Source organism: Dermochelys coriacea, chromosome 11 (genome assembly GCF_009764565.3).
Source record: "Dermochelys coriacea isolate rDerCor1 chromosome 11, rDerCor1.pri.v4, whole genome shotgun sequence".
Lineage (NCBI taxonomy): Eukaryota > Metazoa > Chordata > Testudines > Dermochelyidae > Dermochelys > Dermochelys coriacea.
Genome location: NC_050078.2, coordinates 52,410,140 through 52,698,497, shown reverse-complemented (window position 1 = coordinate 52,698,497; position 288,358 = coordinate 52,410,140). Strand labels below are relative to the sequence as shown.

Sequence of the window (288,358 nt, the reverse complement as noted above, 5' to 3'; positions counted from 1 at the left end):
GATTTAAGTGAGTTATGCTGGAGATCTGGTCTGGTATTAGTCTTACAACACTGTTGGTTCTATGCATGAAGCTGTGACCTTTTTGTTCAAATCCTGGTGCAGTTTTGGCTCACATGAGTCTTGGAAAGGGTTTGGGAGATGGTCCATATTAAAGTTAGAGATGCATACCCAGGGGTGGTGCATGAATCCCCCATTTGGGGAGGCTAGCCTCCTGCCCCTCCCCTTCTGTTCCCCCCTTGCCAGTTGAAGCTGGAAGAGCCCTGGCTGAGCCACCCCGGCTCACTGGCTTGCCTGAGCCCACTCGGGTTCGGGGGAGAGGCAGAGTGTGGGCGGGAAGAGAAGCAGCATGGGTGGGACCACAGCCTGGGCGCCCTTTCTGCAGTGGCGCTCACTGTTTGGGGAGGCTTAGCTTCCCCTGGCCTATTATACCCACTGCCCGTGTACGTACCAAACAATTGGATAACAAGGGAGTGTTTCTCCCAAGCAGCAAGTTCTATATCTTCAGATATGGAATCTGGCAAAAGACACATGGTTCCTGTTATCACAAAAGATGACCATCACTTCTGAGCTGCAACATGCGCTATTCAAGTTACCATACCCAAGAACATCATTTTGGAAAAAATGTACCATGAGGAAATCCTGTGAAAACTCTTGATTTCTCCTTTCACTCCTTAAAATGTCCATTTCTTGCCAGTTTTATTGTTTCCCGCCCCCCGTAGCCAATATCCCAGATACTCTGGTGCCAAATAGGAGGCACTGATTTGTCCTAGCAGAAAACTAGCGACTTTCAGTGAGCTGTGAAATTGAAGCATTGCCCCAACTGAAAATGGTTTTGCTGGCACCAGATGTCACTGTTGGTCCATACTAACAAACCTTAAATGGCATTTCTGTAACAGACTATATGATCATTTCTGAACCCATAACTGAGCACATGGGTAAAGGGTTCACAACTGCAAGCCTATGCATGTGTGTAGACCTTACCTAAGAGAAATCTATAGATGAAAAACGCAGTCTAAATACTAAACATTATTATTAGGAAACCAGGCTCTAGTACAGAAAACTCTGTCTTTTGGCTGCATTGAACATGTGATTTTTTAGAAGCAAAATGAACTGTTTTCTGTGCCATCTGCATACCACTACCCAGAATGCCTTTCAGACTTCCACCTAATTCATAACAGTTCTGAACTCTGGTAACAGATTAAGGGTTTGAATATGCACTGAGTTTTTTTTAATTACTTGACCTGGCTGAAAAATTGTTGTTTATAGTTAACTAATTTATAATTTATAATTAGTCAATTTAATTTTTAATTTGGTGCGCAAGACTATTAAAGAATAGGAAACTATGATTTAAAGAAGACCCTTAATGTCCCTTCCCCTGCCTATATCATTTAATAATTTTTCTTTAACATGGAATCTTGTTATCTCTACAGCAAATGTAAACACAAACATTTTAAACTTACTTTGGAAATATTATTTTTGAAACTATTTGAAATATTTTCTTTAATATAAATCTTGCCTTGTTAATGCATCAACTACCCGGGAATCTTGAAGTTCTTAAAGGAAAACTCTGATAATTTGTTTTGCTTCTATGATCTGAGAGAACCTAAGGCAGGAAGTCTTCTCACAAACAATTACAATATATGATATTTGGCACAAAAATTCAAAATGGCATCTTTACTGTGTGCCAAAACCCATTGTCCTTTAGGTTATTCTCATTTTAAGTGGTATTTACTTCTAAGCTCTGGGAGTCTCATGCCACAGTCTTAAGAGGATTCTGTTAAGCATCTTTCATAATTTTAAAGTCCTTTATCCTCTCAGTTACTTGCCATAAAACTATGCATTATAATTCAAAACTGAAGTATTTTAGTAAAATGTATGTTTGTATCCTGGTACTCAGACTGGTTTGTTTTTTTAGGTTTACTTATGATTGCTGGGCTGTAGACACTGATCTATGATTGGATCTTCAGACAGAATAAATTGGTATAGTTTTGTTGAATTTATTATTCACTGTATATTTAAAAAGGGCACGTGGCGCCTGTTGACATACATTCGATGTGTAGCAGTTCAAGTGGCGTATATATGTTTCAAATCCCATTTCTTCATGGCATCCAACGTAGTGACTTCAATGGAGCTACGCTGTTTTACGTCACTTGAGGATGTGCCCAAAAAGCTTATCAAGGATGTCACAGAGACTCACAGATATGTGGCTGGTTGATATAATAATCGTATGCCCACAAATCTGTGCCCTGTTTAGGCTTTTCCTTCTTGAATAGGAAGTGAGGACTTAAAGTATTGGCTGTGCTTTCTTAGAAATACGTTTAGGACCTCCCTCCACCCGCACTGAAACCAATGTCAAAATATGCCCCTTTGGAAAGTTACCCTATGCTGGATGCCTTGCAGAAATGATATTTGTAACATATACCTCCCCCAGTGCACTCTAAGCTGCTACACATCCATTATATGCCAACAGGCCCCAAATGCCCACTTGTTGAATACTCTCTGCATGTTACATGGCTCTTTAGGGATTGCTAACAAATATGTGCTCTGACATTTTTTAAAAAAATCATTATACTACAGCTTTCCTAAAGAGGATGGGCTTTCAGATTGATTGTAAAATGCTGAATGAAATTCAGCTTGCCAAAATGAGTTAGGGCACTTTAAAACCTCTGATTAAAAGAAAGATATGAACAAACCAAATGATATGAATTAAGACCTTGAACTATAATAAAACTATGTTAACACTTTCTCAGTATGATTGTTTTTAATCCATCCTATCCCTTTCTTCAGGAGAGGAGGCCAGAATGTTCTTGTCAGCCCCACAAAGGGAGGATTTCTGTGGCCCCTGCTACCCACTCATGCCCTGACTGTACTGGATGGTTGGATGTCCAAAAAGTGCTAAAAGTGGCCCTGCTTGGCTAACATGGGTAGGCAAGCCCATGTCCAAGGAAGGCTTTATGAACAGGAAACATCTGCCTCCCTGCAACTTCTTGGGTGACTGTACTGAAGCAGAAGTTATCCACAGATGTGGATGACAGTTGATCATATCGCTACTGTGTATTTGTGATGGATATTTCTTAGGCCTAATCCTTCAATCCGTACCAAGACAAATCAGTTAAGTATGTATTACTTATTGCAGGCAACAGCTGCAGAATTGTCATATGCCAGTTTGCTAAGGGGGTCAATCTTAAAAATGCCCTTGATCACTCACTTCAGAAAGTGAAGAGGCAACAGTATCACTGGATGTCAAGGAAGTAGCCTTTAGACATGGTAAGGTCTACCTACTGAGTCCTTTTTAGTACCAAGAGATGTAAAATTAGAGATGAACTAAAAGGCTAAGGGTCTGATCCGGAGATGATTGACATCAATGGGAGTCAAGCATTGATTTCTGAAGGCTTTGAATAGCAGTCTGTGTCCTGAGGTCAGAATTCTGCATATCTTCTTGAAGAGTTAATGACTTCACTAAACCTGTGATAGAGCAGAGAGCTGTATTCACTGTGCTACATATAGTGTTAGAGATATCAACTCTTCCAGAAGAAATACAGATCTCTAGAGACAGATCTTGGCAGGTAAGTTAAAGGGGGGAATGACTCTAAAGCAGTGGTGGGCAACCTGCAGCCTGTGGGTTGCATGTGGCCCACCAGGGTAAGATGATTGCGGGCCGCAAGACATTTTGCGAATGTTGACCATCCACAGGCATGCTTCCCCACAGTTCCCAGTGGCTTCAATTCGCTGTTCCCAGCCAATGGGAGCTGCGGGAAGTGGCAGGTCGCAGGGATGTGCTGGCCACCATTTCCTGCAGCTCCCATTGGCCGGGAAAGGCGAACCGCAGCCAATAGGAGCTGTGGAGGACCGTGCCTGGGTCTCACAGCCCGCAATCAGCTTACTCTGAGGTGGGCTGCAGGTTGCCCACAACTGCTCTAAAGTACGTAGAATCAGAGAATTGTGGGACTGGAAGGGACCTTGAGAGGTCATCTAGTCCTATCTGCTGCACTCATAGCAGGACTAAGTATTATCTAGATCAGTGGTTCTCAGAGTCGGTCCGCTGCTTGTTCAGGGAAAGCCCCTGGTGGGTCAGACCAGTTTGTTTACCTGCCGTATCTGCAGGTTCGGCCGACCGTGGCTCCCACTGGTCGCGGTTCGCTGCTCCAGGCCAATGGGATCTGCGGGAATCGGCACGGGCCAAGGGACATGCTGGCTGCCCTTCCTGCGGCCCCCATTGGCCTGGAGCAGAGAACCACAGCCAGTGGGAGCCGCGATTGGCCGAACCTGCAGACGCGGCAGGTAAACAAACCAGTCCGGCCTGCCAGGGGCGTTCCCTGAACAAGCGGCGGACCGGCTTTGAGAACCACTGATCTAGACCATCCCTGATGGGTGTTTTTCTAACCCGCTCTTAAAAATCTCCAATGATGGAGATTCCACAACCTCCCTAGGCAATTCATTCCAGTGCTCAACCACCCTGAGAGTTGGGACGTTTTTTCCTAATGTCCAACCTAAACCGCCCTTACTGCAATTTAAGCCCATTGCTTCTTGTCCTATCCTCAGAGGTCAAGGAGAACAATTTTTCTCCCTCCTCGTAACAACCCTTTACATACTTGCAAACTGTTATCATGTCCCCTCTCAGTTTTCTCTTCTCCAGACTAAACAAACCCAATTTTTTCAATCTTCCCCCAGAGATCATGTTCTCTAGACTTTTAATCATTTTTGTTGCTGTTCTTTAGACTTTCTCCAATTTGTCCACATCTTTCCTGTAATGTGACACCCAGCACGGGACACAATACTCCAGCTGAGGCCTAATCAGCATGGAGTAGAGCAGAAGAATTATTTCTTGCGTCTTGCTTACAACACTCCTGCTAATACATCCCAGAATGATGTTTGCTTTACTTGCAACAGTGTTATGGTTGACTTGTATTTAGCTTGTGATCCACTATGACCCCCAGATTTCTTTCTTCAGTACTCCTTCCTAGACAGTCATTTCCCATTTTGTATGTGTGCAACTGATTGTTCCTTCCGAAGTGGAAAACTTTGCATTTGTCCTTATTGAATTTCATCCTATTTACTTAAGACTATTTCTCCAGTTTGTCAAGATCATTTTGAATTTTAATCTTGTCCCTCAAAGCACTTGCAACTCCTCCCACTTTGGTATCATCCGCAAACTTTATAAGTGTACTCTCTTTGCCATTATCTAAATTATTGATGAAGATATTGAACAGAACTGGACCCAGAACTGATCCCTGCGGGACCCACTTGATATGCCCTTCCAGCTTGGCTGTGAACCACTGATAACTATTCTATGGGAATGGTTTTCCAACCAGTTATGCACTCACCTTATAGTAGTTCCTTCTAGGTTGTACTTCCCTAGTTGGTTTATGAGAAGGTCATGTGAGACAGTCTCAAAAGCTTTACTTAAGTCAAGATATACCACATCTACTGCTTCCTCCCATCCAGAAGGCTTGTTACCCTGTCAAAGAAAGCTATTAAGTTGGTTTGACACGATTTTTTCTTGAGAAATCCATGCTGACTGTTATCACCATATTATCTTCTAGGTGTTTGCAAATTGATTGTTAAACTATTTGCGCCATGATCATTCTGGATACTGAAGTTAAGCTGACTAGTCTGTAATTTCCTGGGTTGCCATATTCCTTTTTATAGATCAGCACTATATTTGCTCTTTTCCAATCCTCTGGAATCTCTCCCGTTCTCTGTTACTTTTAGAAAATAATCGCTAATGGCTCAGATATCCCCTCAGTCAGCTCCTTGAGTATTCTAGGATTATTTTATCAGGCCCTGGTGATTTGAAGACATCTAACTTTTCTAAATAATTTTTAACTGGTTCATTTTCCCTTTTGGGATAGTACTTAAATACATGATCAATTTTTAGCTTTTGCGTCTTTGTTTTAAATTTTCTCCACAAAAAGAGTAGCCATTTCCCTAGAACTTCACATCTTCATTTATAACAAACTACTAGAATATGGTAACATCTAGGAATACCTCTGAATCAGCTAAATTAGCTAAGCATGCTAAAAATCTCAACCCTAGGAAACCCTAAGATATTTTGTAGACACGTTGTACTAATTATTCATTGGCAAGTTATTTTGGCAAGACACTCCTATAACTATTTATAATTATTGCTGTCTTTTGTTTTGTATAATCTTAGAACAAAATTGTTTTATTGAAATATAATTTTCATATCCCAACAGAATGGTTTAAAAAAGGAATGATAACCTCAAATGTCTCTATCTACTCTTGGAAATTATTAAACAGAATTTTTTATAATGGGAATTGTGTAGCTAATTCCTAAGCAGCTATTTGAAAGTGTAGGGGGTAAACAAAATAGATCACATGGTTTTCATCTAATTGAAAGAGGACATCCAAAGTATTACATAATTCTGTCAAACATGTTGGATAGTTTCTTTCAATTGTAGAGTTGTCAATATTTTGAGTTAAAATCCTCTGTAGTAAACCACACAATATAATCAAGGTCTAAACTAATTAAACTAGTGTAAGAAAAAACAGTTTGAAGAAAAAAAGAACTCATTAGCTCATGGTTGTGGTTGATTCCAGGCTGGTCCATTGGCTGAAATAGCTCCTGGCATGACATCCTTAGTCCAGGGGGCTACTCTAAATTATGGCAACCCGTCCTGGTTTTCTGTGGGAGGCGACATTGCCCTTAATGCCATCATGATGTGTTCTGTGGCCTCACTATGCCCTGCCCCATATGCTGATATTAGCGGGGGAGGCTTGCATACACAATAGGCAGATGGGGCCAGAGTGAGGGATGAAGGAATCTCCAGCTTGGAGAGCTGTAGGCAGTTTGAGCCATTCTGGTGGCAAGAAGGGAGCACAAAGAGAATAAGAATGGGGTTGAGACTGGCCCTCTACATCTAGAATGTATATATTTCTGACAGCAACATATTGAAATCTGTATGCATTCAGAAATAAATGTCCTGTCTTGCCTTTTACAAGTGCCAGTTCATCATTCCATTAAAGTCTTGGATAATCACTGAGTTTATCTTTCAGCAAGTCCTTATACAATTGTGAAATCAATATATTCTTGGACAAATAATATAAGGGTAGAATCTACATATGAAACAGATAGAGACAAGTTCTTTCAGCTGACCAGGTCACACATGTCTTCTCTAAAAAATAAGCATAAAAACAGAATCTGGAAAATTGAATCATGACCTGTACATCATCAAAATTCCAGAGACCTAATTTGAGATATAAATTAGTAAACACCTTTAAGGCTCTTAAAGCTGGGTAGTTCAAATCAATAATACAAAATTGCTGGAATAACATCTGAATTATGTGCCAATAAAATGGAAGGAATTTGTTCAGCAGACTGATCTACTCTCTCTTCATTTATTGCCTCCCATAGCCAAATTGAGGTCCAGATGCTTGTCTATGGCCAATAAATATACAACACAAGTTAGGAAGCTGGGTATGGTGGGTGTGCATAGGTGGCTAAAAAACATCCCTTGACTCTGCCTAATCTTGAGTCATCTGTGTGCCAAAAAATTCCCCATCACAATCTAGAGCAGCCTGAAAACTGCTCTAAGTAATATCAGATGCCAGTGGCCGCAAGAGATCATCAGGCCCTAGGAAAGCCCTAACTATTTTCCTTTTCCCACTGTCTGTGCTCCCCACATCAGCTGCTATTACATTCTTATATGGTTCACTTTTTTCTACAAGGAATGCAGCTGTGTTTGATCACTACTCTGAGGGGTACAATGGGAATTGGCAGAAAAAGAGCTAAATGGAATTTAGAAAAAATGATGGGAATGAAAATGAGTATTTTGAATGATCAAAAATGAGCAAAATCAGGCAGTTGTGTACAATGGTAATCATTCAGATTATGCCCCACTGTAGTAGAGGGATTAAACACATGCAGACTTCTGCTCTGGATCACTGCAGCAGAATTTTGTCAGCTGAAAGAACTTGTCAGAATAGTGGAATAGTTTCCTTGAAAATATGCCCTTCAGCATACATATTATAAAATCAAATTAGTCATCTTCTCTCGAGAGAAATAAAGAGCCACATCTCCATTCAAGTAGTTGGTCACTTAAATCAAACATAAAATAACACACACAGTCTCTCAGCAATTTTCAGAAGTACACATTGTGGATGTATGTGGCTCTAAATATTCCCAGCTCTCTGATGGAAAAAAGACAGATGTCTGAATTCCATAGCATTGCTCAAGTTTTCCAGGTCATCTTGCTAGAAGAATGGTGGTTTCCAACTACAGTATATTATATCTCTGGGATTCTGCTTCGACTAGATCAACATCTGGCATAATGGTTTTATGTGCTCCTGGGACTACCCATTTAAATGTATGTAAAAGTTTTATAATGGTTGTGACACACATTTATTCATAGAATGGAAAGCCATGGTTAGAGCTGAGATGGAATTTTGAAGTCAAAACAAAGACTTAGGGTTGGGTGGTGAGAGAGATCCAGCCTTAAGTTTGAATTTTTTTGGCTTTTGTCTGTGTGAGTCTGAACCTGGATCGACCAATGACAACTGAGAAAGTGGGCAACTTGGGGAAATTAATGACCAGATGGAAGAGCTGACGGCCTAAAGTGAAACCATGGACCCTTAACTGAGGCTATCACTGGTTCAGCTCCACAGTTGTTAGCAACACTGAGGGAAGTAGTGTAGATGGGACACTCTGTGTCACAAGCTTTTTAACATCTAGGGAAAGACATTTAGCAGGTCAATTCTGTTCAAGACCTGCCTTCAGCAACAACCCTAAAATCCATTAAATTTCATTAATTTCAGAGGGGGTACAAAGGAATACTGCTGGTAAAATTTGGCCCTTTTTATTTCTCTTTGGGCTATAACAGGATTGTAAGACTATTCTACCTCATAGAATATTTTAACTATAAATAATTTAATATTTATCCAATGCTCGAATATATATTTTGCAAAGCTATAATAATATATACGTTATTACTAGGAAATGAATATTTCAGCATCATGCTAGTAGTTACTCTGCTGCTCTCGGGAGCCATCTTTTGGATGGAATTTAAAATTGAGGTCAAGTCACATGCAGTCATTATAATTCCTTATTTGAGCATTTGCTCTGTTGTCCTTGCTTATTTCCAAGTTGATAAATGTGTTATACTAACTGAAAATTCCTTGGTTATTTCAAATTGAAATTCTAGACTGTAGTTTTACTTTGTTTTGCTTAAAGGATCCAGCCTTCACTCGAGAGCTGTTTATTTCAGTGATGGGTTAATAGGATCCCTGTGTCTATAACTTGCTGAGTGCTCGGGTATCACTTTCTGAATGATTCTGAAAAGCTATCTGGTGTAAAGAGTGATAGAACTTGTGGACAAGTAGAACTATGAGTTTTAAATCTTATTCATAATAAATACATTGGCTAAAGTTTAATATGTAAATTTCCCCCTTTTTTGATGAATTAATCTCTTCACATTTCATTAGGACACCATAGTGTCCCAGACTTTTAAGGGTAGACTTTCAGCATGGACATGTTCCTGGGAGCTGTGTGTGCAGATAAAGGGAAGAGCAAGTCTCGTATATTGGTAAATATCCACCAATTTCTAAGAAACAGAGGTACATCTCCTCTCCCACCCCCCCAGGGTTGCTAGGCGTCCGTGCTGTTAAAAGTCCAGTTGGTTGTGCAGCGAGGGCAGGAACTGTGACCAATGGGAGCTGCAGAGGTGGCGACGGTGGGTGCAAGGGCAGCACGTGGAGCCTCCCTGGCTGCCTATGCATCTAGGGGCTGCAGGGACCTGGTGGCCGCTTTCTGGGAGCTGCAGTAAGCGCCGCCAGAACCCCGAACCTCCTCGCACACCCCAAACCACTGTCCCAGCCCACAGTCCCCTCCCACACCAGAAATCCCTCCTGGAGCCTGCACCCTCCAACACCCTGCCCCAGCTCCCTCCTGTACCCCAAACCCCTCATCCCTGGCTCCATCCCAGAGACTAAACCCCCAGCCGGAGCCCACCCCCCCCACACTCCAAACCCCTTGGCCCCTGCCCGGAGCTCCCTTCTGCACTCCAAACCCCACATCTCTGGCCCCACCCCAGAGCCTGCACCCCCAGCCGGAGTTCACACTAGCTCCCCTGCACCACAATCCTCTACCCCAGCCCAGAACCTCTCCCTGAACCCCTCATTTCTGATCCCACCCAGAGCCTGCATCCCCAGCCCGAAGCCCTCTCCCACACCCCAAACCCTTCATCCCTGGCCCCACCCCAGAGCCTGCACCCCCAGCCAGAGCCCTCACACCCCTCCTACACCCAAATTTTGTGCCCCAGCTAGGTGAAAGTGAGTGAGAGTGGGGGAGAGCAAGCGACGGAGGGAGGGGGGATGGAGCGAGCTGGGGTTGGACCTGGGGAAAGGGGTGGGGTGGGGTGTTCGGTTTTGTGCGATTAGAAAGTTGGCAACCCTCACTCACACCCACAATGGATTCTCAATAAACCCAGAAAGCTCCACTTCAATAGCCTGATCACAGAACAAACCCTGAAGCTTGTGGTAACTACAGAATCACAATTGCTTGTGAAGCCTGCCAAAGTAGCAGATGTTGTAGACGCTGGAAGAATGGACCTGCAGTACAGCATCTGCATCCCATGAGTCCTGTCCAAAGATAGGAAAAGAAGTATGAAATACCATAGCTGTTTTCCATACTAAGTTTGAGAATTTGAGAATTCCCAGTGACTGAGACAGATTAATTTCTGATTAGTATACTTTTTTTTAAACTAGATTCTCCAGAGACCAACAGACAAAGAAAAATAGCCTGAGTTTAAACTAACTTATGACCTTCTTCCTTTTCCAGCAAACAAATAGGACTTCTGGTCCACAGAGGGCCTCAGTCCTTAGGGAAGGATTGGAATGACTTAACCTAATGAGGCCTCAGGAGACTGGGTGCTTGAGCTGAGCTGAAACTGTGAGGAACTTGTAACCACAAGGAGAAACCTAGAGTGGGGTGCTGAAAGACTTTTCCTGCCAAAGCCAGTGTTGGAGTTGGGATGAACTCTGGGAAGCTTATTTGAATGGGTGTAGGCTCTTTTATTGTTTTTAATATGTTTTCTCTGCAGTGTTTTTTCCTTAAGAATAAAGTAGGGTTGCATAGAAAGAACTGTGTGGTAACTTACATCTGTAGAAAGAAAAGGAGTACTTGTGGCACCTTAGAGACTAACACATTTATTTGAGCATAAGCTTTCGTGAGCTAGAGCTCACTTCATTCCATGAATGTATCCGATGAAGTGAGCTGTAGCTCACGAAAGCTTATGCTCAAATAAATTTGTTAGTCTCTAAGGTCCACAAGTACTCCTTTTCTTTTTTGCGAATACAGACTAACACGGCTGCTACTCTGAAACCTGTTATATCTGTAGCAATCACTTTGAAGAGAAAGTAAGCAGGCTGTCTTTGCTGGGAGATATGTGGTGAAGGCAGGGAACTGTTCATCATGGACCTACTCTGGTCAGAAAGGAGTGAGATGTGGGTCTCCAACTATGAGAGGTAATGGCCAGGGAGCAGGAAGCTGCGATTGAGTGCGCATGCTGAACCATTGAAGCGAGATATAGCTGCAATCACCCTAAACTGTGGCCTTCTCTTTTTCAGCTTCATTTTCACATCACCTTGGTTTACAGATGACCTGTAACAAATAAAGTGAGAGGGAAGATGGCAAAAGCATGAGTGGTGGAAGTCGTGTGCCAAGGCTGTTCAGTTGCAGTAAGAAGATTTAAAAAAAAAAACTTTTCTGCTGTGATTGTGCAGGAGACAACTATGAAAGTTCTTTCCACCATAACGTCTGCAAAAACAGACTATCTCAGCTCAGTAGCTAGCTGGTATGAGTCACGCTTGCTGTGAGGAAATAGCTTGCTATTTTGCAGACAAGACTGATCAGATTAGAGGAGGGCTGTCTGCTTCCATGGTGACAGAGCAAGATCTTCAGCGAACAAGGGCCTCATCTTCTCTGCTAGTTTTTCAACCAGTGACCCTACCTGAAATAGTGGAGGTACTTAGTTCCACAATCTATGCTTTGGATCCATGTCTTTCCTAATTGGTGAAGGCCAGAGGGGAAGTACTGGTCCTTTAATTGTGGATATGGTCAATGTCTCTTAGCTAAGGTAGGCTGCCTATTGTATTGAAGGAAGCAATAGTGTGGCTTTTGCTTTGAAATCATGGCTGAATGCTGACAATCTTGCTAATTATTGATGAGTATCACATCTTCCATTCTTGGTTGTGCTTGTGGAGAGGTTTGTGATGAGAGAACTTTCACAGTATTTAGATGCTTTTGATCTTCTTGACCCCAGTCAATCAATGTATAGACCTGGCTATGGCACATAGTCACCCAGTACAATCAAAGAAGTCTATCTCCTCCTGGTGATGGATCAAGGCCAAGTGCCCATGCAGGTAGTATTAGATCTATCAGCTGACTTTGACACTATTGATCATGAAGTGTTGCTGACTCCCTTGCAGACCTTGGCGGGTGTGGATATGGCTACTTTTCAGTGGCTTCATTCTTTTCTTGGAGGGATCTCAATGGGTAGTTGTTGACAGTTTTTCTTCTTCCTGAAAAACGCTCTGGTGCAAGGTGCCACAGGGTGTCTTTTTGTCACCTTTCCTTTTTCTCATGTATTTGAGGCCATTAAGAGGGTTAATAAGGAGCAATGGAGTGCAGAGTTTTCAGTATGCTAGTGACGCCTGCTCTGTGTCTATATTTCATCCACCTCTGATTATGTGATTAATGCCTCAGCCGGTGTTTATTCAAGAGTGGGGCTTGCATGAGAGTGAGCTGGCTGAGGCTCAACCCAGATAAGACTGAGGTGGTGATGGTGGATTGGGGAAAAAACTCGAGGAAATGGTAGATATAACATCAGCTTCTTTAACTGAAGAAATTTATTGGCCATTTGTTTATAGTGTTCACAATCTATGAGCGATCTTGCTCCCCAGCTGCTGTTTGACAATCATATTTCAGTAGTAACCCAAACAGCATTTTATCATTTGTGTCTGGCTAGGAGGTTACAACTAGAGCTGGGCAGAGAAAGTTAATTTTGTTTTGTGGAGGATTTCAATATTTTGAAATTTGATTTAGTTCAAATTCAGCATGAAACCCAATGTATTGAAATTCCCTGTAAAAGGGATGGAGCTTTGGCTCTGGGGCAATCTTCCTGGCAGGCTGCTCTAGTGCTAAGAACCCTGGGAGCCAGGACCCTGGCAAGCCTGCTGAGGAGCTATGAGCCTGGGAGCAATGTCTCTTAGGGCATCCAGGCTCTTGGCTCCCTGTCAACTTGCCAGGTGGCCTGTTGAGGAGCCAGGCAGGCAAGCTGCCAGGAAACTAGGCAGGTTTCTGATGGAGGCCAGCAGGGTTGTGTTGGAATTTTGTTAGGATTGAACAACCATCTCTACTAAACATTTCTGATTTCAACGAGTTGGTAAATTCTAGCCAAGAAATGTTTCATCAGAATTTTTCTGACCAGCTATAGTTGCAGCCTTTCTTTTGGGTGCAGACCTTGTCACTGTACCCAGACTTTAGTCTCCTCAGGATTAAACTATTGCAAAAAATGCTACCTGGGGTTATGCCTTCAAACCATTTGGCGATGGAATGTGATGCAGAGCTCAGTGGCTCACTTTTTCAGTGCTGTATCTTGCTGGCAGCACATGACACTGTTGCTCTGTGATCTACCTTGGCTGCCTGTTTGTTTCCAGGTGGAATTTAAGGTGTTTGCTATGACCTATAAACCCCTAAATGGCCTGGGACTGGACTACTTGAGGGATCATCTTTCTCCATGTGCCACACCATGGGTGAGGTCAGCAGAGGTGCCTGACTTAGATCTCCCTCCTCATAAAAGAGAGCAGTGAGCACAGCTTTCACTGTGAGGACTCTGAGTCTCTAGAACTTACTCCCCTTCTTGTCTGAAACAGCCTGAATTTGGTGACTTCTGGGCATGCTGCAAAAGACATCTGTATAGTAGAGTCTCTGGAGAAGGCTAAAGGTATGCGTTCTAGATGACAAACGAAGTAGCCGTCTAGCTGAGTTCCTGTGGAGCTCATTTTAAGGCTGCAGAGATCTAATTCAATTGTATTCACTGTATCACTAATTATGCTGGGATGCCTAGAGCCTGAGATGTCTTTATGATTTTAAATCTTAATGATTAAGATGGCAATGACTCTGGTAATTAAATCAGTCCAGATTTGATTCAACATCTACAGATGAAAGGGAGATTTATAATAATACTTAACACTTATGTACTACTACTGAATTGAAAGATTTTCTCATGAGTAGTCAAATACCATTATCCCGATTTTAATTTGGGGAAACTGAGATATAGAAAAATTAAGTGACTTGCCAATGTTACAGAATCAGTTGGACAGATGGACATACCAAGGGCTTGTCTATACAGAAAGTAAATGTGAGGCAAACTGGGGTGTAAATCTACAGCATTCTAGGCTGCCGTGCACTAACTGGTTGTGTGGACCCGACTATCACGCACTAAAAATTTCATAGTGCACTTTGACCTCCTGACTATGGAACTTTTAGTGTGTGGTAGCAGTGCTCACATGGCCAGTTGGTGAACTGCAGGCTAGAGTGCTGTAGATTTACACCCTCCTTCTTGTGCACTAAATCTTTGTATAGACAGGTCCCCACATGTCTAGTCTTACAGCCTGTCCATTGGAATCTGCTGCTTCCCAATTATTAATCTGTTCAGCTATTCCCATGCCTGTTACATTTTGGCTAGAAAATTCAGTCTTGTAACCTAATTGACACCACATAAAGAATGATTAAAAGTCACCATTTCCTTAGTCTGAAGGTTGCATGGGAAGTCTATGAATATAGTTATGAACATAATCAGAATAGTTCTTCTTTGAGTGCTTGCTTATATCGATTCCATTGTAGGTGTGCATGTTCCCATGTGTGTGGTCTTCAGAGACTTTTGCCTTAGTGGTGTCTGTAAGGCCAGTTATGGAGCTCTCTAAAATGCCACGCTCATGCTGTGGTATATCAGGCGCCACCATCCGTTCGCCCTCTCAGATCCTTCTTACCACCCATGGTGGTTAGTTGGAGTGCTCCTGTCCCCTGCTTCGCAAGCAGTCAGCATTTTTTCCCTCATATCTCAACCTTGTGCTTCCAGCTGTAAATAGTTCAATTGTTTGTTAATTAGCTGTTAAGTAGCTGTTAAGTGTTTAGTTAGATAATGTCCCAGCGGAAACTTTGCCCCAGGCAGGGCATACCCTGGTCTCCAGATTTTAAGCCCTGTTCCATGTGTAACAGGCCTATACCTGTTAGTGACCCGCACGATAGCTGTCTTAACTGCCTCGCGGAATCCAACATAAAAGAAAAGTGTCACATCTGTAAGTACTTTTGTCCTGGGACACAGAGAGAATGCGACATATGTCTAAGGGCCCTCTGTTGCAGGCTGCCCTACACCCAGCTTCGGAGCCGGCACAGCCTGACATAGCACCCAGCGCTTCAGCTTTGGTGTGTAGTGCACCCCTGGCACCGGGTTCCTCCCAGCACCGATCTCCATTGCCAGGGCCGAAAAAGAAGAAGACTGCACTGAGCAAGTCCGACCAAGGGGCTCTGGGCACCTACAGTGGAATGGACCTGAGCAACACATCTCGAAGAACAACAGTTACGAAAAGGTGAGTAACCGTTTTTTGCAAATTGTCTCCATGACAGAGATACTCCATCCTAATTAGGAATATCCATTACTCTTACAGTGTCGTGTGGGATTTCTAAAGCTGCCTAAAGGAATTTCAGAAAAGAACCACAAAAATGATTGAAGTATTCGAAAACGTGCCTCATAGACTCATGGAGGCCAAACTATTTAGATTAACAAAGAGAAAGTTAAGAGGTGACTTGATTACAGACTCTTATGACCTACATGTGGAACAAATATTTGATTATGGGCTCTTCAATCTATCAGGGAGAGGTCTAACACAATCCAATGGCTGGATGTTGAGACTAGAAGAATTCAGACTGGAAATAATGCACAAATTTTTAACAATGAGGGTAATTAACCATTGGAACAATTTACCAAGCGTCAGGATGGATTCTCCAGCACTGGCCATTTTAAAATCATGATTGGATGTTTTTCTAACACCTACACTCTAGGAATTATTTTGGGGAAGTGCTATGGTCTGAGTTACATAGGAGGTCAGACTAGATGATCACAATGGTCCTTTCTGGCCTTGGAATCTATGAATTGAATGTCTGATTCCCATCTGAAAATCTCAGCCTTAAAACATAAGTATTAGACCAATAAATCTAGAAATAATTTTATACATTTTTTAAATATATTTGTATCTTGCAAAACAGCTCCATCATTGAATCAACATTGTAAGCACAGCTTGCTTCTAGATCACAGCTAGCACTTGTAATCAAATGTTGTTCAATAAAGAACTGCTTTACTACTACTGGTTTGCCAGTATTTCAGTTATCTTTATGTATTCATCTTTGTAGCTGCAATCATGGCAAAAGCTCTTGTGTGGGGTTTCCCTCAAAGAGCCTCACACTAAAATTCTTGGAAAATAAACCAATGAATATTTCAGCACACGCTCTGAGTCGATGACCTCCAATCCCTTTAGATAGCTTTATAGTGAGTCATAAGTATTGTCCAACCCTTGCTTTCCTAACGTTTTCCATTCACTGCAGGTTGCTCTGTGTTAGGTGCAGAATAATGATTTTCAACCATTCATACGTTAGAGCATCAGGGAATTCTGTTTAAAAGAAATGAATTAACTACATTTAAATACATTTCTGCTCCTTGTGGTGTTCTCTGTGTGGCAGTTAGACTTCTTTTCCTTGCTATGAATTTCTGTTTGGCAAGCTTAGCAGGCAGCTAACAAACAGAGCTAAAAATTGCCTGGCTATCACTCATTAAAGCATGTGCCAGACCACGTAATATGACCTCTATGCCATTCAGTTGATCTCTTCCATGTTCCTCCTAATTTTATTTACCAGCATGCCCAAATTTTGCTGTGAAGAAGAAATTAGACCACCCTGGTAAGTGGAGCCATTTAAACATAACATTTCTGATAGTTATACAATGGATGTATTATCTGCACACAAAACAGGGCAGGGTATAACTAGCATCATATAGCAAGGGCATGAGCTTGGTTTTCAAAAGTCCTGCTGAAATCTCATAAACCATGGAAAATATACAAGGCATAAGAGGTAATATTATAATGTCTAGCTCTTATAAAGCATTTTTCATCAATAGATCTCAAAGCACTTTGCAACTAAGGTGAGTATCACTATCCCCATTTTATATGGGGAAACTGAGGCACAGAGCAGTGAAGTGACTTGCTCCAGGTCACTCTGCAGGCCTGTGGCAGGTATGGGAATAGAACTCATGCCCCTTGAGTCCAAATTCAATGCTTTTATTTTTATAGCAAAATTGATATAAAATGTTGCAAATTTTATATCTTTTAAAGTCCCCCACTGTACTGCCTTGCATTAGAAAATGATTGCAAAGAAACCAGAAGAAAATATCAATTATACTAAGATTTAGAGAGAGAGAGAAAGGGAGAGAGAGACCTGCAGGATTGGAAAGACAAAGACAGTATGCCAGAAAGGACAAGAACTTGTCCCCATTCCTTGTAGCCTGCAGGGTACCTACTGGAAGCAAGTCCTGCAAATGGATGAAACATCAGGTATGCAAAATGCAGTGAGCACATTACCCACATGCTCTGAGAGGCATGTGGTCCATGGCAAAATATACAACCAGATCCAGTCAAAATAAAATTACTAAAATGTTATGAAGAATCCTCTTTATATCCCCTTCCTCTCTTCCTTTGAAGACTGCATGTTTATCCAGGATTTGACCCATCAGTTGATAAAGATCAGATTTTTAAAGATAATTAGATGCATAAAGCTGCAGAAAATGCCTAGCGGGATTTTCAAAAGCATCTAGGTGCCTAATTCCCATTGATTTCAAATTTGAAATCCCACTAAGCGCCAATCTGTATCTTTAGGCACCTAAATACCTTTAAAATCTATCCCTGAATCATGACACAAAGGCAGCAGGTTGAGGGTTTTAATTCAAACAAAGACAAATCCTTAAAATCCCTCCCAGTCATGAGTGTTGCTTTTCTAAAACTCTTTGAACTGAGAAACTTGCAAGATTTGAGTTTCTCACAAGATTTCCAAATGATTTTGATTTTTGACTCTACCAGAAAATGAAATTTAAAACTGTTAAAAAGAAACTTTTTCACACAATGCACCAGTAGCTTGTGAACTTATTGGCACATGATATAATTGAAGCAAAGAGCTTAGAAGAAGTCAGAAAAAGGATTGGACATTTATATGGATAACAAGACTATCTGGTGTTATGATGATAAGGAACAAAATAAACATCCCTCTACCTTCAAAAAACCCAAGGGTTTGGATTGGGATATAAATCCTCAAGCTTCAGGACATCAAGCAACATCTAATTAATGGTAATTAGGACGAAACTTCCTCTGGGCAAAGTAACTTGTTACCTAATGATTTTTTCCCCCATTAATATACGTCTGCTCCAGGGAGGTAATGGATTCCAATATTATGCTTTTTAAACTAGTTACGTTTGCCACATGCAGTGTAACGTTTCTGTCCTGAAGATTTCTTAGGGAGTGCATATGCGATAATGTTTTAGAGTACTGCAGAGTTATAAAAGAGATCTAATGCTTGGTCTATCTGTTCAGCATATGATCTCCATATGCAAACCACATTTGTGCTGACAGGGAAAATCATAAACTTGGATTGCCAGAGGCAAGATTAAAGTAAAAATTTGAATTTATATCCATAAAAATAGGGTTGGCAGCTGAGTTACATCTATCTTTGAGAATTTGTAAGAAGACTAGCCAATTTGGTGATAAGAAAATTAGAAGTGATTCTTATTTCTACTCAGGCCTAAAAAGTTTACTGTGACTGCCTATACCATCATTCTTTAGGAAATGAGCTTGTAGACTCTATATTTTTTATAACTAGTAGTAGTTTCTAGCAAAGAATGCGATTGCTTATAAAAAGTAAAACTGAACCTGGAGGGGTTTGAAAATTTTGGAAGTTTTATCTGTATCTTGTGTATTCTGTGGCACATGAGCCCTACATACTTTAGCAGGGGCTAATAACTAGGGCTATGGGGCCAAGGGAGTTGGGGCCAGATTTTTAAATGTATTTAAACACCTAAAGATACAGATAGGTGTCCAGTGGGACTTTTAAAAGAAGATCAATGGAATTTGGATGCCTAATCCTTCGGGCTCCTGTGAAAATCCCACTCACTTTTCTTCTTCTTGACTAGAAATGATTCAGAGGAAATTTTTAAAAATGGCTAAGTGCAATAATCTTAATAGACAATGATTCTCTTAAAGAAATTGTAATATGAATTGCTAAGTGTTTGATGGACCTATTCTTGACCAATTGATTGAGATTAATTTCTGTTAGGGTTTTAATAATGATACTGAGTGCTTTGGACAGTTTTGTACTGTTTCAGAGGGTTTTATACATAAACATCAGTTCTCACCATGTCTCTTTGAGTAAGTGTTGGTGCATTGTCAATGTAGGAAATCTGAGGTAGGGTGGAATGCCCAAGGCCACAGAGGCATTCCCTGTCAAATATGGGAGTAGAATTTAGGTGTTTGTGATTCTTAGTCCTCTGCTCAGAGCACACCTCTTTCTACAGGGGTAACATATTTAGTTGTGGCCAAACCTCAGAAAGATTGGAGTTCTATAGGCTCAGAGAGCATGCAAGATTTGCATGTTTATTTGAACTCCAGGCCTGATCCTGCTGAGTGCAGTCAATGCCTCTTGACTTCAGTCTGAAATTACTTCAGTGGGAGTCTTAGAGTTGGGCTCTTTTTGAATTTGATTTGTGAAACGGAAGTAGAAATTTCACTGATGGACCTGCTTTTAGTCAGGCCAGAAGTGCTATGAAAACAGTCTTTGTAGGGGCATTTCCATACTTGCGCTTCTGGTCCTGAATGAAAAATAAGAGGACAAAAGTTAACCAGACCATCTCAGACCTCAAAGCATTATCTCACACAGATATAACCTATGTCACTTCCGCTCTTCTGTATTCCCTTACATATTTGACCTCCTCCTTTACTTCTTAGATAAGAAAATAAGTTGTATTGTATACAATTTTGTTCAGTTTTAATAAAACTCTATAATAAGAAGAAGGTTGATGGTTCCAGACTACAAAGTGCTGGCTGCATAACCACAGTGACAGGGTTATTCAGTGATGCAAATGCAGCAGGCCCTGTGGCAGTGAAAATTCTAATTGATTGTTATAAATATGCAGACCCCAATGCTGCATGTTGGTCTGTGTGGGTGAACACCTGCACCTGCCTATGCAGAACTTATTGCAGGACAGGGGCCTGAGCTGCTAGGAGATGAATTCTATAATTATTTTTATTAGACTGTTGCACATGACAAAATTAATTTTCTTTTGGTGAAAATAGTTTTGATAAGCCAGCTGAGCCAGAAATAACTATGGTATGACAAAGTCTCTCTCTCATTCTCTTCGATCTTTGCTTTGGAGCAGAAATCACATACAGTAAGTAAGGAAAATATTTAGCAATTCTAATTTATTTTAAAAACATTTTGATACATCATCAAAATGGGTAATAGTGTTCTATTTATGAAGCCACATCACTAATATTTAGCGCTGTCAGCTTCTGGGTGGCTATCATTGCATTTCTGTGGAGACTGGTCTTTCTTAACTTGTTAAAATTAGGTTGGACTTTGAGGGTTTTTTCAGTATGAACTTGAATAAAATATTTTAACCAGGCTAACAATTTATGCTACTCGAATAAACTATATACTTTTGGAATAGTAAATCAAAGAGACCAGTGCTTTGCTGTGGTTAGCAATATATCCTTTGTTCCTTTTAATTCCTGTGGGCTATACTAAGAAGAGTCACAGATCTGTGGCAACCATAAGCAAAAGCAACCCTTGAACACATCCCTGCCCCAAACTGAATAGCCTTCCCCCCCCCCCCAACTATTTTTTAAAAATTCTCTGGACGTTGGGAGAATTTAATATAAAGAGCTACATTTCATGACCAAAGTCTGGATTCGGTTACACGTGTTCCATGAATAATATGGAGCTTGTATTGCTTAAGTCTCACCCATCCTGTTGAAATGTGTTCCCTAAAATGCTGGACGAAGTGCTATCAGTTCTTGTCCCAGCTGGAAGCGATAAAAGTTTAATGTGCCAGCTCACATAGTAAATATATATGTAAGGCACTTTTGAGAACAAAAGACAATAAATAAAGGTTTTTAAAAAGAAGTAGTTCATTATGAACCCAATCTCTTTTTAAATTAATACAAAATGAAGCTGCACTTCTATAGTTAAATTACATTTCTACAAGTGTTTTGAACAATAGATGAACATTGTATACAGAATGAAGAAAAATGTTTGTCATGTTAGCCTGGTAACGTAAAAGCATACCTGAGTTTTGGATGGCAGACATTCTGGCCCCATAGTGTTACCCTCATTCATGCTGATGATACATTATTTGTACAGGTAGTCCCAATGACTTTAATGAATCACTGATGTTAGTTTAGTTAATCCAAAAACCAGCAGAGGTTTAGTTAGTTTAGTTAAACCGTTAATCCAAAAACCAGCAGAGGCTGAGTGGAGTTGAAGAGATGATCTTTCAGGCTGTGAAGGAGCTCAACCACAATACCAGATGGCCAGTTAGGAATGGCAGATTTCTGAAGTGGAGTCCAGCCATCTCAGTTGGAGGTACATTATCAGAAGAATAGGCCTTTATATAGGACTTGAGGAAAGACATTGCATTAGGACAACAGTAAATAATTCTTGAGTGTGTAGCTTTGATATGGACTCCCAAATGTACAGGTCTTGAATTTCTTGATCTGCAAAGAGCATGTTGGAAGGGTCAGAGCGTTGTAGCTGCCAGAGTGGATTGGGGCAGTTTAAGTGAATCCAAACAATGATCTGTTTTTGAACAAGAGAGCTTCTAAACCAGCTTCAATGCTTGCATACATTGTCTAATACTAAGAAAAAAATACACACACACACACATACGAATCTATCACCATTGTACAGTGGACAGTTGTGACAGAATAAGGTTCTGAAGGATGAGCCTTATGTGTATATTATTTGTTTTATTTTAGGTAAGATGATTTTTACGTTTCTTGACATAAAGTTGGCAATAGCTCCTGCAAAAAGTGGAAAGACTTTTTACATCCAATGGTCCAGAAATACAACAAAACCAAACCAAAAAGCAGCCCCTTACTATATTTTTGCAATATTCTTGGTCTTCTGTGTGATGAAATGGTTTCTAAAAACTTTTGGTAGTACTGCTGCTTAGAAACTTACAGCAATGCAGGTGTTGCTGCCATTGGCATAGATGTTATGACTGAAAACTTCTGGTCTGGGAAATAGGATCAGTCTGTAGTTGTGCTGAACCAAAAAAAGCTATTAGAAAAGGACAGCTCTCCAGGACTCTTGTTTGTGGAATGTTGAAGCTTATTTTTACAAAGTAGTTGTGCAAGTTTGGGGAAAATACGAGCTACACTTTTGGAAAGTTATTCCAAGTTAGTTATTTTTTTTTTAAAATGGGGAATATTAGAGTTCTCTGAAGTCAGTTTGAAAATGGAAAAAAGTATGAGAATTGAAGTCACAACATTGACTTCAGCTGCTGCTATTCAGGAGAGAAAATTAGATGAGGAACTTGCAGAAATGCCCTGACAATATTAAATATTGATACCATATTCTCTGTAGGATATGGTTCTATTGCATTCATGGAAGAATAAGAATACTTGAGGTGGCAAAATAATTTCTTAAATGTATGTAGTGATTTTCATCTTAAAATGATCCCCAAATGCTTTACAAATGGCTCCACCAATATGTTTAGTCAAGACACAGAGGAACCAGCTGTGGGTGCGACTGTATTACAAATGGTCAATAATAATAAAGGTGAGATGGTAGCTCAGTCTTCATTCACTGTGGTTTGTCAACAGAGATGTCAGTTACTGCCAGCTGTAATGATGGGTTTATGATGTGGACACATGTTCAGCAAGCACTCAACTAGCAACCTGATTTCCTCACTTGGGGCCCAATCCTGTGAGGTGCTGAGAACCTCCTTCTACTGAAGATAATGGGAGTGAAGGACTCTCAGCATCTTGCAGGATCAAACCCTTGATGCTTGTGAAAGGTAGCTCTATATAAATCAATGAATAATGATTTCATGTAGGTCATTAACTATGAGATGACCATTTATTTCAATATTTACCAACACTGACTAGTTCTTGAACTGGTGCCTACAAGGTGCTGTTTGCCATTAAAAAATTCCTTGAGCAATATGCCTGTCTTAGAGATAACACATTGTGATATTGCTGAATTGTATTTTTCTGATGCAATTTATTTTTCATGTAAAGTGTTCTGGATCATATTGTCGTACCATTTTATATACAAATTTTGTAATTATAAAGGCATGGTTTATCATTTTATATGACCAGCATCTAAGAACTGAACTTTTTTTATTAATACTCAAAATAATACATTTTGCACAAATTTGTTTGCATTAGCCTTTGACATCTGACTGTTTTCTCAACATCTAAAATTCTTCTGTGGCTGCTTGGCTTTGTGGCAAAGATGCTCTCTTGAATGATAAAATAACTATAATCACTAGAGATGGCCCAAATTGTTTCAAAGAAGGTTAGATTTTTGTATATGGTCCTTAAGACCTCACCAAAAGTTATCATTTGTAAATAAATATTAATAAATCCTGTCTGCAGGATCACCAATAAGCCAGTGACAATCTGTTCCGATAATATAATGCTTGCAGCTTAGTATGTCTGCTAGAGAGTTTTGTGTGTACGACTAAGGAGGAACCAGTTTACCTGGGTTCTGTGGTGCTTAGAGGAAAATTCCAGCTTTCACACTGATTGAAATTGATTTTTTTTCATAAATAGTTTTTGCCTGTTCACATCTGGACTCTTATTAACAATTACCCAAAACACAGCATAGCACTGAACTGTTATTTATTTATGTATATTGCCATAGTTAATAGGAGCCACAGTCATAGACCAGGATCCCATTGTGCTAGGCATTGTACAAACACAGAACAAAAGATGGTCTCTGCTCCAAAGAGTTTATGCCTAGAGCAGGCATTTTCCTCTCTGTTCTGACTATTGCGAAGTCAGCAGTTTGGACTACTTGTCAATTCAGATCAGAACTCCCACTGCGGGGAAAATAAAAAGCAACCGAGTTTAAAGAATAATAAATGAATAAAGAAGAAGAAGAACAGTGCAAATATTTAGAAAGGTCTTGATCCACTTAGAACCTTTTAAGTGGTTTTGCCATATTTATACACGTTAAATGCATCTCACTACCTAGCAGTGCCACCATTGGTGTAAGCACAATTTTAGTGCCCTTTGTCCTAAAATAGTAAATATCCTTTATGGAAAAGTCATATAGAATGTAATGGGAACGAAACCCATAGGGTTCTGTGGAAATGTTGTAATAGGATTTTGTGGAAATTCCTTTAATGACCTAGATATTTGAATAGGGAATGATGAATTTTCTTTAGAATTTCTAAGACAATGGATAGAATTTCATAGAGAATTATGGGGGAGATTTTCAAATGCATGAATAGCATCTAAGTGCCCATCTTTCATTGTATGTAAATAGTTCAGCACCTAATTCCCATTTTTGTCTTTGAGAATCTCCCCAATGCCCCTAAGTTCTTTGACAAAGGGACAGTGTCCCCATGTGTGTTTGTGTAGTGCCTAGCACAATAAGGATCCAGTCCTGACTGGGGTTTCTGCATGGCACTAGAAATATTCAATAAAATTAGAAGTAGTTTTAAAAACATAGTAATGTCTAGAGAACCACATTGATTTAATCTGTAATGAATTCTATAGGATTTTTCTCCAAGGAATGGTAGAGACTTCTTAAGACAAGGGACACTGAAGTAATACTAAAATCATTATTCTATAGAATTTTAATAGGTATGAAACCAATACAGTTCTGTAGACATTATTCTCAAAAACTATAATATTTTTAAACCAATTCATATTATTATTTAATATTTATATTAGTAGCTTGTAGAATCCAGAGTCTTCAATGTGGCCCCATTGGACTAAGGACTTGAGTAATTAAGACATGGTTCCTGTTCCAGAGTTTGGGATACAATTGATGTGTTTAGGGTAAAGTTAAAGAGTCATGCTGTTTCTGCAGCATGTTTAGGGTTCTGACCTTACAGTGGGCAAGGCCATAACTAAATGTTTACACATAAATTCATGGAGAGGTGGACTTTTCCCTAAGGGATGAATTTACTTTTAAAATGCTAATATACTGAAAAATTATGGACATTGGAAAGTTCAACAAATATTCAAATAAACAAACAAATAAACTTCTCTTGGAATGAAAGGATTTTCAAATGCTGAACTGTCCAACATGGTGCCCACAAGTGAGTTAAACATAATTTTGTGAGTCATGAAGAAGCAATTCTAAAGAAAAAAATGGCATGTGGTAATCAGTTAGGAATTGTATGTGGTGTGGTAAACAGGCATTTTAAGACTCAAGTGCTCATATTACAAACTTTACAGCCGTCAGAAAATCTGATGTCACTTGTAAAACTAGTTCAGATTCTCCAGTTCCTTGTTCATATCCCAACTCTTAGTAACTTAACTCTCAGTAGACAAAAGGAGGTGATGATCTCTCTGGATTTATTACATATTTACTAGATAATGTTCTGACTGACTCACAAAGGCCATTGCATTTACATTGAAAATCCATTTAGCTTTTAAAGAATGTAATGTTTTTAGTTCAGTTTGAAAGTCTAGATCATGACTGATACCCTCACTTCTCTGTTTAGTACAGATTATACACTGCAGTTTCCAGAGCTCTCAGTGATATAGAAAGAGGTGTATTTGTATTTCTTCCTTCAGGCACAGAAAACACAAGGAGTGCAATATACTCAATGATTAAACTATATAGCATATGCTCCAGGATTGATATGGTACATTTGTGTGGTTATTCTGTGGTACTGGGGACAAGAAGTATAGTCCAATAATTGTCTACTAGCTTCTTGGGGTTGGGAAGAAAGTTCTACCATAAGCAAGTTATTCTATAACTGTCCACTGTTTGGGTCTTGCACCTTTGTCTGAAGCATTTGGTACTGGCCACTGTTAAAATACCAGACTAGTTGGTCTGCTGGTCTGATGGGGCATGGCATTTCTTATGTTTTTATTTCCCTAATTTAAGTACCACAAAGTCAGACCTGGGTTGGCTCTGCCATAGACGTGTAGTGTGACCTTGAGGCAGTTATTTCAACTCTCTGTGCCCAGTTTTCCCTTTGTGTAAAATGGGAAGAATAATAATACCTCCATGTTATGAGGCTTAATGGACTGATGTTTGTAGAGTGATAGGAAAGCTTTAGAATGTGCTGGAGAAGTGAAAAATATAAAGCTTCTTTGGTAGCCTGAAGCATATAGACTAAATTAAAAATGTGAGACATGCAAATCTGGGTGCAACAAATTTTTTGTTTGTGGATAGTATCAAATGATGAATTTGTCCTGGTCCATTTTCTTTTATATATGATAGTTGTTGAAATCACTGGGAGTTTTGGGCCTGTTCCAAAGCCCATTAAAGTCAATGGAAAGATTCAATGGACTTTGAATCAGGCCCTTTATAGAGACAAAATTAAAGCAGTAGCAATAATCTCTGTATGCCAAACCTCCGAATCCATTCAGCTCATTCCATTTGCAAGTTTTGATGAAGACCTGAGGGCTGAAATAACAATCTGGTTGATCAGGGCCTGAATAAAATTGTAAATAAAGACAGTTCCTTTGATGTAACACATTAAAGTATGAGTGGTTAGTAGTCATCTTAGATTGGTGACGTTTAATGTGCATGGTTCATTGCTCTTGCTCAGATTACAAAATACACTCTAGAGATGAGAGACCAGTTGGAACAGAACTGCATGTGGAAAGATTAATTGTCACTTCCCTCATATTAGGAAGAGGAGGAAGAATCACTTTGGTATGTTAAGCCAAAAGCAATCTTTATGTTTTTCAGAGGAAATTATACAAGGAAGGAAATTAATTTTGTGAGTGTTCCTGTAACACCAACACTCAGTGCTAGTTTTATGATATTATTCTGTACATTCCCAGGCCATTCCACAATAACACTGACTGCTATTATTTCAGGGTTCTTATGTTCCTTATGAGCTGTTTTGGAGGGATAATTTTAAGATCACCAGGAGACTCTGGAGTATCACTTTACACAAAAAGTAAGAAAATTCAATCCCCACTTCAGACAAAGAAAGAGAGAGAAACCTAATCTTAACTCTGGATTCTGCCTCCTTAGCTATTTGCTCCTATTCTGTACTCAGTCCTGCTGAGTCTCTGGTGCCCTTCTGTGAGCCCTGCTGAGATGATGTAGCAGGTCTTTTCATTCTGCGTCAGTGACAACATCAGGAGCAGTGCTGTTCCAGTTCAAAGCTAATGAACGCAGCCAAATTATGATCACCTCCCTCAAATCAGTAGAATTTTGATTTCCTGGCCTGCCAATAGTGTGTTGGGGTTTCAGATTCAAACACAGTTAGAAAAAGAGCAGAGTAAAGGAGGATACACTAATCCTCTAGTGTTCACAAAACACAAACTAAAGAGTGGATTGCAAAACCAGTCAAGTAATAATATATGACTGCTTTAATGTTGTTTCAAAATGTCTGTACTAAAAGGAGCTTACCCATTGAACAATGAAATGGTGATGAAATCATCTTTAGTGTGTATCCCCTAATTTACTTAGTTAGCTTTCAAAAGCATGCAGCCATTCTGTCTGATGACCTACATGTGGCATGACTGGGAGCTTAGTTTATTTTCAACAGCTCCTTAATGGTAGAACTTTGAACCTGTTACATCTGGGTTTTCTATAGAATTTGTGCAACCCATGGCTTGTCATTTATGAGAGGTGAAATTTTCATCTAAAGCTGCAACTAGGTGGAGAACATGCTATATAGGATTTGCTTATATGACTGAACTATAAAAATAGCACAGTGTCTGGAAACAATTTGAAAAGGCTTTGCCACATGTACAGCACACCAGGAAAGACATTCTCGTCTTGAAACGGCCTAATAGTACCATCAGGAAAATATGGTTTAACTTTCTGGAGTTTGCAGATATATGAATTATTATGGATGCTGGTGTCATTGAGGGATAACTTAACTTCGCTCTCCATTTCCACCTGTGTAAATTATAAAGGAAGTGATATGAGGGCGTGAAGATTAGTTAATTTGTATATAAACTTTAATGGGGCTTGCAGTTTAGAAAATGCCAGCATTTTAAGGGTTAGTTATGTGGCACACACTTCTGGATTATTGCTTAAAAAACACATGTACACACACAAGAAAGCCAAGGTGCAGTTAAATAAATGGGCTTTTATGTAAGCTGAAAAGCTTAAAAATGATTATATACACGTGCAAATTTGCTGAACTATTGTTTCAGGGAAATAAATAAATAAAGAGCCAATATTTGTACGGAAAAGATTGCCATTGTAAGAAAAAAAAAGTCCTCCTTATGTTATGGGACATTTTTGTTGGGTTTTCCCCAGAAATATAAGGTGATTTTCACAGTCAGCAAAGTGAAACACTGCAGTGAAAAAGACAAATTGTTCTCTTGATAAAGTAGCAACATATTTCTATGTAAACTGCAAGTTTGCAGCAGAGGTGAATTCACAAGAAATCAGAAAACCAAAGAAGGCCACACAGTTGGATGGAGAAAGTGCTATTTTGTACTTTCCCTGTCTACTTCTACTTTAGTCAACAAAGACCCATAATTGGGGATGGGCTGAAGTCAAAACAATAGATCCAAACTAATCCTCCCCAAACTCAGATCTGCATCCATAGGGGAATTAATCTACTGGCTCATTATTGGGCATTGTGTTACCTCCCCAGTTTAACATCCAGCTAACAGAGGGCTCTATAAACTCTCCAGCACAAGCAAGGGAAGTACAACCTGAGATCAGAGAGGACCACGTTCAGGAGAGAGCCAGAGGCTGCTTAGGAACAGGAGTAGCAGGTTGTGGTAGTAGCCTGGTAGCAGGTTGCGGAGAAAAGGCTGATCAGCAAGCAGCCTGGAAACTGGGAGAAAGACTGAGAGCCTGACAGAGAGATACCCTATGGCTGGCCGGGGGGCAGCACTAGGCACAGGGGGAGGATTCAGGGCTGCAGGCAGGAGGACAGTATGGAAAGCACTGTTGCTATATCTTCAAATTTTATCATGACTCGTGTAATAGTTGATATTTTACTTAAAGCCCCAGTGCCTGGATACAAGTGATTATGTCAGAATCTCAGCTTGCATTAAACATGAGAGAACATTTCTGGCCCTCAGAGCTGCAAAGCAAGCTTGATCGTATGACTTGACAGCACCCCGAAGGCTTAAAAGCAAGAAGGCAAAGAAACACAACCTCAGATTTGTTATTTTTTTAAAAAAAATCTTCATGATTTTTAATCCAGTCTCATGGGGGGCCTGAATCATGGTTTTTGGGGTCGGTAATACTGAGAGAGGCTCCAGTTAGACTCTCACTGATACTCCTGTAGCTGGGGTAGCATAAAATGTGGATTTGAATATGCTTTTCTATCATGAAGTCATTCTGGCTACATGTATTTCAAGTAATGTATGGCTGGTAACAATCTTCTATTTACATAACTCTGAGACACTTTGGGAAGGAAGACATTTAACTGGAAGATGCTCTTCCGGTTTAATCATGGTGATCTAAAAGCCCTTGAATAGTTTGCCAATATCGGCCTATCATATTTTATCTTTTTTGATGCTGGATTATCATGGCTCAGTTTCTTATCTGTTGTTGGTTATTGGTGTCTGCAGCTGGCATTCTTTTGCATACTATGCCAGATTTTAATTTATCTGTCAAGAGGATGACTCATTTTAAGCCACTGTAATTTTATACTCATGTTTATTTTTTACCTTTTCATTACAGTCAGCCCTAATGTTAAGGAAAGAGTCATACTACAATATTTTTCTTTCCAGAACATAGTGAAGAGGTTCATTGTGAGCATATGAACAAATTATTTGTGCTATAATATCTGAATTTCAACTGCCTTGTATCTTATGTAGTCATTTGCACTTGTACAGTTCAGAATGGTAGGGGTTTATGCACACATGGTACAGGAATAAATGACCACACAAGGTACAAGGCAGTGGAGAATCAGGCCCTAATTGTTTAGATATTAAATGATTAGCCATTATTAAAGGTCCTTCCCTCGCACTTTTCAAAAGAGTAGGGTTGCTAATTCCAGTGCCCTGGCCAAATTCCAACTGGACTAATTGCATTCCATCTATTTAAATTCCCCCTAAAGTTGCAATTGGTTAAGTTCTGATTCCTAAATAAGGGCTCCATCCTTCAGACTTACTCATGTGCATAACTTTATGCACTGCAAGTACTCCCATTGACTTCAAATATGAGTCCAAGTGATCTGTCTACTATGATGCCATTGGAGCAACTTTAAATAGTTATATTTTCCAGTATGGGGCTGATTTTGATCCCTCTTAATTTCCTGAACATTTTCATATATTTTTTTTCTTCCAGAAGAAGGGTTGTTTTTTTCTGTTTGTTTGTTTTATTTTAAGGTTGAAGTGGATTGGGCCAACAATTTGAGATTATGCATCTTTAAACAATAGCAGATATTTTACATGTGGAAATTCTTTTTATTGTGTTTTAAAATCTCTGAGCACCAGTCTTTTTTGGAAACTCTAAATTGGTTGCATTCATTAGCCTTCATGGAGAACTAGTGTATGAGATTCTATTGAAGAGTGGTGGTTAGATAGTTGAAAAAATATTTGCTATAGAAAAAGCAAACTTCTGGGTGCCATGCAAAAACTTTCAGAACATTATGTATTTAATGAACATCCAACATTCCATGGATGCCATCTCCAGTGTGTGTATACTCTGTGTCCACCAGCCCCATGCTTATAAAATCTGTTAGGAGAAGGGAGAGATTTGGAATTTAGATTCCTGCAGTTTGGAAGTACTGCAGATGTAGAGAAAGAGACAGTGCTGAGTTCTTTAGAAGTGTCTAAATTCCTCATGACTCTTCATTCTTTGTTGTTTTTTTTTGTTTTTTGTGTGTGGAAATTTTTAAAAAGTAGTTGAGACAAAGCAAGTTAAGATTGTAAATAAATCTTTACTTAAATAAAAATAACAGCGAGTGGCATGTTGTATTTATAATTAAAACCAAATATTTGAAAGTGAAGAAATGTAGAATTGTTTCTATAATCAATATTAATTTTGTCTTCTTTTTCACCCACCCATCCTTGTGGTGTCTATACTAGGGTTCTAATATATGTCTATCAGTAACTTGCAGGTCAAACTAGATTATCACAATGGTCCTTTCTTGCCTTTAAATGTATCAATCTATGAACTATTCATATTTTTTAAATTGCTAATAATTAAAATAATAAATTGTGGCACATATTTTCACCAAGTGTATGTATATATTTTAAGCCCTGGCACTGTGGTATACAGCTGATACAATTTGCCATACAAATCCCCTTTTGGACAAACCCATCCTATACCAAATTATCTACAAATAATTTTGGGAGAGTGAATAAAATAAGTGCAGTGGTGTATCTGCTCTCTCTAGAGAAGGCTGGACTGGTTCTTTTTTTAATTATATTCTTTTTACAAGATGGTGGTAGTTGTGAATTATGAGTTGTGGACAAGATTTGAAAAAGTTGTGATCTGTTGCTTGGAATGGGAAGGTGGAATGGGAGAGTAAAAGATATTTTGTATGCCATGAGCAGGGCTTGAAGTGCATTGTTGATGTAGCTGCTTTGTAAATGGGAAGTGTATTGGAGAAGGACCTGTGGTTGGATAGATGACTCATTTAATGGGTAGGTGTTTTGTGCATTAATATGCAGGGCATAGGGGGTTTATAGCTCAGATTATGTGGTCTGTATTGAAAATATAGAGGAGTTACAGGAGGTGGTTTAAGAATATCAGACATAGGTAGAAGCTGATCAGGATAAAGGAAACAGAGTTTAAGCTGTTTGTAGAACTTCAGCTAAATTACCTTTTTGGTATTTTGGTTAAATGTACTCTAATTAGCTTGTTTGAAATCAATAGAGAGCCATTGACAGATTTTTTTTGTTTGGTATAATTTATATCTGTCTGACTGTAAGATGAAGAGCACCTCCTGCAAATGGGAGAGAAGGGCACTTGCCATTTTCAAGATTGGATAAAAATTTGCACAGAAATTTGGGATCCTGGGGATTGAAAAACACTGTATGTTTAAAACTTGCCAATTGGTTTAGAGAAATAAGTATTTGCAGTTGTCTTAATTTCTTATTGATGCCAAGATCTCATTCTGCCTGTTGCCTTAGCGTTCGGCAGGACTTTTGGTTGCAGTTTGAGCAATTTAAAATGTTTTGGAGCTAAAGCACAGCTCAGTGTTGTAATTTTTGACTGTCCTTTACCATGAGCCAAATGGGACACTCCTTGGTGAGCAGACTTGGCAATCTTTTGTGAGTAGCTTACTGCAACTCTGTTGGAGACATACATATAATTGATAGATTTATCATTTACTTTGCTAATACTTTGAAAGACTTAATGGGCCTGCATTATGCCCTTTTCATCTCACGCTCAGAAGCACTGTGTGGTTGAGGTGTCCTTGTTTTTGTAGAAAGAGATGTTAATACTTAAAATTAAATGATTAATAGCACCTAGAATCTGCATTGAATACTAATTTTCAACATACAAGAGTAATGTTAATTTTTATGTATTTAATTACTGATGATGAGTCAACAAATATTTTGGCAGCATGGGAAAATCTTGGTGTGACACTTTGTATCTTGGGGGAACACTCTGCACCCCCATGTTCATCCTTATAATATAATTGTGTGGTATCAAATGCAAAGTTAGTCATGTCGGGTGTCTTTGGAAGGCTCATGATGCACTGAGCATTGTTTTTATAGTAATGTAATGTTATAGATTGTAATTTTATGTATATAGTTATGAGGCTGAAATTGTGTCCTCATGGCTTAAAACAAGCCCAGGCAAAACTCTCCAGGAACAGAGGGGCAGTTCACACCTCATATGGGCATGTATGGGACAAACCCAGTCCAGCCTCACAGGAACAAAGGATACTGGCCTAGACAGCAACAAAGGATCTGTTGGACTTTCGAATGAGACACCCCTCTTCCCTTGGTCAGTTTGGGACTACGATAAGGTAATGCTCGCCTGACCCTGGAGGTTGGGGGTGGCAAAGCCAAGAGGGAAGAAAGAACATGATAAAAGGGAGAGACATTTGCCATGCTCTTCCTCTCTCTTCCATCTCCATCTACAGACATCACTACCAAGGGACTGAAGTGCTGATCAAAGGGGAGAGCCTGGCTGAAGAGCAAACAGCCAGCCTGTGGTGAGAAGCTTCTAAGTTTGTAAGGGCACTGAAAGTGTTAAGATCAGCTTAGAATGTGTTTTGCTTTTATTTCATTTGACCAAATCTGACTTCTCATGCTTAGATTTTAAGTGATTATAAGTCTATCTTTTGTAGTGAATAAATTTGTTTATTCTACCTAAAGCAGTGCATTTGGTTTGAAACATGTCAGACTCCCCTTGGTATAACAAGCCTGGTACATATCAATTTCTTTGTTAAATTGATGTACTCATATAAGCTTGCAGTGTCCAGCGGGCATAACTGGACACTGCAAGATGGAGGTTCCTAGGGTTGTGTCTGGCACCGGAGATAATGGCTAGTGTCATTCAGTTGCACAATCCAAGCAGCGGCTGGCCAAAGTGCTCACTCACATAGCTGGGAGAAGCTTACATGCCAGAGGCTATGCATGAACAGCCCAGGAGTGGGGGTTCTCACAGCAGAGCAGGGAAAGGCTGGGTCCCAGAGTTAAGGCTTGGAGTGACCTAGCAGATCACTGGTCCAGATAACACCAGGGGAACATCACACTTGGTTTAGTGTTGAATTCAACACTGATGAAGGAATAAGTAGAGTTCTTTTTGTACTAATGTGTAGGAAAGATGTAATTGGACAAATGTATAAAGAGTTTGCTTTCTGTGAGCATGCAGTCCTTGTGCACTCATAAAAAGGAAATGCCAGTAGTGGAGATGGAGGAGGTGTGTAACCCACACACCTCCTGGGTGTGGCGTTCTGTCTCATCTAGTGGCACTGAGATCACTTAGAGAGAAATTAATGAGTCTGCTCTACAGCCAGACGTCCCTGGTTCAATCCTGCCCACTGACAACCGGGGTCTGTTGGCGTAACCAGTGGGGGCTCCTCTGGGATTTCAACTGGGAAGTCTCTGAAGCTCGGGACCTGCTTCCTCAGCTAGGGGAAGTATGGAACCCAGACACCTCCTGGGTGTAGTGTTCTGTCCCATCTAGTGGCACTGAGACTACTTACAGAGAGAGATTAATGAATCTGCTCTACAGCCTTAGCTAACAGCGAGTTGGCTTTTAACTCATGCTGTAGAGACTCATGCACTAAGCTCCAGAGGTTCCTGATTCTATCCTGCCCACTGATGACCAGGGTCTGTTGGGGTTACAGGTGCAAGGCCTGTCTTCCCTGAGGGCACTGGGAGGAGTGGAGCCTCCACAGTAGGGCTTGGTATCGGTGGATGGGAATTGCAGCAAAAGCAGATTTCCTAAGGTATGTTTTTAAAAGGAGATCTTGTAATTTACCTGTATGGAGTCTCTGCACTGCTTGTGTCTCATACTGAGCCCCATATGTGCCCCTTAAACAGCCAGTGGGTATGTATCTCCATTTGTGTCCCTCAAGTCTCATCTTTTGCTTCTCTTCTCCTAAACTGGCTCCTTTGGACAGAGGAGGACACAGATAGGTAATGACCTTATAAGTTTGCTAGCGGACTCTCTTCTCTGTTACAATATGATTGTGGATATTCTTAAACTATTAGTCCTGCTAATTTTTCATTATTGTGGTCTAATCAGCAATCTATTTATTTGTTGGAACTATAGTTCCCACACACATGCATATAAAGCAACTCAGAAAATATATAGTACATTACAAATCCAACTATAGGACTTCTTGACCACTTGAGAGCCATGCTGAGAAATTTACCGACTTTCAGGAGACCAGGATTTCACCCCTGGATTAGCAGCCAGTCCCTATAGATTAGAACTCTGAAAGCGTCAGTATGAAATGAGAAGTCATTCAGATTTATGTCAGAATCTATTGGGTGAACACAGAACAGGTAAATTCAAAATCACTTTCAATTAAGAATCAAGCCTGTGATAAATTACCTGCCCTGTGAGCTGCCTGCATTGTTCAACATTCAAATATGAATTCAAAATATGTGGCTATAAAGAAGGATTAATACCATTGTATGAGAAATATGATTAAACAATAATCTGTTTGAAGTTTTCACATTTGCCATACCTATTTTTCATACACCTTTAGCTAGTCCTGAAGTTAAGCCATGAAATGGATTTTAACTAAGATATGTGTTTGCAAACTTGTAGTCAAAAGACTGCTCACATTTTATTTTGTTAGGGGAATGGAAACTAGAATCTATTGAGACTAAAGAGAGACATACAGACGTTGATTCTCCTTTCTCTTATACCAGTATAAATCTGGTGTAAAACCAATGTGAGATCAGAATAATGCCTATAGTATTTGATAACAATTTAGTTAAAATTCCATGATAACCTAGGATTTGATTCCTTTCTGCTACACTGGTGGCAATTAGGACTAACTCTCCTTAAGTCGATGGAGTTACACCAATGTAAAATATGCATAAGTGAGAGCAAAATCAGATCTCCTGTTCTTAGTTTTTTTTACATAAATTGTATAATAATTAGAGACAGACTAACATCTGCATTTTGCTTTGTGAAAATTTAAAAGCAAAACTGATCAGTTTTTAATAAACTTTCATTAATTTTTGCACCAAAAAGTGAAAGTCTCCAATTTCTTGAAATGAAAGGATGGGTCATTTTATTATTGCATTTGTGAGCTTTGATGACATTTTTCAGCATTTTATCAGCCTTTGAAAAAACCATGATCTTTTTTGTAATCACTAAGAGATCAGATTATTAGGATGAATGGTTTTTCCTGTGGGTGCTTGGTAATGCACCTGGGAGGAGGTAAGTAAACTGCATTGATATCCTTAAACTTAAACAACTTTGTGGAAGAGAGTACAAGAGGTTATCCTCCAATTAGGTGTAATGGGGTGAAATTAAGAAAGGGAAAATGTATGATGAATATCAGGTAAATCTTGAGATATATCATGCAGTGTGGAAAACTTCACATTTGGAACATTTAAAATTGGTTTTGGCAATACAATTGGACACATACTGTAGAACATTGGCAGATGTGTACTGCAGGTATTGGCAGGAGGATTAACAAAATTGCCTTATACAAATCATGAGAATACCTTTGATTACTGGTACCTCTCCAGGAGTTTGCATCTGAAAATCTTCAATGCATATTTGAGAAATCAAAGAAAGAGTGGTTTTAGAAGTGGGTTATAATTCCATTTTGAGGATGACTTCAGCCCAAGCCACAGCCCAATTATAATATCTAGTGCAGATGTGGGGTTTTGTGGCTGCCAAGGCTGGGTAGCAATAGGTACAGCCAGGGGAGCAGAATGCTGCAGCTGTTTATTTGGTATAGGTCATATACCAGTGATACCTCAGTACCATATATGACAGTTTGTACCCATGCAAAGTGAGTGCAAAATGTTACCACTTTTGTGAATGGTGAATTCTATTTTGGCAGCCTTTTACACTCACTTGTAGCATAAATGTGTGATAACTGAAGAGATGCTGTTAGGCTGATTAGGCCCAAAACTGTGGGATATTTTTTTTTTAACTACAGTGCTTTTGAAAACTTGAGCAAGATAGATAAGGCTGGTAAATGCTGTTTATCGTTTACAGAATAGATAGCGCACACAGTTTTGGATCAAACTTCCAAGCCTCTCCACTCTGAGGTGGAGGGGCCACACTCAAGGTGTAAGATCATATTTCAGTCTCTTTGGCCCCGCTACTGAGAAAGCCAGTTGTTAAGGTGATTTAGGTATTTAGAGATGCTGGTGCATTAGGAATTAGTCTGAAACCACTGCCTGATTTCACATAAACCATTTAATAGTCATCCTACCATACTGATTTTTAGTCCCTGTTTGATTTTGGCTGGATTTGTACTGGCAGCCTATCATGGAAATATTCATATTCTGTTGCTAATCTTCAGAATCGTCTGGTCTCTCCAAAGTTAGATTTTATTTTTTAAAAAATTATTAGTTTCTTCGTTCACACAATTGATATTTTCCTGTGATGTTGGAAACCTTAACGGAACAGTGTTCTGCGAGGACATGAGAACTGGAAAGTCGCACTGACTGTAAAAGGGAAAGTAAAACTGACAGGTCTAAGTTGGGTGAAGTGTAAGAAGTAAACAGCACAAAATTAAAAAATATGAGATTTTAAAAATTCAATCGAGTTTAAATATGTGAATTGGTGTCACTGTTACAAGGTAAGAATAGCTGATTCACCACTTCCATTTTCAGAGGAGCTCCACTGATGTAAAACTGGAGTGGCTCTTTACAATGGGTGAAACTCTCAGTTGCTTCTAGTACTTTTAAAATGTATTGGGCAGAATCACAAATTTTCCTTCTTCTGACTGGATAGTTATTTGTATATTACTGTATACAATGGAAAATTTAACTTGAGTCATCTGAAAAGAAAAGACTAACTTTGTCTGGAATGGTATAGCTGCTAGTTAGATGAATTCATGTGAATGGCAACAATTATCAAAAGCAATGTCAAAATTATAGTATTTGTACAATAACTAATTTCAGTATCTGAGTAAAAAGAATGCATTCTGAAAACAATACTCATATTTTTTAGCATCATTCCATTTTAGTTTTGTGCTAATAATCATTCTAGACATCTGCAATTACATTGCAGCTATTGAACATGGAGATGTCTGTAGAAAATACCATGTAAATTGCAGGGCAATAATTATCTTTTCTCCCAGGCTTTCAAACCAGAGCATTATTTGGAGAGCTTAAAAGTTTTAGGGTAAAGGGAAAACAATCTTCAGATTGCTTGGCAGTGGAAAGCCAAACAGAATTGCCTTCTGAATTGCAAGAACAGGTAGAAGTTGCTATAGACTAAATCCTTTCCTCTGCACAAAGCCAGGTCAAGTGGGACTCCAAACGAGTTGATCCAGTAGGGAAGGAATCCATGGAGTGCCAGCTGCGCTGTTCTGTGTCCACTATCTTCAAGGTTCTAGTAGCATGCCTTACTGCTGGAGCCTCCAGTTCAAGAGGATTTGCATAGGCATTGATCTGCTGTTTATATCCTGTCCCTTCCTGGACCTCAAAATACCCCCCTTCCTGCTGCTATGGTTGGAGCCCTGTGAAGTACAACTCTGCCACAAGAAAGAGGTGGCAGTCTCTACCTGCTGGGGATCTTTATATCCTGTACCCTGAACAACTGTTCATCCCAATGCAGTGTGTCCTCTGACAATTGGATCACATGGGGGATGGTATTTCCCCTATCAATTTCAAAGATATTTCTTCTGTAAATGTAATACAAATTGGTTATGTGATATTTGCCCTGGGAGTTTGCTTCTGTATGTGGATATGCATGTGGCTATGCCACAATTTTGGATAGATTAATAATGTGCAAAGGTATGTGTTGACCCTATGTGTTATTTCAGAAAACTGCATTTAAAAATGTCCCAGTTCATATTCTTTTTGCACATTATTATTTGAGTCTGGAGGTAGATTGGCTATTATAATTTCAAAAAGAACAAGGCTGATTTATAAGGTGCACGCTGATATGTCAGGAATCATATGTGAAACAATTTTGTGTGGCTGTCAGGTTTGGAATGGGGGATTCCTTGATTAGCACCACATAAAATATGATGATGGCCGCTCTTTGAGTAATGAATAAACACAGTATATTGTTTTATGAATAAATAAAGGGGAACGTATAGAATTGTAATGATATGGCTGCAGAATACAAGAATTAAGCCCCTGGCAAGGTAAGATTAATGCCTGAGTTAAGAATGTTCTTGCTGTGTGCTTTGTGCATGTATTGGGTTCAAACAAGAAAATAAAGATTTGGGTTCCACTCCAATCCTAAATGAATGGATGACACATTCTGCTGAGTCACATCCTGCCTTTCTTCAAGGGGGCTAAGCATGACAGCATTTGGATTTTGTATTGCAGGTTTAATGCATAGCACTTAGACCTAGAGGCGTGATTGTGTTCCTCATGCTGGTTTTGCAGTTGTAACTCCACCAATTTAAAGGGAATTACTCCCCATTTACACTGGTGAAAGGGAGAACAGAATCAAGTCCTTAACCTTTCATTTTCTGTGTGTTTAATTCCAATCCTTTGTGTGGGACAACAAGATTGTGGAAAAACAAGAATTTTCATTGTAAATTTAGGCCAAACTCATCTACACTTTTTCCATGTGAACAACCAAGCTTTCTGTGGCAAGTTGACAAAGAGCTTGAATAAACTTTGAATGAATGAGTGAAAAAAAGGTTGCCATGAAGAGTCAAGGGACAACAAATCATTCCAATATCAGTTTATTCTGCTGTTGCTAGTGGTAGCTCTTGAGCACAAAATTGAAGCTTTTTCTTTTCCTCCCAATAATAGTTGAGAAGCTCATTGCAGGTGATTTTGCCATGTTCCCATTTAGTCCCAGCAGCTGGTATGGGATTCTGGTGACAAATTTAGAGATACAAAGAAGAAGAAGAACAAAACAATCACAATATATATTGCTCTATTGCTAATTACGCTTTCTTATTTAGTTCTTTGTCATGAGGCAGCTGTTCAAAGAGTCTAAGGTAATAATGCATATCTCTATCCTTAGGAAATGGACAGTGTAGATGAGAAGTTTGATTTGTTGTTAGGTGATTTTGAGTAAAGTTCATGAGTAGTTTCATGATTGCCTTTTCTATAGGACCTTTGAAAACTCAGGCCATATTTTCACCATTAGTGTTTATTTACATAGAGTACAGTATCAGGGGGTAGCTGTGTTAGTCTGTATCCACAAAAACAACAAGGAGTCTGGTGGCACCTTACAGTGATATTCAAATCCTAGGAGAATGCTTAGAGCTATGGTTCAAAGGGGAAATGCAAAATGGCTGGTGTAGTGCCAAACTGGACCACTAGGGGAGCTGCTCATTGTGGCTCCTGCCTGGCAGACCAGCAGAAATGGATGGAGGCTGGGAAAAGCAGATCTGTGAAGGAAAAATGAGGGGAATAAGACAGTCAGGGATAGGGAGGGTTATGGGTGATGACTGAGCCTTTTAGCATGCTGGGAGAAATTCTCCTTTTATTGGGAAAACTGTTGGACAATCAGGAATCCCAATCTAAAAGGAGTGTAGGGCAAAGATTCAGCAAAGCCCTGTGTGGAAAGAAGGGCCCTGTATAGAGAAATTAAGGAGGCACTAGGAGAAGTTAGTGAAAGTGACTGTTTCAGTCTTACTGCAAGAAAGTTCTCTTCAGTGTCTCAAGCAACTGTTCTGAGCCAGGATATAACTCTCGACCCTTCCTTCCAATCAGCATGCAATATAAATGTTGAGGGAGCCCAGCAGCAGAACAGGGTTTCTTGTGACAGGAAAATTTTTGGTCACAGGGGTGTGAGGGGGTTTGATCACCTAACTGAAGTAATTTCAAATTGCTTTTATAACTCTCTTTAGCAATGATGGTTGGGGCTATTCCCCCATGGTTTAGATTTAAAACGAGGACTAAAACAAAACCATATTAACAAATAGCACCCACAAAGCATGAGCTGTGGAAAATGAAGAAAGACTGACAGTGATAATAGTTTCTGACTCCTTGCGCAGAGCTGAATATAGGGACTGCTATAGAAGTGTGAGTTAGCATATTGTTAATGCTGTCACCAACAGGCTAATTCTTAGTCAGACATGATAAAATGCAGTTAGTTCATATTGAAAGAAACAAATGAAATGATGTACTAAATCAGTAGTTTAACCATATGTAACAATATTGAAATTAAAAATGTTTAAAATTTCCCTCCGACCTTGGAAGAAACTTCCAAATGTTATGTTGCTTAAAAGGTCGGATGTAAAAAAGTTGAATCCAAACATATAAATATAAAAATGCATAGTAAAGTACAGGATGATTTCAAGTTGATTTGTCGCCCCTACCTCACAAAGCAATATTTCTCTTTCTCCCTCCCATCATTCTCTCCCAAAACATTCAGAAAACAAAATTACTAGTTTTAGAAAGATTTTTCCCCACCCTCTCAGCCCCCATTTTATGCTTCTGGGGCACGTCCAAGTGTTTTGAAACTCAAAATACATTTCTTCATTTCACATCTGTTTCTTCTTCAACTCCTTCACATGGAAATAGCTGTGGAGACAGATAACCACTATGAAATACCAGACTTGCTTGGTAGGAACATAAATGATGACAGATGCAACTATTTGCTGGGACTGAAAACTACTAATCCATGTTGTTGCAAAAACACATGGTTCTCAGATTAGAAATAGTGGAACTTTTTTATACTGTGATGAACATGTCCAACTGTTCAATTGAGGCTGGCTTGGATTTAACCCTGGAAGATAAGGGCACTCCACACATCACAGGAAAGCCCAGTATTTCACAGAACCTGAGCTCTTAGCTCAACTGCAAAGTCAGTTTGTCATACATTGCTTAATAAATGTGCAACTAGAAAAATATTTCCTGAGGTGGAAAAAAATCTTCCTTATGACAGAGAAGAATTAGTTGTAGACTAATTCTCTGAAATAAAAACAAGGTAGCACTATGTAAGTGATTTAAAATAATTAGCAATTTTGAACACTGCACTGTTGATATTAAATTATTTTGTTTGGATGGAAGCATCAGACCAGGCAAATAGAAATAGTTAATTGCTATGTGTTAGTTACCATTCCTGATTTATTACATTGAGGCATTTTTTTGGGGGGGGGGCGCTAAAAAACTTATGTTGAGGTATTGGTGAAATAATCAAAAATTTCACTTGATTTATTTTACACTTTACAGTTTACAGTTGACATAAGATCATACATAGCATCTTTTTTCCTAGCCATGAAATGTCAGATTGTTTTGCTTGCATTCCTAAACCACAATATTACATGGTTTAAATGGAGAATATATCAGACTTGCATTGTATCATGGAAAGTTCAAAAATTCCTGTTGCCTGAATTTGAATTTCTCAGATGGTTTTGTTTACCGGGGCAGATGTAAAACTATCAGAAATCATAAGGTTAAAGCCCATGTGGTTCTTAATACGAATGATTAAGTTACTTATAGGGTAGTGAACATTTAGTTAATGTTTGAAGTGGGGACCTATATGTAAAAGGCTCCATAATCCTGTCACATTATGCCAGTCAGCTGCAAAGGCACAGAGACCATTGGGGAAGTGGTGCCAATAAACTATTACTATTGTTTAAATGTTAATTAAATTATTATGAACTTGTTCCTCTGTGCAATGACTGTCTTTCCTGTGGTCATAATATTAGGATATTCAGTGTCTTCAAGCTGCTGTCAGTGACATTTCTTATGGGCAAGATTGCCACGGCCCTTACGTGATTATGCAGGAAGTCCTTACTGCCCTGTTCAAATTTTGAAGTTGGCTGCAGTGGAGTGGAGGGTCTATGTGTCTGATACTCCCCTCCCACTGAGCAAGTGATTGTGCAGTGGGTCTAAGAGCCCTGGTTCCACCCACATCTTTGCTTACTGACCATAGTAGCTGGTCAAATGTTTAGGGGTGGAGAAAGGAGAAAACTACTTCTTGAAAAGGGGTGATATAACTCAATCTGTGCCCAGAGCAAGGAAGTGAATCACAATTTGTTCACTCCTTTGTTCTGGGATGGTTCAGTTATGTCCCACCCTCTTATGCATGTCAGATAGCAAAGTTACAGTCTAGCCCTATATAAGGTGCACCACACTTCCACTCTCCAAGGCCAAGAAATAGCAAACCTGTGATACAATAGTAGCAGATTCTAAGCACAAGACACATCATATTTCCAAAAGCATTCATAAGAACGGCCCTACTGAGTCAGACCAAAGGTCCATCATTGGAACAAAATGAACAATTTTCTTTGTTTTAAAATCTTCCCAAAATTTCCTATTTTTGATTAATCAATCTGAAAAAAATATCAATTTGAGTTGAATGGAATTGAAAAGAACTTTTGTTTAATTTTTCAGTTAGATTTGGGGAGAAAAAATAAACTGAAAATCTTTCATTGGATTTCAGTTGAAATACATTTTTTGTTTTGAATCATTTGTTAAAAGATTGGAGAACTTCAAATGATATGTACATATTTGTATAATTTGAAAAGTCACTTTTCAATAAAAAAAAGGGTAAAATATTTTTGGCCAGCCCTAGCTAGAATGTGGATATTAAAAAATGCAAATGTGAAATAGGTGATTTTTCTCTTTCATACATATGATATATATGTAAAATTAAGACAAAAAATGCTGTGCAAATTCTTTCTATGTATACAACTCCTGTTGGCTTAGGTGAAAATCTGAGTGAACTCTTCAAGTGAACAGGAATATTTTATTCAAAAAATTGTCCCCTTTTTGTTTGGGAATTATCCATAAATAGACTTACATTTTTGAAAATTAATTTGTTAATCAAAATTATTCAACAAATGGTTTATGCAAATGCTCAATCCTTTCGATTACTTGTGAACTATTTGGCTTAATTATTCCTTTGAGTATTTGCTGTTCATATCTTCTCTACTTGTGCTTTGTGCATTTGTCTGCACATCTGTCTAGGTTCTCAATATATAGCCTCGATTCCAGTCATAACTGATCATCCAAGTATTTAAAATAGACATAACAATAACTGTCTATCTTCCTTCATTCTCAGCCTGTAGTAGAAATAGTTTGATTAGTTTATAGGGCTTTTGTTTTGTTTTGTTTATGTACAGTTGTGTAACTGAATAGTGCATATGTGAAGTAAGTGTGTTGTGCATATGTGAAAAACATTCAGGAGAGAATAAAATCAAAGAAATGAGTTTTGCACTTAGTTCTGAAGGTGGTTAATTATGTAGTCATTTTCATCTTTTGAAGGAGTGAATTCAAGGTGTAGGTCCAGCTTCTGTAGCACGCAATCACGAGCATTCCATTACTGGTTGACAGTAGAATATAGTTTCCTCTGTGGTTACAGTTCTAATCCTCTATGGTTTCTTCATTGTTTCTTCATTGTTCCAGTAGAATATAGTTTCCTCTATGTAGCTCACGAAAGCTTATGCTCTAATAAATTTGTTAGTCTCTAAGGTGCCACAAGTACTCCTTTTCTTTTTGCAAATACAGACTAACACGGCTGCTACTCTGAAAAGTTTCCTCTATGGTTACACTTCTAATCTTACTTCTTTTCCAGAGAAAATCAGGAAGGGTAAAAGTGCAGCAGGATGTTTTTGTTTCTGTTTTTAAATAATGGTACCTGTTTGAATTTCAAATAGCTTCAGATTCAAATTAAGTTTTGGAAAAAGTTTGGGATGTTCTCATTGTAGGCCTAGTCAACACTAGAAAAGGTTTGTCAGTATAGCTATAGCAACAAAACCTCCTGTGTAAACACAGCTTATACCAGCAAAAGATTTTTTTTTTGGTCAGTATAGCTTAGATTGGTTCACCAAATGAAACAAGCTCGTGTTTAAAAAAAAAAAAAGTCTTTGCATGACACAGACCAGCAAAAAAGTGGGTTTCCCTCCTAACGTAACTGCATCTACATTAGGGCTTTTGCTGCTATATAGAAATGTTGTTAAAAAGATCACACCCGTAACTAGCGTTACTATACCTACAAAAGTTTCTAGCTTAGGCCTGGCCTTAGAATGTAAATTCTTCAGGGGAGAGACTGTCTGTTACTATGTGACTGTATAGCACCTAGCACAAGATGGGGCCGTAATCTGTTAGGACCTATTTTGTGCCTCTAACACAAGTAGTTATTTGAGCTGCCTTGAAAACAGAATTTCCATCCTATGGGAAATTCCAAGTGTTCAAGGTTTTGTTTCATTCTGAATCGGAACAAAACATGTTAAACCTTGACATTTCTTGCAAAGGACCCTGTTTTGGGAATATACTGGTGTCACCACTGCCTAGCCCGAGGCTCCCTGTCCTCCAGAGCTGCTCCTTTCTCTTGTGTTGTGCCGTAATGATGTAAGAGGTGGATGGGAGGGAAGTGGGGGAGAAACCCCTGGGCTGATGATGGGAAGAGGACAGAGGGGATTTCCTGAGCTGATGATGGAAGGGAAAACAATCACCAGCACTCTTTCTACTGAAACTGTTGTCAATCGCCATGTTCCCACAAAATATTTAGATTTTGTGAAACAGCATTTTCTGACAGAAAACTTCCATTGGAAATTTTTCGAACTGTTCTAGTGATTATCCAGTGTGGTTCTCCTATCCTTTACTTTGATTCTCGCAGTAAGTAACCAAAGTACAGTATGTCCTTCATAAAGTTCTCCCAGCTACTTCTGCTGTGTCTAGCAGCTGCTCAGCACCATCAAAAGTACCCAGTTTTTTTTTTTGTTTCATGGAGAACCATTTTATGTAGATGGAAAATTGATGAATGATTAGAGTGATGAAAGGCTGGTCAAAGGAAGTGGCACAGACTGCCTCTAATAAACACTTCATTTATAAAGTGGATGTCAAAGTGACAGAATTTGAGTCTTTAAAGAAATAGTTTTAGTGTTACCAAAGAAATAGCAGAGATTGTGTAAATACAAGAGGATTCACAACACGGAATCATTCCAATTTAAACTTTGCAGGAGTATGAAATAGCACCTCAGTATTACAGTTAATCACTCATTTATACATGCAGAAAGATTTGAAATAAACATTGAATTTTTCAGTTGCTAAACAATTCTAGGTTCACAGAAAATATTTATTATATTTTTATTAATTTTATGTTTAATTCTATTTTTGTATTGTTTGATTTGCCTTTTAATACACAAAACTGAATGCTAAAATGTATATATTTATATACATCCCCAATTTATATGAAATACCTTTTTCTTAACATTTCCTAAAAATTCAGCTATAAAATTACTGGTATAAAAAAACTTTAATATGCTCTGAATGTGTAATCACTTGAACACAATCTTTGAACAATGCATTATGGTTAAAAAGTGCATAGACAAGTAGATATGAGAAGAATATATGTTGAATGAGAAACTAGAGATCAAAGTGCTGTGCAACTTTTAAAATAAAATAAGCAAGTGAAGCTGGTTTTGTTACAAGCCTGAAGTTTTAACCAGTTTACAGAAATGTTTGCTGTGGTTTCAAAACTATTCAGTAAAGTGGAGATTCATAGATACTAAGGTCAGAAAGGACCATTATGATCATCTAGTCCAACCTCCTGCACAACACAGGCCACAGAATCTCACCCACCCACTCCTGCGAAAAACCTCTCACCTATGTCTGAGCTATTGAAGTCCTCAAATCGTGGTTTAAAGAATTCAAGGAGCAGAGAATCCTCCAGCAAGTGACCCGTGCCCCATGCTACAGAGGAAGGTGAAAAACCTCCGGGGCCTCTTCCAATCTGCCCTGGAGGAAAATTCCTTCCCAACCCCAAATATGGTGATCAGCTAAACCCTGTGAATATGGGCAAGATTCACCAGCCAGATACCCAGGAAAGAATTTTTTGTAGTAACTCAGATCCCACCCAATCTGAACAGAGGCATTAGCTTAGTAACTGGGGCCAGATTCTCAACTAGTATAAATCTCTTTAGCTTCATTGACTTTAGTGAAGGTTTGCTGTTTGATAGAGCTGTTTGGGTATTTTTCCTTTGAATAATTTTTCAATGGAAGGTTCCCTTCCTGAAACATTGACATTTCCACAGAAAACTTTCAATTTTGTGAGAAAATTGAAATTTTCTGTTGGAAAATCATTCCAGGCAGGTTGCCAAACAGCTGGGCTTCCAGGCTCCTGGGCCACCTGGAAGCCCTGGCTCACAGCTTGAAGGGCCGCGGTGGCTATGGGTAGATTGGGATGCATCAAAAATTATTTAAAAAGATTAAAATGAACTATAATTTCATTTTATCTAAATGAAATTTTAGAATTTCTGTTCTTTGGGAAATGTTGAACTTCAATTTTTGTTCTGTTGTGGAATGATTTTTTTTTATTTCGGAATTTCCATGGAACAAAAATTTCAGGTTTTGGCCATCTCGACTGGTTTATATCAGTGGAGGATCATAGCAGCTCAAATCTATCTCTATTAAATGGCGCAGAGTTGAACACTAAATTATTATAATTATTTGTATTACTGTAGTACCTATGGCACCTTAGAGACTAACAAATTTATTAGAGCATAAGCTTTCGTGAGCTACAGCTCACTTCATCGGATGCATTTGGTGGAAAAAACAGAGGAGAGATTTATATACACACACACAGAGAACATGAAACAATGGGTTTATCATACACACTGTAAGGAGAGTGATCACTTAAGATAAGCCATCACCAGCAGCAGGGGGGGGAAGGAGGAAAACCTTTCATGGTGACAAGCAGGTAGGCTAATTCCAGCAGTTAACAAGAATATCAGAGGAACAGTGGGGGGTGGGGTGGGAGGGAGAAATACCATGGGGAAATAGTTTTACTTTGTGTAATGACTCATCCATTCCCAGTCTCTATTCAAGCCTAAGTTAATTGTATCCAGTTTGCAAATTAATTCCAATTCAGCAGTCTCTCGTTGGAGTCTGTTTTTGAAGCTTTTTTGTTGAAGTATAGCCACTCTTAGGTCTGTGATCGAGTGACCAGAGAGATTGAAGTGTTCTCCAACTGGTTTTGAATGTTATAATTCTTGACGTCTGATTTGTGTCCATTCATTCTTTTACGTAGAGACTGTCCAGTTTGGCCAATGTACATGGCAGAGGGGCATTGCTGGCACATGATGGCATATATCACATTGGTAGATGCGCAGGTGAACGAGCCTCTGATAGTGTGGCTGATGTGATTAGGCCCTATGATGGTATCCCCTGAATAGATATGTGGACAGAGTTGGCAACGGGCTTTGTTGCAAGGATAGGTTCCTGGGTTAGTGGTTCTGTTGTGTGGTGTGTGGTTGCTGGTGAGTATTTGCTTCAGATTGGGGGGCTGTCTGTAAGCAAGGACTGGTCTGTCTCCCAAGATCTGAGAGAGCGATGGCTCGTCCTTCAGGATAGGTTTTTATAACATTCAAAAACCAGTTGGAGAACACTTCAATCTCTCTGGTCACTCGATCACAGACCTAAGAGTGGCTATACTTCAACAAAAAAGCTTCAAAAACAGACTCCAACGAGAGACTGCTGAATTGGAATTAATTTGCAAACTGGATACAATTAACTTAGGCTTGAATAGAGACTGGGAATGGATGAGTCATTACACAAAGTAAAACTATTTCCCCATGGTATTTCTCCCTCCCACCCCACCCCCCACTGTTCCTCTGATATTCTTGTTAACTGCTGGAATTAGCCTACCTGCTTGTCACCATGAAAGGTTTTCCTCCTTCCCCCCCCTGCTGTTGGTGATGGCTTATCTTAAGTGATCACTCTCCTTACAGTGTGTATGATAAACCCATTGTTTCATGTTCTCTGTGTGTGTGTATATAAATCTCTCCTCTGTTTTTTCCACCAAATGCATCCGATGAAGTGAGCTGTAGCTCACGAAAGCTTATGCTCTAATAAATTTGTTAGTCTCTAAGGTGCCACAAGTACTCCTTTTCTTTTTGCGAATACAGACTAACACGGCTGCTACTCTGAAACCTGTAGTATCTATGAGCACTAGGCATGATCAGGGCCATATTGTGCTAGGCGCTATACAAACACCAGAACAGAAATAAAATCTAAACATTCTTAACTTTTAGAATGCTTGATTCACAGCCTGACTTTTTTTTTTTAATCCTCAAGTATGGGAGTGTTTGGGTCTGAAGTTTTTGTTGTGGCCATTATAGTTATTGTGATGGGGCAAGGCCAGATGGCTATAGAAAATTAGTGGGAGATAGATATATTAGCTCCAGGCTAAACAAATCCCTGGTACCAGGTTAAGTGAAATGGAAGCTGCTCCAGGTCAATTAAGACACCTGGGGCCAATTAAGAACTTTCCAGAAGGCAGGGAGAATGCTATGTTGATTGGGACGCCTGAAGCCAATCAGGGGCTGGCTGAAACTAGTTAAAAGTCTCCCAGTTAGTCAGGTGGGTGTTCATGTCAGGAGCTGTGGGAGGAAGTTGCGCTGTTGGAGAGGCTGAGTAGTACACACCATATCAGGCACAAGGAAAGAGCCCTGAGGTAAGGGTGAAGTGGAGCTTGAGGAAGTGAGGGCTGCTGTGGGGGAAGTAGCCCAGGGAATTGTACATGTCATGTTTCTAAAAGGTCAGCTACCATAGCTGATACTCTTAGGGTCCCTGGGCTGGAGCCCGGAGTAGAGGGTGGGTCCGGGCTCCCCCCACCCACCTTTGCCCCCTGATTAATCACTGAGACTGGGAGACAACAGAGACTGTGCAAGGAAGGATAACTTCTCCTTCCTTCCCTCGCTGGCTTATGATGAAAATGGCTCAGTAGACTGTGACCCTTTTCTCTAGAGAAAGAAGGACGACCACATGGACGACCACAGTGAACCTCTGAGGTTAGCGAAATCCGCCAGGAAACGCGGGACCCACGGAGGCAAGGACAGAGCTTTGTCACATTATATAAACTCTGGATCTAGCCCTGAATTTTTGACTGCATACAGGATTTTCATTTAGGTCTGTCTCTGCAGCAAATAGGAATAAAATTATGACCAAAAATAGTTGTACGATTGATTTATGGTTCTGGATGGAAATAGTAAGGAAACTTGGTGGCCTGGCATGCCTTTTACTTAAAACTAAATTCATGTTATTTATTAGAGCTATTTTAGGTATTTGGGGCCTGATCCCAAAGCTATTTAAGTCAATGGAAAGTCTCCCATTGATTTCAGTGGGCTTTGGATCAGGTTCTTTTAGAGCTCCAATCTCTGCCATGGTTGCAACAGCCAATCCTGGCTATATGAGTTGAGTTGTGCTTTGAGTTTTGGGTTTGTTCTATTCCACAGCTCCAAGTGAATGTTGGAGCACAAATAGTAAACACTGAATTTCTCCCAGCTCCAATAGCGCCGCCCTCCCCAACTTGGTTCTTTGACAGACTAAATGGTGCTAAAATACCAAAAAGAATTAAAAATATTTTTAAAGCTTTTTGTGGCTCCTTGAGAGAAAATTAAACAAGGACTTTGTTATGAGAATGGCAAAATATGAGTCTATGCTGAGTTGTCAAACACTGGGTTTCATTATTTAATAAAAATCTGAAACTTTATTTCACTTTATTTTCAGCCAGATTTTTTTATTTTTAACTAAGGAAAATATATAAACCTGTTTACATCTTAGGAGACTGCAGAGAATTTGTTTCTTTTAGTTTTGGCTTTTATTTGAGGCAATGGCATTAATTCACCTTGTGTTATTAGGTCTTTTGGAATGGCAGACAGCCTCCAATGCCATAACATCTGCAATATGTTAGTCCAGGATACCCTGGCAGTTCTAAATGATTTCCTTTTATTGATTTGTGTCTGAATTTTAGAAGCTTACTACCTATGCTATACAGATTCCACTGAGCTGAAAGAAGTAGTTTGAGTTTGATATTTTAGTGAATGATAGTCAGAGATTGGTAAATGCTGTTTGCTGCTTGGAAGTCAGTGGAGGAATAATTAACACTAGTTTTCTGGACACTTCCTGAAAGATGAGTGAAAATTAATTTTTAAGACTTTTCTGTCTACAGTGCGTTGATATTAAAGGTACTATGCTGTATGGGAATTTCAAAGGCACCTTGGAGAGTTAGGTGCCCAACTCCTATTGGACCAGACTTCAAAGAGCAACTTCAGGACCAGACTTCAAAGAGAAACTGTTGAGCTTCAGTTTATTTGCAAATTTGACACCATCAGCTCAGGATTAAACAAAGACTGTGAATGGCTAACCAAATACAAAAGCAGTTTCTCCTCCCTTAGTATTCACACCTCAACTGCTAGAAGAGGGTCTCATCCTCCCTGATTGAACTAACCTAGTTATCCCTAGCCTGATTCTTGCTTGCATATTTATACCTGCTTCTGGAAATGTCCACTACATGCATCTGAAGAAGTGGGTATTCACCCACAAAAACTTATGCTTCAATACATTTGTTACTCTATAAGGTGCCACAGGACTCTTTGCCGCTTTTAGAGTTCCAGACTAACACAGCTACCCCTCTGATACTCAACTCCTATTGAATGTCCAAAGGAAATGGGTGCGTAAGTTCTTTAAACCCCTTGCAAATCCTAACTTATACAAATAATACTTAGCACTTAAATAGCACTATTAATCAGTAGATATCAACATGCTTTACACAAGTAGTGATCATCCTCATTTCATAAGTGGAAATACAAAGGCACAGAAGTTAAGTGGCTTGCCTAAGGTCACCACCCAGCAAGTCAGTAGCAGAGCCCCGAATAGAGCCCCAGTCTTCTGAGTCTCATTCCAATGGTCTGTGCACTGGGCAGCGTGATTAAATAGAGGTGCTTGAACTGTAAGTGATCAAATGGAGCCATAACTGGGAATTCAAAAATCAGGATGCAAATCCAATTTTCTCAAAGTGTTCACTTTGGGGCCATTACAGAGAAAGAGGTTTGAACTAAAAACTGTGACTCAAACCTATCTTCTGCTGCAAATTAGTGTAGCTTCATTGTGAACTCAACTCTTTTTTTTGCTCCCTTGATGTGATCTATGAGATGCATGTATTTTAGTTGAACCAGCCAACGTATTCCTCAGCTGTGACAGCAGCAGTAGAAAATAGGGCTGTCAAGTGATTTAAAAAGTTAATTGTGATTAATTGCGCAATTAAAAAAATTAATCACAATTAATCATGCTGTTAAACAATAATAGAATACCATTTATATAAAGATTTTTGGATGTTTTCCACATTTTCAAATATATTATTTCAATTACAACACAGAATACAAAGTGTACAGTGCTTACTTTATTTTCATTATAAATATTTGCACTGTAAAAATAAAATAGTATTTTTCAATTCACTTAATACAAGTACTGTAGTGCAATCTCTTTATCATGAAAGTTGAACTTACAAATGTGGAGTTATGTACAAAAAATAACTGCATTCAAAAATAAAACAATGTAAAACTTTAGAGCCTACAAGTCCACTCAGTCCTACTTCTTGTTCAGCCAATTGCTAAGACAAACAAGTTCGTTTACATTTGCAGGAGATAATGCTGCCTGTTTCTTGTTTACAATGTCATCTGAAAGTGAGAACAGGCATTCACATGGCACTGTTTTAGCCGGCATCCAAGATATTTATGTGCCAGATGTGCTAAAGATTCATATGTCCCTTCATGCTTCAACCACCATTCCAGGGGGCAGGCATCCATGCTGATGACGGGTTCTGCTCGATAACGATCCAAAGCAGTGCAAACCAATGCATGTTCATTTTCATCCCCTGAGTCAGATGTCACCAGCAGAAGGTTGATTTTTTCTTTTGGTGGTTCGGTTTCTGTAGTTTCCGCATTGGAGTGTTACTCTTTTAAGACTTCTGAAAGCATGCTCCACACCTCATCCCTCTCAGATTTTGGAAGGCACTTCAGATTCTTAAACCTTGGGTTGAGTGCTGTAACTATCCTTAGAAATCTCACATTGGTACCTTCTTAGCGTTTTCTCTAATCTGCAGTGAAAGTGTTCTTAAAATGAACAACATGCTGGGTCATCATCTGAGACTGCTAAAACATGAACTATATACAGGGAGTCCTCAGACTTATGACGCCCGATTTACGTCAAACGCCACTTACGACGCTTTTGAATTGATTGCCTGTTTTGGCCCTATGACGCTTGTTTCGCCCTTACAACGCTCGATTTGCAAAAAAGTTTGTTTGAAATCACTTCCTGGTTGGGTTATACTGGTATGGAGCTGGAAGGGGTCGCTTCTGATTGGCTTCGAAGCAGTAAGATAGCTTGTTGCTGGGTAGGGTTGCTGCTTGTTTTTGATTGGCTCCCGATCCCAGGCTTAGCCAATCAGAGAGCTTGAACAGTGATTGGCTGACGCTCAGCATGTGTGCCATTCTCCCTGGCTTTCTGAGCCTGTTGCTGGCATTCTGAGACACATGTGTGAGTTTATACGTTTATTTGAATGCTGTTTACAAAATACAGTGTACAGTAAATACATTGATGTTGAAACATTAGTCATCTATAATTCATTTAGTACAAAAAACTGGGTTATTGTGGTGAAAATAGTGTATCAAGCCTTGGTTCAGGAACCAGTGCCCCCTTCATACTATTGATTTCTCTGGGAAAAGCTGTTTCGACTTACAACGTTTCGACTTACAATGCAATACTGAGGAACGAATTATGTCATAAGTCCGAGGTAATGCAGGTAAAACACCGAGCAGGAGACATACAATTCTCCCCTAAGGAGTTCAGTCACAAATTTAATTAATGCATTATTTTTGTAATGAGTGTCATCAGCATGGAAGCATGTCCTCTAGAATGGTGGCCAAAGCATGAAGGGGCATATGAATGTTTGGCATATCTGGCACGTAAATACCTTGCAGTGCTGGCTACAAAGGCTATGCGAATGTCTGTTCTCACTTTCATGTGACATTGTAAATAAGAAACGGGCAACATTATCCCTTAAACGTAAACAAACTTGTTTCTCTTAGCAATTTGCTGAATAGGACTGAGTGGACTTGTAGGCGCTGAAGTTTTACATTGTTTTATTTTTAAGTGCAGTTATGTAACAACAAAAAAATCTACATTTGTAAGTTGTGCCTTCATGATAAAGAGATTGCACTACAGTATTTGTATGAGGTGAATTGAAAAATACTATTTCTTTTATCATTTTTACAATGCAAATATTTATAATAAAATAATATAAAGTGAGCACTGTAACTTTGTATTCTGTGTTGTACTCGAAATCAATATATTTGAAAATTTAGAAAAAATTCCAAAATATTTAATAAATTTGAATTGGTATTCTGTTGTTTAACAGTGTGATTAAAACTGCAATTAATTACGATTAATTTTTTAATCATGATTAATTTTTTTGAGTTAATCGCGTGAGTTAACTGTGATTAATTGACTGCCCTACTAGAAAATTTACAAGAAAAAAGTTGATGGAACTGAAATACCCAACATCCAGACAGTATACACAGCTGGAGGCTAAACAGTTCGAAAGTACTGCATAGAGTTAATGATGCATCATTTCTGATTCACTGAATTGTCTGGTTCTCATCTATTGTATGGTGTCCTGCATCTATCATAGCTGTACAATCAAAATTTTTGGCAAACCTTCCATGAGGAGGCATACAGTCAGTTATTACTTTCCCTGAACTGAAAATATAGCTGCCTCTCCAGAGGATGAAAGCAGACAGGTTTGCATTGGCCCCAAGCCATGTCTTATGTGGCACAGTTTCAATCCCACAAATGCTTTTCAATTGCACCAATCCAGGGTCCCAAAGGACTGGCCTGCTGTTGGGATGGAAACTAAATCACCTGATGATTTCTGCTCTTGCACTACGTGTCACATAGCTATTTTCTTTCATTACACACGAGTGCAAACATGAAGAGGGATCTCTGCTACTAGTGTGGCTAAAGGAAGTTCCATCAGCTGATCACATTCCTCACTTATTTATATTAGAGACAAAGTTCTTCCAAGATAATTTGATGCCATTTCCAATGGCTGCTGTACATAGGGTACTTCGGCTTTAAGGTCAATATCGTCAGACCTATGAAAAAAACATGCAGGTTTCCAAATCACAAGTAGGGCAGATTGAGGTGATAGTCTGTTTGGGAAGCATTGCCATGTTTGCGAAGGATTGACAATATATTCATGCAATGTAAGCAGGAGACCTGATGTATAGTTTTCATAAAGTAATACTAAAAAGAGCTAAATCAATTTTACTAGTGTGATACATGGGGGGCGGGGAGGGGAGGAGTAGCTTCCTTTGATGGACACCCAGCCAGCCAGTTAGCTGTAAAAATCCCTCTTGGTCTGTTCTCTCCTTTTCTTTTACCTGTGGGCTTGTTAATCCTTTACAGGTAAAGCAAGTAGAGAACAGACCAAGTGGGATTTTACAGCTAACTGGATGGCTGGGTGTCCATCAAAGGGAGCTACTCCCCTCCCGCCCCCTTTTGTATCACAACTACAAATGTGTTTTAATCTATTTTATAGCATTTTTTAATATAACAGTATACAATAAAAGATTGTTCAACTAGGATATAGTAGCATTGCGCATATTTGCTACATGTATTATTTATGTGCTATGCATTTCTCAGTTTCATTAACAGCAACTATGTTTGATTTTAGAAAGGGAAAGGAGAGACTCCGAATGAGGAAACTCTGTGCCATTGACACTATTGCTTCATATCTCAGTACATTAGCCAAATTCCACATTTATGCACAAGTGGAATCATTTGTGCATGTCAGACAGGTAATCTCAGGCTTAGCAAATGCAGATTTTGTACATTGATGGGGGAGTGTATACAAATTTTGCACCCTCCTCAAACAGGCTGGCTGTATTGCATCTTTTTGCATTATGGTTGTTCAGTTAATTTCACTATTTGCCAATTCATGCACTGTATCCCAGACTTTAAATAATCAGTGTTTATAATAGGGAGGATAGTATCTCAAATTTTCAACTAAATTGATTTTAAAAGGTTGGGTAGTGCTATGGAAAAGACGTCTGTCACGTGACTGACTTTATCTGAGTCATACACTACTGTTAAGAGCTGGATGAAAGGTGGTTATGGGTTAAGTTAAACCCTCATTGAGGTTGGATGTGAATGCACCCTTCAATTAACATAACTGCCTGGCTGAGTAAAAAGAAAAGGAGTACTTGTGGCACCTTAGAGACTAACAAATTTATTTTAGCATAAGCTTTCGTGAGCTACAGCTCACTTCATCGGATGCATTTGGTGGAAAATACAGTGGGGAGATTTATATACACACAGAGAGAACATGAAACAATGGGTTTTATCATACACACTGTAAGGAGAGTGATCACTTAAGATGAGCCATCACCAGCAGCAGGGGGGGGGAAAGGAGGAAAACCTTTCATGGTGACAAGCAAGGTAGGCCATTTCCAGCAGTTAACAAGAACATCTGAGGAACAGTGGGGGGTGGGGTGGGGGGGAGAAATACCCTGGGGAAATAGTTTTACTTTGTGTAATGACTCATCCATTCCCAGTCTCAGCCTGGCTGAGTTAATCAGAAGCCCCCAACAAAAAAGGGGTTGTGAACCCCCTCAGGAGTTTAGACTTAGTGGGTGGGAAGGAGCAGCTGAAAAATGCTGTCTGTCCCTGGAAGAAACCTGGGGAGAGGTTTGTGATTCAGGGGTGAAGGCTGAAAAGAGTGTTCTTCGTGCTGTAAGCAAAAGTAGCTGTTTCCTGCTATTTGATTCCTGCTATGTTCAGAGAAACCAGACTTTGTACATTCCATGGAAACATCTCCAGGGCCCTACATTTTGAGTATCTGCTCAAGTTGAAAAGGGGCTGTCAGGGTTCCTTCCCCACTCTGAACTCTAGGGTACAGATGTGGGGACCCGCATGAAAGCCCCCTAAGTTTATTTCTGCCAGCTTAGATTAAAACCTGGTACGCTGCCACCATCAAGAAATTTAACAAAGAATCAGGGAAGAGACCACTTGTAGACATCTTCCCACAAAATGTCCCCCCAAGCCCTACACCCCCTTTCCTGGGGAGGCTTGAGAATAATATCCTAACCAATTGGTTACAAAATGATCAAAGACCCAAACCCCTGGGTCTTGGAATAATGGAAAAATCAGTCAGGTTCTTAAAAGAAGGATTTTTTTTAAAAGGTAAAAATCATCTCTGTAAAATCAGGATGGAAATACTTTACAGGGTATTCAGATTCAAAACACAGAGGATCCCACTCTGGGCAAAACCTTAAAGTTACAGAAAACAGGAATAAACCTCCCTCTTAACACAGGGAAAATTCACATAAAACAAAAGATAAACTAATCCGCCTTGCCTGGCTTACCTATACTGGTTGCAATATTGGAGACTTGGATTAGCATGGGTTGGAGAAGATGGATTTCTGTCTGGCGTCTCTCAGTCCCAAGAGAGAACCACCATCTAAACAAAGAGCACAAACAAAAAGCCTTCCTCCCCCCAAGATTTGAAAGTATCTTGTCCCCTTATTGGTCCTTTGGCTCAGGTGCCAGCCAGGTTACCTGAACTTCTTAACCTTTTACAGGTAACAGGATGTTGCCTCTGGCCAGGAGGGATTTTATAGTGTTGTATACAGGAAGGAGGTTACCCTTCCCTTTATATTTATGACAGGGGCAATGTTACCTTTGATGTTGATAAATGGACTACATGTGCCTATGTTTGTCTTTATCTCTGGAAAACCTTTTAATTCCAAAACAGCTTTGGCTTTTGAAAAGAAATCTTCAGTGATGCTTGTTTTATAATTCAGTATCACTCGGACAAGCTGAGAAGAGTGCAATGTGATTAAGAACTCAAGAGGAAAATGAAACATTGAGGGAGAGCAAACTGTCATTGGTCAACAAGAGTAACAGATTAAAAAGCAAGAAGGGACGACTGGGATTAGAGTGAATAAGTGAATTTTCAGTTTGCTGTCAGTTCTGAACAATCAGGAAAAAAGCCAGTTTGGCAAGTCAAATGTTGCCTTGGGTGAAATCCTGGTCCCTTGAAATCAATAGGAGTCTTGCCATTGACTTCAGCTCTGTATTAATCAATGCTTTGTTTGCATTTTTAGAGTGCATAAGTAGGTTTCAGTGCTTATACAGTCTGTAGGGGCAACAGTGAGACTGTACAGCTCATCCCGAGCTGAGGCTGGATGCAGCCACCCAGGGAAGAGGGTCAGAGTTCCTTGCTTGGTTCACCTCACCGGTAACAGATTATTTACTTCTCCCAATCCCACCTCACCTGTTCTGAACAGAATCAAAGCTCCACTCACTCCTCAGCTCTCCTGTTATACTGCTGCTCACTGCCATGGGTGAGGGGATGTAATGCTCTCACAGAGACTCCTATTGCACAGGGCAGCAATGCATTAAAATGGGCAGGTGCAAAATTTATGCCCCCTTACTCTGTGCTGTTGTGAGGCTAGTCACAATCTTGACTGACATGCAAATCACTTTTTAAACTTCTTTGGAATAGGAAAAACCTACTGGCATGAATTTGGGTGTTTTTTTTCTAAACTCCTAACTCATTGAGTTGGAACGGATGTGCACCATCTCTTAAAATATAAGTAAAAACCTATGGATAGTAGGGGAAAAATCCAGGGAGAAGAGAGCCCACCTGCTTTATAGTTTCTTCCAGCAACTGTACTTTTTGAATAGTTTGTGTATGTAGGCACCATGGTCTTGTCACTTTTTCTAGCTGACACATTGTGTCTTGAAGCATCCCCTGAGATTTTAGGCATCAGCAACTGCTGGTAAATCACTTAAGAACTCAAAGAGAAAAATGAAAACACTGAGGGAGAGCAAACTGTCGTTGGTCAACAAGAGTAACAGATTAAAAAGCAAGAAGGGACAACTGGGATTACAGTGAATAAGTGAATTTTCAGTTTGCTGTCAGTTCTGAACAATCAGGAAAAAAGCTACTAAGAAGTGACATGAGACTCCCCAAGTGACACTTACGTCAGGATACACAAAGAGACTTCTGAAATAAGAAGGCCCTGTAGATAGGTTCAGTCAATGGTTTTGCTGCCTAATTATTTTCATGGATATTAGGAGATCCAATAGGAATTCATGATCAGCCCCCAGGTCTGCAGTTAGATTGCATTTGCCAGCAAGTTATTTATTGCAGACTACCTGATATATATTCCCACAAAGAAGAAAACACTTTGTCTAAATCCCTTTGTTAGTTCTTATTAAAATCTGCTTCTCCTTTCAAGTTTCCTTCTTAAAGAAAAGGATCCACTGTTAGCAGAAGCTTAAAAAGACCAATTCTGAAATATAGTACAGAGCCATCTCTCTCTCTCTCTCTCCAACTTAAGATCTCTAATGTAGCAACATATACTCCCTCAAGTAATCATGGTAATTTAGCTTCCCTTCTGGCTGATATTATATAAAATGTTTTCACTTTCAGAAATCTATTGGTCATCCTTTCTTATGGTCTGTGTCACAGATTTATGCACATTGGGTGCATACAGTTTTCTCAGGCCTTCCTTGAAATCAAGAATACCTAGTCAGTGAGTCAGAACCTCACCATATTTGGCTTTTAATCATTTTCCACTTTCAATGGCTTTCCCTGTGTTAGTTAAACTCCATACATGTAAAAAATTTTAATCAAGTGAAAACAGACTGAAATGTGACTCATCCCACTAGGCTAGGGATTGGTTTGATGATATCATTATAGTTTCTACAGCCAAAAACACTGAAAGAGTTATAACAAGTCTAAGATGTTTCTGTTCCGCTAAAACAAATAGTTCTTAATGTCCTTTCAAAAAAGTAGGTAGGAATATTTTAATATATTAGTTGTGTTTCAGTCCTGTCATTTCACACAGACACCTTCCCCTCTCACTGCATGAGTTCTTCTGCCCCTTCACATTATTCCCTGCACAGTTACTTTAAGGTAGGTCTACACAGCAGTTGGGAGATAGACAGACATGTGCTATCTCCACTCATGCTAGCATGCTAAAAATAGCAGTGTTGCCACAGCTGCACAGCCGGAGACTAGGGCTGGCAGTATAGGTGGCGGCTTGGTCTAGCCACCTGAGTACAGTCACGCCCAACCCCCTGGATATGTGCCTGAGCCTCTGCCTATGCTGTTATGGCCACACTGCTATTTTGATCACACTAGCTTGAACAGAGCTAGAGAGTGTACGTCTACTCATGCTGGGAAGCACACTCCCAGCTGCAGTCTGTATAGACATACCCTTAGAGTATGTAAGCACTACAGCATTTCCTGGGCCTTCACAATCTGTCAGCACTATTATGAGCTGGGTCACACCTTGTTATCGGTTGAGTTACACCCTATTGAGATTGATAAGTGTGGACTCAGCCTTCAACTAGCATTAGAAAGTGTGTGTTTGGAATGTCAGGATAAAAGAGAGAGAAACTTCCCTCCTCCACTGCCCCTACAGATTGTCTGCAATAACAAGGAAACCTTTAAATAGAAATGTGGTAAAATCTTGATTAGATCTCTAGTCCATGTGAACAGCAGGTATCCACATGTAAAGGAAATGAAATATTCTGATAGCCTCAATATTAATGGGAAAGAACAACAGAAGTCAAAGTTCTTGTGGCCAAGTCTTGCTCACACATGGTGGAATACCATTTCCACTGCAGCAGCAGGTCAGCAGGAGGTCCACATGTTTTAGAGTTGAACTTGAACATGAGGGAGAGTGTTTTTGGAGGGTTATGCTGAGCTTGTTTCTCACACCTGAGAGCCCATGCAACCCTCCATTTTAGCTATAGTGTCATTCTAGTGATATTGTCCAATAGTATAAAAATGCATCACTAACTAAAACCTGGAAACAGTCAACCACAGGCAGTCCTCAGATAGATGTGTGTGGTGTCCAGTCACCTTAAAGTAGCCAGGGGAACAGTTTTGACCAGTGCCCATATAATATGACAAACAAATGAAATTTTCAAATAAATTGCTAAAGGCATGGCAAGAAAGAATATGTTACTGCAAAATCATTTATTCCATAAAAATAAAGACAGTACTCTGAATTCTGCATGTACTCTGTTCTTTCCTCTACATTGTAATTTGGGGTATCCCTTTTTCTAATTCAGATACTGTAGAATGCTCAGGATACAGCTGTGTTCTTGTTTGTACAATCTCAGCCTTTGCAAAAGAAAATAGTCATCTGCTTCTCTATAATTCTGCCACCCTCACAAAGTTCTTCATGTAGTTATACAGGGTGTATTATATTCAGCTTGCTCTTCTGATGATCAGTTCTAGGATATATTTAAATGGAAGATTGTGGGGTTTTGTTAAGCTTTGCTTTAGGTTTAGAAATAAACACTGGAACAAGGCATTACAAACCCATCATAATCATGAGGATTGTATTCCCTCAGGCTGTCTTATTTTTTTAATTCAGCACTTGACTTTCATTATTTCATTGTTGACACAAATTAGGTCTGCATTATTGAATCAGTACCTCAGCACCAATTCTTTGCCTGGTTCCTGGCTGCCTCTAATTTTAGTTCCTGTCTGTACTACCTTAGATATTATGGTAGCATGCATGCTTTGCCATTAGGAAAAAGGGATTCTTTTCTGAGAGCTGTGCTAGCCAAGCTGGTGTATAACGAGTTCTGTCTACATTGTAATTCCCACCATATTGGAAATATGATTTACAGCACAGTAGTGCCTCACCACAGTTAAAAACATACCGTGGTCTTTCAGGGGTAGAGGCAGCTATCAGCTTCTCAAGGGATGAGAGATATGAAGAAACCTCCCAAGGTCTAGAGACACAACGCTGTCAGGCACTGGAGACGCTGAAAAGATGCCAAAGATACTTCAGTAGGTTGTGATTTTCTTCTCCTAATTCCCCCCCCGCCCCGCCCACACACACACTTCCTAGTTAGACAGTTGCTTGTCTGAGATACTTCAAATGAGATTTATTTAAAGACTGTGGCAAGGTATAGGGTACTGACCAAATGTGAGACACTGAAAAGCATAACAAAAACAAGGTGTTAAGAAAAGCTTGTGAGAGGCTGTCAAGCTTCTAAAGGATTGCCAGACGTCCTGGAGAGCCATAGGATTTTTTACCTAGGCACTGATGAGCTTTACAGAATTTACCAGAGCAGTGAGTTAGTTGGAGTGCTTTGATAACCCTAATAACACAGATTTCTACAAACTTTACCTTTAGCCTTCCCTCTCAAAGTCAGTGCTGGAGCCACCTCAGTGCCTCAAGCACCCACTGCTGTGCTAACATACAGAGGGACCAGAGTACCTGGCCAAAGGTTTCAACTTCAGCAAGAAGGGTGACCACCATTTGCAGACTGTGCTGTATTTGGAAATATATGTGCTGGAATATTGTAGCAGAGACATCAGCCAAAGTTCTGTAAAGTTTTTTAGCATTCTGTTGAATTGCCTAAGAGTCATCAGAGTTAGAGGGGAAATTGGTCCAATAAAAGATATTACCTCACCCACCGTGTCTTTCCAGTATCCTGGGACTGACCCTACATTGCATACAGATTCTCCCATGACATTCTGGGATTCCTAATGTGGCCTTCATTACTTTTCTAAATAAATACACTGCTCAAAATCTCAGTTTTGTTCCTGCATACCAACTCTCATCAAGTTTTTTTAAACAAACAGCATTTGAAGTCTCTCAAGTTATGTAGCAAAAGGCCTGACAGAATAGGGCTAGGAAAAAACAAATAAATGAATGAGTGTTTGTCAAAGTTTGTACATTTTTTTGTGTCTCAGATATTTTTAAAACAATTGTAATAAGGAACTTTGAGAGAACCCACTGTAACCTTTTGCCATATTGAAAATTGACTATTCCCGCTCAATTCTTTCTGCCTCTAAAGGCTCCAATCTTGGAGTTAGATCTGTGTGGGAAGCTCTTTATAACTGAAGGGAGCCCTATTGACTGTAGTGGGGTTTTGTGAAAGTTCAAGAAGTCACTTGTGGAGGATGAGACCTTGATCATTTTTTAATCCATGATAGTACATTACCACCGACTCTGACTCTTTAGTTTTGTCTTATGAGGGACTTTTGGCACAGACTTTTTGGAAGTCCAGGTAAATTATATTAAAGGTTTCTTTTCATCCACCCCTGGGACAATAACTCTTGAAGCACCCATGTGTTGTGGAATGTTATTCTAACTAAATGTTATTTGATGACATTAAGAATATTCAGAAAATACTTTCTCGTTTAATATTAAGACATGCTTTTGTATTTGTGGCATCTGTGTTTACAATATTGCCTATACAGATATGTGTCACATTTATATATCATGGTGAGGGTATTAAAACTCAGTTATATTTCAGGGGTGGAATTCTGGGCGCACTGAAATCAATGTCAACATGCCCATTAACTTCAGTGGAGCCAGGATTTTACCACATACACTCTACTCCTTCACATAGCAACTGGTTCAAAATTAGTTATATACATTTTGTTTATAGGAGACCCAAATGGCAAGTTTTTGTACAGGAAAAATTCCTCCACCTCCCTTTGTGCCATTTAAAGAACATATGAACTCCCATATGTAAGGAAAATGATGCTGTTATCCTGTTCAACTATACTTTTCTTAAATTATTTTAAAAAATGTCTGAAGCTTCTTTTCTGTTGTACAACTCTGTAGAAAAGTTCAATCTTTTTATTGGTAAGCGGTAGAATCTATTCCATCCTGTTTATTAAATTTTTGCTCCATAATTTTGAACTTTACTTCCTATAGAAGGAGAATCATACTGAGAACACAATGTTGAACACTGAAACTCTATAGATCAATTTGCAGATGAGGCATAATCATCTATGTGATTCCCACCCATCTTGGACGTTTATAATTTTCATTTTATAATTATATGTCAAATACATCATTACATTCCTGAAATCCTAAAATCTAAAGAACTCCAAACACTTCCTGTTCGAGGCACTTCTCTATAAATGTATCACAGGGAATATATTCAAGAGAATAGACCCGATGCAGTCTCAGTAAATAAAAATGAAACTTAAGGCCATTAAGAAGTTGTATGTGGTTTCTGGAGGATCAAAATGAGAAAATACTAAAAATAATTGCTTGGTTTTTAGTTATTTATTCTTAAGTAGTGATAGCTGTTTTTCTTCTGGGCAAATGATGAAAAAATATTCATACATTTTATAAATTCTTAAAATTCATATATAGTTGAGAATATGTGCCCAGCTCTATAAGGAATTGATCCAAAGCTCACTGAAGTCAGTGAAAAGATTCTGATTTAATTCAATGAGCTTTGGATCACATGCTAGGTTGGGCAAGTAATGAAAAAAGGGGGGGTCATGCAATGGATGCAAAAACTGGACAAAATGTGCTGAATAAATTATTCAACTAATCTTACTCAGTGAGCTGTACTCTATATGCAGCCTCCAGAATATGAAAACTGAAGAGCCTCACTGAGAATTAATCTCTCTCATTGTTCCACTGAAAAATAACAGCACTTTATGGAATATTACAAAACAGTTTCACAATATTTTCTAAATCTAAAATGATACATATAATAAATATAAAATCTAAACATAAATGATGTACATCAAATTGAATTTGGTAGATATAAGGAGGATTTATATTTGACTGTTTAGATTTAAAGTGATGGGTTAAGGGGGTCTTTACAGTTAGATTGTTATCTTTAGTTCTGGCCATGTTTGCTCATGTGGGGCAGGAAGCTTTCTTGCTAGATTCAAGCACCTGGAGAGGGTTTTGATAGTCTATTGATAGCCCACTGACTTTAATTTAATTTTCTTTCCTCCCCCTTTTCTCTCTAGGCCATAATCCTACAATGAAAACTCAGGGGCCCACCACTGCAGCATGGCTGAAATCAATAAGGCTGAGTATGGAGCCCACTTGATTTCAGAAGTTCATGTGTGTGTCTGTTTGTTTTTCAATACAGGACCATGGCCTTATTCTTTATCACATTGCCTCTTTCTCCTTTATTCTCTGTTCTGCCCTTGTAGGGTTACCATATTTGAACATTCAAAAAAGAGGACACTCCACGGGGACTTGTGGGGAGGTATTTGCTCTCACCCCCTTTCCCCTGGCCCCACCCCAACTCCACCCCTTCCCTGCCCCCATTCAAACCTCTTCCCCAAAGTCCCTGCCCAAACTCCGCCCCCTCCCTGCCCCATTGGATCCCTTCCCCAAATCCCCGCCCCAGCCCCACCTCCTCCCCTTAGTGCGCCGCGTTCCCCCTCTTCCCCCTTCCCTCCCAGCCGCGTGAAACAGCTGTTTCCCAGCGCAAGCACTAGGAGCTAGGAGGAAAAAGCGGGCACTCTCTCGAGTGATCAGCATTTACTTTCTTTCTCCAATGGTCAACATTCACTCTCTTTCTTGAATGATCAACTCTTCTTTGGGGAAAAATAATAATGGCAAAATCCCAGACATTTTTAGATATTTAAAAATTCTTCCCAGATGGCGATTTAAGAACCAAAAAACCGGACATGTCCATGAAAATACGGACATATGGTAACCCTATCCCCTTGCCTCTTTTCTTCAGGGAGACTGAGTTCCAAATTGCACAAGGTCTCAGCATTCTCGTACAAATTTCAGGATATGTGATGGCTTGGGATTTCTAACATTTTTATATAGGTTAGACCTGTAGAGGTTTTATAGAATGGGTATATCCCAAAAGAATGGACCATATTTATATGGTATATACAGGGCATTTGAAAGTGCTAAAAATGTTAACATCAGGGTCAAATCCTGACCCTGGCCTTCTCCACCACATACCTGCAGAAAGGCCCAAACATAACAAAAATATTCTTTTTTCACTAGGTGGGTGGCCAGGCTGTGGAAAGCCCAGGCGGGTGGACTTTATTCCTCCTATGTGCCATGGAACAGAGCTCTGTGTAGGATCTTTTCACTGGAATCTTCATATAAACAGGCTGGAGACTTGGCCAGTGAGTCCATACATGTAACAGATCCACTGGTGTAAAAGCTCAAAGAGAGGGGACAAGTAGCCTGTGCCACATCTCCTTATGGCCTATTAGCTGGCATTTGCTGGATGATTGGGGCATTTCTTGGTCTGCACTATTTTAGCACAGGACTGCCTGTTCATGGGTTTTACTCTGTTTAATACGTCCGTAGGTCCTTGATATGCATGAATTGACATTAATATAAACAAGAGTGCTGTGTGAATTTTAAGAGCAGTATATTTGATTCAATTTAGTATTTTAAAGTGTTCAGTTATACCATAATTCCATTTCAGAGACGTTTTCTAACAAGCTCTCCAAATCATTCCCAGTTGTCCAAATGTTTGCTACTCCAGAAATGCAGAAAGAAGAGGATTCAAGTCATTCACTATGGGGAGTACTTATCTCTGGCTCTCTCTAAACCAAACTATTTGTGATTTGGCGTGTCTTGGATTATGTGGTTAACTTTGTATTCACATAACGTAAAATCGCAGTGCTAACAAAGTTAATTATTTGAGCTGCAGTCAGGAATACTTAGCTAATGTACGAGATAAGAGGATGGTTTATGAGTCTTACCACTAGTAATTTTAAGTTTTTGAAAAGTGATTCAAACATATGTGGCCATTAGAGGATGTATGATGAAAACTGAATAAAAGAGGCTATTGAAGACATTGAAGAAAAATTATCTTTAAGCATCAAGTATAAAGTATAATAAAGCAGTTCAGTCCCATTTGCAAATTGACTATTGTTCTTTAAAAAGGCCAAGAAAATCATTTTATAAGTTGAGACAAAAATTCCAGTTAATATTCAGGGCACATATTCCCCTTGGAGAAACTGTTCCAATGTGTTGCCCAGATGAAAGTCCAGTTGTTGTTTGTGTAACAGTAAGACTTCTGAGATTAAATTTAGCAGATAGGAAGATCCTGCATAGAGTTCAAAACCTCTCAGTTAACAGCTTTTCAAAGCAAAAGATAGATGTAGAGTTGACAAGTTGGGTTTTTTGGGTTATAGTGCTTTTCAAGCAGTGTTTTACTGAGATCTTTAAAAAGCAGGGTGGAAGGGGGAATCTGCTTCACATGTGTATTCAATCAACACTGAACATAAAGCTCATGAAAAGCTTTAAAATATTGGAGAGAAGGCAACGGGGAAAGGAAATGGAAAAGTAAAGAGAAGGCAGAAAAAACCCTTTCTCTTTTTAATAAAATCTGTTTTGCATTGTATACTTGATTATAGAAAAAGTAACTAGGCAATTGTATAAAGAATTATATAATGTTATACTGGGCTGTAATTCCACTGGTGACATCACTGGCCCCATGACAGAAGATGGTATTATAGCTGTGTCAGTCAAAATTTGCTGCTTTAATTTTTTTTTCTATATTTCATGGATCTAATCCCATCCTGCACAAATTCTGACTTTCTTCCTGACCCCTTTTTTCCCTAATTTCCTTTACCTGCTGTTCCTGCTACCTTTTCCCAGTTTCTTCTGCTTCCCCTCCCCTAACCTCGTCCCTCTTCACTTGTCTCCCACTATGGATACTAGCCCTACGTGCTGCTGCATCTAGATGTGTGTGAAATATCTACATCAAAACTGAAATATTCAAAATGTAAGGGGGTTTGCATTTTTTTAACCACAAAATTTGCCTCACTTTGTGAACTGTTGGCTCAAAAATGGGTCCTTTTCCAGTAAAACTTAAAAATTTTCTAAGGGAAAATATTAGCAAGAGAAGGTGGGTGAGGTAATATCTTTTATTGGACAAGTTTCTGTTTGTTGAGAGAGAGAGAGAGAGAGACAAACTTTTGAGCTACAACTACACTGCAAATATGTCTGTTCTAAAAGCTCATACTTCATAAATTTAGTTTGAAATATTAACAGCCTGATTTTTGAATTTCAAAAATATCCAGTGTGTTGAATTTAGCACAGAAGCAAAATCTGAGGGGAATGAAATAATCTAGAATAAAACTGGGAAAGTGTGTGTGTGGTGTGTGTGTGTGTAAGTAAGTAAAATCTCCTGGAATAAAAACGTGTCATCACCTTTCACACAGCTTTAGCTGACAGATTCCACATACCGCTGTTTCTGATCTTCCTTTGTCCTCTGTTATTGCTATCTGCTCCTCTTCTGCTGTTGCTGTTCCTGCCTCAGCTTTCCCTGCACAGCTCCCGCTGATGCTTGTCAATTCCTGTTTTTCTTTGATGACCCCAGCAACTGCTGTCCCTCCTGCTATGTCACTCCTTCACTTTTGGAGTACCTCTCACCTTCCACTACAATGCTCCTTTCTTCACTCTGTTGCCAATAATGAATTGAAGGAAGCCCAGAGAGAGAATTTTCTATACTTTGGCAGAAGTTTCTTACAGAGGTTTATGGTTCTATTTGAAATTTGACAGATATTAATATGATTTTCAAATTTACAGAGCATTGGACTATTCTGCTCCCATTGAAGCTTATGGGAGTTTTACCATTGACTTCAATGACAGCACCGAGTTAGACCAGTGGTGAGCACTTCTGAAAATCTCACTCAGATGTCCTCTCCAAGAGGAAAACTAAGTAAATATGATATTATTTAGGGTGTATATATATATATATATATATATATATATATATATATATATATAATTAGTTAACTGAAGTCTACACTAGTTAACAATTCTGTATATATTATCAAATTCACTAATTTCAGAGTAGCAGCCGTGTTAGTTTGTATTCGCAAAAAAGAAAAGGAGTACTTGTGGCACCTTAGAGACTAACAAATTTATTTGAGCATAAGCTTTCCTGAGCTACAGCTCACTTCATCAGATGCATTCGGTGGAAAATACAGTGGGGAGATTTATATACACACACACACACAACATGAAACGATGGGTTTTATCATTCACACTGTAAGGAGAGTGATCAATTAAGATGAGCTATTACCAGCAGGAATGAGGGGGGGGAAGGAGGAAAACCTTTTGTGGTGATAATCAAGGTGGGCCATTTCCAGCAGTTAACAAGAATATCTGAGGAACAGTGGGGGGTGGGGTGGGGGGAGAAATAACATGGGGAAATAGTTTTACTTTATGTAATGACTCATCCACTCCCAGTCTCTATTCAAGCCTAAGTTAATTGTATCCAGTCCACACACTTCCTCGTGGCTGTACTTTACAAAAACTAGACAAGCCATCTACAACACACACTTTGCTTCTCTACAAAAGAAAAAGGACACTAAACTATCGAAACTACTACATGCCACAAGGGGCCACAACAGTGGTTCCCTTAATCCACCCAGCAATATTATTAATCTGTCCAACTATACTCTTAGCCCAGTAGAAGAATCTGTCCTATCTCGGGGCCTCTCCTTTTGCCCCTCCACCCCCACGAACATGATACAGTTCTGTCGTGACCTAGAATCCTATTTTCGACGTCTCCGTCTCAAGGAATATTTCCAACACACCTCTAACCAATGTATTAACCCACAGGGACCTTCCTACCAACGCTACAAAAAGAAGGATTCTGGGTGGACTCCTCCTGAAGGTCGAAATAACAGACTGGACTTCTACATAGAGTGCTTCTGCCGACGTGCATGGGCTGAAATTGTGGAAAAGCAGCATCACTAGCCCCATAACCTCAGCCGTGCAGAACACAATGCCATCCACAGCCTCAGAAACAACTCTTACATCATAATCAAAAAGGCTGACAAAGGAGGTGCTGTCATCATCATGAGTAGGTCAGAATATGAACAAGAGCCTACTAGGCAGCTCTCCAACACCACTTTCTACAAGTCATTACCCTCTGATCCCACTGAGGGTTACCAAAAGAAACTACAGCATTTGCTCAAGTAACTCCCTGAAAAAGCAGAAGAACAAATCCACCCAGACACACCCCTGGAACCCCGACCAGGGGTATTCTATCTGCTACCCAAGATCCATAAACCTGGAAATCCTGGACGCCCCATCATCTCAGGCATTGGCACCCTGACAGCAGGATTGTCTGGTTATGCAGACTCCCTCCCCTTCGCTACCAGCACTCCCAGCTATCTTCGAGACACCACTGACTTCCTGAGGAAACTACAATCCATCGTTGATCTTCCTAAAAACACCATGTTAGCCACTATGGATGTAGAAGCCCTCTACACCAACATTCCACACAAAGATGGACTACAAGCCGTCAGGAACAGTATCCCCGATAATGTCACGGCTAACCTGGTGGCTGAACTTTGTGACTTTGTCCTCACCCATAACTATTTCACATTTGGGGACAATGTATACCTTCAAATCAGCAGCACTGCGATAGGTACCCGCATGGCCCCACGGTATGCCAACATTTTTATGGCTGACTTAGAACAACGCTTCCTCAGCTCTCATCCCCTAATGCCCCATCTCTACTTGCGCTACATCGATGACATCTTCATCATCTGAACCCATGGAAAAGAAGCCCTTGAGGAATTCCACCATGATTTCAACAATTTCCAGCCCACCATCAACCTCAGCCTGGACCAGTCCACATAAGAGATCCACTTCCTGGACACTACGGTGCTAATAAGCGATGGTCACATAAACACCACCCTATATCGGAAACCTACTGACCGCTATTCCTACCTACATGCCTCTAGGTTTCATCCAGATCACACCACACGATCCATTGTCTACAGCCAGGCTCTACGATATAACTGCATCTGCTCCAACCCCTCAGACAGAGACAAACACCTACAAGATCTCTATCATGCATTCTTACAACTACAATACCCACCTGCTGAAGTGAAGAAACAGATTGACAGAGCTAGAAGAGTACCCAGAAGTCACGTACTACAGGACAGGCCCAACAAAGAAAATAACAGAATGCCACTAGCCATCACCTTCAGCCCCCAACTACAACCTCTCCAACGCATCATCAAGGATCTACAACCTATCCTAAAGGACGACCCCTCACTCTCACAGATTTGGGAGACAGGCCAGTCCTTGCTTACAGACAGTCCCCCAATCTGAAGCAAATACTCACCAGCAACCACACACCACACAACAGAACCACTGACCCAGGAACCTATCCTTGCAACAAAGCCCATTGCCAACTCTGTCCACATATCTATTCAGGGGACACCATCATAGGGCCTAATCACATCAGCCACACTATCAGAGGCTCGTTCACCTGCGCATCTACCAATGTGATATATGCCATCATGTGCCAGCAATGCCCCTCTGCCCAGTTTGACCAATGTACATGGCAGTCTCTATGTAAAAGAATAAATGGACACAAATCAGACGTCAAGAATTATAACATTCAAAAACCAGTCGGAGAACACTTCAATCTCTCCGGTCACACGATTACAGACCTGAGAGTGGCTAGCCTTCAACAAAAAAACTTCAAAAACAGACTCCAAGGAGAGACTGCTGAATTGGAATTAATTTGCAAACTGGATACAATTAACTTAGGCTTAAACAGAGACTGGGAGTGGATGAATCATTACATAAAGTAAAACTATTTCCCCATGTTATTTCTCCCCCCACCCCACCCCCCACTGTTCCTCAGAGGTTCTTGTTAACTGCTGGAAATGGCCCACCTTAATTATCACCACAAAAGGTTTTCCTCGTTCCCCCCCTCCTTCCTGCTGGTAATAGCTCATCTTAAGTGATCACTCTCCTTACAGTGTGTATGATAAAACCCATTGTTTCATGTTGTGTGTGTGTGTGTATATAAATCTCCCCACTGTATTTTCCACCGAATGCATCCAATGAAGTGAGCTGTAGCTCACGAAAGCTTATGCTCAAATAAATTTGTTAGTCTCTAACGTGCCACAAGTACTCCTTTTCTTTTTTCAGATTCACTAATATCTGCATTGCTATTAAACTCTGCAACTGAATGCTGTTAAATGTCTTTTGAATATAATAAAGTGATCATAATGGACCATAAAATTATGCCTATTCATCTGGTAATTAGACTGATTTTATCTTATTGGAATGAACCTTCACATTCTGGAGCGTTCTTCTGACAACTGTTGTGACATTGCTAGGCAAGCATTCGATGCTGTTTACCCGTTTAGTTACGATTGCATATAATTGAATTTAAACTCTTAGTATTGTCCAGTTTGAATGGTTTAGTTAGTGGAACTGTGTATTTAATGGTTTCACATTTAATCCAGGTGCTAACCCAAAGGTTTTTGAATAGAAAATAATGAATTCAACTGCCTTCTTGCGCAATTTGAATGTGATATAATTTCTAAACTACCTGATAACAATGCAGCTTTTATCAATGAATTCAGTGTTTCAGTTATTAATCTGAAGTGAGGAGGGGTTTCATTTTGAACTGGATTCCGTGCTGTATGTGTGTAGTTGTTCAGAATGAATGGGCACAGTGTTGTAAAATGCTTTGGACAGTGGGAAAGATGTACTGGAACATTGTTGAAAATCAAAAGATTGTACCTTACATTGTAAGCTGTTTGGGGCAGGGCTGTCTTTTTGTTCTGTTTGTACAGTGCCTAGTACAATGGACTCTAAGTCCTTCCACATTATAACTGATTAATAATAAGAATAAAGGTGACCTCTCAAAGAATTTTGAAAGAGGACTTTGAATAGTCGCATCCGCCAGAGGAAGTACAATTGTTTACATGCTAGCAATTACCGCTGTGTTTGAGTTCCTCAAGAAAATATTTTGCTCAGTTGATCACTCTCTTCAATGATCTAATTGCATATTATCATTTGGACTGTTTTATGACAATTTAGTTATGGTTAGAACTTAATAGGGAGCTGTGCAAAAAGGAAAGTATTATTTTAAATCCAGCTATGTTGCAAGGAGATACCCCAGCCTCATGGAAGGACATGGAAAAGTTCTAGGTGCTGACTAATTTGGGGGGAAAACTCGTGTGTTCTGCATGGTCTTGTCTTGAGTCCCCATAGGGATCTACCATATCTGAATAAAAACAATCTGGTTGGGATGATTTTTATTGTATTCCATAATATCATACTCAGTACAGAAAATGGATCCAATCCTGTATAAGTCTCTGTAGAGGATTAGCCAGTTCCTGTACAGGAATTATAATGCTGCTTACCCACAGTTCCACACACAGTGTTGTTGCTTTATTTGGAGGTTGCCTGTGTTCTGACTGTATAAATGGTAATACATTTATACTCATGGAAGGGCACAGAGCTTGTGCAGATTATGCCCTGGAATAAGTGGGTCACCTTTTTCAGGTAGTGGACTCTGGTTTGGTGACAGTGGTGCAGAGCCAACTTCACAGAGCAAAGCCTGACCAAACCGGTGGCAGCTATGGTGAAGATCAGGTTCAACTGATTTAGCAGTGGCACAGAGCAGATATCACAGAAATGGAACAGGTAGCTACACGTCAGAGTGGAACCTGATGGTGGACACTTCTCTGGACTAAGGCAGGCAGAGAAGAGCCATCTCATTGTGTGTATGTCTGTATTGTGCCTGAAAGGGGGCTTCCCTGGGTGGGTGTATAGCAATGTTATCTCTGCTCAAGCTAGCATGCTAAAAACAGCAGTGTAGCTGAGGGTAGCAAAGGTGGCAGCTTGGACTAATGCTGGTCTACAAACCCACCTGGGTATGTACTGAGGCACTTAGCTCAAGCTACCATCCATACTACCCTCAGCTACACTGCTATTTTTAGTGCATTATCTCGAGTATGGCTAGCGTGTCTGTCTTCCAGCTGCAGTGTAAACATACTTTGAGTCTAACTGGACCTGTGAGTAAGATTTTAGGAGGGTGGGAATTGTTGTGTAACTAAGAATACTGGACACCAGCAAGCCAGACAATTAATATTTGGTGCTGTGAGGTTGGCCATGCTCCTGATACATTGATTGGGGTTGGCTCATTTTGCTGTATGCAAATATATATATGTGGTTATCATGTTTCCTTTCATCCTTGACACCCATCTTCTGGAAACAAAAGGTATTTATGATTCTTTGAATGCTGGTCCTTATGTACATTCCAAATGTAGGTACACATGACCACCATGCTCCTGAGAGTGGGAGAACCTTGCAAGAAGTGTCCTTTGGTCTGCACTGGTGCTATGGTTCCCTTTGTGCTCTGCAGTGAAGGCATAAGAGGAGGTTTGAAGCAACCACCTCACCAGTTTCTTCTTACCACCACATGGAATGAATTGGAATCCGCCAGTGTCTGGAGCTATCCTTCCATCAAGTTTGTCTTCATCTCTTGACCTAACAACAATGCCGTTTCTATCCATTTCTTTCAATTCACTTTGATGTCTGGCTAGTGCACTTTGCCCCCAACTGGAGAGCAATGATAATGGACAAGTGGAGTACTGGATATCATCCACTGTGGCTGCACTGTTGAGTTCTTCTCGCCACCTCCTTCAAAATCCGGCCCTTCTTCAGGGACCGCTGTCATGAGGAGATTCTCTGGCAGGAGATAGACTTTGTCCTCAGTTGGGGAGCTATACAGTGAGTGCTACATCAGCATGAAGGGGAAGGGTTCTATTTCAATTACTTAGTCTCCAAAACAAAAGGGAGTCTGGAGGTCTGTTTTTGACCTACGTCAGCTAAATGTTTAAAAATTAAAATTCTGCATGGTTACAGTGGCATCAATAAGTTGTTCCTTGGGAAAAGACACATGGTTTGCAACTCTCAACACGGAAGATGCTTACTTTCATGTGGACGTCCACCCGTCCCACAGAAGGTTCCTCAGGTTTCTGAAACGCTACCAATGCAGGGTACTCCCATTTAGTTTGGCAACAGCATCCAGGGTCTTTACAAAGGTCGTCCTCCTGTACTTGGATGACTGGCTTCTAACAGGCAGATCTCACCTACTAGTTCTGTTAGCAACCTTCTCATTACTGTATCTGTATTACAGATACTGTAATACAGTACTGTAATACTGTACTGTATACTGTAATACTGTAATACTGTATATACTGTATATACTGTACTGTATACTGTAATACTGTACTGTATTACTCATTACTGTATACGGGAGTGGCATCCTTGGGAATCTGCATAAACATAGAAAAGTCTACCCTGATTTCCACACAAATCATAGTCTTTATAGAAGCAACCATTCAGCCAATCACAGCAAGGGCCTACCTCCCTGTGGACAGATGTCATGCCAAGAGCAGTCTAATAAACCAAGTAACTGTCAGATCTCAGACAACAGTCTGGGTCTGTCTTTCCCTGTTAGTCCATATGCCCTGTTGTACCTATTTAACACTGTTTGCCAGGCTACACCTCTGTTGTCTACAACCATGGCTCTCTTCACTGTATATGCCAGACAGGCACACCTGCAGTGACAATCCCTGTCAGTGTCATGGCTTCACTCACCTGGTGGAGGAATCTGGGACGTGTATGTATTGGAGTCCCTTTCCTATCTCCCACACCTGACATGGTGATCACATTTGCATTCCTCATAGGGTAGGGAGCTTGCATGGACGGTTATACAGCACAAGGTATGTGGACATCTCAGGAACCCAGGTCAGGTGGGCCTGCAGTGCATTGCTTCCACTCAGGCAATCCCATCATGTCCAGGTAATGTCAGACAACAACCTATATAAACAAACATAGAGGGGTAAAATCCCTTACACTATGTGTAGAGTTGGTTGACTTATGGAACTGGTGTATCTGGAACAATATCACAGTTTTTGTGACACATCTCCCAGGGACCCAGAACTCACTGGCAGACAGCCTCAGTAGGTGCTTTGTCACTGATTATGAATCACACAATTCAGTGCTGACCAGCATCTTCACTCAGTAGGGTACAGCATCTTGGGACCTCCCAGATGACAAAGAAGTTCAACTTATATTGTTCCAGAGCAGCACAAGGTCAGGACTCCAGGAGTGATGACCTTTTATTATCCCAGACAGGCCATTTGAGGTATGCCTTCACTCCCATCCTACTACTCCAGGTTCTACGGAAGATTTGTCATGACAAAGCATGAGTCATTCTCTTTGCACTTAACTGGCCCAGACAATTCTGTTAACCCATCTGCATTCAGCCCTTCTCAGACCTGCTAACTCAGGAAAGCATCAGGGTCAGTCATCCTAACCCAGACTTTCTTCACCTCACATCTTGGTGTTTAGATGGGCATCAAACCTAGAGTGTTCATGTTTGGAGGCCATACAATCTATGCTTAATAATAGCAGGAAAGGCTTTACCAGAAAATGTTATCTAGCCAAGCAGAGGCATTTCTTTACCTGGGCACAACAAAAGCAGATATTCTCTGAATCAGCAGGTATTCCTGCTATTTTAGACTCACCCTCAAGATGTCAGGTCTCTCTGTTAGCTTGCTGCAGGTTCACCTAGCAAACCCCCGCCCCCAGGTCTTCTATTGCATGGTTCACCATGTTATGTTGCTTGGATACTAGTACAGAACCTAGCTTCTCCCTGATTTTTTTTTATACTTTTTCTTCCTTTGCTGCACTACATAATGCTTTTTCCTGCAAGAAACTGAACACCTCCTGTGAGTTTCTGAGCGTTCTCAACTCTTCCTGTGGGACATGGAGAGCCCTCAGCATTCACTGAATCCTATAGTAAAGAAGGATAAAGGCTCTTTGAACACCCAGGGCAAATAAGTACTATTGAAAACTGATATTTTCCTAGCTAATGTAAAGTCTATGTATGATGTATGGTACTGGATATTTTTTAAACATTTGCAAAGGGTTTTTACATTGTAAGCAATATCATGTGCAATTGGATCCCTTCAGTTTTTAGTTTAAAGCATATATAAAGTCACAGCATTTTGTTTCAAATGAAAATGTAGTTTCTAAGCAATAATGAACCTGGGTATGGAAGATGTTTAATATATAAATACATACTTATTACTGTCTTGGAGTTCAGCAGCCCTTTCATTCTACAAACCCCTCAGTAAGGGAGGAAAAATCATTCCTGGACACACCAATACTCCAGTCCTACAGACCACCAGGAAGGGTTTCACAGATTGGCGGTGGTCCATGGACCACAGTTCGAGGATGGCTGATGAAGATTTCTCATGTTTAAGATAAGGGCTAAATCCTAATACCCTTACTTATCTTGAGTTGCATGTTACTCCCATTGAAGTTACTGGGTCTATTTCAGGGGCACATTCTATCTATCTATGTGTGTATATATCAAATTTTGCTGTCTGAAATGGGAAACATGAGGAAAATGGAAGCAAAATTTAACAGTCACATCTACATTATTTGGGAAGATACATAGATTATGGATATAGGCAACATATTTCAGTATTAATTCGGCCAACTTGTAAGGATGCTTTTTTATCTAGATGTCTGAGAGAGAACAGGGGCTTGATCCTTCTGCATGCTGATTACCTAACCTCCCATTGACTTGAATAGGAGTTTAGGATGTGCAGCATATTGCAGGATCAGGTCATAGGTGAATTGTGGCTACAATTGCTTCCTGTCAATTTAGGGCTGTATAAGTAAAGACTAAATTGAGTGAAATTCATTATGTTCTATTAGCAATCAAACACAGAGAGACAGTTTTATTATTTAAGAAGTATTGTCAGGTCAATTTGGACCAGGTTTTAGGATTAATTAAAAACCTAATAGCAATAATTCATTGAATTATTCCAGTTGAAACAATTCTGTTTAAGCATTGTGCCATTTCATGGAAACTGGAAACTGAAACCAGTTGCTCTATTTCCTTATTTAAACGGAAAGTATAGTACTGGGCTTAAGGCACTGGATTGGAGCTCAGGCAGACCTGGTCTTCAGTTTCTGGCTCTGCCACAGACTTCCTACGTGACTTCGGTCCCTGATCCTGCGTGGTGCTCCCTGCAGATGCAGGATTCCATTTGAATGCAGTTTTTGGTGGTGGTGAGGTATGTGTGTGTGTGTGGGGCTAAATCTCTCTCTGCCTCAGACCCTATATTTTAAGTGGGGTCAGTAACACTTCCCTACTTCCCAGGGAGGATGTGAGGATAAACACCTTAATGTTTATGAGGCATTCAAATCCTGGGGTGAAGGTAGCCATGTAAATATATAGTAATGCAAAACACAAACAGCAATAAGCCCACTAGCTTTGAATAATTCCGTCAGTAATAATAAATTATGTTCTTATCAAGAATTAAGGTAAAGAAATTTGTTTCTTAGGTACACCCACACTGCAAAAAGGACTCGGTGGCAGCGTGTTTCAGGGTGCATCTACATAACCAAAAAAGATCCCCAGCAGCAAGTCTCAGAGCCCAGATCAACTGGGGGCTTGTGCCATGGGGCTAAAGATAGCATTGAAGACATTTGGGTGAGGGCTGGAGCTGAAGGAGGAGGGTCTTGGAGGCTGGGCTCCAGCCCAAGCCTGAACATCTATACAGCTATTTTTAGCTCTGCAGTGCAAGCTTGGTGAGCCAGAGTCAGTTTACCCAGGCTCTGAGACTTGCTGCTGTCTTTTTTTGTTTGTTGTTTTGCTGTGTAGACGTATCCTCAGAGTCCAGGTCCACTGATTCGGGCTCGCAAGGATCATGCTAGGGGGCTAAAAATAGCAGTCTAGACTTTCTCACTTGGGCTGGAGCCTGGGGTTTGAGACTCACCCTCCTCACTGAGTCTCAGAACTGAGGCTCCAGCCTGAGCAGGAAGGGCTACACTGTTATTTTTAGCCTCATAGCTTGAGCCCAAGTCAGTTGACCTGGGCTTTGAAACTCAGTGCCATGGTGGTTTTTTTGCTGTGTAAATGTGCCTTTAGACGTATTTTTTAAATTAACCACATTCCTCTCAGAGAAAGGAACTGGGGTGTTATTTGTGTAAGCGCTAGTTACTGAGCTGGCTGAATAATTGATTTCTCAGTTTGGCCAGCAAACTAAAAAATCAGCGAAAATATTTGGTTTGGTTCTGAGCACATTTGGAATTTGTCAGCAAATTGGAAAAGTCAGTTTGGGGCCAGCAATCTTTGTGATTGTGGGTCTGCCCCTCCATTCACATAGCCATTGGTCCACTGGTTAGGGCACTTGAGAAACTCACATTTGAATCCCCATTCTGGGGCAGGGAACACTGAACGGAAAAGTAACGTATAATTTTACAGGATTATACAGCAGGATTTTACACAAGATTTCCCCTAATTAACATCATTCTTGATCTGCTGCTTATTCTGTTGTGAGCATTTCGATTTGAGTTGGAAGATTTCTCTGCTCATTTTGAAGTGAGGCAGTCTGAAGGGAATCGTGCCAACCCTAACAACTTTGCAAAGCTTTTTTAGGTTTGGACTCACCCCCAGTGAAAATAGATTTTGAATGACAGAAGTACTCCAAGACCCCACACCAACAATTCAGAAACAAAGAATAATACTACTTCAAAAAATAAAACTGACCATGTTTGTGAAATAGCATTAATCTTCCTCCCCCCCAGTTCTCCCCCCACCACGCAAAAAGTAACTAAAGAGAGATCCTTTCTCCCCCTTCTACACAAAGAATCTAAATTATTTAGTGAAATATAAAGGTCTTAAAGTTACTGGGAAAATTCTAACAATAGACAGAAGAGTGTTTTATTTTTAAAGTTGACTCTGTTCCTTTAAGTGAAAAATGTAGTTGCAAGAGAATGCAGCGATCTCTGAGCAGCTAAGAACAATGGTGGCCGAAGAACTATTATACAGGGTGGGATTTTCCAAAGCACTCAACATTGGCCTAACTCTTCCATGGAAATCAGTTGTAAAACTTGCATTGACTTCAGTGTGGCTAGAGTTCAACCAAAGTAACATGCTTTTTAAAATCTCACTCCTAGTTCCTGATCCTGTACTTACTGAACTTAAAAGAAAGGCTCCCATTGCCAACAACAGACATTAGACCAAACCAGTAAAGGGCTCCATCTGGCATTTCTTTTTGCATGCTAAACTCCTGTTGATGTCAGTGGGGTTCTTGGGGCAAATGAGGAACACGTGACTGGGCTGAGAAGTTCTTTTTAGCATAACACTATTTATTAAAGATGTTTTTGTATTTTTGGTTTTTTAATGAGAGTACGTTATCCTTTGATGACAAACGGCAAATTGAAATAACGATCCCTTAAAAACAGTATTGTTTTCTAAGGAGATGTACTTAACAGAAGATACACTGAAATATTCATTGGAACTGCAGTGTTAGGAAAAATTCTCAGAGGGCTAATGAATCCAAAGTTAAGGCTAGATGGCCTAATGTGCTTCTAAAATGGGGGAGTGAGGGGTGAAAGACTGTGCAACAGAATGAAAATCAAAAGGGGTCAAAAGTTCTGAAAACCCTGAATTTTATCAACATGAAGTAGGGATCACTGCCTGAGGGATTCTAAAGTTTCAGTATTCTATGTTTGGGGACAGAACGGTCTACTTTGTTGCACTGGTACAACTAATTTCTGTTCTCTTCTGGATGAGGAAAGTAGTTATTTCAGTAAGATGAATCTTTTTATGATGAATGCTCCAGATGCACAGGTTTGATAAAAAGTGACTGATTCATTAGTGCTTATGCAGCACTTTGAGAAAGTAAAATGTTATATAAGTGCAAAGGCTAGAATTCATATGCATTAGCTGCTGCTTTAATTATTCTTCACTTTGGTTAATATATGTCTGGCAAAGCTATCGAAACTGAAACAAGTGAAGTATTTTTTTTCAGTTAGAGAAATTCTATCTGAATACAATTCAGCTATTCCCAGACCACCTACTGAAATGTTATGTCTGAATTTGGGCCTTAGAATCGTTTACAGTAAAAAGGAGTTAGATCCCTCTTGTCAATGTATTGGGGTGAAAAAGAGTATATTATCTAAACTTCATTTATAATTAACATCATGAAAAGATCCTGAGAATTCAAAACAACGTAGTTTCACTGAAAGATCTGAAGTGCAAGAAATAGATTCAGACATGTTAGCTGAAGACCTGTTCTGGCTCTCTTGAAAACAATGGGAGATTGGCCACTGAATGTAATGGGAGCAAGAGCAGCCTTAGTTCGTTTGGACTACATTAAACCAAGAGATAGACAACTAATTGCGATTGAGGGAAAGGATGGTCTCGTGACTAAAGCAGAGTGCTGGAGTTTGGGAGATATGGGTTCTATTCCCAGCTCTTCCACAGACTTCCTGCAGGACTCAAGTAATTAAAAGCCCATTTCTCTATTTTATATCAAAGGGGACAACTCACATGATAAAGGGCTCCAGGATTAGCCTGTTATCTCTCTGTGCCTTAGTCTCCCCATCTGAAAATGTCCCTGCTTGATGGGAGTATTTTGAGGCTGAATTCATTTGTGGTTGTAAAGTGCTTTCAGATCAAATGGAAGCTGCCAGAGAGGTATAACCTACTATTAAATGTTCTATATATTTAAAACTCTAAAAAAACTTCTTAAAGACTACAAAATGATATTGCTAAAATCAGCTACAACACATTAAAAACTGGCATCCCCCTCATATTTTGAGTAAATATTTAGTAACATGTCTGAGTGCACATTTTTGCCAGTTTGAGACAAATTAATGAAGTATAGTTAACTCAGAACTGTTTCTACATATGCAACAGAATGGGAAAGTTCTTCATGCTATGGTTTAAAGAAGCCCTCAGGTGGGTACAGGAATTTTAATTATTCAAACATGTGCATGCTCTGAAGAATATTAAGCCAAGAATTGCTTGTTTTCTTTGGCCTGGCCTGGAACTTTAACTTTTGGAGCCAGCTAGAGCAGTCTTATATACCCCAGCTATCTGTGTCCCTGCCTCTAAGAGGGAAGAGAAATGTTACTCTGTGCCAGCAAAGGGGAGGAATTTCTATTCTCTTATGCTGCCCCTAACTCTTTAGTGGTCCAGGCTCCCATGGAGAAATCTAGACAACACCATCAATCTTCCCTGACTGATGAGGGCAAGCATCTAGACTTATTGGAAAGGAAGGACTTCTAGTCTCCAGTTCAGAATAGCTGACTACCTAGTACTAATGGCTAAGTATGACTTCCTGAACTATTCAAAAGATGCAGATTTTACTGACAGATTTATACATCAGGACAGAGCTGTCACAGAGCTCTCAAAGAGGAAGGCAAAATAGTTGCCAGGACCACTCTTCAATCAGCAGCTGATGTATCTTCCAGGGTGATGGCTACTGCCATTGGATTGCACATGGAGTCATGGCTTCATGCTTTGGAGTTTCCCAGAGAGGTACAGTACATTACTGAGGACCTACCCTTTGAAGAGACTCATCTGTATAATCAGAAGATGGACAAGTCTTTACACGCACTTAAGGATTCCAGGGCCATGCTTTGCTCCCTGGTTATATATACTCCTACACTGAAAAGAAAATTTCATAGGCAGTCTTACAAGCCTAGACTGATGGGTCGACAGTTCTACCACCAGAGACCTTCTGAGCCTCCCCTTAAGAGGAGAAGGTTCAAAACCCCACTTCACTGCACCTTCCTCAGCAGGTTCCTCATCCCAGTCCCAGCGCTTGCCTAAACGTTATTTTTGAAGGGAGCTTGAGAGCTGCAAACCACTAAGTCCAACACCTCCCGATCTTCATGCAACCTTTGGGGATCATCTAGGACTCTTTTTTTCAACACTTGGAGTACAATAACAATGGACAAATGGGTGCTGAACATCATCCATTCTGTCTATACGATAGAGTCTATGTCCCTACCCTGTCCAAAACTCCCATTCCCTTTAGGGGGCCACTCTCACAAGATGATTCTCAGACAAGAAGTAGAATCCCTCTTACAGTGAGGAGCAATAGAGCAGGCTGGTCCTCAGTATTAAGGGATGGGTTTTTACTTAACATACATCCTAATACCCAAAAATGGCAGTAAGAGACCCATTCTCAGTCTTTGCCATCTCAACCATTTTATAAACAAATTCAAGGTTTGCATGGTCATGTTAGCATCTATAATTCCATCCTTGGAAAAAGACATGTGGTTTACAGCTCCTGACATGGAGGGTGCCTAATTTTACATGGACCTTCTCTCCTGCTCTTAGATGCTTTCTCAGATTTATGGTGGACTTTGACCACTTTCAACACAGAGTACTTCTTTCAGCATTTCTACTGCCTCCCAGGTCTTTAGCAATGTGTTGTCTGTAGTAGCAGCCTATATCAGATGCCTTGATTTCACTGTCTTCCCCTACCTCAACAATTGGCTCCTTGTCTTCAGGTCATGTCAAGAGGCTTATGCGTCAACTTCGACAATGCTGCAACTCCTCTCCTCTTTGGTGGTCAAATGCCGAAAAGTCCATTCTCACCCCAACACAGACTTTAGACTTCATTGGGGTGTCCTGAAATTCAATCACGATAAGGCTTATCTACCAACAGACAGGTTTCAGGCTATGAATGAGCTCATAGATCAGGTCATAAGCAACTCTTGAATACCTATCAAGATTTCTCTGTCTTTTCTAGGTCATACAGCTTCATGCACTTATGTCACACCATTTGAGAGTCTCTGCCTACAGGTATGGCTTCAAACAGTATACTCATCAAACTGGCAGTCCATGAACACCATAGTGACTGTTCCCCCAAAGTGATATCCATGTTATGGTTGAAGAATCCCTGCCAAGTATGCATGGGGGTTCCCCTGCTTGCCTTCTCACTGGATGGGGCAGATACATCTCTGTGGAATTGGGGAGCCCACACAGACAACTGTAGAGTGCAATGCACCTGGACATCTTGAGAGTTCTGGAGTTGTGAGCAGTTAGACGGGCTTGTGAAGCTCTTCTTGTGTTCATTCAAGGTCACCATGCTTAACATCACAACCATCTCCCTATGTGCAGAAGCAGGCAGTCTGTTGAATTGGTGCATTGGCAATCAGATCACCCTGTACCTCTCAGGAACCAGAATGTGCTAGCGGACTCTCTCAGCAGACACTTTGTGGTTGATCACGAGTGGGAACTATATGATTCTGTGCTGAACAATATTTTCACTTTATGGGGGACCACCTCCAGGGACCTGTTTGCCTCCCAAAGAAACAGGAAATGCAACATATACTGCACCAGAGGTGGCCTAGGTTGCCACTTGCAGGGCAACACTATTTCTTCCATGGTCAGACCACCTGAATTATGCTTTCCCTCCACTACCACTCTTGCCTTGGATTTTACACAAGATTCGGCAGGATAGGGCATGCATCATCCTCATTGCCCCTAGCTGGCCCAGATAGTTTTGATTCCTGAACCTCCTATGAATGTCATCCCGGGCACCGATCATTATTCCGCATTTCCTGATCTCCTGACCCAGGAGAACAGCAAGATGAAGCAAGACCAACCCAGGTCCACTTTATCTCAGGGGTTGGTTTTTGTATTGACACTGTCTTTAGAATGATAATGTTCTGAAGCTATATAGAGCATCCTTTCTAATAGCAGGAAGGATTCCTCTAGGAAATGTTACCTAGCCAAGGGGAAGCGTTTAGCTGAGGATATCAAAGACATATATCCACAGAAGCTGTGGATAGTCCTCTTATTTTGGACTGTATGCTTTCATTAAAGACAGCAGGTTTGTCCATCAGCTCCTTTTGGCGGCAATCACAGGGCTACTCTATCTTCCTGCACCCGTTGACTAGCAGATTCTGGAATGGTCTAATTAGAATCTTTCCAGCTATTAAAAAATACAAGCCTCCCCCCCTCCAATGGGACTTGAATCTTGTTCTCTCAGTACTCATTATGCCTCCCTTTTGAACCATTAGCTTCCTGCTCCATGTGTCCGCTTTCCATGAAAGTTGAATTTCTGGTAGCCATCTCTTCAGCTAGGAAGGTTGGTGAACTTGGAGCACTGATGATGGATCCTTCTTATGCTATATTCCAAAAGGACAAAGTTTCATTGTGTTTACACCCTAAACTCACCCCCAAAGTAGTTTGAGTTTCACCTGAACTAGTCAATTCACTTTGTGCTCTTCACAAAACCACATGCATCCTCAGAAGAAAGGAGATTGTTTGTCTCCATAGCAGAAAGATTCAGGGGTCAGGCTGTATCGTCTCAAAGAATTTCAATATGGATCTCAGGATGTATTTTGTTCTGCTATCAGCTGTCTAATCTTCCCCCCATACTCAGAGGATAAGAGTTCATTCCACAAGAACATAAGTAGCATCCATAGCATCACTTTAAGAAGTTCTTCTCCTTGATATCTGCAAGGCAGCTATGTGGAGTCACATGCTTATGAATCATTATGCCTTGGTACAGGACTCCTCTGCTGATGCATCTTTTGGAATGGCAGTCCTCCATTTGGCTCTGCAACCTACAACCTTGCACCCTCCTCCTATTTGAGTGCTACTTGTCAGTCACTCACAGTGGAATTACACATAGGGATCAGCACTTGAAGAAGAGAAAGTTACTTACCTTAAAGTAACTGGTGGTTCTTCGAGATGTGTGGTCCCTGCTTGTATTCCACTACCCATCTTCCCTCTTGTCTGCTTTGGATCTTCTTTGATTTGCAGTGGAGAAGGAACTGGAGAGGCAGTCGGTCTGCCCCACTCCTTATTTCCTTGGTTGGAGGCCAGAGGTGAGCCAGTGTACAGGTGTGGACCAATGGACACTGCTTTCAAAACTCTCTGTCTCCAGGTGTATGGAGCGCATGCGTACCCCTCAGTGGAATACAGATAGGGAGCACACATCTTGAAGAACCTCCAGTTGCTATAAGCTAACAAACATTGTCTTTCTGGTTCACATATTAACATCCCACTTTTGAAAGGGGAAATTTCCTAGAGATTTAAGTCTTGTTATTGCATCAAATCTCAAACTAATTTGGTTCCATATTTCATACCAGCAAACCTATGCAAATGGGCACAAAACCATCAAACCAAAACTAACCTATGGGCTAGGAATGAGATCTGGCTAAGGGAAAGCTGAGTTTGATAAAACAATAACCTTCTTTTGGACTCCAAAATCAGTTCTAACTAACATTTGTGATGTGCTTTCAAGCCGTTTGCACAGCTCTAGAGAGGACCTTCCCTAAGCAATTGCCAACCACCTGATCCCTTTGTTCTTTTTCCTCCCACAGCTACCTTTCCTAACCCAAGGAGACTGTGGCCTTGCTACCTAAGCAAACACTGTAAGACACACAGGCCCCTAAAAGACAGCAGCAGGTAGGAGTGATGGAAGATTGGCCGGGAGAGGATTCACTGCTGGAGGGGGATTGGAGTGAGGGGACATGGAGGGCTACAGGGAATTGTTGGGTCCACCATATTTTGGGATAGGGTAGCATCTGAGATCTTGGGACTTATCCATAGAGAAAGTCATACTAGAGCTTGTCACAAAGCAGGAGAAAAATGTGAAATTTTCATCCCTGGTCACAGTTCAAACTTCAACAAAAAAATTCACTGGAATTTTGAAAAATTTTGACCAGCTCTATTTCAAATCTTATTGAAAGGTTCCCTGTTAGTGGAAATGCATTTTGCTTTGTGGGGACAAGTTTTCTGTGTATTCTTATGCACATTTTTGTAATAAGATCATGTAGTAAACTGTCCCCAGCTTATTAAAAGTGTATGTTTTCTTATGCTGTGGACTGGTTTGCCTATACGTACGTTAGCAGCACCAGGCACTGGCAGCTAACTAGAGACTGCTGTATGTATTTTGGCAATGCTGAGGATTTGTTTACTGCTTCATAATGAATCTATTGTTGCTCCTAATAAGTAGATGTATTTAATATTGAGGCTAGAGTTTGCATGTCTTGTTTTTACTCTGCTTATAGTCCTTTAACCATGGCAAGAATTATTTAAAGGAGACAAGGAGATTATAATGTTAGCTGTTACTGTCACTGTCTGAACAGGAGTAACTTGTGAAGTGTGTGTGAAATACTTCCTGGGCTCAATTCTCCCCTGCATCAGAGTTCCACTTGGTGCAGGGGAGGTGTGGCTATCAGAGAACAGATTACGCTTTCCTGATTCTGTGCTGGTCCAGACTTGGTGTCAGCTTAATGGTTGCTCTAAGGCCTTTATGCCAGTGGAAGTTCAGCATAAAATAGCAGTGCTCTGCCATAGCCCAGCGTATTCCTCTCCTCTCCTTCCTTGGCACACTCCTTGTGCTGTATGTGGTGCAGGAGCCAGTTCCAACAGCTTTTCGACATCAGGGAGTTCGCCTGTGTCACAAAATGCAAATCAGTTCTGTGATGATTGCAACCAGAGCGGGTCAACATTGTCCAAATTTAACTTTTTTGAAACACTAATGGACAGGAATGTTTTTGTGAGAAATGTTTCCCTTTTTTAAAAAAAAACGGCTAATAGGGCAAGTCGAAAACATTTACATTTGAAATTTTGATGGGGGAAAAAGGGACAAATTCTTCCAAGAAAATATGAACAATGTTCCTGTTTTTTTTTTCTTTGACCAGCTCTAATTGGGGCCTTTGTCACCTTCCCCATTTGCACCCAAATCGTGGCAAGAAAGTCTACCTCTCACTGCAGCCACTGGGAGCGGGATATAGACAGTTGCTCTGGCTGTTCCAGACTGTGACTCCCTGATTGCTGATGCTGGGCTTTACCTTTTTCCCTTCAAATGAAGGATATAGCCTCTCTCAGCAGATGGGATTAACCATTCCCAGCAGGAGCAGGTGATCCCATCCCAGAAATCAGGGGGACATGGGTTGAGCTTCCCCAGCCCCTGAGCTGTGTTGGGAGGATGAGGTAAAGAAGGGTAGAGTCTACTTCCAGTGACTAGTTGGGTGTAGAGGTTTCAGATGGTTCTCTCCCAGGATCTGGAATGTTAAGTAGAGCACTTTCCCAATGGCTGAATGGGAGTTGAGGATTTAGGTAGATCCTCTTCCAGTTGCCAGGGGGCGGAGGCACATTGACCAGGGAAAAGTAAGTAGGTAGACCACCATTCTGGCTGCCAGGGCAGTAGAGCTTCTTCCAGAAGTTTGCAATATTCAGGGATCTTCCTCCCAGTAGGTAGGACAGAGGGTAGAGATAGCCCCAGTAACTTGGCGAGAGCCCTTTTATGGTAGTCCAAGCAGGGTAATCCCCCTTGCAAAAAGTAGCGGGGGTTGGTAGCTCTCGTGGTGTCTCAGGGGGCTGGGATGGTGATAGATATTGCAGCAAACTCAGAGGGAGGTGGATTGTTTAACTTCCACTCAGTGGTGAAAAGGGAACGGGAGAGCCTCTTCCCAGCAACTTGGAAGGGGTAGAATCCCCTGTCAGTGGCTAAAGGCAGGGTATATCCTCTCCTATGCCTGGCCCCTTTCAGCAGCCAGGAATGTGTGTAAGGAGCAGACCACTCTCTTCTCAGCAGCCTTTTGTTCAAATACATTTGGGTCTCTTAATAAATTGCTCTGATACATTATCTTTACTGTACAGCAGCAGGAAACGATCCTGAAAATATATTTGTAAAAGGGAAAGTTCAAGGAAAAGTGAAGCTAGCTCTGATTCGGTTGTTTACCATCAATCAGACTGTTGCTTGGCAGGGACTGGATGACTATGAGCCTGAACAAGCTGAAAAGGGGCAGGAAAAGAAGTGGAGGCAGCATTCTTCCTATTTAAAGCTGCATCACTTCAAAAAAGTGTTTGCAGACTGTGACTGAGCTGGTGCTGAAAAAAAGGGGCTTGCAGATTTTGTCCTGGAGGTAGTGCTGAAAGGAAAAAGATCCCACAGCTGACTTCATGGTGCTAAAATAACCTTACATTTTTGCACTTTTTGCTGCCCAGGGGGATACACATGTCTAATATTTAGACATGATGGCAATCTGGGTGCAAACAAGAACTTTTTTCATTCTTGCTGCTTTATTAGGGCAATTTGTAACAACAAAAGCACAAGAAGACTTTCAAGAATTTGAGGGTGGTGAGTTTCCTTTTTTCTTTGTGTGCAGTTGTGTTTATTGCATAGTTTGGACAATAAGGGCAATAAAAAGCCTGTGCGATACTGTAATTGTGAGACTTTTTGGTTTAAATGCGGAGAAGGGGGCTGAGAGGTTTGCACCTTGGGAATCTGATCGGAAGACAGCTGAGTTTTTTAAAGCTGGAGCTTTGCAGGGTTCCCAAGTCTCTTGCCTTCAGTGCATTGTTTTGCAGATCGGGGGAGAACAATTGAATGCAAAATGTTTCTGTGGCGCATTTAGGAATAAACCCTGTTGCCTGGCATTAACTCCGTGTGGGGCTGGGGAGACTGGAAAGTTTGAACAAAAGAAAGTGCTTGAGATGAGTCTAAATCCAGTCTCTGGGGTTGGAAACTAGCCTGAACAATCTGAACTGAGTTGAGAGAAGTAAACACAGAAGACTTGTAGGGTGGAGTCTTTTTGCACTGAGCTGGATCTGCTTTATTAAATTCTTTGTTTTAGGGGATTTTCTTTCTTTCTTTCTTTCTTTCTTTCTTTCTTTCTTTCTTTCTTTCTTTCTTTCTTTCTTTCTTTCTTTCTTTCTTTCTTTCCAGTGACAGGATTTGATGGAAACCAGGCTTTTCTTCCCCACCCTTTTGACTTGCTTATCTGGACAGTGATAGTTTTCTCCAGGATGTTTGAAGTCAGGAAGCAAACTTAGTACTTCACTTGTGTGGCATGGCAGGCTTTATGTTCCTTTACATTTAATATCATGTAACTGCAAGAAAGTTATGGTTATTCAGGAGACTTTGTAGTGGCCTTTTCTACTATTTTGCCAAATCCAGATACATTGGTGTATTATGTCTCTTTGAAAAGTGTAAAAACTAGTTATGTTTCAGCCAGTAGGTATAGTGCCCTAGGTTAGGTTTCTCACATAATAAATCATGGCAGAGGTTAATGGAAAAAGATGTAGAAATGACTAATAGGCTAAAATTCAATGTAAATGACAATGATTTTATTGCATCCTATCATGCAGTTTCCTGTTTGTTTGTTTTTTTTGTTATGTTTTGTTATTAAACCCTTTCCCATAATCTGCAATACAGGGCATTGCATAAGTAATGGGAATTCAAATCCTAATGAATAAAACAGTGAAACTATTTTGAAAATGTTTGCAGTCCTGTGAGAGAAAATGAGATGCTTATGATTCTGTACATTGTATAAGAAGCCCTATAGAGGGAGCACTTTGTGTAATTTTGGGAGTATATTTTATATGGTTGCCATAAAGTGGGACATATCTTGTACATTTTTCAGATATAATGGTAACTAGAAAGGAAGAACCTATTATATAATAAAAACCTAGATGTAGAATATCAGACTATTAAATGAAGAACACGGAGCTTCTAATTTCATTTATGACCTTTCTGTAACTTTTTTTTAAAAAGGCAAATTTTAATTGAGATTTCTGCAGGCATAATACATGCCATTTATTTGCTTATTGCTATTAAGGGAACTGTGGGTTAAGCCCTTGATGTAACAACATTTTTTCAAATGCACTTTATATATACTGAACTCTCAGTAAACACTAACATGCATTTGATAGGCCAGATTATGAAATGTGTTATCATAAGATAACTTGTCTCTTGCATCATTTTCAGTTTGCTCTTTCTGCTTAAGAATGCACTGGCTTGTGTTTAGCTTAATTACATGAGGAAACTCCTCCTGCCATGCTCAGTGTAAAAAAGAAGAACTATTCAATTATTTGGAAGGAAAATGTGTTTGTATTGATGTAGGGAAGGAAATTCATCCCTGTAGTTTATTTGTATCTCAGTCTGGTGCACTTGTTTAATTGTATATGAAAAATGACATTAAATTCTGATTAAGAGCCTGATTTAGGCCCATTAGTGCAAAGAAAATTCACAGCTTAGTTTGTCCTTAGCTCACCTTGTTGTCATGCAAGTTACTGCAAGTTTCTGAGCTCAGTGCATACTGTCCTGTACTGTCAGTGATTCAATACAGCTTCCCTTCCACCTCTTCCCTTTTCCCTCCCCCCAAAAACTGCCCTGAACTGCTTGAGAACCAATGATAGCAGGTGTGTGCCATAGTTTCTAAATTATAGATGTATCTGGGGGGCATGAGGGAGGCGTTTTGGAAATCTTAGATTAGAATGACTACCAGTCTTGCTGCTTTTTGAAAAAAATGGAGAACTCTCTACAGTGATTTAGCATTCCCACACTAAAAATATAAAATAAATAAATAAAACTCCTACCAATAGGGAGGAATGAAGAAAAACACACAACTTTTGCTAATATAACTAACAGAATGTATATGGGGCTCAGCATGAGACTGGGGTGCCCGAGTGTGCGGAAGGACAGCTAGATTGAAAGTAGTAAAGCAGGTAGAAAATTCCTGAATGGATTTCAAAGGATGACTAAGTAGATTCACTAAAGGACTTTTAAAAACAAAGACATCATTTAACAATTCTCTGTGATGCTTATAATCACTTTAAAATGAAATCTATTTCCCTACAGAATCTTTCTTGCTCAATGCCAGGGCATATTGATTTGTTTTGGTAAGATTGCTCATGACAAGATTACTTGGTTGGCAGTAGTTATGTATGACAAAGTCATGTTAAATGCATGTTAAAAATAACAAAAATTTCAAACATATGGTAAAATAATGGTAGGCCTAATTATGGGACTAGCCACCTTGAGAGTGTTCCTTTAAGCATCATTTGGAAGTGCAGTTTGATACCATGTAGGTAAGGGTGCTATAAATGCCTCGATAGAGAGAAGGATGCTAGTCTTCAGTCTAAATTCTGTATATTGGTCCAGGCTAATTTAGGAGTGCAGGACGGCCAAATGGAGCCCACATGGTGGCTGGAATTGTGGTTTGTGGGCCATACATTGCCTTCCAGTACTTGTCCCTGTAGTGAACATTGGGAGTAGGCATTGTTACATATAGTTAAGGTCCTTTTCCTCCTGCCTTAGGGCTCAGCATAGGGGAAACTATTGGAAGAACCTTTGCATGCTCTTAGGCCAGTGGTTTTCAAACTGCGGGTCGTGACCCAGTACTGGATCGTGGAATGGAAGACACTGGGTCGCGGCAGCTCTGGTCAGTACTGCCGACTGAGCCGTTAAAAGTCCCATCGGCGGTGCTGCCTGGCTAAGGCAGGCTAGTCCCTACCTGTGATGACACTGTGCTGCGCCCCAGAAGCAGCCAGCAGCAGGTCTGGCTCCTAGGCGGGGAGGGGAGGGGGGCACGGGGCTCCACATGCTGCCCCAGCCCTGAGCACCGGCTCTGCACTCCCATTAGCTGATTCCCGGCCAATGGCAGCTGGGGTGGGGGGTAGTGCCTGCAGGCGAGAGCTGTGCGGAGCCACTTGCATGCCTCTGCCTAGGAGCCAGACCTCCTGCTGGCTGCTTCTGGGGCGCAGCATGATCCATGGTGCCAGGACAGGCCGGAAGCCTGCCTTAGCACCCCGCATTGCAACTCTGACAGGGAGTCGGCCAAGGTAATCCCGTGCCCCAATCCCCTACCCCAGCCCTGAGTGCCCCCAAACCTGCACCCCAAACTCCTCATCCCTGGCTCCATCCCCAGTCCAGAGCCCTGCCCGCCCCCACACCCTGAACCCCTCATTCCTGGCTCCGTTGGGTCACAGGCATCAACAATTTTCTTCAACTGGGTCACCAGAAAAAAAGTTTGAAAACCATTGTCCTAGGCCATTCCTTGCCTGTGCACTAGCTCTCTGCCAGTTTCCTTAACCACCATCCTTAGTGATACACCACAAGAGTTGTTTCATGAAAACTAGAATGTCACTTTCTTCACTCTTGCTTGTCTGAATCTGAGTTGGGATACTGGGAATTGCCTCAGTGCAGGAAGGTTTATAGTCTCCTCCAAACCCCATCTGAATATGGTACTGCTTACCTATGGCAATAATTTCCTGGATTTCTGTGTGTTCCTATATTCTCCAAGTAGTTCAGTTTGCTTCTCTTGCCAGCTTTTGGTTAAATTTACTCCAAAATATGGAAAATTTCCTTGCCTCCTGCATGCATTTCAATGTCTTACACCTGTAACATCCCACATATTGTGAAGTCAGTCCCACTCCCACTGAAGGGTGCTTTAGCAGGATTGTGCCATTTGTTTTTTTCTTGTTCTTTTGAGCGATCAAGCTTTTAAAAACTGTGGATCTTCTCAAGCAAGATCCTCCCACAGAAAGGTCTTTTCCCTTTGTGACACCGTCACTCCCACCCTAGGACTCAATGGAGGTTTCTCAAATAAGGTTAGGATCTACACAGAGGAAAAAGAGATGGAGTCTTTCCAGAGTGGAGGCAGAAATGAATAGAACTGTGTGGGGTGGATGTAGGGCTGGAAGATATGTACATTGTCTCCTCTCTGGTCTCACAGAGCTAATTTGGTGTTTTTTCTTAAAACCTCAGCTCCTGGAGTCATCTGATTACATGAGAATCTCTGCTTCCATTTTTTTTAAAAGAGACATTTCTGGATCTTATGGCGGCAAAAGAGAATTGGAAAATATGACCCCTAAAGGCTATGGATTTGTCAAGAACAAATTATGCCAAACCAATCTAATTTCCTTCTTTGACAGGGTTACTGGCCTAGTAGATGGGGGAAAGCAGTGGATGTGGTATACTTTGATTTTAGTAAAGCTTCTGACACAGTACCACATGACATTCTCATAATCAAACTAAGATAAATTACTATAAGATGGGTGAAAAATTGTTTGAAAGATGGTACTCAAAGAATAGTTATCAATGACTCACTGTCAAACTGGGCAGATGTATCTAACGCAGTCCCACACGAGTCAGTCCTGGGTCTACTAGTATTCAATATTTTCATTAAGAACTTGGATAATGAAGTGGAGAGTATGCTTATTACACTTGTGAATGACAACAAGCTGGGAGGGGCTGCAAGCATTTTGGAGGACAGAATTAGAATTCAAAATGACTTTGGGAAATTGGAGAATCAGTCTGAAATCCACAAGATGAAATTCAATAAAGACAAGTGCAAAGTACTGCACTTAGGAAGGAAAAATCAATACACAAATACAAAATGGAGAACAATTGGCTAGGCAGTAGTATTGATGAAAAGAATCTAGGAGTTATAATAGATCACAAATTGAATATGAGTCAACAGTGTGAAGCAATTACAAAAAAGGCTAATATCATTCTGGGGTGTACATATGTAAGATATGGGAGGTAATTGTCCTGCTGTACACAGCACTGGTGAAGTCTTAGCTGGAGTAGCAGTGTTCAATTTTGGGTGACACACTTTAAGAAAGCTGTGGATAAATTGGAGAGAGTCCAGAGGAGAGCAACAAAAATGATAAAAGGTTTGAAAACCTGACCTATCAGGAAAGATAAAATAACCGGTCATATTTAGTTTCAAGAAAAGACTGAGGGTGAACTTGATACCAGTCTTCAATATGTCAAGGGCTGTTATAAAGAGGATGGTGGTCAATTTTACTCCAAGTCTGCTGAAGATAGGGCAGGAAGTAATGCGTGTAAACTGCAGCAAGGAAGATTTAGGTTAGATATTAGGAAAATCTTTGTAATTATATAGGTAGTTAAGATCTGGAATAGGCTTCCAAGGAGGCTGTAGAATCCCCACCGTTGGAGGTTTTTAAGAACAAGGTGGACAAACATCCGTCAGGGATGGTTCAGGTTTACTTGGTCCTGCCTGGGGACTGCATGGGGCTGGACTTGATGACCTCTCAAGGTCCCTTCCAGCCCTATGAATCGATGAAAAATCAGAAATTAAAGAAAGATTGGAAATTTATTTTAAAAATCTCATGGTATTTTGGGACCTGACTCATGATTTTTGAACTTGTGTGACTGACAGTACTGCTCCTTCATCTGTGGAATTATGTAGAAAAAACTGCAAGGGGAACCTGTTGGAGATATCCTCCCACCATGAGAAAGGGCAGTCTAGTTCAAAGTTATGAAATCTGCTTAGAAGAGAGAGAGGGTGGTTCACACAAGTGATGCACATCTGCTGAATAATTGGAAAAGATCATAGCTACTCAGGAATTTAAAAATAATTGTGTGCTTTGCCTTATAGTACTGGAATTTTTACCACAGTGTTTATAAATACAGATTATTGCCATAGAAACCACATCACCATCTCATCTCTCTCCCTGTCTCTCACACTCCCACGCACCATTTATTGTTGAATGTTAATTTTCTTAAGTGTTAATATATTTTAATATTAGCAGAGTTAGGATGGATTTTGCAACCTTTGCTCTTATAAGATTTCAGGATCAGGTCCATTAATATTGTTTATTAATGTAAATTGCAAGGGCCATTATGTTAACTTGTCAGGAATCTACTTTTCCCTTCTTACATTCTTTTCTTTACAAAAATTGAAAAAATAAAACTTCTGCCAAACAGCAATGACTTTATTATATATTTATATAAGAAAACCCATCTTAGAAACAGCATCTTTTTTCAGTGTGGTCCCTCCAGATTTCCATCTGGGTTCACTGAGGCATAGGAGGTTAAATGCTACGATCAGGATTAGAACCCAGGCACCCTCTGTTTTCCCCTTTCTCTGTTTAAACAACTAGACCACACAGCGTTTTGTGAGAGAAAAGATATAGTGGGATTATGGGGGGGGGGGGGGGAAGGGAAGGACTAGTGACTCTGAGGAAAGGTAAGAGTGATTATTATGTGACAGTTCTTTTATGTAACTTTTCGCAATATTCAGAGAAAGGCAATGAACTGTGTTCCAAGGAATAAAAAACAGAGCAAATTCCAGCTTTAGAATGTGATCAGTCCTTATATGTACATGTGTTTAGATGCTTTCTGCTAAGTTTCTGTCTTTGTGACTCTGCAGCTTAGAACTGTAGATATTAACTGTATGTAGATGTTAACTGTATGTATAACATAGGGTGGAATGATACATGCATTAACTCTAAATATAACGAGAAAGAAATGAACAGAACTGTCCATTTACAAAAATATACATTCTCTAGATTTTGAGGAAATCAGGTACTACAGTCTGAACTTGAAATAAAATGACTAGAACATACTCCATTTACACTTATGTGACATATAATGTCTCTCAGGAGGATATGTAGCTACATAGTTCACGCTTTTAAACAATAAAAGGTGCTTCTGAGGTGACACCATATTTCAGATATATACAGTCATGTCTTGCCTCCAAGATAGTGGTAGGATTATTACAGTATTGTGTGTTTTGTGATGTTAAAAAGTTCCCAGATAACAACATTTGAATCACTTGTTTTTTGTACTTCAGGAAATTATGCAAGGATTTTGTAGACTGGAACATCCTTAGTTAGGATAAAGGAAACTTGCAGAATTAAGTCTGCTGCTGAGCAACCATTGATAACGAGAAGGTGCCACTGTTTAAAGTCTGTGACACAACATCTACATGAAGTAGCAGTTCTGTTTGTGTAAGGCACATTTTCTGCTACATACTCCTGCTATAAGTCTCTTTTGGTTTGCCATGGTATATCCACTAAGGCAAATTAATTCCATGATTTGTAAATATTTTATTCCTGATTCTTCTGATTTTGGGTCTGGCCTTTCTATCCATCTCATTTAGCTCATCTATTTTAATGAGTTTTTTTAATTAGCACCCATTATTATAGTGTCTAATGACCTGTTCCAAAACCCACTGAAGCTAACGGGTGGCTTTCCACTGACTTCAGAAGACATTGGATGAGGCACCACAGTACAATCCCAATGGGACTAATCCTAGAGGGAAAGGGCTGCAGGATCAGTCCCTAAATACAGTAGTAAATTTAGGTTGCCTGAAATATTACCTGAAATAGATTGCAGTAAAATTTGTTTCAGTATTTTAGCATTTCAGCTAATAGGAAATATTTGTTACCTTTTCGGAATTCACTGAAGAGAACACATCCAATAAGTTGTATAAATGCTGTATGGAAAAAGTTCAATTGTATAATTGCCAAAGATGCACAATTTACACTATTTAATATAATTGGACATGTTCCAAATTTAATTAACCACTCAAAAGACCCAGATCACTTGTTTGTAACATTTGTCACACTGTGATTCTTTTAATCCAAAACTATCTTCTGATGTACTGAACGATCTTAAATTTGAATGAGTCCAAAGTGAATTTTTAAAATTTAGCATAAATGATAGCATGGAAAATAATGACTAGTACTGGGAAATCTAACTCCCCACACTAGGTTTCACAGTAATTTGTTAATGGATCTTCAGGAATAGTAATGCCATGATAAATCCTCTTACTGTAGACTGAGGGACGTCACGTTGATGTGTCTGAACTTACCTGAAATCCATTTAGGGTCTGATGCCGTTTCCCGGTGAAATCAGTGGAATGATTGCTCATTGACTAGGATGGGAGTTTGATCAGGTTCACATCGAATATTTAAAAATTCAGCATCAGTGAAGGTCCCAAATCAAAAACTCAGTTCTAAAATCTGGAAAAGAAATTCAGAATCTTTGAAAAGCCCAGATACGAAGGAATAGTTTCATCTCTATCTCTACTCAGGAGTCACTTCACTCAATTTAACATCAGCATAAGCTGTATTCAGGATGAATACATACATAGTTTATATATTCAATTCTCTAATAGGTGGAAGGACACTTATTTTCTTTGTCCTTTATCAGATCTTGAGGCCCTGAGAGTGTTCCATATTGTGATCTATTGTTTGACTGTTTTGTTGGACAATTTTTGTTTTGACTCTGTTATTGTGAATTATTCTTTGACTGTATTTTTCTTCTGCTTTAAGTTAATAAAAGGTAACATTAATTTAACAGTATGAACCAGTAAAAATGAACTCTGTTTCATATGGATTGTTCAACAAATAAACTAATTATATGGATTGTTTTATATGGATTGATTCAGACTATTCTTCTTTCCAACATAACTCTTATTAATGTCATTGGGAATTACACAGACATGTGGAAAGGAGAATAGATCCTTTAATACGTGTATTACTGGTCCTCTAATTACAGCTAAGCTTAACCATTATAGTCAAAGTACTCATATTTTAAAACACCTTCCTTGTTCTGTTTTTGAAGAGAAGAAATGTCTGCTCTTTTCAATTTAGTCTTTTCCCTGTACTCTGTTCTAAACTGAATTGCTCCAGTTACTGTACTTACCAGGAATGCAAGGAATGTTAGGAGCACATTATAGATAACTTCTCAAAAGCCTATGGGGAAAAATATGTAATTATGAGTATGTGCTTTAATTGCTAGCCCTGGGTCAATATGTTTCAGCTGTGGCACTCACAAGCCTGTAAGCTGTAGGTCAAGAAGAAATTCAGGAAATGCTAATGTGGCTCTTTACTTCCAGAATATCTCTGCTAGGGATCTGCATTCTTTATTTGTTTGCTCCTGTACAAAATGATTTGTCATGGTAGAAACCCAATATCTGTGTTGCGCTGAAAATGATTTTGTATGGGTCATTTACCCATCCATTATAATTTAGCATGGAACTGTACTTGCAGTGTACAGATTTGATAGAGTGCACATGTTGAGGTCAATAATGCCCACTTGCTTCTTAAAAACAGGATATAATGTATTATGTTTCATTTTGAGTAAGATTCACCCCGTCCACACAACCCCCTCAGCCTCACTGAAATCTTTAACATGTGCTTTCAGTTGTGTGGAGAGCCTTCCTTTCATTGGATTTATGCATGTGGAATTTTTGTTTCACATGCTCATTCGCAGTTATGAAAATAATAAAATATGGAAAGGTTTGGATGCTGATAAACCATTGGCACTTATGGGAATTAAGATCAAATATCCAGGCTGTTACTTATCATGATCTTTTCTAACTAAAACACAAAGTTGCCACTGCTGGCTGTGCTGGTGTTCTTTTCGTGAGAGACAACTTCAGCATTCCATCATCTCATCAGCTCATGCTGCTGAAAGGTCATGTGTTATATAAGCATGAAGATTAAGACTGATTATCAGAGGGCCAGTGGTATGGCAATAGTATGTTGATCTCTTATGCGGGAGGCCCATATTCATGCACAGTCATGTATTAAGATTAACAGTCATGTACTATAAGGTTCTATATTGGCTGGTGAAGATTAAGGGATGCAGATACTGGGCTTGGTCTCTGGAGAGGAGAAATGCTGACCAGACTGCCAGGAGATCTGTTGGATATAACTGGAGCCTTACTGCAGTTACTTCAGCAGTTGTATGTTTTTCTGTAGCTACCTGCAAAATATTTTAGGTAAAAAATTCATCTAACAGGGTTTATCTCTATCTTATATAGAGAGATTTCCACAGCACTTCCTGTCCCCTTTAATGGAATGTCAACAACCTCACAGTATTTGATTTCCACTCTTTAGAATTACAGTAACATAGGTGAGTGTGAGAATTAGTTTTCATTCTGTGTCTGTGTTCTCTGGATAATCTCATGGTGTTTGGCTTTCAATTCAACAAGGACTATTCCTATAGTACTGTTGGTTATAATCCATACTCTTGTATATAATTCAGTGTATTCGAATATTTCTTCCAGGAGTCTAGTTCAGGTAAAATAGACCCAAGATCGAAATATTTACATCTGGAAAAAAGTGAAACATAAGATAAAAGTCAGCAGGAAATTTTCCTTAAGAACATAAGAATGGCCATACTGGGACAGACCAAAAGTCCATCGAGCTATTATCCTGTCTTCTGACAGTGGCCAATGCCAGGTGCTTCAGAGGGAATGAACAGAACAGGTAATCATCAAGTGATCCTTCCTATTAGTGGAATTTCTTTTCCCGTTTCCTGGGTACATGTGGTATCACAGTGAATTTCAGAAGATATTTTGAGTAGACACAAACTGACTGCCCATGGTTAATCAGATTAAATATCTTTCCAAGAGATTCTGGAAGAGATTGCTTGGTTGATTTGTCAGTTCACTTTCCACCCTAAGCTTTAATGCCTCCAGGCATTAAATATCCAAGTAGGTCAGGAAATGAACTAAAGTGTAGAAATATAGCCATAAATCTGTTGGCAATCTGAGTTAAGACAATTTATCTCCAGTTCAGTTTTTCACAAATAATTTCTCTACTTCATTCTGTCAAATCTTTAAATATAATGAAAGCTGAAATAGAGATTAGCTGCTGCTGTGATTGCTACCCTGTGACAATTATTTTGGTCTCTTTTAGATGGCTACCTCAAGATGTTCTTTCCTTTGCTTACTTTGAATGTTAAGATTGTCAAATGTTATAGTTCATATGTTAGATGCCTAGTTAACAGTATCCTGGGGCATAGGAAGTATTGTTGAAAGAACAAACTGAAACATTACTAACTCCTGGAGGCTATGGTATATAATTAAGGATCGTCAGGTACAGTACATCCTGTTTTGAATGTTCATTGCTATTTTAAGGAAAGAAATTTACACTGAATTCTAAAAGATTAGGCTCCTGAATGGAAAGATACATATCCAGGAAAAGTCCAACATTGACCGGGCAGCCTCACATTCAGGATGTGAATGTTCCTGAAGCCCTTTTCCCTGCAACCCTCTACCTACTGATTGACTCAGGTCCAGTGAAATGTACTTGTAAGAGTCCATGCTTGGGGAAGGAGAGGTGGTCTCTTGGATACCTAGGGCCAATCTCATGCTGATCTTTGAATATTAAAATGGAAACCTTTTTACACAGTGCACTGAGGAGACACGTTCGTAGTGGCAAATGTTGCTTAGAAAAGTGGCTTCTGTGTTCTGTACAAGCTGAAGCTTTTCCAGGCCCAGCCTTTAGGCTTTCAAGCTTTAGGCTTAATTTATACATACAAGGATAATTTTATTATATTTTTATAAACTTTCACCATGTGTTCACCTGGGAGATCTGAGACTCAAATTTTTGGAAACGATTGTAGATCTCTCCAAGAAACTGAGGGTATGTGATGGAGGAGGGTCCCAGAGTCCGGACTCTAGCCTGAGCCTGAATGTCTGCCCTGCAATATTTTGGCTCTGCAGTCAGAGACCCAGGAGGCCGAGTCAGCTGACACAGGCCAGCTGCAAGTGTTTTACTGCAGTGTGGACACACTCCTAGAACAGTGTTTCCCAAACTTGGGACGCCGCTTATTCAGGGAAAGCCCCTGGCGGGCCGGGCCAGTTTGTTTACCTGCCATGTCCCTCGGCCCGTGCTGCTTCCCACATCCCCCATTGGCGTGCAACGGTGAACCGCGGCCAGTGGGAGCCATGATTGGCCGAACCTGCGGACGTGGCAGGTAAACAAACTGGCCTGGCCTGCCAGGGGCTTTCCCTGAACAAGCGGCGTCCCAAGTTTGGGAAACACTGACCTAGAAGAAGAGAGAAAGAGCATGTTAATGCAATTCACAGATGATACTAAAGAGGGAGTTGTTGTAAATGATCAAAATATGAGCAGAAAATAATAAGATCAGAATCAATTTAGAAAAATGCAAGCTGTTATAATCCAGCTGGGGAAAAATAACCCGAAACACGTGTCAGCATGTGAGAGAAATGCTGAAAGATGCTTGAGCATGCTAATGGACAGAAAATTAGATCTGAGTTTGCATTGCAATATGGAAGCAAAAGAGAGTAAAACTATGGCTCCTATCCTGCTCTCTGCTACATGGCCCAGAGTAGAGACAAACATGGTTAATATGCTCAAATTGGACAGAAAATAATAGGGTAGAGGAGCTCAGTCTTTTGTCTGTTCTTGAGTCAGCAGAAGCCCTCCTGCCCACATAGTATGTGGAAATTTTGGGGACATGACTTGCTGGAACTGGAGAGAAATTGATGTATACTATCCTAGCCAACCATGGATTTTGCAGCATTATCTTCCTATCCATCCTATCCTACACATGCACACATTCGCCAGACTGAGTACCAATGCAGTTCTGTGCCTCCATCTGGGAGGAGGAGCCACGACTAAGCATAGAAAGGTAATGTGATGACTGGTGTGTATGTGTAGCCTTCCTGCTTTTGCTACCTGTACGTTTTCCTGTTTGTTTCCTGGTTCCTGCTCCCTGAACTCAGTGTTCCAGTTCCCATTCCTTTGTGTGCATCTACATAGTATTGGGTGTGTGCAGTTACTCAGGCCTGCTGCTACATACCTACCATTTGGGCTGTTACGTTTTGTTCCGACTGTTGCTGACTTAACTGGTTCATGGTTATTACATGTTTTGATTGACCACCTACCTGAGTTTCTCACTTAGATTTCCTTGTATTTTTGGATAGCTGTTCTGGGTGCATCAGAGCATAATAGGCAAGAACTTCTTATTGATGCGTGGGGAGTGAGATGTGGTCCATGTTTCCCAAAGGTCTGTGTGATTGAGAGGGTATGCCCAAGCATGACTCCTCTGTGGCACTTAGGACCCACAATGGTTTGTATTTTCCATTGTTTAAAAAGAGCCACATGCATTGAGTATTGGTTTTTCATGTCCTATTGATTTCTAAACCAACCCCCTGAAATAATAATTAATAAAAACTCCAACCTTTAAATTGTCTTTCCCACACTGAAAAATGTATCAGCATTCTAAAGGAAAGGCTGAAATATAAGTTGATGCTTCTCAACTAGATGACCCTCTTATAAACAAGCCAAGGCACCCCAAGGGTAGGAGTTGTGTAAAGTTCAGTCTTTTTCTACAGCACTCACAGCCACGGAGCAGGCATGTCGAATGGAGGAACAGCCAAACCAAACTGATATATTAAGTCTTATGTGGGGCCTACTAGCCTTGACAATGTCCCTTTAGGAATGTGAGGCCTTAAAATAACATTTCTGCTGGGTCTCTCACATAATGAAATTAAAGCATAATGCATATGCCTCACATCTCATGAGACATATGGTTTCTGATTTATTGGCTACAATATATTGGATTAAATCCTCTTTAAACCACTACCTGCATTAGTTGGCGAGTGGGGGGTTGCTGTACAATGAAAGCCATTTCTGAAGACATTACGGCTGAGGCTTTTCTATTCTTAGTATTAAAATCATAGTACTACGATGTATTTGATTATGACATTAAGTACAGAATAGTCTCACATTTTTGCCACTGACGTCCCATACAAATATTTTACCTGCTAAAATGTTTTGTTTTAAAGAAATAGAAATAAAGTGATAGTGTTGTGCTTTTAACTTCATGTTGCGCATATTAAAAAGATGTAACATGCAATATTAAAAGATGTAAAAGAACGTCACCTCCCAAATTTGTTTTAAATACCGTCAGTTTATAATTTCCTAACATCATCAGTGCCCTTTGGTTAGGGCTTCCAGGTCATCAACATTAAATTCTTCAGAGGAAATCAGAAATATTTCTTCAGGATGTTACAACTTAGACCAGTGCAGTGAAGCTTGGTTTCAATTTGAAGGAAAAAGCCCCTGAATTCTCCATGGATTACAATATTCTATAGCCAGGGAATATTTGGAAAGATTTTCTTTAAAGGTAATAAAGTGTCTTAATGGAGTCTGCCTGGGAACTACTTTTTAAGACAAATGCATCTGACTGGTGAAAATGATGAAGGATGATTTCCAGATGTTTAAATGCTTGTTTTGGCAAAAGTCACAGAATATTGAAACATGTGTTGGCAAAAAAAGGAAGAAAGGAAGTGAAGCACTGATGTAAGAGACATCAAGCATCGGGACAGGCAAAGCATGCAGAACATGGAAAATGGAGACATGTGGGAGAAAGAAGAGCCAACAAATTAGTATGGGTACTCTGATAACACTGAATGTTAAAACTGTATTTCTTAACTTACAGCATCACACTGTAAAAACATTCAAATCACTACTGTGGTGATCCTGTTACAACTTTTTCATGCTTTCAGCTGAAAAGGTGGGCGTGGCGGTTTAAAATAATTGAGCTAACCTTACATATTGTAGGTATTGTATGGTATGTGATGTTTTGATACTGTTTGGTTTTATGCCCTTGGGGTAAGGAATAGTATCTTTGTGTGAGTTTGTATAATGCCAACACAATGTATCGATGATTCTGATTGAAGGCTTTGGATGATATAGTAATATACATATTAAGAAGTAACAATAATAATGTAATACTTTTGTTTGTTGGGGTGGGTATATCCTGCAGGCAGCAGCTGAACCTCAGAAATAATTCAGTCTGAGGTTACCATAGTAAACCAACTTTTACTGAAGATAGATGCCACTTTCAAGAGGAGCTACATCAGAACACTTTCCAACATCTGTCCATACACTCAGTCAAACAGAACTTGAGATTGTGTGTAATAGTGCTATCTGTTGACTGCCAAGAATATTGCAGCATACATCACCTTATGTCTTACTCTCAAATGTAATGATCTGTTTGATTATCTGAACCCAATTCTTATAGCCAGCAGAAAGATCTACTTGGCCATTTAAGACCCAGTCCAAATCCCAGTGAAACAGACTCCAGTTGACTTCTGTGAGGAGATAGATTGAGGCATTAAGCAGTGATCCAGCGGAGCATTTAAATGCAAGATTAACTTCCGTGCTGGACAGGGTCCTCAGTTTGTTTGTTTGTAATTTGCAGAATTCTTGTGTTCATCATTGTATTCTAAAATGTACGGTATGAAAAGTGGAAGTAGATTTTCAAGTGCTAAGGGTGAGAATTAGAGCAGAAGCATAAAGTGGAAAAAAAGGAAGTAAGGGGAGAAATCAGATGTGAGCTTTAGTAATTTCTTATTTATTAATGGCTTTTTCAAAGATAAAAAATGAATCAGATTTTATGCTTAATGTACTTGACTAAGTACCTGCCCAGCCAATCTGCAGTTAGGAGTCAGGAGAAAGATCACAGCAGTAAGCTCTATTGACTGAGTTGAAATATGAGGTCCCTGGTATTTTGTGTGCTTGCTGGCTTGTTTTTTCACTTTGGAATAATTGAAAACCCAACCAGCTGTTTTTTTCATTGTTTTTAAAGATCCAGGCCAAGCCATCAGTGATAGTACACAAATAATCCAGTTATAAATAGCTGTTATTCCATAATGGATAGTAAATTACAAATCTAAAAAATAAAATACATGACATTTTCTGTAATTTGCCAAATAAACAAAAACATTCTTCAGAATTAGTAAATAAGGGTAAAATCCCATGTAATGTATAATTTGGAGCTTCAGGCTCACCACATTAACTGCCTGCTGCACTGAGGTCCCTTACAGTCTTGAAATCAAACTCGCGTAAAATTTCCTTATCAAAAGAGAAGTTTTAAAATGGAATCAGTGTGACAGAGAACAATATAATCTAGTTAAGAATCAGAACTCAAATACATGCAAAAACCACTGAAAGTTATACATGTGCAATAAATAATGGATGGCAGGTGTACTTTTATTATCTCTAGTTCATAAGTGAGGTGGGGGAAACAAAGAGCTCATGAATGCCTAAAATACGTGTATAGAGTAAAAATTAGGATCATATTGAATTGTAGAACTTGAAGAAAAGTCCTATTAAATTATCCAATTGATTTCGCTGGCAATGCATGATTGTTTCTTACAGTTCAAGAAATCTAACTAGCTTGGACAGCTCAACTAAAATTTGTACCTGGGGCCTAGCTCCTGTGGGAGAAACATATGCCTAGACCAAAGAGCTACCTCTTTGATCATTGAGAAGTTTCCTTTGAAATCCATAAGGATCTCTATTTGTTGGGCTTGAATTCAGAATGCAATGCTGGTTTGAAAGTCTAGAACTTTTGCTCCTTTATTTGCATATCACATTGCATCAAATCTTGTAGATTTTTTTCTTCTAGTAATGTCTGACTCTAAATCTCCTCAGACTTCTCATATTTGCCCCCATCGAAAACTGTCTATAATGTAAAACATTTTCATGGAGGATTTTAAACCCTGTGGGTAAACAAGTGAGAACGGATCATGTGGTATCCCATTGCTGCTGATTGTAAATGGTTCATATCACAGAATTTTTCATTAGTATGTTTCTACTGTTTTTAAAACTTTGAAATAGTTAAGAAGTGGGGATAAGCAGCAGTTATTTTTTGTGGTTTTGTTCCACTGTGTTCAGTCTGTTTCTTTGACGCGATGTGTTGGTGTCCTAGGAAACAGTTGCAGCATGGAATTTTGTCTGTTCTACAGACACTGTCTGAGACGTACATGCTTTGTGCAATACATGCTTAAATGCGATGCACTGAGAAAATAAATGCTTGATGATATCGGCCCCAGTTCAGCAAAGTACTTAAGAGCTGAATTTTAAGCACATGAATAACTCCACTGACTTCAGTGGGAATACATATGCTTAAAGTTACACATGTGCTTAACTACCTTACTGAATGAATACTTAGTGTGGTTTTTCTTGTTGTGGTTTTTTATTTTTTCCAATATAACATTGAACATTCAGGAAGTTATTCTTGTGGAAAAATATCTGGTTAGGAAAAATGGCATAGCAGTGAGTTAATTTAGTTACAGTGGGCTAGGTAGTTCTGATTGTGCTGTGATGTTTCTACTAACCATGTTGAAATAATGGAATGTAAGTATATGCAGAGATTATTTCCAACTACTATAGCATATAAGTAGAATGTTAAATATACATTATTTTTGAATATTAGAATTGTGCACATTTTTCACAATGAAACCCCAAACAAGGCAACGGTATCCTGGATGTGAGTTTTGTTAGAAATTGAAAACTCAGTTCAAGTTCATGTGATTTTAAATTAAGCAGGACCCAGTACTAGTAACTGTGGCGGAGTTTCACTTAGAGTTTTGTAGTTTGTTCAAATCTGAAACTCAAAGAAAAATTCAAGAGATATGAACTCCCAAGAATCAAAAGTGAATGAAGGTTTGCAGAGTCCTAAAGAACAAACAGGTACTGAATACTGGAGATGAACTAGGTGGCAAACACTAGAAATGCCTACACAGGAAAAGCTGAGGTTCAGATTCGGTTCTATCTACAGCTAGGCATACCTGCAATGAAATTGCAATGAGATATTTGAAATGTTCATCATCATCAGCTATAGTGCATCCCAGAAAAACATGTGTTTCACGAGCCCATCCCTGGAGTGCAGATAGCCGGAGAATGCTGGCTGCACTGGAAAAGATACTGGTCTCTTCAGGTATGTCTGCACTGCATTGTAAACCTTGGTCTGTGGGACCTGGGATTTTGGACTTGGAGTTTCCAAGCTCCTGTGTGAGTATCCACATGGGGCTTACAGCTATGCTAATGCATCCTTACTGCACTACGCTGACTTTCTGACTCGGATCTGTGGCTTGACCTGTGTCCACTCTGCAAAATTACAAGGTGTAGACCTGAGTCACAGTGGGCTGGGGCTCTGACCCCCAGCAGGGTCCTAGGACCCTGGGTCCTGAGTGCTTGCTGATCTGAATCAGACTGATTTGTGTGTGGATGGAAGCTGGGCTTGGACTCAAACCTGAGTCAGAGCCTGGGCTTAGTGTGCAGTGTAGATGTACCCTCAGACCTACCATACCCTGGGTTCTCTAGGCCCACTATTAGAGCACCTAGGGCTTATTCAAAGCCATTGTCGTCAGTGGGCTTTGCATCAGGCATTGAAAGAAAAAACCTTTTCTAATGTGAAAAGCATTCTCCTGCCTACCCACCTTCCAGGGCAGGAATATGATGTGATGAATTTGATGACAGAATGCTCAATATGATGAATTTATGACAGAAATATCATTACACAATGTTGCAACTCAACCTCCAAATACAGTTTGATGTAGTGGGCTAGATTCTGCCACCTTTACTTGTGTTTGCACCATACTGTATGAGAAGTGTCATTTATTTCACTGAGACTACTTGGAGAGCCTGCTACTACTTGATAGAAAAGGAGTACTTGTGGCACCTTAGAGACTAACAAATTTATTAGAGCATAAGCTTTCGTGAGCTACAGCTCACTGGTAGCTCACGAAAGCTTATGCTCTAATAAATTTGTTAGTCTCTAAGGTGCCACAAGTACTCCTTTTCTTTTTGCGAATACAGACTAACACGGCTGCTACTCTGAAACCTACTACTTGATGTGAGTACAGATAGCAGATTTTGGCTCAAGCCACTAAACTCTTCCAAGCTTGGTTGCTTCATCTGTAAAATGCCTAGACATGTGAAAAATCACATTCTGATAGGTCTATTGATCTTAGCTAAAGGTATGGTGTGCCTGTAAGGTGAAAGATAAATTGTATTAACTAAGGTATAAGCATGACATAAGGTGTTGTCACAGTGTGGCTGACTGCTGTGAATGAAGTAGGGCCTGCTGTCCTCTGCCAGGACTTGTGGTCCCAGGGTAGGATGAGGGGACAGGACCTGAGAACTATAAAAGGACAGGAAGAGACCCAGTGTGTTGGAAGGGTCCCAGTGAGAGAGAGAGATCCAGTAAGAAAGAGCCCTGATGGGGAGGTGTCCCAGTAAGTCAGAGCAGATTGGTTCAGTCAGGAAGGGCAGGTGAGAGCTGCCAGAGACCAGAGGAGGGTGGACTCCTAGAAGGAAGCAAAAGGTAGTTCCTGGGAGAAGGCTGAAGGCAGAGAGCAGCAAGAGGAGTTTGTTGGCTGACTTTCCCAAGCCAGAGAACCAAGGCTGGAGAAGGCTGAAGCAGAAGGAGCAGCAGAGGGAGTTACCTGCTGACTCTAAGCCGGAGAGTTGGAACAAAGGCTGTAGAGGGCTGAAGGCAGGGGGATCAGTGGGTGAGCTTGTTCACTGACATCTCCAGGGCTGGAGAGCTCGATTGAGAGGAGCTGTGTGAGGGCGAGGGAAAAAGAATGCTCCCCTGGCAAGGATACTCCCAAGAGAGTCTGTGGGGGTTCTGCTGGGGAGAGCAGGTTTTCACTCTAGCTGAAAGGGCTGGAGTGGCTGTTGTGGTACAAGACAGGGGGGACTGCCAGAGAGTCATGGTTGAGAGTGCTGGTGCCTGTCTCAGTTTCCCTTTTCAGAGGCTTCACTAACTCCACACAAGCTTGTCTTCTAGTCCATCGACATGGATTTTATTAACATAGTTCAACATAGTTCATAATACAGTAAAAGTCCCAACGTAAATTCCATTAATCACCCCAAGTGCACATAATCATTAAGATCACCCTACATCTTCTCCAACAACGCCCCATGTTGCACATGCACGCATGCTGTGGCCTGCTGCATGCGAGTGTGCCAGGCAGGGCTGCCCTGCTTACAGGTGTGTTATCCAGGCTTACTAGCTGTGCACAGTATATTATATGAATTTGCTGAAAAACAATTCAATTCCAGGATTTTGTAGCCTCATCTCATGGTAAATGATTCTTTCAGCACTTTAAGATAATACTTGACTGCACACAAAGGGAATTATTCTAGAATTAGTTGTTTAAAGAGAGTTATGAAACACTGCTGAGGCAGTTAGGATTATTAAAATGTATTCCAGTATAAATATAGGTCATCTTGGACTCTTATGTAAATTCTTTTCTCCAGTCTATCCTCTTCTTTGTATCATCAGCAGCAGAGAAGAACATGGATTTATTGCATCCTTGTGATTCCCTCACCAAAACAATGACATAAGATCACTGAAGATTAATAAATAGACTCATTTCCTGATTTTCAGTTATTTATTTAACATGGAATCATAAAGTTTGGGACTGATTTAGCCTAAGGGTATACTTTTGCTGAAGCTGGTTTCCAACAATTGTTTGTAAGTAGTGCCAGATCATAGTTCTGACACATGGAATAGATATTGGAGTAATTTTTGCAGAGTTTTGTTTTATTTAAAGTTGTCTTAACTCTATCTTGCTTTCAGTTCTTTTTTATTTTTCTTTGCAGAGGCTTGAAGCCTGAAAATCTTTCCTGAAGTATAGAAGATTTATTATTTTCTAAGTCATTTATTTACGCAATGGAACACAGCTTACTATGTAATGTAAACACCAGAATTCTGGTGCTCTAACATTTGCCGATAACGTTAGTTTATTTTAATTGTTTGTTTAAGAGAACAGCTGGTAGTTCCCTAAGGGCATTTGTCACCTCTCTGGCAAAGCAAATTGCTAATAATTATGAGTTCTGTTAACAACTAATATATTGTGTGGTTTTGGACATAGGGCATCCTTGGATTGGATTCGGTTGACCATGAGATGCGATGTCCTGAGGTTGGGGGTTCCACGACCACCACTCCCAAGAGGAGAAGGCGGGTGGTGGTGGTCGGGGACTCTCTCCTCCGGGGGACTGAGTCATCTATCTGCCGCCCTGACCGGGAAAACCGAGAAGTCTGCTGCTTGCCAGGGGCTAAGATTCGTGATGTGACGGAGAGACTGCCGAGACTCATCAAGCCCTCGGATCGCTACCCCTTCCTGCTTCTCCACGTGGGCACCAATGATACTGCCAAGAATGACCTTGAGCGGATCACTGCGGACTATGTGGCTCTGGGAAGAAGGATAAAGGAGTTGGAGGCGCAAGTGGTGTTCTCGTCCATCCTCCCCGTGGAAGGAAAAGGCCTGGGTAGGGACCGTCGAATCGTGGAGGTCAACGAATGGCTACGCAGGTGGTGTCGGAGAGAAGGCTTTGGATTCTTTGACCATGGGATGGTGTTCCATGAAGGAGGAGTGCTGGGCAGAGACGGGCTCCATCTTACGAAGAGAGGGAAGAACATCTTTGCCAGCAGGCTGGCTAACCTAGTGAGGAGGGCTTTAAACTAGGTTCACCGGGGGAAGGAGACCAAAGCCCTGAGGTAAGTGGGAAAGCGGGATACTGGGAGGAAGCACAGGCAGGAAGGTCTGTGAGGGGAGGGCTCCTGCCTCATACTGGGAATGAGGGGCGATCAACAGGTTATCTCAAGTGCTTATATACAAATGCACAAAGCCTTGGAAACAAGCAGGGAGAACTGGAGGTCCTGGTGATGTCAAGGAATTATGACGTGATTGGAATAACAGAGACTTGGTGGGATAACTCACATGACTGGAGTACAGTCATGGATGGTTATAAACTGTTCAGGAAGGACAGGCAGGGCAGAAAAGGTGGGGGAGTAGCACTGTATGTAAGGGAGCAGTATGACTGCTCAGAGCTCCGGTACGAAACTGTGGAAAAACCTGAGTGTCTCTGGATTAAGTTTAGAAGTGTGTGCAACAAGAGTGATGTCATGGTGGGAGTCTGCTATAGACCACCGGACCAGGGGGATGAGGTGGATGAGGCTTTCTTCCGGCAACTCACGGAAGCTACTAGATCGCATGCCCTGATTCTCATGGGTGACTTTAATTTTCCTGATATCTGCTGGGAGAGCAATACAGCGGTGCATAGACAATCCAGGAAGTTTTTGGAAAGCGTAGGGGACAATTTCCTGGTGCAAGTGCTAGGGGAGCCAACTAGGGGGAGCGCTTTTCTTGACCTGCTGCTCACAAACCGGGTAGAATTAGTGGGGGAAGCAAAAGTGGATGGGAATCTGGGAGGCAGTGACCATGAGTTGGTTGAGTTCAGGATCCTGACGCAGGGAAGAAAGGTAAGCAGCAGGATACGGACCCTGGACTTCAGGAAAGCAGACTTTGACTCCCTCACGGAACAGATGGCCAGGATCCCCTGGGGGACTAACATGAAAGGGAAGGGAGTCCAGGAGAGCTGGCTGTATTTCAAGGAATCCCTGTTGAGGTTACAGGGACAAACCATCCCGATGAGTCGAAAGAATAGTAAATATGGCAGGCGACCAGCTTGGCTTAATGGTGAAATCCTAGCGGATCTTAAACATAAAAAAGAAGCTTACAAGAAGTGGAAGGTTGGACATATGACCAGGGAAGAGTATAAAAATATTGCTCGGGCATGTAGGAAAGATATCAGGAGGGCCAAATCGCACCTGGAGCTGCAGCTAGCAAGAGATGTCAAGAGTAACAAGAAGGGTTCTTCAGGTATGTTGGCAACAAGAAGAAAGCCAAGGAAAGTGTGGGCCCCTTACTGAATGAGGGAGGCAAGCTAGTGACAGAGGATGTGGAAAAAGCTAATGTACTCAATGCTTTTTTTGCCTCTGTTTTCACTAACAAGGTCAGCTCCCAGACTGCTGTGCTGGGCAACACAAAATGGGGAAGAGATGGCCAGCCCTCTGTAGAGATAGAGGTGGTTAGGGACTATTTAGAAAAGCTGGACGTGCACAAGTCCATGGGGCCGGACGAATTGCATCCGAGAGTGCTGAAGGAATTGGCGGCTGTGATTGCAGAGCCCTTGGCCATTATCTTTGAAAACTCGTGGCGAACGGGGGAAGTCCCGGATGACTGGAAAAAGGCTAATGTAGTGCCCATCTTTAAAAAAGGGAAGAAGGAGGATCCTGGGAACTACAGGCCGGTCAGCCTCACCTCAGTCCCTGGAAAAATCATGGAGCAGGTCCTCAAAGAATCAATCCTGAAGCACTTAGAGGAGAGGAAAGTGATCAGGAACAGTCAGCATGGATTCACCAAGGGAAGGTCATGCCTGACTAATCTAATCGCCTTTTATGATGAGATTACTGGTTCTGTGGATGAAGGGAAAGCAGTGGATGTATTGTTTCTTGACTTTAGCAAAGCTTTTGACACGGTCTCCCACAGCATTCTTGTCAGCAAGTTAAGGAAGTATGGGCTGGATGAATGCACTATAAGGTGGGTAGAAAGCTGGCTAGATTGTCGGGCTCAACGGGTAGTGATCAATGGCTCCATGTCTAGTTGGCAGCCGGTGTCAAGTGGAGTGCCCCAGGGGTCGGTCCTGGGGCCCGTTTTGTTCAATATCTTCATAATGATCTGGAGGATGGTGTGGATTGCACTCTCAGCAAATTTGCGGATGATACTAAACTGGGAGGAGTGGTAGATACGCTGGAGGGGAGGGATAGGATACAGAAGGACCTAGACAAATTGGAGGATTGGGCCAAAAGAAATCTAATGAGGTTCAATAAGGATAAATGCAGGGTCCTGCACTTAGGATGGAAGAATCCAATGCACCGCTACAGACTAGGACCGAATGGCTCGGCAGCAGTTCTGCGGAAAAGGACCTAGGGGTGACAGTGGACGAGAAGCTGGATATGAGTCAGCAGTGTGCCCTTGTTGCCAAGAAGGCCAATGGCATTTTGGGTTGTATAAGTAGGGGCATAGCGAGCAGATCGAGGGACGTGATCGTTCCCCTCTATTCGACACTGGTGAGGCCTCATCTGGAGTACTGTGTCCAGTTTTGGGCCCCACACTACAGGAAGGATGTGGATAAATTGGAAAGAGTACAACGAAGGGCAACGAAAATGATTAGGGGTCTAGAGCACATGACTTATGAGGAGAGGCTGAGGGAGCTGGGATTGTTTAGTCTGCAGAAGAGAAGAATGAGGGGGGATTTGATAGCTGCTTTCAACTACCTGAAAGGGGGTTTCAAAGAGGATGGCTCTAGACTGTTCTCAATGGTAGCAGATGACAGAACGAGGAGTAATGGTCTCAAGTTGCAATGGGGGAGGTTTAGATTGGATATTAGGAAAAACTTTTTCACTAAGAGGGTGGTGAAACACTGGAATGCGTTACCTAGGGAGGTGGTAGAATCTCCTTCCTTAGAGGTTTTTAAGGTCAGGCTTGACAAAGCCCTAGCTGGGATGATTTAACTGGGACTTGGTCCTGCTTTGAGCAGGGGGTTGGACTAGATGACCTTCTGGGGTCCCTTCCAACCCTGATATTCTATGATTCTATGATTCTATGATTCTATGACCCCTGCTTCAAGAGCCAAAAGCTTTTCTGCACTCACGTATATAAATATAACAAAGCTTTGGTAAATCACTTTTGACTAGTGTAAAGCAAATTGGACAGGTCTTCCGATGTGTCTGTGTATGCAACGACCCTGGAAATGATGGGCCTAAGGTAAAATATGCTAATGAGTCTTGCTCTAGGAGGACACTGACATCTGGGTAAGTCAATTTAATGGAAAATATACTTAGTCCTTATGATGACTCCCTCAGCTGTACTGAATGGCTTAGTTGATTCATGCCTATGTGATTAAAGAAGAGAGACAGTAATGCAATTTTTTCCATTAAAAACAGAGAGGTTATCAAAAATAAATACCAAATAAGTACCAAAACTCTAATTTTGGACATTGCACTGTTTTGGAGTGCCCAACTTTAGGCACTTGTAGCTATGTAAAGTTGCCTGCCATCATTTTTAGAGGCCACTTTTGAAAACTTCAACCTAATAGATATGCCAAAGATTATAGAGGAAGTCTGTTTCAAAGCTGGAACTAGAATGTAGATACTCAGACTTTCAGCCTTCTGCTTTAGCACAAGGCCTTCCACCTAAATATGACACTTTGAAGGGGGTCATTCCTCATTTGTATCTCTGCTGTATTGTTTGTGACTTGACTAATCGATTTCCTAAACCTGCTTTCAGATTGCGAGCCATTGCAGGCATGTGCTTAGACCTTACTTGTGGACTTACTGTAAGACATCAAATGTTTTCTGGAAGTGCCACCTCCATCTTTTCTACCAGACATTGTTTCCTTCCCCATGACGAGCACATAGAGGCTTGTTTCCACACATCTTCATTCTCAAAGATTCAGTTGTCATCACACAGCCTGCCTGTGGGCTAGTGTTTGTCTTCTGCTCACTTTGACACACAAAGTAAATATAATGGATTTTCTAGGACCTGTGGTAACCTGGTCTGTGTTGCATTATCAGGAGCCAGAAGTGCTTGCAAAATTCATGTTTTCATTGCCTTTATTTTCTGGCATCTAATGTGATTAAGTGAACGGTAGTGTGTGATGCCACTAGGCTATGATACGGCAGAGGAACTTGCTTCAAAAAGAGATATCATGAGCATGTGCTGTGCAGTCTGTGTGAAAACGTCCGCTGTTTGCCTGCTACCATGTCCAAGGGGAAGGGTCTGATTAAATCTTAAACAGGCCTGCATGTGCATTAGGCAGTTGGGATACCATATATGTGTATTAGGCAGGACAGGCCAAACAGTTGAGAAAAAAAATCAAACACATTGCAACTTCTTGTGATCCATATTAAAACTGGATAGAATACATAGAAAACACTTCCCCCTGCTCACCCCCAAACAGGAAAGGACTGATTTCAGAGAGAAATCCTGGACTCTGGAATTCACTTGCCTCTCCTTCATCAGAAAAACTTGGATGTGGTGACTTTAGGGCACTCTATATATTATACCAGGATTACCTTGAGGAGGAAGGTTGGTTTGAATAAAAGTGGATAGCAAGAGAAGGATTTCATTGTTGGGTAAGGAAGATGCTCTTTGAATTTTGATCCATTTGAATTTGGTATGTGATTTTATAGTCTGTACAGGATCCTCCAATAAATTTAAATAAATAAATGACCTTTTGCTTCCTGTATACAGAAATGTACCTCAATGTCAAGCATTTTAGGCCTGATCCTAATGGAATAAAGCTCCAGAGACATCTTGGAAACATATTGCAAAGACATCTTGAAGAAATACTCTAGCTTCTCCACTGTCTACAGGTCAGCCAGCATTAGTTGTTCTTCCTGTGATACATATTGCCATACTCACAGATCTCAAGGTATCAATAACACTTATTTATTTACCAGAGCAATAATAGATGTTATCACACAAATTAAAAATAACTTTATAGTGAAATTTTCCATGCAGACCTGTTTAAGATTTTTTTTTTTTAAAAACCCTGTATTATACTGTCTTTAAAATATTTTTTTACTCCTGGGTTATTTTATTGAAATATCATAGTGATTTTAATCCTGGTAACAATAATGTTTTGCAATTATGTAACTCCTCTATCCAGTCCTTAAAATCCCTGATTTACATTAATGAATTAAGGCTGAAGCTCTTATGAGGGAGAGAGGGAGATATCCCTATGTATAACTCAGGAACCTGACACATAGATGTTTAGGCATATATTTTCTGATTCGGGGTGCCCCACTCAAGATGGCTACCTTGGCCACCCAAAAGCTAAAAGTCTCTCAAAGAAGTGGACAGTTTTGAACATGGAGACCTTAATGCCTTACCTCAGTCACTTGGGAAGCATGTAGCAGAACTAGGAGTCCAAACCCAACTCTCCTGCCACTCTCCCTAGTGCTTTATCCACAATAACCATCCTTATTAAGAAGTAATTTTTATAGAAGGCTTCAGGCAACATTTGCTTTCTGTGTGACCTAGGAACATTTGTAGACCATAAATCATCTGCTTAAGAATATCATATTAGCCACCAAATCTTATGCTTTCTGGAAGAGGACACTTGTGTGCATTGATGTATGATGATTAACCTGGGAAATATTTTGTTCTTTTTTGGTTGTTACTAGCAGATGTTCATTTGGGGGCTTAATGTATTGCTCATTAAGACAGTCTGACAAGCAGTTATGACATAAATTAAAAAAATCACAAAAGTGCACAATTTGCACTTTAAAAACTGATTCTTATGTCCCAGTGCATGATCACTTGATTTCTTAAGGTGTATGCTCTGTGGAAGAAGCTTTTCAGTAATGAATGAGGTATTTTTCCATATTGACCTCATGCACTACATAATTACAGACCAACCATAACAACTGACTGCAAATATGTATGTATGTGTGTGTATACATACTTCTCAGAGATATTATAAAGCTCTTGCAACATAGTTAAATTCATATAATATTTATGGAAAGAATATGCTCTGTGCTGAGGCTCCCATAGATTCTACGAAGTGAGCACTGACAAAAACTCTGTCTTAGTAAGCAGTGCTGTGAAGTTAGCTTCTAAAATGTCTTGGTTACGAACAACATGGTTATTTAATAATGATGCTTTTATTTTTGCTAATGCATAGCTATGCAATAGTATGTATGCACTGGCAGGAATTTTAATACAAATCCAGGCAGAAATCTTTTATGCTATATTTTGTGTGTGTTATGATTTAATGCAAAATGAAAAAAAACCTATTCTGGATCTTAATCTGTTTTAAGGTTACTTTTCTTATTTGCTATATCTGTTTTGGATGTGTATAGGTTACCTTAAACTGTAATCATTTTTAGGCCCAGTCCATGGCCCCTGTGTATCTACAACATAGAAATAGCATAGAGCTGTACCACTGAGCTAGGATAATTCCTTCCAGACCCAAACTAAGGGCTGAATCTTTGTCCTCTGATGGCAGTATCTGGTGGTCAGGGAACCAGGGGATGATTTCAGGGAAGGTAGTGCCTCCCCAATATCTGAATGGGGAAGGAAATTACTTTCTAATTGAGTGACAACCAGGAGACTGAATAGATCAAGTGACCTATGCAATTATGTTCTACCTTAGAGATCCATTGCAGATTTATTACATGAGATAGGATGGGGAACACATTATGGCCAGAGAAACCTACCGCATTCCAGTTGAAAGTATTGATGTCTCTCAAGTAGTCATTTCCTACACTTCCCCCGTGCCTTTCAATCAGGAGTAGAGGTTAGCAGGAGTTCCTGCCACCTAAGGAGACAGAAACCTCTGCGACCCAAAATTGGGAAGAGAGGGTTTCCAGTTTATGCTGAGGGCAGATAAGGAATAAAGGGAGATTATCTGCACAAAGTTTCCCAGTACCTCATTGTTTCTACTTCATGTTTCAGATAAAGCTGGCAAATGCAGCCAGGCACAAAAGGGAAAAAAATTGATCCCACCATAAAAGGAGTAGGTACATAATGAAGTTTGAGCAAACTTCAGGCTGGGTTTTAGTTGATCAGAACCAATTGTTTTCCCATCTTTATTAACAGGATGTGTTTTTTATTCAGTTCCTAACTTGTTTGTTGTTTATACAAATTTTTACTTTGAAATATTCATATACAGGAACATTGGCTACATCAGCTTTCATAGATTTAAATCCGGAAGGGATCATTATGGCCAACTAATCTGACCTCCTGCATAATACAAGCCAAAAAAGTTCACCCAATTTTTTTGCTCTCCATAATAAATTAGCATACAGGTACACAAAGCGATTAATTTCAAATATATTTCAAATAATATTCCTAGCATTCCTGGATGTTATTTTTCATGATTAGAATAATTGGAAAGTAACATTTGATTCTTGTAGAACAGACAGTTGAGATTTTGCTCATGATATAAAAATATTGAGTAAAAATGTTTAAGTAGCAGAGGTTAAGGACTGTGTGCAAAAGAGATGCACACATATGTAGCTCATGTAATTGCCCCTGCAATTAAGTAAATGAGCACCTCTTTGCTTGCAGAATTAGCTGATTTGCTTGGCCAGGTGTGATTTTTGAATATACAAATATAGGTGCATGCCTGCTCAATTATTTATGTGCAGTTCTTGGTAGTCTCTACCTTTTTAAAGAATTTTATCTGAGCTGTGGTATATAATGTAGGACTGAAAATTCAGACAGAAGAGTTTGATCTTGGGGAAACTTGTTAGGAAACCAAAATCCCTTTTTCACCCCAAGAGGTTGTCTCCTTGGGTCAGGGTTGAAGTGCAGTGACAGGATGTTGTTGAGAGCATCCACATGTCGCTGCCAAGGCTGTTGGTGTTTTTTGAGCAGAGGGTTTCTATCTATGTTGTTGTCAGGCTGACACCTTTCAACAACCAGCTGGTTAATCTTCCTTGTTCCTGAAATCAGTACAAAACCAGACAAATCGCCATGTATTAATTTCAGCTTAAACAATATAGAAGATGCCTACCCCAGGCTATAGGCACCCTGCCACGAATTGTATACACGGTTCATAACAATAAAAAGAAAAAAGCAGCAAACTACTCCCACATTAACCAAACATAGAGCAAGGAAAACAAAATCATCCCACTTCTCAGATTCTCACAGACCTTACAACTCAGCCCCTCTCAGATGCTTGTTCCAAAGATAGGCTCTGTCAGTTGTAGGAGGAAAATTGTGCATGTTAATATGTTCCAGCAGATCATGAAATCTCTTATCCTAAAAGGCTGACTATGCCAAGCTCCTGTTATGTAGACTGTAATTTCCTTTCTAAAGAGAGAAGAAGCATCTGGTCCTACTCAGACTAAACTGTGGTATCCTTCCTCCACGTCAGCAGGGTGAGACTCCAGCTTGACTGGTCAGGGTCAGCTGTATATTGCAAGGAATCTTTTTATCTATACAAACCAGTGGGGTTGGACTTGAACCAAAACCCCAGTCCTGAGCCCTCTCAAATTTTAGGAAAAATCTCATCCTGCGGCTGCTCAGGACCAAGTCTGCATACCAGGAATAATCTAATTTATACAGTAATTCTAAGAATTAGAACACCAGCTCTGAATGTCTTTTGCAACAAAATTAGTGATAACAAATCTCAATAAATGGAGCTAACTAAAGTGCTTTTCCCCTACAGTGGGGGCTGGGAAGAGGGCTACTTTTTACTTCATGAGATAAGAACCAAATGGATACTCCTTACTAATAAAAATTCTAGACTATAACAATTTATTTCTGACTCCTTTTAATTGAAACTGGAATGATCCACGATGTATCTTTAAAGTAATTGTGATAAAGGAATTGCCCATTTCTTTATGGTGGTAGAATTTCTGGCAAAATTACCTAATAAATGTAGTGGTATGTTCCCCAGAAAGTGATGATCTCATTGAGGAAAAGGGGGATAGCAGATATCTTTCTTTTTATTGTTGGGAGGAAGGAAGTGCGTGAGAGATTATCTTTCTCCCATCCCCAATTCTAGCATTGAGGATCTTTTCAATCTCGAGCAGAGAGGGTACCAAGACATTACTGTTTTCACTAAATTAACTGAAGGATTCATTTTTTTTCTGAAGCTAAGTTCCAGTTGTCTGATTGTTGATAACATTAGAGACTCCTTGACACTACAGTGGATTGAGGGGGAAGAACATTGTACCAGCACCTCAAGGTCTGGAGAGAGGAGATGATCCACATGGCACTTCACCTCATGGCTTAAGGAAAAAGTTGCTCACAGCATCCTTCCAAGCTTGGTGAGGCAGGAAAAGATCCTCTAGGTATAACACCACTGCTCCAAACCAGGCGACATAATGAGTGCGTTCTTAGAGACCACCTCTCTCCTCAGGCTGAGATCTTAAGATGGGAGTCCCTGGATGCATTTATCAGAGGGATTGGGTTCGGGTGTTCTCAACAGAGATTCTTTGAATCTTGATCCCATTCCCTCTTGTCTGAATCAACCCTTTGTTTGTTGAATTTTGGGGAGCACTACAAGGTCTATTTAGCCAGGCTTTTTTGGAGGAGACAGGCTGATTGGAGGCAAATTTCAGTTTTGGGGTTGAGTTTTGGTGTTGATATATTGTTAACTCTGACTTACGATCATAATATATTTTCAATATTGAATTGGTTATATGCTTAGATAAGAGTATTATAAACCAAAAAAATAAACTAATAAATATTGTTAATAAGAAAATCACTGCTTTTTACTATGCTATGTTTTTCATGATCTTTGTGTTAGAAAAGATGGGCCAGATCCTCAGCTGCTGTAAATTAGCATGATTCCATTACTTCAGTGGAGTAATGTACATTAACTGAAGATCTGGCCCAGAAGATTGATCTTAATCATAGTGTGGTAATTGAAGTAATGAAACTGTACAGTGTATATGAAGCAAATTAAACATTGATCAAATGCATGTATGCAGTGGAAGTAAGAAGTATGTGATCTGGATTAATATAAACCTCAGGAGGTTTATTTTAAAAAAATAAGTATACTATATAACAGGGAGACTAACCCTGCAAAATGCTTATATGGTTCTTTTTGTTATTTTATTTGCACATTGAAGAATAAATTTGAGGCACATAGAATTCTTCCTCTTATACTCAACTTTCGATTCTTGTTATAAAATCAGAACTAGTAAGTGGCATACTTGGAGTGTCATCTGTTTTGAACACTGATGTTTGGCATTTCCAGCAAACTTTATTTACCAGGAGAAAATGCATTGAGGCAGCAGCCTTTTTAAAAAGGGGCAAATCTTGAGTTCATTTCCATACTCATGTAAATCTACAAAGCAGTAAAAGTGCTGTGTTTCTTCTGTGCCAGCAGGCCATATGGGAGAAGGGCCATGTAATGCAGCTCTACATCCCCAGTATGCCACAGGGTGGTCCCCACTGTGGTTGTCTGTAACCAGAAGTGATATAGAAGGGAGGAAGTGGGCATGTGGCCAGTGAGTTGACACTGAATAGGGGGTCAAACCCTACTTTGGAGAAAGCATCAAGTTGTGTCTCTACTTCCTTTCTTATCTTGCAGTGCCACTGGCCAGTACTGGGGCATAAAGACCCTGAATGACATGGGAATCAATAATAATTTCCTTTAGCCATGCTCTACAGCAACACATATTTCTTGAAGCTAATTCCCTTCACTTAAATTTGCTTATTTTTTTCAGGATTTGCTCATAGAACATACACCATTTTTCTTTTAAGCCAGCCTTACCTTTCGAGTCACAACATTCACTAACAAAGTTGGTTGTAAACCATATGTTGTTATTTTTTTCACACAAAGTGACACACCCAGAATTGCATAGAAGAATACAGTACACTCTAAACAAATGCAGATTAATTAAGCAGTCTGATGGAATAACCCCACTTTTGCAATTAGCAACCAATTGCCATAGTAAAACAAGGTGAAATCAATCCCTGGTGTAATTCTCTTGAATATATGCAGTCGAGAATATAAGAAAATATTTTGTGTATTAACTTTATGATCACCATATTTCCAGTGTGGATTGTCTATGGCTGTCAGTGGTTCTCAATATTTTGCTATACAAATGAGTTTTTCAGATGGTCAGATTGTAAACTCCTGTAATATTATTTCCTCATAACCACAAAATGCAGTAGACATAGTTGCCATACTTTGTTAATCTCTTCATTCTGACTGTAACCTAATTAACTTATATTGGATAATACTCAGGAAAATGGCAGATATTTTAAGAACTTATTACATATTTACCAGTCTCTCTTATCCAATTTACAGGCTTCACAATGAAAAGAAAGAACAGTTATCCCATTAAAAAGAAGCATGACCTAGTGTATGAACTTTCCAAAATCCTTTGCAGTTCTCACAGGCTTCTGCTGTTCAGGACTTTCTCTACAGTTACATTAGGTTTTGAAATGAATGAAACAAAAAGAGTAAGTGGCAGATGTAGGGGCGCAGAAACCTTTGTTATTCCTTGTTGTCCACAGCATTAATGTTTATTTTTGTAAATGTGAATTAAATTCACACTTGTCTTGTGAGTGTGGAAGTAGGATAATCCTAGAAAACTTTATTAGAATACAGAGAGTGTACCAGGCAAGTGAAAACTATGACTCGTAAACTCTGTTCACAGAAATTATACACCAAGCAAGCAAAACCAGCTACAAAATAGTAATGCATAAAAAAGAGAAGGGTGGTTGGGCCAAATCTAAAAGTGAACTTTTAGACACTAAGAAACACTTTGAGACACTAAGAAACTACACTTAAATGATAGAAGAGGCTAAGACTCATGGATAGATTTGTAATGAGTGGTTTCAGAGTAGCAGCCATGTTAGTCTGTATTCGCAAAAAGAAAAGGAGTACTTGTGGCTCACGAAAGCTTATGCTCAAATAAATTTGTTAGTCTCTAAAGTGCCACAAGTACTCCTTTTCTTTTTATGTAATGAGTGTCATTGCAGGAACCACTTTATGTAAGTGTGAGACCCAAGAACTACATGAATTATTGGGGTGTGGAAATTCAGTGCCAGTTGATTGGTCGTCACCAGTAAAACTAATATGTTTGTTTTGTCGTTCGCTATTGGCAAACCCAATTTCACATCTCTCAACCGTTGTGACTTGCTATGTTGTGGCGTGCTATGTATGCCAAAGACTCTTGGTGAAAATAGCCGCTGAATTTGGTGACTTTCCAGGCATGCTGGAAAAGACAACTGTTTTAGTTGGTTTTTGGAGAGGGCTGCATGTATACTTTCTCATTAATGAAGGGTTTGGGTGACTGGTTGAATGAATATATTAATGTTGCTAAATTTAATTTAATTGTATTTATTGGATAATTAATTGTTAGGACACCTAGAGTCTTGAATAGGTATTTTTATTTTAAATCTATATAAATATGAAGGGTACAAAGTCATTCATTCAGGAAATTTATATTTCTGTCAGGTTAATTTCTTTCATGTAAGTAACCCTTTCTGTAACCCGAGTTCCATTGTTTTGCATTTCTGATATAAATAACTTTCATAAATGACAGTTAGGGGATACCAAATGTGTGTGAAACATAGCCAACTTTGGGACCAAAATGAGTGATTTCTCAAAATGACCAGGTTCTGGAACTGGATCCTCAAGTGTTTGTCACTTGAGAGGTAACACCAATTTTCTGGTAGCAGAAATTCTGGTGTCCCTTCTCCATTTCGTGGGTCGAAGTTGCACAGAAATGCTGTTTCTTTTAAAGGTGTCATTTTCTTCTTCAGGCTCCTGGTGATACTAGTCTTTCTGTTCTGCTATGCTCTGAATACACTGCCTGCCTCAGGAAGCCCTCCTCACTTGTTGACAGGAAGCTTTTTCTGTGGCATATGAGTGGGCTCAATTCAGCACAGTAGCATAGCTGGACACATGCCATCAGAGCCAGTGGTATGTCTAAAAAACACTGTTCCCCCTCCCCAAGTATTTCAGCAGTATGTACTGGGGATAAGGAGCATACCAAAGAACAAAAGAAGAGAAGAATGAGAGAGGGGCTTGTGATCCCCTCCACTGTCAACAGTGTGTTCAGCCATAGCTGGTACCCTTAGCTATGACATACTGTTACTGCACCTAAGTGTTAGCTCGGGTCTGAATAGAGATATGAATAAAACATGGCTTCCCTCAAAACGCACAAAGGCAAATATAGTTCAAGAGAAAAAATTAAAGCAATCTAGGGAATGCATTTCTCATGGTCACCATAAGAAAAAACACAGTAAATTATCAGGTTCTGGATGGATACACATACCAGTGAAAGGCAAGTGTGTATTGCTTTGCAGAAACAGATGCCCTTCCATGCCAGTTTTATATAACAGGAAAAAATTCAGAAGTAAAACTAAGACAGAAAAACTATTATAGAGATCTGGAAAAGTAAACTGTGATGAATGTAAAGCTAAATTTCATAGATACTGATGTTGAAATAAATGAGGAAATGCACATGCTAGTTTAAAAGAAATCTGAGGAACAGAACCAGACAGACAAATGAAATACAAGATTATCCATGGGAAATTCTGGGAACCAATGTGTTTACATGGAACAGAGATGACTAATTTTTCATCGTAGACGATAACTAGAAAGTTTGAAATGTTTTTAACACCAAAAGCAACACTGCAATAAAAAAGGAGCAGATAAAGCCAAATAATGCATTTTTGGACAGCTACTTAGAAGTGCTTTCAAATATATATAGAGGTGTTAATTTACAAAGCTCAGATGTCAAATGGAAAGTTGGTTGAAGATGAAGAGTGTCTTAGATGTGGATTCTGTTCTTAGTTGTACCAAAGAATAAGGTCAAGATTTTGAAAAGTTGCCTCTAATATTCGGTGTCTCAAATTTTGGATGCCCAGGTGGAAAAGTGTAAAGGCATCTCATGGATAGTTATTTAAAATGTGTCTCAAGATGGGCACTTAGCCTAAAGGTAACTCAAGTTGTATTCCCCAAATCAGTGACCACTTTCTAAAAATTTGGCTTGACTGCATGATCTTGAGCAAATTAGGCCAAAATTTTCAGTAGTGGTTGGTGCCTCCATTTTTGGTTAAACAATTTGAGATACTTTGGACCTGACTTTTAGAGGCACTGTGCACTTGCTCCTCATATTCACTTGAGTTTGTACTGTGATGGTTCAGCAGTTCAAAAAATTAAGTCCACACTTACATCCCACTCCACCCTGTAACAGACCTCTGAAATAGAACATACACCATCATTTATGTTACCGCTTAATTTGATGGAATAATTTAAAACCTAAAACATTCAGAAATTGCTTGACTGTAGCATGTATTTCACCCACATGTCTAACCCAAATTTATCAGAATAAAACCTTGAATATTGTATGATTGATAACAATGGTGTAGCTACTACCACATGATAGAAAACAAGGCATAGGTAAAACAATATCTGCAAACAGCGTTGGCCAGCAAGAAGAAAGGGGTAGGAGGAGCTGCTGCTGAACACTATGCTCTGCCATGGCCAGAAGAGGATGTGGGAGGGGAAGAGAGTAAGGATCTTTTTGTCTGTAATGTGGGGGTATCTGTTTTGGTGACCTAGATGTGAAAGATCTCATTATGAATTCCCTGAACCACACCAATAATTTTGCAAGTAAGACGAGATGAAACTGCTTGAATAATTCAAAAAGGAACATCAACTTTCTATTTTTTTAATGCGTGAATAAGATTAAATGTATTAGTATTTTAGAAAGCTGAGTAAACAGAAATTTACTGTGCAATCACTAAAAAAACATGTTTCCCTACAATGTTTTGAGAGGATGAGGGAGAAAAGATGGGACTTGGAAACCATTTATAGATTGCTGATACACAGAATGCTGTGATGTCATTAGCTATTTGCTGGTAACTATGGAGATACATGTGTGGTCAATTAAAGCTTGGTTACCAATAAGAGAATATTTGAAAGTGACAGTGGAATCTTGAACTAAACAAAAAGAAGGAACGATTTGATGTTGATGATAGCACTGGAGGTTTGGTTGATGTACTATAACTGAAATACAATTGATGGTCAGTTGCTAACGAGAGATTTATGTTAGGGTACTTTTATGAAAAATCAGACTTCAGTTTTATGATAGCTGTTATGAAGTTAGAATCATGTCTGGTTGAGGCAGCATATGCCAAAGTGACTATTATTGAGACCATATTTTAATACATTTGTAGATTTAAACTCCTAGGAACAGTAGATTAAATCCAGCCAAAGTGGGGAGGTTGTTCACTCTCTATGTGCACACAAAGCAAACACGAGAGTTAAGTGCAAGTAAGGAAAAGAGAATGAACTCCAATGTTTATTATGTATTGTCCTCTTGCTGCTGATAATGCTGTGGAAGCAGGCAGCCTTAAATATGCAGTATGACCGTTGACAAACATGTTCTATTATAGTAAATGTTCCAATCTGTTACAAATTGGCCTCTAAATTTACTCAGGCAAGTTTTATGTGCACAACCTGTTATGGGTGTGAGACCCACATTTTGCACAAGCAGTTCAGACAGACCCTCAGTTACATTATCTGTACATATTAATTTTCATTTCCATGTACAAGTGAGGGTTTTGTGCACAACAAGCACATGTGGATGCAACTTTGCAGAGGAAACTTTAGAGGTTCCTTCTGAAAATTTGTCTCTAATGCCTTGTCTATACACAAAAATTGTATTACTGTAATAACAACACTCCTAGTGTGGATGCAGTTATACCTGTACAAAGGTGCCTTCTACTGATATAGCTTAGTCCCATATGGGAAGAGAGATAAGATACTGAGTTGAGGTACTAGAATTTATGTGGTGTATTACCACGACACTAATTTAAACATAAATTCCTTCGTTAAATCCAAAGATTAAATGGTATTTATACAATTGCTCTAAACATGCCTAAAAGCCTAAATAATAAGCAACTTACTACATCCAAACAGTAACAAAACATTTACAAGCATTTAATGAAGATACTTATATACAGGCTAAACCCAGGGATGCTTAGACCCATATTGGTCAGCTCTAACTTAGTTAGGTGGGTGTTAGCAGTGAACTCTTTAAGAGTTTACTTTTTTATACCCTTCAACAAACAAGTGATGCCATTGCCAATTATTGGACCTTAGCTAAGGCCAGATAGTAGTTTCCTGTATAGCCAATTATTTATTGCACCTGGTACCGAGTTAACTGGGTTTTATTTCTATTACTTCAGTCCAAACCTGAAATAAGATAACACTGATCTTATGTTAGTGAAGGATCCCTACAAGTTCAACACAACAAATCTTCTTGCTCATGATCTCATTCTTTTTGGTCACATGCACTGGGCCTGTTGCTCATGCTATTATCCCAACTCAGTTTTAAATCATAGTTCACCCAAACCTTATGTGGGCCTATATTTCTACTAATATAACATCATCCGCACCAAGGGTTAAACTGATATAACTATTTCGGTTAAAAAAAAAATCACGCACCAAAACCAAAACAGTTATACACTGGTACAAAAGCTGTATGTAGGCCTGATCTAAGTGTTTGGCTTAAATCATCAAAAGAGGAGAAATTCACTACCACTTCATACTTAACTTGTTACATTCTATCTACTATGACATCATCTAACCTAAGGCAACCCATCATTTACAACAACTGGCAGGTATATCTTTGTTCTTCATTATGTTTTGTCTGAACAAACACTTTGCTATCTCTAGCTGCTATGATAGTGATAGAGTTATGTGTAATGGATTGTCTAGTTTAAGTGATTGTAGTTGAGAGAAACAGATTGCTTAGTGTGCGGTGTGTACAGATTGCTATCTCTGATCTGATTGACACCCCTCTCTGTCCTTACTTTCTGTGATCACACAATGTGGGAACATAAAAATGGGAGAAAGTGGCAGATGACGTTAATTAAAGTAATGGCTGATTCCCATTGCAGCATGGATAGAATAAAACATTTAAAATTAAAAAAAGAGACAGTTTGAGCTGAGAGAGAAAATAGTTTTGGAGAATGACGTGCATATTGCATTTTATTCAGGGGCCATCTTTCGGAAGAGAAACAGAAGGTGTTCTCTCATGTCCCAGGGATTCCAGGGCACAAGCAGGAAAGAAAAGACTCTTTGATCCCTTTTGTTAGCCTTGCACATTTAACATGGTTAACATGTAATATGTGTCTTTAGGTTCTGATGTATGACAGTAAATTTTCATATCCATGGTAACAAGGAACAGAATTTTAATTGCATTTTGTAGTAACCAGGATTTATTCCAAATTTTACTATTTTGTGCAGTGACTTGAAAATATGATCTATACTTGATGGTTTCATCAATGAGGCCACATAGAGACAGGATGGATTACAAATATCTACAGTGAAAAGGACGATGTGCACTTATTGGATTAAATTTACCTTCTTCTTGATATACATTCTCATACACATACGAAATTCATGTAGGTGAAGGTTGCAGGGACATATCAGTGGTTTGAGTGCATGTTATTTTTCAAGTATCAGGGAGTAGCTGTGTTAGTCTGTATCCACAAAAACAACAAGGAGTCCGGTGGCACCTTAAAGACTAACAGATTTATTTGGGCATAAGCTTTCGTGGGTAAAAAAACACTTCTTCAGATGCATCTTTCAAGAATGGCAGAGGTAATAAAAAACACCAAAACAAACCCCTCAATTGTTAGAAGCATAGAAAATGCACGGTTAAGGTTGTGTTTCTCTAAGTTGGCTGTGCATAATTCCCCCATGTACAATCACCTCAAATTTTTGCAGAAAACATTTGCCAAACTAACCTATCAATTCTGAGGTCAAGATAACTTGTTGGTAGATGTCAGAGTGGGGGCCAAAGTTGGAAATATAATGAAAATTCAATTACAAACTTACATGTTGAGTGACTACCATCTATCCATCATTTCTTGGCTTTCATACAGATTGATGCTGGCAATTATTGGCATCCAAGGTGGATCCTAATAACTGAGTACCTCACAGTCATTAGCATAAAAAAAGCTCCATTTATAACACCAAATTCTCAAATCAAGCTATGTAGAATGGTTGTGTTACCACCCTTATTCATGTGCCTTGTCCGCGCTAGTTAGTTTTAACTGTTTTTAAGTGTAATGTTTTAAAACTGGACAGCACAGTTTGGGACCATGTAACCAAATTTTAAATGATGTTTTAATCTAGTAACAGAACTGTAGGCCAGCTTTGCTAAAAGGGTATTTTTGGTCATGGTATATCACCAACAAAAATTGTAATGTTTGCAACGTGGTTATTTAGACACTCCAAACCAGTTTTGGAAAGTGTTTCACTAATGTAGTTTGCAGTCATTTGGAAACTCATTTTCCTTTAATGCCAATGTCAACAAGACTATCACTTTGTCTTCACTAGATTTTACTGTGAGGTAGGTAAGGGAGGTCAGTTGCCAGTGGTTGACTTCACGGTTAAAACTACAGTGCCTTGTCTCCACTAGGATTTTACAGTGGAATAACTAACACCTCTTTTGCAGTGAAGACATAGCCTATCTTCCATCAGTATGACCCAGCAGGCAAGGAAAATGAACAGTGTAGCACTGCTGTGTGAACTTTGACAGCATACAAAGGTGAACAGGGGGTGGTAGCAGAGTTTGAGGTTTTACCTTCACTTCTGAAAATGGAATTGAGAGCTTTTAGAAGTTGGTGTCATCATAAATGAGAATAAAAAACTTTAAATGGACCATAAATAATGCAGGCAAAAAAATTTCCCATAGAAAAATTGAAAAGACAGAAGAAGGTGTTGGGATTTGGGAAGAAAGGATGCAAGAAGTAATCGGAATACAGGCTCTTGACTTTTATTGGAACAGAAATCAGTAATGCCAACCCCCAGCATTCAAAATTCTTGAATCAGACCCCAAAAATTACGAGGTTGACTTAAAAATGATTAGTTAGGGTTGCTTTTTATTTGCCTTCTGCTTCTTGAACCTTTGGGGTTCATATTTTTAAGCTGTCCTCGGCACAAGGGCTTTTTATTTTTAATGAAGAACACCAAATATCACAATACATATGATAAAATCACGAGAGTAGAAAACACTAACATATAGCAGTCCATTCTCCATTCATAAATTCCTGCTGAAGTCTTTGGGAAATCTGGATGTATTAGGAATGCAGGATCAGGTCCATGGTGATCACATTTTATATTAAGGTTACATTTATAAATCCTTTATAAAGGATTATGGCCCAGAATTTTAAATGTATTTAGATGTGGCTCTGCTCAGTGTCACAAGATGGCTAAGTCCTATTTTCAAAAGAAATTTAGGCACTTAGGAACCTAATTTTAATTGACTTTCAGTGAGACATAGCCACCAATGACATCAAATGAAACATAGCCATTCAAGCCATTCAAGGCCTTGCAGTGCTGAGTGAAGCAGTACCCATAAACCTTTACAAATATGGACCTGTATTATTAGTGGATTTATAAGTGTGTTACACATGTGAACAGTATATGTAATAGATGGTTATAAGTCATAGTGATAAGTAACTTGTTGAACTCTAACAGTTGATTAACCATTTACTAACTCTTTATAAACATAATATAAAGTGTACTAAATACTCTTTTAATTTTAATTTAATTTAATTTACTTTTACTTTTTTTTTTAATTTACTCATTTAATTTTATTAGGCATTCTGACTGAGTAAATATTTGAACTTAGTCAAAACTGAAGCATTTGGTCCATTGTTAGCTGATATATAAATAGACCGGTCCCATAAGAACTATAATGTTGTCATATCTGGGTTATACATGAGATCTTAAATGGGTGCATGACAGCAACAAAAAGGCCCAAAGCATTTTTGGATGACCGTTATCCTACCTCATGTGATTTAGCAGTAAGTTATACAAATGGCTGTCACACACCACTATTTACAGAGGCTTGGAATTGATAAATATCATGAAGTTAAAAAAATGTAGGCTACAGAAATGGAGATATTTAATCGTATAATCAGAATTCTGAGAGCAGAGAGTCAAAATGCAGCCCAATTAGCGGGGGGGGGGGGGTTCTTTATTATTTATATTAGGGTAGTTCCTGAAGACCCCAATCAAGCATCGAGACCCCCATTGTGTTAGGTACTATACAAATACAGAGTATGAGACAGCCTCTGCCTTGTAGAGCCTGTATTTTAAATAGACAGTACAGACAAACAGTAATAGACAAGTGGGCTTGGCACATATAAGCAATGTACTGTTTTGTAAAAGGTAAATCCAGGCACATACACAGGTCTGGGGTTAATATTGTATTGCTAGCCAAGAATGTAACAGCTCTTGGAAAACCACCATAATAATCAGTGCTGGGGCTTTCAGATTATACCAGAGATCGGTGCCTTTAAAGAAAGACAGATCCATCTTCAAAATAAAGATACTTTGTAATATGTTTGAATACATCATAAGGGTACAACACCATGTGAATTGTATGAATTCATCCCTAGTTGTGTCAATGCCATGCATCCATTGACTTTGCGCCTTACAGCAAACAAGACTTAAATTATACATTCTAAAGTGTGAGGAGTACTTGTGGCATCTTAGAGACTAACGAATTTATGTGAGCATTAGCTTTCGTAGGCTAAAACCTACTTCATCGGTTGCATGCAGTGGAAAATACAGTAGGAAGATAGATATATACACACAGAGAACATGAAAAAATGGGTGTGCAATCCAGTTCACTCCCTGTTAAGTTTTATTGCTTTAAACCAGAGGTGGGCAAACTACGGCCCGTGGGCCACATCCAGCCCACGGGACCCTCCAGCCCGGCCTCTGAGCTCCTGGCCTGGGAGGCTAGCCCCCGGCCCCTCCCCTGCTGTACCCCCTGAAACCCAATGTGCCCCTCAGGCCAAAAGTTTGCCCGCCCCTGCTTTAAACTGAACCGGTGAGGAAAGGTGTGGAGCATGGGTGGAGATGGGGGGCAGGTAGGGGTATTGCCCCTTCAAAGTGTATACCAGAGGTTTTCAAACTCTGGGGAGCACCTTCTTGGGGGTGCAGAGGAATGTTTGGGGGGGAGGGGATGTGAACCCCGCCATGCGGGGCTGGCCAAAGCTGCCTGGGGTTGTTGCTTGCCCTCCCAAACATTAGGGGGACATGCCTCAGAGTTTGAAAACCTCTTGTATATATTCGGGGGTGAGGGTGTGGGGGGGAAGAGGAGAGTGGCAACGTCAGTCAGCTTGGGCCAGCCCTGTGTGGTGGGATTTGTGGAGGGAGTGCCAGCCCCACCTCCTGACTTGCTCATTAAGTACATTGTAATTTAAGTACCTCTAACAATTGCTAAATCTGGAAGTTAGACCTATCCATATTATTAATAGTATTAAGGCCTATGCCTGTGGTGGGGAGCTACCCAGATCTTAAGTTGTCCCCTTTTAGCTCCAGGGGATGGATTTGTTTATTCAGCAAAATCCAATTAAATAAGGCGAGATACATTTGCAAAATAATTTTTTTGGAATTTTTTGGAACTTCCTTTTAAGTCAATGGGAGATATGTGGATAATGCCTCATAAAGTTCTTTGGAAGTGTTCCCTATATGTATAAAGAAATTGAATAATTTCCTTATGAGTATTTCAATACAACCCCAAAGATTAAATGTGGCTAGACTTATAGACAATCTAAGAATGATCTGTAGTGTTGTAAACTGCAGTGTGTAAAGATTTAGGCCTCTCCCTTTTGAAAAGTTGAAGCAGGGGAAATTTAACAGCTAGCAGCCTGTGGGGCATCATTTTTTGAAAGGAAAAAGCTCCACACATGGCGGTTTTTCATTTTCCAAATACTCTCCATGGTGAGCATACATGCAACACATTTAGGAAATACTGAAACATACCTTATTAAAGGCTCATTGGATCCCCTTGCTGCAAAACCAGCTGCTGTGCTGCTTATATTCCAGAGTAGGTTTCTACAGACATCTGGCACCTATGTGCCTTTTTCCTATGGTGCATGAGTAATTTGCTCTATAAATTGTGTCATTTAAACCCCATATATCAACTAAAGCGGTGTCCTATCACCACCTGTTTGGCAGACTATAACCTATAGTCTCCATAACTCTAATTTGCTAAAATATCTGAGAGTAAGAAAGAATAGTGGCAAGCAGGCAGCTGAGGTAATGCTGTAGCCGAATAATGAGTTTCTCTGTTGGATCCTTTGCGTTAGATGACCCAGATCCAATTTCAAGTGCCATTACTTGAATCAGAACTTTTGCTTTATTTTGACTGAGCTAGAAAGAATAATAAAGTGAAGTGTAAAAAAATTGAAGGGTGATTTGTTGAGTATAAATAAGAAAAATGAGCTCTGCTTGAGGCTTGAGAATTGCTTTTGAACTTTTCAGGCTTTGTGCATCCACTTTCTTAAACCCCAATAGACCAGGGCCTTTAAAGTTTTTTATTTCACATATTTTTTTCATGTATCCTATGAAAAGAAATAATTTTCTGAGGTCCAAGGAGGACCAAGGCTATTGTATTATGAATTACTCCTAAGGGTATATCTTGAGTTCTCATATATATAAAAATATTGGAATGAGAGCTTCTGTTTCATAGTAAAAAGAAAAGGAGTACTTGTGGCACCTTAGAGACTAACAAATTTATTAGAGCATAAGCTTTCATGAGCTACAGCTCACTTCATCGGATGCATGAAGTGAGCTGTAGCTCACGAAAGCTTATGCTCTAATAAATTTGTTAGTCTCTAAGGTGCCACAAGTACGCCTTTTCTTTTTGCGAATACAGACTAACACGGCTGCTACTCTGAAACCTGTTTCATAGTAGTGTGCTGGTCTGGGCTCTGAACACAAATAGGGGCAAATGAAACCTAGTTCTGTTCTTCCATTCACTGGATCAGGAACCATCACTGGTAGGATTCTGGTCCACTCTGTCTCTTCTCACTGTGCATCTAGCTCTCATTGACATTAATGGGAGTTATAATCAGACACAGCTCTCCCAGCCAGAACACTCAGTCATTTGGAGTTGCAAAATATTTGGTAACTCTTTGTGTGGATGAGATGACTGTAGGCTGGTGGAGTTGAGGGGTGGATCATTCCTGATTGGTCTAGGGCAGCTGAATCATTAGAGCCGCACTAGTTATGTGAGCATAGGGAGAAGTGAATACCCCACTGCTAAATAAATAAACCAACAACCAGAAAAATGGTAATCTGTCATTCATGGGGAGTAATATGTAATTGTGCATGTCCCATTCCCAATCACTAGAGAGCCTCTGTATCTATTATATCCCAAGTAATGGAGCACTGTAGTGTTTAGTATAGTATAGAGCAAGAACCAACACAGGAGCTCTCTACACAAGCAGATTACTTAGCTCTCTGTCCCTGTCTTCACTGACGAGTTTCTGAGTCCAGATGTAACAGGTCCAACATAGTATACATAAAGGAAGAGGATAAATACTGCAGGATGGCCGCTAGGTATACTCTGCATGGTGAGATGATGCAAGACTGTTTACACAGTTCATTTAAGTTTGGTCCTTGTGCTTTGTAAGTATCACATACACCAAACACCTTGTCTTTTCCTGGTGTTTTCTAAGCTCTCACGTACACAATCACTGAGCTAATATGTTGTTTGCTTCAAGAACAGAGAATGTTCTAAAATGATTTGACCTCACTGCAGATAACAGAAGAAAAGGATCCTGAGTCTTGGATCTCTTGCCATATAAGGAAATTAGAACCAAATGTTTGTCCCTGTTTCAGACATATGGAGATACTTTGGCATTAAGTTAATGTCTCAAAATGTGTCTGTTCATAATTAATTGAATCTGTCTTGTGAAATTAATGCTGGGATGTCATGTGGAGGGAGATACTTATAAAATGATACTTAAAAAAATACTGTGATCTGCACTAAGTACTGTACATTTTTCATTAATACAGTTTACAGTCAGTTGTACTGTACATACCGTGCCTTGTCAAGAAGGACAAGAAAAAAGGATATTTATTTTCCATATTGGAAGAATCCTGAATTTGGTGTGAAAAATAGCAATATATTTGGAAGGCTTAAATCAGCTCTAGATGTAGGGACAATAGTATACCATTGTGTGGTATAAAACACAGGAGTATGAGATAATATATAAGGCCATGATATTGCAACTTGCATATGCTTAATTTTATGTACATGAGTAGTCCACTGGGATTAATATATTTTGATAATAGCATATATGTACATAGAGACTGTACTACTTACGGGATCAATTGTGGCCTTGTCACAAGTTCTGAGCAAGGGGCAGGATGTTGCATTGCTCCTGGAGCAGGCTGGAAGATAGTGTGTGACAAGGAGTGGCCAGCTGTTATTCATGTGTACTATGCTATAAGCTTTGGTATTGATCTGGGGTGGTATATGAGGGGGGGGGATAAAAAGGAATCCATTGGAAGTATATTTCTAAGAAACAAATATAAATAATCTAATTTTCAAAGCAGGTTTATATTAAATTTATCTTCCTAATGAATATAAAAATCAGATGTTCAGATTATTTGTATGTAGTTTGCAGTACTAAACTTATTTTTGTGAAGACAAGTTTTGTGAAGACTATTGATAGGAAGTTTTATAGTGGCTGTAGAAATCCAAATGAAAAGCTAAGTGGAAAAAGATTTACATGTTTAAAACAAGAACTGTGTTGCATAGACTGTTGTTGATTTGTTAGCCATAGTGATGATGAAATCAAAGTCAGAAAAAAAGATACTTAGTTTCCAGAATTCCCACTTAGTTCCAGGAAAGTCATTTCCAATCTGCTGTACATTGGCTAATTCTAATCTGTTCCAGGAGATTTTTCCCTAGAGAGCACGACTTAATATGTCTGATTCTTATGGTACATTAACCTGATATTTGTTTCACTCTTCTAATTAATTGCAGTACTATGAAGATGCATTACAGAGGGACACACTATGATGATGATGCAACAGTCAAAAAATGAGTGTGTTTTGGGGCATGCTTGACATTAGTGTTGATTACCCTTAATATTGACATTTTTGGCGTGATGCATGCTCTAAAATGAATTTGCTTCCCTGCTTAAAAGTTTGTTCTTAACTACAAGATCTATCATACCAGACTTGTGCTATCAGGCAAATTTGTTCCAGGCTCCACAACTTTTTCACTTGATGTGAAGGTGTATTAAGTATCTTTTAAATACAGTATTTAGTAACATAGCATGGTTCCAAAATTAACCATTTAGATGAATGAAAATATATGGTTCAGAGTAGCAGTCGTGTTAGTCTGTATTCGCAAAAAGAAAAGCAGTACTTGTGGCACCTTAGAGACTAACAAATTTATTTGAGCATAAGCTTTCGTGAGCTACAGCTCACTTCATCGGATGCATTTGGTGGAAAATACAGAGGGGAGATTTATATACACACACAGAGAACATGAAACAATGGGTTTTATCATACACACTGTAAGGAGAGTGATCACTTAAGATGAGCCATCACCAGCAGCGGGGGGAGGGGGGAAGGAGGAAAACCTTTCATGGTGACAAGCAAAATAGGCTATTTCCAGCAGTTAACAAGAACATCTGAGGAACAGTGGCGGGTGGGGTGGGGGAGGGAGAAATAACATGGGGAAATAGTTTTACTTTGTGTAATGACTCATCCATTCCCAGTCTCTATTCAAGCCTAAGTTAATTGTATCCAGTTTGCAAATTAATTCCAATTCAGCAGTCTCTCCTTGGAGTCTGTTTTTGAAGGTTTTTTGTTGAAGGATAGCCACCCACAGGTCTGTAATCAAGTGACTGGAGAGATTGAAGTGTTCTCCGACTGGTTTTTGAATGTTATAATTCTTGACGTCTGATTTGTGTCCATTTATTCTTTTACGTAGAGACTGTCCAGATTTATATACATACACAGAGAACATGAAAAAATGAGTTTCATTCTTACATTCTTACAACTACAATACCCACCTGCTGAAGTGAAGAAACAGATTGACAGAGCCAGAAGAGTACCCAGAAGTCACCTACTACAGGACAGGCCCAACAAAGAAAATAACAGAACGCCATTAGCCATCACCTTCAGCCCCCAACTAAAACCTCTCCAACGCATCATCAAGGATCTACAACCTATCCTGAAGGACGACCCATCTCTCTCACAGATCTTGGGAGACAGGCCAGTCCTTGCTTACAGACAGCCCCCCAACCTGAAGCAAATACTCACCAGCAACCACACTCACACAACAGAACCACTAACCAAGGAACCTATCCTTGCAACAAAGCCCGTTGCCAACTCTGTCCACATATCTATTCAGGGGACATCATCATAGGGCCTAATCACATCAGCCACACTATCACAGGCTCATTCACCTGCGCATCTACCAATGTGATATATGCCATCATGTGCCAGCAATGCCCCTCTGCCATGTACATTGGTCAAACTGGACAGTCTCTACGTAAAAGAATAAATGGACACAAATCAGACGTCAAGAATTATAACATTCAAAAACCAGTCGGAGAACACTTCAATCTCTCCGGTCACTCGATTACAGACCTGAGGGTGGCTATCCTTCAACAAAAATCCATTACAATCTACATACCACACAGACTATGCTGACAGCTTGTGCCACACACTCTCAAAGAAACTGCGGAACCACCTGATCAACATCCTCTACAGCAAACAGGGAAAGATTAAGAATGAGCTCTCAAAACTGGATACTCTCATAAAGAACCAACCTTCCACACAAACTTCCTTGTGACTGGACTTTACAAAAACTAGACAAGCCATTTACAACACACACTTTGCTTCTCTACAAAAGAAAAAGGACACTAAGCTATCTAAACTAGTACATGCCACAAGGGGCCACAACAGTGGTTCCCGTAACCCACCCAGCAATATTGTTAATCTATCCAACTATACTCTTAACCCAGCAGAAGAATCTGTCCTATCTCGGGGCCTCTCCTTTTGCCCCTCCACCCCCACAAACATGATACAGTTCTGTGGTGACCTAGAATCCTATTCTCCCCTCTGTATTTTCTACCTAATGCATCTGATGAAGTGAGCTGTAGCTCACGAAAGCTTATGCTCAAATAAATTTGTTAGTCTCTAAGGTGCCACAAGTACTCCTTTTCTTTTTGAAAATACATTCTGTCAATATAAATTACTTGAAAACTCAGAATGGATGGAATCCCACAATAATGGCATATGATTTTCATTTATTACATTTATTACATTTATTACTTTACCAGAATAGGGTGCTATCAGAGTTAATTGAATGCAAATGGTATAGGCTAAAATTGCATAGAAGGGTTTAACTGAAGGGGAAAAAAAAGATGGGAAATTCATAATTCAGCCTGCTACTCAGATTCCTTTAACTAGCTGATTCTAAACTTTTAAAAGCTGAAACATGCCTTTAGGAAAAGTACATAAGAATGGCCATACTGGGTCAGATCAAAGGTCCATCCAGCCCAGTATTCTGTTTTCTGACAGTAGCCAATGCCAGGTGTCCCAGAGGGAATGAACAGAACAGGTAATCATCAAGTGATCCATCCCGTTGCCTATTCCCAGCTTTTGGCAAATAGAGTCTAGGGACACCATCCCTGCCCATCCTAGCTAATAGCCATTGATGGACCTATCCTCCATGAACTTATCTATTAATTTCATTTGGTGACTCCTAGTTCTTGTGTTATGAGAAGGAGTAAATGACACTTTCTTATTTACTTTCTCAACACCAGTCATGATTTTATAGACCTCTACCATATCCCGCCTTAGTTGTCTCTTTTCCGAGCTGAAGATTCACAGTCTTATTAATCTCTCCTCATATGGAAGCTGTTCCATACCCCTGATCATTTTTGTTGCCCTTTTCTGAACCTTTTCCAATTCCAATATATCTTTTTTGAGATGGGGCGACCACATCTATCCACGCACTATTCAAGATGTGGGCATACCATAGATTTATATAGAGGCAATATTACATTTTCCGTCTTGTTATGTATCCCTTTCTTAATGATGCCCAACATTCTGTTTGCTTTTTGATTGCTGCTGCACACACAGTGGGTGTTTTCAGAGAACTATCCACAATGACTCCAAGATCTCTTGTAAGATCTCGGCAAACCCATAAGTAAACCCATTATTCCCATTCTCCAACTATATAATGTGTTAATGGCCTACTCAAAATGGGAGTCCCTCAGAATAGATTGTGTAGCTCTCCATAATATGATCCTTCCTCTCCTTCCTTATATGCATCAATGAAATAGTTAACTGTTGACATTTAAAGTGTCTTCATTGTTATCAGAGTTAGCAATCAATGAAAGCAGACAGTTCCCACCTCGGAGCTGTTGTTTCAGGCTCTCTGAAAACTCAGTCAGACATCACTGACTCGAGTCACATTTTCAAGATTTTCTTCACAATCATAACAACTAGACAGGTTTCAGAATAGCAGCCGTGTTAGTCTGTATTTGCAAAAAGAAAAGGAGTACTTGTGGCACCTTAGAGACTAACAAATTTATTAGAGCATAAGCTTTCCTGAGCTACAGCTCACTTCATCCGATGAAGTGAGCTGTAGCTCATGAAAGCTTATGCTCTAATATATTTGTTAGTCTCTACGGTGCCACAAGTACTCCTTTTCTTATAAGAACTAGAGACATATGGGCTTGGGAGCTCTGGAGGCATTGGAAACAAGACAAGCTATCATGGATATCACTCCTCCCTCTTGGTACTGTCCCAACATTCTGTCATTGGCTGTCTGTCTGATGGTTGCCATCCTCCCTGTGGTGTGTTAAAACTGGGGAGAGGAAGATAATGCAGCTCAGAGTTGCTTATGATGCAAGGGAAAATTCCACCTTAAAAAGCTGTTTCCAAACTCTTCTCTGTAGTTGCTCTTGTTGGTCAGGTGAGATCAGCAACCCCTCTCCCCAGCATGGTGGCAAAGGAGGTAAAGAGACTTGAATAAGAATACACAATCGGAAGTAGGTAGGTATAGTTATCTGCCCTTTTTTTCCACATTGTCCAGTGTATGGGTTTTCGGCTCCTTTCTCCGTTGCATAGAGGAAGAGAAGCATATAGACCATTGTGTGCAAATCACATCCTACTTACCATACTCCTGAATAATTTACATTGCAAACATTGCAATTTTACCTGAATAAGGAATGTAGGATCAGCCCTCAAAGTTGTGTTAAATTGTGGGGGAAAAATGTGCAAAAATGTTTGCAGTTTCATTTGGGGCAATTCTGCAGCCAAAACAACTTTTGCTGGGAAAACTTCATTGAACAAAGGATACAAAACCCTGAATTTCTCCATATTTTTGTTATAAATCCATCCTTGCTTGGAAATGGGCTTAGTTTTCCTTTAAAATAATCTATTTTTCCAAGTGACATTTCATTATTATTTATTCAAAAATGGGGTCATTGTCACTTAAATAGTCAATTTTAAAATAAATACTAAAATTCACATTTTTTTGTGAAAATAGAGCAAGCTTTTCAAGATAGATATTTTGTTTTATAATGTGCTGATTGGGGCCTCTAACCTTACTGGAATACAAAGAAATAACTTTCTTTTTGCAGTGAAATGTAAAAAAATATTTAAATTCTGAGTATTTTCAGTTTTGTTGCAAAACATTTGCATAGCTTTACAAGGACACATTAAGAAAAATCAATTAATCAATGGATTGAATCATAAGAAAATGTATAATACATAGAAAACTTTCCCTAACAATTGTAAAGCAGATATCACAGAAGAAGATACTGTCTGGCGTATAGTGTAAGTAGTACTTTTTTGTTTTTCTGGCGTATAGTGTAAGTAGTACTTTTTTGTTTTTGTTTTCATAAACTAGAAAGGATTTTAAAGAATTTTTAATTTTTAAGCTAAATTTTGAAACTAATGCTGTTTTGAAACCAGTGCTATTAAAATTTTTCTCTTCCCATCTGATTCTTGCCAGTTGCAACTGGCAGAATGCCAATGTATTATTATTATGCTTATTTCTTTCTTCTTGCAAAATGACAATAACTTGTAAAATGTAAAGAGGACATGAGGGCCTGTTATAATCAGAAAAAATGATAGTATTAGCTAAAGTAATCCATAAAAGTCTCCTGTTGTGTATGTTGATCTGAACAACTCAGGTTGAAGAAGGCAATGTGCTGGATACTATAATGCTAGATTAGAAAAGTCTTGTAATAGTTAGATCAATAGCTTTCACATGCAAAGGGCTATGATCTTTGTTCAAGTAAACCATAATTCTTCCTTTGGTTTTCTGAAGATTTTACCATAAGAAGTTTCAGTATGAGTGGGTGAATGCGGCAGGAAGCTACCACTTATATCCTAGAAAAATGAGCTCCTATTATATAAAATACACATGAAACGTGGCACAAAAGCCTTTTTGTCTCTTGAGGCTGGCAGGGATTGCTGTGAAGATGGAAAATCACATAGAAAAGTTCATTAAAGGTATTGACTGGAGATGTACCAGCCACTCACTGAAAGGGAAACCAGAGCACTAAATCTACAGTGGCTTTTGAAGCAATAGGAATTTTGGGGCAAAGGCATGTCTGCAATTTTAAAACAAAAAATCAGTGGTACAGTATATAAAGCTAATCTTTCCCCTTATGGAAAAGCACAGTTATGCTATTTTAACTCTGTTTAACTGCCTAGGGGCCGGAGTTGGACATGCCGCTGCTTCCAGTAGCAGGGAGGAGCCATGGCAGGCAGGGAGCTTGCCTTAGCCCAGCTGTGTTGCCGATTGGACTTTTAACACCCTGGTCGGCGCTGCTGACCGGAGCCGCGAGGGTCCCTTTTCTACTGGGCTTTCCGGTTGAAAACTGGACACCTGGCAACCCTATCTTAGAATCATATGTAAGCCCCATCGGGAGTTTGCCAGCTGCTGGAACTTGAGACTGAGCCTCTACGGAGTCATACCCTATGGGGGACAACAATAAAGGCTACCAGAATCCTTTGACAACATTTCCCAGCATGTTTGGAGTCAGGACCGGGGCAGAATGGACTAGAAACTCCCACTGAGGCCATAGAGAGGTTTCTCCATGGTGTGATCTGTACAAGGAGTTTGCTGGACCAGTGATGAGCCAGGGCTGATCAGCACCTCAGTGGGAGTGGACAGTTTCACTCAGAGACTAGTTTTAGTTTCAGTTTCAAGTTCTGAGTTGGGAGCTGAGAGAGAACAGAACAGCTCATGGAAATGCTGATTAACTCCCCCTCCCCACAAAGGGAATCTTTGAACTGCTGTTGGGACCAGTGCATGAGTCAGGTGTTCCAGTCTCGCAGAGACTAGCGTCCAGAGTGGCAGAGATCCAACCTGATGCTGGCTACCAATAGCCAGCCGAGACCAAAACCTCCTGCCCCCGGAATCCAAACCAGGGAGCCAGGAGAGGACCCTGCCCCATTGTAAGCTTTGTTTAAGCTGGCCAGTGATCACAGTGCTGCAATACTCGCCTATGGACTCATCCTCAGTGTACCATCTGCCTGGGAAGGTGCCAGGGAGGAAGGTGGGGGGAGGGATATATTGTGACGGTTGGGAGGTAGGAAATTTGTTGAGTTGTTAATGTTTAGTACTTACTAACCCTAATTCTGTCCTTCCCCAGATCTTATTTTCCTCTTCCCAACAAAGTCCCCTTTTATTATATTGTTATTTTTGGATGTCATTAAATACAGTCGGAGGTTTGACTGAGTAAGGAGTAAAAACTGAATAGGGACTTCAGGGTTTAGTCTATTGCAGTGGTTCCCAAACTTGTTCCACCGCTTGTGCAGGGAAATCCCCTGGCGGGCCGGGCCGGTTTGTTTACCAGCCGCGTCCGCAGATTCGGCCGATCATAGCTCCCAGTGGCCGTGCTTCACTGCTCCAGGCCAATGGGAGCTGCTGGAAGCAGTGCGGGCCGAGGGACATACTGGCCACCACTTCCAGCAGCTCCCATTGGCTTGGAGCAGTGAACTGTGGCCACTGGGATCCGTTATCGGCCGAACCTGCGGACGCTTAGGTTTTCCCCAGAGAACGAGAGAGGTTTTTTAAATATTTTGCGTGTCTGAGCCAAAAGCAGAACTTTTGATTAAATATTGGCTTATTTAAAATAATTAACAAATAACCTAGTAATATTGGAGTTTAGAAATAGTTAGGGCACCTCTCTCAGAGATGGAAAGTAGTTCTAGAGCACAAAGAAAGAATTCTGAGCTAGATGTTTTTGTAAAGTACTACCTTTGAATTAGACTATATCTGTAAATTGCCTTGCTCTGCATAATATCAAGAACATTCTGAGCCCTGAAGCCATCAGGTTCCTTATTTGCTCCAGGTGTTGACACCCAAGGAAATGCCTTGAAATGGAGAGGGGGACTTCTGGACACAAGTTACAATTATTTGTGACTGAGTTCCATTTACCATGAAGTTTCCAAGGTAATGAGATCTAATTAAATGTGGCAGAATGAGTGTGCATTCTGGGCCAAGGGATGTCCTGCAGTTACTTAGTGTTAATTATTTAAATAAATTATTTAAAATAAATAAATTAGTATGTCAAAAGAAACATTTTAAGCTGAAGCACACACCTTTTTAATACAAGCAGATATAGACTCCTGAATCAGTATGTGCTAACGTAAATAACAGAATGAATGAGTATATTATGTATAGTAAGGGGCAGACTCTCAGCTGGTGTAAATGTTCATAGCTCTATTTACTTCAGTATATTTTATTCATATATTTTGATTTCTCTATATGTTGTCCACAGACATCAGAAGAGGTAACCCTGGAATTGGAGGCCTTGGTTCTGCAAAGTACTTCAGCACATGCGAATGGTTCCACTGAAGTTAGGCAGATGTGTGAATGGGACCACTCTCATATTTAGAGTGAAAGCATGTGCTGAAGTACTTTGCAGAACTGGGAAGTGAGTGAAAAGTGACTGAAAATATATTTGATAGTGGCTGACAAATCCAAAGAAGTTCTGGTTCATGTTCTAGCCACAAAGTTCAACGGAGTTGGGATTACACTTTCCTGAGCCATTTTTCCACCCCCAACTATTTAATTCTGCATACCCAGTTTTGGCCTATGGATTCCTAAAACCTAATATCAACTATGTACTTCATATCTTATTCCACTGTACTGATACAGGCTGTGTCTTCATTGCAAAACAGGTCATCCTCTTTATTGCAGAATAACTAACACTCATTAGCTATCCTTTTGTAAAGTCCTAGTAAAGACAAATCTGTAGTTTTTATTGTCAGGTAGTTTGGCAAGGTCAACAGTATACCTCCACCTGTGGTTGACCTTGCCTAAGTTACCTTACAGTAAAACTACAGTGCCTTGTCTCCATTATGATTTTACAGTGGGATAGCTAATATGCATTGGTTATCCCATGGTGAAAAAAACCCTTTTATTGATTATGAAGACAAATCCACAGTCTTAGAGTATGTCTACACTACAAAATTAGGTCGAATTTATAGAAGTCGGTTTTGTAGAAAGCGTTTTTATACAGTCGAGTGTGTGTATGTCCCCACACAAATGCTCTAAGTGCATGTAGTTGGCAGACTGTGTCCACAGTACCGAGGCAACAGTCGACTTCCAGAGCTTTGCACTGTGGGTAGCTATCCCACAGTTCCCGCAGTCTCCACCGCCCATTTGAATTCTGGGTAGAAATCCCAGTGCCTGATGGGGCTAAAACATTGTCGCGGGTGGTTCTGGGTACATATTATCAGGCCCCTGTTCCCTCCCTCCCTCCGTAAAAGCAAGGGCAGACAATCGTTTTGCACCTTTTTTCTTGAGTTACCTGTGCAGACGCCATACCACGGCAAGCATGGAGCCTGCTCAGCTAACCATCACCGTATGTCTCCTGGGTGCTGGCGGATGTGGTACTGCATTGCTACACAGCAGCAGTTTATTGCCTTTTGGCAGCAGACAGTGCAGTATGACTGGTAGCCATCGTTGATGTAGTCCTGGGTGCTCTTTTAACTGGGCGCCTGGGCAAACATGGGAGTGACTCAGCCAGGTCATTTCCCTTGTTTTGTCTCATGGTGATTGAGTCCTACTGGCAGTGCACTGTCTTTTAATTTGAAGCCATCAGAAGATGATGGTCAGTAGTCATACTGCACCGTCTTCTGCCGAGCACCAAGGAGGTGACAAGGCTAGCGGTCGTACTGCACAGTCTGCTGCCAGCATGATGTATAAAGATAGATGAAGTGGCTCAAAACAAGAAATAGACCAGATTTGTTTTGTATTCATTTTCTCCTCCCTCCCTCTGTGAAATCAACGGCCTGCTAAACCCAGTTTTGAGTTCTATCCTTGAGGTTTTGAGTTCTATCCTTGAGGCGGCCATTCAGTTTCTCGCAAAGCCACCCCCTTTGTTGATTTTAATTCCCTGTAAGTCACCCTGTAAGCCATGTCATCAGTCGCCCCTCCCTCCGTCAGGGCAACAGCAGACAATTGCTCCACGTCTTTTTTCTGTGCAGACACCATACCACGGCAAGCATGGAGCCCGCTCAGATCACTTTGGCAATTAGGAGCACATCAAACACCACACGCATTATGTAGCAGTATATGCAGCACCAGAACCTGGCAAAGCGAAACCAGGCGAGTAGGCAACATCAGCACGGTGACGAGAGTGATGAGTACATGGACACAGACTTCTCTCAAAGCATGGGCCCTGCCAATGTGGGCATCATGGTGCTAATGGGGCAGGTTCATGCGGTGGAACGCCAATTCTGGGCTTGGCACAGACTGGTGGGACCGCATGTGTTGCAGGTCTTGGACGATTCCCAGTGGCTGCGAAACTTTCGCATGCGTAAGGGCACTTTCATGGAACTTTGTGACTTGCTTTCCCCTGCCCTGAGGCGCAAGAATACCAAGATGAGAGTGCCCTCACAGTTGAGAAGCAAGTGGCAATAGCCCTGTGGAAGCTTGTAACGCCAGACAGCTACTGGTCAGTCGGGAATCAATTTGGAGTGGGTAAATCTACTGTGGGGACTGCTGTGATGCAAGTAGCCAACACAATCAAAGATCTGCTGATATCAAGGGTAGTGACCTTGGGAAATGTGCAGGTCATAGTAGATGGCTTTGCTGCAATGGGATTCCCTAACTGTGGTGGGGCCATAGACGGAACCCATATCCCTATCTTGGCACTGGAGCACCAAGCCAGCGAGTACATAAACCGCAAGGGGTACTTTTCAATAGTGCTGCAAGCACTGGTGGATCACAAGGGACGTTTCACCAACATCAGCGTGGGATGGCCGGGAAAGGTACATGACGCTCGCATCTTCAGGAACTCTGGTCTGTTTCAAAAGCTGCAGGAAGGGACTTTCTTTCCAGACCAGAAAATAACCGTTGGGGGTGTTGAAATGCCTATAGTTATCCTTGAGGACCCAGCCTACCTGTTAATGCCATGGCTCATGAAGCCATACATAGGCAGCCTGGAGAGTAGTCAGGAGCTGTTCAACTACAGGCTGAGCAAGTGCAGAATGGTGATAGAATGTGCATTTGGATGTTTAAAAGCACGCTGGTGCAGTTTACTGACTCGGTTAGACCTCAGCAAAACCAATATTCCCACTGTTATTACTGCTTGCTGTGCACTCCACAATATCTGTGAGAGTAAGGGGGAGACGTTTATGGTGGGGTGGGAGGTTGAGGCAAATTGCCTGTCTGCTGGTTATGTACTGCCAGACACCAGGGCAGTTAGAAGAGCACAGGAGGGTGCGGTGCGCATCAGAGAAGCTTTGAAAACCAGTTTCATGACTGGCCAGGCTACGGTGTGAAAGTTCTGTTTGTTTCTCCTTGATGAAATCCCCCGCCCCTTGGTTCACTCTACTTCCCTGTAAGCTAACCACCCTCCCCACCTCCCTTCGATCACTGCTTGCAGAGGCAATAAAGTCATTGTTGCTTCACATTCATGCATTCTTTATTAATTCATCACACAAACGGGGGATAATTACCAAGGTAGCCCAGGAGAGGTGGTGGAGGAAGGAAGGACAAGGCCACACAGCACTTTAAAAGTTTAAAACGTATTGAATGCCAGCCTTCTGTTACTTGGGCAATCCTCTGGGATGCAGTGGATGGGTGGCTGGAGGCCCCCCCAACGCGTTCTTGGGCGTCTGGGTGAGGAGGCTATGGAACTTGGGGAGGAGGGTGGTTGGTTACACAGGGGCTGTAGCAGCGGTCTGTGCTCCTGCTGCCTTTTTTGCAGCTCAACCATACGCTGGAGCATATTAGTTTGATCCTCTAGCAGCCTCAGCATTGAATCCTGCCTCCTCTCATCACGCTGCCGCCACCTTTCAGCTTCAGCCCTCTCTTCAGCCCGCCACTTACTCTCTTCAGCCCACCACCTCTCCTCCTGGTCATTTCGTGCTTTCCTGCACTCTGACATTGTCTGCCTCCATGCATTCGTCTGTGCTCTGTCAGTGTGGGAGGACGGCATGAGCTCAGAGAACATTTCATCGCGAGTGCGTTTTTTTCGCCTTCTAATCTTCGCTAGCTTCTGGGAAGGAGAAGATCCTGTGATCCTTGAAACACATGCAGCTGGTGGAGAAAAAAAAGAGGGACAGTGGTATTTGAAAAGATAGAACAATGGGTACACTCTTTTCATGGTAAACCTTGCTGTTAACATTACATACATAGAACATGTGCTTTTGTTACAAGGTCACATTTTGCCTTGCCCCCCTCTGTGTGGCTAACATTTCTGTTCAGCCATAGGCAAACAGCCCAGCAAGAACGGGCACCTCTGAATGTCCCCTTAAGAAAAGCACCCTATTTCAACCAGGTGACCATGAATGATATCACTCTCCTGAGGATAACACAGAGAGATAAAGAACGGATATTGTTTGAACACCAGCAAACATACACTGCAATGCTTTTTTCTACAATGATTCCCGAGTACGTGCTACTGGCCTGGAGTGGTAAAGTGTCCTACCATGGTGGATGGAATAAGGCTGCCCTCACCAGAAACCTTTTGCAAAGGCTTTGGGAGTATATCCAGGAGAGCCACAAATGCCAGGGCAAGCTAATCATTAAACATGCTGGCTTTTAAACCTTTTATAGTCATTTTAAAAGGTACACTCACCAGAGGTCCCTTCTCTACCTGGTGGGTCCGGGAGGCAGCCTTGGTTGGGTTCAGGGGGTACTGGCTCCAGGTCCAGGGTGAGAAACAGTTCCTGGCTGTTGGGAAAATCGGTTTCTCTGCTTGTTTGCTGTGAGCTATCTACAGCCTCCTCATCATCGTCTTCCTCGTCCCCAAAACCTGCTTCTGTGTTGCTTCCATCTCCATTGAAGGAGTCAAACAATGTGGCTGGGATAGTGGTGGCTGAACCCCCTAAAATGGCATGCAGCTCATCATAGAAGTGGCATGTTTGGGGCTCTGACCCGGAGCGGCCGTTCGCCTCTCTGGTTTTCTGGTAGGCTTGCCTCAGCTCCTTAAGTTTCACGTGGCACTGCTTTGGGTCTCTGTTATGGCTTCTGACCTTCATGCCCTGGGAGATTTTCACAAATGTTTTGGCATTTCAAAAACTGGAACATAGTTCTGATAGCACAGATTCCTCTCCCCATACAGCAATCAGATCCTGTACATCCCGTTCAGTCCATGCTGGAGCTCTTTTGCGATTCTGGGACTCCATCATGGTCACCTCTGCTGATGAGCTCTGCATGGTCACCTGCAGCTTGCCACACTGGCCAAACAGGAAATTGAAATTCAAAAGTTCGCGGGCCTTTTCCTGTCTACCTGGTCAGTGCATCTGAGTGCTGTCCAGAGCGGTCACAATGGAGCACTCTGGGATAGCTCCCGGAGGCCAATACCATCTAATTGCATCCACAGTACCCCAAATTTGACCCAGCAAAACTGATTTCAGTGCTAATCCCCTTGTTGGGGGTGGATTAAGGACATCGATTTTAAGAGCCCTTTAAGTTGAAAAAAAGGGCTTTGTCTTGTGGATGGGTGCAGGGTTACATTGATTTAACGCTGCTAAATTCAACCTCAATGCCTAGTGTAGACCAGGGCATAGTACATAGTACAAAAGGAAGTGGATAACGGCAGAGGGAAATTTAGGATTGTCATACTATAATCTACTCCTGTCTATAATCCTGATCCTCTTGTGAAGGCTTTAAATAATCTCCATATCCCATATTGCTGGCTCCTCTCCACACATCCTGATGAAGTGGCAAAATGTTTCCATTGGGTAAGACTAAGAAGAATCAATTGGCATTACAGTTAAGAGGGCCATTAAACTCTTTCAATGTCTCAATGGCACCAGAACATTGGAAGTCGATCCAAAAAACTTGATCCAAAGTAACCATAGACTTCTGTATTGCATCATTGCGATGTAATATTACAAAAATGATGCATAGAACGTATCAGAATAAAAATAGATAATGGTTCTATTGATGTCAGTGGAAACCTTGCCATTTCAATCAGCCCAATGAACTTCAAATTCTACAGATTATGATTCAATTTTTTTCAAGGAAACAGGTGGAAAAAGGTAGGACCAGGATTACATCCCTAATGTGGAATATATAATTACACATAATATATTTGAAAATTGTTCAAAATAATTAATCCTTAGAGAAATATTACAAAAATATTTTCCACAATATCACTAAATTCATGGATTGTTAAGTATTTTACAAAAACTAAACCCACTCATGGCAAATGCTCAATAAACACACAATATATTACTTCTCCGGTTTAAACTTGTTCCAGTGAATCTGTTGTAATTAGGAACATGAATTGGCAGGGAAAATGTGGTGTTGATTTTTTTCATATGAATTGTGAAATTTGTTCCAGGCATAAAATTGCCCTGAACAAAATATTATATCAATAGGATATAAAAGCTGTACAGAAAACAAACCAAACAGGCCAATTCATACAATGGAGAGAAATATATATTGCAGTCTTCTGGCCGCTATGCACAATGGGGTGCATCTCAACAAAGAATTAGGGCCATTGCCATTCCTTCTAGAGTGTATATATGGGAAAAACTCAACTCAGTGTTCAAAAATAGACACCATTTGAATCAACCACAGAAATCGTATTTACATCTTGATTTCACACTTTCTCTTACTGAATTTGGGAGGAAGCCTCATACATGCATATACACCACCATAGCTCGTTGCTTAGTTTAGTTTAGTTATTATTTATATATACTTCCTATTCCACCTCTTAAGTTCTGGTGGGAGGTGTGGGACCAGCCTGGCTCAGCCCACCTGGGCTCAGAGAATGGTACCTCCCATACTGGCTCAGTGAAAGGCCATTCCACCTCACTACAAGATCACACACAGCATGTTCTAAAACCTAGCATCTGAGTCAAGTTTCAATTGACACACGGTTATTGGTTTATGTCTTATTTATTTTCAGCTGGATGTGTGCATAGCACTCCACAATAGGCATAATATGCCAATCAAAGAGCAGAATCCCTGCCCCCAAAGTGTTGCCAGGGCCAGATTCTGATCTTATATCAGTGTAAACCAGGAACAAATTGAACTGAATGAGTGAAATAGTAAACTAGTATACAAATAAGGGCCAATCCAATGTAATTTGATTTCCATGAGATCTAGATTGGGATTTACGTGAGATCAGAATCAGGCCTACAATATCCAAATATTCCTTCCTCATTAATTTTACAGTCACATTGAAGTTCCACATACTGCATCTTTCACAGCATCTCTTTCCACTGACATCGTTTAGTTTTTTAGGGGTTGCTTGTACTTGTACACTTGTTTTGATCTAATTCCCTGAATTCTATCAATCTCATCCTCATCCCCAGGACTCCAAATATCTTCAGCAACAATTAAACATTCCACTGCCTGTGTAACATTCACTCACTTTCAGCCATCAATAAAAATACACAAGAGTTTGAAAAAGAATCAAAACAAGGAACAAATCTAAAGAAGAAACAAAACCAGAAATAAAATAAGGGTTATAAATAACTACAGAAAAGGCTAGTGCTAAATATAAACAAAGAAGGAAGGCTAATGCTAAGTGTAAACAAAAATATACAGAGAGAAGACAAGAGTTAAACAACTTCTAAAAAAACTATGCCCCACTCACAATAACCTCCACAAGAGAAGATTAAGGGAGAGGAAATGTCCATCCCTCACACAATTTGGGCTCCCTTATTTTTCTTATGGGGATGCAAGCTTTGTACCCAGTGGAATAAACCCCATGACCCCATGTCCCCGAACCCTATAATTCGCAGAGGCTCTACACTGAGGCCTTTTGTGTCTGTACTGGTTGTGGAACCCCATTGTCTTCCTACCACATTCCTGGTGTCGTGGCTCAATGGATTCACCCTTGCTACGGTCATTCACAGGATCTTCCTTAGGGAAGAATCCCCTCAGCAGATAGGACTGCATGGGAAAGCTCAGACAACCACAAGTAATCTCCCATGGACTGCTGTACATTCCCCTGCCCCTGGCCTCAGAGATTAAAACACCATCCACTCCCTGCCCACAGCCAACTCAATCTTACCTCCCACCTGGATCCCAGCCTTCTGAACCTTGGCTGGGACCTGGGAATGGGGGAGACTGTGATGGCAGACTACTGCTTTCCACACTGGAAGGATCAGATTTGCGTGTGGTCAATATAGGGCTCAGTCTGTTCCAATGTTAGGCAAAGGTGCTATATGCGCTCTCTCTCTCTCAAATAAAAGGTCAGGGTTATAGAACCACCCAAGTCCCGTAAGGCTGATATTAATAGTATAATTAAAAGAAATCACAGTAGCAGCAGCAGCTAAATACAGGGTTTAGTAACAAAATGGGATATCTGCCTGGGTCTCATATAGTATGATTTAAACAATGGCACCAACATGATGTGAACCAATCATCACCCTGGCCACTCTGCCTGTATATTCTCTTTCCCCATTCTCCATCTGACTTTTTAGGCACATCCTGTCTCGTCCTATGTGTATACAATGCCTTCGACATTTTGAACACTACTGCAGTGTCAATAATTAATAATATGAACTTTGCCATTAACTTAATTGGGAGCTGTATTAGGCCTTGAAGGGCATAAAAACCATAATCTGCCATTGATCCAAGTATGGAATTACCTACTGACATTGATATAGGCTATAGTCCTTCAAGTATATAGACATTTAGAGCCCAGCTTTCAACATTGTGCATCTAACTCACACACTTTGGTGGACTGAAAGGTGCTCAGATACCAGTTTTAGATACCTGCGTTGCAATTTGGCGCTTAAGCCTTCAGCTCTCATAGATATATGCTTGTGCTTTAAGCTAAGCATGGATTTAAGCATCTTGCTGAATTGGGACTCAAATGCGGAGCAAGGCCTCGTAACCTAAATGCCCAAGTTTGAAAAGGAGGCTCTAAATGAGTAAGGATGAAGCAGCATCCTGTTGTACTGAAAGAAAACTCTCTTAACCAGTCAATGTAGAGAAGTGAGGCCTCCAGTTCCTTCCCCATAGAGAAATACCACATTAAGATTAGCCTACTTTTCTCCCCACCAGTTGGGTATGCCAGAGTCCAGTAGTGCTGGATCTTACTATGACAGTAGAAAATGCTTGGCTTTCAAGCAATTCTAACAGACGTTTTGGCTTATGGACATCTGCTGTGGGTGAGCTTGGCACTCCATTACTCCTCACATGTGGGGTCTCCTTGACAGCTCTCTAAAATGAAAGCTCTCTTTGCATCTCAGTGGTGGCAGATGACAGAACAAGGAGCAAAGATTTCAAGTTGCAGTGGGTGAGGTCTAGGTTGATATTAGGAAAAACTGTTTCACTAGGAGGGTGAAACAGTGGACTGGGTTACCTAAGGAGGTGGTGGAATCTCCATCCTTAGAGGTTTTTAAGGCCCGGCTTGACAAAGCCCTGGCTGGGATGATTTTGTTGGGGTTAGTCCTGCTTTGAGAAGAGGGTTGGAGTAGATGACCTCCTGAGGTCTCTTCCAACCCTAATCTTCTGTGATCCCTTGCAGGCACTCCTACTTCTGTAGATGTTCTTTTGGACACCCATTCCATACATGGTCTCTTTCAGTTCATTGCCACTACTAACATCATAGTCTCTCTTACTATACCAGTGCCAGTGCTGTACCTGCTTGTAGTAAGCAGTCCATTCAACACACTGAAGAGTTTTATGGAAATTCCTTTATTGGAACTGAAAGTGTTTGAAAGATCACCGTCTTTATCAGATAATTTAATTTTCTTCAGATTCCCAAGATATCCCCTTCTTATTCCCTAAGTAGCCCAAATTAGATTAGGAGCCTAGGCTGTTGTGTTGTGTTAGAAAAAACATCTATTTAAAAACTTCTTTCCCACAAAAGTTCTAAATTCTTGAGTAGGATCAAAATGCACACAAGCAGTTACTATAACATCAGTCTGGCACCTATAATGGCAGCTAAAATCACTAATGTCAACAGAAGGTATTTTTATAGGATAAAATAAATCTGGATTGTCCATACAGCAACTACATTTCTAACCTCTCTTGGTACTGGTTTTTAGATTGCTTTTCTACACAAATCGTTATGTGCTGAGATTATCATTTAATTCAAACATGATAAAATAATAAATATTAACTGGCTTTTTGCCCACATTCTTAACATGATCCCATTGTGACCCAAAGAGCTTGTCAGTCCTTTTATTTCATCAAATGCCAAAACTGGATAATATTTACAGAGAGTGTTTTTTCCATGAGTGGTAGGAATTTCTTTTGCCAGCTTGAAAAGCACTGAAAACAGGGAGGTTTATTGCAGAAAAGCTGACACAGCTTTATCAACAGCATAGCACCACAAAGCATCTGTTTTCTGTAAGATGGTGGCTGTCTTTTCTTGTCTACTTATCTCTATGAAAGTATTATTCTCCATCTTTCTGTGTCTGTAACATATAGAGGTATGGTCACTGGAGTGGCAAGAATGGCCTTTATGAAAGATAGCCTCTCTTGATGTCATATAGATAAGGTATCAATTTAATGTTGTGTGTTCTCCAGGGGCAGAAAGCTTCCTCTCCTTATGCTGCCCCAATTAATCACTTGAGTCTTTGTAGTTCTTCAGGGGTAGTATACTACAAAAGTAAGGAGGGTTCTATATATTGCAGCTATAGCAATTGCCATATAATACACATTTTGTTGCAGAAGAATGTACCGGATGTCTTTGGTTAAGAGTTCAACATACTGTAAATGGTGGGCCAGATCCTCAACTGGTGTAGCGCAATTAACTTTAGTGTAGGTATGCTGATTTACACTAGCTGATGATCTGGTCATGATCGTTTAGTCAGTTGACACAAGTTTTGTCCAGAGAGTCAGATTCTATCAATTGTTCATTGTTTGTCAAATATGTGATATTTAGGTTTATGACAATCACTTGTGGGTAACAGACTGTAGGCCATGAAGAATTTCCCTTGCAAATGTAAATGCCTTTAAAAAGGCAGTTATATAGAAGCTAGAGGGAGTTAATTTTCAAAGTGCTTGCATTCAGTTCTGGAGACCTGACAGATATAGGGAAAATATGTCTATTGTGGTGTTCTAAAAGCATGAAATAGAAGTGGCTTATTATGCCTGTCCAGTATATTTTGTAGTATTACCAAAAGTTCTAAATCTTTCATTTCTGTGTAAAAGAGCCAAGCTAGAAAGTACTGTACCAAGCAATATTGGTATGTCAGTAATTTACTTTTGTCTGTTGTTGTATTAAAGGCAGAAGTTAGTTATGCTTGAGGCAAGATAAAGAATTGGCCCCAAATAGCCTTAATTTCTAAAGTAATAAAGTCCTGTATGTCCTGTAGGGCATTTTATTTTTCAAATGGAATATTTCATTATAGAAAAATGCATTCATCCTAACAAAATATTACAAGGCTTTATTCCAGAAGGACTCGATTACCTGGAGTAAGAGCAATAATATTATTCAAATGAAATATGGATGATTCTATTGGATCTTGTTTGCAAAAAATATTACTGTGAGTGTAGCTGCATGGGTGTTGGACTTATACTTGGTGCATTGGTAGAACAGAAAGAGGAAGTGCTCTGGGAATGGGAAAGTAGAATTATATTCACTTCTGAGACTAAATTAAGCAATAGGACACTGCATTTGTGGAGATTATTGTATGCCTTAAGTGTGTTTTATGGACGGCAAACATCTATCTCTAATCCTCTGGAAAGTACTTATTGCCTCATAAATACATTTCTTGAAGTGAATTGAGATGTATAAAATAGTAAGCTTAGTGGAAGTCATTGGCTTTACTGCTGCTATGCCTGTTTACAACAGTTGAGGATTTGGCCCGTAAAGGGTCAGCCTTTTTCCGTTAATGCATCTTCTAAGGAATACAGTATATGCATAATCATGGGTGTTACTGATACAAGTACAAATGTGACAGGGCCAAAACACTATCTTTTCTTTAAAGCCATTCTTTGTTTGAATTCTCATTTGTATAACTGCTAATTTGATTTTTGTAGAATCTCATTTTAGACATTGATTTTTGGAAAGAAAACATTGAAATGTTTGTTGAAATCATGTTGAAATCATGTATGTTGAAATCATGTTGAAATCATGACCATATTTCAAATGGGATGGAGAGACTAGTTCATGGATAAAAGACTTGAGAGTTTCACACACATCTAGCGGTAAATGGAACCTAAAACGTTTTTTTAAAGAGCCCTGGTAACAATCTCCTCTCCCCTTTCTTGACCCTAATAGGTCTCCTGACTTTGCCAATGTCGTGCTGGTGTTTCTTCAGGTTTAGAAGTCTCTGGTGATTTTAGTGGTGTGTTTCTAAACATATAATATCAATGCCAAATGGCTGCATGTTTCTAAGTTCAGGAGTTCTAAAGCTTTCACGGGACCTGGGGAAGATGATGATGGATTCTGGAACACTTCTGACCTCGGGAAGCACTGAAGCTCACAAAATTCTGATAAAACAGTTGGCCAGTACTCAAAACATTCTCTTGATGTGATACTACCAAAGGAAGGGGGAGGATTGGAGTTAGGAAGAGGGGGATCACTGTTGGCAGGGGTGCACTTTAGAATTAGAAAGAAGGAATTTTAGACTTGTGGGCCTGTTGGGAATTAGGGATCATGAAACAGATGGATGTGGGGAGATAAAAGGAAAAGTTGGGTTCTGGAGCAGATGAGGAGGAGTTTGGGAAAAATGAGATCTCAGAAGGTTAATTTGAGCATGAGATAAGCATCAGAATTTTGGTAGGCTTACCTAAACCAAACCAAACATCTTTGAAATGCTGCCAGGTGTCATTTTAAACAATTGGAGAGGGTGAGCGAGCCATTTTTTATTGTGTTTGTATTCTGTTATTTTTGGTTTTTTTTCACCTGGCATTATTTATGTTTCTAAACATATAACCTGTAGTAATTCCCTGCTCAGGCAGAGGAAATCCCAAACTTGCTTCTACTTAATTTCTTAAAGTCATGAAAAATTAAATCAATTCTACCTGTATCTTTTGAAGAAAATAGGCTATGTTCATTTGTTATTTATACTACAGACACTAACATTAGATCCACTGACACTTCATGTTAACCTTAGTTTTATCCTGGCTCACTACAAATCTTTTTAATCATCTCTTATTTTGGACCCCAAGAGGTAAACCATTGTTAGTGGTGCACAGGTGAGTTAAGATCTATCCATTGTCTGTCTTTATTCAGTGGAAATTCAATGCCCCTAGAAGTAATATGATAATACTCTGGTTTTATTCAGCACCTGTTCTGAAGCCCATTAAAGTGAGTGGGAGTCTATTCATTGATCCAAAGCCTGTTAAATTCTATGGGTCTTTATGCCATTTAGTTAACAATTAAAAGACCTTTTCCATACACTAAGTAACCAAACCACACAGCATCTTTCCCAGGTAGTCAGATAGTATCTACTCCTGAGGAAATTCTCTGCCAAAAAATTAAAAATACTGCACCAAAAAAAGAAAAATTATATGCACAATATTTTAAAATTCTGCAAATTTTATTTGTTAATAAGTAAATGTGGCTCCAGCATGGCAGTGGGGAGCATAGGCTACTGGCTGCATTGAGATGGAAAATCACCCTGAAGCCTCCACCACACCCGGTACAGGGACTCGGCAGTGAGGCTGCACCCGATCCTGACACAGTGCAAGGGCCGGGCCTGCCCCAGAAACACTCCGGGGCCCTTCCCCTCTGTGCCAGGCAAACCAGGTGTGGGTGGGCAGGCTCAGCCCAGCAGGATCCAAGTCTGGAGAGGCTTAGTGTGGGGGGATTCTGGGGTGTGGAGTGAGAGGTTTCTGTATGGGGCATTCTGGGTGTGGGCAGCTCAGTGGGAGATCTGGATGCACAGGGGCTCATTGGGGTGTTCTGGGTGCAGGGGCAATGGGACTCTGTAGGGGATCCAGGTGAAGGTGGTTAGGGCATGGGGGGGGGTTCTGGGTGTAGGGGCTCAGTGTGGGGATCCGGGTGCTGGGGGAGTGGGGCTTGATGGGGTTGGGGTCCAGGTGTAGCTGGTTGGGTCTCAGTGGAGTGGGGGTCTGGTTGGGGGGATCATCAGGGGGTCCAGGTGTAGGGGGTTAGGGTTTGTCAGGGTTAGAGTTCGATGGGCCTGCTTAACAGGGGAACCCCAGCTGCTGTCGAGGGGATGCCGCATGCCAGGCTCCCGCTTCCCCCCATGATTCCCCTATCCCTGTTTCTTCCTCGTCTCATCCCACTGCCCCATCCCCTTCCCCAGACTCTCATATTCCCCTCCCCTGCCCTATTCCACCCATCCCATCAACCCCCACCTTCCCTCATTTTCCCCGCCCCCATACCCAGCCCCACCGCAGGCACTCACCATTGCACAAAAAACAGGAAGACTCCCAGAACACAGAAGGGGAGCACAACTGGTACTAGAACCCAGGAGGTGGTGTTCAGCTGAAGAGTCAGCAGAGCCAAGATGCAACCTCCTTCAGCAGGGTAGCTCTGCACTTGCAGAAATGGGTGGGGGGGAAGTGGCATGTACCCCTGAGTCCTCCCTATGCCTTGCCTCTGTTTGGGGGAGCAGTTCCCCCTCAAAACTGCGCCCAGGGTTTTCCTCGACCCCTGCATGGCATCCCTTTGCTTCCCTGCCATTTTCTGCGGGGAAGCACAGGAATTCTGCGGGGGAAGGGGTGTTTTCTGCAGGTGAGCAGTCCCACAGAATTCCCCCAGGAGTAAATATCATGATATGCATTTTAGAGATGGTTAAACTGAGGCACAGATTTTTGCACAGTGTTACACTGTGACCTACTGACTGAGCCTGGAGTGGAATCTGGGAGTCCTGACATCCTGTTACTGACTCTGACCACTTCACCACATACAAGGTTGGTCGTATTGTCTTTCATTTTCTTACAAAAATGGTACTGTATAGTCTTTGTTTGGTCGCTGTTCATAATTCCACTCTGGGTGAGTTGTCAGAGTTAACTTTTGGAAGATTGTGTTTGCAGTGTTGTTATAGCCATGAGGGCCCCAGGATATTAGAGAAGCAAGGAGATGATGAGGGGATGTCTTTTATTGGACCAACTTCTGTTGGTGAAAGAGACAAGCTTCTGAGCTTACACAGAGAGCATTTGTACGGTTTGGCAATGAAGAAGCAAGTTTTGCTTCTTGCAGTTTTAGCTGCATGATTCTTGTGGTTTTTAAAGGCTTGAGTCAAAGAAACAATGCAAGGAGAAAATTAAAGATACTAAAAGAGATCATGTAGTCTTTAGAGGAAAAACTCAGGAAAACAGAGAACAGATGAGGTTCAAAGCAGACAATAGCGGGAGGTGATAACTACTGGTTTGTTTTAAAGTTCATATCTTTCCTTGAATTTTAATTCATATAAAGCCTTCTTATTGTGGACTATATGCTTTAAATAGTGTAGAAGATCATAATGTCCCATCCCCAAAATACATAGCCACATCAAAGACCCAGAGCTGGATAGCCTGCAGAAAAGCCTTCAATTTCCTGTTGTCCCAGAAACTGTAATCCTGAAGGAGAGCAAAATAATGATTGGTATGTGTTTGTTTAGGAACATTTGTCAACCTTGTGCATCTAAATGACTTGGGGGGATCAGATTCCTTTCTTGCTGACTCTCTTTTATTATTCACTGTCCTGGTTTTATGCTCATCACTAATCCTTATATTGGATTGACCAGGCTGCTCCTTTTTACTCCTTGGGAAATATTTTCCAGTTTGTATTCAGTTGAACTCTAGGGCTCGGATCTTTAAAAGGAGCCTAAGAGAGCTAGGAGCCCATTTCAATAGGAATTAAGTGTCCATTTCAGTGGGAGCTGGGCATGATGAGAGAGTACCAGGAAGCAAATTAAAATGATGATGACTTTACTCAAATGCAGGACAGGATAACAGACATTGCATATCTAGAGATTCTCTATGTCTCCTGGAGTTTCTGTGTTCCCAGTCAATTTCTTACAATGCCTAACCTTGGCTTCAAATAGAATCAACAGTATAATAATAATGGTACTTTGTCCAGGGGGGTAGATACAAGTGAAATAAGAAATCTAGTATCAGCTGCTTCCCTAAGCTTAGTGGGAAAGTATGTAAATGTGCTTGAGTGCATTTTGGTGTCATGCACCACTCTGGGGGAAAAAAAGGAGGGGAGGGGGAAAAGAATATTCGTCCTGCAAGTTGGACTTATTCCTGTTGTTTTAGGGATGAAATTACATTGGTTTGCTCAATGGAAGACCCCAATTTAAGACAGACTGGGGATTCCAGGCTGCAAGTTTTTTAGACTGGGCTACTTTCACCTTCAGTTACCTTTCACCATGGAGGGAAATGATTCCTCTCCTGCATACTCATCACGTCACTGGGGAAAATTGGTTGAGACTCATAGAAGGCATATGGCTCTTTCCATCAACAAGTAATAATAATGAATTAATAGCTAACATTTACCTAGGTCTCTAAGCTCCTTACAGAGGCAAGAAATTGTTATCTCCCCCTGCCCTCCCGTTTTACAGGACAGAAAGTAGCTTGCCCAAGGTAATTAATCATGCTAAAGAGGTATTCCTGAAGCCTATTAGAATTATAGAATCATATTAGGGTTGGAAGAGACCTCAGGAGGTCATCTAGTCCAATCCCCCGCTCAAAGCAGGACCAACACTAACTAAATTATCCCAGCCAGGGCTTTGTTAAACTGGGCCTTTAAAACCTCTAAGGATTCTGAGCAGTTCTGAGTGCCCTTGGCTCCCATTACATTTAATAGGAGTCAAGGGTTCCCAGCACTTACCACTTAAAGATTCTTAGGCTTTACTCCTGCCTAATAGCAGATGTGTTCTCAGTAATGCAGTATTGGAGAGGATTGCCCTGGGTCCTGTTCATCACTTTTACTTTGCTCTCCTACAGGCAACATTCTATAGGTACTCCATGCAAGATTGAGGCCTTAGTGCACTTTTACATTTTATTTTGAGTTTTTAATTGTAGTGTACAAAGAATTTCAAATTCCTTCTACCATACGTCTTGCAATAACAGAAAAAGCCCTTGGTTGTGAGCCCCACCCAAATCTCTCTCTCTCTCTCTCTCTCTCTCACACACACACACACACACACCCTCTGACACACACACACACACACACACACACACACGCACACACTCCTCTGATTTATTTTACATGAAATCAAGCTGCTCCTTTACAACTTTCATTACTGCAGCAAGGTATTTCCATTGGGCTGCCAAAAGCCTTCTCCATGTCATCTTGACACCAGAATTTGCCAGTTGACTTATCTAAGTACTGTAAATGCAGATGGGAGTAGTCTTTATTGCGGTAGTGTTGCAGAGTTTCTTGTTTGTCGTTCTTTTTTTTTATTACTCAGAGGCACAGAATTTCACTGGATGAGTAGTTTTGCTCTACAGTCAGCACATTATGTATTCAACTTTCCCCCTAAAGCCAAAACAATATCTTCCTACTCCTCCCAAACATCTGAGTGGATCTCTCTTCAGCCTGAAATGCTGAAAATGCTGGAATCAAAGCCTTTCTAATTATGGAATTGAAGTTTCTTTCTAATTATGAGTCCTTATTTTTAGTGGGGGGAAGAAATCTTGGTCAAAGGAGGCTGCATTAAGGAGATTACATGAACCTACTTTGTAAACCACTATGTGGAAATGCTTTCTTTAAAAGGCTGAGTGTAATGATAGGTTTCTGTTGTACTTTGACATGTACAGGATGAAGGTACCAGAGAAGGCAGCAAACAGATTTTCTCTATCAGTTCCTCTTAGAATTCCCGAGAAACCATGCCCCTGCCTTCAAAGCAGAGGGAGGGAAGAAAATTCTGTTCTTTTATAGTACAAAGTAGTTATTTTTATCAAACAGATTTCTATTAATATCATAAAACATGTGAGAACAGGAGGGCAGATCCTCAGCTGCTGTCGACTGGTGTAGCTCCTTTGAAATCAATGCAGCTACACTGATTTACACCGGCTGAGGATTTGGCAAAAAAAAAAGTGTTTAATCTTGCTTAGTTAGGAATTTAACCTCAGCTGAAACATTTTGCATTTAAGCAGGGTATTTTGGTGAGCTTTATGGTTCCTTGTCATGTGTATTGTTACCCTTTAATGTAAACAAATAGCTCTGTTTATACAGATTCACTGTCAGACACTTGCAAGATCTAAAAAAACCTCTTACACCCTCAGATATTGGCAAAAGTCCCATTTATTTTGAGGTTTCAGAGTAGTAGCTGTGTTAGTCTGTGTTCGCAAAAAGAAAAGGAGTACTTGTGGCACCTTAGAGACTAACAAATTTATTAGAGCATAAGCTTTCGTGAGCTACAGCTGAGCTGAGCTGTAGCTCACGAAAGCTTATGCTCTAATAAATTTGTTAGTCTCTAAGGTGCCACATTTATTTTGAGTAATTCAGCCATTTAGGATCCTGGAATGAATGAGCTAGTAGACAGTAGCAGGCCTAGCTTCTTCAATTTGAAATATGTTCAATCATGTGCACTTTAAATGTTTTGTCCGAAGCACCTTGAGAATGTTCAGCGTAGGTGCTGTCATTCTGCTTTAACATATGCTTTTGTGCTCTGACTAAACCAATCTGCTGGTAATTCTTTAAAAAAAAATTGTGCTATCTACCAAAACACATGCTTCAAGTGTTTCCTAAGAGAAAGCGAATGGATATTTGGGGTTAGGCAAATGTAAATTACTGCCTTACAAATATATTTAATGCCTATTGGAAAATATTTATAGAACAATATTTTATTAACATGGGTGCTCTCAACAGTTAGAGTCCTAAAAAAGCTATGTGCTGCTGCAGATACAAAGCAGCAAGTCACACAAGAGGCCTAAAAACCAACCTTTTATGTCCTCCCCATTCTTCCTCCCTCTAATAAGCTCTGTTGTTCAGCTGTGACTCCTCAGTTAATGTTTTCCCCTTTACGAATATTTACTGATTAAATTATGATGAACATAAAGCAAGAATTGTGTTCTAAGGCAACTGGTTATGTGTTTGGTTCAAAGGTGATGACTGGTTCTTTTAAAATACTGTGGGCCGGATCTTGACCTGTGGCTGAGAAGGAGGTAGAATACAGGGGTTGCACTCCTGTGGCTGAGAAGGAGGTAGAATACAGGGGTTGCACTCCCCTGATCCTGGGCTGACCTGCATTGGGCATGATGGCTACTCTGAGCTGTGCTAGCTGTCGATGACCCAAGGGGTAGAGAGGGATCACCGGGTCACACGGATGCTCTATATCAGCTGCAGGGAGTGTGGTGAAGCAAGGACCACAACACTAGGAAGTGGGTAGTTAAAGGAAAAGGAGTGGTCAGTTAAAGCAGCGTTAGGACAGATTTGTAGCTGTGGAGTGGTGTAAACCTTCCCCAGCATAGCTGGAAATGTGTCCCTGTAGCTTCTGTTTGATTTATTATCCTTCAACTGGTTTATAGCAATTACTTGCATGACATAAATGTTTGACACTTATTGGTGTTAGTGATTGTGTTGCAGTTTATTCCCTATGCATGAAACAAAAGGTTTTGCCATATCAAGTTAATGGATATCTTTGGCTCTGAAGATGAGACTCGAGTGCTGAAACCTTAGTCTTTCTCCAGAACTGTTCTCTGTTCAGTATCCGTTGTTTTTATCTGTTTATCTGATAAAATAGGATTTTCTGGGTTTGTGCTATTGTGAAGTTCTCCTCTTTTGTACTGGAATGCCACAGCCCTTTGTAGCCTGCTCCTTTTCACTTGGAGACAGTGGGAGTCTTTGGTTCCTGCGGTAGAACTCTGGAACTTCTCTCAACCATGAGCTGAGCATGGCAGGGTGCCAGAGGTGTCATTTGGGGAACTCAGAGGCATGTGTGCAAAAGAGCCAAAGGGAAGTACATAAATTCAAAGAGTATGTTGTTGTGTCGCAGGAGTCTATATTATAAAGGAAGGAATAAGCAATGGTTATTCTGGACCAGTGTTAGAAGCAGTGATCAGAGTAGCAGCCGTGGTAGTCTGTATTCGCAAAAAAGAAAAGGAGTACTTGTGGCACCTTAGAGACTAACAAATTTTTAGTCTCTAAGGTGCCACAAGTACTCCTTTTCTTTTTTGTAGAAGCAGTGATGGGATCCTAGCTGATATTCCCAGCGAATGAAGATAAAATGGTGCCATTCACTGCTGCTGTCACTATAAAGTGCTAAAATGAGAAAGAAGAAGAGGTAGGGAGCAAGCAAGATCTAAGCCACTCCAATTGATAGATGAAAAATAGGGCATTAAAGAGCCTGTAGAGATTCCTTGCCCTTCAGAAAATGAGACTGAATAAGGATGACTATTACTACTGTACCTATGGCGCACACAGATTTATTGAAGATGTAAAGTACAAGAAACCCAGAAACATAGTGGGCTAGTTTCCCAGTGGGTGTAAATTGACATAATTCTACTGACTTCAGCTGAGGAGCTGGTGCAGTGACTGCATACAAAGACATTTTACAAAACAATAAGGTACAAAATCATCAGCAACTTCAAACAATCCATCTTATTCACATGCAACTACCAACCGGGATATAAAATGTTACTGTTCTTTTGCACCTACTGATTTAAACAAGATCTATTCATGTGTTCTCAGGGAACAGTGGAACCTCCCCCTTCCTCCTTAGGTCTTATCCTGCCCCTACAGCCATGACAGTGGAGATGCCCTTGTGAGGTTCCGCTTCATAAGTGCAGGGAGATTGTGGGGAGGCTGTACATCCCCTGAATGGTGCTGAGCTCAACCCCACAGGGCGCCCAATATGATGGCAGTGCACATGGGATGGGTGGGGACATATAGGAGACAAGGTCAAAGTGGAGCTGCTGCATGAATCTCCCCACCCGTCCACTCTTGTGTTGGAAAAGCCCATAATGGACTTTGGAGCCTTCTTCAACCAGCATGCTGCTCTGTGACTCTGGGGCAGAGGAGGATTTCTTACCTCACTCTCTCCCTAGCTTCTGCCTAATACACTATTTGGCTACTCAGGCTGAACGTTGGGTGCAGGATTTACCCCACTGAGAAGTAGCGTTTTCACAGAACAGCTTCAATGTCAGCAGAGAATCACTACAGACAGAGTTTCACTCTCTTATCTGACTGTAGGGAAGTTAAGCACAGTGGACCACATATAATATTCTATTCCTTGAAACACATTACAGACCTGGATCACTTTTTTGAATTAGATATTCAGGAAAATGTGCTTTTTTTTATTAAGCACACACTTTAAGGTGTTAATGGGCAAGTGAACCTTGTGATGTAGCCACTTAGATTTCTTAGAGTATTCGAGTGAAATATGATTTAGGTAAGATTAGAATAAACAATTCTCCTGTAAAATCATAGAATCATAGAATCATAGAATATCAGGGTTGGAAGGGACCCCAGAAGGTCATCTAGTCCAACCCCCTGCTCAAAGCAGGACCAAGTCCCAGTTAAATCATCCCAGCTAGGGCTTTGTCAAGCCTGACCTTAAAAACCTCTAAGGAAGGAGATTCTACCACCTCCCTAGGTAACGCATTCCAGTGTTTCACCACCCTCTTAGTGAAAAAGTTTTTCCTAATATCCAATCTAAACCTCCCCCATTGCAACTTGAGACCATTACTCCTCGTTCTGTCATCTGCTACCATTGAGAACAGTCTAGAGCCATCCTCTTTGAAACCCCCTTTCAGGTAGTTGAAAGCAGCTATCAAATCCCCCCTCATTCTTCTCTTCTGCAGACTAAACAATCCCAGCTCCCTCAGCCTCTCCTCATAAGTCATGTGCTCTAGACCCCTAATCATTTTCGTTGCCCTTCGTTGTACTCTTTCCAATTTATCCACATCCTTCCTGTAGTGTGGGGCCCAAAACTGGACACAGTACTCCAGATGAGGCCTCACCAGTGTCGAATAGAGGGGAACGATCACGTCCCTCGATCTGCTCGCTATGCCCCTACTTATACAACCCAAAATGCCATTGGCCTTCTTGGCAACAAGGGCACACTGCTGACTCATATCCAGCTTCTCGTCCACTGTCACCCCTAGGTCCTTTTCCGCAGAACTGCTGCCGAGCCATTCGGTCCCTAGTCTGTAGCGGTGCATTGGATTCTTCCATCCTAAGTGCAGGACCCTGCATTTATCCTTATTGAACCTCATTAGATTTCTTTTGGCCCAATCCTCCAATTTGTCTAGGTCCTTCTGTATCCTATCCCTCCCCTCCAGCGTATCTACCACTCCTCCCAGTTTAGTATCATCCGCAAATTTGCTGAGAGTGCAATCCACACCATCCTCCAGATCATTTATGAAGATATTGAACAAAACGGGCCCCAGGACCGACCCCTGGGGCACTCCACTTGACACCGGCTGCCAACTAGACATGGAGCCATTGATCACTACCCGTTGAGCCCGACAATCTAGCCAGCTTTCTACCCACCTTATAGTGCATTCATCCAGCCCATACTTCCTTAACTTGCTGACAAGAATGCTGTGGGAGACCGTGTCAAAAGCTTTGCTAAAGTCAAGAAACAATACATCCACTGCTTTCCCTTCATCCACAGAACCAGTAATCTCATCATAAAAGGCGATTAGATTAGTCAGGCATGACCTTCCCTTGGTGAATCCATGCTGACTGTTCCTGATCACTTTCCTCTCCTCTAAGTGCTTCAGGATTGATTCTTTGAGGACCTGCTCCATGATTTTTCCAGGGACTGAGGTGAGGCTGACCGGCCTGTAGTTCCCAGGATCCTCCTTCTTCCCTTTTTTAAAGATGGGCACTACATTAGCCTTTTTCCAGTCATCCGGGACTTCCCCCGTTCGCCACGAGTTTTCAAAGATAATGGCCAAGGGCTCTGCAATCACAGCCGCCAATTCCTTCAGCACTCTCGGATGCAATTCGTCCGGCCCCATGGACTTGTGCACGTCCAGCTTTTCTAAATAGTCCCTAACCACCTCTATCTCTACAGAGGGCTGGCCATCTCTTCCCCATTTTGTGTTGCCCAGCACAGCAGTCTGGGAGCTGACCTTGTTAGTGAAAACAGAGGCAAAAAAAGCATTGAGTACATTAGCTTTTTCCACATCCTCTGTCACTAGCTTGCCTCCCTCATTCAGTAAGGGGCCCACACTTTCCTTGGCTTTCTTCTTGTTGCCAACATACCTGAAGAAACCCTTCTTGTTACTCTTGACATCTCTTGCTAGCTGCAGCTCCAGGTGCGATTTGGCCCTCCTGATATCTTTCCTACATGCCCGAGCAATATTTTTATACTCTTCCCTGGTCATATGTCCAAGCTTCCACTTCTTGTAAGCTTCTTTTTTATGTTTAAGATCCGCTAGGATTTCACCATTAAGCCAAGCTGGTCGCCTGCCATATTTACTATTCTTTCGACTCATCGGGATGGTTTGTCCCTGTAACCTCAACAGGGATTCCTTGAAATACAGCCAGCTCTCCTGGTCTCCCAGATCCTTTCATCATTGTGTATCGTAAGGTGGGAATTCAGGATGCTCTTTTTCGTCTGTTTTAATTGACATAGACTATAACTGCTGATGCTATAAAATATAACCTAACAAGATCATATGACATCATACTGACATATAGGAACTCATAAAGCCTGACACTACTTGTTCTGTGTTGGGTGGAGCTAGGGAGAGGACACATAAGCAAGGGTGAAGGATTTTGGTGAGATATTAAATTTGACATAAGGTGACAAAAATTTAAAATAGCATAAGACGTCCGCACTGCTTTGCAACATGTAGCCCTGTCATGGTGGCATAAAAGTTTGTCGCTCCAGTGAAATAATGTAATTCATACTGTCCAGCATGTTGCTGGTGAGGCAAGGCTTGCAAATTGCTGATTGGAATAGCAGACTGGCCATTTGCAGATTGCTGGTAGATTTAATGCAGGCAAATGGATTGGGAGTGGAAACTATGTATCACTGATACTGGCACAGAAAGCCCTGTTTAGAGAACTTTCTTCACAGCCAAAATGTATCATTTTTTGCAGATGTACAGCCGTCTAAGCTTGGTCTTTGGAGAAACCAAAATCAAATACATTAACAGACTCCAGGCGGGTATTCCAAAGCAGACAGTAAAAGAGCATCACATGTTCACTATATAGCATTACTATTTTAGACTTTGCAGATTTAAACATGGTAGGCAAGTTTCCTTATGGTCCTTGTAAGATTAATAAGACTTCTTAACAGCAGTTTGGGCAGAATCCCCAATAACACCATGTTCTGGAGTTTTGGCTTTCAGAAGGAAGCATAATACATCAAGTTCCCTCAATCATTTCTCTCTCTATCGTTTAGCTGATGCAATAAACCAAATAGTTTGGACATCCATGTGACCAGTCACCACAGATGACAGTCATGCTGAATGGCCTTAGCTTCCCTTCTTATCTGAAAAATGGAATTTTTTTTCAACATTGTTCTAATTTCTTCGTAAGAAAATTCTTTACTATAGCGCATTTGTTGACTTGTGGTATCTGGAAAGAATGATAGCAGTGCTCAGAAAGAATTAAAAATATGGTAGATCTCATAGAATGCTGAACTGCAAAGCAGACAGGCAATTTTAAGCAGAAAAAGACGTGAGAGACAAACATAAGATAGGATTGAGCAGTATAGAAAAGGTCCAAAAGAACACTTTATAGCACCTGAAACACACTTGCTTTCAGCCTTTTGGTCACAATTTAACATTTTTCATTCCTTCCACTTTATCTCCTGATATTTTTTATTAAATGAAATTATCTCACAGTGAGGAAGATAATGCAGGATAGTATTACATGGATTGGTACTGGCTTCCAGCCATAAACAAACCAACCAAAATCAAGAGCAACAACCCCTATCTTCTAGTCTTTGACACTTACCCTAGCTGTCTGTCTACTCACTGTGACCTTTAGACCCCTATATGTATATTTAATTAGGGAAAGAGAATGTTACATTTTTGGTAGCCTCGCTATTTGATGAATTTGACTTGCTACAACCTTTTCTGTTTTCCTTTCTAATTGCAGTGTTGATATTTTAATAAATACAAATGAACCAACAAGAATCTTAAGAATTTCTGCAATTGTGTTTTACCATATCAATAGTGATTCTAAAATTAAACATAACTTGCCATCTTAAAACTAGTTATAATGTGTTTAGTTCTACTAAAAACCAGTTTCAATTTTAAAGAAAATCCGTGTATTACAACAGTTGTCTTATGAAAATTAAGGATGGGATTTTCAGCAGCGCTGAGTATTGGCCTAACTCTACTTACACTGAGAGCAGAATTAGGCCAACACTAAACACATCCTAATGTTTACTCCAGTCTGTCTGTCAAGTTCACTGTTGAATTGCTGGTTTTGTGAGTCTTCTGTGTTCTCACACAACTTATTTATAAGAGAACTCCAAATTCCATTCTAGAGTTAACTAAATGATCAAACTCTTCCCTGAGAAAATCAAATGGTATAATACACACATCTCTGAACATTAAACATCCCCCACGTGAAACACAGTCTTATATATTTGAAAATAATTATCGTACCATTTCCCATTTTGTAAACAGGTGGCTTGGCCCTGTAATCGTTTGGAACTATTCACATGAGCAATGGCTGCAGTATTTGGCTAGTTAATATGCACACACACATGCATGCGCGCACACATAAAATTGAACAAGCCTCAGTCTGCATCCTTCCTTGATAATGGAGTAACGTCTGTGTCACAGCATGAAGAGAAAGGGTTAAAGGAAGTGTTGTCAAATTGCACGGGCCCAAAAAGGATTCGATGAGTTTGCCTGATCCTAACAAGTCTATCAACAAAGGCTTCCATCCCATGAGTGAGTGGTGAAAAATGATAAAATATCAGCTATTCTGGTAGATGAACCTAGGGATAAACTAGTTACTACCTGAAACAAGGGAGTGGTTAGGAGTGTGGCTTTGGGCACCAAGTGGTTGACTCTGATTTGGTTCCTTTTTGTGATGTCGCAACTGTGCATCTAGGTCTATGATGAATATCTTGGCTTTTGCCATGGAAAAAAAGGGAAAACCCATAGCCTGTGATGGTAAATGGGTTTAGGAAAAAAGGGGATGAGGGAAGAATACAAATTTTTCCATATTTGTAACTGCTACTTTAAGAGGCTGTGCTCCCTACCTCCAGCCGAGCCTTCTCTTCCTGCCAGCCGCTGCTCCCGTTCTCCCTTCTCTTCATTCTCACTCCGTCACACTCTTAAACTTGCAGCTGCAGCCCACTTCATGCTTCTGACTTCAACTGACCCCCTTACCCTCCTGACCTTTGGATTGCTACATAATTCACTGCCCCATCCTCACAGACAGCCATAAAATGGGGTCTCTCTCAGGTGAGATTTAATCTTGTGCTCATTAGCTCAGCAATGAGGGTGTTAATATTTATGTACAGTAAATCATTAGAAGCTAGGAATGAATTGAGCCATTTGTATAAGAGATGACATCAGGAGTTACTTGCCATACCTGAGACCTCCAAAAAATCTTTTGTAGTGGAAGGTGTCCATATGTGTTTATACTGTATTGCCTGCCACCATAACCAGCATGAATTGAACACTGATATTGAAAACTTACTTTTGGCTGCCTTGCACATGACACTAACATTAGCCATAAAAAAGCAAGTCTGATTTCTACTATCACAAGAATGGAGCCATCATGATAGATGCTGTGTGTATCTGGGGTACTGGGAACACGAACAGAACAGAAAATAGCCAAAATGTAACACTGTTTCCTTCCGCTTAAGGAAGCCATGGGAGCATATATAAAATGTGAAATTAGAATTCCATCAATTGAGTCTAACAGTATCCGATATGTCATTCTTTCTTTTATTGTCCCCTATGCAGCTAACTCTGGAACAATTTATGATGCTAAAGGGGTCTTTGTTCATGACTAAGACTCCTAGATGCTACAGTAATACAAATACTACTGGTGATAGAGATATTGGCCCAACAATGCCACAGCTGGCAAATCTAATCCTAGGAACCATTCACCTGGGAAATTACCTTTTCCTCTTCATCCTCTTGTGGAGTGCACAATCTGCTTAGTTGCTCTTGCTTTCTGCTCCTGGAGTGTCTTTGTCTAGGGCTGGAGGTTCTCAGTTGATGAACTTCATACCTGAAGCGCCCTCCCACTAAGGCCTACTAGAACCTGAGGTTGGTAAACTTCCGGGCACAATGCAAGGCCTTTAGTTAACTCTTAAGGTAGCTCCTGCAGCCTATTAATTCAGTGTGTTATTGAGAGACTATTTTTATCCTGCCTATTTTAATGATTATTATTGTGGTCAGTGCTATGGCAATGGGCAATGCATGAATATACATAAATTCCATATTTCCTCCAGCCCTAAAATTACATTTGTTTTTAAAATACCTGATTTGGGAAAGCTCTTATCCCTCTAAAACAAGGACAGTAGTATATTGACATCGCATCTCCATATCTGAATGATCCACCAAAAATCCCATATGGAAAACCTGTGGAATTTAACAGGGATGAGAGTTGTAGGGTTGTATAGAAATTACTCTGCAACCCTGTTACATTTTATAAAGAACATTATATCCTTACTCTAGGTTTTTCTAACTATCAGGTAGAATTCTATAGTAGGGATATAATTCTTTATTAAATTCTACAGGACATGTTTTAAAAAGTACAAAGATAAATGTTTGACCAGACCCCCTGCTGGTATAAATCAGCATAGATCAATTGACTTCAGTGGGGGTATCCTAATTTATATCAGCCAGGGATCTTGCTAATTATAATTGTGTATTAAATTCTGTAGGACTTTTCCATAGAGAACTAACCTTTTGGATTCTGGTCTTCAGCGATGTTTGTGTGTCACATCATGGTTCCACACTCCCTGCCTACTTTTGTTTTTGAATAGGCAGAGGGATTAAAATGGAATTTCAAGTCTTTTAGAGAGCTCAGATCTTCCAGGAGTGATGATAATGTCTAATGTGTAACAAAATGATAAAGTGCAATGACAGTAGTTATAATGAAATTGTGGCCAGGTATTTGGATTTCATCTGCATGCTTGCACTGTAAATGTCTAGTCACTCCATCTGAGGCCAACTGGGACATGAACTGAACCTCAAACTGAAATGTCTGAAAGTTAAAAAGTAAGGTGACGGAGATTCTATGTAAAATGAATTCAGAATACAGCTCAACTATCTGCTTGTTGATAACTACATGGCTATGATTCAATCTAACTCCTATTGAAGTGAATGAGGTTCTTTCCATTGATTTCAATGAGAGCTGGAGCAGGCCAAATGCAATAGATTGGCAACAGTATTATCAAGTGTGCACTATGCTACTTCTGTGCATTTATTGAGATTTAGTATATAGGCATATACAGCACATCTGCAAGATGGTTGCTAGCACATATCATTTTTCGCTATGATTTATTTCTGCATCTCTGCTTTGTGAACACAAGGATTAATTCCCTGCAGATCACAACATCAAACTCAGGAAAACTTCAGGTTTTTTTAAGGAAAAGACAATAAATAGTGATAGAATACATTAATGCATTTGAAAAATACATTCTCTTCCCTCCAGCAAATGTGAATTTTGGTATAGTTATGTCCACTCTCATCATTAATTAGATTGGATCAGTGTACATGGTACTTAGTGATGTGCTGGGCATTCACCAGTTTCAGAAAATTCCCATTAAACTGGAATATTTTGCCAGTCCATAACCTCTTTAGCACTATTACATTCCACTACCACATCAGAACATTCATTTACTGTGATTTCAAGACATATGCAGTTTTCATATTTGTATTTTTAACAGATTTTGTGCTTGTGTGATTATGGACAGCCATTCCATTCTCAGCCTGGAAGCTTTTTTGTTGTTGTTGTAACTGCAATACAGCAAATATAGTATTAAACCACAACCAAACCAGCCGTGTGTATTGGTATCCTTTACTAATGTAATGGGACTACAGTATATTTATTCTATCGGATCGCAATGCTAAGATTGCTTCAGCCCTTTCATAAACTAGCCACAGGACAAAAAAGATAGGAGGAGGAGCAACCTGCAGGGGCTGTAATTTCTAATCCCTGTGAATCAAAGTACAAGTACATCGCTTATGACCTATCCTGCTATTCTGACCCATTTGTGCTACTCAGTCAGCACAAAGGGGTTGGATTCTGGCCACAGTCTGGCAATAGGGTATTTCCTTGGGACAAGAGAACTCCCTGCTGATGTATAACTGGCAGAGGCATCCCCTTTCCTGGCTCTGCTGTGCTAACCTGTTCTCCATTACAATAGGATCCTTTGGAAAGAGGAGCAGAGCAACCTCCAAATATGGGTGAAGAGAGCAAATGGGTGGCTAAATTTTCAGGTGTTGCCTTCCAAAATGCAAGTAATTGGGTAGCTCTAGTGTGAAGTGTTGTCACATTTTCTCTTTCTTAAAATATTCCCCCTGTTGCTGAGATGTGGAGGAGAAATGTGATAATAAAAAGCTTGAGAGAAATCCATTTGGAGGAAAATCAAAACCCAATTATAAGATGACTGAGACTGGGAGCGGCTGTGCTTATTTGCTGCACACAGATCTTTATTATGACAATTGCTGTTAGTGAGTGATAGGTTTTAGCTGCCTCCTAGTGGCTGAAGAATTATTTTTTTTGATAACGTCAGCGTTATTCCTGAAGTTTCACAATACAGGGCCTAACTCTTGTTTCCACAGCAAAAGTTTCATTGACTTCAGTGGAAGGGGAATCTAGCTCATGAAGTGTTCAGGGCAGATAACAGACAGAGGCATTTAGAAATCTACTAAGCTATCTCAGAGCATTTAGTTAATGACTTTAGATATTGATTCGAAACAGCATGCAGTCTCTGAATATGATATTTTAATATATAAACCATTGCTAGCTGTTTGGCTTTGGTTTTGATAATGTTATAAGACAAAAATGGGTGTCCCATAGGATAAACGATTACCTAAAATACAACACATTGTGTCTGTTGTACATTTTTCTATTATATCTACATAATGATTTGGGCCTCATCCCCAGTTGATTTAAATGGTGTTACTTTTGATTTACCCAGTGTATGTGAGAAGAGACTCAGGGCCAGTATCTGTTTTGGGTTGGGAAGAAAGAATGCAGTTAATCTGTTATTTCATCACTTTGTCATTTCTAGACATTCCTAAGCTGCTTTTCAAGTCTCAGCACCCTGCGTAATAGTCACTATGGTAAAAAGGCCAAATGACCCAAAGAGTGCATGACTTGTATTGTATAAACAAATACTATGTGTTAATTTCAAACTAGGGAATAGACAGACTATAACAACCCTCATTGCCCTTCAGTTTGGATATGACTGGATAAAGTGACTATAATTTAGGCCTGATAGTAAAGTACAGTATAATGATGAACTATGGGAAAATGTGTACGTGATGTTTAGTAGCAGAGATGAGTCAGAGTTGGAATGACTGCTTCCTTCAGGTTTCTCCCTCTCGCATCAGTCGACACTAAGGTGATAACAAATCTTTTCTGCTAGGTTGGTGGTATCTGAAGCAGATTAACAATTTTTCTCTTAGGATGTATATTACATGGCCCGTTATCTCCACATACAGTCCTGCTGCCACAAGATGAAGGACGAACATGATGAAATGGTGCTAAATGGTGCCATGGACTTTTTCTTTTCAGCAAACCTGCATAAGTACAGAGTAACAGGCATAGTGTTTCATCTTATATTTTCCAGAAAGTTAGCTCTGTGTGTGTGTCTGAGAGAGAGAGAGAGTATGAGAAAGAGAAACTCCTGCATTTGCTGGTCACAATCTGGCCCTACTCTGGTATGCCAAAGCAATTGCTGTGTGGTTTATTTGAAGTTATGACAGTATGCTGACTTCGGGTTCAGTGACTTAGAAATCTCATTTATCCTAACTGCTTCTCATCTGAACTAGGCCACCAGTTCTAATGGTGACCCATTAAGGAAGATGTGGTCCATATGCCAGACCGTATCTGGGGAAAAAGGCTCAATATGTCAGAGCACACTGTGTGAATGACATAATGCTCTGACATATGGGAGAAGTGAAAAGAATGTGATCCAGAGTACACTATACAGTGTAGAATATGGTTTACACTGTGTCATAAATGGACTGTATAGGATACATCAGTGATGTGTTTACTTCACAGTGACAACATTTGCTCCTGAGCATTTGCATCAACAGTTGGAGTCAGGTTGTCAGCCTACGTGATAAACCAATTAAAAACACTGGTTGAGCTGTGCACAAATCAGGATTTCATTTTCTGTTAGCGAGGTGCAAAAGTCAATGCTGGTGGGTATTAGTTAATGATACATCTGTTCCATTTCTCCTAACTTTGACAATGATAAAATGACTTGAGTAAGGGCACAAACTTTAAATCCAAGTCTCTCACATGTATCGTTTTGTGTTTCTCTCTTTACATCTGGCTTTAATTTTAACAGAAATGCAGAGAACAGTTTGACTGAAATTGCACCATGATTTGTGCTGCTAATTTTTATCTTTATGCAATAATAATAATAATTAAAAGATCTCTGTGTACAAAGCTGTATGCTCATGGCTGAATTCAGTTTTACTTTTATATTTTTCCTTCTCTTTTAGTTCAGTCCCTTGTCTCCTTTTTTCCCATATAAAACTGGAGCCATAAAAAGTTTTGAACTTCAAATATATATACTGTATTTCTTCTTATATATAGATACTGCATGTACAATACTAAGGACATGTGCATAAAATAGGAATCAGTGTTTTTCATTGTTACACCTTTTTGCTTACAGTTAAATGTTAATGACTATTTTAGATACATAGGGTGGAAACCTGGCTCCCTTGAAGACAATGGCAAAACTCCCGTTGAAGTCTGTTCAGAATTTCACCCATAGTTTTGTAAATGTACTCATCACTTTACAAAATAAACAGGACAAGGAGGTCCTTGTCCCAGTGAGACTATGAATTTATAGAGACAAAAACAAAATACAGGCAACAAATTGGTCATAGGAGGGCATGAAGATTATAATGCTGTAGAGGTCGGTATAGGAAAGAGTTTCAAGAGTAGGATTAAGGAAGGAGTAGTTTAAGGAGAGGGAAGGCTTTGGTGGATGGGAAGCACGAGACTGTTCTAAGTATTAGGAGGAAGGATGAAAGGAGCTGTGAAACTCAGAGTTGAAGAAGATATTTTTTTTCTGATAGCCTTATTTTTATCTACCATGAAAGTCTTAGATTTTCCTGTATACTTGTTTGCCTTTAACATTTTTTTATATATTTTGCCCCCATTCATTTCTGTGTTTTAAAGGCCTGATTCATCTGGCACCCAAGCTGAGCTTGGCACTAGATCCGATTGGAGAAGGGCAAACATGGATTTACACCACTTTCATAGCTCTCCATTCTGATATTTTGCCCCCTCAGCCAAGTTACAGCTGTCTCAGTGGCAATCCTAACTTGAATCTGGTTGCCTGTGGCCCCAGCAGCAGGGAATAGCTGCAGCATATTGTTACACTGGCTCCTCTCCCTAGTAATACTCCCAGTAATCCCTTTATGCTATTAAGTGCAATTCCCCAGTGATGGTAAGAGCAGTTTTACAGCCCTTTTATGCCAACAGATTGACATTGAAAGGTTAAGTTTCAGAGTAGCAGCCGTGTTAGTCTGTATTCGCAAAAAGAAAAGGAGTACTTGTTCATCGGAATGCATCCGATGAAGTGATCTGTAGCTCATGAAAGCTTATGCTCAAATAAATTTGTTAGTCTCTAAGGTGCCACAAGTACTCCTTTTTTATTGAAAGGTTAAGGCAGCTGTGAGTTGAGCCCATAAACTATAGTTGATTTGTGCAGTCCTTGATGACTATTGCTCCCCTTTTCCTTACCAAGAAATAAAGTGGTAAAATAGCAAAATGTTACCAATACAGGACTCAATAAAGAATTAAAGGAAGGTAATATAAGTAATGCCAATCAACACAGGTTTGTGGAAAATAGATCCTGTCAAATTAACTTGGTATTTTTTCTGATGTTACAAGTTTGGTTGATAAAGGTAATAGTGCTGATTTAATATACATAGACTTCTGTAGATCATTTGACTCGATACTGCATGACATTTTGATTAAAAAAACTAGAAAGATATACAATTAACATGCCATTAAGTATATTAACAACTGGCTAACTGATAGATCTCAAAATGTAATTGTCAAGAGGGAATAATCATCGAATGGCTGTGTTCCTAGTGGGGTCCCTTGGATATCCATTCTTGATCCTATGCTATTTAAAATTTTTATTAATGACCTGGAAGAAAACAAAATCATGATTGATCATGTTTGCAGGTGACACAAAAATTGGGGGAAAATGGTAAATAATGAAGAAGACAAGTTAGTACTATATGGAGTGGTCTGGGTCTCTTAGTAAACTGCGTGCAAACAAACAATATGCATTTTAATATGGCTAAATGTAAATGAACAGAACTAGGAACAAATAATATAGTCCACACTTACAGGATGGGGGACTCTAACCTGGGAAACGGTGACTGAAAAAGATTTGGGATCATGGTGGATAATCAGCTGAACATGAACTGCAAGTGTGACACTGTGGCCAAAAGGGCTACTGCAGTCCTTGAATGCATAGGCAGGAATCTTAAGTAGGATTTGGCACTGGTGTGACTGCTGCTGGAATACGGTGTCCCGTTCTAGTGTCCACAATTTAAGAAGGCTGTTGATAAATTGAAGAGGGTTCAGAGAAGAGCCACAAGAATGATTAAAGAATTAGAAAACAAGCCTTATTGTGATAGACTCAAGGAGCTTAACCTATTTATCTTAATAAAGAGAATATTAAGGGGTAACTTTATTATAATCTGTAAGTACCTACATGGGGAAAAATATTTAACAATTATCTCTTCAGAGATAAGGTATGACATGATCCAATGGCTGGTAGTTGAAGATAAACAAATTCAGACTGGAAATAAGGTATAATTTTTTAACAGTGAGAGTAATTAATCATTGGAACAACTTACCAAAAGTCATGGTGACATCTCCATCACTGATAATTTTAAAAAAAGATTTTCTAAAAGATATACTCTAAGAATTATTTGGGGGAACTTCTATGTCCTCTGTTATATAGGAGGTCAGAGTAGATGATCACCTATGGTCCCTTCTGGCCTTGAAATTTATGACTCAAAGAGGTTAAAGAGTTAGCATTTTAAAGTCCCAAGGATTAATTTCTACTCCATAGTTTGGCTGTTGGCTTCATCTCTCATGTGCTTTTTGGACCCATAACATACTGTTCCCAGTTAACACTCCTCCTGTGGTTTAGCAGTTTGCAAGTGCCTAAAAAGTGTTTTCTGTTCTTTTTTAGAAGACGATGCTGAGGAAATAGCCTGCACTCAAAATGGTCAGATGTACCTGAACAGGGATATCTGGAAGCCTTCACCATGCCAGATTTGTGTCTGTGACAATGGAGCCATTCTCTGTGATGAGATTCTATGTCAGGATGTGTTAGAATGTGAGAGCCCTCAGATTCCCTCAGGAGAATGCTGTCCTGTGTGCCCCAACACGGCACGTGTTGGTTTTGAAGGCAATACTGGTAAGGCTGCTTTACATTCCTTATTTTACATGAAGCCTGTTAAGCTGACATTTTGAACAATGTCATCTCTGATATGGTAATTTGAGATGAGCAAAGGAGATGGTGTTCAGATCCAGATCTGCCCAGGGTTTGGCGTTTGGATGTGATGCAAATATAGGGCTAAAGTTCAGGTTCAGCAAACTCTCACAAGCAAACTTCTGAGATCAGCTATTCTCACGAGATTTCCACAGTCTTAGACTCAAATCTCAATAGAATGGTTATTCCAGTGAGATTTTTGCTGTCTTGAGTTGTATCTGAGCTGGATTTGAAAGAGAGTTCCTTTCTGGCTGTAGTTTTTACACACACCCAATACTGTTGAGGTGAGTTCATAGCCAGAGATTTGATCTTAATCCCCCTTTTGGAATCTTGATGAGGTTTCGATTTCAAGTTCTTGTTTGGATCCAGCTTTATAAAAACATATCAATTTGAGAGTTACATTCCATACACACCTCCTATTTTCCCTACTAAAATTGTATATGTATAAATATAAAAATTGTTTAATACAATTTAAAGAAATTGACGAGTGTGAAAGCATGTGACGGACAAGTAAATCCAAATGAATCACCCTGAATCTTCAGTCAAAGCCAAACAAAATCTCTTATAAGATATAAAAAAGGTCTACTTAATATTTTAATTTTTAATATTTTTCATTTCATTTTCTTTTATTTTTTTGTTCCTCTGCATTTTCTGCTTGTGTCCGGGCCCAGAAACAGGAAATACGAGTAATTTTACACTAAAGATGTTTTTGTCATATTTTTAGTTCAATTTTTCAGACCCAGGAGATTAGAATAAAATTTGGATAAATCATCCCAAAACGACTGGGTAACTTTCTGAACAAAAATCTCTAAACTTTTCATTCTACATTCTTTAACACTGTGTATTATGTTATTTGAACCATATAATCATTTAAAGACATTTTTAAAAGAGAAATAATTATTGCTGATTATATTAGTGTAAATAATGTGGAGTAATGATAAAGGGAACATAGTAGGGAGTTGTATAATTAAGCAATAAGACAAGACATGGCATGCATTAATAAGCAGATGGTGCATACTTGCTGTGCATTAGGAGGCATTAGGCCATGGATGAGTGTCTTCAAGGAAGAAGAACATTATGGATACATTCTGGAATGTGTTGATGTTATTAAAGATATTAATAAATATCCCCCCTAAAGATTTTTGTTCTGAGTTTGACCTCAGAGCTGTGAATTCACTGTCAGTGGGGACTGTACATGAGTATTGCACGTACTTGACAAAAAAACTCAAAGATCATTCAGTCGTCTGTAGCTTTTGAAAAAAATCAGCGTCAGATACCATGATATCGGGTGGGATTATCAAAAGTGCTGGTCTATCTGTTCCCAGTGAAGTTGATGGGAATATCACCATTGACTTGAATCGGAGCAGAGTTAAACCCGTGTTGAGTGCTGTTGAAAATCCCACTGTAGTGTTAAGTATTCTTAAAGAGTCTTGGAGCCAGATGTATTCGCTTCTGGAAAAAAGCCCAGAGAGCGGGAAACTAGCGTGGATATACAGTGGGGCACAATTAAAATGTCATGTTCAGGTGAATGAGCCCCTGATGGTGTCCTGAAAGACAACCCATCACTCTCACAGATCTTGGGAGACAGACCAGTCTTTGCTTACAGACAGCCCCCCAATCTGAAGCAAATACTCACCAGCAACCACACACCACACAACAAAACCACTAACCCAGGAACCTATCCTTGCAACAAAGCCCGATGCCAACTCTGTCCACATATCTATTCAAGTGGCACCATCATAGGACCTAATCACGTCAGCCACGCCATCAGGGGCGTGTTCACCTGCACATCTACCAGTGTGATATATGCCATCATGTGCCAGCAATGCCCCTCAGCCATGTACATTGGCCAAACCAGACAGTCTCTACACAAAAGAATAAATGGACACAAATCTGACATCAGGAATCATAACATTCAAAAACCAGTAGGAGAACACTTCAACCTCTCTGGTCACTCAGTAACAGACTTAAACGTGGCGATTTTGCAATAGAAAAGCATCAAGAACAGACTCTAACGAGAAACCGCTGAACTAGAATTAATTTGCAAACTAGATACCATTAACTTGGGCTTGCATAGAGACTGGGAGTGGCTTGGTCATTACACAAATTGAATCTATTTCCCCATGTTAAGTATCCTCACACCTTCTTGTCAACTGTCTGAAATGGGCCATCTTGATTATAACTACAAAAGTTTTTTTTCTCCTGCTGATAATAGCTCATCTTAATTAATTAGCCACTTAGAGTTGGTATGGCAACTTCCACCTTTTCATGTTCTCTGTATGTATATATATCTTCTTACTATATGTTCCATTCTATGCATCTGATGAAGTGGGCTGTAGCCCACGAAAGCTTATGCTCAAATAAATTTGTTAGACTCAAAGGTTCCATAAGTACTCCTGTTCTTTTTGTATTAAACATGCTATTTCCTATTCTATCCAACACTCAGAGAGGCTGGGCATCTAGAGCAGTGGTTCTCAAAGCTGGTCTGCTGCTTGTTCAGGGAAAGCCTCTGGCGGGACGGACTGGTTTGTTTACCTGTCGCGTCCGCAGGTTCGGCCGATCGCAGCTCCCACTGGCCGCGGTTCACCGCTCCAGGCCAATGGGGGCTACGGGAAGGGCGGCCAGCATGTCCCTTGGCCCGCGCTGCTTCCTGCAGCCCCCATTGGCCTGGAGCGGCGAACCGTGGCCAGTGGGAGCCGTGATCGGCCGAACCTGCGGATGCGGCAGGTAAACAAATCGGTCCAGCCCGCTAGGGGCTTTCCCTGAACAAGCGGCAGACCAGCTTTGAGAACCACTGATCTAGGGAACTCTTCCAAAGCTTACTGATCCCCATTCAGGAAGGTGGGGCATGTGTACCTCTGGGCACTTCTCAAGCTCCCCACTGGGAATCTGACCATCTCCTATGCCTCCATGTTGCACCATTCTGGCTGTACAGACATCCATTCACTCCTTAGAATGTTATGCCTCTCTCAGTAAACTAATTTGTTTCCTTTTTTGCTCCTTTTATAGGTAGAGGAAGGAAGGTAAGTTTTACTTTTTATCTTTTTAAATGTATTAAAGCCCTAAAAAGGCTCCAGTCTTTTACTTGCAGCACTTAGAAAATGTAAATTATACAGTTAAATATCACAAACACTGCTCTTCTGACTCTGGCTAGTGGATAGATCAACATGTCCCAGCAGACGTCATAAAATAATTAACCTCCCACAGCTGGCATCTTAATAATGAAACTTCTTTGTTCTCACTGAACTTTCTTCCTAATGCCTGGGGAGATTGCAGTCTGTCTGGAAGGTTATCAAATCTTAGGGAGGGTGGGCCCACAACCTAGGCTCCCTTATGGAGAGCACCCTCACAGAAACCTCCTCCCTTTTATCAAGGAAGTTCCAGCTGTAGTACCTCAGCTGGCTTCATCTCTAGCAGCATCACAGAGGGATAAAAAGGGTCCAGACCATTTAAGACTTTATGCTGGGATTTTGTAAGGGAGTTAGGTGCCCAATGCCTTCTGATTCCCTTAGGTCCCTGAAAATCCCAGCTTCAGCACTTTGTATTCCACACATACACTAATTAGTAGTTAGTTCATATCCTGGAGCGCTGGTGTAATGAGTCCCAACATGGAGACCTGTTTAATAAGCAGGGTTATTATAACAGCTTCGTACTACCTATATAATACTGTACTGTCAAGAATTCTGTGTGTCTAACATTTGCTGTTATATTTAATTAATTCATGGAGTTGACCATGGATCAATTAGATCTTTAAATTAATTACTAGAGATTGCATACAAGAGTCAACATACAAGTGCTCTTTAGCTCTATTTCAGTTATGCACCTATTTGATCACTGTTTGTCATGAATACATATTTTAAAAAATAAACATCTTTCCAGCATCCCTTCCACTTTCACTACTGTAATAGTTCAGCTGACACAACAGAGCTCAGCTAGCAGCATTACTTAATTCAACACTGAACACTAAATCTCATCAGAGAAAGAACAAAGCAAAATTGAAACTGAGGTACTCAATTTCCATAGGGTTAGCAAGCTTTATCTGAGTGCACATGAGTGTACACTGCAATAGTATGCTAGTTATAAGTGGAGATGGTCCTGAACAGAAAAAAATAGCTCAGTTTCCATCTTTTCAGCCTTCCAAAGTTCAAGAGTGTTTGGATCTGAACGTTCATTTTGACCCATTGTTGAGCAGCCTGAGTGGTATGTTACTATAGATAGAAGGCATTCTCTCCTGGTAAGATACTTTTGTCATCTCTTGATGTGAGAATGTCTGTAACATACCACATTGTGTGAGGATAAGCAGGGAGAAAATGTGCTGGTAGTTTGATCTCTTAGAAAAAATACAAATTTAAATACTTACCTCCAATAAATAACCTATTAAGAGGGGAACTAGCCTCAAATAAGTATTTAACATTAATTTATATTTTTAAAGTGATAGGTTGTAGATATTCAGTAATTCTAAACATTCACTTTTAAGTAAATGCAGTAGCAGTATTAGAGGATAATATCTTTATACCTTTCTCTGTGGAACTAAATTGAATGTACGTAGGTTGTTACTTGGTAAACCATGCAAGGAAGTTTAATGTCACAGTGTGCATCATGTGTCAGTAATAATGTTGGAGAAGGCAGTTAAAGTTCATAAATACTGTTATTCATTAATAGTTTGCTATCTGAGCTATTTTTGTTACTGTACCCTGCAGGGACAAAAAGGAGAGCCCGGAGTGGTGCCAATTGTAAGTTAATTTCTTCTTCGTTTACCAGTGCTTTTTGGAAGTATACATTAATCATCCATATAACAGAATTGTTGCTTTTATCCAATGAAAATATGTAAATTATTTAACACCATCAACTGCCACAACAGTATTTTTAATAGTTGCATTTATTTGGGAGGAATAAAATTAAGCCTAAGGAGAATTTCTTCCTAAAATATAACCGACCGTAGTTTTTGATGGCTAATATTTCATATATACCATTGAAAACTGTCAATTGTATTTTTGGAAAAAATTCTGCAGAATTAAACCTGTACATAGTGACTTTCTTCTTCGTAGTTAGAATCTTTGCATAGTGTAATGGGCAATAGGTTAATATTAGAAGGGTCTAGAACTCATAAGTAGAGCTGGTAAACAAAACCAGCAATTTTTTAATTGAAAACCATTTGTTTTTGACATTGTTTATTTTTCAAAAATGCTCAAAATTAAGAATTCAAAATATTTTTTAAATAATTGTGTGACGGTTGCAACTTTCTGTCAGTTATTTATTTTTCCCCTCCCCCCTACAGGAAAAATATGGGGGAAAGTAAAAATATTAGAGAAAGTGAGAATAATTCAGTTTCTCTCACATTTACTTTTTCCTCCTGGAAAAAGTTGACAATACAGTTTTTTGTAAAAAACAAAAAAGTGGTGGAAAAACACTTTTTTACACTTTTAAAAACTTTTTCTAGTGGAAAAGTGGAAAAATTAAAAAGAGAGAGAAAGTAACACCCTCACTTTTTAAAATCTTCATTCACACTTTTCTAGTAGAAAAAAGTCAGCATAAAATTATCATCATATTTCCAAAGTTCTTGTTATGTTATTCTGAAAAGATACTGAAATTTAAAAGGGGTTACAAAGTCCTAAAAGTTGTCAGGTAGTTTAATTTACTATACAAATCTCCATTGTTCAGTGAGCAGTTTTCCTTAGAGTAGTCACGACAAATACATTCCTAGTGTTTTATGAAAGCTTTAGCTCATGTCTTCTCTTTGTTTAGGTTACAGGAATACGAGGCCGCCCAGGACCGTCAGTAAGTAGCGTCTGTGCTTCTGTTCTTCTGATTATATTATTTCCAGTCTCTTCCATTTCCATTTTTTTACTGTGAAAATAACTGTAAGGCCCAGTGGGTGAGGCGGGCTGGGGGAATTCCAGAACAGTAGTCGAGTGTGTGCAGGTGGTTGAGCAGCCAGGAAGTTCACTGGGATCAGAGGCAGTCCGGGGCAATGGTCTGAGTTCTCTCTGGGGTCGGTAGCTGGGAGAGCCAATCCATGGGGCTGGGTCAGTGGCCTGGAGAGGTGAGGTCAGGAGAGGTGGCCAGGCAACAAAGTAAAGTCATTACTCCTGAGGGATTTTGTGCCACTGCGCGTGCGCATATTTAATGAGCCCAGCAGATTTCTTCCAAAATGTTGCTGCAGTTCTGCCTTTTGCCCTGCAGAGGGCGCTGTGGTGATAGCGCTGCACCAGGGAGGGAAGAGAGAGAGCTGCCTTAGCAGCGCTTGTCAGGTCAGGTCAGGAGACAGGGGCTGTGGGGTGCTGGGGGGGGGTCAGACAGGGGCTTGTAAGGGTTAGTGGGGGAGGGCAGACTGGGGTAGTGGCTGAATGGGAGTGAGGCACAGGGCTCCGGGGGGAGGGAGGGCACAGAGACACATGGGGACGGGGGAGGGGTACAGGGACACATGGGGATGGGGGAGGGGTACAGGGACACATAGGGACAGGGGGTAACTGGGTGAAGGCACAGAGACACATGGTGATGGGGGGAGGAGTACAGGGGCACATAGTAGAGACAGGGGGAGCTGGGTGAGGGCATAGAGACACATGGGCAGATGTGCCTGATTGAATGGGAGAGGCTAGGGGTCAGCCAGGGTCTGCATGGGGAAGCTCCCTAACAATCCCTCCCTGCCCCCACCCCCCAAAAACCTGTTCCATAATTTTCCCATCCACACCCAACAGCCCTCCAAGTTCACACCCAGGCTCCTTCCCAGTAATTACTTTCCTCTCCCTCAGCTCTTCTGTTACCCCTACTCCCCCAAGCCTTTGCACTGCTTTTGAGGGGTGCAGGAAATACAGTGCTATATTGTAGTTTAAATGAATTATTACTCAGAGTTCTGTATTAATATGCCTAGTAAGGAATCTATTTGTCAAAAAACATTTCCAGAATCTTTCTTGTGTCTGTATTGTTACAGACATACTTGCTGACAGGTATTTTGAAATAAATAACCATACATAATTGAAACTGGTGTGATTATATTGAGTTATTTTGACAAATAAAATATGCAGAATTTTGCAGAATTTTAAAATATTGTGCGCAGAATTTTTAATTTTTTTGGCACAGAATTCCACCAGGAGTAATGACAGTCATGCAAAGCAGCAAGGCCAAGCATCTAGGCAGCAACCAGCAGGCAGTGGCCTGTTGCTCAGACAGCTTCCCCTTTCTATTGGGGCTGTTATATAGTCCAGGTACCCAATGAAAGTGCTGTCTGTCCAGCCAATCAAGGGCCTCGGGCATGGCTGCTTGTGTCTGTAGGCTTCTAGCACTAAGGCTGTTGGTCAGTGGCAGCAGTTTAGTGCAGTGGCTAAAGATGCTGTCTAAGGATCTGGCATGCCTGGGTTCAGTCTCAGCGTCCTCACAATAACTGTTAATTGACTGGTTTCAGAGTAGCAGCCGTGTTAGTCTGTATTTGCAAAAAGAAAATTTGTTAGTCTCTAAGGTGCCACAAGTACTCCTTAAGCTCTTTGGGCAAGGATTGTCTTTCTGATCTGTTTGTACAGCACCTATTAAAATGGGGTCCTGGTGCATGACTGGGAATCTTATACACTACAATAATATAAATATTAATAAATAATAATAATAATAATAATAATAATAATAAAGGGGCAAATCTTGTCTGAACTTCCATGATTGTGGAGGGCCCTGCCTTCAATGTAGCTGCTATGGCTCCACTGAGCAGGGAAGGAGCAGGACTGGGGACCCTGTGCTGGTTTTTAAACCCATTAGTATGCTGCAGAGAACAGCTCATTGAAGGCTAATTGAGATACAGATACAGGGTTGAGAAAGGGCAGGGTCCTGTGGGTCCAACAACCAGTGAACCTCCTGGTACTGTATGTCGGAAGTTACAATAGAAGCCACATATGGTCTCTGCTACCAGTATGTGACCTGGTGGGGATGAAAGGTTGCATTTCTCACCTCCTAGGCAGGAAATGGTACTGGGCAGGGGTAGGATATGCTCATCCTTGAAAGCAATAAATACTGAAAGAGAGGTGTGGGAGAGGCACTAAACTTCAGGGACCATATTGTCCTTCTGTTAGGTGGTTTATAACAGTGGTTTTCCACCGTGGTCCATGGACCTCTGAGGGTCTGCAGACTATGTGTAAGATTTCCAAAGGAGTCCGTACCTTCATTCAAAATTTTTTAGGGGTCTATAAATGAAAAAAGGTAGACAACAGCTACAACAATAAGATTTAAGAAACAACTCACAAGGGAATGAGATACATACAGCCAGGAAGTCTGGTATACTGCCCTGAGGTCCAATGAATATGGCAGCAGGAGTTATGAAACCACAGAAAAAAGAGCATGAAAAAATAAATTAAGGACATGGACATAGGAACCCAGACAATGCTAAATATTCCCTCTGGGAATGGAAATGAATCAGACGCATAAGAGAGACAAATAAAACAGCCCTAAGCTGCTGTAAAATCTGTGGCAGAATGCAGTTGTTCTGCTGAGCATGCACAGTGGTATCAGGAAAGGACAGCAGTGGTTTTGGGATTATAGCACAGGAGAAAGGGATGAGCACTTAAGAAATGGAAAGCAGGTTACTAGGGGATTTCTGGCACTAAAACAAATGGACAGTGTCACAGCATTGTGTGAGTGCTTTTGGCCACCAGTTGTGTCTTGTGAATACTGAATCTATTGACCTATTTGAAGGGTTTGATGCCTAATTCCACCCTTGCATATGCCTGTTGAGATCCAGGGCATCAGGGCCTGTCCTAGTATCCTTTGGAGAATCCTTTGTTTTTCAGTGTGAGCCATGTCCTTAAGGATTCATTTCTTTCTTATTTTCCAGTTCTGCATCTAGCACCTCTCTGTAATGCTCCTTTCATCGTTAAAGTTGCTGTCACCTCATCTGACCCAGGGCAGCTGTTCTGATCTCTTTTTTCTTTCCATCCTTTTTGGCTACTACCTTCTGTTGCTGCTTTGTGATTATGTTATTACGTTTTTCCCTATTTGTTTGCTACTTTGGCTGCTGTGTGTGGGGCCTTTCCTATAATTTCCCTTCTCGTGTCTACCCTCTGGTGCTTGCCCATTCATATGGGTATCCATTCCCAGGGAGAGGATTGCACATATGCTGAATTCTTCTTTTTCTGTACCTTTTTAAGCTGAAATTTTCTTGCATGCACTCTTTCCTGCACCCCTTGGATGAAGATGCTCTTCAAGAGTAACACATTCACAACTAAAATGAATTTCTCTCTTCTTTTCCCCACCCCAGAAATAAATGACAGATGTTGGGTGGAATTCCGCCCCCATTCAAGTCAATGATAGTTTTGGTATGGACTTCAGTAGGGCCAGGATTTTATCCCTTGGGTGTGATTTTCCATTGCCTTCCACCTTCCACCTGCACAAAGTGAGAGCAAAGTGGATGTAAAATGCTACCACCAATATGACAGAGTGGAGAATTCTTTTTTGATAGAGGAGCCACTCTGAGGTCAGAGCTTCCCGCCTCATGGCCAAAGTGGCTTCCATATCTTCAGAGGGTGAAAGGATTGGAGGCAACACATACTGGTGGATCCTCCAGCCTCATCAATGATGCAGATCTTCATTGTTCTGGCACAGGGAGTCTCTGCTGAATTGCAGAGGGGACAAGCACCTCTTTTATAGACTGCCCAAATCTTGTAACCTGACTGCAGTGGAGTAGCACTGGTTCTACTACCTCTAGGGACCTATATGTTTGAGGAAAAAATGGGGAGCATTTGAGGCTCTTTGTGATATTTATGATATTTCTGTCTAACATTGCTCTCATGAATCTGTAAGAAGTGATTTGAAGTAAGTCCACCTTTTTAAAAGGCAAACAAACCAAAGTACTGGCCTCACATTGAGTGTATGCTTTCCTGAGAAGGGCTGTTTTTATAAAATTACTTTTTTTATAATTATTTCATTTTACATTTTCAAAACTCTGTAAATCATTAGCTCAATGTATTTAATAGTTTTATTTATTCCTTTAGGGACCTCCAGGCTCACAAGGATCAAGAGGAGAACGAGGACCTAAGGGGAGACCTGTAAGTTGCTAAATGCTGTTCCTAGAAGCTCACTCAATCAGTATTCACATGCAGGGCTGACCTCAAAGTGCTAAATCGCTTTACATCTGCTTTAAGATCCAATGCCTTATAAACATTCCTGTTCCTTTCCACCCATCTCCCAAAACACAGATCACAAGGCCTGAGAATTTTATATCCACTGGTTCTCTGAATAGTTTGAAACATGAATTTTACCTTTGAAACAATTGACCAATGTCTAGAGGCATTGCCACTGACAAGTCATCATTTGCCAGCACTTACACAAAATGATACCCCAAATGAGACATGAAGTATCTCATACCTTTGTAAGGCAACTAAAGGTAAATGTTGCCTTTTTAATGGCGACAACTTTGTATCAGAGGTGATATTAACTTCTTAGAGTATTTCAAAATGGAAGGGAGAGCTCAAGAAATAAGTAGGAGTCAATATGTGGGAAGAACATGGAAGTATGCTAGTGAATAATATTATTAAGACTGCACTGCAGAAATAAATGCTTAATAAAGGAATTTCAGCATCTGCCTGATTGGTGGTAGTATGAACCGCTGAAAGGCAATGGTGAAGATATCAAAGGAGTTGAGATTCTTTCAAGTGGGTCTAAAAAGGATCCTTTCAATCTCAGAATTCTCTTCTCTGCTCCATAATGTTCTAGTATGGAGCCTTTGAAGTAGGATTATGCTTTAAAATGGTCGACTGCTTCTCCAACATGTTCCTTACTGAAACAAAACCACAGCAAAAATACAGGTGCTGCTTTAAACAGCAACATTATTTCAGTTTATCTTGAATATACTCTCTTATCCCTTAATACAGAGGAAGTTCTCATTGACTGCCTCTGGCCCTGACTAAAGGCCAGACCTCTTAGACCCATAAGAATATTTTATTCCTTTCCACCCCCACTCCTCCCACCCAAAGTTTTGAGGCTGCTTTTGGAAAGTCATGCTAATGCTGACTTTTTATTTCCTTATGGACCTGCATTAAGGAAAACAAAAAAACATTTAGATGTAAATGAAGTAGTGTTATATTTTTCTACTTTTATTTTAGGCATCAGATTATTTGTTAATCATGTAATATGATGAAATGCCACTTGGTGGTTGAGTTTAGCAGCTGTAGGTTTATAAAATACATTGCATTGTGGGAGGAGGAGTTTTGAAATAAGAATCAATGTAGCTGTCTGTTTAGCAACAGCAACCTTTGTTTCCACAATCTGCCTCCTGGGATTGAACCAGTTACTTCTTTGAATTCAAACATTACTATTTTTAGTTTTTACAAGTAATGTTTTTACATGATTGAAAATAAACTAAATCTTGTTCAGGGGGCTCTAGTTTCACTTAGTTATATGAGTGCCTTTATATGAAACTGTTTTACCGTGGACTATTTTCTTTCCCTATAATATCAAACGTAAAACTTTAATCTTTTATTTTCTGAAGACCAGTGACAAATGACCACAGTATTAATTGTATTTGCAGTAAACTGTGTGCATGTTCAAGGATGCCACCTTGTGGCCTAGCTGGAATATCTCTTAAAATCTCCCCATGTTTGCTGAGTTACTAAAAGATGAACAGGGATGAACAAAATGGTTTTACAAAACTAAAACATTCAATATGAGCTAACTCCAGCTGGTTAGTTGTCCTCTCCAAATAAATATAAATACACAATTTGCTAGTTTTCATTCCACAGTGTTGATGTTGCAGCTGATGAATTTCACATTATATTTTTTCCTTCCACGAAGTATGTGTCTAAAAGAATGTTTTGGTATAAGGCTAGTGCATTGTTGCCCTCAAACTCCATTTAGCATGGAGGGTTCAGTGCTTGTAGGCAAGTCAAAACAAAACAAAACATCTGGAGACAACAAATATATACTATTGGCCATGATTTTCAAACGTGACTAGTAATTTTGGGTGCCTCAATTTTTTGGGTGCTCAACCTGAGACATTTTAAAGAGGCTTGATTCCCAGGTGACAGGCACTCCTCACCTTCTTTTAAATCAGGCTGCTTTACGTTGTCTCAAGTTGGACATCCAAAATCAATTGTCATTTTAGAAAAGCTTGTCCCATTGTTTGTTGGCATACATATTTTCCTTCCAATGAGTGGATTCTGTCTGTTTCATTCCAGAACAAAGAAAAGACAATAGAAAAACACACTGTTCCTGTTTTTTAGATTGTAAGATTTTTGAGGCTGGCATTATGTCTACCTCTGTTTGTATAAGACCTAGTATAATGGGGCACAATAATGTCTGGGACCTGTGGGTGCTACTGTAATTTACATATTAAATAATACAGGATTTCTTGCAAAGTTCAGGTACCTGAGGAGACTCTAGTAGACTTACCCTCTGTGCACATCCATCCTGCAGGGATGAACTCATTTTAGTCTATAGCTCCTGTCCAGTCAACAACTAGAACTGAAATTCAAACAGTGTGTATGTGTATGTTAAGGGAAAAGGCTGCTTTTCTCCCATATTGCTAGGATCACATGACTTCTGACCATAAAAATGATATAGCTAGAATTATGAAAGAAAGCATTAACTTGTCCCCTGGGAGTTTTCAGGAGTTCTTTAGTAGCTGATATGGTCACTAGTAGACATGGGCTATCCTAATGCAGTCCCCAAACTCCCAGGGGACTCATTCCAGTGCACAGCAAACCCTCAGATGATTACAATCCTTATCAAGTAGAAATAAAAGCAAGCCAGATGGTTATAGTAGTACAGCATGTGTTTGTAATGATGGCTTATTAAAGAAGACTTCATAAGTTTTATGTTTGCAGGCTCTTTATAGAGATTTAGCAAGATTCAAAGGCTCATAAAATGTTTCCTTCACTATAATCAAACATTTCTCTCCATGTGTAGGTGGAAGTGAAAGTGGTGATCAGAGCAAATACTTCAAAGTTTTTATTCATTTAAAAATGGATTTTTACGTGTCCATGAAATATTTTTATTGATTTTTAGCTGTTTAACTCCATTGATATATTGCTAGCTGCTTCTTTATTTAGTTCTTCTTCTCATACAAGCTGGATGCAGGGCAAAGGGGACAATATGGAATTCATTAGAATGACTATGTGACTGTAGTCACGCAGAGAAGCTATGGGATAGATTCTGGTCTAATTTATGCCACTGCTAATCTGAGGTTACTCCTTGACATCAGTTAACCTCGTATTTGCACTGGTGTAGATCATATTCTGAGGCCTGGTGTACACTAGAAAATTAAGTCAGCTTAACTATATTGCTCAGGAGTGTGAAAACGCGGTGTAGGTGATCCAACCTAGACAGTGATAGGCTGACAGAAGAATTCTTCTCTTTAGATCTAGCTACCATATCTAAGGGAGGTGGATTACTTGTGCTGACAGGAGAAACCGTCTAGTCAGTGTAGGTAGTTCTATATTGAAGCATTGCAGTGGCACAGTTGCTCTGCTCTAGCATTTCAAGATTAGGCAAGCCCTGTTCTTGTGTGTCATTTGTGCAGCAAATTCATGATAGTTGGAGGTCTGTCTCTGATAGGAGGCTGCAAACATACAGCTTCATTGAAATCTACTCTGTATATCTTCGAATCAAACATTCTATTTTTAGAAAAATAATTCTTGCTATGCTTACACTGTGTGCAAGGACAAGCATTTCTAAAGCCACAATAAACAGCTTTTGGGAATGATATGAACCTAAAAGAATATTTTTAAAGAAGACAGTCTAATTTATCTCCATACTTGATGGCTGCTATTACTTCCAGCCAGTGCTTCTTGTCTGAGGACCAGGAATGATCATAAGAATGGTCATGTTGGGTCAGACTAATGGTCCATCTAGCCCAGTATCCGTCTTCTGATAGTGGCCAGTATCAGATGCTTCAGAGGGAATAAACAGAACAGGGCAAACATTGAATAATCCATCCCCTGTTGTCCAGTTCCAGATTCTTGCAGTCAGAGGTTTAGGAATACCCAGGACATGGGGTTGCATCCCTGACAGTCTTGGCTAATAGCCATTGATGGACTTATCTTCCATGAACTTATCTCATTCTTTTTTGAACCTGGTTATACTTTTCGCCTTCACAACATTCCATGGCAATGAGTTCCACAGGTTGACTGTGCATTGTATGAAGAAATACTTCCTTTTTTGTGTGTTTTAAATCTGCTGCCTATTCACTGTGTGATCCCTAGTTCTTGTGTTATGTGAGGGGTAATTCTTCCCTACTCACTTTCTCCACACCATTCATGATTTTATAGATCTTTATCATATCCCTCCTTAGTCATCTCATTTCCAAGCTGAATGGTCCCACTCTTATTAATTTCTCCTCATATGGAAGCTGTTCCATACTTATAATCTTTTTTGTTGCCCTTCTCTGTACATTTTTCAATTCTAATACATCTTTTTGAGATGGAGCAACCAGAACTGCTGTCAGTATTTGAAGTGTTAGCATACCACAGATTAACATAATGGCATTATGATATTTTCTTACTTATTATCTATCCCTTTCCAAATAGTTCCCTCCTTTCTGTTAACTTTTTTGATTGCCACTGCACACTGAGTAATGTTTTCAGAGAAGTATGCACAATGCTCCAAGATCTCTTTCTTGAGTGGTAACAGCTAAATTAGACCCCATCATTTTGTATGGATAGTTGGGATTATGTTTTCCAAGGTGCATTACTTCGCACTTATCAACACTGAATTTCATCTGAATTTCATCATTTTATTTCGTTTTGTGAGATCCCTTTGTAACTGTTTGCTGTCAGCTTTGGACTTAACTAGCTTGAGTAGTTATGGGGGATGCTGTCTGCTTGAGGACCTTTTCAGCAGAAACATTGCTATTTCCTTTGGTTTTAATAAAAGCTAGTCAAGCATTTGTAAAGTCTAAAGAAGCTCACTAATATATTTGGTATGTATCTGTACTAACTTTCTGCTGACTTTCTTTCTAGGGTCTTCGTGGTCCTCAAGGGATTGATGGGGAACCTGGTATCCCTGGACAGCCTGGTGATCCTGGACCCCCAGGACATCCAACTCACTCAGGACCAGATGGGAGAAATGCGGTAAGTTTTATAGATGCATAAGAATGGGACCCAGGTGGATGATGGACTAGATCAATCAATGTGCCAAATGCCTCCAATTCCCATTTACCACAGGATCTGCCTTTCAGAGACACAAAACCAGCCATAGAAAGATGTCTTAGGGTTGGGGTGTTGTGGATATGATTCCTATCCAGTCATTAATCTTTACCACCCATTCTCATTAAAATAAATGATTTGCTCTTTGATACCTGGGGCCATGGGTGAAGAAGCATAGTGAGTGTGGTGCCAGCCAATGGTAAGTGATCAAGTTTGCAGAGTGTCAATGTGGTTGTGTTTGTACATGCAGTAAATCAGGATTTAAGTATGTACATATGTTGGTATTTATTTCAGTCTCTTCTAACTTTAAGTTTTCTAACCAGCACAGGTTTAATTAGTGACTAGATACTTTTTATGAAGAGTTAAGATGATTCTTGCTCTCAGTTTCTGTTGCATCTCTGAGAGGATGGGGATGTTAACCTTCTACTTTCATGTGCTTATAGATAGTAGGCTTGGAAAAGACCATGCAGGTAATTTAATCCACCCCCTGAATTACTTCTGCTCTATACTAAATGGCTGGAGGAGGTGTGAGAGAAAGAAGTCCTTTCCCTTTAATTAAAATGAACCAACCTTTGGAAACAAACTGATCAAATAAGAAGCTAATGGGAAGGGTGGAAAGTGCCTGTCTAAGATGCAAATGGTGGCAACAAGAGGATTAATGATTTGGAAGGTCTGACTTTTGAGGAAGTTCTGAAAAAATTTAGTATGTATATTTTAGCAGTTACAAAAATCCCAATACAAAGTGCACTGGAGTCAATAGGAGTCCTTCCAGGCCCCAAGGGATTGAAGAGAAATAGTGTGATGGTTCATGAAGTAATGAAGAGAAACGATGGGATGGAATTTAGCAAAGGGAAATTTAGGCTGGACAATGAGTCAATTTGTTAATAAGTTATCTGAAGTATGATGGAGCCCACTTCTTGGTGAAGCAGTGGATTCCCCTTCTCTGGAACTATTCAGACCTAAAGCTAGATGAAGCATTCAGGGATGTTCTGTAGGAAGCAATCCTGCACAGCATGGATGTGGATTAGGTGATCTGTAAGACATTTCTTTACCAAGATTCTATGAAGTGTAGGACTGATCATGGGTTAATCTGAAATAAAATTGTTCCTTTTCATATTTTGTAAATTACATCATTTGTTGCTATTCTAAACATATACATCTTGATTCCCCACTGCATTACTAACTTTATAGCCCTATAACTCTATTGAAATCAAGGGAGTTACGCTGATGGCGGATGTAAAACTGGAGTAATGTAGTGGTGAATCAAGCCCTGATAATGCGGGAAGCATGTTGGCTCTTTATGTTACTCTAAGTGACCCTAAACCCAGCTGATCCAGCCCTCTGATGATATCCCCAGCATTGTAGTACAGAACTGCTGTAGTGGTTGCTACACCACCCATCTTTTGTGACAGCTGGCCTAGAAAGTGTAGTAGGAAGAAGTATGGCCAGAGCTCCCCTGCTTCCAGGAGAATCCTGGCTTGTGTAATGGTCCCATGGTAGGAACAGGACAGGGCAGCCTTCAGGCACCTGCACACTGTGGTAGGGGACCAGTCTGATATGGTGCACCTATAGGGTCAGAGGAGTGCAAAGGGCAATGAATGTTCCTCAGTGACAATTGAGGAGCTGGCCCTAAATAAACAAAATAAAATAGCTTGGTTGTTCAACCATATCAATAAGCAAGTAAGCAAGAGAGGGGTTCATGTTTGTTGAAAACCCTCCCTGCTTTAATTAATTTGTTTTGTGGGCTAGCACAGGATCACAAGAACAGCAGTTGCTCTTCAGCTTTGCTGACTAAGGGAAATACGGTCAAAGCTATTTAAGATGGAAGAAAAAATCATCTAGTTTTTGACTTAGCTTCTGATATTTCTGAAAGTTAGGGACATTTATGTAAAAACAAAATAAAACATGTGAGGCTCAGAATACTCTGAAAAGTGTCTGCAGCCAAGATTAAGATAGGTATAACTTTAAAGTCAGTGAAAAAGAAATTTATCTCATTTCAAGGAAGATCTTTCCTTTAATAGTAATAATAATAATCTTTTTTGGATTAAAGTGCAGTATGGTTTGAAAAGCAAACATGCAAATTGTGAATTACCTAACTCAGCTGCTCTTTGAGGTCCTGATCCAACTTCTGTTTAAGTGAATGAAGGTTTTTCTTTTAATGACAAAAATAAGATTTTCCTCGTTAGCACTGCAGAGCCAATATAAATAATGAAAAGGAAGTTGTGTAGTTTTCTGACTTTTGCATCATGAACTCAATTGCCAGCTAAAATTGGGCTTCTCATTTTTACAGCCGTTTGCAGCTCAGATGGCAGGACTGGATGAGAAATCTGGACTCAGTAGTCAAATGGGATTCATGCCCGGTTCAGTGGTGAGAACACATTGAGTACCTCTGTAGATAGAACAGATCTGAAGTAGAATATGTATGCAAGAAATGAATGAATAGCGAAGACATCCACCCAAATGCCATATGCTCCCTTTATCTAAATGCACTTAACACAGAATGCTTTAGTGTCGTTTTAAATGTTTATGTAAAAGAGATGAAAAAAGCATTCTTTTAGCTGAAGGGAGCGTGTAAGCGCTCTTGTTTCTCTTGCTCTCAATATATTAGCTGTTACCACGCGATATGGTATAAAAGACCTCCACTTTTCTCACTGCTTGTGTTTTTGCAAGATCTTTGAAACGTAGTAAAATAAATAAATTCCCAACTTTAAAGTGACTTGAAATTGTCACTCTTAAATTTAATAATTCTGTTGCCCAAACCTGTCCTCCTTAGTTTATTGCTCTCAGTGTTCTCTTTATTCCCTTCACTCACTTTGTCACGGTATTCTCTCCATGGATATTGCCTTTTCTTCCATTCCCATTTCTAAATATGATGCTTTTTCCCTTCTAGCCCAAACTCTTTACAACTTCCCTTGCTTTATTTTTCTGGCCCTTTTCAAAAATTTAAATCTCATTTCAAAACTTCTCTTTTTTTCCTTTTTAAAACGCTGCTTCATCTAGGGCCTGATTTAAAGTCAACTGATGTCAACTGGAGCCTTTACATTGACTTTATTGGGCTATGGATTAGAAATTTTGTATCTTCCTTTTTCTTTTCTTTTCAACCCAACATTTGATTCTCACCCGGTGGTTTACTTGTTTGTTCCTATATTTTTTATTGGTCTGTTGCTGTTTCCTTCTCTTACCCACTCCTTGTAATGGAAATGTAATATGGAACCCACTTGAAAACCATGGGTTCTATGTTTAAGACAGAATATGAAACTTGTATGATGTCAGTTCTTTGTGACTTTGTCAAAACGCAAATTCTGCTCTCCTGTAGTATTCTCTTTTATTTCCCTAGTGTTCCTAGAAGCCAGGTGAGAATTACTTTCAAACAAAATTGTTATTGCTCTGAGAGTTGTGGTTTCAATTCAATAAGTTATTTTTCTTAAATTTTCCTCCTTTTATAGGGAGGAAAATTTCATGAAATTCTGAAAAAAATTATTGTGAAACTTGACCCTTTAAAAATAGTTGTTAAGATTTCACAGATTCAAAACACTACTGAGCCCCTCTCCCATACATTTAGTGTAGCAGGATAGGCACAGTACAGCACTGGTCCTACAGTTCTACTCATTTGAATAATGAGGCAGAGATTTGAGTTTGGGGTTGGAATTAATTAAACATGACATTTGGCTATGTTGTACTTGACAAGTTTATTTTTTATTGTTACATTTTTGTTGTAGAGTGATGCAGGCCTCAAAGTCTCACAGGACCTAAGGCCTCACCACACATTCCAAGCTTGTGGCATAACTAAGAAGAGAGTTTCTCTCCTCCCACATTTAGTGACTCTACAGAGAGAAAGCAATCCAAGGTTTTCAACCCCTTCTGAATTACATGCCTCCCAATTTTCTGCTTCTTCTTCAACTCCCTTCCTCTTCTTCCCTTCCCCTTTTGACTCCCTTCTGCTCCTAACAGCCCAGTGTCTACTGAGTATCAGCTGATTATGCTTCCGGAGGCTTTGACCATAGAAGTGTTAGCTTGAAGGTCACCATCAGACATGCCCTTCTGCTTGGTTTACATGGTGAGATGATTTGATTTCATTTATTTTAAGACTGTTTAACAAGCTCTTGTGTTTTTAATAGGGTCCAGTGGGTCCAAGAGGTCCTCAGGGTCTACAAGGACAACAAGTAAGTGATTTGTTCCATGGTATTTAACATAGATGTACACAAAAGGAATAAGAACAGGCAGAGTGCATGGTATCTAAAGTTTTCATGTAGGCCCTGCAAAGTATCCCTCCTCAAAGGTGTAAGTTCTTTACTAGTTAGGGATGTACTTAAGCATGCGGTTAAGTGCTTTCTTGATTTAAAGCCATAAATATGTAGTGCACATGTAGAAATTCCATCCTAAAAAGTATTAACTGATCTTGTATTTAGAGAATAACAACATAATCTCTTTTATTTCATTGTCATTTTTCAGTCTTACAAACCACAGGTATCTTGATACTCATGATCTTAGATGCATGTACAGTTTCTGCTTAAGTCAGAATTTACTTCCTGGTTTTAAAATTGATTCCAGTTATCAATGAAATATCTTTGTTTCAAATTTACTGGCCAAATTCTGCCACCCCTGTGAATTTTGAATACTACCTTACTCCTCCAGTAGTCCCACTGGTTTGTGGCTCTCTGTTATTGTTCTACTTTGGTGAAGTGTTTATCCTGATATTTGACGTACAAAGGAGAAATCTGTTTAAAGTAAATACTGCGTTCTTCAGAGTTACCTTCTGCACCAAAAGTCAGGAATCTTGGTGCCAACATAAGTCCAGTGATGGTTTATCAGGTTTCAGAAGACAGTCCTGTTAATCCAAAAAGACCAATTTGCTATCAGGTCCATAAGAGGTCTTTTTACTCAACACATGTTTTAATTATGGCACTCTTAAATAATAGAAAATGTTGGCTATTAACTTTCTCTGGCTTCAGTATCAGCACTGAGCTGGCTTCAGTTGGGGTAAAGTTATGCTGAGCTGCAACATGTGCATGTGACTCAGGACTCTTCTGAAGTTTGAGGGGTATTAGGATCCAGGGTATTCATTTATTCCATTGTCATGACATGAGTTCAAATCTGGATCCGAACTGTCTCAAGAACAGTCATTATTCCGATCTAGGTTGCTAATTTGTGCCTGTATAGTTTTTACTATTTGTAACAGTTTTCCAGACCACTACCTTTTGGTTCTAATCTACTCTGTTTATCCTTTTTGGGTCAATTTTAGGGTGGTATTGGTCCCACAGGCCCGTCAGGTGAATCTGGGGATCCAGGACCAATGGTAAGGTCAAATATATGTGCATCTTTCCAGTGTAAAATTGCAGACTGTAACAGTAGAGACTATTCTAAATTCTCACCATACCATAGGCTCCTCTCTTGCTGCATGCACCAAAGTGACCATGTGAGAAGGGCTGCAGTCAGGACTGGTAATGATATTTTTTCGCTGGTTCACTGAATTTTAATTGCTTTGAATGGCAGTGATGGTCCACACCTGAACTTGAAAGGGTGTCAAATTTTAATAATAAATAACAGTCCAATCTCAGATTGGAGGGAGGTCTCAAGTGGGGCTCCACAGGGATCTGTTCTGAGTCCGGTGTTATTTAATGTCTTTATTAATGACCTGGATGTAGGACTAGAGAACATACTGATCAAATTTGCAGATGATACAAAGCTAGGGTTGCAAACACTTTGGAGGATAGAGCTAAAATTCAAAGGGATATGATACATTGGAGAACTGGTCTATAGATAACAATATGAAATTCAGCAAAGACAGATGTAAGGTGCTGTCCATACGGAGGAAAAAACAAATGCACAATAAGAGATTGGGGGAAAACTGGCTTGTCAGCAGCAGTGCTCAGAAGGAGCTGGGAGTTGTGCAATCAACAATGCAATGCTGTTGCAAAAAAAGCAAATATATTAATAGAGGCACAGCATGCAAGTCACAGGGTGTGATAGTACCGCTCTACTTGGCATTGGTTAGGCCTCATCTGGAGTGCTGTGTCCATTTTTGGTCACCACTTGTATAGAAAGGACATAGAGAAACTAGAAAGGATCCAGAGGTGAGTGACAAAGATGATCAAAGGGATGGAACGCAAGCCATGTGAGCAAAGAGTGAAGGAACTGGGTATGTTTAGTTTGGAAAAGAGGAGATTGGGGGGCACATGATAGTGGTCTTCAAATACTTGAAAGGATGTCCTAAAAAAGATGGAGAAAAATTGTCTCTTGCCACAGAGGGCAGGATGAGAGGCAATGGGTTCAAATTACAGTTTAGCAGATTTAGATTAAATTTCAGGAAAAACTTCCTAACTATAAGAACAGGAGGACAATGAAACAAACTACCTCAGGAAGTCATGGAAGTTTCTTCAGTGGAGGTTTTCAAAAAGAGGCTGGATAGTCATCCGTCTTGGATGGTTTAGACCCGGGGTGGGCAACCTGCGGCCCATGGGCCGCGAGTGGCCCATCAGGGTAATCTGATTGTGGGCCATGAGACATTTTGCTGATGTTGACCGTCTGCAGGCATGGCCCCCTGCAGCTCCCAGTGGCTGCGGTTCGCCGTTCCTGGCCAATGGGAGCTGCGGGAAGCGGCGGGTTGCAGGGACATGCTGACTGCTGCTTCCCACAGCTCCCATTGGCCGCAAGCAGCGAACCGTAGCCACTGGGAGCTCTAGGGGCTGTGCCTCCAGATTGTCAGTGTCAGCAAAAAGTCTCGTGGCCCACAATCAGCTTACCCTGATGGGCCGCAGGTTGCCCACTCCTGGCTTAGGCACAACAAATCCTACATCCTGGCAGGGTGGACTAGACGACCCTTGTAGTCCCTTATATCCCTATGATTCTCATGATTAGCACCTTTCATCCACTGATCTCAAAATACTCGAAGGTGAGTAAACATTAGTAGCCCTGCATGGCTGGTGGGGTGATTTTAAAAAAGAAAGATTAGACTGATGGTTCCAAGGTCACACAACAAGTCATGGGCAGAATCAGGATTAGAGCCCAGACTCCAAGAACTCTGCTGTAATCACTAGCCCTCGCTGCCTGCCAAGAGAGTGGATATTGCTATTAGTTTCACTTGACTGCAGTGTGTAAGGTTTCTGAAAGACCCCTGCTCATGATCCTGACTAAGACTTTGGAATAACTAAAATACATTTTTGCCCTCATAGAATTCATCCCACATTTTATTCAAAGGCTAGTATTGCTTTCCTAGGGCATTATGGAATAGAATGGTTGAGAAGGGATAAGAATTATGAAGGTGCTGAAAATTAAAATCCTCTTCACTACTGTATGTTGTCTTTATAAAATGACCTTTCAGAATGAAATATACTTGTTTTCTAGGGGACTGTTGATTAATTAATGTATGATGTATTTAATTATTAGGGTCCAGTTGGTGCTCGAGGCCCCGAAGGACCTCCAGGCAAACCTGGTGAAGATGTACGATTTTTTTTGTTTAGTAGCTTGTTTTACTTTTAATAAAACATGTATACTTCTCATGTACAGTTGCTGGCCAGTGCAAGTGTGTGTTCTGATGATTTCTATCCATTTCCTTTTCACTGTAACCTCACTATTCACCTCCAGTGTCATAGCTACTAACTTCCTGCAAAGACGACAAGACTTCTATCTTGTCAACAATATCCCTTTTTTACCTTGTGGGGCCAGTGGGCTAAATGGAGCATCTTCCTAATGTTTCTTGCCCTGCTAGCCCTCAGCTTGAGATGCCTTGTTTGGAGTACTGTGGTCAGTTAGGGAGAAAAAAGAACCACAATAATATTGATCTGGATCTATGACATTATGTGTTGTTATTTTTAAACCATTTGATTTGTTCCTCAAAATTTAACCACATCTGTAAATGAAGGAACGAGTTAGTTATAACTGTGATGTGTTACAGTAACATATCCCTGCTTTGAGCAAGGGGTTGGACTAAATGACCTCCTGAGGTCTCTTCCAACCCTAATCTTCTATGATCCTTCTGCCACCAATTTGTAACCTCATATGACTAGGTGGAGGATTTTCTGGCAGCGCACATGTATCCTGTGTTTGTAAAAGCAGGACTGTTGTACCTTAAATTGAATTTTAACAAGTTGTAAAGAGTTAAAAGTAAAAGTCAGTTAAAGTTATGGAAATATATCATATTTTGTGAAGACATAATGAACTCCCTTAGTGGCAATTATACAGTACAAATAATTCAAACAATAGGAATTTTAGGAAAGGATCGGCTCTTAATCCACTGAAGCCAATAGAGCCAATTGTTGCTCCAGTTTCCAGACTCCAAAGAGGTCCATTAGTTTCCTTTATAGTGTGTAATGAATGTCATACCACCTGTGTCTAGAATTTTCCTTTTCCTGAATCCTTTTAGCTTCTTTAAGTCTAGAGCCCTGGATGCTTTATAACTAATTCATGCAAATAAAGGATTGGCTATGGCTAACTGTAAATAATCCTCTTTAAAGTTCACTTACTCAATTCGAGTCAGATTTCTTTCACCTTCAGATTGCACAGAAAATACTTTCATTGAATTATGCTTAATTATTCAGAATTCTGCACAGAGACAAGGAAAGATATCAAGCTAAAGCCCAAACCACTGGAGGTTAATATTACCACAGAAAATTTTTAGAACAAAGTTAAATTATCATTACAAAAGGTTAAATTTTAGTAAGACAGAACAAAACTATTCTGCAGTGCCATCTAGTGACACTGAAGTACACTTGAGACCTACTTTAAACCCAATCCTTCAGAGTTTCATAAGAATTTTGTTACATTAATAAATGTAGCAATCAAGTTTATTACTGTAGTCAGCACAATTATATACATGTTATAGGACATGAGTAGTTAGTTTATGTTACTGGAGAGAAAACTGATGGAGGTGATTTGTTGAATGAGGACATGAAGTTTGGACAGAGATAATAAAATAACTTATTTTTTACTTTCTTTTATCTTCACTTTTTTTGTTTTTTAGGGTGAGTCCGGAAGATCAGGACAACCAGGCGAGATTGGATTCCCAGGATCTCCAGTAAGACCATGATAACTTATAGTTTAGTAGACACTGTTTGTGGTAATAATAAATATATTTTTTGTTTTTAGTAAAGTGGTGCAAAGTAGTTACGGTTACTATTTCAGTACACTTGTAGTCAGTTTCCTTTAATGAACTAATACAATGCTACATTTTAGCAATGATTGTCTTGGGTTATCCCTGAGGATTCTTTTACGGGCCCACAATACCTCGAAAAGACTTCAAAGGAGACCAGATCTAAGATTGGGGTCAGTATACCTTCTTCTAGACGTATGTTCTCATCTATGGTCACCATCTTAGAGAACTCTAAAACTAAATGTAAAAAGTATAAATGTATAACAACTGTGCCAGGATGCTTGTGCTACAATGATGTCATGGATAAAGAATATCATCCCATGCAGCCAATAACATTTTAATCTGTTGCAAAATGGTGAAATTCATTTTTGACAGCAATGAATTGACACCATTGATGAATACAATCCATTGATCGTGATTCACCACTTCCCAGCATCTTGTGTTGTTATTTATACCAATGTGGAGTAATGTGGTACCAGATCAGAATGATCACCACTTTGTACTTGTGTAAATAAAACTCCAGGTGTAGTGTAAGGGCGAACTGGGTGCATAGTACACATATGTGGCTTATTAGCCATGTATTTGCTTGCCAGTTTAAAAGCTACTCCTGTTTAAAGCTAGTTTTTGTCTTTGTTCCCATATATAAAATCTGCTGTTAGGGCTGAATTCTCCTCCATGCTGCATTCATGTCCAATGGCAGGCAGTAGTGACAAGGAGAAAAGCTTTCAGAGTAGCAGCCATGTTAGTCTGTATTCACAAAAAGAAAAGGAATACTTGTGGTACCTTAGAGACTAACAAATTTATTTGAGCATAAGCTTTCGTGAGCTACAGCTCACTTCATCGGATGCATTCAGTGGAAAATACAGTGGGGAGATTTATATATACACACAGAGAACATGAAACAACAGGTTTTATCATACACACTGTAAGGAGAGTGATCACTTAAGATGAGCTATTAGCAGCGGGGGGGAGGGGGAGGAAAACCTTTTATGCTGATAATCAAGGTGGGCCATTTCCAGCAGTTAACAAGAACGTCTGAGGAACAGTGGGGATGAGGTGGGGGGGGAGAAATAACATGGGGAAATAGTTTTACTTTGTGTAATGACCCATCCACTCCCAGTCTCTATTTAAGCCTAAATTAATTGTATCCAGTTTGCAAATTAATTCCAATTCAGCAGTCTCTCGTTGGAGTCTGTTTCTGAAGTTTTTTTGTTGAAGGCTAGCCACTCTCAGGTCTGTAATCGAGTGACCGGAGAGATTGAAGTGTTCTCCGACTGGTTTTTGAATGTTATAATTCTTGACGTCTGGTTTGTGTCCATTTATTCTTTTACATAGAGACTGTCCAGTTTGACCAATGTACATGGCAGAGGGGCATTGCTGGCACATGATGGCATATATCACATTGGTAGATGTGTAGGTGAACGAGCCTCTGATAGTGTGGCTGATGTGATTAGGCCCTATGATGGTGTTCCCTGAATAGATGTGGCAACGGGCTTTGTTGCAAGGATAGATTCCTGGGTTAGTGGTTTTGTTGTGTGGTGTGTGGTTGCTGGTGAGTATTTGCTTCAGGTTGCGGGGATGTCTGTAAGCAAGGACTGGCCTGTCTCCCAAGATCTGTGAGAGTGATGGGTCGACCTTCAGGATAGGTTGTAAATCCTTGATGATGCGTTGGAGAGGTTTTAGTTGGGAGCTGAAGGTGATGGCTAGTGGTGTTCTGTTATTTTCTTTGTTGGGCCTGTCCTGTAGTAGGTGACTTCTGGGTACTCTTCTGGCTCTGTCAATCTGTTTCTTCAATTCAGCGGGTGGGTATTGTAGTTGTAAGAATGCATGATAGAGATCTTGTAGGTGTTTGTCTCTGTCTGAGGGGTTGGAGCAAATGCAGTTGTATCGTAGAGCTTGGCGGTAGACAATGGATTGTGTGGTGTGGTCTGGATGAAAGATGGAGGCATGTAGGTAGGCATAGTGGTCAGTACGTTTCCGATATAGGGTGGAATTTATGTGACCATCGCTTATTAGCACTGTAGTGTCCAGGAAGTGGATCTCTTGTGTGGACTGGTCCAGGCTGAGGTTGATGGTGGGATGGAAATTGTTGAAATCATGGTGGAATTCCGCAAGGGCTTCTTTTCCATGGGTCCAGATGATGAAGATGTCATCGATGTAGCGCAAGTAGAGTAGGGGCATTAGGGAACATGGGGGTGGAGAGGCCCACACGAACATGATACATTCTGTGGTTACCTAGAATTCTATTTTCGACGTTTCCGTCTCAAGGAATATTTCCAACACACCTCTGACCAACATATTAACCCACAGAAACCTTGTTACCAACACTACAAAAAGAAGGATTCTGGGTGGACTCCTCCTGAAGGTCGAAACAACAGACTGGACTTCTACATAGAGTGCTTCCGCCGACGTGCACGGGCTGAAATTGTGGAAAAGCAGCATCACTTGCCCAATAACCTAAGCCGTGCAGAACACAATGCCATCCACAGCCTCAGAAACAACTCTGACATAATAATCAAAAGGGCTGAATATGAACAAGAGACTACTAGGCAGCTTTCCTACACCACTTTCTACAAGCCATTACCCTCTGATCCCACTGAGGGTTACCAAAAGAAACTACACCATTTGCTCAAGAAACTCCCTGAAAAAGCAGAAGACCAAATCTGCACAGACACACCGCTGGAACCCCGACCTGGGATATTCTGTCTGCTACCCAAGATCCATAAACCTGGAAATCCTGGATGCCCCATCATCACAGGCGTTGGCACCCTGACAGCAGGATTGTCTGGCTATGTAGACTCCCTCCTCAGGCCCTATGCTACCAGTACTCCCAGCTATCTTCGAGACACCACTGACTTCCTGAGGAAACTACAGTCCATTGGTGATCTTCCTAAAAACACCATCCTAGCCACTATGGATGTAGAAGCCCTCTACACCAACATCCCACACAAAGATGGACTGCAAGCCGTCAGGAACAGTATCCCCGATAATGTCACGGCTAACCTGGTGGCTGAACTTTGTGACTTTGTCTTCACCCATAACTATTTCACATTTGGGGACAATGTATACCTTCAAATCAGCGGCACTGCGATGGGACCCGCATGGCCCCACAGTATGCCAACATTTTTATGGCTGACTTAGAACAACTCTTCCTCAGCTCTCGTCTCCTAATGCCCCTACTCTACTTGCGCTACATTGATGACATCTTCATCATCTGGACCCATGGAAAATGGCCCACCTTGATTATCAGCATAAAAGGTTTTCCTCCTCCTGCCCCCCTTCCTGCTGCTAATAGCTCATCTTAAGTGATCACTCTCCTTACAATGTGTATGATAAAACCCATTGTTTCATGTTCTCTGTGTGTATATATAAATCTCCCCATTGTATTTTCCACCGAATGCATCCAATGAAGTGAGCTGTAGCTCATGAAAGCTTATGCACAAATAAATTTGTTAGTCTCTAAGGTGCCACAAGTACTCCTTTTCTTTAAGGAGAAAAGCTGTATGTCATTTTCTACTTGAAAATTAAAATTACTCAATATCATCCTGAACTTTTGAGTTTGAGATGCTTCTGCAAATATGTAGTGTTGTCCGAGGGAATTTCTATTTGCAAAAGTCTTATCCAAGCTGGACATATAAATTATTTTAAAATAATTTGTACCATCTGTATGTCTCTGATAATTTTGAGGTAGCTTTGTTAGAATGCATTTAAGGTTACAAGCAGGTTTGGTCACATGGAGGAAGTTACATGGTTTGTCCTACTCACATGGTATTTCTTTCGGTTCTTTGATTGGCTGTGTGTGCTCCACATACTTCCCAGAGAAGGCATTTTTGCTCAGTTTCTCAGAGGAGATTTTGGATTTTTAGGTCACTAACCAAGGGCCCTGTTTAAACAAAACACAAAAGGAAAAAAAAAATCAGGAAAAAACCCTTAAACCTCTCAGTTGTCTGTGTTTGTCACAGCTGAGCAGGCAATAGTCTAGAGCCTTTTATATTCTTGTTCTCATATATATTACTAAGTATTCATTTGATATCATGAACGTGTACAAACTTACATTTTCAATGTGCACAAGATACTTTACAAAACTGCTGTAGGAAAGCTGGATTTCACAAGCACAACATTGCTTGAAATAAAGTGACATTTCATTTAATGTGACATTTCATGAAATAATTATTGTCACTTTTGCCTCAGCACATGCAACAAGGTAGAATTCCTCCCCAGAACTCATATGAGCATTACAAATGTGGGCTCAGCTAACGTTGTGGCTTCTGCACTATGGGCTCAGTCCTGCATGATGATCTAAGCCCTGAGCAGCTCCAGGAGGTGCAGAGCACTGCAGCTCACATTGGAGTTATTTGGTGCTTAGTGCCCCAGGAGACACTTTCCAGGATCAGCCCCCATGTTTCCAAGGGCACATGGTTGGTGAGTGAAAGGGTTCCTAAATAGTGTAAATGCTGTAGAAGGTAGTAGTTGGCGGTTCATGTTACACTTTGTGATGGGTTATTCTACTCACTGCTGGATGGTGCTATTTCCTGGCAGTTCTAGGGATCAGCTCAGTCAGGCCGATGATCCTTCCAGTCATTGCACCTTGGCAGTTTTTCCTCTGTAGCCCCTCTCTTGCTCTCAGGAGCTGCAGCTGTCCTTTTCGTGACTCAGCCCTCTGGCTAGATCACTATTCTGATTTCCCCTTCTGGGGGAGAATGTATAAAGGTTCCTGCTCTCCGGCAGTCTCAGGCAGTCTTCGGCTTCATTGCCTCACAGTGCCACTCCCACAGTGGCTGGCCGGAGATCTTGGGCCCACTTTCTACTATAGGTTCTGGCTCAGGGACCCCTCTACACAGCAGCCAAGGTCCATTCCCTGCACCTTGCTGCCTTTCCCTGAGCTGCTTCCTTACCTTCTGGCCTTCCCCACTCCTCTTGGTTTGCCATTCTCTTCGCTCCCTCCTTCCAGGCAGTAACTTTAGGCAATGTGTCTCTGCAGCCTGTCAAACATTCCTCGCTGCTCCCAGGAAGTGACTGCAGACTTCTCCCTGCTGCCCCTTCTGCTTCAAATTTCCTGTCTTTTTTGTAGAAGCCCCGCATGTTCCTCATAGGTGAGCATCTCTCTGATTAGCTGCCTCCAGCCTAACGCCCCTCTATTTGCAGCCTCATTAGTTGATTGGGCCCACCAGGCTTAATTCAGCTCTTGCAGGGCCAGTGTGGGGAGCACACCCCATCACACTCTTTCTCAGAGAAGCAGAAATGTATGAGGCATAAAGCATCTTCTCAGCCCCCTCTAGAAATCCCACATTAAGCAGTAGGATTTCTGGAGCATATTTGGGCAAAATTAGGCTTCAGTCTTCTCCTGATTCTTCTGTGCTCTAATGATTACATCAATTACAGGTTTAAAACCTTTATTGTTCCAAATTAAAAGTACTAATTACCATTGTAGGAGCAAACAAATTAGCCTTTGGTCATTAGTGCACATATATGTAGTAAGCAGATGTAAATATAAAATTCTTTAACTATCCATTAATGCTTTATAGTAAAGATGGTGCCAGACCAGAAGCACAAAGGAGAACACTTCCATACTTTAGGAATATTTGGATCTAGATCCAAATCAAAATTTGACAGTTCAGGCTCATCGCTGCTTTATACTGCATTTCCATGTTCCAGGCATGACTGCTACATGACCCCAGTGTAGTGATGAAATAGACACTGCTAATATGTACCCTCCAAAAAAACCACAGAAGAGAAAATGTGTTTGGAGTGTGAGAACAGCTTTGAGGGAGCATAGTCATTCCAAACCACATATATATGCATATCTATATGTATGTGTATATCTATAGCCACATGACCTTAAATGATACTTCTCAATTTAAATTGCTTTTACATTACATAGGAGATGGGGGAATATTGAATCAATATATTTATTTATACAGAGCACCAGCTATCATGCATTTGTAAGTGCTTTAACATAATTCTAAAATACACAATTCATAATACTTGCAAACCCAGCTTAAAACAAGCCTGACTGATGCAACCAGATAGTGAACAAACTGGGCGTTGTCCGGCTAAACCAGAAGAAGGACAGGAGACACTTGATATGGATTTAATCAGCCTGCAACTTTATTAGATATCTGGGACTATCCGGCAGATAAAAGTGCACAGTGCAGGAAACTTCATGTTCATTCAAATAACTACTCAGGGCTTCTACCAGCTCCCCCTCATTTTCCATCCAGGTCCCTCCAGCCAACCCATAGCTTGGACCTTAACATCCACCCCCACTCATAGAAAGGTTAAGATGGGCTATAAGAAAGAGGGGCTGGCTCTCTGCTGTACCATAGGAGCCCCAACCCCCACTTCCATTCCTTTAACCAGCACCTCCTTTTAAAGTCCTTTACCAAACCATTTATCCGTCTCTGGAGGCCTTCCCTATGGAGTACCCCCTCCTCCCTGCTCTCACCATCCTGTATCTGTATGGAGCCATGCTTCCTAGCATGCCTGGATCCACTGCTCCCTACTGCTGCTGCCTTGCTTGCTGCCTGAGAAAGGGCTAACCCCAGGACTTGCACCTTTTAAAACCTTCTGTCCTTACGTGCCCCAGGGATGAGTCAGCATTGCCAAGCTGACCCCCACCCACCATTTTTGCATCAGTTTCTGACTTCCTTCCTTCCCCTATAAAGAACTGCTACCTTCCTCTGGCAAGCCTGGACAATGTCGTCCCGCACCAGGTGTGGTGCAGTCAATCATATAGAAAAACATTTTTAAAATCCCTCTTTTTCGAAGATCACAGCCACCTCTCAATCCACTCCAAATATCTGAGAAAATTCAATGGGCTTTGTAGTGTGCCCAGAAAGGGGAGAAGTGAATTCTAGTGTTGAAGGGCCCCCATGGAGAACATGCCAGCTTTCATTTCAAGCCTTGAAACTCCAGCTTGGGTAACTCTATTGGCTCCAGGTGGGGAGTAATCATGAGGGGATAGGTGATCTCTCAAGTAGGAGGTCCAAGACAATTTAAGAGTTGTATACGTCAAAGCCAACACCTTAACTTCTGCTTGAGACTGGGGGTATGTCTACAATACAGCTGGATGTGGGACTCCCAGCCTGCGTAGGCAAACTTGCATTAGTTCAGCTTGAGCAGTGTGGATGCCGTAATGCTGGCAGAGACTCAGGCTCATACCCCAGGGATCTTGAGAGCCCGAGCTGCAATGTCCACACTGGTATTTTTAGTGTGCTAACGCAAGCTGAGCTAGTGCAAGTCTGTCTACCTGTTCTGGGAGGATCGCTGCCAGCTGCAGTGTGGACATACCCTAAGAGGCTAACGCAGACTGAGGAGCATGGATGTTATGTTTCTGTCAAGCTGTTCTGCTTAATGGATCACCCTTACCTTTTCATATAATTTTAGAGTGAATTATTTAAACTGTTGAAAATAATTTCTCAAAGCCTGTAATAAAAAGGTCAGTTAGGGGCAATGAAAAATCATTTCTAGATGTGTGCTCAGCCTGGAAAAATGTGGTGAACATTTGTACAGCAGGAAGTGTGGACCAGTGTGAATTGAGAGCAGTGATCTGCTGCCAGTATTTTAGCCAGGGGCTTGGAACCTCTCCAATAGCATGTGATAAATCCAGTGTAGCACGTGTGTGTGCGCTTGCAGAGAGGAGGAAGGGGAATACTGTATATGAATTTGTTTACCTATTTGCACACAAATGCCTTCTAATTACTATAACCATAGATAGAAGCCTCACTGCTGGGTGTCTTTTGTTGGTTATAAAGAGGGCTCGTCCTGCCCAGTATGTACCTATATCAGTCACATATTTGACTATGATAACTCAAATCCTTTTTACCGCCTCCTCTTAATACTAATAATAACCAAAACTCACTTGTTGTAGGTAAAGGACCATATTCTAATGTTCACATCTGAGATATATTTTTCTCCCTGAATATGAATAATGATTTATGATGTTTATAATATTTTTTATAGTTTTTATTTTTAATATGTCTAAATTATACCCTTTCTGATAAATTCTAGCTGAAAGGTGATCAACATTTTTTCTTTTCACTAGGCTAGATGTTGGTACGCCAACTTTTACTGGGTAATAATTTGTTCTTAGTTTCCATACCTGTCTTAGCTGCACTAACAGTAAGTGTATCTACTCAGATGTGTAAGGAGAGTATCAACTGTACAGATCTAGGTCACTTTATCTGTGTTTGTGTTTTTCTGTTTTAGGGATCTCGAGGCTTTCCTGGTGCTCCAGGTCTTCCAGGTCTAAAGGGCCACAGGGTAAGCATTAACCTGTCTGTCTTACAGATAATCTTTACAACCGTTGGAGTTTTTGCAGTCAGCCTATTGGATGCTAGTAGACTATTTGACCTATTTAGTAATGGCAAAATCATGAGAGTTAGAGATGGAAAAGTCCTATCAGAAAACCTAGCCCATCTTCCTTTAAGTGCAGGTTGATCTCTAGTATTTTGTCCATTCTAGTTTCAAACGTCTCAGGCAACTGGGAAGAAATAAAGTAAGCAAATACTGAATTAAACTCAAGCGAGGACAAACCTGACCTTTGGCTAACTGTTCTCTCATCATGTTGGCAGGTCTGGCACTAGGAAGGGGAATTCTAGGGTTGGACATGTTTATGAAACAGAATAGTTATAAATTACCAAGATTTGTGACCAGGTTTCCTCTTCAGGGAGCAATAAATAGAGTTACAGGGAGAAATCAATAGGGTTACTGTGGCTCAGAGCTTTCTCCTCATTGTTTTTAGGTTCTTTATGTATATTTGCAAGATTCTTGTTCTCAGAGGGAACAAATCCAAGGAAATGTATCTCACACAAACAGCTGTTAAAATCTGAAAAGTATTTTAAAACACTTTTCCCATCTCTTTTCTTCTTTCTATTCTTTCTTTTTTTCCCCAGCTCAGATCCACCCTGATAAAAATATTTAAATAAAAGATTATTTCAATGATAAATATTATAAATGATTGTTTGGTTGTATCTCTTTATGCTTATATATTTCTCCTCACAGGGACACAAAGGACTTGATGGTCCTAAAGGTGAGGTCGGAGCAACTGGATCCAAGGTAATATCTCCATTATGAAATTTGGTTTTGGGTTTCAAAGGAGTTGTAATGTTTAGCTGTCCTAATGATTCATGTTTATATATTTTAGTGTCTTTCTTCCAAAAGGATCCTAAAGCCCAAAGAATAAAACCTGTGGAAGAATACTGATTAATCATGCTTTCTATAACACTAAAAACAGCTGAAGATAATAGATCTTTAAAACGAAAAAAACTTTGCTTCCTCTGCTGGTCACCAACTTCTTTGATTATTTATTTACTTAATAGCTCCATAGGTGTGATTGGTCTGTTTTTGGGGCTGCTACTTGGATCAGAATTTCATTGTTCCTGAGCAGAACTGCATGGAATTTCCCTATCTGTGCAATCCACTTTACTTGCCTAAAGAATTTGGGCTTTATGTAGGAGTGCCAGTGAATTGGGGAGATGAAATCCTCACCCCCAGCTTGGGTCTGCAATCTGTGCGTTAGCATAATGGCTGTAGATTATTTGTGTCATTGGCAAGTGTTGGGATCAATGGATCCATGTTAAACTAGATCCCATTAATCCTCTTCTAGCTAGATCCCAGGCCACTTTTGCACTGCTCAATGGCTCATGTGGAACTGGCATGGAGATACTTCCTGTGGTGCACAGATGCTTTGTACATTTGCCTTACACTATTTTGGGCATTTGGACAGGCCCTACATCTATAATTAGGCATGGCAAAATTTGATTTTTTTAATAATTTCAACAATTTAATTTAATAATTTCAATCTTTATTTTTAAGCATTTTCTTCAATTTGTAGCAATTTAAATTTTCACAGTTGCACAAAATTATGGGTTTTAAACTTCTTAAATTTTGATCTATTTAAATTCTCACAGTTGAGGGAAGTTATTGGGGTGTCAGACAATAATTATTTAATGACAGGAGACATTGAGATTCAAAAGGTTAAAGGTTTAGAACTATTAAAACACAAATTGTCAAAATCACCTTTCAAAATTTACAAAGAAAATATCCTTAAATCAAACTCTAATAAATTCTCAAGCAACATTTTCTTACTTTGCTGATCTGAAGATGTCGATTACTATCGATAAAAATATTTTTTCTTCCGTGTCAATCGACATTTACTGACATTATTGTATGTAGTATCTCTCTAATTTACTGACATTGACCGATAAAAATCGAATCCTTCCAAACTATCTATAGTGTAAAATAACCAAACTGAAAAGAAATTTTTCTGGTATTCTTTATGTGCAAAACAGGCCCAAACCTGCTTCTTCCCCTTTGCAGGTCAGCTGTAAGTGGATTTAGTTGAAAGTAGTTTTAACACTGTTTAGCCGGCTAGCATGGATTGCGACAAGTTGTGTTAAAGCCACTTTTAAAAAGGGTACCAGACTCCTTTATTGGTTTTTTTCCCTTCCACATTCATACTGGCCTACTAAATGGTGTTGAAACTATTTTATCCTGCAGAAGGCAGAAACTGCAGATGGTTTGGAACTGTTACCTGTAGATTAAGTGGATATAGAAAAACTGATTTTGGTTACTTCCAGAATAAAAAACAATTTAAAAAAATTGAACCTGTTGGGCTTTTTACGAATCATCACTTATTAAATCAAAGCACGGCAGGTTGATTTGTCTTAGAATCATAGAAGATTAGGGTTGAAAGAGACCTCAGGAAGTCATCTGTCCAACCCCCTGTTCAAAGCAGGACCAACACCAATTAAATCATCCCAGCCTTTGCTTTGTCAATCTGGGCCTTTAAAACCTCTAAGGATGGTGATTCCATCACCTTCCTAGATAACCCATTCCAGTGCTTCACCACCCTCCTTGTGAAATAGTGTTTCCTAATATCCAACCTAGATCTTCCCCACCGCATCTTGAGACCATTGCTCCTTGTTCTGTCATCTACCACCAGTGAGAACAGCTGAGTTTCATCCTCTTTGGAACCCCCCTTCAGGTAGTTGAAGGCTGCTATCAAATTCCCCCTCACTCTTCTCTTCTGCCGACTAAACAAGCCCAGTTCCCTCAGCCTCTCCTCATAAGTCATGTGCCCCAGTCCCCTGATAATTTTCATTGCCCTCCGCTGGACATTCTCCAATTTGTCCACATCCTTTCTGTAGTGGGGGGCCCAAAACGGACGCAATACTCAGATGTGGCCTCACCAGTGCCAAATAGAGGGGAATAATCACTTCCCTTGATCTGCTGGCAATGCTCCTACTAATGCAGCCCAATATGCTGTTAACCTTCTTGGCAACAAGGGCACACTGCTGACTCATATCCAGCTTCTTGTCCACTGTAATCCCCAGGTCCTTTTCTGCAGAATTGCTGCTTAGCCAGTTGGTCTCCAGCGTGTAACAGTGCATGGGATTCTTCTGTCCTAAATGCAGGACTTTGCACTTGTCCTTGTTCAACCTCATCAGATTTCTTTTGGCCCAATACTCCAATTTGTCTAGGTCACTCTGGACCCTATCCCTACCCTCCAACGTATCTACCTCTCCCCACAGCTTAGTGGCATCTGTCTTATCTAGACCAAAACATTTTTACTAAAATTTCCCACCATTCAGTTCTGCCATTAGTAGCAACAGTAGAAGCACAACCGTGTATATAGGGCACAAGTGTCGGTTGGCATTTTAGCCATGTATCCTGTAGATTAGATTGCTCTCCCTGCCCTAGGGAGTAGGATGTTAACAGTTCTTGCTCATCCACACTACTGTTGTGGTCAGTCTTTGTCTTCTTGAATTTCCCCACCCAACCCATCCTGGACAATGAAAGAGCTGACCACAGTCTGGTTCTCTGGCAGTCAAGCACACTGACAGTGCTCAATAATAAATCATCATAATTGTAGCAGATGGTGGGTCAGGCATGAAAATATCTGGGAGAGGAGTGGAAGGTACTATTCTCTTTCTGTATTTGGAAACTTGTGCATTATTCAGCATATCTCGTAGGGATGAGCTTATTCTGCTTCAGTGGAGACTCAGAAACATGGCTCTTCCCATCAGCAATGGGACTGATTTATGTAACTTCCCACACATTGCTATGCAAATTTGTCCCTAATATAGTGGTGGTGGTGATAAGAGATGGAGTTTCATTTTCCTCTAACTTTTTGTGTGTGCTTTCATTTGGATTTTTAGGGTGAAGCTGGACCAACTGGCCCAATGGGTCCAACAGGCCCTCTAGTGAGTGTTATTTGCAATGTTTGTAATTGAATTTTCTGTTCTGCTTAACATGTAGCTGTGAGACTGCAAACACTGATCCCTTATTTTTTGTCAAAAGAAGCCTGTAATGCATTTAGGAGTTAAGTTTTGTTGAAAACCATGTCTTTCAGAGCTAAATTCTGTGCTGGGGTAAATGGGTGCAACTCCATTGTAGTCAGTGGAGCTATACTAGTTTTATACCAACAGAGAACCTGGCCCATTGTGTTCCATTGTTCCCCGGAACTGAGGCCATGTAAGTACATTGTCAGTAACTTCAGTAAATCAGGAAATTAATACAAATCTGAATTAGATTTTGGTATGATCTTTTCCCCATTGTGGTTCAGAGTGATTAACCCCTCTATACCCTTTAGGCCCATCCTGATTCTTTATATGAAAAGATTTTAATATAATGAAAATCTCAAAGTAGTCACTTTGAGTCAATAATTGAAATTATTTCAGTTAGAAAAATATTAGCTAAGAAAACTACAGACAGATGATTTTTGAGTTTGTGTCTAGAATAAACATGTGGGGTGAGGAGTCTCTTCTCTCTGGCAATCTCAGAATGCTTTTACTTAGTTGGTATTTAGGGCATCTGTAAAACTATAAGCATTAGTGGAGATAAAGCCATCTGGTTTTGATGTGTTATCCTGTGTGGTGCAGAAAGTAATATCTCTGAAATGGATCTCAATTAGTGAATCAGCCATAGTAAATAGGATTGAGTATTGACCCTCAGTGAGTATGTAGGGAATTTAGTCTTTGTGTGGCTGAATTTGAAATAAAGCTACGCATGGAAAAGAGACATTACAGAGCAATTCAGTTCACTTGGGCAAAACTTGTAAGGCTGACCGAGGACATAGATTTGCTTCAACTTTATGGGCACCATAGACCAGGATAATCACTAGAAGAAAAATCACTAGTGGTCTGATCCTGTAACACTTAGTCACATGAGTAGTCAGTCATTCTTGTATTCTTATAAAAAACAGTGAGCCTAATCATGCTGTCTTTGAAATGTTTGGCACCAAATTTCATCAGTGGGAGCAAGACTGAACCCAGTGGAATACCTCTTATGAGTAAGGCTTGTCAGATCAGACTTCATTATTCTATAAGTTCTGGAGTAGGAGTGCAATGAAAAGTTTTTATTTATTTATTTATATAAAGAAAAAGGAAAAATCAGAGATGTTTAAAAGAAAACTGAAGAAATGTCTGTACTATGGTTATTCTGAAAAAAACAATAACAGTGAACTCCTGCATTCCACTTCTTATTATCCTCATACAATAAGTATTCAATTAAAGCGTTTTTTGTTCTCTTTCCATAGGGTCCTAGAGGAATGTCAGGAGAAAGAGGGCGAATTGGACCACAAGGCGCTCCTGTAAGTGGATTTGAGGTTTTGCTGCTGTCTGTTAGCCCTACTGCTGTGCTTTACTTGTTTTATCTAAATTACAGTCACATTTCTTCTTTCAAGTTTTGAGCTTGCAAAAATTTACTAATGAGTGAGTAATTTACTCATTCTCATGCTCACATTTACCACCCCCCACTCCAGAAGTAGTCCCTTTATGGTCCAAGGCTACTGCAAGAACTGAGTACAGATTTGCAGGATCAGAGCCATAATTTAAATTTAAAAAAGCAACAACATCTGTAAGTTACAGACATTAATTGCTATATTTTATTAACATAGGTGCCAAGAATAAGCTGGATGCGTGGGGTGACTCTGAGAAGAACTGTACAAAATTGTTAAATATGTTCACAACATTTTTCATCAGTTTTGTGATCCAGAAATTACATTTTTGGTTTATAAAATTTCTGTGAAAAAGCAATTTTCACAAAAACTTGCAAAATTTGAAATTGTATAAGTTTCTGATGCAAATTGATTTTCAGCGAAGAAAAAAAAACCCCCTTAAAATGAAAATTTCAAAAGTAACCTTCTTTTAGTTCAAAATAGAAAGAAATGGCCTCACTAAAAACAAAAAAGTGAACTTTCTTAAGTACTTCATGATATGGGACCATCTCTGAAAAGAAATGCAAAAGAAATTTAGTTTTACTTTTTGTTTCAGGTTTTTTACCACATCACTACTCATGGCATTTGAGTCTAGTGCAGTGGTTCTCAATCTGTTTACCATTTTGGGCCACATATATAGCTCTCAATGTATTATGTGGGCTGCATCCACACACTATATATACTACCTGTATGGCCCTGAGGATGTCACATGGGCTGCAGCTGTGTGCTCATTGGGCTGCAAGCGTCCCACGGGTTGAGAATTACTGGTCTAGTGTGTACTACTCTTCACAATAACAAACATGAACTTCTGGCCCATTGAAATCACTAGCAAAAGTCCCATTGACTTCAACAGGCTGTGATTTCACTCTAAAACTCTTCTGTGTGCATTCTGTGATGGATTTATGGACCGATATAATTTACAGACAGTTGTAAATTGGCTCCTTTTACAATCAATAATATTCAAGGGCAGAGTTCAATAAGAATTCCTATAAATGTACTGTGTCTTGTCTATCTTTATGTCTAGGGTGGACGGGGTTCGCATGGTATGCCTGGGAAGCCTGGGCCAGTGGTAAGTTACTTTCCTTGTTCCCAGCGTTGTGATCTTCCTTTGCCTCCAGACATTCTTTAACCAGAAGGATGAGTAACTGTTGCCATTTTTTAGTCTGGTAATTGAAGGCAAATCCTGAATATCTGTGAATGATTCCTGATAATGCCATGAAGTTATTAATCACAACTGTGGAGATGTGTGCTCTGAGAAATAAATCACTAAGATTTTGCTTCCTTTCAAGTAAGTGGTTTTAAGTAGGGAGTAGGCTGGTGCTTTGTTCATCTTCCCTCAGGGAACTGATGTGCTGCTACATTAATGCAATGGAACCTAGATGCAAGAAGGTTTAAGCACGTTAGAAATATGTATTATAATAAAGAATCATTAATAAAAAGTTGTCTTTCTTTGCAAATAAAGATGTCAAAGGAATTTATACCAGTTCTCAATAAGAAGTAATGACAGGTTTCAGAGTAGCAGCCGTGTTAGTCTGTATTCGCGAAAAGAAAAGGAGGACTTGTGGCACCTTAGAGACTAACAATTTCACTAATAACAGAAAGATGTGAATTTGCTACCTTGAATCCATAAGGACTATATATTTTCAAAACTTATAAAGATATGTAGCCCTTTTTTTAGAAGAAGTCATACACTGAGCTGATGAACCAGAAACATACACAAATGCATTACAAGCTGATAAACTGCCTCCTTGAAAGATCAATTTATTACAAAAGACTAATGTCATTTATATAGAAGTTTATCAAAACTTCAAATAATAATTTAACTTTTTAATTCATGATTTACAAGTAGTTTTGTTACTCAGAACAGATATTGTAAAAAGTTTTTAGATAAAGAAAATACAGTTTAAATATATTAAAAGGTTAGTGTGGCAGTTAAAACTAAGGATTTTCATATAACAAGTGACTCTGGTCCCAATCCTACAAACACTTATGGACAAATGTTTAACTTAATGCATCTGAGTACCCCACTGAAGAATATCTAGAAATCAATGGGATTACTCGTATGTGTAAAGTTAACCACATGCGTAAGTGTTTGCAGTTTTAGGTCCTATACTACTATTTACTCGTTTATACTTCATCACTATTAATGTTTGACAGATTTCCACCAGAAATATACTTTATTCTTTTTTTGCGCATGTCACTTAACAAAAAAGTAATCTGCCAAAGTAATTGCCTATTGATACAAAATGTGATATGCCTGTATGCTGAATCTTTGTTCAGTATGAGGCACACTAGTCCAAAGTTAAAATTTTCACTGTTTAAGTACATAGTCTTTCTTCCCTAATGATACTGTGTAGGCCTGTCATGAACAGTACTAGAAGAAGTAAGGAAAAGAAGTGACGAAGCTGAGATTAACAGTGGACAAAGCATAAACTCACAATTGGCCTTGTAAATAACATTCAGTTAGTAGATTAAGAAATAGTGAGAAGAGTAATGTGTGATAAGCTTGCAGCCAGAGCTTTGCTTACAGCTCATGGACAGTTCATGATCTGTAGAGGGATTGGTTACAAAAATTAGTAGCCAATCATAAAGTGTGTGATGCAACATTTTAACCTATAGTATTAAGTTTGAGTGTGTACATAAGCTGATACATGATTATGTATGTTGGAGATGTGGTTCACCCAACCTAACCCCCTACACCTGAGCCTGATCATCTCAGATGTAGCTTTATGACATCATATAAAGAAACCTCTGGGACGAGTCCAGGTTTGAACAAAGTTTTTGGATTCATGAGAAATGGATAAGGTGTTCTTCCAGAACTAGATGAGATGTTCTGGATATGCCAAGTGCAAAAGGTCTCGGAGGGAATCCCAACATGCTGCTGTGAGGAAACAGTATTTGTCCATGTGATACACAATAGACTGTACTGTTGTAAACTCCATTAACCAATAATTGACTATGATAGAAGTTCAAGCTGAGAGTGTAGATAGCTGCCAAGTTCAGTTATCTGGTACATTCTACAGAGAAGGGAACCACAACTATTACAGTACTTTAAAAATAAAATATTTTAAAGATTTTTCATGATTTTAAAACAATTCTATAGCAGAAAAAAATTGAATCTCAAAACAATTCTGAAATTGTAGATGAAGTATAAATATTTCAATGGACTTCCAGTGTGAGCTCAGACTCACTGGGCATGACATCTGGTTGGCTAGCATATCTGGTACATTCCCTAATAATCTCATAGGGAGATGCAGAATGCTTAAACGTGATTTCTCTGGAGAAAGTGCTATCCAAATATATGATGAATTGGGTAAGTACAAAGAAACATGTCATAATGCTAAAATTATCATTGAAATGAGAGAGATTTGTCAGACAAGTGTTCATGGCCCAATAAATTGGGATGTAGCTTTTTCATAAATACATTAAATTAGTTGTTATAGCAGTGCTTTAGCAATTTACTACAAGGTCACTGGCAGAAATGTTCTCCATAATTAATAGTCTTTGGAACAGATTGTTCTTACTGGATTTGTCAGTAGAAGCTTTGTTATATAAAACATTCTTTCTCAGTATACATCATGTTCTCCAAAGAAGGTGAAAATCCAGCCAAAGACAAAGAAAGGGAAATCATCTGGGAATACACAGCTGTACTCAATATTTATGACCACTGTGTACTACTATCCAAAGACTACATAATCTAGAAGGAGGAGTGTGTATCACATATGTTCAGCCCACCTAGCACTATAGCAACAAAAAAGCAGTATTAGTCTACCACTTGGTTGACTCTACATTATACTTGACATCCATGGAACTTGTATGTCCCCAGTGGATTTACCTGTTATTTTTGGATGCAACTATGTCAACTATCTTACTCATTTTGGACCATATACCTCTGTTGATCTTCACACAGAACTTTCATGGGCAAGAGTGGGATTTCCTCAGTGTTAGATGCCTATTAACATAATTAGGATATTTTTTGGAAACATTTGGATTTGCATGAACAGATCAAAAGCAATATAGGGCCCAATCTGCACATTCTGAGTTCTAAAGGGGTTTTCCCCGATATAGAAAATGCAGGTGTATTGGAGTTATTGATCATAAAGGGCTTGTGATTTGAGTGATTATGGGTATCATGATTAAGGCTAAGATTTTATCACAGGTATTTTTAGTAAAAGTCACAGACAGGACGTGGGCAATAAAGTATAAATCATGGAAGCCTGATCCCTGCCATGTGTTGGGCTGACAGCTGGAGCCCTGCCACACGCCAGGCTGAAGCCAGAGCCACGCCACGTGTGAGGCTGGAGCTGAAGCCGAAGAAGTCACAGAGATCTGTTAAAGTCACAGAATCTGTGACCAAATCATATCCTTAATCATGATTGACAGAGATTCTGATACAATTATTAACTTAGTACTAAATCAGAATATAATTAAGATACAGTGCTCTATTAATGATATATTCACTGGCTGAATAGTTTTGTTGACAAGTCTGATAGGGTGCAATGGTACAAAATAGATTTAATCTTTGATTAGTGTATATATCTAAGTTTTGTTTAGCTATTTGTAATATTGTCGAATACATCATCATCTGTTGCACAATATGCAGAGATTTTACAAATAGAAAGTTTGATTGGAAAATCAGTAATTTTTTGATTATCTTATCTTTTTAGTACCTTTCAACAGTAGCTTGAGCATAACGAAGAAGAAATAGTATATTTGTAATGAAAACTGAAACTCAATCTTGATTATTGTTTGGAGGTTGGCAGATGAACCAAGAGCTGTAACATTGATAACGTCAGTAAAAAAGTACTTAATTCAGTGGTACTCAGACCTCAGTGGTTTGGGAGCCAAACTACCAATCAGCATTGCCCAAAAGAGCCAGAGTAGTGTGAATTCATATGTATTTTATTCTCGTAGCAAAATGACTGACCGAATATAACTATATCAACTACAATTGGTTAATAACATAATAAAAGCATCCTGATTGGTTAAAAACTTAGATTGGTTAATACTTAAATCACACAGTGTTTTAATATCATGTGCTGCAAGGAGACCCATTAAAGAGCCACTTGCAGCTCGCGAACCCACAGTCTGAGTATCATTAACTTAATTAAAACATTACATTTATAAGTGGTATTGTGTTCATAACACCTATGTCATCTACAATATTTATAGAACTGGTTTCCTCTTTTTTATGAAGCAATATGTTTTGTGACTGGCGTTGCATTTAAACCCAGGAACTCCATTTTCATAGGCCTTCATCAGTGTGTAGACTACTAGTTTTGTGATACTGACTTTGGAAATGTCACTCATGTGTTTTATTTGTTTTTTGTAGGGACCACTAGGTATAACTGGTTCTCCTGGTTTTCCGGGTCCTCCTGGTGTAAAGGTAGGAAAAGCTGATTTTTTTAGTTTGTTTGACTCTATTAATTAGATCTTCATATGCCCACATTTAAAGAGATTACCTTTAACATATGGAATTCAGCTTCACAAATGAAAAGGTCCTTAAGAGGTGACTGCATTTCACTTTTAATTAACATCTGGAGACAGAAGCTAGAAAGAACAGCTGTGATGAAGCAGTAATCTTTGACAGAATATGGCCAGGGTCATAGGTGAGAAACTCAAAGATAAGTGCAAAAAATGGGTTTAACTGCTGAAGCAACCCTTAGAGAGACCAGGTGGGTGAGGCAACATCTTTTAGTGGACCAACTGCTGTTGGTGAAAGAGACAAGGTTTTGAGCTACACAGAGCTCTTCTTAATTAGAATATTATGTTAAACCATAAGGTTGTGAAATCAACTAGCTTGATAGAGTTGGATCTATGGATCCATCCCCCAGGAAACTTAGACAGCTGCAGGAAATAGCAGTTTTAATGTGAATTGGCAATACACCTAGGTTACTGTGCCATAGAATAATGAACAAATGATATAAAAAAAAGAGGTTGTAAAGCAGTTGTGCAAGGTTGGCCTTATGTCTTCTTCCCACATACCACTCCAAACATCCTTTAAACCTCTATAAAAGAGGTGTTTTGGCTCAAAGAATGGGAACAGATTAAAACTTTTCTTAACTTCCATTTGTTAAGAGTGATGATTTTCTAGTATTCCTTATAGTTTGGACAACATACACAATATTTAGATTATCATCACAGCATTAACGTAACAATAAAAATTAGCATTTATTTTAGATTGTTTAGGGTTTTTTTAAGCCTCATTTTTGCTTGTTCTCTTCTTATCCTAGTGGTGCTTGTTCTGTTTTCCATATCATTTATAATCTGCTGGTGGCATGATGTTTAGACACTGTAGAAATTTTAATATGCTGATCTTGATTCAGCTCTGATTGGTGACTTGAGGTTTCAAGGAGTTGCTACTTTCCCTTTCTATATGTTTTTCTTATGAACTTTGTAAAAGGAATATGTAGGAGATAAATTAGTAATGTAGGACTATCTCATGGGTTTGACATGAGCCTGGATGAGGGGTACAATGTTGTTGTGTTGCCACAGAAGCAGATTGGAAGGTAGATTGTGACTCCGGCAGATTGAAGGCAAATTGTGACTTCTACAATCAGCAACTGCTGAATGCCACTACAATATCCTAAAGAAAAGGATCAGTGACTTCCCTAAGCTCCACCATCCTCAGGGGTGGGTGGAAGGGAAAATCTTGCTGCAGTAGGAGGAGAATCGGAATGGCCCTGTACTCCTTCTTCAGCTCAGCCTAAATGGAAATGGTAGACTCAGTTTCCTTACTCAGAGAGCTCTTTAGAGCCAGAGTAGTGACTAACTGCATGGCCCAAAACTAAGCTGGATCATGATTGTTTAGGAGGGGCTATAAGCAGTGTCCCCTCTAATTTTTCCCACCCATGTGCGGAATGAATTTTCTCATGTGCACCAATGTGAAGGTGATGTGTGACACATCACCTCCATATTGGTGCACATAACAAAATTCATGTGGTGGGGATGGGGCCGAGGAGTTCGGAGTGTGGGAGAGGGCTCAGGGCTGGGGCAGAAGGTTGGAATACAGGGGTGTGAGGGCTCCAGCTGGGGTTGCGGGCTCTGGGGTAGAGCTGGGAGTGAGCGCCCCAGGGCTGGGGCAGAGGGTTAGAGTACAGGGGTGAGAGGGCTCCAGGTGGGGGTGCAGGCTCTGGGGTGGGACTGGAGAGGATAGGCTTGGGGTACAGGAGGGTAATCCGGGGCTACAGCAGAGAGATGGGACTCCCCCCAGCTCTCTCTCCCTGCAGCAGCTTCTGGGCTTGGGGGGAGAGGCGCCTCTCCTCGCTGCAGCAGCTCCAGGGCTAGGGCCGCAGTATAGACACCTCTCCTCCAGCAGGTCTGGGCTGAGGCTGGGTTCGGGCCGTGCTGCCCTGGCCGTGGCTGGGTTCAGGCTGCGGCAGGTTGGGAAGCCGGACTAGGTTGGGACCGGGGGAGGGGAAGCATATAGGGAATTTAGGCTATGAGATCCTGCATTTATCTGAGAACCTCCCCCAGCAAATCTAATCCATCTGCTTTGTGAGTTTTTGTGGAAGGCAGGGTATAGTGAAAGGAATACCTGAGATGTTTTCTTACAGTGGAGTTCTGCAGCTATAACTGAGAGAAGAATATAGCCTACAGATAATTGCTGGTGATGCATAAGCCAGAAATATCAGCTTGACTCTCAGATCCCAGGGTGAGTTTGAGGCACTGTCAGAAAAATAAAACAAAATTTTACATGTAAAGTGAGTAGATTTGATATGAAAATCATTGAGAGACAATAAACATGGGACCTCACAATGACAAATTCACTTTAAGGTCTGATATCTCATTACCTGTCACCACTTGAAATTAATCCTGTACATGAACAGAAAATCTATCCCTTAATACAATACCTTAAGAGCCGGAATCCCCCATATTTTATGAAACTATTCAAATTATAGTGTCAAAGAATGGCAAGGTATTTGATTCCTTATATACACTGACCAAATGGCATTTAAATCCTCCTGTATGAAGTGCTAAAACATTGTGTCATGGAAAACTAAAAGGCTATGTAAAACTTCATACTTCACATCTAAAAATTCTGCAGAAATATAGTAAAACTGAAATTGTAATAAATATTTTGGTGACCCATGATGCACCAGGGGTTCTGTGTTGAAGTCACCCTCACAATCTTTGCAAAGGATCGATGGATGGTCATCTCCTGCTCAAATGGAAATTCACACCATACTCTGACACAATTGCTACCATCTCACTCGTTGGTTTTTTTCCTGTTCAATTTCTGACCCTCTTTATTTCTTTTTCTCTTCCTCACCTCATCCTTCTCTCTTTTTTCTCTTCCCCCTCTTCTATGCTTGTTTCTTCCTGTCTGTGTTTTTCTTCATTGTTTTAACATGGTTTTTTTTAAACTCTTTTTCTGGATTTGTTTTCTTCCCATTTTAGTTATTGTCATGCTTCTCAAAATGACCATTGTAGTCTTTATGGGGCTGGGCTGCATTTGCTCTGATGGCTGAGCTGGAAAGGGAGACTTGGGTCAGTGGATAACTGTCTGAGCCTCCAGCCCTGTATGTGAGCTTGTTTTGGTAGCATTCAAGGAACTGCTCAATATTTTGCCCCTAGCCATGGGTTTGAAGAAGACCCAGACTCATGCAGTCTCCCCATCCTCTTTTCCCCCAGAACTGCTCCTCTCCTATATGCTGAATCCCCACAAGTGGTAGGAATATTATTATTCAGTAAAAACATCTCTCTCTATTAGCTAGGTAGCCAAGCTCAGCAGATGTTATATGTTGTTTATACTGTTGGAAACATTCACAAAACAATTCTCTGGAAACAAGGCTAATACAACCATCTGTATAATGTATTAGACTAAATTATAATCCTTTTAATGCATGGCAGAAAAAATACAGCAATGGCTAAACAAAACAAAGCATCTAAATAAATGTTTGAAAGAGCTAACAAGGGAAGAAGCAATGGGATTTTTTTAAATGGTGGAACTACTTTCAGGATTGGACCCTCAGGTTGTGTAAATTGGTAAAGTTGCATTGAGCTCAATGAAGCGATGCAGATTTACACATGCTGAGGATCTGCCCTTCAGGCCTGAAGATACAATTTTAGTGTAGCATCAGTTAAAAAAGGCAATTGGACCACAAAAGGATAAAATTGAGGACATACCAGAGTGAATTGCCATACCAGAATAGATCAGTGGTCCATCTAGTCTCACAGCTTTTTTCTGATAGTGGTCATTACTGCATAATACATCTGACCACTTTTGACTATAGCAAGCAGAATCAATGCCTACCATATTCCTGTGTTTAATTCTTTGTTAATATTAAGTGTTTGTATCAATACAGTCCTGTAGCAGTGAGCTCCACGGGTTAATTTATACTGTGAGAAGAAGCATTTCTTCTTATCAATTCTAATTTACATAAAGTTTCAAGTCTCAGCTGCAAACAGTGCAAACAAAGACTATAAAATCAACCAATATTGACATGTTGATGGGGTTTTTTGTATGGGTTTCTTTCTGTTGTGCTTTTCCCCCGTAATATGTTGGTGGTGTGTTTTGGATAAATTATACTGGCTATCATGCTGTTTCTCCTCCAAAAGAAAGGTACTTTGTTTATGTATAGACTAGGGGGCAAATTGTGGTTTCACTTTCAATGCTATAAATCCAGGCAGAATTAGGTTCTTATATGTGCAATACGTTTTCCTAATATTGAAGTGTATGCGAGCTTCGGTTCCATTGCTATCTATTCCATGCACTATTCCCTGTTAGTTATTATGTGCTGCTTTTTAAAAAAATAATTCAATAACTGATTGTTTTCTCTTGTGAAACATTAGGGTGAAGCAGGTCCAACGGGTGCACGTGGCCCAGAAGGTCCTCAGGGACAAAGGGGTGAAACAGGGCCATCAGGTCCAGCAGGGTCACAAGGTCTTCCTGTAAGTTCATCAGACTTTGGATGCTTGTTTCACTGATTTCCTGCACACTGTCTACCTGAAGCCAGTGGTACCTTACTATTGTGAGGGTTCCAGAAGTATTTTTAGAAAGGAAATACTTGTCTTCACGTTATTTGTATTATTATTATTATTGTATTTTAGATAGATAACTAAAAACACTTGCAAATTATATGTTACACATGCTGATGGAAACTGTGACCCTTCAAGCACTTATGCTCAGCTTAACTTTAAGCAAGTGAATAGGTCCATGGAATTTCATGCTTAAAGTTAAGCGCACATGTTTGCAGAATCAGGGTCAAATAGTGAACTTTTGCACTTTCTACATACTAGCCTTTATTATCTGCTCCTGAGAGGAGGCACAAATACGTGACTGACAATATATTTTCATTCCTCCACTGATATGGAGGAATTTAGAATTTGTTATAATGATCTGTATGCTGTTTTTAGGGGACTGTAGGGACAGACGGTTCTCCTGGTGCTAAAGGCCAAACAGTAAGTAATCAAATCAACTGTATAAGGAATTTTGGTGATGGATCTCTTTTTTAATTTCAGTGTTTCATGCTGCATACCTTTTCACACTAATGTCTCTTTTGTAGGGATCTCCAGGTACTTCTGGCCCACCTGGCTTAGCAGGTCCACCTGGTTCTCCAGGACCTCAAGGCAGTACTGGTCCTCCTGGCATCCGAGGCCAAGCGGTAATAATTTCTTTGTCACCATGGAAATGACCGTATTTAGCAACAATGTAGTTAAGGAAAGCTAATGTAGTGATTAGCAATGAGACTTCTTCATTTCCAAGCAATACGATGAAATCAGTAGACTAATGAATAGGAGTGAGTATACCAAGACTAGGTTCTCATTAATTCCTTTTGTGTATTCTGAAATACAGAATTTTCTTTCTTAGGCTCCAGTCTTGAATTTGACTGCAGAGAGGCAGAGACCTGTGCACAAAGCCTCACTGGTTTCAGTGGTCAGAGGCTCGTGTGCCTACTTGCTTGGAGTCACCTGTAGAATCAGAGCCTTAATTAGTATTATGAATATGTAATTACAGAGAAACAGACATATTTACAGAAAGCATAAACTATCATAAATGTATTAAAATGATACTGTAGTTAGTCTCATAGAAGGTAGTAGTTTTCTGATGCCAAACATAGTCCAAAATTATTCAAGAAGTAATTGTGCTTAAATGCTTTATGCTTTTATAAAAATCCTTTATGTCTGAAGTCTTCTGCAAATTAACCATTAGCAATCTGGTTTGTTTAATCTTCAGCATATACTCTTTCACAGCATTATCAGCTGAGCAATTCTGGAATAAATGAGTTTTAATGCCACTGAATATAATTACACAGTAAAACAGATAGTCATTTGCAAAATGTCAAAAATCTGCAGTATATAGGACAAGCTCTCTGGGCTTCTGGATGTCAGCTGTTGGCCATAACAGATGGTTACTAAACTGGACAGGAAAATAAATGACAGTGCTTGGATCAACTTCTAAGGTTTTTATTCAGGCAAAAATTCTTACTGAAGTCAATGGACTTCGTGTTTGAGTGAGGACTGATTAAGGACATCAGGATCAGGAGCTATTTGGAGTTACCATGTGTGAACAACCTATCTATAGATTAGATTAGCAGAAGCACTGTCACATTTTTCATATGAAACCACCGTACATAGGTAACTCAGGTTAGGCTGGTTGAGTGGTTTGTGCACATTAATAGTATTAATGTATTTGTTTTCAGGGAGACCCTGGTGTACCAGGTTTCAAAGGAGAAGCGGGTCCCAAAGGGGAACCAGTAAGTCTTTAAATTTTTTGTAATCAAATCAAAATTAAAAAAAAGAATGATACGTGCATTGCTGTGCAGAGCACAATACTATATTCATTGAGACATATCTAGTAATACCTCTCATTATTGGTTTTGACCTGCAAGTAATGGTCAGGGGCAGGATAGGTCCTTTGAATCCATGACAAGGTAAATCCTTCAGCCAGTTATCCCCTGGACTCAAGTTTGAGGAGACCACAGCACAACAAGGAAATACAGCATCCCCTGATGCTTTATTAGCAGCCACGGAATGGATCTGCTCCAGCTTCTTGATCTTGTAAGGAAATTAGTGGTCACAGGTGCTCATGGACACAGGGTTGTGCTCTAACAACAATAAACTTTTTAAGGAAAGATATTAAAAATATGTTGAATAGAACTGAATGTAGCATAGGTTGGTAGCAATGTAGACCACAGCATCTCACAATCTACTGCAAAGTTGTAATATAAATATTGCATTTGACAAGTCCCCAAGGGAGTCCACATATGAAAACTCTGAAAGACAAGTAGCAGCTGTCCATCGTAAAACTCTGGGCCATGTCCAAAAGGAATGAGCAAAATTAGCTTAATTCAGCTCTGTCCACCTATCAGGGTCCCATTGCTGAGTCAGCAGCACTTTTTGATCAGCAATATCAAATGATGCTGGTAGACCTGATAGTGTTAGCATGGATGTTTGGCCTCTATTAATAGCTATGAGAAGACAATCCTCAACCTGGCCAGCACCATCTCAGAGTCATATGAAGGCTGAATGAAAAGATTATTGGCTTTAGCAGAGCCAGGATCAGTTGTAGCTGATTTGGCAATACATTCTTAATATTTTTGCTCAAGTAAATTATTAGAGAGAGGATAGTAGTCAGCAAAGCTGTCAGTATTGACAAATAATTTCTTGAACATTGGCTGGACTTACTACAATTTTTTTTGAGGGTCTCTGGAAGAATGTCCTTCTAGAGAGAGGCATTGACAATTTTTGTCAGCTGTGGGGCTGGTAAATCTCAATTCCATCTGTCAAGCATGAAAATTGTGTCAGTATCAGAGCATCTATGTCATGAGCCAAAGTCCATCAGGGACAATGGCATGAGGATTCCATGTGCAGAAGCAATGCAGGATTTACACCAAAGAGATGGATTGCAGAGAAGAGATCTGCAGGGTGAATCAGACAGAAAAATGTTGCCCTTAGTTTACTATTGTGTTGTGTGGATTCCATAACCATACAGGTTCTTTAAATACGGTAATTAAATACTGATTTCCTTAATGCCACTTGCCTAACGATAAATAAATACCACAATGACAAATAATTGGATCCTATACAAGCAGTCCAATGATTGTGAGGCACAATCTAGTGCCAAATTTCAGAATTACCATCCATTTATGGATCACTTCATGTTGAAATACTAGTTGATAAACATAGAAAAAAGAAGATCTGAATGGGAATAATTGCATTTTATAACTGATTCAAAAAGAAATTTAAAAAAAATCTAACTATCCAATTTTGTTCTTTATTGTTTGGGAAAATGTTTATGGTTAACGTTGGAAGAAAGAGTAATTTATTGAGCCTTAAAAATGGTTAATTTCCTTTATTCTAAACAAGCAAATATTTTCAATAGGGTCCACATGGTCCCCAAGGTCCCATTGGCCCTGTGGGCGAAGAAGGGAAAAGAGGCCCTCGTGGTGATCCAGGGTCAGTAGGTCCGCCAGGCCCTGTTGGAGAAAGGGTAAGGAAGCCAGAAAAATAATTATATTAGTTAGAGGTGGCCCTCTCTCCTGAAAATCATATCTGATCTGGATCTGAATGTGAGCTCCCTTATAGTTTGGGGCAGGCAGAGACAAACTTATCTTTAATGATAGTATATTGACAGCTGTGATTTAGCATTGTTTCTTACACTAGTGATTTAATGACCTGATTTCTCTGAAGTGATCTGATGCTCTCTTTTGTAATACACAGTAGGTTCTTTTCAGAAGTGGCCATGCGAGGGTGAGAATATTAAAATGTAGCATTATGCCTTCCTCATATTAACTGTCATTTACTCCACTGTTGTCTTGGGTTTTTTTATTTGGGGAAGGAGAATGAAGCCTGGCATGTTACGTATTACTTTGGAGCTCAGCACATCATTTGGGCACGTGGTGTTTAGATATCACAGTGATAGGCACTTCAGAAATATGACAGATTGATAGCTTTTCCATTGAGTAGAACCTTGTTACAGAAATAGTGTCGTTGATTTCAGTGGGGCTACTCACCGAGCTAAGGTGTACCACTCAGCATGAGTGACAGGATCGGAAAGAGGCCCTTAGATATTTGTCTAAGAGCATACAAAAGAGCATTTTGAAGGCACGGTAACCAGTTGGCGGACAAGGATTTTGTAAGAAAATAAACGGAACTCCAAAACTCTATTGAACATCAGATTATTAATAATGCTTTATGATATTTTTGCATAGGGTGCTCCTGGTAATCGTGGCTTTCCAGGTTCTGATGGCTTGCCTGGACCAAAGGTAAGCTGATTTGGGCCCTTTTCCTCCCTTTCATGCATAAAAAATATATGCAAAAGAAGATTGTAACTGAAAAGATAGGCTGCTGTGGGAAGTGAGTAGATCTGCTGAATGTTTGGAGACAGGGCCAAAGGAAATGCCAAATGATAGTGGGTCAAGTCTTCCAAACATGCTGAGATGAGGGTTCTAAGTAAAAAACATTGCTCTTCCTCTGGGTCTCAGGCCTTCCACTCTCCTTTTATGTCTCCAGCTTGATGCTCTCATGCTTGCATCATGATGTGTAGAAGCCACTGAGCAGTAACTACTTACATTGCATTTTACAGTGTCTATTAAGTTAGTATTTGGAGAGGGAAGCATTCCTTGTAAAATAGCTCTTTCTTGACATCTCCACTGAGAAGCCAGACCGATCTCCTTGTGTGTTGCCTAACAACCATATTGCTTACTGACAAGTGACACAAAGATGTTTTAGTTTATTAGGTCCATCGATTATTACCTTCTAGATAGAAGTGCAAGAATTCTGAATTCCTTATGTTAATTAATTCTATACAAGAGACCATCTCTAAATAATATTAAGGATTTGGTTCAGAATACTTTGAAACTCCAGTTTTCAAAAATATCGATAGATGCTCTTGATGGAAGATGTATATTTTGCATTTACTTTCTCTTACTATGGTGATTCCATCTAACATCTGACTAATGGTATTTTGATATCTTTTCCAGGGATCTCAAGGGGAGCGTGGTCCAGCAGGTTCTTCAGGCCCTAAAGGAAGCCAGGGAGATCCTGGGCGCACTGGTGAACCTGGCCTCCCAGGTGCCAGGGTAAGGAAATTATAAAAACAACATCATGCCATGAATTTGTATAGCACCTTCCATTTCTGAGGATGGCAATGTACTTTATAGGCAAACTGTTATACAAGCTTTGTTTATAGAAGCCAAATACAGGGATCACTTCTTCCACCACTCTAATGCCTTCACCTTTGGAAGGGAAATATGAAACCTGATCTTGAGTTCAATGGTTCTGCTCATGGGCAAAGTGAGTCACATGAGTATTTGCAGGATCAGAGCCCAAGGACCTGGTTCTGTTCCCCCTGAAGTCAAAGGCAAGAGTCCCATTAACTTCAAAGGGAGCAAGGTCTAGCGCTAAATTAGACATAGACAATGCAGGCCAGAGGAATGTAGGTATGTAAAATACGAGGTGTGCAGAAAACATAGGTTGAAAGTCAAATCTTTGTTACATTGATTAATTGTTTTTAATGTATTTGTGTAGTGTATGGTGAGCTGTCATTGAAAGATCCTGCAGAAGAAATGTTTGAGGAGGGTTTGGAATGTCCCATATATGGGAAAAAAGTAAATTCCAAGCATAAGGAGTGGCATGGAAGAATGGTTGAGAGTGGGAGAAATAAAGGAGATGAACTGGTGGGAGGCTTGAGAGGAGTGTAGACAACTAATGGGAGAGTAAATAGGAGGAAACGAGCAGAGATGCAATTAAAAATGAAATTGTGCAGAACTTTGAAGATGAGGATGAGGAGCTTGACTTTGATGCAGTAGGGTGAGGGGAAGCCCCTGGAGGGACTCGGAGAGGGGAGTAACATGGTCGAGTTAAATGACTTTTCATTGGTCATGCCATCTGACTGAAAAATATTGCAGTGTGATGTTTCATTACTGAGCACACTTTCTAAATTCATTTACAATCCTTGCCATATATTAGGATCATGTACACAGGTTATATCAACTGTTATGTTATCCTATTTTTTTAGGGTCTCACAGGAAATCCAGGTGTTCAGGGTCCTGAAGGAAAACTTGGTCCTTTGGTAAGTAGTTTGTGACTGGGAGTGAGGGGGATGTATATAATTATTGGTCCCTTCAGTTTACACTGCACTCATTTGAAATTCTGCTCTCCTTGAAATTAGCCTTTTACTAATCTATGATTTCATAGTCTCCCAAGGTGCATAGGTCCTTCTAAATGCCAGCAAATGGAAGGCATTTAACATCTAAATGAGTCCGTGCAAATCATTTTCATTAGGCTTTATGTATGTTGCAGTATATGCTGAGTGTTGGCTATCCCAAGGAATTTAAACATTTGTGAGCTCAGGTTTGTTGGAAAGAAATATTTTTTACATAATTCCAATAATTACTAACTATCTCCAATGAGTCTGTCTATAATTGCATTGAAGATGTTTGAAAGCTAGACTTGTCTCTTTGACATATACTTTAAAGACATTTTTAATGAACCATCCACAATGGAAAAAATAAAAGAAAGAAGAAATAAAGTAGAATATATAAATATTGTTCAAGTACTATTATGACTGTAAGTGGATAACAATACAAATGCTAAAGGTTAGAACATTTTAATATTTGAAAGGGTAGGTTAACACTGGATTAACCAACCTGAAAATGAAAAATTCTAGCACTAAGTTTCACTGTTGGATAGACTAGAATTCAAGTATCAGAGGGGTAGCTATGTTAGTCTGGATCTGTAAAAGCGGCAAAGAGTCCTGTGGCACCTTACAGGCTAACTGATGTATTGGAGCATAAGCTTTCGTGGGTGAATACCCACTTCGTCAGACGCATGTAGTGGAAATTTCTAGAGGCAAGTATAATTACCTGCCCACTACATGCATCTGACAAAGTGGGTATTCACCCACGAAAGCTTTTTCTCCAATATGTCTGTTAGTCTATAAGGTGCCACAGGACTCTTTGCCGCTTTTACTAGAGTTCAAGTAATCCATTTTTCGATACTCTTGTACAAGTCCTCTTTCCTATCTGTTCCTTCCTTTTCATAGATGACTATCAGGCAAACAGCACAGAGCCAATTATTGAGCTCTAACAGAATAGACCTATTCAATACTTTTATACCATTTTAAGGCAATCATTCCCCCAATATAGCCTAAGGGCCCAATTTAGCTCCTCTTGAAATAAAGTGAAAGACTTCTGTTGCCTTCATTAGGCTCTGGATCAGGCCCTGATAGAAGTGGGAATCAGCTTTTTATTGGTGAACAAAAGTTTATGGGAACACAGTGAAGAATATTCATAATGTGATGTAATAAATGGTTTATATTTCTAGGGTGCGCCAGGAGAAGATGGACGTCCAGGCCCAGCAGGCTCAATAGGAATCAGAGGTCAACCAGGCAGCATGGGCCTTCCTGGGCCAAAAGGCAGCAGCGTGAGTACAATGTCTGCTAATCGGTATCTAATTATCTAGCTTGCCTTAGTTTCAGAGCTAAATATGTTTTTAGATGGATGAAAATATTGGGTAATTATAGCAACTTTCCCCACAAATTAGGGTGATCCTGGAAAACCTGGAGAAGCGGGTAATGCTGGCGTCCCAGGGCAGAGAGTGAGTATCATTGTTATTCTTATATTGATTACACAAAAATATGTTTATTGTCATGTGTGTGCACTATACAATTCCTCTTTATTTGTTGTTTCACTGTAGGGTGTTCCTGGCAAAGATGGTGAAGTTGGTCCTTCTGGGCCTGTTGGTCCACCTGTAAGTCAGTTTTGCAATATACAGGGTTATCTGTCTGTCTTCTTATATTGTACCCATCATTGGACTTTCTGAGCAGTCCCCAAGAGTAAAAGTGACAGTAAAAGTGTTTTTCTTTATTGATTTAGAGACCATTGCCATTCTGCACTGATTTTTGCCAAATAAAGTCAAAATTCATTCTGTTGCTCTTTAAAGCAATCTGTAAATTGTTGACCTATTTTTAATTTCAGCTTCATTAAGGTCAAATCAGTTTAACATTATCCCTAGAAAAAATACAAGGGTTTCATAAAGTCTGCATATTCTCACCCTTTTGCCTTTCTTCCTGGGAAGTGGTGTACATATTTCTTAAATAAACTTTTACATTGAAAAGAGAGAACATTTGAACTTATGTTGTACCCCTCCCACCTTTTCCCCCTCATCTTATGCTCTATTTTGGATAATTGATTCTGCCACCCATACTTGTCTTACTGTATTAATGAAAAATTACACTTAGCTAGTCGCATTGGTTTTAATGGGTCTACCTGTTCAGTAAGGTACTGTTTGCTGTGAGTAAGAGTGGCAGAATCTGGCCCTGGATTAATTACTTTATCAAATAAAAATAATGGTCTGAATAACAACACACCATTAGAGTTCAAATTCCAGATGAAACATTACTCAAATAATCTGTCCAGCTGTTTAGTTGCATATGTCAAAGAGAGTTAAGAGAGTTTTTGAATTTGTTTTTTTCAAATATGTAAACACCTTCAGATTTTTGTTAACCTCCTGAGAAAAGACTATATGTTAACATTTTCTGCTGTTTTCTTTAGTGCTAGAAAGAAATGTGCATACAACCTATTACAATTGAATTCTGTGTATTTTCTCCAGCTGCTTTTCTGTTGTTGAAATGTTGATTAATGAGCCTCACAAGTGAAAAATGCCTACAAAGAAAAATGTATTGTACTCTTCAAGTAAATATAGAAAAATATCTATTTATCTATCTCTCCATCTTACAGTTACATTTGCATAAGCTTCCACTTATCTTGTTTAACACCTGTTGATTCCAAAGACACAAATATATTACAAATATAAAAAAATATACAATTTCAAGAATCAATTTTCTATTATGTACACTAAAAGAGGTATATATCTCTATTAAAATTTCTTCTATCACCCATTTTAAAAATTGCAAGGGGCAAAATTGCAAGGGGCTAATGTAAATAGATACAGCTGTCTTGAGTCCAATGGAACTGAGTTCATTTATAGCAGCAGTTAATTGAGCTCAGGATCTTAGAAAGGTACTATCTGGTCTTGACTAAATTTCATTTTTGAATTGAAACGGTGTAATTAATAATAATAATAATAATAATAAGAAAGTAGGGAACATAATCTTTTCCCATGAGTACAATCAGGCAGAGAACATGTAAGTGGAATCTGGTCATGTCCCTACATTGTACAGGTTTTTTTTCTTTTGTCTAGGGTCTAGCAGGAGAAAGAGGAGAACAAGGCCCTCCAGGTCCTACAGGCTTTCAGGTATGTGTAACATGAGTTCTTTTACATAAATAAATCACACCCCCTTTTTTTCTTTGTAATCTACAGAAATTTGATAAAGTGATGTTAAACAAAGGTCTTCAGAATTTCTCAGACTAATTAGCACATCTCACGCACTTTCAGCAGCTACATTATTAGCTATATTAGTTTTTGTTAAAAAGGGTAAAATACCATTTCTGTATGCCATGGATCGTCGGTGCACAAGGAGCCTGCTTAGGTTTGTCGGAATTGAAGATTTTCAAAGCCAACTGGTATCCAAGAGTTGAACAAATCAGTGGCTTTGATAGTCAAACCACTACCTCTTCGTATAGAAAGGTCTTATACATCTGCACCATACACTCCTATTACATGCATAAATAAAGAGATGCTGTCCTCGCCTTTTATTATGGAGGGAAACAGTTTGATGCTTGGTTTCAGAGTAACAGGTGTGTTAGTCTGTATTCTCAAAAAGAAAAGGAGTACTTGTGGCACCTTAGAGACTAACAAATTTATTTGAGCATAAACTTTCGTGAGCTACAGCTCACTGTGAGCTGCCCCTCACGAAAGCTTATGCTCAAATAAATTTGTTAGTCACTAAGGTGCCACAAGTACTCCTTTTCAGTTTCATGCTTGTGTATCTGTATTTATCTAATTACTTCTGTTGGGATCTTTGAAGACATGATCCAGTGTATATATGAAGACACAGGGCTTATTCTTGGTGTCCTATTTAAATTCTTCCACATACACAATGACCTTTCAATTTATTTTCTTTCAGGGTTTGCCTGGGCCACCAGGTCCTCCAGGGGAGGCAGGAAAACCTGGAGATCAGGTAACTTCTTTTGTAACTTACTGAGTGTTTGCCAAGTTTTTCTTGCTTAATAAAATGATTTTACCTTCTTCACCTATTTGATGTATTCACTTTCCAGTCCTCCAGGGGCTAGGTTCTCCCACTCTGACACATAATAAGTAATATCCGCAAAAATATCTGCAAAATTATGACTACTACTACTATGATGACTACTCATTGAGTAAGATCCTACTCTGCATGAGTAATAGAAGCAGAATCTGGTCCTCTGACTGCATTAGATTATCTCTGTTCAGCATGGAAAATCTGCATTCAGACTGCTTAGAACTACTGATATCAAAATGTTATCCTCTGTTTTCTATACCTACCAGCATGTAGTATATAACGTTTTCCTTCCAACTTGTCTTTCTTTTCTCACCAGGGCGTTCCTGGAGATCCTGGAGCTGGAGGTCCATTAGGTCCAAGAGTAAGTATTTTCCCCAAGTACTGGCCATTCCTAGCAAGCCTCCCAGGTTCCATTATAATGCTGATACACTGGGCAATCTTGAAACATATAATTTAGCACATTTGTGCCTCAGTTTGCCTATTAGTAAAATGATTATAAAAATATATCCATTTTTACCCACAGTTGGTGCTATGCAGCTAATCAATAACAATATGCTCATAGTCATCAGTATTCTTATGAAGCTCTGTTAAATAATGTTTGTAATGCATTTTGAGGTCTTTGGATGGAAGGCGCTCTATGTTGCATAGCATGTGCGAATAATCTTATTATAGTACTGTACCATTTTATGCACCTCAAAAGAGTCTTTTATTATGGCTAAAAGAATATACGTGGGTTTGTTGTTTGTTCAGCTCAGCATAAGCCATTTCTGAGCAGAAGCTCTCTAGTGCAATAGTACCCATGTGCAATTGATTTGTTTCTGCCAAATGGATCTGCATGCGACCAGATATTTCACATATAGTTGTTTTATAGGGAGAACGTGGCAATCCAGGGGAGAGAGGAGAACCAGGGGCAGCAGGACTTCAGGGTGAAAAGGGTATGGCTGGAGGTCATGGTCCTGATGGTCCAAAGGTAAATTACACAGGAAATGTGTATTCATTTAATGATTTTATTTAAGATTTTGTTCAGCTGCAATGTTCTCAAGAGAGAGGCATCTTGTTTTCCTGAAGGCTCCAGGAGGACAACAGTCTTGCAATGTTAATCAAAGATATGCCAGTAGAATAACAGTAATATAACGGAGGACACTAAAATATTGTTGAGAAATCAGAATTTTCATTCAGTGTATACAGACAAAGCTCTTTAAAATACAGGACTAAACATTTCTTAAAACTACCAGTGTGGTTTGCCTGTTTCAGTAGAACGGTATGAAACCATTTATATAATATAGCATACTCAGTGGTGCTGCCTTTGTTTGGAGAATCTTACCTATTTACAGTAAGTAACTGGGCAGCCCATTTATGTTGCTATGGATACTTTGTGCTGCTCCACCAGCACAGAGTAGCCCTAAGGCTGGTGTAGTTGGCCAGGAGAGAATCCACCCATATGAAGTAGGATCCCTTGGTAGTATAGAGCTGCCATAGCAGACCCTGTATCACCATGTTCTTTACAGAGGACATAAGGAGCACAGCTTGGAGGAAAGAGAGCACAACCAGGACATCCCTGCCCTGGACAATTCCCAGGTCCGATAATTGGCCATTGGCAACTAGTGTAATGAATACTGATCTTATTTATTCCATGGAACCTGTCCACCATATAAGGATTCAGTTTGAGAAGGTTGCCTAGAGGCACTTTAGCATCCCTCCTCCATCCCACACTCCCGCAGCCCCATTCATTCATGCAACCAAGATTCATGACTAGTGTTTTCAAAACATTGGTGATAAATCCTAAAATCAATTAATAATTCAGCTCTGCAACTTTGTTTTCCTGAAAAATGTTTGGATATGAACAAGAAAGAAGTTTAAGAAAAATTGTTACTTGCAAGTGTCCTCCAGAGGCATATTCATAAGCACAGATGGTTCTTCACTCTAAAGACAAAGAGACCTCAACTTAATAGGAAGTAATTTGTTTTTTATTCATTTCAGGGTAATCCAGGCCCCACTGGGACTCCTGGTGATCCAGGTCCTCCAGGTCTTCAGGGTATGCCTGGAGAAAGAGGTATTGCTGGAACTCCTGGTCCCAAGGGAGACAGAGTAAGTCTGTTTATTGTTGCTCCTTTAAATACTAAACAGAAATACATTTCTCTTGATAATTCTGTAGTTGCACTGATATATAAATGACTTGGACTTTCTGGATACTCTCCATAGGGTGGTGTAGGGGAGAAAGGCTCTGAAGGTACAGCTGGCAATGATGGTGCAAGAGTAAGTAAACCCATTGCTCCTCTTAGAAATAGCTCCAAGTAATGGAGCTCCTAAGCAAGATAGTGTTTCTCAACTCCAAAAACAAACTATATTCAGCATCTAGATAATATAGGTTATCAATTAGTTCCAGGAATTTAGAATTTATGTTTGGAATGGAAAGGTGAGAACAAGTCTTATCTCATCTTATCTTATCAGGAGTATCTTCCCCACTGAAAGACACTGCAGAAAGGCAAGACACAGTTTAGAAAGATTAGGGATCCATTTTTATCCTTGGCAATACCTATGCAATAACTTTTGAAGTCAGTGAGACTTGAGCATGCCGGTCTTTTTTTTTAACTAGTTTTGCTCATTAATATATTTACACATACAAATAGAACTATCATTTACAGAGTGCAAAAATGCATGTATTTAAGCATGAGTACATTTCAAAATTGAGATGCAGTAGCAAATAGGAAGTTCATGCTAATTCCATCATGCAGTCTGAAAGGTGTAGGCCTTAGAAAATTAAAACATAGTTAAGGTCCTTAGGTATATAATAGTACATAATTGTTAAAAAAGCACTCATACAGTTTTAAGCAAGCGGCAGACACTACTGATGTGGTTGACTTAATGTACTCGCTCTACACACACACACACACACACACACACACACATTGTACATCATTGGAAAGCTTATTATATCTACTTTAAGATGCAGTATGATGTGGAGCTCTCACATGGTGCTGTTACCATAGAAATGGGGAAAAAAATGATACCATCAAAACATTTATATGACTGCTTTGAAATATTTGCGTTCTTTTCTGTTAGTTTCATGACACTATATACTATTTCAAGAGATAAAATTGGATTTCTTTGTGACCTCAAAGCATCACAACAGCAATCTAATGGGTAAAATAAAATCTAATAATAAATTTGTACAGGTATCATTTGACTGTAATAGTGCTGGTGACATTTCTAGTCAACATCAGTATCATCAACTTGTTTCTCAGTATGATCTCTGTCCAGAGTGCGTGGATTACTACAGTCTTTGTTGTGTTGGCATGTACACAGTTCTGTGCAGGGAAGACTTTTACGACTACCAGACCCTGTTGATTGTGCAGCAACTGCTGCTGGTTCAAATAAGGTCTTGTAGAAGCTCAGATGCCATGGGCCCTTGAAGAATACAGGGAGTAGTTTATCATTCAATTTTTCCACCATGTTGCAATGGCGGTCCAATATCCAGTTTACCTATGTGCAAAGACTTCCAAATCTTTGTTTGCCACTATGCTCTTTTGACATGGTCTTCAAAACTTTCCTTGCATAGTGGGAGTTTGGCCAGTGACTTGTCCTTTTTGATGGGTAGATGGAGGCCCAAGCAATTCAGGTCTCTGTGAGTCTTTTTCTTTCTTGCTCTGATCACACAACACTGCTGCAAACTTCCTTCTTGCGGAAATGGTGGCTTGTTCATCACTTTCTCCCAATTTGGCAAGGTCTCTGAAACGGTAAGTTCCCTTTGTTTTAACAACATTAAACACAGTTTCCCCCCCAAGAGTCACTCCCTGTTAAAGCATGTACAGCAGGAAGTATGTTGCAGAAGTCAGGAGTAAGTGTGTCACAAATTGCATGCAGAGGCCTGATGTGACGCTTGTCAATTGTGTTGGTAATGAGACCTGTTTCAATCCATGTTATGTATGTGTTCCACTTTTAGAAAATAGTGCACAGCAAGGACCAAGATATCTGTATCATGTGACTTAATTACTAGTGTTCAGAAGCATCCTGGTGTCTGCTTCCTCTTGAGTACTATACAAGTCTTGGGCTTCTTCAACACTTCTATTGGTGATGGACTTTGCCATTGGAAAAGCCTCCACCAAGAGGGAGTGTTTGTGTTGGGTCTGCTCCCTAGGTGCAATTTGAATCATATATTCATAGATGAATTTTACAAGTGATTGCTTAAATGGATGCTACATTTAGAAACTTTTTCCATAGGGGCACAGGGCATCCACCAGTTACCTGATATTTCTTGCGTTCAATCATAGAGCCTGTCCAGCACTGGCTTTCTACAGTTTTCACAGAGTTACTGTTGTCATATCTGTCAAATACTTTAATTACAGACGTAGCTTTATCAAATCCTTTTAGGACCTGCCTCAAGTAGTCAACAGCTGATTCACTGAATTTGTGGAAATTGTCTCCAGCCATCATTTGTATGACAGTCCAGCCATGCAAAGCACAGTTGAATTACTTACCTGCAAGCATTTGATTTGCAGTACAAGCTGCATACACATGAGATTCAACAAGGTCTAGCAACCCTACATCTCCACAAAAATTCCCAGTACATGCAACAAAACAGCACAGGGTATGTGTTATATTGGTGCCAAGTTCATCTGGAGAATCCATTTCACTTGCTGAGCAACAGCATAGAGCTGTCGACTCTTGATCTGAGTGGCATGCTGCTGTCCTAGAACAGCTGGTATTTCCTTTCATTTGATCATTGTAGTATAGACTGTGGCCATGTCAGGTAGTTTGGCATCTACAATTGGTGCCTGTGGAACTGTCATGTAGATGCTTTTCATGTAGATGCTTTGGTGCAAGCTTGTGATTGAAACTGGTCCAAAATTGAATGTTAACTGTACCAACATCATCAAGGCAGTAGTTTTCAAAGACACCAGGAGAGATCTTTGACAGCATTCATTTGTAGGTGATGAGTTAATTTTCTCAAGTATTTTTTCATGGATGTGTTCTAGGTATTTCAAATGCTGCACACTGCATAAGAGACTCTGATTGTTCATGGAGAGTAAATGACTTTTCTTTTCCATGCTTGAGTGTTATTTCTTGTGATACTGGACTATCTGCAGACTGTTCTTCAAATACCACATTTGCCATTGAATGGAAGGTATTATTTCCATCAGTAGTCTCTATGCTGATGTCTATATTATTGTCTTCTTCATGGATGAGATTTGCACCAGCATGAAGTGGTACAATTCTATTTGGAATGAACTCACCTCCTTGGAGTCTTTCTACTTCAGTTTTTGCAGCACTAGTGATGAGCTGCCTCAGCTCATCATAACTGATACAGAATCCATGAGGGTGTAGTGTGTCAATTAAATTACAAGACCCAAACTTATGGTACAGCTGTGCAGGAAGGCTTATGTGTAAAGGTGTGATAATTTTGGAACTTCTGAATACATGTGCTCCTCATTTGAGAGGCCCTTGAATGTCTTCTGAAGGATGATACCCATTGCTTGCTGAATGATATGTCTCTTTATTTATTAACCAAAGGACAAATTCCTGGGGCACAGAAGTAGTTGATCTCTGTAAACTACAATCACCTGGCTTTGGATAATATATTCTTTCATTTAGGCTAGTTCAGACTGAAGGATTGAAGCGGCATTATACAAAACCACTTGTTCATTTGAAAGCTGTTCATCAGAGCCACTCATCTCAGGAACATCCACAAAACATTTGGGCAACTTAAGTTTCTGCTTCAGATTACAAGCAGCTTGGATAGCATCAGCTAATGTTATTGCACTTCATAGAACAATGGCAGACTTGCCTTGTCCGTGCTGTGCATGGAATGAAATTACAGAACCATAGTGCTTTTCTAATCTTGCCTGTAATTTGCTACTGGAATAGCCTACAGTTTTTACATCTAAGGGAAGTAAGGCTTTACATCTTTTTGTAGCAGCTAGGAGAGGAGCCTTCTTGTTGTACATACGATCATTGTCTATCTCTTCAATCAGCTGATAAAATGCTGTCATAAGGTGACTGTATTGTTGCAGTGTAACTAGATGGTTCTGCTTTAAGATTTGTTTTACTCAAGTAGGAAGAAAAGCATTTCTGAAAGCAAGTCATTTGATAGAGAATTGGTGGCATATCATCTAAACTAGAAAACTCATCCAGGAGCCCCCAATACAGTTTATCTTTCCTGGCTTCTGTTGCCGGAAACACAGAATTCTGTCCAGCACAGGTGGCTTTTGACAATTTTGCATTGTTTGATTTTCTTGACAAATAACAATTTTTTCTATGTTTGTAGAGTCTTTTTCTCCATGATGTAAGTGTTAAAGGGCTTATATCCTCCATGTCGTCATATACTGTAACTTCCCAGTAGAGGTAATATTCCCAAAGTATATTGTTAGTATTACCACTACCTCCATTTTTCATTTTATACTAGTATACAGACCGTGCTAAATTAGATATCAATTAGATCTCTATGTTAGTATCAAAATTGCCATTTTTGTTTAGGGAGCCACTTTGACTGAAGCCCAATATTAAACTGTGTGTTGTCATCTCTAATACTGATCTGTGCACTGAGTTAAATCTGGTTTTAGAATATTTCAAAGCCTAGTACTGCATGCATAGGCAATTGCCTACCATGCAGACTAGATGCTAATGGTATGTACAAAAGCTTACAGCTGGAGAAACTTTACATTAGGAATTTGCATACATTTTGTGTCTACTCACTAAGCAGTACAAGCTGTGGGCATGCAATCTATTGCTACTGGTGCGCAACCTTCAGTGTGAGACTGATCTGGTCAGCAAATTTCAGTTGAAAATATAGAAAACTGTTATAAACACTTGTGAGATACTTTGACAATTAAGAATATGTAGTGTGAAAACATTTTATGTTAGTATATTGCAAAATGTTGATATTCTCCATTTTTTCCACATGTTAAACAGATTCATCATTTCTGAAAAAAGATACCTGCCCATACAAAAACAATACAAATATTTTTATACATTGTCATTTGGTAGCTTTGGCCAATAAAAGCCACATTACGGTGTTGAAATGATCTTAAACCGTAAAAACTATAGTCATAGTGATGTTGTAGTGTTTCTGGAACTGTGCAAAAAATGACATTTTCTCATTTTGGGTACCATTGTTTCACCTTGTCTATAGGCTTATGACATTGTTTGACAGCTCCACTTCATATCTTATTTAAACATACACAAAATAAGCTTTCAAATGATAAATAATGTGTTTTTTGTTTGAGTACATTAAACTCCAAAAGTATGGCCCTTTTGGGGGAATTGCTGCACGTCTATTTGGGGCAGTGATCAAGTAAGTGTGAGTATGATGAACTAACTTTTAGATCCTTCTGCTGAAACACTTTTGCAGATAGCCTGTCAGTGGAGCATTGACAGTGATCAAATAGCTTTTCATTTTTAAATGTTCAGTGTACTTATGTATCACGTGACACAGATAGCAGTGAAGCATTGTGGTGTAGGGAGTTTTTATTATAGACAAATAATTTTACATTCTGCTTCCAGTGAAGGAAAATCATAATTGGTGTATCTAAGTATTCATAAAGGATATCTGGCTATTGTTGCAGGGTCATTAAATGTAGGTAATAGATTGGTTGGGGTGGAGAAATAGCTTGAAATCAATTATCCTACATGTCATACAAAAGGGAAAAAGGACATTTTTCAGGAGAGGTTGGTTGATAGAAATGAATGAGTCTTCATAAGTAATGCCTTTTTTTTCTTTAAAGAGTTAAGCACTTGGTAACAAGGAAATGCGGAGGTCTGGCTGGCCTCTGTGCAAATGAGACAAAAGGTCTTTCTTCATGTCCTGAAAAGAGAAAATAAAGAAAGGACTTTTTGATCATTAGGCCTTCTTCATAAATACTATTTTAAGGAAAAAATAAAGTCAGTCCAGAAAGAGCAGAGTTTTTAAGTGTGGACTGTATGGCTATGAAATGGAAGATAGTAGGTGTGTCTCAAAGAACAGGGTTACTTAGGCTGCAAGTACTAAATTAAAGCAAAGACCAAACAGAATTTCAAGGGTAAAGGGGAGGAATTTCAAGGATGCAAAAATGCAGAAGGAAACATTAAAATAAAATAAGTCTTGATCCCAGGAATTCTGAATCTTTACTCTTCTCACTGAAACATCTCCTATTGTTGTGTTCAACAGGGTCTTCCAGGTCCAATAGGTCCAATGGGTCCAGCAGGTCCCACTGGTGAAAAGGTAATAGGATTTTTATACAGAGCTAATTGGCATTTGAATTCTCCTAATAAAAACCACCTGTTTTGTGTTTGCTGCTATTCTGATAAGTTATTTTGGAAATAACAACCTGTTAACTTTATTTAAAGGGTGAACCTGGTCCTCGAGGCTTAGTTGGCCCCCCAGGCTCCCGTGGAAATCCTGTGAGTAAACATCTCTGTCTTCTTCATACCCAGTGTTACCAAATCTCATTATGGGGTTGATATTTAACAGCATTTGTCATTGTTCATTGAATGCGGTCTCTAGTTATTTCTCTTTCCTGCTTTTATTCTTTCATCTTCTCCTCCTCTTTTCCTTGCACCCTCCAAAATACCAAGTGGCTCTTCAGACATAACCTGCAGTTCTTGCCTTGTTACCATGAACCCATAAAACTAACTGCAGCTGCAGACATTCATATCTCATTCATCTGGTCATAGATGTCAGGGTAACCTGACAACAGAGCTACTATAGCTTTCCTTAAATCGGAAAACCTTGTACCATATGCTCATTATTTTAATTACATGAGCCTTTTTTTAAAGCATACCCCTAACATTTTACTATATTTATGTATGTTAAGGAGGAGGAGGGAAGAAAAGAAGTATAATAATTCCAATTACATCATATTGTCCATTTCAGCATATTTCAGAGCTGGGGTTATTTTTGATGATTTGGGCATTATGGTCCCAGTCCCAAGGTCTGGCCATGGAGGTGTCACGGCAAAGGGGGTACCTTTGCACTCCCCGTCCCTGATCCTTCTGGGGGTCGATTCAGCCCCTATCTTAAATTATAGCACATCATTACAAGTGTAAATTAGAGCAATCATTACACCACCTGGGGAGTGCTGGCACTCAGCAATAGTCAGGCACTTCCCTTCTCCCTTAACCACACATAGTAAGGAATCCTCAGCTGTGTGCTTATGGTACTTTACAGCCCCTTTGGCCCCGTAATTTTGGAATCACATGGTTAATGAAACTAACATCTATTTTATTCCAGTCTAACCAAATGGAATAATAGATGACATAAAATGTATACATTAGGCCAAATTCTGCTATCAATTACACAACAACAGAGAGCTGAATTTGGCCTACTGAGTTATTTAGTTACATGTGTACCTCAACTGGCTATTTTGTTAGTTTTAGAAGGATATATTTCCAAAGGTATTTTACTTAGCCTTTTAGTTATACCACATGACTCTTCTTAAAAACCCAGTTGTGCGATTATAGTTAATATAGTATGTATGTCATTATAATTATAACAGGAAATTGTTTACATCCATTCTTCTGCACAGGTTATACTCTATACAACAAGCCTTTTATACCACCTGAAACATAACCGTTCTTTATTTCTTCACCAGGGTTCCCGTGGTGAAAATGGCCCAACTGGTTCTGTTGGTTTTGCTGGTCCTCCGGTATGTGTCGTATGATTCTAATCCATTTCCTTTCATCATAAACTACGTTTAAATGCTGCTTAATCACTCTTATTTAATAGATTCTAAACCATTTGGAAGTATTTCTGGAACAAAGTCAGATTTCTGTTTCAAAAAGAACTCTTCCTTCCCCCCCACCGATTATTTCATATAAAATAGTGAGACAGTAAATAGCCTAGACAGTTGAAAATTATTTTGCTGACAAGATTATATCATTGTTAACTAGATTACATATATTTTTAATGTATGAAAATGTTTCCTTTGAGATTAAAAAAGGAAAACCACAGAGTGTCATCCACTGAAAGGTAGTAGAGACGTGCAGTGGAGTTTGTGATACATGAGGAAATTGGCAAGGGTCTTCATGAAAATAATTGGGAGATCTGTGAGTGCAACAATCTTTCCCACAAGTCTGACACTGGCTCCTAGTGAGTTTCAGGGCACCTGGGAAATGGTCCCTTTCCTCCAAACAATGTATTGAACTTCCAGGAGAGAGAGGTAGGCATCTACTTCCCTTGGAAAAGAGGCAATAAAACAGGTAGTGAGAGTTTAATCCCTTAAATCTTTAAACATGTGTGACATGGAAATGAAGATTGAAGAGAAATTCTAAGGTTTTAAGAAAAGAGAGAAATATAAACTAGGTTAGAAAACTTTTTTATGGAATATGGTTAACTGACTCCACAGAATTTCACATAAAACACTTCTGACCCAGTAAAGTGAAGGATATAAATACACACCGGGTAGAGGTCAAGCACAGGAGTTTATTACGTACAGCACTGATGGAGTGTCACCTTGCTTATTAGGCTCAGAGACACTGTCAATCAATTGATTACAATTGAATATATGGATTTTCCATGGGCAAGGGAAAGTGACGGGGTAGGCAGTCCACACCCCCAGATAGGTCTAGCAGCAAGACATGATAGCAAACTAGCCAATGGTGAAAGGTTACATAATGTCTCTGCCCATGGTCTCAAGTTGACAAATCAACATTTAATATTTAATTAGTACTTTAATAAATGTATTAGTATAAAATATATATATTGAATTCTGATTTGGGGTCCATAGGAATGAAGTAGCTCCTTGGATTGTCCAACAGGTACATATCTAGGGGTAAAAGCAAAGAAACAGTGAAAGATTTGGCAATAAAGATTGTCTTTCAAGTTGTTCATTTGTGTTTTAAGGTAGGCATTGGTCCCTGGGAAAGGGAGGTGGGAGGAGGCCATATCTTATACTGACATGCTTGAACCTTTCATAAATTCAAGGTTGGATGTGTGGGAGGAACATCTCCCTACAGAAGAAACTAACACAACAGACACAGGGCTTCTTTATTCTACCTGCAACTTTGAATAAGACACAATTATTTCCCCCCAACATCTGGCATTTTGCTGACCAGGCATATCTTAGCAAAAACAAGCTTATCTTTTGGTTATTCTGCTTTCTCTTAGCTAATCACTATTTGCTAGGCCTCTGACCTCTTGACCAAACTCTGGACTTTGGTCCTGTACACAAATCCATATACCAGGTTATAACATCAGCAATGGATTTTAACCCTTCATAAAGTCAGTGGCAAACTATTACAATTTTCTTTTGCTGTCCCATTACGCTAAGGTATGTAGTCTATGTACTGGACTGATTTGTTCGCCTCTCTTTTAATGTGGGAAAGGTTCCCATAACGTATATGGACTATCAAATAGGAAAGGTTTGATGTCCTCAATCTGACTTTTTTATATTATTTTTCATAGGGCCCTGATGGTCAACCAGGTGTGAAAGGTGAACCTGGGGAACCTGGACAGAAAGGGGATGCTGGATCCCCAGGACCACAGGGCCTTTCTGGGTCTCCTGGCCCACCAGTAAGTGAAAAAGCAAACTGAAGGAAAACAATGACTTGTGTCAGTTTTTCTCATTTTAAAAGTTCTTTGCTGTTCATTATGTCCCATCTGTTTCCCATTTTTAGGGTCCTCATGGTGTTCCTGGTCTAAAAGGTGGTCGAGGTACTCAGGGTCCACCTGTAAGTACTTTGTTGTTTTGTACATTAGTTGAATTAATGCAATAGCACCATTTTACATTGGGGCATAGGTTTAATTTTGGTGGAAATATTTAAATCTTTCTTAATCTGAGTTGTATTGCATATTCAATAATTAGATCAGTTGTAATTGATTGCTCAGTGAGCTGAGAACATTTCATGTAACCAGTGCCAGATTTCTTTCTAGTGCTTATATCAAAATGTATTTCTAGGGTGCGACAGGATTCCCCGGCTCTGCTGGACGAGTTGGACCTCCTGGACCTACTGTAAGTCAATTTGAGACTTATTCTTATAGGTACATTTTATAAAATGGAAGTTAGAAACATGAACAAATCAGAGAATTATAGACGTTGGAACTTGTAAAGACCTACAGTATTCATGGCCTGATCTTGTGCCCATTGAAAGTAATAGCGTGCTTCCCTTGACTTCAGTGTGTGCAGGATTAGGTGGTAAATCAAACAAAGCCTTTTAATTGTGGATCTGATCCAATGCTTATTGAAGTCAGTGAAAGTCTTTCAGTTTATTTCAGTGCACTTTGGGTCAGGCCCTAAGATAGTAAAAGTGTTCTTGGTTGAACTGTTCACTTGCAGTTAAATTTAAAAAAAAATTCCCAGGTTATGCACTTCGTCCTTCCTTATAATTCTTGGTGTTGAGGGAATTTTCTGTACAAGCAACAGGGCCTTTCTTGTGCCAGCTCATTAGTGAAATTGCTCACACAATACATTTTAAAAAAATGACAAAGAAGGCAAAAAGTGCATCTTATGTTTAAACTTTTCTCAGTGACACTGTGGTTAAAGAATTACATGTAATTTCCCCCGGTGTGGCTTGACAAAGTAGGATCCGACTCTGTCTGTGTGTATTAATGACAAATAACAAATTTGCTCAAGTTCATTTTGTGGTTGTCACATGCAGTGGAACAAGGGAAGTGATGTCAAAGCACATTTGTTAATATAACATATGCTCTGTGTAAACAGGAATGTACTTTGCCATCCTTTGAAGAAATGTCGGGGATCCATGCACAAACTCAGTATTTTATGTTATCCCTCAGACCTCCCATAACATGACTGCCATTTTAGATTTTCTTCTTAAAGAGGGAAATTCCCAGGATTGATCTAATTCCTGTCATGTATAAGTTACTTTGGGCTCTTTTGGGATGAAAGACATAACATAAATGTAAGAAATTACTTTAAAAAAATGAGAACTGGTCATGTTCAATGGCATCAAAATAATTTACGTCTGTGGAAAGTGAGTGAAAAATGGATACAAAATGCTATCACTGGTGTGAGTGGAGAAATTTTGAATGAATATTTGTGGAATTTTATGGCACTAATTGTCCAGCTCTAGCTAGAATAATTCCTTCTTTAGAGGAGGGAATCCAAATGGCGAGTAAGGCATGAAACTTGGAGATCATTTGCAAGTCTTGGGAGTTTATCACACATTATTAAAGAGAAAGCACTGTGTTAGCTGTTATATGATAACATTATGTTCACACTCTGGTCCTTCCTTTGTACTCATATATTTTTAGTTAATCAGAACCCAGTCCTGATTTGATCAGAAATCTATTGTAATTGGGGTCTTTTAATATTGCTAGGGAGCTCCGGGGCCTGCTGGGCCTATTGGTGACCCAGGAAAAGAAGGCCCTCCAGGTCTTCGTGGTGATCCAGGTGCTCACGGTCGAGTGGGAGATCGAGGACCAGCTGGGCCACCTGGTGGCCCTGGAGACAAAGGAGACTCAGGGGAAGATGGGCAACCTGTAAGTGCTTTTGTCTTTATATTTGCTTTTTAGTCACACAACTTTTTAATGAAATTAATTGAAATGCTCAGCCTTTGTACTTTCTTGAAACAAGAATAGAATCTACAAGTGCACAGCATATGTTCCATACAGAATGTAGCTTTAATGCACTTTCACTTTCTATAGCATATTCTGAGTTTCCACACTCTGCGTCATGTCGCCTTTTGCACCTTCCGCGCACACCCAGTGCACATTTCAGATGTAAAAGTAACAACTCTTAGTGGATCCCAAACATTCATTTTTATTCATGTTTTCTTTGAACTGGATTTTCCAATTGCATTTTAACTCCTTTGACCTTTGGAGTTAATTTTACACATTGTCCTGTCTGGACATTTTAGGCCTGATGGCAAATATAACACATCACCGAACAGTTGTGCACATTGTCATAATATTGCTTCATGTAAAAAAGAGATTTCTATCGTGGTAACTCCTTCTAGATTAAGTTAAATTCTAGAGATTTGGCCTTATTATTATTGTTATTGATTCTGAAAATTATGATAACCCTGTTCTACGTATTCTTTGTCAATTTCAGGGCCCAGATGGCCCCCCAGGTCCAGCTGGAACTACTGGTCAGAGAGGTATTGTTGGTATGCCAGGTCAGCGAGGTGAGAGAGGCATGCCTGGCCTGCCTGGCCCTGGTGTGAGTAGTAATGAAGTCAATATTTCACCTAGCAACACTGTCTGAAGTATTTTGCTCATCTTTGTCATACTATGTGCCTTCTTCCTAACTCCTACACACAAACAGGACAATATTAGAGGGTTTTAATTGTGTAAAGAATCAGTGGCATTGTGTCTACAGGTATGGTTAATAACTAAACCACACATACATGGCATGCAGAATGGAACCCACCAGACAAACACCTTGTCCATCTGAGCTAAAAGGGAATCTTTAGTTGTAGTGAAGTTTCTGGCCAAAATGTTCCAAATCAGGAACGTCTTATTAGGCATCAGCACCTTTAGAAATCAGACCATTCACTTAGGTGCCCAAATAAGAACTCAAATCTGAACATTCTGACTTTTGTCTTTTAGCCCAGATATTACAGGCTAAGAAAATCGCTTGAGCAAGCTGAAATTCTGCTAAGCAGTGAGCAATGGATCCATACCACGTAATTAGTAGTTACAATTGTCAGTGAACTCTAGAACTTCCAAAAGTTCTGGTTTTTTTCTTTGTAGAATTCATACATTTTGAAAGCTTAGTGAGGGGAGAAAAAAGCATCTCCTTTAGTGTAGTGATTATTAAAGGGGATGGCATTCAAGAGAAACTTGCTTATGCAGCTATACAAGCAGTTTACAAGCACAACCGGAGCTTGTCCGAAGGTTACTAATCAGAAATTATGTTGGTCTGGAGATGGATTGTCTGGCTCAATAAAGGTTCAAGCCAACAGTTGTGTTTAAGCTGCTTTAAGATATGCTGGAGGCTGGTTAGGCTCCCAGTTGGTCCAACAATCCAGGGAGTGTTAGTCCACCATGGAACTTGCATAACATAACAAAGGATCTGGTCCTTTTAAAGCTCCAATCAGAATTGCTGACCTCAAAGCACAGTTCCTAGTCAATAAAAGACTACTCCACTAGGTTGGTTGGTCAATTTTAAAAGCGCAATTAAATTGCTTAATACTATACAACAAATCAAAATCTGTTAGAACACATTCTTCCATCCTGAAGTTTTGAAAGCTACAAATGTTGGTAGTGCTTAAGACTGGATTCATAACCATAAAGTTTAACAACTGGCAATCTTTTCTATTGAGTTGTCTTTGTTTCATTACATTACATGGTTGATAAGGTATTTCTTATCTTTTTAGGGTACACCAGGAAAACAGGGTTCAACAGGGCCACCAGGAGATAAAGGTCCCTCAGGGCCTATTGGTCAAGCAGGTGCCACTGGTCCAGTAGGTGAACCTGGTCCAGAAGTAAGTATTGTGGCCTAGTAACAGGCAAAAGTAACAGACTTGCTGTAATTATGGTCTAGAGACATAGAAGTTAGAGCTGGGAAAGACCTGCTAGTTTCTAGTCCATCTTGGGCAAATATAATATTGTTCCCTGCAACTCACACAGTTAACTAAGCATGGTCCTATTTTTACCTTTCACACTTCTAGGGCCCTTCTGGTAATGATGGTACTCCTGGACGAGATGGAGCTATTGGAGAACGTGTAAGAATACATTATTAGTGTTAAGCCATTGCTGTCAATCTCTATTCTTTTCTGGGTCTGTGGCAGATTCTTTACCTTGCATGGCTTCTAGGGTTCCCCAGACAGAGAGCTTGTGGTAAATCCACATTCTAATCCCAAACCAGGACTCTGATGGGCTGCAAGAGGACACAGATTTCAAAGCTGGGGAACCCTAGCTAAAATAATCCTTCCCATGGGAGCTCTCTCTTGAGAGCTGACAGCAAGAATATTCCAACTAATCATAATAGTTTTACTAAACCATAGCGATGGAAAAGTCTATTGATGTAGTCTGGTCTCATTTTTTAAATACACAGTAAGTAAATTGTGGTGATTTGTAGGGTGATCGTGGTGAACCTGGACCTGCAGGTTTACCAGGTGTGCAGGGTGGCCCAGGAACTCAAGGACCAGTTGGCCCTACAGGAGAAGCAGGGCAAAGAGGTGAACCAGTAAGTAAGGATTTTATTTCAGATTTTTTTACTAGTTTTATGTATGGAAGTATTATTATTTTGGACATATTCCATGAAAAGATGTGCTATAAAGGTATGCTGAATTGCTTCCTGTAACATGTCCATGCATTTCCATGCAGGGCTCTCGGGGTCCAGTGGGTCCATCTGGTCGTGCTGGAAAACGAGGCTTGCCTGTAAGTTCCGTGCGATTGCTTTACTATTGCCCAAACCAAATTATTTTTACATTAAATGTTACCAAAAGGGCAAGAAAAGCTAGATTTAGAAGCCTGAATAATGACTTGAGCTTTAGAGAGCTGACTCCTAATGAATAGCGAACATTTTTTGAGTTATATAATCCTTTTAGATCTCCAACTGGCTGACTATGACAGCGCATTGTCTGTAAAACATGACTGAACAGAGGTAACAAGAAGCTTCACATTTTCTTTACTTGCATGATGCAACAGAGAGTGGCCAAGTAGGTGGTATTTGAACCTGAATTAGCTTAGGTCTAGGCTTTGTGTTTCACAGTGTGAGGTCAAATCAGGATTTGGATTCAGGTTAGAATTTTATGATGCTGAAATATCATGTGGTTTTCTCAAGATTTCAGACTAAAATGGCAGAAATATTACAAAATCGGCTGTTCTCATGAAACAAACTTATTAATATCATGAAATTTTGCTGCAGCTGAACTGGAGCTGAAAATATATGACTTCCAGTTTTTGATTATAGGCAAAGTTGTTATAGGAGTTCAGGCTTGGAACCAAGATTCAGGCTCTCACCCCCAAAATTCAAAGAGGGTTCAAATATGAGAATCCAGTTTTGACATTTCTAATCAGAAGACATAGGTGAAGGAAAAGCAGAGAATGCTTGACTTTTTCTAAAAGTTCACTCTGTTTTCAAGATGTAGATTGTTCAGTATCTAAAACTTACTGAAAATAATTACAGGTTTCAGAGTAGCAGCCGCGTTAGTCTGTATCCGCAAAAAGAAAAGGAGGACTTGTGGCACCTTAGAGACTAACAAATTTATTTGAGCATAAGCTTTCATGAGCTACAGCTCACTTCATTGGATCCGATGAAGTGAGCTGTAGCTCATGAAAGCTTATGCTCAAATAAATTTGATAGTCTCTAAAGTGCCACAAGCCCTCCTTTTCTTTTTGAAATTATTATAAATTTCAAATACTGATCTTAGACTAGCATGAGATTTAAACTGGAAAATGTAATATTAAAAGTGTAAGCCAAAGAAATATTTTGAATGATTTTAACCAATTTAAAAAGTGTAAACGTTTCAAGATCTTGGAGTTAAATAATTATGGAACAAACTCATTTGAGCATCTTAAGTCCAAATACTGTAGTCCCTACTCAGGCAAAAATCCCATTGATGTTTCAAATGTAAGTTTACCTTAATATAGACTGCAGGAGCCTTTGGGTATGTAGCTAGTTGTGAGAAGTGGAGACACTTTCTTCCTGATACTGAAAAAACAGGCTTGTAAATACAAACATATGGAGGTCATCTTTACTCTTAAATTTCAGTCCTCTCCATAACAGTGCTTCCCACTTTCAAGCATGGAATGAATATTGATATAAGTATATAATATTATATAATATCTTTACTATTCTTAGTGGCAGTATTTTTGAATGTATGAAATAGATAGGTAAACAGTAAAGACTAATTTTACTGTAACCAACTCTATTTTATTTAGGTACATGGCATTTTCTAATATGTAAACATGGCCTGCTGCTTTCTGCCTTTAGAAGTGAACAGTGTCAGACATTAGTGTCCAGAGCAAAGTAAGGTTTGTTCTTAGTTTAGAATCATCTATTTGACTGTTTTTGTACCTATAGGGTCCCCAAGGTCCTCGTGGTGACAAAGGTGACAATGGAGACCGAGGTGACAGGGGCCAGAAGGGTCATAGAGGTTTCACTGGTCTTCAAGGTCTTCCTGGTCCTCCTGTAAGTTGTTTTAGTTAATTAGCAAGAAAAGAATAATAACACATCTGTTAAGACTTTGATATTAAAAATGAACCAAAGGGAAAATCTGCACAGTGTATTACAATAAATATGCTTTCCAGATAGCCGCTCTCTGGTGCCCTGGCTGTCTGTAGTTTCCAATATATATATTATACATTGCTAATATAAATGCAATAAATTGTTAAATTTACTTCTTGTTCCACATCCATCAAGTAGATTTATGCAAATTCTAACTTCATGTTAGTCAACCTGAGCAGTCTGCATGCTACTGCTGCTGTAAGCGTTGGTATTAATATTAATGTTAGCATACAAAATATGCTCGGGAATATACAAAAATATAGAAAAACATGGTTCTTTTCCCCAAAGAACGTAACATTTAAGAAGCAGTAACTTTGTACACAAGATAGAAATCTGTGTGGTTTTTCTTGATATTGGTAATTATAAATAATTTGTGATATTTGTTCCATGCACAGCTGATGCCACAGTATTTTTAGTGCATTAGTTAGCAGTTCTGCTTTATCAAAATTATATAGCATGAACCAGTGTGCACCTGGCCCTGCATGTGTTAGAGGCTCAACTCTTAGTGTCCTTGTGCAGAGGCTGAGTGCAGTCGTAGTTCTTGTGATCAGTGAAGCAAACTCAGCAAAATGCTCAGCAAAAGGCAAAAGTAAAACAAACAGGCAAACAACCAAACCGAAACTTCTTCCCAATTTAGAATCACATCAGTTGGTTTTAGCTTTGGATAAAGATTCTGGCTGGTTCCTCTTTTTCTTTTGTTGTTTTGCCAACCATATTAATATTGGACAATACCAAACTAAAGGTTTTCTGTGCATGTAACCTCAGACATAATTTTGTCTATAGATTTGTACTAGTGTTAAAAACTTTAATTATCTTACTGATAACCATTGTTTTTGTGTCACCGTAGCAAAAGAGAATAATACATTGAGACTTAAAAGTGCACAACGATTGAGAACTCAGAGGGAAATTGCTACATATGTTTCCTGGGCACATCCTGGCTCACTTTGACCATTATAGATTCATAGATTCATAGATACTAAGGTCAGAAGGGACCATTCTGATCATCTAGTCCGACCTCCTGCACAGCGCAGGCCACAGAATCTCACCCCCCCACTCCTATGAAAAACCTCACCTATGTCTCAGCTATTAAAGTCCTTAAATCATGGTTTAAAGACTTCAAGGAGCAGAGAAGCCTCCCTCAAGTCAACTGTGCCCCATGCTACAGAGGAAGGTGAAAAACCTCCAGGGCCTCTCCAATCTGCCCTGGAGGAAAATTCCTTCCCGACCCCAAATATGGCAATCAGCTAAACCCTGAGCATATGGGCAAGATTCACCAGCCAGATACTACAGAAAATTCTTTCCTGGGTAACTCAGATCCCATCCATCTAATATCCCATCTCAGGGGATTAGTCCTATTTACCCTGAATATTTAAAGATCAATTACTTACCAAAATCCCATTATCCATCATACCATCTCCTCCATAAACTTATCAAGTAGAATCTTAAAACCAGATAGATCTTTTGCCCCCACTGCTTCCCTTGGAAGGTTATTCCAAAACTTCACTCCTCTGATGGTTAAAAACCTTTGATTTCGAAAACTTTTGATTTTGAAAACGTCTGATTTCAAGTCTAAGCTTTATTATAGCTTTTTAGGTTTACACAACATTTCTTTAAAGATAATTGGATGTTGAATTTAAAATATAATAAAATATAATTTTTTCTGCTTAGGGTCCCATTGGTGAACAAGGCAGTTCTGGGGTTCCAGGTCCTTTTGGCCCTAGAGTGAGTACATTGTGTTATATATAAGTGTATGAAAACAATCAAATTTCTGTTTACAGTTCACTGTTAGGCAGATGACGTTTGTTGATCTTAGCCTAAAATAACTTCATGTAATGGTTATCTTATTCTCTTTCACTGAGGTAAATTCTATTGTTTAATAACTGATGTAGCAAAAACTTTTACAGACGTATACTTGTTAGTCATCTTCTGTCTGCCCAGCCACTGCACACCTCACAGCTGGAGCACAACTCCGCTCTTCCTAGCAAGAACCCCCACAACCTCCCTGTTTGGTGATCATCCTCACCAGGGGAGCATCCCTCACTCCCACTGGCTCTCACACTCTTCCCCAGCGTCCAACCCTACAACGTGGAGCCATCATCAGATAAGCCCTTGGCTGGTCCCCTGCCTTCAGTCGTTTCTGGCCCGTGGTTCTGACTCTCCATCTTAGAAGTCAGCAGGCAACTCCCTCTGCTGTTCTCTGGCCTTCAGCCCTCCTGTCTGGCTCTATGGCATAAGGCTGGAGAAATTCAGAAGTACCAGTATATAGTAAAATTCAGCTACCTTCTAAACGTCAGACAAAAACCAAGTTACTACTTTTAAATTAATTACTTTTCAGAAATCATGGGATTGCTTCAGGAGGAGATATTATTTACATTTAATATAAAAGGCATTTTAGTAAATTGGCTAATGTGCTTGTATTAAAACCCATCTTTAATTCTCTAATTTTATTCAGGGCCCTCCAGGTCCAGTTGGTCCTTCAGGCAAAGATGGAAGTCCTGGACCACATGGGCCACTGGGGCCTCCTGGTGTAAGAGGAAGTCTAGGAGAAGCAGGTCCAGAAGTAAGTTCATGGAATTTGGGGAGATAAGCTGCCTTCTGGTATTCTCATGTTAAAACTCATAGGAACACTCTGTCAAATTGATCTTAGATTTATGAGTAATGCCTAATCACAGATTAGTGTTTCTTAAATACTTATAACTCCACAAATAATCTATATGATAGGGTTTTAGCCATGACATTTGTGAACTGAAATATAGTATGTTAGATGTTTCCATCAAAAGCTACTCTGGAAGTTAGAGAAAGAGAAGATGTGCTAGTTAAGTTAGTTAGTTCTCTAGAATACACTTTGCAGTGAGCTATCCTGTCTAGTTCTGAATGACTCCAGAGATGGGACTTTCACCACTTCCCCAGGGAGCGTGTTCTACACCCTCATAAATCTTAGAGAATTTCTTCTGATATTGATTCTAATAGTTCTTCTTTGAGTGCTTGCTCATGTCGATTCCATTCTAGGTGTGTGAGCACCCACTTGCGCGGCCATTGGAGATTTTTTGCCTTAATGGTATCCGTAGGACCAGCTGTGTCACCTTGAGTGATGCGGTTATGTGTCAGTATATCAGGAGCCGCCGGCCCTACACCCTCTCAGTTCCTTCTTACCACACATGGTGGTTAGTTGGAGCGCTTTTCCTTGCATAGCAAGGGCTAGTGTTTTCGTCTCTTCTGACTTCGAGTCTTAGGGCCTTGTAAATAGTTGTTTATAGTAGTTAGTGTTAAGTAGTTGTTAAGTGTAGTTAGGAGTTAGAAGTTCTTCGGGGTTTAAGCCCTGTGTGGACTGTAACAGGCCTGTGCCTGTAACTGACTCCCATAGCAGCTGCCTCAAGTGCTTGGGGGAATCATATATGAAGGACAAGTGTCATATTTGTAAAAAATTTCAACCCAGGACTCAGAAAGAGCAGGATATTCGTTTGCAGGTTATCCTCATGGAAGTTGCCCTTTGTTCAGCTTCTGAGTCATCCTCCCAAGACCTGCCTAATACCTCAGCCTTGGTGCCCAGCGCACCCCCTTCTCCAGTGTCCCGAAAGAAATGAAGCATTGGTCTCTGGCACCGGGCAAGAAAAATCATGGGGCATCGGGCAAAGGACACAGTTTGGGCTGCCCTGCCCACTCCGGAGCCACGAGGACATGCCTCCCCTGGTTGGGGTACTTAGCCCCTTAAAGGATCCACCACCAACTCCAGGAGCGGTAGTGGACCCAAATGTCTGACAGCATCAATGCCTTCCGAAGCTCCCCTGGCACTGAGAGAGCAGAGGCCTCTGCCCACGCTGCAGGAAGTGGCAAAGGCTCCCTACAAGGACAAGCCAGCCACTAAGACACCTCAGGGGGCAGTGGTGCACCACCGATCCCCCGAGATAAGGCAGCACTCTCCATCTCCTCTCCGCAGATCTCTGGCGTTGCAGCCCAGATTATCTGGTGCTTGTCACTGGCACCAAGATTGTGGTCCCAGCCATCTTGATGCGGATCGCCTTGGGGGAGGTGCCAGTCTCCGTTCCACCAGCACCATTCACCTTCCTGCTGGTCGTCCTCTCAGCGCAGATCTCGGTTGCCTGCAATGTTGGAGCGCTCCCCATCATGATTTTGTTCCCCTCAGCCCCGGTTCTCTCAATACCAGCGCCGATCCTCCCACTCCAAACACTGGTCTCTGGTGGCAACGGTCAGCAGCCAGACACAGGCGTTGATGGCCCCACTGTGGTCACCATAAGGGGATTCCTCTGGCACAGAAGGGCAGTTCAGCCCCTTGCCAAGACCCCACTGGCACGATTGGGCACCTGAGGCTGCATCAACTTCTATGGCGCCAGCTTGGCAGCACAGCCAGTGGCCAGCGCCATGGCCCTATTGGAGTGCATGGGGCATGCCGGTGATGACGATGCCCCCTTTGCACTGCTCATCTGCCACTGCCTTGGAGCAACAGCTGGCGGCACTGGGATCGGTGCGTGAGACCCGCTTGGTGGTCAGGGTAGAGGAGACAGTGCTCACCCCAAAAACCCCTCCCCCATGGGGGATAATGCCCTGGAGTCTCCCCTGGTGGTACAGTCCTCATCCCTGAATGAGGTAGTCATGGGATCTTCAAGGGCCAGCCTGCCAGGCTATTTTAAGGAACACCAGGCTCTGCTTCGATGGGTGATCGAGAACTTGGGCCTAGTGGAACAGATGGCTGAGAAGACGGACACCTTGTTCAAGTCCTCTCAGCCTCTACCCAAGCATGTGTTGCACTTCCAGTGCATGACGGGGTCCTGAAAATTGCCAAAGCCCTCTGAAAAACTCCGTTATCCATCCCTCCCACCTCCAAAGGGCTGAAAAGAAGTACTTTGTCTTGGCCAAAGGGTTTGAGTATGTATTTACCCACCTCCGGGCTCGCTGGTTGTCTCTGCGACCAACAAAAGAACAAGCAGGGGCACACTAGTTCAAACCCCAAAAGTAAAGAGGCCAAAAGACTGGACCTTTTTGGGAGAAAAATGTATTCAATGGCCAGCCTGCAATTCTGAGTGGCGAACCACCAGGTCATCTTGGGTGGGTACAATTTTAACTTATGGGACTCCCTCCATAAGTTCAAGGAGTCCCTCTCTCAGGATCTGGCTAGCTGCAATGAACTCTGAGCTCAGCTCCACTGATACTTTTTGTGAGTCACCTAGAGTGGAATCGATGTGAGCAAGCACTCGAAGAAGAAAAAACGGTTAACTACTTTTCGTAACTGTTGTTCTTTGAGATGTGTTGCTCATGTCCATTCCATTACCTGCCCTCCTACCTCTCTGTTGGAGTTGCTGGCAAGAAGGAACTGAGAGGGCGTAGACATATAGAGACGCCTGAGCATGGCACTCAAGGGGGGCTCCACAGCCGGCCCTACGGATACTGCTATGGCAAAAGTCTCTGACGACCACGCACGTGGGCGCGCGCGCACACCTAGAATGTAGTGGACATAAGCAACACATTTCAAAGAACAACACTTACGAAAGGTAGGTAACCGTTTTTTCCTGTTTTGAATTTCAGTCCGCTATGCCTAGTTATAGCCCCTTATTCCATCCTAAACAATTCCTCTTGTTGCTTGGAGTTCAGATACTACAAGTACTTGAGAGAATTACCTTTGTACATCCTTGCTTATTGATCAGATCCGGCATAGATATTTAAAGGCCAAGTTCTGCTCAGTTATGCAGGTGTAAATGTAGGATGACATAAGTGAACTGAATTACTCCAGGTTTCAGAGTAGCAGCCGTGTTAGTCTGTATCCGCAAAAGAAAAGGAGTACTTGTGGTACCTTAGAGACTAACAAATTTATTTGAGCATAAGCTTTCGTGAGCTACAGCTCACATCATCAGATGCATTCAGTGGAAAATACAGGTGTAATGACACATCCACTCCCAGTCTTTATTCAAGCCTAAGTTAATTGTATCCAGTTTGCAAATTAATTCCAATTCAGCAGTCTCTCGTTGGAGTCTGTTTTTGAAGTTTTTTTGTTGAAGAATTTCCACTTTTAGGTCTGTAATCGAGTGACCAAAGAGATTGAAGTGTTCTCTGACTGGTTTTTCAATGTTATAATTCTCGACGTCTGATTTTTGTCCATTTATTCTTTTACGTAGAGACTGTCCAGTTTGACCAATGTACATGGCAGAGGGGCATTGCTGGCACATGATGGCATATATCACATTGGTAGATGTGCAGGTGTACAAGCCTCTGATAGTGTGGCTGATGTGATTAGGCCCTATGATGGTGTTCCCTGAATAGATATGTGGCAACGGGCTTTGTTGCAAGGATAGGTTCCTGGGTTAGTGGTTTTGTTGTGTGGTGTGTGGTTGCTGGTGAGTATTTGCTTCAGGTTGCGGGGCTGTCTGTAAGCAAGGACTGGCCTGTCTCCCCAGATCTGTGAGAGTGATGGGTCATCCTTCCAGATAGGTTGTAGATCCTTGATGATGCATGGAGAGGTTTTAATTGGTGGCTGAAGGTGATGGTTAGTGGTGTTCTGTTATTTTCTTTGTTGGGCCTGTCCCTGTAGTAGATAACGTCTGGATACTCTTCTGGCTCTGTCAATCTGTTCTTCACTTCAGCAGGTGGGTATTGTAGTTGTAAGAATGCTTGATAGAGATCTTGTAGGTGTTTGTGTCTGTCTGAAGGGTTGGAGCAAATGCAGTTGTATCGTAGAGCTTGGCGGTAGACAATGGATTGTGTGGTGTGGTCTGGATGAAAGATGAAGGCATGTAGGTAGGCATAGTGGTCAGTACGTTTCCGGTACAGGGTGGAGTTTATGTGATCATCGCTTATTAGCACCGTAGTGTCCAGGAAGTGGATCTCTTGTGTGGACTGGTCCAGGCTGAGGTTGATGGTGGGACGGAAATTATTGAAATCATGGTGGAATTCCTCAAGTGTTTCTTTTCTATTGGTCCAGATGATAAATATGTCAACGATGTAGCACAAGTACAGTAGGGGTATTAGGGACAAGAGCTGAGGAAGCGTTGTTCTATTTCAGCCATAAAAATGTTGGCATACTGTGGGGCCATGCGGGTACCGATAGCAGTGCTGCTGATTTGAAGGTATACATTGTCCCTAAATGTGAAATAGTTATGGGTGAGGACAAAGTCACAAAGTTCAGCCACCAGTTTGCTGTGATATTATCAGGGATTCTGTTCCTGACGGCTTGTAGTCCATCTTTGTGTGGAACGTTGGTGTAGAGGGCTTCTACATCCATAGTGGCTAGGATGGTGTTTTCAGGAAGATCACCGATGGATTGTAGTTTCCTCAGGAAGTCAGTGGTATCTCGAAGATAGCTGGGAGTACTGGTAGCGTAGGGCCTGAGGAGGGAGTCTACATAGCCAGACAATCCTGCTGTCAGGGTGCCAATGCCTGAGATGATGGGGAGTCCAGGATTTCCAGGTTTATGGATGTTGGCTAGCAGATAGAATACCCCTGGTCGGGATTCTAGGGGTGTGTCTGGGTGGATTTGTTCTTGTGCTTTTTCAGGGAGTTTCTTGAGCAGATGGTGTAGTTTCTTTTGGGTAACCCTCAGTGGAATCAGAGGGTAATGGCTTGTAGAAAGTGGTGTTGGAGAGCTTCCAAGCTACCTCTTCTTCATATTCTGACTGATTCATGATGACGACAGCACCTCCTTTATCAGCCTTTTTGATTATGATGTTAGAGTTGTTTCTGAGGCTGTGGATGGCATTGTATTTTGCACAGCTGAGGTTATGGGCACGTGATGCTGCTTTTCCACAATTTCAGCCCATGCACGTCGGCAGAAGCACTCTATGTAGAAGTCCAGTCTGTTGTTTTGACCTTCAGGAGGAGTCCACCCAGAATCCTTCTTTTTGTAGTCTTGGTAGAAAGGTCTCTTTGGGTTAGTATGTTGTTCAGAGGTGTGTTGGAAATATTCCTTGAGTATCTAATAGCAGAATTTGGCCTTAATTCTTTCAAATGTTTCTTATGAGGGTAGCAAATGTTGTATTTGAATTTTTTAAAAAGCTTTAGGGTGATCCAGAGTTACAGACCTGATAAATTGGTTGAAATGATAAACAGAATAATTAACATCCGGTAGAATATGCTCTCATAGGATCTAACCAAAATGGTTTTGGCAAAAGAAAATCTTGTCTCACTAATCTCTTAGAATTCTTTGAGCAATGGATAAAGGAGAACTGCTTGATATAATGTATGAAGACTTCCCAAAGACTTTGACAAGGTTCTGCATAAGATGCTACTAAAGAAGCTGAATAATCCTCAAGTGAGAGGCAAATTATTGTTGTGGAATCAAAAACTTTAATTTTAATTAAAAGGAAAGAGTAAGATTAAATGGTAAACTTTTATTATGGCCAAAGGTTAACAGTGTGGGGTACCTCAAGGCTCCATAAAAGGTTCTGTGTTGTTCAATATATTTATCATAGTCTGGAAAGTGGGTGAGTAGAGACGTAAAATTTGGAAATGATACAAAGTTATCTAGGTCAGTTAGGACCAGAAAAGTGAGGAACTTCAGAGAGACGTAAAGAAGCTATGTGAATGGACAACATGATGGCAAATGAAATCCAATGTTGATAAATGCAAAGTACTGTTAATTGTACATTTAAACTACTCAGACACCTTATGGGGTTCTAGATTAACTGTATCAATTCAAGAAAGGGACCAGGTTGCCATTTTAGTCTGATAAATGAAAACTTCTGTTCAATATGCAGCCGTGGTTAAAAAGCTAACAAGATATTAAATGCATAAGGAATGGGATGCTGAATAGTAACAAAAAATTATAATGCCTTTATATATATCGGTGGGGCAGCTTCATTGGAATTCTGTGCGCGGTACTGGGGACCCCATCAAAAAGGATAGACTTAAGGGGGTTCAGAAAAGAGTGGCAGTCAAAGGCTTAAAAAACTCTTGTATGATGAGAGATTGAAAAGATGGGGATTATTTACTTTGAAGAAGAGATGAGACATGATAAAATATCTTTAACGGTACAGGTAGATTGGGAACTGCTGTCTCATACCCAAGAATTCTTGGCAGTTCCCATGTCTGAATCAGTTTTTCATTTTTGTTGCTGTTATCTGAATTCCCTCCAAATTATCAGTATATTTCAGCTGCTACTGAGGTGTCATGAAATGAATGCAGAATTCAGAATTTTGAGTAGAGTATTTATTATACCTTGAATCTAAAACAGATCAGATAAGTAGTTGAGACAGTGAGGTAGGATGTCTCAGACTATTATTTCTAGTTTTACTTTCTCTCAATACTTACCTCAGTTACAAATTCACAATAACATATTAAGAAATATATTTCTTACCATGATTCCTAGACACAAAATGCATTAGGTTGATGGGCATGCTTCTGGTTGGACGATTGGAACATTAGTTTTGAACTCTGATTATTTACTATTAAAGGGAGTTTCACAGCTAAATCTCAGTGTGCCTGTGGTGGTATCAGAACATCAGATTTAGAATTAGAAGCCACAAAATTCAGATCCTAAAGCTCAAGGCTCTTTAGATCAAGGTGTTGGTTTGACCCATTGTAGAGTGCATTATTCAATGATTAACACCGACAAAGCCCACATTTAGTACAGTATTCCTATGTACTTGCTAAAAAGCTTTCCTGAATTTCAGGCCAAAATGCTCAGAGCTGTACAAGACAAAGTTAGAGACAGTCTGTGCCCTTAGTTGTGTGGGCCTATCTTCTTATCTCTATCCTTAGAGACAGGAGTCAGCTGCTAAGTGTTGCTCTGGAACTTTCCCTAAGTTTGAGGGTGATTGGATCTGAGATTTTGGCTAGGCTTGTCTTTTTAAAAACTATACTGTCCCATACCCCACTCTGTCTAATGAAAGGATCTTGTGTATCTCTATTACTACTTTTACTTTTAGGGTCCTCCAGGTGATCCTGGTCCCCCAGGTCCCCCAGGCCCACCAGGTCACCTCACAGCTGCCATTGGTGACATTATGGGCCACTTTGATGACAGTATGGCAGATCCACTGCCAGAATTCACTGAAGATGAAGCAGCCCCTGATGACAACAATAAAACTGATCCAGGAGTCCATGCACACTGAAGTCACTGAGTAGCCAGATTGAAACCATGCGCAGCCCCGATGGCTCCAAGAAACATCCAGCACGCACTTGTGATGATCTAAAGCTCTGTCATCCATCCAAGAAAAGCGGTGTGTATAAAATGCAACATTTAATAATGTAGTATCTGCATATGCTGCATTGTCCTGGTGTACTGCCATTCTGGTCTTAGGATCTCTGGGAAAACATGAACGATATAGGTTGTTGTGGTATTAGCTGTAGTTCATGCCAGGTCTTTTGAATTAAGGAGCTCAAAAACCTCTTGCAAAAATGTTGTTTATTCTTCAGTATTTTATTGCGTAAGGCACTTGGATATTTCACTGGAGTGCCACCCCTGTAAGTGTGATCACACTGGAGCGCCACTCCTGTATGTGATCACAGTGATAAGCTGGTACAGTGCATGTTTGAGGCAATAATAATTAAGCATTGGAGGCTAAATGTTGCCTTTGGATGCATAATACATTCAGTTGCTAAAATAACATGGGTTACCCAGCTTGATTTTGTATATCTCATTGTTCTTTGAGTAGTGTGTTAGAATTACTCTAAGTTACACTGGCTCACAGCACCACATAAGAATTGTCTGGCAGCTAAGGATCAGCTAGGGAGAGAGCAACCCCAGCCTTTCCCCTTTTCCTGCAGCTGTGCCCCCTGTGCCAGGCTTGTCTGCTTTGTTCCAAGGGGCTTTATAATGGGCTTAAGCAATGCTTAATTTGTGCCAGGGCTGAGTCCTGTCTCCTCTAGACTTGGCATTTTATAGCCCTGGCACCTCTGGGCTTGCCACGTCAGTTATTAAAGTAAAAATATTGCTCGAGCCCTGGCACCTCTTTCATTACAAATTAAGAACTGGGCTTAAGCAAAAATTCAGGATCTAACTACCCCCAATTTAAAAGTGCTTAAAATACGGAACCTACTATTATGCTTGAACTTATCTCTGGAGTGTACATTAAAACAAGTAGAGGATTGTTACATCATACCAAATATAGTTACACAAGTTGTTTATTGATCAGCTAAACTGGTTAGCCATTGAGTCATCAAAATAAAAGACATTAGGTAAATGTGGAGCTTGTGTTTTGTAGTACCTAGAGAGATTCCTAATTATAACTCCCTAATTCATTTAGGAATCTTACTAATATAGCAGAGATTAATTTTTTTGTGTTTTGCAGGAGAATATTGGGTTGACCCTAACCAAGGTTGTGTTGAAGATGCTGTAAAAGTCTACTGCAATATGGAAACTGGAGAGACTTGTATTTCTGCAAACCCATCTAGCGTCCCACGCAAAACATGGTGGACTAGTAGATCTCCGGACCTCAAGCCTGTGTGGTATGGCCTTGATATGAACAGGGGATCACAGGTAACTAAATATATTTAAATGGGATAAAAAAGGGGTGATAAAATTTGTAAACATTGATATTTTTAAATTTAAATAAGATATTTTTATTTAAATTAAATACAGATTTGTTTTTAAAATAAAGCCATTTAAAATTAAATTTGAAATTGACAGCCTGTGTTAAAGCCCAAACGTATTATAATCTATTAAATAATAGTAAGTAGTAAATAGTAAGTTGCTGCCAAGTTTTAAAGGAAATCAAACCAATGGATTGGTGGAAGTCGCTGAATAAGCACCTGGAACCATAATTTGTTGAAGTACTAAACCACCTTTTGACAGCAGAAGCATCTCTGTAGATGCAGAGAGAATATTTTCTTTATTTAAGTGTATTCAACTATATCAGTTCAATGAAAAATTCATTCAAAGTTAAGAAAATGATTGGTTTCAGAGTAGCAGCCGTGTTAGTCTGTATTCGCAAAAAGAAAAGGAGGACTTGTGGCACCTTAGAGACTAACAAATTTATTTGAATGTAAGCTTTTGTGAGCTACAGCTCACTTCATCGGATGCATTTGGTGGAAAATACAGTGAGGAGATTGATATACACACACAGAGAACATGAAACAATGGGTTTTATCATACACACTGTAAGGAGAGTGATCACTTAAGATGAGCCATCACCAGCAATGGGGGGGAAAGGAGGAAAACCTTTCATGGTGACAAGCAAGGTAGGAATAAAAGGAGTACTTGTGGCATCTTAGAGACTAACAAATTTATTAGAGCATAAGCTTTCGTGAGCTACAGCTCACTTCATCGGATGCATCCGATGAAGTGAGCTGTAGCTCATGAAAGCTTATGCTCTAATAAATTTGTTAGTCTCTAAGGTGCCACAAGTACTCCTTTTCTTTTTGCGAATACAGACTAACACGGCTGCTACTCTGAAGCAAGGTAGGCTATTTCCAGCAGTTAACAAGAACATCTGAGGAACAGTGGGGGGTGGGGTGGGGGGGAGAAATAACATGGGGAAATAGTTTTACTTTGTGTAATGACTCATCCATTCCCAGTCTCTATTCAAGCCTAAATTAATTGTATCCAGTTTGCAAATTAATTCCAATTCAGCAGTCTCTTGTTGGAGTGGAAAAAGCAGGAAAACTTGTTTTTCTCTTCCAATATATGAATTAAAAACTAGGTGTGAAACTATGAAATTTACTAGTTTCAAATCTTGTTAGGACATAGTGATCAGAAACAATCCGTTTAATTCACTAACTATAGATACTTCCTTTGGTTAATAATTCAGTTAGTTTTAAATACAAAACATGTTTTGATTAACTTTTTGATAAACTTTTTTCTTATATATGCAGCACATTTAAGACATTTTATTTAATAAAATGGAATACAATTCTGTTTTTGTACATTTTAATTGAATTTGAATTTCCATCCAAATAGAGCTTGATACAAATCACAAGTGAAAAAACCAATCAACTAGTAAATAAATGCATCATTCACCATTTTCTAACATAATAAAAATTCTAACATGTAAAAATTAAGAATATGAATAAATGTAAGTTAAGCTACATGCTTAAATAAATGTGTACAGATATAATGTATTTTTCTGGTTAGCAAAAAGCAGCACCAAATCCAGTGTGAAGGCTATATTTAGTTGCAAATCAACATTTTTAATGATTACCAGCCAATGAAAATCAACTTGTCTTTAGGAAAATAACTAAAAAATACAAATGGAAAACATGAGAAAAATCAATTATTTAAATTTAAATCAGCTCCCGCTTGCTGATTTAAATTGCTTTGATTTAATTAAATCCGCCCTGTGAGAAGGCTCTTCTCCAGATTCTTTCTTTTTCTTTTTCTTTTTGGATATTAAATACTATTTTGAGCAGATCATGCCATGATAAGAACTTTATAAATACTGGTAGACAGATTGTCTGACATTCAAGTTGTTACTTACTTGATTCAAATATATTGTTTACTCTTCACAAATATAAAACTTCCTTCTGTATCCTAACTTAATTCCCAAAAACCTGGTTTCACAAACAAAATGTTGTAATCTATATGCCTAATTGTACCGTCCCTATGCAGACATAACTCCTAGTGATTATGTTTAAGGCTGCAATTTAGTTATGGGGGTCATGGAAGTCATGGCATCCGTGATTTCCAAAGACCTCAGTGATTTCAGCCAGCGCCGCCTGAAGCTGCAAGGTCCCCTGCCACCTGTGAAGGCAGGGAGCTGGGGGATCTGCCACTCCTGGCTGCCGTCGGTGGCTTTCACGAGTGACAGGAGGGACCCGGTGGCAGGGGGGACCTGCCATGGCGGGCGGCAGGGAGGATCCCCAGAGCTCCGGGCCGCCATGGGAGGCAGGGGGGACCCTTGCATCTTGGAGCTGCCAGTGGAGGACCGTGTAGCTCCCAGCTGCCTCTCCCTCCCCCCCCCAGCTCCCCAGGCTACGCATTCTGTCATGGGTATTTTTAGTAAAAGTCACGGACAGGTCACAAGCTTCTGTGAATTTTTCATTATTTCCTGTGACCTGTCCGTGACTTTTCCTAAAAATATCCGTGTCAAAACTTAACCTGAAAAATACCAGGCTTCCAGAATGAGCTTCAGAACTCTGAGCCCCTTGGTCACTGAAGATTAAGATGAAGGATTCCTATGAGGGCATTAAAGGCAGTCGTTGCTGTGGGTGCTAGCATCTCACAGTAGGTGTTTAGCATTTTACAGATTTGAGAATATTTAATCCATGATCTGATGGAGGGGAGGTAGAGTTCACCACCAAGAAAAATTGTAAAAAAATAATTAATATGTTAACAACACAGTCAGGTCTGATAAGTACCCAGTATAGCCTTCGTAATATTCACTTGCAAACTCTAGAGACTGGTAGTTGAAAAGAAATTCTCAGACTTGACTGATTATAGCTAGCATATATTATAAGAAGACATTGCAGATAGAGAAGATTTTCCTCATGCTCTGTACATTACCTGGTTTGTGGGAAGTATACATTTTCCAGCCAATATTAAATTACATTTTCTACACTACAGTCACTCAAATTATATGAATAAAATGAAAAATATATAGGAAGAGAAAATGCAAAATATTAGCAAAATGTTGTCTGATTTCTGATTATTCACAGAGAAGAGTGCAAATAGCTAACAATGTTCTATAAAGGTCACGAGATATAAGCATTCTTTCTAGCTCCAGTCTAAGTAATGTGTTCTGATAAAATCTGTAGTTAGTATAATATATTCAAACTTCTTTGATTACTATTGATATTACTGAATAAAATGTATGTAAAATAAGATCCTAAAATTACAATAAAATAGTTACATTTTTAAAATGTTTTCTGTGGTTGACATTTATTATATATATTTGGCTGCTGCTCTAGTGAGCTATTTACATTTAACGTTAGAGGCATTGACCCAGCTTTGAGTTTCTTCAGGTTGGACCTTTGTGCCAATTCGGAATCCTGTTAAATTTGGTAGGGATCTATTGGGATGTGTATGTGGTTCTCAGTGCAGGACTGGGGCCTTAGCTAAAAAGGTATTATGGGTTATGGCCAAAATTTTCCAAAGTGGCCTCAGTTTCTGGGTGCCCAGCTTGGAGAAAATTATTAAAGAATTCTAATGATTATTGGACTTGCCATGTCTGGAAATCTTTAATATTACTGGTTTCAGAATAGCAGCCGTGTTAGTCTGTATCTGCAAAAAGAAAAGGAGGACTTGTGGCACCTTAGAGACTAACAAATTTATTTGAGCATAAGCTTTCGTGAGCTACAGCTGAATGCATCCAATTAAGTGAGCTGTAGCTCACGAAAGCTTATGCTCAAATAAATTTATTAGTCTCTAAGGTGCCACAAGTCCTCCTTTTCTTTTTATTATATTACTGACATCCACAAACTTTATATGAATTCATGTAACCTAAGATAATCTATCTTGTATTTTTGCAGTTTGTCTATGGAGACAGTGAGTCACCAAATACAGCTGTCACCCAAATGACCTTCCTGCGCCTTCTGTCAAAGGAAGCCTCCCAGAATATCACATACCATTGTAAGAACAGTATAGGATATATGGATGACCAGTCTAAGAACCTGAAGAAAGCTGTAATTCTTAAGGGGTCTAATGATCTTGAGATCAAAGCAGAAGGAAACAATCGATTTAGATATACTGTCCTTCAGGACAGCTGCTCTGTAAGTTCTAACTTTTCAAAACTGATTTCATCATGTTTATAGAGAAAAATGACTTTTGGGGGCCTTTAATATTTTCAGATCTTTTCAAGTTGGAAAAAATCCACAGAATTGAACATTTCTAAAGTAATAATACAATAGAAATTCTTCCTGAGTGTCAGAATAATAGAGTTTACAGGTGGAAAAGACATTTGGTCCAGATTTTCAGAGCTGGACACACAAAATTGAATTCTGAACAATTTAGAGGAATTATTAATTACTAGTTACTATTATTTATTATTATACCAGGTCTCTGTCTCTTCTTCCCTCCTTTCACTCTCCATCTCCATTTGCTACTGTGTGTGATCAGCCAAAGAATCCAGATAAGTCCAAAATCAAATGTTTCTGTGCCAAGTAAGTAGGACCTTAGATACTGTGTACAGTTGCTAATCCTTTGGTACTTGTACTTAGAACTGGAAAGAAGGGATCTTCTAAAGAGAAAGTCCACAGTGTAAAGAAGAAACAGCTTAGATCAGTGCTGGGCCAGTTTGTTTACTGGCCGCGTCCGCAGGTTTGGCCGATTGCGGCTCCAATTGGCCATGGTTCGCCGCTACAGGCCAATGGGGGCTGTGGGAAGGGCGGCCAGCACATCCCTCGGCCCGCGCCACTTTCTGCAGCCCCCGTTGGCCTACAGCAGCGAACCGCGGCCAGTGGGAGCCATGATCAGCCAAACCTGTGGACACGCAGGTAAACAAACCGTCCCAGCCTGCCAGGGGCTTTCCCTGAACAAGCGGTAGACCAGAGTTGAGAACCACTGACTTAGATCATAGAAATGTAGGGCTGGAAGTTTCTGAGATTGCTTCATCTAGTTCCTTAATACTCTAACAGGAATTTAATCAGGCCCTGACAATTTATCTGAATATTCTTTAAGCTGTTCTTTCTCTACTTTGGTATGCATTCATTTCCCCTTGTTATTAATAGTAATTGTGTTGAGTATCTGGTCTTTTTAATGAAGACTGAAGCAAAATAGGCAATAAACACCTCAGTCTTTAGATGTCATCAATTATTAGCTCTCCTTTCCCACTAAATATCAGACCTTTCCTTTGTCTTTCTCTTGCTCCTAATGTAGTTAAAGACCCTCATTTTATGACCTTTTATGTCCCTTGATAGGTGAAACTCATTATGTGCCTCAACCTTTTAGATTTTGTCCTTAGGTGCTTGTGCTTTTTATGTGTGTGTGTACTCTTTAGCAATTTGTCCATGTTTCTATTTTTCGTAGGATTTCTTTTTGATTTTCAGATGGAGCTGTATTAGCCTCTTACTAGTCTTTCCATCTTTCCTTCTCATTAGGTTAGTTTACAGTTTTGCCTTTAATCTTGTCTCCTTGAGAAACGACCAGCTTTCCTGAATGCCTTTTTTCCCGTAGATTTTCTTCCTATGGGACCTTACCTACCAGTTTTCTGTGTTTGTTAAAGTTTGCATTTTGAACTCCATTGTCCTTATTCTGCTGCTCTTATTCCTCGTTTCCTTAGAATCATAAATGTGCTGCTCTAAATTTCCCCCTGCACCATACCATTTTCAGCCTACAACGCCCAATCCTGGAATTCTGTATAATTTTTTGTAATGTAAAATGAGTTTTTATTTTGGAATGAATGAGAATATTCCCCCACCATCTCCAGCTTCATTTTCTGCTTGTTTCTGCACAGAAGTTTACCCAGTGTTTATTATATGTAGTAGTACATTATTAATACATCAAAAAGAAATTGTTTTACTTTCAAAATTAATCTAATTTTATGGCAGCAATATTGCTATTTAAGATTCAAGACTGAAGACTCAGATGGGCAAGCATTTTTTTTAAATGAAAAAGCTTCAGTAAGCAATTGCAGTACAAGAGGACATACATTGTGCAGTAGATGTACAGTAGGGTCTATCTGGACTGTCTCTGATAGTGTTGTAGGCTTCTGCTGGCACTCAAGTTGCTTTTCAAATGAGCTTGAACCATGGCATAACATTTCCCTCACTTGTTTTTCAGAAACGCAATGGGAACATTGGCAAGACTGTCTTTGAATACAGAACACAGAATGTGGCACGCTTACCTATCATAGATATCGCCCCAGTGGACATTGGTAATACAGACCAGGAATTTGGCATTGAGATTGGGCCAGTGTGTTTTGTGTAAAAGAAAGAGGAAAATATTAACACACCACCACCAACAACAACTAAACACAAGAACTTAGACTGATGGAAGTTATCCTGAGACTCTTGAAGTAATGGCTGATATTGCATCAGCATTGTACATACAGTTCTTTTAAATGCCTGGCTTCCTTCAGAATATTTATTTTACTTACAAACCTTCAGTTTTAAATGATCTAAACCAACTTTTCAGTGCAGCAGTACAATTTAAAAAGGACCAATGATTACCCTTTTAAAAAATCTGGATGATAATTGTCGGACTTTTTTTCTCACCTTCTTTGAGTGTAATTCAAAATTTTTAGGTATTCTATACAGATAGTTTAAAAGTGGAGCTTTGTAAAACTCAAAGGAATACTTCTTTTGCTTGGATGCAGATTGAATAGCAGAAAAGTAGAGCACTTTTGTGAACTCTGGTTTATAATATTTGAACCAAATATGCTTTCCCATAGCATGTTTAAATGAAACCAATGTTCTTCTTTCCCCGGCCAGTCACAAAAAACCCAATTTCCTTAATCGAATAATGCTTTTTAAGTGAGGTCATCTTACTTGCATTATCCTTAGTGAAATGCTTAACAATTCTATGTAAATGTAATAGTCTACACAGAAGTGGATGGCCTTATATTTTATGAGGCCTAGAAGAAATCCCTTCAGCATCATAAACTTTTATGAAAAAAAGTAAATTCATGGGTAAATCTTTGAGTAGGTCTATATTTGAATTTTAAGGGTCTGTCCTTCTCCCTCCTGACAAGGTATATACATAACTCCATACTATTAATGAGGCTTTCACTTGGAGGAGTATGTACCCTTAAATATGTCTATAACCCAATACCCAATTGATTTCTTTTAGTACTTGCATAATCTAATAAACCATTACATATAAAATTTTATAGACCATGTCATAAGTTTGTTTTCAGCTTATGTGTGTCATCAGTCATTCACATGTGTACCAGACCAAGGGTTCAGAGACTCACTGTTGCAGAAATGACTTTTTAGTTGACAACCAGTCATGCATCACCAGTAATTTTGACCTATCAGCCCTGAATTGTCAGGGCAAAAAATGATCCACCATTTCTTAGCATGAGCTACCTCATCTCTAAAAGCTGGGATGCATTTAATATTCTTGTTTTTATTTTAGATACTAAAAGGTGCTATATGCTTCTGTTATTATTCCAAATATGGAGATAGGCAGGGCAAAAATAATAATTTTTTTAAGTGATGGTGCTAAAATGACTTCTGTAAAAGCCTGACAAAATAAAGATACTTACCACCAACATAGTTTTGAAGAGTAAAGCTGTTAGATTTCCAGTGTTTGAAAGAACAGTTTCAGAGTAGCAGCCGTGTTAGTCTGTATTCGCAAAAAGAAAAGGAGTACTTGTGGCACCTTAGAGACTAACAAATTTATTAGAGCATAAGCTTTCGTGAATGCATCCGATGAAGTGAGCTGTAGCTCACGAAAGCTTATGCTCTAATAAATTTGTTAGTCTCTAAGGTGCCACAAGTACTCCTTTTCTTTTGAAAGAACAGTGTTACAGTGCATTTTACCTGTTGGTCATACACTATATGGAATGTTTTGTAATACCAACATGTTTTATTACCTAAAGCATGTGGGTGCAAACATAATTAGAGGGTTTTTTTCTGTTTCTTTATTGCATTTGTGCTCTCCAATGTTTTGTGTGTCTCTTTAAATAAAAAAATAAACAGCTGAGGCAATCCCAAAAGAAAAGCCATGCACATAGCTTTATTCATGTATCTTTGCAAAACATTTAATTAAATACATGCTTCTTGTTATGTCAGTGGTTTCCTTTTTGTAGAATTCCTTCCAACATATCCCATTCAGTTCATTGGTGGGGGGAAACAGAATTTTATAATTTTTGTTGCTGTTTTAAATGATTTAGATGTTTGTAAAATGTGCACCTAAAATATTTTAAATATTGGATTATAGTGGAAATTTTCAGTGATATCCTTTTTTGTTGCAAATCTCACAAGGTGGAAGTTAAATTACATCAAATTATCATCACCTATCTTACTAAAGCTGCCCAGCTAAAGCTGCCCAGCTAATACTCTTTGGAACTCCAGGATGTCAGAATTTTTATTCATGATTGAATAAAATATGATGATCAAATCAGTATGTCAGTTTAAATAATCTCTGATGTTATACAATGTATTTTATAGACCATTTCCAAAGTTATATTTGCAATGATCAAAATAATCAAAAATTAATGTTCAAATAATCAGTCATTCCTAAATTGTAATAGTTCTAGCACTGTAAATTTTAAGTTTGTATGTGCACACCTTTGTACAATAGATATACACAGGAAACCACAAGAGTGTTCAGAGGTTCACATGGGCATAGTCTATTCTGCTGACATGACAAAGGCTCAGTTCTGCGATTTTCACTAGGACAAAACTCCTATTAAAATCTCGTTAAAGTCTACAGGATAGGCTCCTTCAGAGCTGATCTGCAATCTAATCATGGCTGAATGACTGTGGTTAGTACATAATGCTTTATCACAAATTTAGATATTGCTAACTGGTAGTAGTTTGTCATATGGGGTTTATTCAGAGGCATAAAATAAGGAGAAAGTAAACTAAGGGTGAATCTTTTACTCTGTTTCAAGATTTAAAATACTTTTAATCTCTGACCTTCATCCACTGGGATAATATAATCCAGAAATAGTATACTTGTGTTTTAGATTAGATGGATTTTAGGTATAAAGGATGCATTATGACTCCCAGCATCATAGCAAAAAGTAGTTAGCCGTTCCACCTTGAATGGTCCCTTACAATATGTGCTAACTACTAATGCTAGACAATCTGTTCCACCTTGCATTTTCTTGTGATGCTGGAAGTACCTTTCCCAGCCCTGAAGAAGAGCTCTGTGTGGCTCAAAAGCGTGTCCAAACTTTATTAGATATTGGTCCAATAAAAGATATTACCTCACCCACTTTGTCTCTGTTTTCCAAATGCCCACCTACTACCACCTATTGATCCCAATGAGATGAAGCCAGGTTTCCCTTAGCGAGAGGTGATGGTAAAATGTTATATGGCAATGCACACTTTAGATACCTCCATCCTGTAGTGATGGTGTGAGGAACAGAAAAATTAAAAACTCTAATGTGTCTTCAGAAATCAGTTTAATCTAATCTGGAATTTCAAATACTATATTATGCACTGATCAGAAGTGTATGCCTATTGCATAGTATCACTACAGGGGGGAGTAATGGTCGTTTGGGTGCCTTAACTTGCATTTCCATACATTCACATGTTTGGATTCTTTTTAAATTTAAGGTTTCAGAGTAGCAGCCGTGTTAGTCTGTATTCGCAAAAGAAAAGGAGAACTTGTGGCACCTTAGAGACTAACACATTTATTTGAGCATAAGCTTTCGTGAGCTACAGCTCTTTAAGCTAACCTGAATTTCATGGGTTTCTAATGCTTGTTCTTTGGTTAATTACAACATTCCTATAATGCTTTTACCCTTATGTTACTGACATGCACTCTCCATCTTTAACATTAGTTCAATGCAGTTTCAGATTTGGGAAGATATATACACAATTAAATATATATAAGTATAAGGCTGATAATATGTATAGGCCCAGTCTGTGCCTCCCTCCTCTCCCCAGGCATGGGGCTCTGCACAAGTACCAGGGTCGGGATCCAACTGCAGAATCAGAGTCCATCCAATCCTTGCACTCTGCCAGGGTATGGAGCTTGGGAGGACAAGCTATGCCTTGCGACCACAAACCACTGACCTCACTTTCTGCCAGGACATGGGGCTCTGAGAGGGTGAGCTGTGCTTTACAACCACAAGTTTCCAATCCTTGCAGTCTGCCAAGGCACGGGCTGAGAGTCAGACAATCATGCAGGGCCTCAAACTCTGCCTGAGGCCATGACTCTGCTGTGGGATGCACAACCAAGAGCACAGGCATCCCCACAGCCAGGAGAACCCTCCCAGCCTACTAAAGGGGAAATCTTGCCGAGATAGCAAATCCCTCAAAAGGTAAAAGCAAGTGCCCCTTGTAAGGCAGCTATTTGGATTTTTAATGAGCAAACCACATTAAAAAAAAATCAGGGTTTTAACCCTTTCTCCTTTGCTTTCTATCCTGACACTGCGTTTGCTGGAACTTTTCTCTCCTGCACAGACAGGGCCTGTATCAATTCTGGCTCAGTGCCCCTCCCCCTCAGCACAGCTTGTTAAGGGGTGATTGCAGCCTGGCCGGCTTTGCTGGGGACAGCAGGCAGGATCTAGCAGCAGCAGAGTGGGAAGGGCAGCTGTGTTTGGTTTTCAGCCTGCCCAGGCTCTGCCAGGAAAAGGGACACGGTGACTGAAAGGTAGGAGGAGGGGGCTGTACATTAAAGCAAAGGGCGCTCAGGATAGTTTGTGCCCATAACACAGGCACAAGAAGACGCTGCACCCCGCAAGCGGAGGCACCATGGGATTGCCAGGAGGTAAGTGAGGACTGATTCATGGAGTAAAGACCTGCGTGGTACTGGCTCAATCCTGAAGTATTGACATGAGTGCCAGACAGACGGATGGCAGGAGGAGGCAGATGCGCTTTCAGACTCCCGGGGAACAGGCTACTCCCCCAAGTCTGTTTGTGGGGAAATGTCCATTTCAAAGACTGTTTGGAGCTGGTTCTTTTGTTATGCAGAGGCTCATGTTATACAATATAGCAGGGTTAGCATTCAGACTCTGGATAAACCAGAGCACTTTCAAATTAAGTACTGCGTGATCTCTGAGTCCCCCCCCCCATCCCCATGGTACCAGGAGTAAAAGAAGTAAGGAAGAAACCTGAATGGCGTAATTAAAAGCCCCACCAGAGTTGAAATGCTCTGAAAATGTGGAGGACAATGGGCAAAGGTTTAAATAGCGCTTCACTCTTTATCTGCAATGAATGGGTACCAACAAAAGGAAGAGGGTCACAAGGTAGCCTTATTTCTGGCAGCAGCTGATTGTGAAGCATTTGGTCTGTGTTAGTTCTTAGTTAAGACATGCAGAAGAGGCTAACTATGAAACCGGGGGTCAGAAATAGGCGTACTGCACTCCACTGAAATTGAAACACGGGGGAGAGATGCTTTAAGACGGAGTACAAAAAGAAAGTGAAGCCATAGAGTCTAAGATTGAGGAGCCAATCTTTTACTTTTGCAGAGGTAACTGAGTTCATAGAATCATAGAATATCCGGGTTGGAAGGGACCTCAGGAGGTCATCTAGTCCAACCCCCTGCTCAAAACAGGATCAATCCCCAACTAAATCATCCCAGCCAGGGCTTTCTCAAGCCTGACCTTAAAAACCTCAAAGAAAGGAGATTCCACCATCTCCCTACATAACGCATTCCAGTGCTTCACCACCCTCCTAGTAAAAAAGTTTTCCTAATATCCATCCTAAACCTCCCCCACTGCAACTTGAGACCATTACTCCTTGTTCTGTCATCTGGTACCACTGAGAATAATCTAGATCCATCCTCTTTGGAACTTGCTTTCGGGTAGTTGAAAGCAGCTATCAAATCCCCCCCCATTCTTCTCTTCTGCAGACTAAACAATCCCAGTTCCCTCAGCCTCGCCTCATAAGTCATGTGTTCCAGCCCCCTAATCATTTTTGTTGCCCTCCGCTGGATGCTTTCCAATTTTTCCACATCCTTCTTGTAGTCTGGGGCCCAAACCTGGACACAGTACCCCAGATGAGACCTCACCAATGTCGAATAGAGGGGAACGATCACATCCCTCGATCTGCTGGCAATGCCCCTGCTTATACAGCCCAAAATGCTATTAGTCTTCTTGGCAACAAAGGCACACTGTTGACTCATATCCGTCCTTTTCTGCAGAACTGCTGCCTAGCCATTCGGTCCCTAGTCTGTAGTGATGCATGGGATTCTTCCGTCCTAAGTGCAGGACTCTGCACTTGTCCTTGTTGAACCTCATCAGATTTCTTTTGGCCCAATCCTCTAATTTTTCTAGGTCCCTCTGTATCCTATTCCTACCCTCCAGCGTATCTACCACTCCTCCCAGTTTAGTGTCATCTGCAAACTTGCTGAGGGTGCAATCCACACCATCCTCCAGATCATTAATGAAGATATTGAACAAAACCGACCCCAGGACCGACCCTTGGGGCACTCTGCTTGACAACTAGACATGGAGCCATTGATACTACCCATTGAGCCCAACGATCTAGCCAGCTTTCTATCCACCTTATAGTCCATTAATCCAGCCCATACTTCTTTAACTTGCTGGCAAGAATACTGTGGGAGATCGTATCAAAAGCTTTGCTAAAGTCAAAGAATAACACGTCCACTGCTTTCCCCTCATCCGCAGAGCCAGTTATCTCATCATAGATTAGTCAGGCATGACGTCCCTTGGTGAATTCATGCTGACTGTTCCTGATCACTTTCCTCTCCTCTAAGTGCTTCAGATTTGATTCCTTGAGGACCTGCTCTATGATTTTTGCAGGGATTGAGGTGAGGCTGACTGGCCTGTAGTTCCCCAGATCCTCCTTCTTCCCTTTTTTTAAAGATGCGCACTACATTAGCCTTTTCCAGTTGTCCGGGACCTCCCCTGATCACCATGAGTTTTCACAGATAATGGCTATTGGCTCTGCAGTCACATCTGCCAACTCCTTTAGCACTCTCGGATGCAGCGCATCTGGCCCCATGGACTTGTGATTGTTCAGCTTTTCTAAATAGTCCCGATCCACTTCTTTGTCCACAGAGGGCTGGTCACCACCTCCCCATGCTGTGCTGCCCAGTGCAGTAGTTTGGGAGCTGACCTTGTTCGTGAAGACAGAGGCAAAAAAAGCATTGAGGACATTAGCTTTTTCCACATCCTCTGTCACTAGGTTGCCTCCCTCATTCATTAAGGGGCCCACACTTTCCTTGACTTTTTTCTTGTTGCTAACATACCTGAAGAAACCCTTTGTGTTACTCTTAACATCTCTTGCTAGCTGCAACTCCAAGTGTGATTTGGCCTTCCTGATTTCACTCCTTGCATGCCTGAGCAATACTCCTCCCTGGTCATTTGTCCAATCTTTCACTTCTTGTAAGCTTCTTTTTAGTGTTTAAGATCAGCAAGGACTTCACTGTTAAGCCAAGCTGGTCGCTTGGCATATTTATTATTTTTTTCTACACATTGGGATGGTTTGTTTCTGTAATCTCAATAAGGATTCTTTAAAATACACCCAGCTCTCCTGGACTCTTTCCCCCTCATGTTATTCTCCCAGGGGATCCTGCCCATCAGTTCCCTGAGGGAGTCAAAGTCTGCTTTTCTGAAGTCCAGGGTCTGTATTCTGCTGCTCTCCTTTCTTCCTTGTGTCAGGATCCTGAACTCGACCATCTCATGGTCACTGCCTTCCAGGTTCCCATCCACTTTTGCTTCCCCTACTAATTCTTGATTGGAGACCAGATAGGAGTTCTTGATAGGAGACCAGATCCAGACTGGGATCTGGACAAAAAAACCTGAGACACTACTGAAAGCCCCAGAAGTAACCCTTGACAAGGTGTTAGAATTTGCCAAGCAAAAGGAGTCAAACTCTGAGCTGTATTTAGCACTGTTAAACTGCAGAAAGACAGCAGTGGAGTTGTCACTTGCTGACACTTTGCTCAGGTGACATTGAGAGTGCCTCTGTTAAATACTGATGTCAGAGACGCTGAGGACTTGCAGACATACAGAGACACAGCTAAGGCAAAACAAACAAAAATCTGTATGATTGTGGGGTCCTGGCAATTGCATGACAATAGTGCTGTGTGTGCACGTTTACTTAGTCCTGACTCAGCATGGCTGGACTACACTGCTCATGGACCCTTCCAACCCTTCATTTTTATGAGCCAATATACCCTCCTTGAGTCAGCTTTGAGGTACAAACTTGGACAGGTATTTGAAGTGGGAGTGGATGGGGAAGTAGCATCCAGAAAGCAATGGATCATGTTACTGCAAGATTCCAGCTAGTGTACATATTTAGTTCCTATGATCTCAGTCATGTACTGTGTCATTTAATCTCCTCTGATACTTAGGAGTGCTTTGTACCTTGCAGGATTGAGCCCTAGTGGGGATGAATTTAGCTAGTGCCAGGTAGTTGAATTGTTTAACTAGATGTGAACGTCTATGCATTGATGGTTTAAGAAACACGATGCCAAAATTGCATAACACGTGCTGCTCAGATTGGTGTGACTACTCATCTGCAACAACCATTTCCATGTTTTTTGTTCAGATGCTACTCCTGAGGGAATTCTGAGCCAACAAAATTAAAAATTCTGAGCACAATATTTTAAAATTATGCCAATTTTATTTATCAGTAATTAAATGCTGGGAGATCACCCTGCAGCTCTCCTCCCTCAGGGACAGGGTTTGGGCAGTGAGGCTGCACCTGACCCAATGTAAGGGCTGGGCCTATCCCAGAAACACCACGGCGTCCTGCCCCTCCATACCACAAACATCAGATGTAGGCAGGCAGGCAGGCTTAGCCCAGAAAGATCCAGGTGTAGAGTGGTTTAGTGTGGGGAAATCAAGGTGTTGGGACAATCTGAGTGTGGGTGGCTCAGTGGTGGATCTGGATGCACAGGGGCTTGTGTGTGTGTGTGTGTGTGGGGGTGTTTCCAGGTCAAGGGGCAATGGGACTCTTCAGGGGTGGGTCCAGGTGAAGGTTGTTGGGGCTCAGCAGGAGGGGTCTGGTTTGGGGTGATGCGGTTTGGCAGGGAGTCTTGGTGTAGGGAGCTAAGTGCCAGAGTCTGGGTACTGGGGGAGTAGGGCTTGGTGGGTTGGGGGTCTGGGTGCAGCTGGTTAGGGCTCAGTGGAGTGGGGGGCTCGTTGGGGTAGTACAGGGGCGTGGGGCTCGTCGGCGTGGGGTTTGATGCTCCTGCTTAACGGGGGAGCCTCAGCTACTGCCAAGGGGCCGCTGCATACCATGTTCCTGCTTCCCCCCGCAAATTTCCCTCTTGTGTTCTTCTCCCCACTGTTCCCTGCCCCTATCCACCTCCTTTCCTCTCCCACCCCCTTTCCTTTCCCACTACAGCCCTGAAAATCCCTGGCTAGGATGCAAGTACAAAGCAGATAGCCACAGATCATTTTTGCAGATCGTGGATTGGATGCATATACAAATTTTGTATCTGCACAGGGCTCTATTGCCCACTTTCTCTTCCCTCCCACTTTCTCCATTTGCCCTGCCCCACTGTGGGCACTCACTGGTATATAGAAAACAGGATGGCTCCCAGAATGCAGAAGGGGAGCATGACTGCCACTAGGACCCAGGAGCCGGTGTCTGAGTGGCATCCTCCTCCAGCTGGGCGGCTCTGCGCTTACAGAAATGAGGGGCACAGTGGCACGTAACCCCGCATGTCCCCTCCACACCACACCTCTGTTTGGGAAGGCAATGCCTCCCCCAAACTACACCCATGAGCATCCCTACCCCAGTCCCGTCCTCCCCATGTGGCTTCCCTTTGCTTCCCCGTCATTTTCTGTAGGATGACATGAATTCTGCACATGTGCACTGGCACAGAATGCTCCCAGGAGCAAAATGCATAAATACAGCAGGTTTCATTTCAGACTTCATTTGAACTATGATTCTTTCTTTGCCTTTGCAATTGGCTATAGTTGTGCTACTTTGTATCTCTACCTTTTTGGCATTGTAGAAAGTGGAATTGGCATATATTAAACACGAGGCTCTCTCAAATTATGAATAATTAGCCAAGTTATGAACCTTAGATGTTTTGTTCCCTATGGATCAACTGTTCTATCAAATCAGGACTGAGACTGGCCTTTCCAAACTTGTAGCACCATAATACAGTAAATGACAAACACTCACTATCCTTTAATAGTTCGGTCTTCTGGGGAGGGAAAAATGTGGTGTTGATAATGTCCTGTGCAATAATGAAGTTATATAAATTATTTCAAAATTATTAAAAATGACAAATTGCCTGGTAAAAACCTTGACCATTTTAGTTGGGTCCTTCTTTGTGGGGAGCCTCCCTGTTGTGAGAGGAGAAGTTCCAAGGGCTCTTTACAGTTGAATGGCAGATGGATGGGATAGCAGCACGTGTCATTGAGCTTCATGTTGCTTGGCAAAAACCCAGGTGTGAGAACTGGTCTGTAAGGAGCTAGTAGTTGAGATCTGAATGAGTAATGAGACAACCTGCTCTCACCATTGACTAGGTCACAGTTGAGGAATGTTAATGACACATGATTTGCACTGCCATTGAGGGGTAGAAGATTGCAAACTCTACTTCTCTTTATCCCATTACTTTCATAAGCACTAAAATGTACTTAAAAAGAAAAGAAAGGCCAAGATAATTTGAGGAAAAAAGGCCCTTTCTTGCCTTATTGCAGTTGTGCTTACTAGAGAAGAGTAAAATGTTCTACATAAGAACGGCCATACTGGCTCAGCCAATGATCCATCTAGCCTAGTATCCTGTCTTTCAACAGTGGCCAATGCCAGGAGCTTCAGAGGGAATGAACAGATCAGGTAATCATCAACTGATCCATCCCTGTTGCCCGTTCCCAACTTCTGGCAAACAAACACTAGGGAAACTATCTCTGCCCAGCCTGGCTAATAGCTTTTGATGGACCTTCTCCATGAATTTATCTAGTTTGAATGCTATTATAGTCTCGGCCTTCACAACATACTTTGGCAAGGAGTTCCACAGGTTGACTGTACTGTAAGAAATATGCCCTTTTGTTTGTTTTGAACCTGCTGCCTATTAATTTAATTTGGTGACCCCTAGTTCATGTGTTATGAGGAGTAAATAACACTTCCTTATTTACTTTCTCCACACCAGTGATGATTTTGGAGACCTCTATCACAGTGGTTCTCAAAGCCAGTCCGCCGCTTGTTCAGGGAAAGCCCCTGGCAGGCCGGGCTGGTTCGTTTACCTGCCATGTCTGCAGGTTCGGCCGACCGTGGCTCCTACTGGCTGCGGTTCGCTGCTCCAGGCCAATGGGGGCTGCAGGAAGGGCGGCCAGCACATGGAACAGCTTCCATATGAGGAGAGATTAATAAGAATGGGACTTTTGAGCTTGGAAAAGAGATGACAAAATGGGGGGGATATGATAGAGCAGTGGTTCTCAAAGTTGGTCCGCTGCTTGTTCAGGGAAAGCCTCTGGCGGGACGGACTGGTTTGTTTACCTGCCGCGTCCGCAGGTTCGGCCGATCGCGGCTCCCACTGGCCGCGGTTCACCGCTCCAGGCCAATGGGGGCTGCGGGAAGGGCGGCCAGCATGTCCCTTAGCCCATGCCGCTTTCTGCAGCCCCGATTGGCCTGGAGCGGCGAACCGCGGCCAGTGGGAGCCGCGAGCAGCCGAACCTGCAGATGCGGCAGGTAAACAAACCAACCCAGCCCGCCAGGGGCTTTCCCTGAACAAGCGGCGGACTGGCTTTGAGAACCACTGCTCTATCATATCCCCCCCATTTAGTCATCTCTTTTCCAAGCTCAAAAGTCCCATTCTTATTAATCTCTCCTCATATGGAAGCTGTTCCATACCCCTACTCATTTTTGTTGCCCTTTTCTGAACCTTTTCCAATTCCAATACATCTTTTTTGAAATTGGGCAACCAGACCTGCACACAGTAATCAAGATGTGGGCCTACCGTGGATTTATATAGAGACAATATGATATTTTCTGTCTTATTATCTATTCCTTTCCTAATGATTCCCAACATCCTGTTAGCTTTTTTGACTGCCACTGCACATTAAGTGGATACTTTCCAAGATCTCTTTCTTGAGTGGTAACAGGTAATTTAGACCCCATCATTTTATATATGTAGTTGGGATTATGATTTCCAATGTGCATTACTTTGCATTAGCAACATTGAATTTCATCTGCCATTTTGTTGCCCAGTCACCCAGTTTTGTGAGATCCCTTTGTACTCATTGCAGTCTACTTTGGACTTAACTAGCTTGAATAGTTTTCTATCATCTGCAAATTTTGCCACCTCATTGTTTCCCTCTTTTTCCAGAACATTTATGAATATGTTGAACAGTACTGGTCCCAGTACAAATGCCTGGGGGACACTGCTATTTACTTGCACTCTAAAAACTGATCCCCCATTTATTCCTACCCTTTATTTCCTATCTTTTAACCAGTTATTGATCCATGAGAGGACCTTCCCTCTTATTCCATGACAGCTTACTTTAAGAGCCCTTGGTGAGGAAACTTATCAAAGGCTTTCTTAAAATCTAAGTACACTATATCCACTGGATCCCCCTTATCCACATGCTTGTTGACCCCCACTCCAAAAATTCTAATAGATTGGTGGGACATGATTTCCCTTTACAAAAAACATGTTGACTTTTCCCCAACAGATCGTGTTCATATATGTGTCTGATGATGCTGTTCTTTACTATAGTTTCAACCAATTTGCCTGGTACTGAAATTAGGTTTACTGGCCTATAATTACCAGGATTGCCTCTGGAGCCTTTTAAAAAAATTGGTGTCACATTAGCTATCCTCCAGTCACCTGGTACAGAAGCTGATTTAAGTGATGGGTTATATACCACAGTTAGTAGTTTTGCTATTTCACATTTGAGTTCCTTCAGAACTCTTGGGTTAATACCAGCTGGTCCTGGCAACTTATTACTGTTAAATTAATCAATTTGTTCCAAAACCACCTCTAATGACACTTCAATCTGGGACAGTTCCTCAGATTTGTCACCTAAAAAGAATGGCTCAGGTTTGGGAATCTCCCTCACATTCTCAGCCGTGAAGACCGATGCAAAGAATTAATTTAGTTTCTCCACAATGGCCTTATTGTCCTTGAGTGCTCCTTTAGCATCTCGATCTCCAGTGGCCCTACTGGTTGGTTTAGCAGGTTTGTTCTGATGTACTTAAAATTTTTTTTGCTGTTACTTTTTGAGTCTTTGGCTAGCTGTTCTTCAGATTCTTTTTTGGCCTTCCTAACTATATTTTACACTTCACTTGCCAGAGTTCATGTGCCTTTCTATTTGTCTCAATAGGATTTAACTTCCACTTTTGAAGGATGCCTTTTTGCCTCTCACTGTGTTTTTTACTTTGTTGTTTAGTTACGGTGGCACTTTTTTGGTCCTCTTACTATGTTTTTTAATTTGGCATCTACGTTTAAATTAGCCTCTATTATGGTGTCTAAAAGAATTTAAACTCTGTCTTTTGATTACATCTTCCCTTTTCAAGTTCAAAGGGCTTGATCATTTAGTCCTTCTTTATTCAGGCAAAATATTGACTCTAAGGACTAGATTCACAAAGGAACTTACTTTGGTGTTGCAATACTTAACATTGCTGTGCCTAACTTTTAGTGGACTTCCAAACTCTTTGTTGGTGCCTGGGCTCCCTATATGGTGCCTCGGGAGAGTTGAGTACCTAAGAATGGGATTCACAAAAGCTGGCGGCAGCAGCAGGTGTTGGTGGCAATGGCAGCCTCACCACCACCACCTCCTGTTTTTGTGTGTGTTTAGGGGTGCTCAGAGCATGCCTGCTGGATCAGGCCCTGAAGACAAGAGAGGCAGAGAATGACTAGTTTATGATTCCCACAGGGACTTAGGTGTGACTTAGGTGCCAAGATGCTGGGTGATGTCAGAACTTAGGTGCCTGTGCACAAGCCCAGCCACTGAAATTTAGGTGCCTTGGGCCTTGAACGGTGGAAATGTAGGGTATATCAGCATTAGACCTGGAGTTGTAAATTCCAGCTCGAAGAGACATACCCATGGTAGCTTTGATAGAGCTAGTGTGCTAAGAATAGGGTGCAGCCATAGCAGCACGAATGGAATTAGCTGCCTCAAATGTGGGCCTAGGGTCTTGGACAGGTACATCCTTGAGGTGACTAGCACCTCTAGCTGCTGGTACTCAATCAGAGCTTGTGGGGGTGTGGCTCCTCTAGCTGCAATTTACATCTCCAGCTTGACGTGTAGACACACCCGATGCCTACAGCATTGGCTGATAGCTCAGTGGGGGTTTTATGACTGGCAATGATGCCTAAGACCCTTTGTGAATCTAGTCCTAAAATATCTACTTCTTACCAGAAAGTACAATATGAATTAGGTAGATAATCTGTTTAAATGTTGCCCTTTATCTAATCTTCCCCTTAACGTATACACTTGTTTTTGCATTATGATTCCTTAACACTCTCGTCAATGGCTGGGTACTTTACCTTAAGTGCTCAGGGTAAGTGCTCGAGTTTCTATTTCCCACAAAATTCTTTATGTTCCTATTTATATATTACTAAAAGTGACAGCTCCAATTGCATAAATATCTTAGTAGCTTATATTTAATGTTTTGACACTATCAACACAAAATGCTTTGTTTCAGGAGAGAAATTATTTTGGAATTTTCAGTCCATGGGAAATTTTTAAATAAAAATAAAACAAAACAAAAAATAACTTTTGAAATGTCAGAATTTCCTGTGGCCTGGAAACAGTTTTTCAACCACTCTCTGTCATTAGGCTGGCCTAGAATTTGTGGCTATTCACAAGAACCTGAACACAGGGAATTGCAGGCTTCATAGTGTGTGTGAAGGGAATGGGACATAAAGAGGGAGGAAATTACATTGCTGTCTAAAAGTTTTTTGGCTGAAACAAAGGGTCAGTCCTTTCAACCTTAACTCCAAGGTGGTGCTTTTTTTATTTTGCCTGGGTATATATTAAACTCCAAGATCATCAGCTGATCTAAATCTGTTGAAGAGCCACCAGCTGAGGATCTGGTCCCCATGTCTGCAATGTTGTTGATACACAGTAGAATATGGGAAGAGGATGTCTTCGGCTTTGAAATTTTACCCTAGCATACGGTTGCTATAACGTTCTCAGGAAGTAGCATTATTTTTATGCTGTAATTTGTACCTAGGGAGACGGAAAACAAACACTAACTGCTGACAAATGGTAAAGCAAGGGTTCTGGACTATGATGATGCTCTGACCCTTTTGCATCAATCTACTAATGGGACTCAGAGCTGAGAATTAACTCAACAGAAGCTACCATGATCAGCGTTGAATCTAGCTCAGGATTCTTCTGCATAATTCTACTATTATTTCCAATTTTGAAGGCCTTTCTGTATACCACACACCCACAGAAAGGAATGACTGGTTCCACTATGGATAGGCAAACATCTGCCAACAATCTTTTTTTTTTTTTTAAATCAAGTACCTTCCAACAAGCTTGTCCCTCTTTTGTGTCTTCCAGGAACATTAGTGATCAAGTTTCACTGGCACAAGTGTTGATGGAAATCAATTTAAAAAAAAATCACGTATACAAATATTCACACAAACCACATTTTCAGTTCACACAAACATGTATTTGTTGCCAATTATTCGTTCAGCCTCAATACTGCCTGAAATCTAGTGGTTCTGTAAGTCTTTTTTTTTTTTTTGGTGTCATGTATCCTTCCAAGTGCTTCCAGTGGGCTGGTCCTAGCAGCCAGTGAGTATCGAGGGACATAAGTGGATCCTGTTGCCTACATGCCCCCGCTCTTCCCCCCCCCCCCCGCATGTTAGGGGCTATGAGGTGGATTGCATAAGCAAGGGTTCTCACAATAAAATTTTTGGTGGCCTCAGAGTGCAGCCACCAACTCTTGCTGGTGGTCGTTCTGACAATTTTTGCTAAATACTTAATTAATTTTTGGAAAAACAAATAAATATGCACATATACATGACCAGATTATTGTAATTTATTTATGTCGGGGTTTTTTTGCCAAGTCAATAAAAATAATGTATAGTTGTCTCTAATCTTTACTGGACCTAAACGGAAAAGAAATACAAATAAAGTGCTTTGTGTGTTTTGCCTTTTTTGGTTGATTTTTTTTTAAAATTTGCTAGCTAGTGAAAAGTGATTGTTAATATCACTTCTCACAGCAGACTTACTCATCTTCAGCAAGCTGGAGGGCAAATTAAAACATGGATGGGCAGGTCTGTAAGGAGGGCCAGTTCGGGGGGACGGGGGTGGGGGCTGGAAGAGGTAGCGGGGGTCAGGGCAATGGCAAGGTGAGTCCAGGACTGCATTCTGGGGTCCTGCTGCATGGCTGGGGGATGGAGGAGGCAGCAGGGACCAGGGGTGTTGGGGGACCAGAGAGAATGAGCCCAGGGACCTGTGGCTGGGGGCTGAAATCCGCCACTGCACAGCCAGAGCTTGCTGCCCACCACTCCAGGGTTGAAGCTCAAAGCCTAAGTCCCACTGCCCCTGTGACGATAGAGATCTGCCTCTCACTGGTCGCCTGCTCCTACAATGTTTGTGGCACTAGAAAGGGGCAGGGACCAACCTCTGCTGGCAGTCCCACAGGAGGAGGGTCCTACTTGCTTCCCTGCTTCCGCCTCCACCCATCATCGCCCAGGAGGCTGTGGCTGTAAGAAAAGCCCCTGGTGGCTTGCCACTACACTGTGCGAGGCTTCCCCCATGTACAGGGTCCATACATCTTCAGTTCCAAAAACACAGGTTCTACCCTGGCAAGGAACCAGTCCCCTAGTTTATATTTTGATTCACTGCGACTGTACTGCTTAATTCTTCTAGCTGGCCAGACCTGGTTCTGTCTTCTTAGCACCATACTAGGAGTGAATATAGGAGCAGCAAGCCGACTGTAGTGATGACAAAGGCCAAGGGCATACTGACAACATTCTTGCCAGCCAGGTTCACAAGATTCCAGCTCCAAGAGTAAGGCTCCAAAAACATATTCCTTCCCAATAGGCTGAGGCTACTAGGTTTGCACACTAGTGTTTTTGTGCTACTCCAATAGTATAATAAATGTAACGAAATGTTTCACAAATGACAAAAATCAGTACAGCTCTCTTGAGAAGACCTATATTTGCTATTAATCACAGGTACTGCTATTTTTGTTTTTCTTCTGTTCTGATGTGCCAATTATTGTTCCTATATAGGGTGATAGGTACTGATAGAAATCTAAATGATTTTAGTAGAGAACAATATATACAGGGGTTACTCATTCAAAACGGTTAAACCTTAAAAAACTATGAATTACACACCTTCAAAGGTTTCAGAGTAGCAGCCGTGCTAGTCTGTATTCGCAAAAAAGAAAATGAGGACTTGTGGCACCTTAGAGACTAACAAATTTATTTGAGCATAAGCTTTCGTGAGCTACAGCTCACTTCATCCGATGAAGTGAGCTGTAGCTCACGAAAGCTTACACCTTCAAAGCTATCCTATTTGGTTGTCTAATTGTTTTAATTCAAAAACGTCTTCCTTTTTAAACGGAATTGGCCATTTGGCATTTTACAGGGACAAATGAGTGTGCCAACTACATTTCTTATGTTAACCAACCCATTTTTAACAGTCATAGTCAAAGTACTGCCATCAGTTATGCCAGTGCAATCCACTGAAGCAATTTCACAGAGCAGAAGTTGGTTCCCTTATAAGTGGTTTAATAGTTGCAGAAAACATTAAAAGTACCCTGTAAGGCAGGATTTTCAAAAGCACCCAGCATTGCCTCAATTCTGTGCCCATTGAACTCAATGGAGCTATGTTAGGCTAATGCTCATCACTTTAGAAAATCCCACCCTTTAGGCACAGCCCTGAGCAAAGGGAAGTGCACCAGGCACTACTGTGATACAGAGACCTACTTGTATGTCTCATTTCCGCCTTTGCTTTCCCTTTTACTAGTGCTGGCTAGTAACTTACTGCTGACCTATACCAGAAGCCATATTACTATCCATCCTGTTCGGATTCAGTTGGTCTGCCTTGGGGAAGGTGGATCCCCCCCCTCCATCACCTGCTCCAGGGAAGCAATAAAGCTGGTGAGTAGATGCACTTATTCCCACACACCACGTAGAGGTATGGAAGGTGTTGTTATTCCCTTGCACAGGCACCTAATCCAAGTCACAGTCTATCAGACCATTTATTTTTGATGTTAAAAGTAATGGTAACTATCATATTAATATGAATAGTTAAGAGTAGTCAAAAGGAATATAATGTGTGCTATCAATGTCGTTTTGTCCAGATTTCTAGACAGAAGTTCTCTTCAATAGCACAAAATATATAGATGTGTCAGATTATGACAGTCATTTTGCTGGCTTGTGCGCTATTCAAATGAGCATCATTGTTGTCTGTACTATGCTGTGTGATAGTCAAAATTTTACTGTCAGTCATGTACATTGCCACCTCTACAGTTGCTTTCTGCACTCATTTCCTAACCCCTCCATTTCTACCTGGGTAAAATTCAGTATTGACCACTATAAAGCCTATTCCCTGCTTATATTCCATGTATCTGCAGTAAAGGCATTATGCTGGCCCTCAGCATGGGGTTGAATTTCAACTGCACAGAATTTACAAGTTTCAATGTAGCTTCCAAAGGATTTGTGACATGAACAAATCATTTCCAAAGTACCACACATTTCTGTCGGTC

General features: G+C 40.2%; 1 protein-coding gene across 1 annotated transcript; it reads left to right on the top strand.

Annotated features, from left to right (window-relative positions):
• Nucleotides 1-87,716: 87,716 nt before the first annotated feature.
• Nucleotides 87,717-271,861, top strand: COL5A2 (collagen type V alpha 2 chain). Its single transcript, XM_038422277.2, is given in 55 exon segments — nt 87,717-88,060; nt 175,873-176,100; nt 179,185-179,198; nt 180,876-180,908; nt 181,921-181,953; nt 186,144-186,197; nt 191,106-191,216; nt 193,582-193,659; nt 195,410-195,454; nt 196,534-196,587; nt 198,678-198,731; nt 200,251-200,304; nt 208,588-208,641; nt 209,383-209,436; nt 212,541-212,585; nt 213,920-213,973; nt 215,124-215,168; nt 219,432-219,485; nt 223,895-223,993; nt 224,459-224,503; nt 224,608-224,706; nt 225,745-225,798; nt 227,427-227,534; nt 228,256-228,309; nt 229,027-229,125; nt 230,064-230,117; nt 231,371-231,469; nt 231,590-231,643; nt 231,743-231,796; nt 233,249-233,302; nt 234,075-234,128; nt 234,526-234,570; nt 235,081-235,179; nt 236,190-236,297; nt 236,412-236,465; nt 242,353-242,406; nt 242,532-242,585; nt 243,776-243,829; nt 245,587-245,694; nt 245,799-245,852; nt 246,080-246,133; nt 247,459-247,620; nt 248,192-248,299; nt 249,459-249,566; nt 249,753-249,806; nt 250,163-250,270; nt 250,411-250,464; nt 252,113-252,220; nt 253,985-254,038; nt 254,769-254,876; nt 262,189-262,360; nt 262,363-262,479; nt 263,551-263,738; nt 267,665-267,904; nt 269,913-271,861. Coding segments are annotated over 55 exon segments (4,509 nt in total). The 5' UTR covers nt 87,717-87,954; the 3' UTR covers nt 270,060-271,861.
• Nucleotides 271,862-288,358: the final 16,497 nt, after the last annotated feature.